The 288,358-nt window shown below is 32.4% G+C and overlaps 14 protein-coding genes across 21 annotated transcripts; 9 read left to right on the top strand and 5 right to left on the bottom strand.

The window, feature by feature from the left end:
• Window positions 1–24,107: 24,107 nt before the first annotated feature.
• On the bottom strand, window positions 24,108–25,517 carry LOC139484006 (uncharacterized). The gene has a single exon (XM_071267728.1). It carries the CDS (start codon window positions 25,515–25,517, stop codon window positions 24,108–24,110), a length of 1,410 nt encoding a protein of 469 aa, XP_071123829.1.
• Window positions 25,518–29,109: 3,592 nt separating this feature from the next.
• LOC139484005 (uncharacterized) lies at window positions 29,110–30,099 on the top strand. The gene has a single exon (XM_071267727.1). It carries the CDS (start codon window positions 29,110–29,112, stop codon window positions 30,097–30,099), a length of 990 nt encoding a protein of 329 aa, XP_071123828.1.
• Window positions 30,100–30,885: 786 nt separating this feature from the next.
• Window positions 30,886–31,446, bottom strand: LOC139484004 (zinc finger BED domain-containing protein 4-like). Its single transcript, XM_071267726.1, has one exon. The coding sequence runs from the start codon at window positions 31,444–31,446 to the stop codon at window positions 30,886–30,888; it is 561 nt and encodes a 186-aa protein (XP_071123827.1).
• A 6,214-nt stretch (window positions 31,447–37,660) lies between these two features.
• LOC139485107 (deoxycytidylate deaminase-like) lies at window positions 37,661–47,952 on the top strand. Its single transcript, XM_071269234.1, has 5 exons — window positions 37,661–37,789; window positions 40,678–40,775; window positions 41,753–41,864; window positions 46,492–46,732; window positions 47,335–47,952. Exons 1-5 carry the CDS (start codon window positions 37,771–37,773, stop codon window positions 47,420–47,422), a joined length of 558 nt encoding a protein of 185 aa, XP_071125335.1. The 5' UTR covers window positions 37,661–37,770; the 3' UTR covers window positions 47,423–47,952.
• Window positions 47,953–61,065: 13,113 nt separating this feature from the next.
• LOC139485106 (deoxycytidylate deaminase-like) lies at window positions 61,066–71,040 on the top strand. Its single transcript, XM_071269233.1, has 5 exons — window positions 61,066–61,148; window positions 65,956–66,102; window positions 69,690–69,822; window positions 70,177–70,396; window positions 70,783–71,040. Exons 1-5 carry the CDS (start codon window positions 61,122–61,124, stop codon window positions 70,832–70,834), a joined length of 579 nt encoding a protein of 192 aa, XP_071125334.1. The 5' UTR covers window positions 61,066–61,121; the 3' UTR covers window positions 70,835–71,040.
• Window positions 71,041–77,157: 6,117 nt separating this feature from the next.
• Window positions 77,158–84,361, top strand: LOC139485100 (metabotropic glycine receptor-like). The gene is made up of 6 exons (XM_071269221.1): window positions 77,158–77,402; window positions 77,946–78,503; window positions 79,130–79,297; window positions 80,264–80,396; window positions 80,994–81,075; window positions 81,685–84,361. The coding sequence occupies exons 1-6, from the start codon at window positions 77,398–77,400 to the stop codon at window positions 81,741–81,743; spliced, it is 1,005 nt and encodes a 334-aa protein (XP_071125322.1). The 5' UTR covers window positions 77,158–77,397; the 3' UTR covers window positions 81,744–84,361.
• On the bottom strand, window positions 83,958–118,418 carry LOC139485104 (mammalian ependymin-related protein 1-like). 3 transcript variants are annotated; one of them, XR_011655254.1, is made up of 7 exons: window positions 118,169–118,376; window positions 117,429–117,545; window positions 116,536–116,617; window positions 115,824–115,967; window positions 114,617–114,732; window positions 113,172–113,622; window positions 113,005–113,130 (listed from the first exon to the last, which is right to left on the bottom strand). XR_011655254.1 is itself a non-coding variant. In XM_071269230.1 (6 exons), exons 1-6 carry the CDS (start codon window positions 118,307–118,309, stop codon window positions 113,575–113,577), a joined length of 648 nt encoding a protein of 215 aa, XP_071125331.1. In that variant the 5' UTR covers window positions 118,310–118,418; the 3' UTR covers window positions 113,005–113,574. The 3 variants fall into 3 exon arrangements, 2 of the variants coding, with proteins under 2 accessions (XP_071125330.1, XP_071125331.1); XM_071269230.1 differs by having other exon boundaries at window positions 113,005–113,622; window positions 118,169–118,418; XM_071269229.1 differs by lacking the exons at window positions 113,005–113,130; window positions 113,172–113,622; window positions 114,617–114,732 and adding an exon at window positions 83,958–84,088 and having other exon boundaries at window positions 118,169–118,369.
• On the top strand, window positions 99,013–111,291 carry LOC139485101 (metabotropic glycine receptor-like). 3 transcript variants are annotated; one of them, XM_071269224.1, is made up of 7 exons: window positions 100,634–100,819; window positions 104,277–104,310; window positions 107,693–108,248; window positions 108,851–109,018; window positions 109,455–109,587; window positions 110,182–110,263; window positions 110,865–111,291. In XM_071269224.1, the coding sequence occupies exons 3-7, from the start codon at window positions 107,701–107,703 to the stop codon at window positions 110,921–110,923; spliced, it is 990 nt and encodes a 329-aa protein (XP_071125325.1). In that variant the 5' UTR covers window positions 100,634–100,819; window positions 104,277–104,310; window positions 107,693–107,700; the 3' UTR covers window positions 110,924–111,291. The 3 variants fall into 3 exon arrangements, with proteins under 3 accessions (XP_071125324.1, XP_071125325.1, XP_071125323.1); XM_071269223.1 differs by lacking the exons at window positions 100,634–100,819; window positions 104,277–104,310 and adding an exon at window positions 99,013–99,147; XM_071269222.1 differs by lacking the exon at window positions 100,634–100,819 and having other exon boundaries at window positions 104,200–104,310.
• A 3,000-nt stretch (window positions 118,419–121,418) lies between the features above and the next one.
• On the top strand, window positions 121,419–245,708 carry LOC139485099 (sodium- and chloride-dependent glycine transporter 2-like). Of its 2 annotated transcripts, XM_071269220.1 has the most exons (15): window positions 121,419–121,985; window positions 148,468–149,533; window positions 224,225–225,916; window positions 228,127–228,258; window positions 230,573–230,828; window positions 232,344–232,476; window positions 233,654–233,788; window positions 234,551–234,654; window positions 240,078–240,202; window positions 241,537–241,649; window positions 242,847–242,978; window positions 243,330–243,429; window positions 243,982–244,082; window positions 244,620–244,787; window positions 245,482–245,708. In XM_071269220.1, the coding sequence occupies exons 4-15, from the start codon at window positions 228,156–228,158 to the stop codon at window positions 245,644–245,646; spliced, it is 1,635 nt and encodes a 544-aa protein (XP_071125321.1). In that variant the 5' UTR covers window positions 121,419–121,985; window positions 148,468–149,533; window positions 224,225–225,916; window positions 228,127–228,155; the 3' UTR covers window positions 245,647–245,708. The 2 variants fall into 2 exon arrangements, with proteins under 2 accessions (XP_071125321.1, XP_071125320.1); XM_071269219.1 differs by lacking the exons at window positions 121,419–121,985; window positions 148,468–149,533 and adding an exon at window positions 182,597–182,704 and having other exon boundaries at window positions 225,772–225,916.
• LOC139485102 (uncharacterized) lies at window positions 126,014–131,926 on the bottom strand. Its single transcript, XM_071269225.1, has 6 exons — window positions 131,676–131,926; window positions 131,056–131,172; window positions 130,249–130,327; window positions 129,091–129,240; window positions 128,433–128,545; window positions 126,014–126,470 (listed from the first exon to the last, which is right to left on the bottom strand). The coding sequence occupies exons 1-6, from the start codon at window positions 131,820–131,822 to the stop codon at window positions 126,426–126,428; spliced, it is 651 nt and encodes a 216-aa protein (XP_071125326.1). The 5' UTR covers window positions 131,823–131,926; the 3' UTR covers window positions 126,014–126,425.
• On the top strand, window positions 135,804–140,969 carry LOC139485097 (ependymin-related protein 1-like). Its single transcript, XM_071269216.1, has 5 exons — window positions 135,804–135,994; window positions 137,406–137,516; window positions 138,029–138,116; window positions 139,048–139,304; window positions 140,816–140,969. Exons 1-5 carry the CDS (start codon window positions 135,866–135,868, stop codon window positions 140,840–140,842), a joined length of 612 nt encoding a protein of 203 aa, XP_071125317.1. The 5' UTR covers window positions 135,804–135,865; the 3' UTR covers window positions 140,843–140,969.
• LOC139485096 (uncharacterized) lies at window positions 155,852–165,450 on the top strand. The gene is made up of 4 exons (XM_071269215.1): window positions 155,852–155,946; window positions 159,341–159,473; window positions 160,034–160,291; window positions 164,506–165,450. The coding sequence occupies exons 1-4, from the start codon at window positions 155,859–155,861 to the stop codon at window positions 164,660–164,662; spliced, it is 636 nt and encodes a 211-aa protein (XP_071125316.1). The 5' UTR covers window positions 155,852–155,858; the 3' UTR covers window positions 164,663–165,450.
• On the bottom strand, window positions 166,132–183,148 carry LOC139485103 (uncharacterized). Of its 2 annotated transcripts, none has more exons than XM_071269228.1 (5): window positions 183,038–183,148; window positions 175,206–175,316; window positions 174,149–174,224; window positions 170,250–170,506; window positions 166,132–166,356 (listed from the first exon to the last, which is right to left on the bottom strand). In XM_071269228.1, the coding sequence occupies exons 1-5, from the start codon at window positions 183,038–183,040 to the stop codon at window positions 166,297–166,299; spliced, it is 507 nt and encodes a 168-aa protein (XP_071125329.1). In that variant the 5' UTR covers window positions 183,041–183,148; the 3' UTR covers window positions 166,132–166,296. The 2 variants fall into 2 exon arrangements, with proteins under 2 accessions (XP_071125329.1, XP_071125327.1); XM_071269226.1 differs by lacking the exon at window positions 183,038–183,148 and adding an exon at window positions 176,593–176,806.
• A 29,339-nt stretch (window positions 245,709–275,047) lies between the features above and the next one.
• Window positions 275,048–284,043, top strand: LOC139485105 (calcineurin subunit B type 1-like). 2 transcript variants are annotated; one of them, XM_071269231.1, is made up of 6 exons: window positions 275,048–275,130; window positions 277,709–277,748; window positions 280,022–280,198; window positions 281,881–281,940; window positions 282,936–283,120; window positions 283,876–284,043. In XM_071269231.1, the coding sequence occupies exons 1-6, from the start codon at window positions 275,056–275,058 to the stop codon at window positions 283,924–283,926; spliced, it is 588 nt and encodes a 195-aa protein (XP_071125332.1). In that variant the 5' UTR covers window positions 275,048–275,055; the 3' UTR covers window positions 283,927–284,043. The 2 variants fall into 2 exon arrangements, with proteins under 2 accessions (XP_071125332.1, XP_071125333.1); XM_071269232.1 differs by lacking the exon at window positions 275,048–275,130 and adding an exon at window positions 275,480–275,615.
• The last annotated feature ends 4,315 nt before the right edge of the window (window positions 284,044–288,358 follow it).

The raw sequence follows: 288,358 nt of genomic DNA, 5'->3' as shown, positions 1-288,358 counted from the left end.
CAACCTTATTGAAACCTGAGGTATTTCAATCTATTGTCAGTGAAATAAAAACAGATCTTATTTCAGAATTAAAAACATCTTTAAAATCAGCTATTACTGAAGCCATCCAAGACGCTATCAAACCACTAAATGCCATTATTAATCAACAACAACAAAAAATTACATCCTTAGAAACTGAAAATACTCAACTAAAAGAACATGTTGACAAAGCACTTTCCGATGCTAGTGAAAGATATGAGAAATTTAGAAATTTGGGCACTGCAATTTTTAACAGTATGGCTGAAAACAAGGGTCTAAAGGAGGAAGTGGCTACTCTAAATGCCGATATTGAAGAACTTGAACAATACGGTCGCAGAACATCGCTCAGATTTCATAACGTTCCTTTGAGTAAAGAAGACCTCCAAAATACAGATGATATTATAGTTAATATTGCCAACCTAAAACTGGGCATTTCACCACCTCTCTGTGTCAATGACATTAACAGGTCTCACATCATTGGTAAAATTGAAGGTGGGAAAGCGCAACTCATTTGTAGGTTCCGAAATTGGAAAATTAAAAACTCCATCTATATGTCCAAAAAGAAACTCAAGAACAATTCGGCTCAAATATTTATCACAGAAGATCTAACTAGAGACAGACAGGAACTCATCAAAAGGCTAAATCAACTTAAAAAAAACAAAAAGATTCACTCGTTTTGGACCTTTGATGGTAGAGTATTCACAAAGAAGAATTCCGGCTCGGACAAAATCTTAATAAAATCCTTTCAAGATGTTGAAGATCTTAAGACTGAATAACTTGTAACAAATATGAAAACTAGAACGACTGTTACCATTGTTTCTTATCTGAATTAGTTCTGAAATAACATATTATTATCATCTTATTGACATTTAGTTGTACGCAAATACACAATATAAAGACAAACAAGATATATGTAAAGTATTATTTCTATTTGTAGACATTGATAATAAATAAATTAACTTACCTGTAACGAAATAAATGAACAAATTCCTGAATTATTAATCAACGATTCTTACCACGTGTAACTGTTTATTTACCAAAACTGTCCAAGCGTGTAAGGTATGTGACCTCAAAAAAAAAGGTTCACTCGAATAACAATGTTGAGTTGCAAGTAACAAGTACGAAAATCTAATTCAAAATTAAAAGTTACACTAATTTTTTCTTATTCTGTTCATTCAAAAGAATTAAAATATTTAGTATGTAGTATTTTTTTATACTTATTTTTCTTTGCGCTATGTAAAATCGTACAACAATGTGTTGTATTTAGGCTGTTTTTTTACCTTTCTTTTTCATTACAATTGGGGGAAAAAAAATCAGATGTATCATGCATTTATTTGCTTTCTCTATTTTTTATCAAAGTTTACTCATCAATTATTTTTTCATCCACAGCCTGTACATTTATTCTCACAATCTAAACTATTGTACATATGTTTTGTTATGTTCTTGACTGGAGTGACGAAATATTGTTTAGATGTAGTTATTGTATTGTTAGACCTGTCGAATTCGTGTATAACTATGTTTGTTTTTGACAATGGGTAATGATATTCAAGCTTATCGCTCGTCGATAGGTCAATTCTACTGTAAACTTAATTCAGTATTCTGTAGGAAAATGATGTATTTAAGAAGAAGACACAATTATTTATTTGAACTGTTCTTGCTTATTATGAAATGCAAATGTTTGAAGTCGGTATGCTATTCTATATATCTTGATTTGTTTCTATTGAAACCAATGTTAACATTTGTGATATTATTATTGATAATGCTAAGTAATGATGTAGAAGTTAATCCTGGTCCTTTAGGTGGTTTTTTCTCAATTTTTCACCTTAATATTAGAAGTATGCGTAATAAAGTAGACTATGTTGAAAACATTAGTAATGAAGCTGATGTGATTTGTTTAACCGAAACGCATCTTGACGAAAATATAAAAAATGAAGATATTCTTATTGAGGGTTATAATAGAGATCCTTATAGAAAAGACCGCAATAGCTCAGGAGGAGGAATTATAATCTATATTAGTAAATTTATTCAAGCCAAACCGAGACCCGATTTGGATTTTGATAATGAAGCATTATGGCTTGAAATTACCTTCCCTTCTAACAAATTACTCCTTTGTGTTGTATATCGACAACCTTCAAACAACAATACTTTTTGGGATAAATTTCATGAATCTATCGAAAATGCAATGAGCTATACTCCAAATGTTGTTATAACGGGTGATGTAAATGTAGATTTTCTTACTGGCCATTCACATAAAATTTTTGATATTATGAGACTAAATGGCCTTAAGAATGTTATAAACGAACCAACCAGATTTTGTGCCACACGCCAGTCCTTGTTAGATCCTATTTTGGTATCAGATTCATGTGATGTCTACGATTCCCATGTAATACAAATAGATCGTACGTATAGTGATCATGACGGAACTATTATATTCTTGAATAATCTCACTAGGTCACAAAATAATACTACTTATAAAAGAATGATTTGGGACTATCGAAATGCCGACTTCGACAAATGTAACGAGCTCATTGCTACTTTTGATTGGGAATCAATAATTAATGCTGAAAATAGTATGGATCAAAATTGTAAAAATTTTACAAATAAATTTCTTGAATATATTAATGACTGTATCCCACAAAAAGAAGTAACTATACGACCAAATGATAAAATATGGTTTAATTCTGACCTACGGAGAGAAATACGTAAACGTGATAGACTACACAAACAAGCTCGTAGGTCCAATAGTATTCCAGATCTGAATAAGTATAAAAAGCAAAGAAATAATGTGAATAATTTAAAACGATACACAAAAGATCAATTTTACTTAAACGCAAATAGTTTGTTGGACGAGTTTGCATCTGGTAATTCTAAATCGTATTGGTCATTAATGAAAAAATTAGCTAAGACATCGGGTAATTCTACTCATATCACTCAACTTAAAAATGAAAATGACGAATTAGTCACTGAAAATTACGATAAAGCATGTCTTTTGAATAAGTATTTTTGTTCCATATCTACTATAAATGAAAATAATGATAAATCTCCAGAATTTCTGACTAGGTCAAATTCTAAAATAGATATTTTCTTTATAAACTCAAATCAAGTCATTGATATTTTGCAGACTTTAAAATTGGGAAAAGCATCAGGTAATGACTCATTTAGTCACCAAATGCTAAAAAAGACAAGTTATACTGTCAGTGTACCCTTATCATTGTTATTTAATTTGTCATTTGAAAAGGCAGAGTTTCCTAGTCAATGGAAAACAGCTATTGTCATGCCGTTATTCAAAACCGGAGACAAATCACTGGTTTCCAATTATAGACCAATCTCATTATTATCAGCAGTGGGTAAAGTTTTTGAAAGAATTGTGTTTAAAAATGTATTTAATCACTTAATAGCAAACAATTTATTATACAAATTTCAATCAGGTTTTATTCCAGGTCATTCTACCGTTCACCAGCTAATAGAAATTTACTATAGGATATGCATGTCACTTGATGATCGCTGTATAACATCTCTTATATTATGTGATATCTCGAAAGCTTTTGATAGGGTATGGCATAGTGGCCTCTTAATAAAACTAAAAGCGTATGGTATTGATGGAAATCTGTATAAATGGTTTGAAAGTTATATTTCAAATAGAAAACAAAGCGTTTTTGTTTCAAATGCCTATTCGCCTTTTGATAATACTAATGCAGGAGTTCCGCAAGGCTCTGTATTAGGTCCCCTACTATTTCTTATTTATGTAAATGACATAGCTGATAATTTGACAAGTCTAACTCGATTGTTTGCTGATGATACATCTCTTTCTTATTCCAGCAATAATCCTTACACTATAGAGGATGTCTTAAACAGCGATTTAGAACAAATTTCAGTATGGTCTAAAGATTGGCTTATTAACTTTAACCCTAATAAGACAAAGGCTATGATATTCTCCTGCCATACTTCCCCAGATGATATTGAAATAGAATTTCAAAACCAATTAGTAGAATTTGTCTCCTGTCATAAACACTTAGGGATTACTTTTGATTCCAATGGTAAATTCCATACACATATAGAAAATATTTTAAAGTGTGCAAGCACAAGATTAAATGTTCTTAAAAAATTGAAATATGTATTGAATAGAAATTATCTTGCTCGTATATATTTAACTTTTATAAGACCCGTTATGGAATATGCATGTGAGTTATGGGATGGTTGTACTCAACAAGAAGCCGACAATTTAGAACATGTTCAGTTAGAAGCAGGGAGGTTAGTAACTGGGTTGCCCGTGTTTGCTAGTCGGGAAGCTATATATTTTGAAACTGGCTGGCAATTGCTTGTGGACAGAAGAAAATCCAGAAAGCTCAATATGTTCTATTCTTTACATAATGGGACTGCCCCTGATTATCTATGTGATTTAATGCCCCCGCTTGTTGGTCAAGTATCTAACTACGATTTGCGAAACAGTAATAATTATGTAGTACCCGCTTATAGACTAGACATAACTAGAAAATCCTTTTTCCCATCCACTACTATTGAATGGAACAGCCTTCCCCACGACATACGTACGTCCAAAAACATAAATATTTTTAAACGAAAGATGAAGTCCAAATTGATACAGCCACCTTCCTATTTTAGTTGTGGGGATAGAAAACTTAATATCATTCATACACGTTTGAGAAATATGTGCAGTTCTTTAAATTCAGATTTACATCGTGTTAATATTAAACCAAGTCCCGCATGCAGCTGTGGCCACCCTGTTGAGGATAGTATACACTATTTTTTAGAGTGCGCTCTTCATAACGAAGCAAGAGAAATACTGTTTTCAAAATTAGAAAGTTATGCTATATCCATTGAGCTTCTATTAGCTGGTGACGGTGACCTTTCTTTTCAGCAAAACAAAGACATTTTTGAGTCCGTACAATCTTATATCAGAATAACACAAAGATTTAAAACAATCAATTAACATTCTAAATTTCTACTTTACAACCTTTCACTCCAGTCTAGTTGTTTCATTATTATTCCTTATTATATTGTATTTTTTTTCTTTTTTCTTTTTATTTCTAATTTTTGTTTGAAGTATGTATTACATGCATTACTACTATGTTGTATTTTTTCTTTTTCGCCATTATCTAATGTACTTTGTGTTTATATTTATATTGGGAGAGGACGTCTCTAATGTTGTTATAACTTGTGTCCAATCCCTTTTGCTACTTTTGCAAATAAAATATGTTTAAACTAAACTAAAACAGAAACTTCTGACCTAGCTTTATTCGATCTGTTTTTTTTAATTCAAAGCTGCACAAAGTTTTCCCTATTTCGTTCGCGTGCAAACAATATAAACACGTCTTGTATGTGTGCATTAGCCTATAACATGTATATATACAGTCTCGTATGCGTATCTTTTGTATAAAAAAAATGTCCTTTTTAGTGGACCAATAAACAGAACACGTTTGATAGCTTTAGTTTAAATCTAACTCTGTTATGCAAGTAGCAGTATAGATTGGATAGTCTAACTCTTAAAGCATTGTAAATAGAAACTTAAAGTTTTATTGGAAATTTTACATTAATATTAAATTAAAATTTATGAGCAATATCGATTATGCTGTAAATATATATTGCCAAATTATTGAAGTGAAATGGAATTATAAAGCATTTCAGGATTCCAAACAATTCATATCGATTACACAAACAGTTTTATTAAGCTGCTTTGTTCATATTGGATATTGATTGAACCAAAGGATTCATACCTACTGAGCTGGTTGTTCAACATTGTATAAACCCATTCCAAAGGGAATTACTGGAATACCTCGAAGACCATTAGTGCTTTTTATTTTATATATATAAGAAAAATAGATATATTATTGACGTGTGTCCATTGTCATCACTTGAATGTATCTCTTACAGCCAATTTCATTGAGTGTGAAGCCAAAAGTAAAATCTCTGGTTAGCTTGCTTGTTAGCTGAACCGTGAAGTCATTGTTAGATCAGGTAAACTATCCTCCTTTAACAGTAGACTAGTTCAGCAGATAACCAATCTATCTGTCTGTTGGACTAGGCTACTTCGAAAGGTGTGTTGTATAACTGACCTAATAATGACTTCACGGTTCAGCTAACAAGCAAGCTAACCAAAGATATTACCTTTGGCTACACACTCACTGAAATCGGCTGTAAATGAAAAAGAAAACCATCTTCAGTTTCTGTAGGGTTCGTCAATCTCTTTAAATATTGAGCACCAATGTTTTTTTTTTCATGTGATAAACAAATCCCAGTTTGTCCAACTTTAAATGATGATTACCCAAATGACTGAATGAGTTTCGGATATAGCAACTACATTGTATAACAGACACACACAAGGTTAAAAGCAGAATTAGAAATTGAAAGAAAAATATACTAAATCTAATATTTTTTGACAGAACAGTGGTAACAATGTTATATATCCAACTTTGTATTTGTAATCTGATTGGGAGGGGGGTGTCCGCAGAGTACGGTACATCCAATCGTTTGGCACTCGTCCAAAGAACTTTCTATAATAATAATAAAAAAAGAACGTCAGCACAAAAGGCATGCATGCATAGATGTTTATTAGAGCCAGTACAGTTCAGACCCGTTCCGTTTTAGTTGCTTATTAATTTTTTTTTGCTTAACATCTAGTGCCAAGTAATGCATATTCATGACAATCTACATTTTAAAAGAGACCAATCAATAAAAAAATTGTCCTCCTCTAGTGTCGATTAAATATTTTACTTAAATATTGATATCAAAAGTCTAATGCAAATATTGATTAAACCTACCACTTTAACCAACCCATTATATTAAATTAAACTACCTGTTTTGTTCTATATTAATAATTGATAATTGTATATTTGACGCAAAACATCTTTCCAAATCAATATTATTTACCATTTTGGTAGATCTGTAATAAAAGTTTGATTGATTTTCCTATCCGTATTGTTTGAAAATAAGGAAACTATAAAAGTTTACTGTGAAATATCGATACGGGACCGTGTTTCTACATATATTATGCATGGAACTCTTCAGGTAACTTGATTGCCTAGGTAGCAGGTCGATAGTGGTATAAAACTTGATGACGCAGTTTCAGGACCATTACAGAACTGGGGAACGAAGATACAGGTGAGTGTATCTTTTTTATTATTATTTTTTAAAAAGAATAACGGCTGGTAAAAAAGAGACAGAATATTTAGGAAATGAAACAAAATCTGACAAAAACATGATTTTATGGTTAACGTTTTCAGCAATTACAGGTACTTTTTCTTGTTCGTCAATTGATACGTTAAAGATGTACGTCCGGCATGCTTAATGAGATTGCACAATCAGTGGTGAGTGAGAGGACACATCCACGTGGACCCGTCCGAATTCCATTCGAATGTCTATTTAAACGGATCCGTGACCCGTACACCACATCCCCATTAATCTGAAAATCTACAACTGAAATTTAACCAAACAATGTTAGATCTGTAAACTTACAGAATTCATTGTTCTTCTCTCAAAGCGAATCGAACTCCTGTTTTTGTGACAATGTGGCAACACCTACTGCATGCACAAGGCCAAGCGCCCTAGACCACTCGACCAACTAGGCTATATAAAATATAGCTTTCGTTAGTAGAGTGAGGCCTTTTCTCAACGACTAAGAGAGTAAAAAATGCAAAGATATATCTGATGTAATGTGGCATGCCAGTAAATGCCATATCTGGCAGATCAGCTATGATTTGTGTCTGTCGAAATGATGATGATATTATTTACCGATGGCATACAATCACATCAAAATTGAGTGACATATTTACGGCAATATTATTTTAATTTAGACTTGTAGATATAAAAAGGTATGGTATGAGTGCCAATGAGACAACTCTCCATCCGAGTCACAATTTGTAAAAAAAATATATATAGTCTAAATATGTGACAAATTTTATACACCAGACGGTCTCAATCGGACAACTATGGTTATACAGGGCTGACTTTACATTTATATAATATGAATACTTCGACCGAAATTTAGCCAAACAAATTGGAAATTTGCGGTAGCTAATTATTGTTCTTCACCCAGTGGCAATAAATTATAGATATATACAAGTGACGTCTCTGTTTAATTTATTTAAAACTTGACAGCACTCAGCGATACTTAAAGAGTGACAATACGCGAAGGAAAAAAGCAGGAATTATCAAAAATATTGGACAATACAACATACCAATCCAAGCAACAGCAAACAGCATCCAACTCCTATAGTGCATGTTCATTATATAAGGATAAATAGATGTTCATTTGAATTGGTCGCCTTAATTTAATTGATTGCTGTATCTTAGATTGCGGTGTTTATCTATGCAGACTATACAGAAATATAATTATATATATAGAATTAAGAAGATGTGGTATGTTTTCCAATCAAAATCTTGCTTGATATGAGAAATGGGAATATCTTTTATATATATATACTTATCTGTCATTCTAGATAATCTGTTTCTTTTTTGACTTCGGACTAAATAGAATATGTATATGTACTGAGCCAAAAAAGTTTAGCAACACTTTTTTTTAAAATTTTTTATTGGTTGTTTCTGGATTTTTTTTTTATCAACATCATTGATATAATCCTTAGTTTTACCTGGATTTTTAAGCAGTCGTACTTTTTTCCAGGTGATCGATTTCGCGCCATTTCAGCTTTGCGCGTGTAATTGATGTTTTACCTTCTGTACCTGTACTTTTAAAACGAAATTTTTTTTTTTTTGCACTAGCGTTCAGAAACCCACCATTGGTAAGAAAAACACATAAACGTTTGAAAAAATTGCATGGGGCGTCAATCAGGCCTCTCCGAAAATGACCGTCAGCTAGCTCTTGGAATGGTTGATGCCGGCATGAGTGTTGCTGACGTCTTGGCTCGATTTAATGTGCATAAGTCAACAGTTTAGGGACTAAAAAACAGATATCAACAAATTGCAACAGCACAGGATAGGTCGATATGTCGTAGAACAAAAACAACCATCGCCAAGAGAGGAGCGCTACCTTCGCTTTACGTCAACACGGGACAAGTTTGTTGTGGCCACAAGAGTAGTGCATTGACTAAGGGCAGCTGCTGGTGTGCCTGCCAGTCCTTAATTGATGCCCTTAAAGCATGGCCGAGAAATTGATTTTGAATAACACTATACTCATTTCAGCTTTTTGACCCTCCCGCGCTCCATACAAAAAAATATCCTAATGAATATGAGTGTTAAACATTCATGTTGCTTCTGACATGTCATAATTCCATTTTTTTATTATCAAAATTATATGTTGTTATGATTTTTTAATAAAATTAAATTTTATATTTATGTTGCTAAACTTTTTTGGCTCAGTATATTTCACTAACTTATGGGTAAATTAATTGGCTCCCAGATACAAAATTTTTCAATTGAATAAATGAATACATGGTAATTGTTATCCCTCAGTTTCTAAAGGCTTAAAGTTAACTGAAATGCGTCAAACTGTTTCAACGTAGCCAATCGCACATGCCCTTGTGATGTATATGTTACAGTAAATAGGTGAAATTAGGAATTACATGTAATTACTAAAATTTAGGAATTACAGGTAATTCCCGGTGCGCTTAGTTAATACAAGTAATTCCTGAAACGGCCCAGTTATTACCAGTAATTACTAATTTTAAAATGAGTTTTTACACCTATTTACTGACTGCTAAAACAATGTTGTGTTATGGTCAGATGATCAAAAGATATGGTAATACTTACTAGAAGATCAGTTAGTACTCTTAAAATATTGAATGGTTGATTTGTATTCAAAATATCTTGAATTAATATAGACTTTCAAATATTTGGTTAAATCAGGGTAACTTTAGTTTGAATCCAAAATGGTTAAAGTTGAGCATTATACAGATAATGTTTGACCAATTTCAGCAGACATGGAAATCAGATATGGAAAATTCTCCCAAAGCATTATGTTTTAACTTTTTTCAAAAAATCTTTGAGTTTGAAGAATATTTAGACTTATTACCTTATAAAGATCAGATAACGTTGTGAAGGTTAGGAACTGGAATGAACTGTTATGTGCATTAGCTTCGAGATAATTTTTTTTGTTAAATCATTTATAAAAATGATATAGTGAAATTATAATTCCCTGTTAGTAGCCAATCTAGTTATATTTTGTTAAATTAACTGAGAAACAAGGTTAATGAGTTGTGCACTTGCGAGTGAATATTTGGACCTCATTGAATATGATTGTATTCATGTGACCTTCAATTCAACACCTAGCTGAAGATGGGTTATCGATGTATTAAGCTATTAAAATTGTAAGGGTTTTGCAGAACAAATAGTCTCGCCTACTTTTGCTGTTAATCGCAGGCTCAACAAAATTAAGGAAAAAATATTAAAATTTTCCTCTAGATACTATCTTTTGACTAGCACTATAAGAAGCTTCTGTCAAAATTGGGTAAAAATCCAGGATAGTTTATAAAATCTAATGTTTTAAAAACTTTAACTGCAGAGTGTATGTTATGATAACTGGGGAAAAAAACTAGTCTATTTATCATGTTTATAAGTAATATAGGGAAAAAAGGATTTTTTTTACAATCTTTACTTTCGGATATTATCTTATGATCATAAACATTTAGCTTCTGTCCAAGTTTGATAGAAATCCAAGATATTTGGAGAAAGTTATTTTAAAGTTTTAAACCACAGTGCATGATTGAGATTTTAGTTTAACAAAATTATGAAAATCAATTTTGAATTAATATCATTGTCTTGCATGCATATATTTACTGAGTTTAAAGACCTATAAAACAACCATTTTCCAGTTTCAATTCACAAACACTAAAGAGTATGCACTTTTGATGTGCCTTCTATTCCTACATCCCCAAGTAAGCTCCCTTAAAATCCCTACCTCTTTACTTTCTTATTTTGTATCTTGAGTTATGTTTTTTTCAATTTTAAAACAAAAACATCAAGTTAGTAAATAGCTGTAAAAATGACAAAAAAAATCAGTAATTACCAGTAATCACCGAAACAACTAGTAAATACATGTAATTACTAAATTGGCTAGTAATTACAGGTATTTACTAAAATATTTAGTAATTACGTGTAATTCCTAATTTCACCTATTTACTGTAACATATACAACCCAAAATAAATTACATTATGACGGATGCAGACTGTAGGCAAAACATAAAATAACAAAAATACCGACCGTCCGAGTAAAATTAAAACGAAAAGTTCCTAATCAGATGGCAACCGTTAAAGCTCAAACACATCGAAAGAATGGACAACAACTGGCATATTCCTAAATCATGGAACATTATACATTAATATGAATGCAAAGTGCAGTAAAACGGGATTGCTATTACTTTGAATTGCAATTTCTCAAAAACCTCTTCACAATACTATGATTGTGTCTGTGTTTTAAATTATATGATATGTACATCAATATTTCCATTTTTATGATATGAAAATCATATGGAGTCATCGGCTTAGTGTTTTGTGTCATAGAAAGGAGGGAAACATTTTTGATTTTGCCGCATGACAACGTCTCGGCGATGAGCTTATTTTGTAAAATGTCGCAATTTAATTTTAGGTGCGGAGTCAGATTTTAAAATAGGGGGCTAAACAAGACAACATAAGGATTAAAACATTTAAAAAGTCTATGTATTTACAAAATGTACCACAGTATAGCCCCATAAAGGGAACCGGGTCCCCTGTCTCCATCTAAATCCGGCTGTGGGACTCAAATGCGTGAAACCCGAAGAAGAAATAAAGAAGAACGATATATATGAGATTACAAAAAAAAAACGACAACGTTTCGGTAGATAACTAGGGAAATTATTTATGATTTTGCATTATATTCGGTTTTTTTTAATCTTAAAAATAATCTTCAAAATCTTGGCAAATGTGGCCAAATTATATAGTAACGGATGGATATACTTATCTGCTAAATTACTAGTTTCATTGAGAAAATTAAATTGTAGTCGTTTTATTTCTGTGCTCGTAAATTAGCATAACATACATCTTCGTCAAAAAATATGCAGCGAATGCATGATTCAATAATGTGGTCAATTTTAGATAACGGGAGGCTCTTAAAGTTTACGTTGTTTCGTAGTAAGTGTAGCTTTTTAAGAAGGCACTGGCTACGATCACGCTGAAAATGTAATAATAACAAAAATGTTACTGTTACGTAAAGGAATTAGTGTTTAATTAGAATTTATCCTGCCATGTGATAAAAAAGTGGTATGTAAAACTACATCATAAAACAGACATGACAGACAATATTAAAAGTCTTTTGATATATGAATTTCAAATGGACAAATGATTTAACATTTGCAATTGTTACAAAACAAATTCTTTGCCCTGGCCCTTTGGAAGAACTACACATTACACTGGTTTCCTTCAAATCTGTAACATGTGTGCAAATCTTACATATGTAGATAGGTATATATAAAAATGAAGATGTGGTATGATTGCCAATGAGACAACTCTCCACAAGAGACCAAAATGACACAGAAATTAACAATTATAGGTAAACGTACGGCCTTCAACAATGAGCAAAGCCCATACCTCATAGTCAGCTATAAAATGCCCTGAAATGACAATGTAAAACAATACCTTTAATGTCATTTTTTCGATTGACTTCTCCAGTTCCTCTATCATATGGATTTTCCTTGAAGGTCTTCTGTAGTAGGAACCTATGTAAATTGGGTAGCTGCCTTGAACAGTAAGTGTTGCCCAGACTATCTCACAATCAGTTTTTATTCTAATCTTTGTTGTTATGAGCTAACTTTTAGCGGCTATGAACACTCAACTCTCGCTCTGAATAACATCTAATCTCCGTTGATATTCGCCACCAGTAGCTTCCAATGGCGGATCCAAAAATTTTCATAAGTGGGGGCCAACTGACTGCCTAAGATGGGGCCCGCTCCAGTCACGCTTCAGTGATTCCCTATATAAGCAACCAATTATATAACCAACAAATAAGTTTTCTCGTTTTCATTGTTTTACATTGTCATATCGGGTCCTTTTAAAGCTGACTATGCGGTATGGACTTTGCTCATTGTTGAAGGCCCTACGGTGATATATAGTTGTTAATGTCTGTGTCATTTTGGTCTCTTGTCGAGAGTTGTCTCATTGGGAATCATACCACATCTTTTTTTTTTTTATATTTGAGACATTTTCCTCACTCTTTTTGGTGTACATATGATAGAACACATAGAATATATTTAATTTGATAGTTAAAAGTTTAAGTGCTGATATGAGTATCTGTAACAAAAGTTTTTTACATATAAAATTTTGATATTTAATTATTATTCTTCCATTTCAATTCCAGTAAGATATAATTTAATCAGTGCCGGCTAAATAGCAAATTTGCTATTTTGCCGGTGCCGGTCAAATAGCAAATTTTCTATGTTGCCGGTGCCGGTCAAATAGCCACTACCTTCGTAAAAATTATGCAATAAAAATATCTCAGAATATATATATGCATCCTCTATAAGTAAAACACATCAGTGGCGAATTATGTAAATTCCAACCATTTTAAACGAAATTGACTCAAAGTGTCACAAAAAATGTGCCGTTTTTCACTCAATCCTGCGTTTCTATAATTTGTATTTATACTTTATAAAAAATCGGAAACGGCGTGCATCAGACTTACAAATTCAATGAAAGAGACAGCTTAACAGTCAGTGAAAAAATTATCGGAGTTCTTGAAGCAGAATAAACAACACTTCTATCTTGTGAAAGGACAGGACGGGGACAAGCCATCAAAACACAAGATATTAGATCGATTTCTGTTGAAATGAGCTTCCCATACATTAGTTTTTTTAAAGGTTTTACGGCGGGTGACAAGAGAAAAGGGACGGGAGAAAGGAGAAATGTGTACCCTGTCCGACCCCTCATAAATCTAGAACTGTAAAAGTGACGACATCAAAACTCAAATTTATTCTGTGTTTTTGTGGTAAAAAGCATTATGCATAAGTTTTATATACCAGTTGGTTGAGGCAAACTAAAGTTAGAGAACGGAAACCAATTTTGTAAAATCGGACGTACATTCGGATGGACGTACAAACAGACAAGGATAAAACTCAATACCCCCTTGCTACGGCGGGGTCATGAAAATGTACATTTATGAAATGAAATAAAATAAAATTCCGCGAAACTTTATGAATGGTTTTTGCACAAAGACGTTACGGCTTAACGTGACGTCATATAAATGAAAACTAACAAACTGAAGGTCATAACGTTACTTGTACGATTCAAATTTTGATAAAATTACATCAAAACGGCGATTTTGAGGTAGGTGTTGTTTTATTTTCGATAATATTGTAGTTATCGAACATTGGTTAATCAAAGCAATTCAAAATGGCGGATCCCTCCTTTTTTCAATTATTCGAATTCGAGTTATCTCCCTGTGTACGCAAACCTTACCTTAAGGAAAAGCTAAGGTCTGGAGAATCAATAATTGAAAAAATCATAATTTCTGTTTTATCTGGGTTAAATGACATAAGCCATTTAGAAGACCAAAAACCAAATATGTTCTCCGTCGTTACAAGAATATTTGAATGATGTGTCGTCAGCAAATAGCCGACACAGTGAAGTAAGCTTATCAGCAATATCATTAATATATAAGACAAAGAGAAGAGGTCCCAGAACTGATCCCTGGGGAACACCAGCTGAAACATTACAGAAGGAAGAAGACGAGTTATTTAATTCTATATTCTGTTTTCTGTCGTGTAGATAATCCTGAAATCAATTCAATACGTTTTCGTCAAGACTATATGCTTTCATTTTACATATAAGGCCCCTATGCCAAACTTTGTCGACAGCTTTAGAGACATCACAGAATACAAAACAATTTATATCTGTTTTCCAAGGAGTTTAATATGCAATTATGTATTTCTAAAAGTTGATGGGCATTTGAATTTTTGGGAGAAATTCCGATTGATACTCATAAATTAAGTTATTAGCTTTTAAATGATTGTATAAGTGCTTAAACACAACTCTTTCCATAACTTTTCCTACACCACTAATTAAGGATATCGGTCTATAATTTGATGGCAAAGATGAATCTCCCTTTTGGAAAATGGGTATTAGATTTGCTATCTTCCAGCTAGTTAGGTATATCCCCTCTCTTAAGGATTTATTAAATATAATATGGAGCGGAACTGCTACCTTTTCTGGACATAGCTTTACCATCTTATGACTGATCACATCAGGACCAGATGTTTTGTTTGGATCTAATATCTGAATAATATCTATTATTTCTTTTAAATTTACTTAGATATCTGAAAACTTACTATTAGTTTTTTTTATCAAATTCGGGCAAATCAACATGTTCTTCATCTAGTTTTGAAATCATACTAAAATATATTCGTTAAACAAAAACTTAATTACATTTCTCCTCATCTTCATATACAGTATCATTCAGTTCATTATCATTTATTATATTTTGGAGAGGAGGTATGGTTTCTGAACCTTTTTTGGATTTAATTAACGTTTTCTATAATTTCCAATACGTTTTTGAGTTTGAGGGTTGTTTTGATATTAGACCGTCCAAATTTGTTTAAAATTTTCTTTGGCGATTTTTTTCATATTATTTACAATATTTCTCTGTTTTTTGTACTTCATAATATTATTTTCACAATTAGATTTAATCGCTTTTTTTCTTAATCTGTCTCGAATTCGAATTTCATGTCTTATGTCATTATTGAACCAGTGTTTGTCATTATGTTGTACAGTTACTATTTTAGTAGGAATGCTTTTTTTTAGCTATTTTCAAAAATTCTATTGTAAAACATTTACACATCTCATTAGTGGTTTTACTGTCGGGAAGCATGGTAGTCCAGTCTATTTCGTCTAATATCTCAGCAAATTTGGATGTATCAGCCCGATCGTAAAGCCATATTTCTCTTTTAAAAGATTTAAAGTCGGACATTGGACATTCGAAAATTGCAATAGGTGCATCATGATCACTAATTGCAGTTGGAGTTTTTAGAACATTTGAAAAGGAACATGACATGGAGTCACTTATAATAATTGGATCTAGCAGATCTTGGTAGATAAAGTTTTTAATAATTTTTGTTTTGATTAGATTGATCAAAACTGAGCTTAAAAAATATAATTAAATAATGCTGAATGCATTTAATTTTTTTTTTAAACTGGATTGAAAAGTGTTGATGTCTTTAAATGTTTTATGAATTTGTCGTCTCAGACGTTCGGTCCCAATAGTACCTGATTAAAAATATAGTATAGCTTAAAAAGCTATCCAGTAAATGTTTTTTCTGCAATGAAATGCAATGTTGATTTCCTATGGCGTTGTCAGTTTATTTTCGATTTATCAGTTTGACTGTTCCTCATGTATCTTTCGCCCCTCTTTTCCGTCAACTGTCAAAATCAAGAGAATATATTTTCTTATGAAACCAGATTTGACGTAGTACTATGAATTGGTGGTATTACATCTTTATAGCTAGCTAAAACTCTCACTTGCATACAATTATTTGTATTGACAACAATGTGTGAGCAAAACAAAATAAGTAAAAATGTCAAAAATTGGGCTAAAGCAGACAACATTGTTATATATATTCTTTTTATAAAAAAAACATTAAGCATTTCAACAACAAAAAGATGGCATCTTTAGATTCTAAAGACAATTTTTATAAGCACAAACGAACGACAAGAATACAAAATTGACATAGCACAATAGCACAATGGCGGGATGTACATGTGTAAGTGCTAACCAATTTGCCATATTCAATTAATTTTTCTTAGCATAAATACATGGACAATTTTAAGACGGCATTTCCTTATTTGCGGTGTTTTCTCTTCATCCTTAATTTTAATGCTATTATAGATTTTTAGAAGTTAACTTTTTTTCAAGTCATCATATTTAGAATTAACCATTTCGACAGATCTTTAAAGATTTGTCTAATTTCACGTACACTTTGATGAACACACATTTACAGGTGCCAGCTTTGGTTCCCTCTGACTAACGAACTGGTTTTTTTTTTGTCTTCGTAGAAAACATTCCACACTTCCAGTATTGTAATTTTAGATATAATTCCTGACGAAATAGCATATAAAGAAAATTTCGGCAATGTTTTGTTTTATCTGTGAATTTATGTAACCCTAACTTTTAACCTTCATACTTGAGGAAGGATTACGCTGCTATAGATGAAACGGATGAGGATGCCACTATAACAAAAACACATTTCCATGACCGATTCGGCCTACCAAAGTCATTGATATACATTTAAAATGATGATTTATAATGTTTGAATCTATGACATGAAATCAGACAGATCTCGGATGAATACAAATTACGCAGTAACAGAATTATCCGTGTCTGTTTATATTTATATTTATATTTTTTATGTCCAGTGACTATTTTCAGTGCTCGGATGTATTTTCGGTGATAAATTAGAAAAAGACAAATAATAAAAATACTGACCTCCGAGGAAAATTCAAAACTGCAAGTCCCTAATTCAATGGCAAAATCAAAATGATAAAACACATCAAACGAATGGACAACAAATGTCATATTCCTGATTTCGTACAGGCATTCTCAAATGTAGAAAATGTGGATGAAACCAGGTTTAAAAGTGCTAAATCTCTCACTTGTATGACAGTTGCATCAAACTCCATTAAATTTATAACGATGCGTCTAGAATTAGAACAAAATTCTAAAACATTATACGGAATCAACGCATAGTTAATTGGGTTTTATTTTTGCATTTTTTCATATAATGGTTTACGTTTTCTTATGCCTAAATAACAAATGAGAATTTATATCACATCGATGATAATGGTTTTACAGTAATGCCATTAAAACAGCACTACACAATACCAGGTCGTGTATCAAAAGCATGACGTCAGTTACCACACATTATGGCGCATTTATATTATATATACTGCATGCAGTATATATACTGAATAGAGTAACTGTTTGTTTGTTGCGTATTTATCTAATCACATACATCAAAATCATTTAATTATGTGGAAGCTTGGTATTGATAACAACGTAGATTAGGTATTATGTTATATTGAAGTTTTGTTATTATTTAAGCGTTGCTAAATGAATATTTATTAGATACAAAATGTAGATAAACAATGTATAAAAACTAAATGTTGGATATTTACTTAATCGAATCACAAGGGTTGATAACATGCATTCATTTTTCATTGATTGGCCATAACGTAAATGTTATTTATTTATTGAAGAAATCTGAGGAGGTAAGAAAATAAATGATAAAATAGATATAGGAAGATGTGGTGTGAGTGCCAATGAGACAACTCTCCATACAAATAACAATTTAAAAAGTAAACTATTATAGGTTAAAGTACGGCCTTCAACACGGAGCCTTAGCTCACACCGAACAACAAGCTATAAAGGGCCCCAAAATTACTAGTGTAAAACCATTCAAACGGGAAAACCAACGGTCTAATCTATATAAACAAAACGAGAAACGAGAAACACGTATATATTACATAAACAAACGACAACTACTGTACATCAGATTCCTGACTTAGGACAGGTGCAAACATTTGCAGCGGGATTAAACGTTTTAATGGATCCAAACCTTCTCCCTTTTTCTGAAACAATAGCATTAGAACATTTTAAGACAAGAATTCTTTAACATCTGATGATTTCAGCCTAAAATAACTGCTATTAGTACAGTTTAATAGTATTCTAATACGATATTTATTGGGTCGGTAAATTCGATATGGGGTTCGCTGTCAGTATGTGGTCGAACATGTCAATTTCGACATATTTATGAAATCATACATTGACATTATGACACTAAAGTCTGCCAAGTGTATTTGCCTATGTTTTACATAGTTTTAAAATGCTTGAAATTTTTTTAGTTGTTTTGCATTGCCAGGGTCAAAATAATTACCCTTATCATACAATCTCCTATTTTAACCAATAGCTAAAGATACCAGAGAGATCTTTATTTACGTGATATCCACAAACGTTTACGTTAATGTTGTTGTATTGGGTGCTCTGTCATGGATCTGTTAGTAAGCACATAAGGCATATTTGATGTTTGGTTGTTTGCATTGGTTAAAAGATAAACTACCCAGTAGTTTGCTAGACTAATGATCTACATGCTTATTACAACATTTAAACAGGGAATCTTTCTCGTAATTAATTTGTTCATTTGTTCATTTGTCAATTTATGTTATTCCAAACCTATAAATTAATTGACTCAGTAGAGCATTTTAAGTTAACGTAAAGGATTTTGTGTAGCTAATAAAAGGTACAAAAGTATTATGTCTGTAGCTGTCAAATAGAATTATAGACCCCTTGACATAAAGTTATCCATATTTTGAGTGAGAGATGGGATATTTTTTTATAATGCCCCCCCCCCCAAAAAAAAAATAGAAAAAAAAAGTGAACAACACTGTTAAAATCTTGTTCAGAAATTCTAGGTTGGATTTTATTTTATTTACGTGAGGGGTCGGGGTGACACGGTGTGCTCCTTTTCCCAAATTACTCTTATCTTTTTTTCTCCTAATCTTATCTTAATTTGTTGTCCCCTGTATTTTATTATCCCACTTTTTATAATCCTATATCCAACATCCCCACTTCAAGGTTGTAACCCCCCTTTCTTTATTCCCTTTCATAAGATTATATCATTTTTTGAAGTTCATACTATCGTTTTTCATTGTCAAATTTCGAAAAAAGCAAGATTTATCACAAATATTGATATCGCCGTTATTAGCCATGATCTTAAATTGAAAATCAGTGATCAGATTACACGCGCCCCCTCGGTGCTACTGAAGATAATATTACACACACTATCGAAAGCACATTATATGACATGCTCATTGCAATGGCCGGACAAGTAGCCCTGGCACTATTCTTCCGGCTAGCCGGACAAATAGCCACTCTGTTTTTTTTAACGCCCCCGTCCTCCCGCTCCCCCCCTTTTTTTATATTTCAAGCGTCAGCTTTTTGTGACTGATATTTACTCCTACACAATATTCAAATATCGGTTTGGTTTTGCAAAAGTTTTACCGAGGACAAAAAACTAAATTCAGCCGAGTCCGTATAATTATATAGAAATTACAACATTTTCTTGTAATGAATTTAGATAAGATTAAGAAATAAGATTAAGAAATAAATACTCTATTTTATATCTAAAACACTGTTACACATGCAAGTGTGTATATTATCAGGTTTCACAAATTTATCGTATATGTTTGCATGCGATTTAGAAATACAATAAAACTAACAAATTCATTTATATTTCAATGAAATAGAAGCAATTTAGAAATATAATAAAACTAACAAATTCATTTATATTTCAATGATGTAGAAAATTATTATGCCACATTTCTGAAACATTACGGAATTAGGTACATCTATAGATTGAAATAAACAATTAATTTCCCCATAGGCGACAATGGTAGCCTTTTTCGAGATACAGACTTTAGAAAATTGATTTTTTTAACGAATCCTTGCTAGAATCAAAGAAAAGTTATTAGGACAGTATTTTTTGGTCCCAAAAATATAGGTTCGCGTTGCTTTTCTCAGCGTATTTTCTACTTATCTCCCATGCCTATCAATTTTGCCCTTAAAAATACGTGTCTTGTCCTAGCGTTAAAAAGTCATCTCAGTGCCTCTAGGGCTACGGAATAATTTTTATTTTGCCTTTTGTATAAAGCAGAGTGCACGAAGTCTCTAAAAATAAGAAATAACGGGCGCACATATCGACCAATCAGGATTAGCCATACTCTTAATTCTAAATACCATGTTATGCTCATAAAATGGCTGCGCCCATAAAATCTAATGGTGTATTGTAACCTATAGACAGATTTTTTTCCTTTAACTTTAGTAATGGTGATACATGTTATCGTTATAGATTTTAGTAAAAAACTATTAAAATATTGGTAATTTAAAATTTGTTTGAAGATACTAATGTTCAGTGGCAAATATTTCATGATGATTAATAGGAGTAGTCATCCCTATGAGACTAGACCACTTTTTCCCCATAGACCCAATGTTAAAGCCGCCATTTTGTTTGGTGGAGGGAATTTTCGACAAGGGTCAAGTGGTCATTTTTTTTTATTTAGTAATATAATTAGGGAAATGTTGTGTTTTCTTAATTGATAATTAATTATGTCTTAATTAATAATTAATTATGACAATTAATAATGTAATTAAGTATAATGATTAATTTTTAATCAAATATTTCGTGATGACGAAGTCTAATTCATATTAAATTGATTAATTTCTACTCGGGTAAATAGGGTTTGACCCAATTAATTAATCCAGACAAAACCTTTTTTTGTTGTTGTTGATGACCAGTTAAAGAATAAACAGTATGCCATCCTTTGTATTTCAAAACATGTACAGCGTATTCCAAAATATTTTCTTCAACTTTGCCGTATTTTATATGACCTACTAAGTGAACCGTACATTCAATGTTTACATGAGTATAAATAGATGTTTGTGTAAATGTTATTTTCATTGACAGTGAACGTTTATTTATTTTTTGTTTTTTTTTGTTTTGTTTGACCATGTTAAACTGACGCTATCAATAACTGGATTATACCGGTTTATACCAATACATAGATAAACAAATTTCAGACCGATTCTCGCAATGTATCTTTTTTTTTTAAATTAAGACTTAATAAACAAAGAAAATACACACAATAGACCCTCACACACACACACACACACAAACACACACAAAACACCGTATAATGTAATTCATAAAGAAGTATAAAAGAAATCGGTAGACCTGACCAAAACCGACACGATTTGTTGTTGTTTTTACAGAGAGATCCCCCGTTACGATAATAACTGGTCACTAAAATTAATCCATGTGAAATAAATGATAATTATTAACGCTAATCAATTCCATGAATAAATATTTAACGTTATCCGATAATTTGGGCACATCCATCAATTTTAATCATGTTAAAATGTGATTTTCTGGTAGCAGCAATAAAAACACGACTTATCAACATGGCGGACATATTTAACTGATCAGGTAAAATTTAGGGGAAAATGGATCAGTCCAATTTAAGGGGGATTAAGGAGGATATGAATGTTGATTTCTTATTTAGATCTGTGTTAAAACGATTTTTTCGTGATTGTTTTCTACATAAGTGTAATAAAATGTCATAATTTATATTGTTTGTTATGTAATTCCGTATTTAAATGGATTTTTAATTTGTGAACATCAGAGTTGTTTTCCCTATTGGTGAACTGGTCCACGAACCACTATAAATACGACAAAACTCAGGTGAGTTCATGTCTCTTGAGTTCCAAGGAACCACCACGTCATTTCGAACTGAAAATAGTTGTAAGTATTTAAACACCGTAAAATATTCTGATATATGGAGATAAACTAATTTTCTTTAACTAGAAAGAGTAACTCCGTTCCAATGGCAGAGAGTGTGGTCCTTTATGCTCGCAATTGCCTTGGAATAGATATCAACACGCCACCTCTGTTGATATAAGGGTGCTTCTTAAAGGTTATTAAATTCTTAACTTAATTAATGAACATACGTATTTTAATAAGTAATAATTATATTTCAAGGTTAATATACATGAACATCTAGAGTAGATTTCCACGTGCATGTATGTGAATGAGGCTCTAGTTGAGGTCATTTAGCCAATAGCGGATGTTTGGTGCTTGACATGACCTGTCCACTGTTATGAGTCTGACTATTCATCCGATCCTACACATGCATGGTCTCGTTTATCGAGGGGAGACTCCGCCCTTTTAGGAGTCAGCGTGAAATCTTCTGAACGTTTCTCGTAAAGGGCATCAGAAATGTTTAGATTTTCATGTATATTTATCTTTTTTATGATTATTAGTTAATATTTTCGAGAAAATACATATACTATCAATAAACAAAAATGTTTGGTACAAAAAAAAAATAATATACACTGTGAATTTGATATTTTTTATTTGTAATACAATTATAAAAGAAAACAATTAGATTAAAAGTCTTTAACATCACTGGCTTTCACCCATGAATTAAACTTGGTTGGCCAATTTAACCATTTGATATAATATTGTTTATAGGGTCCTCTTCCTTTTGTTTTTAACACTTTCTCAATTTTCCACAAGGAATTGTTTTTGACGTTTATTTGTTGGAGTTCAGATTGGTAGTAGGATCCAGAAATTTCATCTCCATGGTAATCTTTGATGCGATATAACGGTGTCATGCTTCTCCAGAATCGTCCGGATATCGTGAATACCTCACCCGTTCATTTTTCGTCATATTCCCGAGAAAAAATATTTCTCAAATATGTAAGTCTAACCCGATCGCCAAGTTTAAACCTGAAGTGGTAAATTTTCTTTAACTTTCCAGAATGTGGTCTTGAAAAATATTTCGATAAGCGGACCGTTTCAGCATTTTCTTTTTTTACTTCTATGGGTGCCATGTCGATAGTGCTATGAATAGTGTGGTTGTATCCATCTGCAAAGCTTTGAAGCTTGTCTATGTATCTGTAAGACTGATTGTACGAAAAGTAGCGATATATTTTCGCTTTTATTGTTTTTATAACACGCTCGGACACTGATGCTTTGACCTCATTAAACGCATAAAAATGATTAATCTCTTCCTTTTTAAAAACTGTCTGAACTCTCTTTGCCTTGAACTCCTGTCCCATATCCGTTCTTATTCTATTTGGAACTCTTCCTGTTTTAAATATGTCTTGAAATGCAGTTGCCACGGACTCGCCTTTTTTATCTTTAAGTTTTCGTAACCATAAATACTTTGAAAACACATCGATGACTACCAATACGTATTTATATTCTTTGTTGTGTTTTGAAAACTTCACCATATCCATAAGGTCAGCAGACCATTGGTCATCTATGCCAGCAACAACAATTTCCGTTCTATTCGGTTGTCTCCTTAATGGTCGTTGTAAACTGTATGGTTCTTGGCTTTGTAACCATTTTCGTATCTTATATTTACTAATTTTGTACTTCCCTTCTTCTTGTACATAATTATAAAGTTTGTCTGGTCCAGAAAAACTGGCAGGATTTGACGGAATGAAGTAAATTTCCTTTAGATATTTCTCCCATGCAGACATGTTGTCAACACAATTATCAAAATGGATATAATGAAACGCGTGTTATACAGTACGTTATAAAGGACTAGTCTTCCTCTTGTATATCTTCGTCAGTGTCCTCTTCATCATCCTCATCGTCATTATCCTCAGTGTCAGTATTTATTTCAAAGTAATCATCATCAAATAATTCATCAAATTGATGTCGCTTTTTCATGAGAATACGCCGAATTTGAGTTTCGTAATCTGTATCGTTTTCAGCAATATCCTGAATTTGTTGTACAATGTCAGAGTGCACTTTGCTTTCATCCAGGGGAACTATCAGTTTCAACAATTTAGCATAGCGTTTAAAAAATTGACGTGGAACAATATGGCTTATTTTTTCATTGCTTCGTTGAATTGCATCTTCCTCATTCATACCTTCTTTCACGTACTTGTCATATTTTGTATCCCAAGTATCTTTCGCTGTATCAATGGCTTCATGTAATAGGCTTTTATATCCTTCATTATCGTCCATATTAACATCTTCACTACCATCGTCTGAAACACTATCATATTTAATCCATTCTGAGGTTGATATTTTTGAAGGACTTTCATTTCCTAGGTCTTCGTTGTCTCTTTTCCTTTTCAAATATTCGTTTTCTGGACACCAATGTTTGATATGTCTTTGTAAATCGTGCATGCTGTCAAGCACTACTCCACAATCGTCACAGGAGGGCATTTTTTCATACGTCTGTTCACCAGGACCGTCTTCGTAAGAATAAGGAACGGGTGAATGTTGGACTGTTCTTATATCATTTGAAGTAGGAATGACTTTTTTGGTCTTTGCTGATTGTTGCTGTAAAACGTTTCCAAGCAGTCGGTTCGGTTCGGGTGTCGTTGGTTTTAAATCCAGAAGAAGATAGCCAAATGGTTGACTAGTTGATTCTTCAAATTTTTCTAAAAAGTATGGTCCTTTTCCAGGATACATTTGTCTGCCTAAAGTCATTATCTGTTGTTTATCGACAGGGTTGTTAAATAATACCAAGTAGTGACAATTTCTTCTCTGTGTAGGATCTTTACTGAAGTAAAGATTTTGATTTAATACTACAACTGATAGATTTCTATGATGGCTACCTTCCGTAAACAAGTCTGTGATTCTAGGATCTTTTGCTGATGTTGACATTAAATCGTCCAAAATTATCATATTTCTTACACTTGGGTCTATATAACTATCCTTCTCTAAATCAACTGGTATTCCTTGTATAAATTCAACATATGGTCTAACCGTCTTTTGTATTTCGTCGTAGAGTGGTTGCCAACGTCTGTATAGCCATAGTATTCTGTGAATAGTGGGCTGAATCAATCTTAAATTTTGAAGAAGTTGTTTCACAAAAAATGTTTTGCCACATGATGTTGGTCCGCTCACCGTCATCGTGAATGGATGTTTAAAAACAAAGTGTTCTGTTTCCTCCTTCCGAGGCGGCGGTGTATCTTCATCACGCGGCAGCGGAGGCATATCCTCATTACGCGGTAGCTGCTGATCCCCCCTTTGCGGCGGCGGCGGCGGCGGCGGTGGAAGTGATGTTCCTTCCCTCTGCGGCGGCGGCGGCGGCGGCGGGTCTTCATGACTGCTCTGCGGATATGGTTCAGTGATTCCATGTTTGTTTCTATGATGTCGAATCATAACGTCTTTTCCAGAAAATTGTAGTTTACATACGGGACACGTTTTATCGTCCATCTGTTCTCTCACGAAGGCAGCTGTATACTGATATATCTATCCAGTGTTTCAATTTATATATTTATTTTTGATAATACGGCATTATGGGTAAACATACTACTATTTAAGATAATTTGTTTTTTCAGAATCCATTCATTTACATTTAAACAACAAGGAAAGAATGATGCCTAATAGATTTCAGTGTCAACAATGTGGTGCATCATTTTCCAAAGTTGGGATGTTAATCAATCATCGTCGACAATTTGGACATAAGGATACTTTTCCATGTACAATTTGTCAGAAAACGTTCGGCCGAAGGGATAATCTGGATCGTCACATGCTGAGACATCGGGATGGGTCTTTATTCCAATGTAACACATGCGGTCTATTGTGTTCAAGAGTTGATAGTCTACAGCGTCACACAGAAGAAAAACACACCCAGACTGGAGGAGGATCAAAAAGAAAAGCCATGAATGATGAAAACCCAGTCTTAAAGCGACATATTACAAGGAAAGACAACCCGGAACAGTTTTATGACCTACGTGTATTGTCAACTCAGCCTATACCTAAATTCAACACCACAACGACTCGTTACAAAGTATCATTCAAAGAATTAGAAGTGCAGGATTTACCACAGATTTTGAAAACTTTACGACTTTTGTTTGGATCCATTATCAATAACATAACAGAGTTTATGCAATCAACAGATCTTATACGACTGTCAGTTCAATGTCCTGAGCTGGACTTTCCTATAACAATACCGTTTATGAAAGTATCTCAATTGTCCGTTGAAACATTACTACGTGAAATAGAGAGGGTATTGCAGTCGTATGAACAATTTGTTTTGGATGATTCACTTGAAATAGAGATGACACACGTTGAACTCCCTGTTGGTGGAACAAGAAATCAAGGAAAATACGTTGATCTTGAGCGATTTATGAAAACTAAGCAATGTATTCTTACCATAAGAAATAAAGATGATCTATGTTGTGCCAGGGCATTAGTTACCGCAAAAGCAAATCTGGACAAACATGAGAAATGGAACAGTATTCGTCAAGGTAGAAAAATTCAAGAACATCTAGCAACTGATTTACATACTCGTGCACATGTTCCTCTGCATAAATGTGGAATTGAAGAAATCAAAAAGTTTCAAGCAGTGATGTCAGAATATCAAATACATGTTGTTTCAAAGGAACACTTCAATGGAATCATATTCCAAGGTCCAGAGGCAGAAAAAAAGATTTATTTGTATTTTCACGACGAACACTTTGATGTGATTACTAGTATGCCTGCTTTTTTATCCCGTAATTATTATTGCCACACATGCAAAAAGGGATACCAGCATAAAGAGGAACACCGTTGCAATAACATTTGCACATCATGCCATAAAATCCATGAGAAAAAAGATGACGACTGGATATACTGTAACGACTGTAATCGTCATTTTATGGTGAAGAATGCTATAGACTACATGCACAGACTACAAGGAAAGGAAACTCAACATGCAAATCATACATTAGATGCAAGATTTGCAGTCAAACTATTAATAAGAAAATGCACAAAAAAGAACATATATGTGGTGAGATATATTGTAAGACTTGTAAAGATTTCTACGAAGTTGGACATCTCTGTTTCATGTTGCCGGTGGAAGGTGACAAATTTACAGAATACACTCTAAATGACGATATGGACACTGTAGATGAGGATGAAACCAAAAACCAAGTTTATATTTTCTTTGATTTCGAATGCACTCAAGACGATTTAGTTGAATGTGAAGACGGGTTTAAGACAGAACGAGGCACCTCGAAATGCAAGAATTGTAAAAAATCTAAATGTGGAACTTATGAACACAAACCAAACTTATGCGTTGTACAACAAGTATGCTTAGAGTGTTTAAAAGAGGATCTGACACCACTTAGTGTATGTGAAAGTTGTGGAAAGAATGAACTTATTTTCAGCGGAATAAATACGACATATGATTTTTCATGTTTTTGTCAATGGCTTTTTTCTGGAGAAAATAATGGAGCCACAGTGATCTGTCACAATTTCAAAGGATATGATTCGTTTCCCATTCTACAATACCTGTACCAAAACGGTGTTCTCCCACAGATTGTTCCGAGTGGGGCAAAAAACATGTCTATCGAAGTCCCGTCATGCAACATACGTATGATTGACTCACTTAATTTTCTACCCATGGCGCTTTCAAAACTGCCTAAAATGTTTGGTATCAAAGAACTACAGAAAGGATACTTTCCACATCTGTATAACAGAAAAGAAAACCAGACAAGCGTTCTTAATCAGCTGCCAGATGTCAAGTTATATAACCCAGACGCAATGAAATCAGAGGACAGAGAAAACTTTCTTGAATGGTATCAAACTAACGTGAAAGTCATGTTTGATTTCCAAAAGGAACTTTTGAAATACTGCCGATCTGATGTATATATAGTAAGACGATGTTGTTTAAGGTTTCGAGAATTGTTTATGTCTATGACTAAATCAGCTACTGGAGATGGAGGTATTGATCCGTTTGAAACTTGTATTACTATAGCTTCTGCATGTAATTTGGTGTTTCGCACTAAATTCTTACGTGCTGATACTATCGGCATCATACCAGCCCAAGGATATCGTCCTGAAGAGAAACACTCTGTAAAAGCCATACAATGGATTAAATATATATCACAAACAAAGGGGGTGGATATTCAACACGCTCGAAACGGTAGAGAGAAGATAATTGACCAATACAGAGTAGATGGGTTTTATGAGAACAGCGAGGGTGAAAAGATAGTATTGGAATATCATGGGTGTTTTTGGCATGGATGTCCAACCTGTTACACACAGCATACCATCAACACTGTCAATAAGTTATCAATGGAGGATTTGTATCATCAAACTATGGAAAAGAAAACCTACATTGAAAAACAGGGTTACATACATGCATTTGGGAATGTGAGTTTGACAAACATATCAGGGAAGACGAAAACATTAAAAAGTTCATCGACTCCTTGGATATTGTTACTCCATTAGAGCCAAGAGATGCCTTTGCAGGAGGGAGGACAGAAGCCTTTAATTTATATCACGAATCGTCCTTTGATGAGTCTATCAAATACTACGATGTAACCTCGCTTGACCCGTACATAAACAAAACGGGCAAAGCTGTAATAGGGCATCCTAGAATAGTAACAGAAAACTTTGATGATCTAACGATGTATGAAGGACTAATCAAATGTAAAGTTTATCCACCTAGAAGCCTACATATCCAAGTGTTACCCGCTAAAATTAACAACAAACTGATGTTCTCCTTGTGCAGAACATGTACTGAGATAAAACAGCAAACAACGTGCCGTCATGGCAATGGTCTTTTACCGGAACATGGGTGACAGATGAGCTAAAGATGGCAGTAAATAAGGGATACATACTAAGTACAATATATGAAGTCTGGCATTTCGATGAAGTTGCGCAATATGACCCCGTTTCAAAAACAGGAGGCATTTTCACAGAGTACATAAACACTTTTCTGAAGATGAAGCAAGAGGCAAGTGGCTGGCCTAGTTGGTGTATGACCAAGGAACATAGGCAACATTACATTCAGGATTACTATGAGAAAGAAGGCATTCTACTCGATTACAATAAGATAGAAAAAAATCCTGGGTTACGCGCACTGGCAAAACTAATGCTAAATAGTTTTTGGGGTAAGTTTGGACAGCGAACAAATTTACCACAGGTCGATTATGTATCGGATCCTTCTATATTTTTCGATATGCTGACCAGTGATCAACAAGAAGTTACAGGTGTGAACTTTGTAACGGATGAAATGGTGGAAATGCGTTGGAGGAATAAAGCAGAATTTGTTGAGTCATCAAGAAGAACTAACGTCGTGTTAGCGGCTTATACAACTTCTCAAGCTAGACTCAAATTATACAGTTATTTGGAACAATTAGGACAGCGGGTGCTTTACGCTGATACTGATTCTATTGTTTTCACTGTAAAGGAAGGGGAATGGGAGCCGTCTTTAGGGGACTACCTCGGAGATCTTACGGATGAGGTTCCCGAGAACAAGATTACACATTTTGTAACAGGTGGTCCAAAAAACTACGCATACAAATTGCATAAACCTGATGATAGAGGAAATCAAACAATTTGTAAAGTTCGGGGTGTAACGCTAAACTATAAAAATGCTTTAAGTATCAACTTTGAAACAGTGCGTGAAATGGTTACTAATGGCAGCCTAGATGACAAAATAACTGTTTGGGACGAGAACAAGATTACAAGAGACAAACAGAACACTAGAATCATAACAAGTAGAGAGAGTAAAGATTATAAAATTGTATTTGACAAAAGAGTTATCACTGAAAAGTTCATTACAAAACCTTATGGATACTAGAATGTGTAGCTTCTTAATCTTTTATAGATGAATGTAATTAAAATATGATTTAAACAAACTGTTTGCTATTTTGTTTATTTATTTACTGCGTATATATAACATATACCGAAAAAATATTCAAACAACAATGAAAGCACAAAATAAAACACATTTATCTTCAAATCTTTAAGATTATACATACAAGAAGCGAGGATCTCATTTTTACTATTTAGATTCGACTTAATTAACAGATGCAATCATCTTTAACTGACCACCAAAAAATAAAATCACAAAAATATTGAACTTCTAGAAATTCAAAAAGAAAAGTCTCTAATCAATTGAGAAAATAAAGAAAAACAAACACACAAACAAATGGATATCTATCTAATTAATTAATTTGATGATCAAATAACTTAATTAAATTATTTTGTTTAATTGTAATGACAATGTCATATATTTGTATGTTTGGTCGATTAAACCATCAATTAAAATTCTGATACGCCAATTAACCAGACATGGGGTCAATTACATTTGAAAGTAATTAATTACATTCAATTACAATTACAAAATCTTCAATTAAATTACACATTACATTTGACTTTTTTTACCAATGTAATTAATTACATTCCAATTACTTGGCAAATGTAATTAATTACTTCAATTACATTTGAAAGGAAATTTAAGATAAAACATTGAAAACATGCATTTATTCTATGATATGTACATAAGTATTATACATTGCTCTATAGTTATAACAATTAGACAGTGTTCAACTAGTATATACATTTTTGTATTGTGTCATATAACTTATTTAAGCATTTTCCCATTACATTTGACCATCATCAGCTTTTCAAATGTTCCATCAGCCAGTCTGCACCTTTCCGGCCTAAATGTTTTTCCAGCAGTGCTAAATAAGCGTTCAACTGGTGCAGATGTGGCTGGAATAGCTAAATATTGCACTGCTAACTTAGCTAGACGTGGTAAACGTTGACAGTTACTATGCCAATACAAAAGAGGGTCTTTTGACATATCAATACAATTATCTGACAAGTAATCATCCATTTCTGAACTTACAGAAATCCCTGAAGGGTTTCTTTTTCTTTCCACTGATGGGGCTGGCATGAAACTGAAAAGATCATCATTTTTTGCTCGCTTACATGGGGGAGAATTTTGATCACAAGGGGGCTCAGATGATGTAGGGACTTGACTAAGTTTGTCCTTAACAACAGCTAAACACTGATCAATCTGTTCAGTTTCACACCATCTGGTCTTAAATCTTGGGTCTAAAAAGCTAGCAAGAATATATGCTTCATCCTCTACAAACTGAAACAATCTTTCTTCAACAGAAGATTTCAATGATTTTATCATTTTACAATTATAGTCAACTGATATAAGTTTTAACTGGTGTTTTAATCCAAGTGTTACAGGAATTGGCAAGCTAGCAGTTTGTAAATGATACAAAAAAAGAGCACTATTTTTTATTTTTTGAAATGATTTTCATTTTTATCCCAGCTTATTCAAATTATTTATCTTAAATAAGTGATTTAGAAATCTGACTTCTTAAAACAAAAATACACTTTAGTTTTAATCACAACTAATTAATTTAATAAACAAAATATTTTCCAAATTTAAATGTAAGCTATTAGAGGATATAAGATAAATGAAATCTGATTAGAAATGAAAAAGAAGCATTATGAATTTATTAATTTTTAAAATTCTTATATAGTATTACCTTCATATGTGTAACAAAGTTGGATGTAACTTTATAACTTCCACTAATGAGGGTGCCACAATGCATACATTTTCCTTTGAAAGTATTTTCATTTTGGAAGTCATCAGGAACAGTAAAATGTTCCAGTACACTCTTGGAGCTCATTTTTAAATCTGATAAAATGTTTTCTTTCAACATTCATATATATAGTGAACAAATTTTGCAAGTGAGATTTTGTCATATGCATTATCCCTTCAAGAATTTAAACATGTACCTATAGGCCCTAGGGGTATATTTATCTCTCTCTAATTAGCCTTATATCTGTTTAACATAACTGTTATAAAAACAGTCATTATATAGTTTGTAATAAAACAAATAGCCAGAGGTTATATTTATTGGTTATTTAAGTCCTTGAATAAAGTTAATTATGTTAAATCAATGTCTTAAAATATCTATCTAAATCTACTAATTAAGGTCAAGACAGTGACTTCCTAGTGGTTTCTTTTAAAATTATGGCATGTGTCTACATTTTTTTTTATCATTCAATACAAAATGAAGAATCTACCATGGTTGTGTTAATACAGAAAGTATACTGTAAAGGCTTTTCTTTGTCAGCTTACAACATTTGTTAAGATTATTGCTTTTAATAATTTTTTGAGAAAACACAAGATTTAATCTTTTGATCCAAAATTTCAAATGTAATTGACTTGTAATTGAAAAGTAATTGTCAATTACAGGCAATTTTGGCTATGTAATTAATTACATTCAATTACATGTAATTGAAAAAATGCTCAATTACACATTACATTCAATTACATGATAAATTGTAATTAATTACAGTCAATTACAATTACATATTTCAATTACCCCATGTCTGCAATTAACTGACCAAACAACCATGGTCTAAAACTATAATCAATCAATATGAACATTTGACCAATGTCGACGCTACATAGTAATTAGCAATTTAATTAATAGACTTAGTAATATTATCACTTGTCATAACTAATTATTAATTAAGGAAACACAACATTTCCTTAATTATATTACTAATTAGAAAAAAATGACCACTTGACTCTTGTCGAAAATTCCCTCCACCAAACAAAATGGCGGCTTTAACATTGGGTCTATGGGGAAAAAGTGGTCTAGTCTCATAGGGATGACTACTAATAGGATTGAAATGATTTAAAATCTAGAAAATATTTCGCCCGAAACGTATAAACTTCAAGATCAACATTATAAATAATAGAAATTAATATATGTTTTAATTTTTAACAACATCCCTCAGATTAAAAAATCATATTGTATTTGTCATTCTTAATCGTATATATATCAGATTTTTACAACTTACATGTGACTTTCTTTCTCTTTTAATCTCAGATGACATGATTTTCTTTTTTTGTTTTCTTCGTTTTACACGTTTTCTGCTTTCTTCCCAATACACATCAGGAAATAATCACAAAAATGACCATCCCATTACATTCAGATTTCTTATAAACTTAATTATCATAGCAACTATCTTAAAAATTTGTCGAACATATGGTCAACCTTATCAGAATGTGCTTGATTAACAGACTGGCTGTATCAAATATCACTCTGCATATAATTGATTGCTTAATTATTATGTTTCACAAAGTTTAATGAATAAAGTTATTATAAATAATGATTGCAATAAATTAAAATTTTTAACCAGGCAATCTATGTTTACGATATACATTTTTTTTATTACAGTAAGGATATTCCAGTATAAATTTTACCTGGCTTATATATAGAATATAATATATGACCAACGTTTGCCCAGCATTGGCCCAACATAGAGTTGTAAATGTAATTTCAGTTGATAAACACTTTCGGTATAACATTAACTTTTTATAAAGCCTACAGCAATCGAAATTATCCGCCTCCCAAGAGAAATAAAGCGTAAAATATTTCATAATCAATTTTTATTAACGAAATTTCATATCGGCCCTTTGTTGCTTCTAACATAATGCCAACATTTGCCCGATTATTCATAACCAACATGAGATAATAATATGAATTTACAACAACAGACCAACGTTGGGCCAATGTTGTTCAGCCAACATCAACGTGCGACTAACGTACCGACAATTTGCCAACGTTGGGCCTATGTTGTGCAGCCAACATCAACTTGCGACCAACGGACCGAAAATTTGCCAACGATGGGCCAACGTTGTGCCGCCAACACCAACGGTCGACCAACGGGCCGACAATTTGCCAACGTTGGCCCATTGTTAGTCTGATGACTGGGATAATACCAACAATGGTCATTTTTGCAAAAATTCTATCAAGTAAAGGTTTAAATCCTTACGTTTCATGCTATTCAACAAATTGACACCATCAAATCATTCAAGGAAGTTGCCAAAGTACAAATTCTGATTTCACCCCTTATGTCCGAGACCACAATTATTTCGTAGTGCATTTCTTTTAGACAATAAATGCAAATTAAAAAAATCCCACCTGCGCTTTATCAATAACATTTTTACATTGTGTTGTACTATGTTTTGGACAAATTATATCTTATATCTTATAAATTATAGAAAACTTCATCGGCTCTAACTCAAAATATAGACAATTTTATGTTAAAGGGGTCTTGAAATATTTTGACAGCTTCCGAAGTGCTAATTTTTAACCTTTTTTCAACTGGACCAAATCACTACTTTACTTTAAAAATCATTACCCAAATCTTTAATGGTGGTCTCGGACCAACAAAACAATGCATTTTACATGTTTGTTCGATAATAGATATATGTATCCCATTTTGACACTAAAATGTTTTTTTTTTTATTTTGAATAGAGAACAAATACTTCTCAACAACCTTCTTGTTTTACTACATGTTTGTTATCAATTGATCATATACATCTAATAAATGAGATTCAACTTTGTTTTGATTTTTAGTTATGTCGAATTAAGTGAGAGATTTAATACATTATATTGCCTTTGGTTATAAATTGTATTCCAAATGCAGTTTAAAACCTGTAATAACTAAAGGCGGATTATCCAAACAGTTGACAGTTCTTGCAATTAAAATCACACATACAATGTATTCCCTTTTCCCAAGGTCTATTTTTAGTCGAGTATATTTTCGACCTAAGAATACTATATTCTTCCCTTAATTAGTTTTAACTGCCTTCAACAAAAGTTTAAAGGTACATTTTTTATTGCATCTACATAATTTCCTTGACGACGTGAAATGAAAACAGTGTAAGAGTAAACATGATATTAAACAGATTACCGCAATTTTTATAATATGTTGAAACAGATTCAGTACATGTGTATGTGTTTAAACAAATATGCAAAGATACATTTTATCCAATCAAATTCTAAGCCCACATCATGTTCACTGATATTCTAATATAGTATATGAAGTTGTATTGAGTGTAATATATCACGGAAGGTAAGAATTAAAACTTTCATTTACAATAACAAAAAAAGAAAACACATTTGTGAGGACCGTGCATAAAATTCCGGCTTCTAAATAATAAAGCAAAAAGCAAAAAGAAATTTGCACACAGAGTTGATAAAGCAGATGGTTTTTAACTGAGTTAAATTATGTTGACGTGTTGATATGCCTGCACCCTACCTTTTTTTTTTATTATTCTTGCCAATTTGTTTCATATATCCTTTTGAGACTGACTTCATACAGAAACCTTTTAGGAAGAAAGAGAAGAAGTAAGCAATTTTCTTTAATTTTACTTTTCGCAATATAGATGATGTTCACGCACTAAATAATTATAATCCAAATTTGGTGAAAATGTTTAACGCATCTATCCAATCGAACTAGAGATAAAGGATATATCAGATACAACAGAGTCTTCCTCGTATCTTGACTTACATCTGGAAATTGACAATTAGGGTCGGTTGAAAACAACACTTACGACAAAAGCGACTATTTCAGCTTCCCAATTGTGAACTTTCCATGTCTACGAAGTCACATTCCAGCGGCATCCATACGGAGTATATATCTTACGATTGAAACGATATTACCGGGCTTGCATTTTCTATCATGATTTCCCTTATAGAGTGTTGCTGTTCACAAGGAAGCTATTTTCAAAATGGTGAAGTTGAAATTATCCCTTCACAAATTTAACGGACGTCAACACGAGTTGGTGAACCGTTGTAAAATATCCGTTTCACAGATGATATCGGATATGTACCTTCTGTCGTAACTACAATAATTATCTATTTCCTATTGCACGAATGTGATCTAGAAAATTTACCAAATGTGTAAATAGGTTAACAACACGACGTTGTTTTATGTATTTGTCTTCCCCAACAATCGGTTTCAAAAGCACATGATAAAAGATAATATATACATACAAACGCTCTTGACATATTTCGTTGCCTTTCCAAGAAAACAAAGACAAATGTGTTGTATGATGAAGTGAATCAATACATTGGTTATACAGATTTTCAAAATCACAATTAATCGTCTTGTATTTTTCACTTTTCCTAATTCTTTATATTAAATATATAATTTAGTTTGTTATTAATCCAGATTACTCTATTTTAATACCAAATGCAATTTCTGTATTGTTTGGCATTAATGTATGAAAAACAGACAGTTTAATAATGCTTTTATACTATTTATCAAAAGGGTTAGACTTGCATTGATAAAAAGAATACAAGGTGAAAAGTTTGTAAATTTGTGCAGCTTTCAACAATGGGGATTCTACTATTACTAAGATTTGAATGAAAGTAATCTGTTACAATTTATTAAAAACGAGGCTGTTTAAGCATGCCGAATACAAGGGTGTAGATAAACGTTTTTTTCAATGTGATGTAAACGTATTATCAAGATAGCAATCAATAATAGTATATTAAACATTGATGTGTACTTGTAAAAAAACTTTATCAACATTTCTTCAACTTCGTACTTTATATGGCTATTACATTTTGTCATTTGAGCGTCACTGATGAGTCTTTTCTAGTCAGAAAGCGCGTCTGGCGTAAGTGTAAAATGTTAGTCCTGGTATCTATGGTTTATTTTCAATCACTGGGTCGATGCTACTACCGGCGGAGATTTATTTTCCCGTGCGTATCAACAGCCCAGTAGTCAGCACTTCTATTTCTTTATTATATACCAATGTTTGAACGGTTATATTATTTGCACAGCTAAATATTTATCATACAACAACCTTTGTACGGCTATAGTAATGTTTATGTGTTTTTTATGTTATACTAAATATTGTGCGGTTACAATTTTTATAAACTAGCTAATTGTTTATTATACATAAAGCTTTGTGCGGTAATATTATTAATACGGCTGATAATTTCAAAAATCATCAAGGTTTGAACGGTTATATTATTTTATAATAAATTTGCCAATAATATGTTCAAACAAACATAAAACACAGTTCATATTTATTAAACAATATATTTTACATAATTTTTTATACAACATTCTATGTATAACTTTATGTACAAAATATACATTGACCATACTATGGGCTATAGTACAAAATTTCCTTAAACTTTACAATTACAATTAAGCCTTTACAGTTCTTGTATTGAATCTTGAACTTGAAAATAGGCGCAATAACATAATGACGGGATTTACATGTGTAATTGATAACCAATTTGTCATATTCAATTAATTTTTCTTAGCATAATTACATGAACAATTTTAAGACGCCATTTCCTTATTTTCGTTGTTTCCTCGTCATCCCTAATTTCAGCTTTTCTGATTTTTAATTTTTGTTTTCGAAAAAAAAGAAAAACCAACCTCTTGATATGCGCATATGATGCACCAAATTGAATAAGGTATATATATATTGTTAGTTTGTGTAACCATTTGTGAGTCATTTTTGCTGGTATGAAAATCATACTAGATATTGTGACATCTTTATTAATACCCAATTTTAATCAAAAGTGCATTTGTCTAGGGTATCAAATTAAAATGTAAAAGTATTATGATACATTAGAAATTTTCTCTTTGTAGTACAAAGTATACATTTAAAGAATGGAGGAACAAGCAAAAGGTAGGTTTATATGTCACAGTTTAGCAATCTTGATATATTGATGTATGGAATGGAAATATAAAAAACATATATTATTTCTTAGTTTCAGTAGGTTTTTTTTAATAAATTTTTTATGCTATATTATGCAAGAAATCGTTGATTTTTATTTTTATTTCAGCATTTATAATTTAAAGCCTAACAATAGAAACAAAATTTTACAAATAATACACGACTGTCTTGAAGTATAGATTCTAGGTACTGACTTACATCTTACAAACGAGTTTATAGAATTCTTTAATTTGTCTTTGTAAATTTATCTTTTACAGTACTGTTTAGTATATTTTTGGTAATATTCATTTGACGTAGCTCGGTACTTGTGCGTCCGTAAAGTCGTTGTGGGGTTGTGCTGTGGCAAATTTTTATATTCTTGTCTTTCGTTTTCCCTGGTGTCCTTTGTCTGTGTGCTTTTTTGTTTTTCATTGTTGACATTTTTGTTTGCTTTTATAGTGATTGAGAATGTAGTTAATGTTGAGTGATGTACCGCTTACTTTGACATGTTTGCCTGTTGTGAGTTTGTTTTGTTCGCACGTCGTTGTCGGTGTGTAGATTTTTATGCGACTGTCGTACGGATAAGAGGTTAAGCTAGCTATGGAACCGGGTTTGATTCAACATTTTCTACATAAGCAAATGCCTGCATCAAGTCAGGAATATGACAGTTGTTGTCCATTCGTTTGATGTGGTTGAGCTTTTGAGTTTGCCATGTGATTAGGGACTTTCCATTTGGGGTTTTCTTCGGGGTTTGGAGTTTTTGTTGTTTTGTGTTTTAGCAGTATACACCCAAAATCATTTCTTCTCTGGTTACGCATGTGCACCGTAAAAATATAAATATTTTTATGCTTCAATCACTTGCATGAGTTAACCCGTAGTCTGCCGTTTTGTAATATTTCAAATTCCAGACTGCTGTTGACTTTATATAACACATAAGGAGACAGATGATACTACATGACATAAGAAATTACAAGTCATGCACGGCCTTCTACAATGAGAAAAAAAAAACAATATGCAAAGTCAGCTATCAATAAAAGACACTGACATGGAAAAACTAAATAATTCAAACTTTACGGCCTAATTTATTACAAATTACAAATGACAGACATGAATTAACAAAAGCTTCTGAATTACAGGCTCCTAATAAAGGACAGACACATAAAGAATGTGGCTGGTGAAATTATATAATCATAATGATTCATTAGAGATCGAGTTAAGATTAACATGTCAGATGCTCGTCTTTTTGTAAAAGTTTAATCATTGTTGAAAAAGGAATCCGAGGAATGGTCACACAAACTTAGAGTTTGACTGTCTTTGTAAAGACGATATTCCAAAGTTTTAGATGAGTTAGATGTGACTGTTCAACGGATATTTAGATAAATGTAAAAAGTTCTACATCATTTATCTCTAAAAGTAGTACATGCAGGTATATTTTAATAACATACCTGAATTGACTAGGTGAAAAATAGCTTGTATGCGCATTGTATTCCAAAAATCAACGTGGACTTAAAACAGTATCGTATGCCCTAAACTGAACGTTACTCCTACGATTCAAATTCTCATTAAATCTTCAAAATAGCGTGTTTGAATTAGTTGTTGTTTTATCTCGATAATATGTTAGTAATCGATTATTTGTTGATCCAAGGAATTTTAAATGGCGAGTCCTAACTCAGTTACGACGTAAACTGTGCATTTGATGGTAACGTTTAGCAAAGGAAAAAAGGTTAACATAAAAGTTGCTTCAGTACCTTTAACTATTCTCTAAAGGCAATGATAAGCCGAAGTTACAGTCTATTTAAAATATACAACGAATTGACAATGAATAGTATCATAATTTTATCCAATTAACTGTGACTCGACATTGAAACAAGAATAATAGTTAGGATATATATCATTTAAATCTGTACAATCTACGTACGAAAATTGATTAAGAGAATTGAAGTATATATTAGAAGGGACGTTGACAAAAGAAGTAGGTACAAAAAAAATGTAGTTAAATCTGAACTTTTAATACGCAGAGTGATATATCTATATCTCGAAATTGTAGTTTCTTTTACTATTTGAATTAGTTTTATTCTAACGTTATTGAAGGAAAACAGTCCAAGGCCATCAACTGGTCTGTAACTGGTCTGTAACTCAGTGTGAAAATCCCGCAATCGAAGGCGGACATCAGCTGGACATTAACCAATAATGTATTACAATTTAGCGAAATGGACGCAAAACAAAACTCTAAAACATATAAATGAACCAAAATTATAACAAAGACTAACAAAGCGAAGAGTTTCTGGAAGAGGGACAGATGCAAAAATATAGTGGGTTTGAACATGTATTGTATGATCTCAACCCGCCTCGTATACCTTTATACAGTTCTTTGGATTACTGTTTTTGCTTTATAATTCAGTATAAATTTGGTCAATTTTTACACAGGCATTAAATTCTAACCTCCTTTTAAAATAAGAATACCCATATGTATATATATTCCTTAATGTAACACAACTAGCTTTTTTGACACTTGGTTGCAAGCTTGTAATGTTTCCATTCCGCTGTAGTCTATAATCTAACCAAACTGGTCATGTTGTGAGTGTACATTTAATCAGAAGCGGATTTATAGGGATAGTGTGCCCCCTTATGAAGTTTTATATATGGTTAGTGCATAGACTTGTTACATGTTCCACTAATACACCATTACTATGATTACCTTCAACGAGACGAAAACAGCGATCAATTATCCCCAAAAGCCCTATATACAAAACAAGATATCCCAAACTTCAGAACTCTTTCTAATTACTCACATGGAGACAACATCCATCATAATAATGTCTTTTTCAACACAAACGGTTTTTTTTTCTGAATTTTTACAGAAACAATCGAAAAGCGTTCGTGGAATCTAGATTGGGACGAGTATTTCATGGCGTTAGCATTTTTATCAGCACAAAGGAGTAAAGATCCTAAAACTCAGGTTAGTGACAATGAATGCTATGCCTGTTTTATTGAATGTTTGTACTTACATTTTGCTCATAGTTTTCATTAAGAATAATTGTCATTTAAATGGAGCACTGATCATAATGGTCATGTTCAAAATTGATAAATATGTACTTGTAATGCTACTTTGAGGCCACTTGCCCTTTCTTGATAGAATTTTAGACGCATTATCGACACGCATGCAGTTCGCTTGATTTTGTTATTCTCAACTTTTGCTTACAAATTAAGATATTCAATTCTTTTTCTGCCTATCAAGGTAAGCATTTTTTTTGTTTTTATTTAACCTAAGTGTAAAGAAAGATCCAATTTATATAATTTAGAATTATAAAGGTTTTGATACACTTGAACGTTTAAGTAAATAAAGTGTCTAAATTATAAATATCCCTTATTTTTGTTTTATGTGTGACTATAAGGAAAATTTCTGAACCTGTTTCATACCAATTGATCAAAGCATAGAATAAACAGTAAACGAAATAAAAAGAATTGTCAAAAAAGTATTTAGTGTAAAAATTAACAAAAATGTCTTCAAATGTAGTTTAGAGACCGAAAAAACTAAATAACTTCCTAATTACACTTCTCAAGATTTGTCTGAATAACTACATCCATTCCGATTCAATGTCCGTACCACCTCGGTAGTTTCGTGTATAGTGCTTCGTATGCAAGAGGTCACGGGTTCAAAACCATATCGAGTTGAGCTTGAATTAAGAGTAGAGTGAACAAAAATTTGACTGTTACTCTAGTCTACTTTTACGCTACAAAAACGGCTCAATTTGTCTGTCTGGTACATAGTTCGATTAATATATATATTGCATTAACACTTCCTTGTTCTTATATGTTTTTATAATTTGAACAGAATATAACGAAAAAAAGTCCCAAACATCACCATAACAATCTGTTTATTGGTCAAGTAAGAATAACTACACCCTTTTTTAAAGTAAAGAACTCGAATTTCAGGTTGGAGCATGTATTGTCAATAAAGACAACAGGATTGTTGGGATGGGATATAATGGTATGCCAAACGATTGCAAGGATGAAGACTTTCCCTGGGACAATAAACATTTGTATGGTTAGTCAAATTGTTGATACCTAAACAAGAAAATAAACAAACTACATTGAAGACCTGTTGGTGACCTTCTGCTGTTGTCTTCTCTATGGTCGGGTTGTTGTCTCTTTGACACATTCCCCATTTCCATTCTCAATTTTATTTTGAACTAAAACTGCTAATGCAAGCAATAACGGATGTCAAACAGCAAAATGGCCACTGATAAGCGGCAGCTATTTCAGAAAATCTGAAAAGGCGAAGGATACCATTTGTCGAAAATAAACTAACAGTCCCATGGCTAAAAAAAATAACGACCAACAGACAAACAATAGTACGCAAAAAAAAGTGAATGCATATTATATGCATGGCTATACATCTCTCTGTAAATTTTTAGTGCATTTGAAGCCATTTGAAAATGCGAGTATTTTCAGATCGGCAATTCCCAACAATTTTATATATATATTCCGGACCATATGAGTATTTGGACCATACGCGTATTGTCATGACCATATGCGTATACTCATATGGTCCGACCGTACTCGTATGGTCGGACCATAGGAGTATACACTCGTTTGGTTTTTAACGGACCGGACCGTATGAGCATTTGGACCATATAGGCATTTTTTTTTTAATAATAGGAATTAGAAAACTTTATAAAAATACAATGATTGCTACATGCAATTGTATTATTTACAATTCAAATAACATTAAATATTGATGCCAAAGTTAGTTTTCACCGCTAATTGTATTCTTGCATGTATGCGTAGGGTGACATTTACCTCCACACGGTACCATATCTTTTCTTGGGTCCTGCGTCATTACGATGCATCGACGGTGTTCATAGAAAGCTCTAGATTTCCAATATCGTAACATGACTGAAGTACATTATATCACCAGACCACTTTTAGAATTAAACTAGGGTACTTGTCGGTGACGTCGTTCATTTTTGTAAAACAAAAACACGTATAAGTATAAACATTCTGAATATTGTACTGCTAAAGCTGATTATATAAAGTTTCAAAAGTAAGCAAATTATAAGACTCTTTATCCTGTCGACTTTTACGTCAGTTTATAGTAAAGCAGTTGACTTTTTGTGTAACAAATAATTAAAATATTTTTGGAAGTTATCTTCCCAGGTCGACATTTTGCCAATTATTCGTAATACGAATATATCGGTAATGAAAAAAAAGTGTTTACTATAGTTTTGACTAGTGATGAAATTTACTTTGTGAAACTGCTTATTTTAGTTATTATTTTTAATAGATCTATAATAAAATTAACTTTGGTAGTGTTTTTTTCATAACGTGACAACTAGAAGGGTTATATATGAAGAGTTAAGTATTGTAAAAGTAAACCTGTACATTACCCCGACCATACGCGTGCGGTCGGACCATATCGTATGGTTGGACCATATGAGTATATACCCATATGGTCATGACCAAACTCCTATGGTCTTAATACTCATATGGTCCGGAACATATATATATATATTTCATGTTATGTTCTTAGTTCACGATGTTCAAACGAACATAACATATAGATGTGCTAACATTTTCTTGTACAACTCTACTCCTAATTTCTGTCTAAACTGACTCATATTCTATATATATATATAAATAAGACAAGACTATTTCTGATACTAACAGGCACGGTGTCCACACAAAGAAAGCAGAACGTGTAAATGCTATAAACATAAATTCTTAAAACTGATAATCGTTTTTCTAAACTATCTGATACGTCACCATCTTTAGCTAAATCAGATTTTCAGCTTCCATGTATTTTAAAAAGTCTATCTGGTATATCATATTTAGCGACCGCAGTGGCACTGCCTTCTCTTAAACAGTGTTAACCAAATGTGCTAACATTTCAACCAATTTGTGTTAAAGCCTCTTTCACTAACTCTCTTGCTCGAGTATACGAAATTTTTACATTTTTACTTCTCAATATAAAAGAATTAGTTTTTTTGAAAAAAGACAATACACGAAATATAAAAGATTCTGAATTATTCTCAATGTTTGCTAAATCTAGATAACATTGCAACAGATTTACAGAACACTGGGGACTAGAAATAACTATAAAATGCTGTATCTACTGAACGAAAACCTTTACATGACACACAAACAAGTCAGAATAGATATATCTTTTGACGCTTAAACTACATTTTAATAGGGAAACAAAAACAAAAGAAATAACAAATTATATTGTATGCTCGCAGATACCGAATGCAAGCTCATTAGACCGTTGATTTTCCCGTTTGAATTGTTTTACACTTGTAATTTTGGGCCTTTATAGCTTTTTGTTAGGTGTGAACCAAGGCTCCGTGTTGAAAGCCGTACATTGACCTATAATGGTTTACTTTTATAAATTGTTATTTGGATGGAGAGTTGTCTCATTAGCACTCACACCACATCATCCTATATCTATCTATTGACTTGAGCTGCCGAGAAGAAATAATGTCTTTCTTCACCAAATGTCAATTGTTGTACTTCATATGCATTGTTCTTCATAGATTATTAAACACAACAACGTCATAAACAGTACAACAACTGCGCCATGAGCGCATGATACGCCCGACGTCTTTTGTGGAAGCTTTATGCAATAATCATCAATAGTTTCTGAGAAAGTTTTAAGTCGTGTTTTTGAGACACGGCGGGACATGTGAAACCCCACCCTGTTTTTTTTTACAAAAAACTAAATATCACTAAAATAAAATTTTGAATCAAACCAAAAAGTATACAGATCTTTAGATTAATATATCAAAGAAGTGTGTACAGTTTCAAGCAATAATCATAAATTGTTTTTGAGATACGGTGCGACATGTAAAAAAAACCTCCCCTTTTTTACAAAATACTCAATAACTCAAAAATGAAATTTTGAATCATCACCAAAAACTATACAGATCTTTAGATTAATATATCAAAGAAGTGTGTACAGTTTCAAGAAATAATCATAAATTGTTTTTGAGATACGGTGCGACATGTAAAAAAAAAAATCCCCTTTTTTACAATATACTCAATAACTCAAAAATGAAATTTTGAATCATCACCAAAAAGTATACAGATCTTTAGATTAATATAACAAAGAAGTGTGGAAAGTTTTAAGCAATAATCATAAATCGTTTTAGAGATACAGCGCGACATGTAAAAAAAAAACTCCCCTTTTTTACAAAATACTCAATAACTCAAAAATGAAAGTTTGAATCATCACCAAAAAGTATACAGATCTTTAGATTAATATAACAAAGAAGTGTGGAAAGTTTTAAGCAATAATCATAAATCGTTTTAGAGATACAGCGCGACATGTAAAAAAAAAACTCCCTCTTTTTTACAAAATACTCAATAACTCAAAAATGAAATTTTGAATCATCACCAAAACGTATACAGATCTTTAGATAAATATAACAAAGAAGTGTGTAAAGTTTTAAGCAATAATCAAGAACCGTTTTTGAGATATGGTGCGACATGTGAAAAAGACACACCCTGTTTTAGTTACAAAGTGCCGTAACTAAAAAGTTTAAATCTTATGTTCACCAAAAAGTATGCAGATCATTTGACTTTCATAAGAAACAACTTTATTAAGTTTCATGAAATTTAGATAAGTCGTTCTCAAGTTACTGTGCGACATGTTTACGCCGGATAGAGAGACGGACAGACGGACAGACGCACGGACAGACGGACGGACACCGGACATTTGTATACCATAATACGTCCCGTCAAAATTTTGACGGGCGTATAAAAAGTGATAATATATGTGTGCTGCCTAAAACAAACTAAACCAAAGAAACAAGATAAATAGTACAAGTACTAGCATTGATATTTATTCAAATGAAATACGAAACACATTTATTGATTAAATGTACATGTACTCAGTCAAGAAGACTAATTTAAAGGACATTACCTAATTATGTTAACTTTATAAACAATGAATGTTACCGTGAAACGCTACATTTGTAAATGAAAAATACTACTTTTTATTATATTCCTGCATGTTGACTTCCACAGTACTTGTCTTCAAAAGTGATTCAATTGAATACAATTGTGACTAACTTATGACATCTATGTTCCTGCAGTAAAAGGGTTTTGGTTACAATATTACGTCCATTGAAATCCGAGACATCACTACAAAACACTCGTATATCGAACCAACTAAGAAATATACAAATATACAAATACAATATAATATCTACCTAAATTTAGTTGTCATCAAAGAAAAAATAGAACTTTGAGAAATTCAATTGTAAATCTTACCTTTAAGTTAGTTCTTCTTGTAACATAAATAAGCAATACAGCATACTTTTCATTAAACATAGTAATTACATTAGTAATTATCTGTGTTCTCTTTACCGTTAGGCAACCAGACTTCATTAGATATTGATGTTATAAACTTTGTTATAAACTTTGGATGTTGTTATGATTGATTTCATTTTTGAGTTACTTTTTTGTACATTTATGCATTAATTATATGTTTTGACAGACCGTATTAATTCAGTTAGCAAAAGGACAAAATAAACACACTAAAACTTAGAGCATAGGTATTGTTTCGAATGCCCGACCAACATAATATCTTGTACTTAAATGATTTCAATAATGAATACATAAGGTTTCCAACTCTATACATGTAGTTACTTTTTGCAATGCTTTAAATTTTGTAGTATGTCACGCTGAATTAAATGCTGTCGTAAATAAAATACAGGCAGATGTAAAAGGATGTCGTATGTTTGTGACGCTTTTTCCTTGCAACGAATGCGCCAAGATAATAATTCAGTCTGGAATAGAGGAAGTAATATATTACGAAATGCCCGACATACAAGAAGGCGAAAAGAAGCAGGAAAAAGAGGAAAGTAGAAAAGCCGCTCAAAAAATGTTTGGATATAAAAATAATTTTACGTTGACGTAAGTATGCGCACACACACGTGAGTCTTATGTATGACAGAGCACTGATTAGTTTTCCTACATGGAAATTGTTTTACCAACATTATGTTTTACGTTGTAACTATTCTAAATATTCGATAAACACGTAGTTATATAACAAACAAAGAGGCACATAACAAACAGTTCATTATAATCATATCGGCATAAATCTAAACAGAGTTCAATTTTATAAATATATCATATATATCTACCAAGACTGTGCGTTAAAGTGGATTAAGGATAGTTTTCAATATAACTTTGCATTCTGATATAAAAAAAAAAAAAATTTAAAATTAAAAAGTGTAGTTTTTACGCAGAGTAATGACGTTTTGCGTAATTTTCAGGTAGCATGGTACTTGTATACAAAATACCAAAGCTAAAACTAACATTTATATTAAACTAAGATCGTATCAAATTCACTTTGCCAGATTTCATGTCACGTGTATCATTATAACATAGGCACTTGCTACGGGTAAGACATAATTTAAAATCTAAAGGCAAGCAAATTAATCTTTTGCACTTTTTTCTATAGCAGTATAATTATGATATATTATTCTTCGTGTTTAATTTTACCTTTATTTCAGGAAATACCAAAACAAATCAGAAAGGGAAACAGTTTTTACAATTGAAACGAAAGATCCTGAATGTAAAAGCATGCAAATACGTTTGTGAAGAGGTCAGTGGCAACGTTCACAAAACGAAAAGATGGCGAATCACTAAATGATATATTTCATAAATGAAGTGATAATTCTATTTTATGTAGTTCGTATTATACAGATTAATTGCTGTGATATTTTTGCTTGATGAATAGTTAATCTATGTACATATAATATATCAAAGTATCTATTTGACGTTGTTTTATCAACATATTCTAACTGTGATCAGTTTCAGGAGCCTCTGGACTTTGTTAGTCTTGTATGATTTTTAATTTTAGTTTCTTGTGTATAATTCGAAGTTTAGTATGCCGTCCATTATTATTCAACTAGTATACATATTTGCTTAGGAGCCAGCTGCTGAAGGACGCCTCCGGGTGTGGCAGTTTCTCGCTGCATTGAAGACCCATTGGTGCTCTATTTTCGGGCTGTTGTCTCTTTGACACATTCCCCATTTCCATTCTCAATTTTATTTAAAATGTTACTTATGATTTTTTGTAATTTGTTCTTTATGGACGATTTATTTAATAAACTAACATATTTATTTGCTTTTATGTTTTTGTGTTTTTCATGTTATTTTTCTTTTTACGTTAACAACTGAGACGTTACAAAATGAAGATTTGAAAAATATAAATTGCAGGCATCATCATGAAAAATGAGAAATGAGAATAAAAGACAACAATTCCAAAAACACTACCAAGAAAACTTAACTCCAAGTTGTTTATGTTGTTGTTGTTGTTCCAAAAACAATACGGATATAAGTCTCCTAGACAGTTAGAACTATCAAACTCGTGACTTTGTTCAACAAAAAAGATAACAATTGCTCGAACTAATTTTAAAAAACATGAGCACATATTTTGAATCATTCCAAAACATGCTTGATGGTGGATTGGACAAGTTTCTTTTTTTCTTTTTGATTGCATTTGTGAATCTTTTCTGGACGAAACACGCTCCCTACGTAACCTTTGTAACCCTAGTATCTATGATGAGTTAATTTATCACATAAATATAAATCAAAATGAAAACTTATAATTAAAACATTTGTCTAGACTGGAAGAATCACCAATCGATCATCTGTTGAAATATTTATAAATATTTTTTTTCAATTTCTCAAGGACTATTCCATATGAGTCATGACAAAACTGCAAAACGTAATCTTTTAAATTAGGCTACACTCTTTCTCCCCATAGGTTTCATTATCACTGCAAGTTTTAAGTAAGTTTCGAATTTAAAAGAAATTGGCACGAGTATCATTGAAGAGATTATGTCGAAATGCCAACTGGTGAAGTAACATTTTTTAACGTTTGTATTATTAGGAATTTGAACATTTTGATATATATCCAATGAGCATCCAAGTGAAGTCATTTCTTTTTCAAGAATTGATCATCCTCTCCTTATCAACAAGATAATCTCAATGCGTTTTCGTTTAGGTTTAGTGTCTACTTTGGTTGACGCACTTTTGGTGTGACTCGGTATATTTACACACTACACCATTGTGTTTTTGTTCTATCGCCTATTTTTTAATCTTTCATTTTTGTATCTGTTTTTGTTTTTGTTTGAGAGCGTCCTAATGTTTGACAAATGTACCTATTATGTCTCTTTGTTTTGCTAATACATTGTTGTCAATGTAATATAATTCTATGCGACAGTCATACAAGTGAAGTGAGAGGTTTAACTATCTATAAAAAAAAATTCTATCAACCTATTTTTACATAAATAAATGCCTGTAGAAAGTCAGTAATATGACACCTGGTTTTCATTCGTTTGATGTGTTTCAGCGTTTGGTTTTGATATTTCCGGACTTTCTGTTTTTGAAATTCCCTTTCAGTCTAGACTTTTTTACTATTTTACATATTACTGAAAGCTAATTCAAAGCTTAGCACAAGATCCAATTGATTTATAAAAAAGACATCACCAGTCAGAGAAAATATGACCTTGAACAATGCCAAAATATAGTTATCGACAGATTGCAGGACATTTGATTTTTAATGTGTATATAGCGATAAATTAAAATATATGTTTAGTTTGGTTTTGATTTACTGATAATAAAATCAGTATTTATCTTAATTCTGTATTTTCATACGTCAACGTTTATAGCATTATAAACGTATTATTGTAATATTTGTTCCTGGCGCGAACAATTTAGTTTTGTGTATTTCAGACAAAGTTAAAGATATAGAAGTTGATTTGAATAAAGTTATCTAAGAAACCAGGCTTGAAATTATGTAAATCGGAGTCGCTTTTCGTCTATAAAATACTCATCAATGATGCTCGAATGTAAAAATTAAAAACACCAAAAAGTGGATCATATGCGCGATTCCATTCTATTTATTCTTATTTATTAAATAAAAGAAATACATATATTTCACAAGAAACTGGATTAGTTTTTTTTATTTTGTTTTTATTTGTTATTTTTTTTGTTGGGGGGGGGGGGGGGGGGGTTGCACATCAAGCAGCAGCAATTCCCTCTTCACTTTAGACAATATATACACATGGAAAAAAGTATTGCAACACCTTGATTTTATAAAACTTGAAAAAATCAGCCTCTTTTTTTGGATGAAATATAATAAAATATGTGTATAATATTATTGAAACATAGTTTATGATAACATTGGCATTGAAACGAACAAAAAATGTTCGAAAAAAAAATGATTTATATAACCACAATTTTAATACCAAAATGGAGTGTTTTTTGTACAAAAAAATGCATTTTACAACTTTTACTGTAGTCGAACATTACAATGTCAGACATTTCAAAATTAATCCTTAGATGACTGTTCACATCATGGTTGATGGTTATACGCCAAAGAATTAGTACTTTGTGCGCAGCCTATATCCAAACGGATAACCGCATCTAAACGTCTTCTGATTCCTGCCATAAATCGACTAATTTGTTGCTAAGGTAGCAGCAACCATTTCTGATGACGGGCATTGTTTATTTCATGATGGGTTTGAACTTGGGTGTCCTTTCGCGCACTTTCCGCCCAATAGTGTCCCAAATATGCTCGATATGGTTGAAATCCGGGCTACGATCGTGCCAAGGAAGATGAACCGAATTCCATTTGAACATTGGATCTTCCTCCACGATGCTAATTTCCAACTTTGGCGAACTCTGCACAACATTGGATACGGAAAACTGTGTGTCTGTTCGTTAGCAAAGGTCTCCGAAATGGTCTTATCGCACGATAACCAGTAGCGATGAGTCGATCTCGAACAGTTCTTGTTAAAAGGCTCCTGTATGGCCACCACTCTTTTTTTAGGATTGTCTTGTATGCAATGGGTTTCCTTCTGACCAACCTTCATTATGCTTGATTTTTTTTAGCAAATGGGATATAGAGGGTCTTCATTATCTCGGAATGTCTTTTACAGCATTTATTGCCTGATTTATTCTCAAAACGACTTATAGAGAAATGGTGATGACCAACAAAACGTGCAGTTTTTACAGCGACATCCCTGCTTCCCTTATACTGATAATCTGCCATCTTGCTGCAGTTAAGAGTTGTCCAGGACCCATTATAAGATGTCAATTACATAACTTTAAAAATTTGGTTATTTAAAGGGTTGAAAACAATGAGGATAAAAACAACTGTTTTGCTGTTTACGGGTAGAGTAGCTGCATGTGCAGATAAAAAATTATCGAGTCAATATTTTTTTTATTAAACTCAGGTGATACTTAAATAATGTTTAACTAGTTCTATTTTACCAAATTATATCCCAAAAAAATGAAAAGTGTTTTTTTAATTTCAATTTCAATTTGGGGTTGCAATACTTTTTTCCATGTGTATATATAACTATGTTAAAAAGTTGTTCCAATGACTTCAGTTCATCAAACTATTGTTTAGTTATTCAGCTAGTGCGGCGAAACTCAATCGTCTGAAATAAAACATAGACGATTTTTCTCTGTAAACTAGCTTTGTGGGGTTTTAATGCCCTTAAATTTTATAATGTTAACCTGAACAAAATTTTATATAAGAGTTATCTTACCATTGAGTTCTAAGCTGACGAGATGACATTTCTCTTACGTTACTGTCGTACTAGTTGTTTCATTTCCATATGTGGACTGATAGGTCGTAACTGATAATTTTTTTTTGCTGCCCCGAGATGTGTGGTGTGTGCAGATTTATAGGCTGCAAGAACGAAAACATCAGCAGTTTCGAAATGAAGGTCAAATTTTTTTCAAAGTCACTGCTGATCTTAAGTGATTTGATAAAATTTTTAATCTTCAAATTTTTATATTTAAGACAATTATAACTACCCTTTTAATAAATACTATTACCTAACGAAAATGCTGAGATCAACATTTAAAAATAAAATAATGCACAGTTCTACACACACTGACCTCTTAAAACGTGTATTTTTTTTTAGGATATCCGAGACGCCAAATGTCCGTCAGTTCATTTTTATCAATAAAGTGTTTTAGTTCATGATTGCCTAAATCTTCGCGCTTGGGCATATGTTTTCTATCCAATTTCCTATTTAGACAACAATTAAAATCGTAGTTCACAATATCATTTTCTTTATTTATCATTAACTTATTAAAGAAATGTTTTCTTTCTATGTCATTATTAAGAGCATAGACATTAAAAATTCGAACAGTTTCCGTTGAGTCTAATTTGAATTCAGCTATTAATTTCCTTCCCTCTGCATCTTTATATTTTTCAGTAGTGTTAATATCTAAATTTGGTTTCACTAAAATTGATACCCCTTTAGAAACGAAAGTTCCGTTACACCAAAAACTTAACCCTACCCATTCTTTTTTTCATTCATTTTCTTCAAATTTTGTACAATGAGTATCCTGCATACTTATAAAATCAAAATTCTTTTTTTCACACCATTGTAATAAGGCATTTCATTTTGTCTTATCTTCCATACCGTTTGCGTTTAATGAAACTGAACGAATAGACTTATTTTAAGGGAAAAAATAAATATGCATATTATAGTCTTCCAACTTTTGCATATTTAGTTTACTGCACAGTTCGACTATTTAATTTATTTAAAAATAAAAGTCCAACATATTTTCAATATATTTACAACAAAATAGTTTGCATGCACATTAGTAATGCATTTTTTTTTAGAGTTATCTCCCATACCATATATTTTATATTCACTTATTATTTGCATACTTATTTCACAAAAAAATTCACATATTTGTATCAATAATATAATATACATGTAGTTCAATAATTTTCTAAAATATTTACAATAATAGCAGTGATTATTTTGAAGTTTTCCATAATATGATAAAAAAATTATATTACTAAATATATATACTTTTTACACTAAGTTTTCAGTAAGCTCGTTTAAGGTAGATGGGGTGTCTTAATTATAATCCATAGAATTTTTTGATAATTTGCCAAAATGTAGTTTATAACCTGCTTGTTTCAAAACATTAATTAAAAGAATGGGTCACCGGACTTATTTTCACACTACAGGTTGTGCAAAATTGTCAGATTTAGTATAGAATATGCATGGGAAACCCAATTTTCTTTATTAAAACGAAAACTACACCATAGAATTTTTAGATAAAATATGAGAAGATGGCTGCAATATTATTCTTTCAGATAAGAAAAAGAAAAATGGGGGTCACCGAACTCGTTTTCTTGCTACATAATAAAATGGGTAAATTCCTAACACATTCTATTGTAAAAATAACACAATCTGATTTATCTGCCCTTGCATTTGAGTTATCTCCCCTTATTTGGCAAAGTTGGAAAAAATTGAATCAAACAAAAGCATTCGGTTAATGGTAAAATACAACCATAAATATGATGAAACATTGCATTTTCTATATTATAATGAAAAATCTTACACATGAATTACCTACTTGTCGCAAAATTTGCACATTTTATCAAAGATTTAGACCTTGTTTTCTGGTATTTCAAAATCCAAGATGGAGGAAGACACCCTATCTACCTTAAATTAATGTGATGGAATATTCTACTAAGAAACATTTTCTTCCGTATTCGCCTTATCTGGCTATGCTCATAAAGTTCTTGATATGAGAAACAAATTGTTTTGCCCCTTCTGGATTAACATGTACCCCGGATGGTTCGTTTTTGTAAAACATTGTTTCAACGGGGTTGCAACCCATTCGTGGTCGACAGAAATAATCCCAAAGATCGACGAAAGATAGTCATTGATCTTTTGAACATATTTTTTCCATATACAAATTTACAGAATGAGATGTTAAATTACATTTTGCAAAATTTGGACCTATGCACTTTCTTGGCAGTATACTGAATATGTTTATATCCGCATTTGGAAACTTTACTTTATTCTAAGCATTTGTCATGTTAACACACATTATTTCTTTATCTGTATTACTTTTTTTGTGACGTAGTTTGTACCCAAACTAAAGATGACCTTCAACACATAATTTTTATCAACATTTTTGTCCAGTGTGACTAAAAGTTTGTCAATGCCTTCTGCCGTACAACCAGAAACAGATGCTGTCAGATATCTTGAGATGCACCTAAACTGATAGTATTGTTTTTGTTTTCAGGAACGGATTGTATGTTAGCCGAGAGTTGAGTGGTATCGTTGTCATAGGAGATCCATAGTTTCTCGTCCCTCCTTATATATCCAAAAATCAACGCTACTTTGCTTATTTGAATATTGTACTAAAGAAATCGAATACGGGTAACGGAATTAACATTGAAATGATAGGGAATTTATTTCTTTAGGAAAATATCTATTATAACTTTAATTTAAGTGATAGACAGGTTGCCGAGACAGAAAATAAATATACACAACAATATACACCATTCAAACGAAACACAATGACTGTCGTTTAATTAAGATTCCTGAGCTGTTTAAAAATCGAAGCGAGAGGCTTTTCAGATTGCATTATAAAAAACAGGCTAAAATGGCTGAAACGTCAAATTTGCAAACTTCGTATTGAAAATTGGCTAATAAGGTCGTTACAAAAGCAGGTTGCCGTGATGAAACGTGAAACTTTAATGTCCAGAGAATAAGCAAGTCCAAACCTTGTATGTGTAGTCGTTGAACTTAAGGTTTCCACTTAAAGTTAAAATGCCCTGATTTCAAGAAGAATAAAATCACAAAAACACGAAAAATTCACTAAATGCACGTTCATTCTTTTCATTTTGACCACCTTACAACTTTACGGAAATATCAGAGTGATTACAAACAGGACTATGTGACGGGCAACTTATACTATCCGTGTTTTAAAGATTTAAATGATATCAAGCCAGTCCAGTTCCAACTATAAACACGTGGTACAATTCTCATTTACATATTATAAATATTAACTAGCAAAAGTACTACTTATTTCTGTCTATGAATTTTCGTGTTTATAGTCCCCGTATTCATTATCTTCAGTAATTTGCTCATTTTGCTCGTCTTTTCTTACGGGTTGTCTATTTCGATTACAATTTCGTTTGACATGACATTCTTGACCGCATTCGAAATATACGTCATCTGCGTGCGGATAGTCTCGTATAATATTGTCATTACTACTGCAACGAAAACATCTATGCATCATAAAGAAAGTACATGTACTAGTATTTGGTACATCTTCGTCTATAAAGCAACCAGACAAAACCAATACTTTGTAATATCCCGTAACGTGTGAGTCCAAGATTCCGTGCTAGAAAAGATTTCATATTAGAATCAGTTGTAGAGATTAACAGACAATATGATTGAAATTTTTAAATCATTTACACATAATGATCTATCATCTTTACTGCAACTTGATACAACTAATGTGTAACCAACATAATATCATGAACTGTATTTGATACAGTTAGATACTACAATACAAAAAAATGGCAGCACTTACCGAAGAATGATCGAATATATATTTTGGTTTGGGAACTTCTTTTCCATTAAGTTTCACGTCATAGAAGAAAAATACATATTGTTTCAGTCCCAAGTCAAAAGAAATATTTGCATAGCCCTGAAAAAAATAAATGCTGTTTGTAATAGTGTTTACCTCTGTCGCCATTTTGTCCTTTCAAATATATAAAAAGTTAAACATTTTAAACAGTGAAAGAAAAAATATATGCATTTTTTAAAACGTTCCTTTAATTTTGTAATTATTTAAAAATAAAATAAAAATAAGAATAAACAACTAATGTTTAACTCCCTCATCAAGCAATAACCTTAGATAGTTAAAACTACCACACGCAAAATTAATCTTACATTGAATTTTCAAGGCTAATCTAGCCTTACATATTTTTTTATTTTTTTCTCAGGAAACATTGGCCTATGATGGATTTGAAGACCAATTTTGATCATATGATAAAAAAACAAAAATGTGGGTATTTATCCATGACACACACACAAACATACATATATAGCTAATTCATTTGTACATCGTTGGTATTTGATTTTATTGTTTCAGTGTTCTTTGTGAACTTTAATTAGAAAAGCGCTTTAAATGCAACACATTTATTCCGTGTAACTTTTATTAATTCATACGTGTTTAAAAAATATAGCCCAGCATCACAGATGTAAATACAAGTAACATGACATTACTACATGAGTATGAAAACTTCAAAGAAACTTTATTTTACATTTTGATTATAAAAAAAACAAGGTTTGTTGTCTTTAAGCTATATACGTTTCATTTCACGGTTGCATTTAGCTTTAATTGCAGATAGTTTCTGGAATCGTCTAGCAAATAAAAAAAAATAATGTATTAACAAATTGATAATATTACAATACCGTTTGAATGCTTGCTGATGGCCAAGTGAATGTATCTGCCACGTATTCGTGCAGTTGAATTTCTCTGGCATGCAACAACATGATTCAGCTGTATGCATGTATGATGATGCAACAAGTAAACCAACAACTAGCCATAGCCAGTAGATCAATACATTCGCATTTTTCTACTTTTTATCATTCTTCTATGTCACGATTTATGTTCATGTAAAGACAATTAAAGGGGCACTAGCTGTCAAATTCATGTTCACCGAGTTTAATCAAATTCTCATGTTCGATTCATAACAATGTCAAATATTTATCAAAACTATTAAAAGTTTAAAATAAACAATTAACAGGGCACGGGCATGAAAATACGTAGCTTCGTTTCGTGTGTATTTAAGTCAAGACTGCATCAAATTAACTATCGATTTGACATTTTACTTTCAATGTTTACATTCTTTTCCTTTTAATAACTTTACATATACAATTCACGTGTTATCAATCTCAAACTAAGGGGTAAAATTAAAGTTCACATGAATACGGATTCAATGTGGTCGAATTATTCACTTGCAAGTGAATAATTCATCATAAAAGTTTTTAAGCTAATTTTGACAAAATTGAACCATACTTGCTCCTAAAAGCGAATTATCATTTCACTATTTACATTTCATTATTATTAATATTATTATTATAACAAGGCATTTTTTAGCGCAGTATATTAAAACTACAAATATTCTAAGCGCTTTACATGTTAAAACAAAAGTACACAAGTTCGTACATACACAAAATTACAAAGTTAAAAATATACCAAAATATGTTTAAAAGCATACAACATCAAATCAACTATAAAAAGTTAAGACTCCAGCAACTTGGTTAAAAATGACTTAAAAGAATTATTAATGAATAAGTACAAATTTGAAAACTTGTTATGTCAACTTAATATTTCTTAAATTGCTGAATTTTGTATTTAAAAATAAGTTACTAAAATACTCCAGCTTGTAAAAAAATATTAAAAATCAACATCAGTCAAATACAACCAATCACAGTTCCAAGTCTTAACTTATGAGCGATCCACAAATGCAACTTTGAATAGATGCGTCTTTAGTCCTTAAAAAGTTCTAGCGATTGTTCATTTCGAAAATTTGTTGGAAGGCTATTACACAGAGTCCCGTCCGCCACACCGAACCTCCGTTCACCATACATTTTGGTCCGTGCATTTTTTGGCATCTCAATTAAAGAAGTATTTTCAGATCGCATTGATCGTGCTGGTTTGTAAAAATGTATTAGTTCACTAAGATACGAAGGTGGAAGTCCATGCACGGCTTTGAATGCGTAAAGCAATAGATTGTACTGGCATTGGAATTTAAATGGTAGCCAATGGAGAGTCATAATTGTTGGAGTTATATGTTCAAACTTCGTTTTGCGGGTCACAAGTCTGGCAGATGTGTTCTGAACACATTGAATATAAAAAAGAAGATGTGGTATGATTGCCAATGAGACAACTGTCCACAAGAGACCAAAATGACACAGACATTAGAAACTATAGGTCACCGTACGGCCTTAGACTCGATGCATTCACATAATACATCAAAGCATTACCGTAATCAAGTCGCGACGTAACAAGAGAGCATACAGGAGTTTTGAAGCGTCCCCCGTTATATATGATCGAATCCGTCCTATGTTCCGAATCTGATTGAAACAGGATTTGGTAATTGCATTTGTCTGTTGCTGCATGCAGGGTTTGATCTAAAACAAAATTCCAAGATTTCGAACACAGGTAGATTCACTTAGTATAGTTCCATCAAAATTCAGTTGTAACTTACTAAGACTTTTGACTTTGTGTTTTGGAGCAAATACAATCAATTCGATCTTTTCCTGAATTAACTTCAACGTATTTTTACACATCCAAGTTTTGATATCTTCCAAACAAGCTTCTAGGTGCTCGATAATGTCAATTTGCGTATAACCCGCATAACAGTGGTATGTCCAATCATGAAACCCTGTTGGACGCCATATTTCAGAACCATATTGTCGGAGTGAACAGATCCAATGGAGACCATTGCAACCTATTAGTCAAGTATGAACGAAGCCACGACAAGGCTGTTCCAGATATACCAAAAGTATACTGTAGACGATCGAATATAATGTCGTGATCGATCACGTCGAACGCTGCTGAGAGATCCAACATCAGCAATATTACACAAGAGTTGTTGTCGAGTGCGTATGTAATGTCATGATGAAAACGGATCAGTACTGTTTTAGTTGAATGTCTGGTGCGTTATGCTTTATATTGACATGAAAAGAGTACAACATGATATGAGATCCAAATCTCGTGTCAACCACTCTCTCGAACACGTTGGATACAAATGACAATAATGGCACTAGGCGCTAATTTTTTAGAACTTCTTTGTATGTTTTCGCTTTCTTAAGTGATGGCCGCACAACTGCCTCTTTGAAAGTTGAAGGTACTATCGATTCAGCCAACGAGATGTTCACTATGTTCGTAATAACAGGTGCTAAAGTGTCTATGCACTCTTTGAGAAGGTGTGTTGGCAAAGGGTCCAGTTCACAAGATTTTGATGGCACTTTCAGAATAATTTTCTTCGAGTGTTGCAGGAGGTAGAACATGTAAGTGCACGCCCTTGAATTTCTGATAAGCTGATAGAGCTATAAAATAAAAGATTATATTTTTTATATATCTTGTAGCTATCAAAGGTACTAGGCTTATAATTTGATGCGCCAGACGCGTTTCCGTCTAGATAAGACTCATCAGTGACGCTCAGATCAAATTAGTTATCATGCAAAACAAATACTAAGATGAACAGCATTGAGGACCAAAATTCCTAAAAAAATTGTGCCAACTAAAGCTAAGGTAATCTATGCCTTGGTTAAGAAAATCCTTAGTTTTTCGAAAAAATATAGTTTTGTAAATAGGATTTTTTTTTAAATGACCACATAAATGATATTCATCTCAACACCGAAATGCTGACTACTGGGCTGGTGGTACCCTCGGGACGACACGTCCACCCGCAGTGGCATCGACCCAGTGGTTTAAATAGCTATCAAAGGTAAGAGGCTTTTAATTTAAAACCCAAGACGCGCGTTTCGTCTACTAAGACTCATCATTGACGCTTAGTTCACAATAGTTATCAAGCCAAACAAGTTCAAATTTGAAGAGCATTGAGGACCCAAAATTCCAAAAAGTGTGCCAAATACAGGTAAGGGAATGTATGCCTTGGATAAGGAAATCCTTAGTATTTCGAAAAATTTATGCTATTGTAAATAGGATTTTTTTTTAATAACTTCATAATTGATATGTATGTCAACACCTAAGTGCTGACTACTGGGCTGGTGATACCCTTGGGGACCAAACTTCCACCAGCAGTGGTTTCGAGCCAGCGGCGTAAAAAAGCTATCAAAGTTACTAGGCTTATGATTTAATACTCCAGATGCGTGCTCGATGATCGTCTATATAAGACTCATCAGTGACGCTCAGATCAAAATCAATCTAGAACCAATTCATAACTGGAGATCAGATCTTTGCAGTTGTGAACAATAACATTGATAGCTAAAGGGTTCTCACCTTACACCTACGTTAAAAGCTTTTTGGTTTTGTTTTTATAGAAAAGATCTATAGACGCTCAAGACTAAAAGAGTAATTTATTATAACAAGATTTGTAAAATCTAACCGGGCTTTCTTGAAAACAAACACATATACATACAAGCAACTTGAAACAACCACAGCTTGAGGATTTGACTTTATCGTTCGCTTTATTATTGTTGTTGAATACATTAGGCACCAAATGTCAGGGCAGATGCAAAACAAAACCGTTTAAATGACACTATCTGTGATTTCAAGCATAAATCAAAATATATTTGTTAATGTCAAATACTGAAAAAATATTACGATGTTATCAGTAATGTTTGTAATGTTTGACAATTGTGGTCATACTAAGACAAAAAAAAAGATCGCAAATGTAACATTTATCTGCAAATCAAAATCAACTTAAACTCAGATAAAATTCATATTCATGTAACTCTAACTTAACCTTCATACATGAGGACAGGTTACGCATGTCGTAAGTGTGTTCGGTTATTCAAGAGAAAATAATTACATTAGATGTATGTTTCATTATAATACATTATTCTGATTGGCTAACTAGCAGTCTCGTGATATTCCTCAATCAATTGCATTACACAATGCAACTTTTCATTCATGATGACACGAGATCCCACAATAAAGTGCACAGGTAAATGAAACAAAAACTTGATAAAAGGCGTGTTTTCATGATCATATAGGTAAACATGTAATTATAAGTATTGAATGCTTTCGCGGTTCATAAAAAATGTACTTCGGTCAACGCTTTTACCCCCCAATAAAGTTACAAAAAAGAGCATCAATTCTTCAATATATTAAGCATTCAAAAGTTAATTTTTGGAGCCACCATAAAAAAAAATGAATGCTTCTTTGACCGATTAGGACTACAATAAGTCATTTATATGCATTTAAAATGATGATTTATAATGTTTGAATCTATGACATGAAATCAGACTGCCCTCGGATAAATATAAATTACGTATTTACACAACTAACGCTGTCTGTTTATATCAATATTTTGACGGCTCAAATGGCCAGCTGCAGTGCTCGGAGATTGTTGGCTTCTTGTCTAAAATACATACTAAATGTTGACTCATTATTAATGTTTAAGCAGTCTTCAGTTACCATACACTACATGTATGGAAGTCTGTCATATATGTATGCAGGTTATATACTGAAAAAAGGAACTGTTTGTTAAAATTAATATTAAACAGGTTTTGTATATATGTAAACAAATGCATCAAATTAATTTTTAGTATTGATCTACCGAGATTAGATGTTAAATTGAAGTTCTGATATTATGTAAGCATTGCTAAATAAATATTAATTAGATACAAAATATAGATAAACAAATGTATAAAACTAAATTATGTGTGTTTACTTAATCGAATCACAAGGGTTGATAACATTCAGTTTGCATTGGATTGACCATTGAGTGAATGTTATTTATTAAATGAAGAAATCTGACATGTCTGAGGAGGTAAGAAAATAAATTATATAAGAACATTTTAAGACAATAATTCTTTATCATCTGATGATTTTACTATGTTGGTCCTCAATGCTCTTCAACTTCGTATTTTATTTGGCCTTTTAATTTTTTTGGATTCGAGCGTCACTGATGAGTCCTTTGTAGACGAAACGCGCGTCTGGTGTATACACTAAATTTAGTCCTGGTATATATGATGTGTTTATTTACAGAGTTTAATAGTTATAATACGATACGTTAATTCGATATGAGGGTTCGCAGTCAGTGTGTTGTCAAATATTCGAATTTCGACATACATTGAAATTTTGATACTAAAGTCATCTATGCATATAATTGACATAGGAAGATGTGGTATGCGTGCCAATGAGACAGCTCTCTATCCAAGTAACAATATATAAAACTAAAACACTATAGATCAAGGTACGGCCTTCAACACAGAACTTTGGCCCACACCGAAAAGCAAGCTATGCAGGGCCCCAAAAGTTATTAGTGTAAAACCATTCAAACGGGAAAATCAACGGTCTAATCTATATAATAACAAAAAACGAGAAACACTTATGAACCACATAAACAGACGACAACCACTGAACATCAGATTCCCGACTTGGGACATGTGCAAACAATTGCAGCGGGATTACATGTTTTAATGGTACCAAACATTCTCCCTTTTCTGAAACAATAGTATAACATCACAACATAGAAAGACACACTACAAAATATCAATTGGAATGACTTAGGTCAATCAAAAACCGTAGTAACACATATTTACACACAATGAACGAATACATTTGATATATGATACAATGTAAATACATAGTTAGTTAAACATAAGGGATGATAAAAGTAAAAATATAAAACCGCTGTGAAATGTTAATTGATTTTAGAAAAACGTCAACTATGAAAAAATCACGTCATATTATACACAGGTTAATGAAAATAATTTTGTTGTTAAGTATACGTTTTCTGTCTATATAATCTTCCGTTAAGGAATACCAAGAAATTACTTGTATGTCAATAAAACTAATCTAAAACTTGGTACATGTAGGGTGAATATCAACAATTAAACTAACTAATTAGTTCCGGATAAAACTTTGTGTTCTTCATGTAAATGTACAGGCACAGTATTTAAGGAGAAAGAAAATAATTTAAATATTCATAGTACGAAGAAGAGACAATTTGCAGTAATTCCAAACAATCAAAGCTGGAATATAGACCAGATGCATGTAACCATTAAATAACAAAAAAGCATTACAAATATTATCAACTGGTCAAATTAACAATATTTTAGAGTACTCGCTGTTACTGACATCAAGTTAAAAGCCAAAACAATTAATAATAAAAAATCATGCATCAGAGACTAAACTCTACTTAAACACATCCCAGGAATTTAGTATTGTAACGTCACGGACAGTCAAATAAGACATGACTTGTGCAATGCCAAAAATATATGTATCGATAAGGAGTAGAATAGTTAGGAGTTTACCGTTTTGTAGATATAAAATGAAAGACTTTAAGTGTAAGTGTCTCTATACATTCCGTTTGAAAATAATACAAATTAAGTAATGTTTTAATTTGCTAATGACAAAATCGATATTAGTGCCAATGTAAACTATATTCAAAGATCTAATTACAACATTGGTAAGATAACATTTAGTAATAAGTTTGTAAAAAGGTTCAATGAGTTTACACGGATCACATAGTGATTTCCGCGGTTCTAGTACAATTTTTCCGTAAAATGTGAAATACCATTTTCAATAAGTTTTCTACAGGTACATCCAATTTTCTAATCAAATCTTTGTTTTTATGAAAGAAGTTAGTAAAAGTTATAAGTAAGATATGGTAACGAAATTCCTGACTTAATAACTTGCCGGTGATGCATCCATTACGTTCATCAAACTCTATGACACCACTACACACACGGGCATACCGATCAAGTTGGGATATATAAACACCGTATGATGTAGTTAAAGGCACATCTCCGTTTAAAAAATGAAAATTTACAATAGGGAATTAAAAATCGTCTCTTTTGTCGTAAAGTAAAGTATGGAGGTTCCCTTTAGAAATTGAAATGTCTAAATCTAGAGGAGGACAACTACTGATGTTTATGTTAGATTTAGTAAGAGTAAGTTCTCTTGGATACATTTCGGTAGCATATTTAGAGAACTCTGGATTATTAAACGAAAAAATATCATTCAGATAACGGTAGGTATTGTTAAATGTATCAACCAAATGTAACAATGACTTGTTTTTACTGAGGTTGGCTAAACTGAGATTCATAGCAATACAGAAATAAATCTGTTATTAAAGTGGCACAGTTAGTGCCCATAGGAATACCTACTACTTGTCGATACACTTTACCGCCGAAACGTACATATATGCCTGTTTCTGACATAAATACAAAAAGCTTGAATAATTTCCCTGGAAAGACCTATTTGATTTTGTTCTGATTATTACTTTTTTTTTCTTCCGCCTAATTTTTGTTCTTGCGTAGCATTATTGGTTCGCAAGATGTCCCTTAGTTATTTGGTATATGATATCGTGCAGTTTAGACGCTTGTGAAACTGACACTGCTTAACAAAACAAATAACTTTGTAAGAGTTATCTTCCAAAACACTGTTTTTCTTGTGGCCACTACTCCTTCGCAACCGTAAAAGATTACGACAAATTTATTTTAACAAATTGCTTGTGATTAGGTTGGCCATTTGGACCGAAGCTATCCGGAGACTCCATATGAGAGTTATTACCCCTTATGTAATTGATATAAGTGATATGCTTTTCTAATTGGTAAACCATAAGTGATAGAGACCTAAGGTTTGAGGTCCTTGGTCAAAAAAGGAAAATTAGGTCAAGATCTAAGGTCAAGGTCATATTCTAAATTTTTGATTTTGGCTTTTTGGCTTTTTATCACTTTTTTCCAAAACACCGTATAAGATATCGACAAATTATTTTTACTAAATTGTTAGTTGCGACATGTGCAACTCGTACATATTGATTGCAATACTACGTTGACCGTAAATAAGAGTGTTCTCCCTTTTTTATATTTAAAATAACATGTATGGTGGTATAACTCATTTACCAAATATAATAAAGACCTAGGGTAATTTCATTTAAGGTACTTGGTTTATGACCTTGAAATAGATCGTAAGGTCAAAGTTGAATTTGACGTTTTAGATTTTGACCTTTGCTTTAATTTCACCTTTAAACATGATAAAGCCATGGGATTGTTTTCATTTGGTTGCAATTTTCATGACCTTCAAAATCCACCCGGAAAGTACTTTATGTAAACCGGAAATATATTTGTTTGGTACTTAATTGATGTTAAAGTATACAGAATCATATATTTTTGGAATTAGTATCAAGTAAACTATTTTGTTTATATAGATTAGACCGTTGGTTTTCCCGTTTGAATGGTTTTACACTAGTAATTCTGGGGCCCTTTATAGCTTGTTGTTCGGTGTGAGCCAAGGCTCCGTGTTGAAGGCCGTACTTTAACCTTTAATGGTTTATTTTACTTTTTAAATTGTTATTTGTATGGAGAATTGTCTCATTGGCACTCACACCACATCTTCCTATATCTATATCAAATGATACCAGAAGTGACATTTTTCAGACCGGAAGAAACAAATTATCTCCCTTATTTCAACAAAATTGTTTAGAAACCATATATTTTTGGAATCAGCGTTCATTAAGGTATCTTTTGACACTGTATATGACAATTTAAACTGTATTTTAATATTTTCACATCTAAATGAATCGTAAGAAGTGGAAAGACCTCCAACAATTGGTTTTTAATTTTAATTATTTGTCATTGCCATGGGCCAAATAATCTTCCATTTTTTACCAATAGCAAAAGATACCACGGTGACCTTTTATTAACGTGATATCCACAAACGTTTTGGTTAGTGTTGTGGTATTTGTTGCTCTGTTAAGGGATATGTTAGTAAGCAAATAAGGCTTATTTGATGTTCAGGTGTTTGCATTGGTTAAAAGATAAACTACCCAGTAGTCTACTAGACTGGTGATTTGCATGCTTATCACAAAATTAAAACAGGGAACCTTTCTCGTAATCAATTTGTTCATTTGTTCATTTGTCAAGTTGTTTTATTCCAAACCTATCAAATGATCCGAGCTTTAACATTTGGTATCTGACCCTGGGTGTAATTAAATACCGGTCTCCTTCTTAATCTTTGATACCAATCTGTTTAGTCGAAAATCAGAAAAAAAAATAGTATTATTTCTCAATAATATTATGCACTAAAAAACACAATGCAGTGATTTAAAAAAAAAAGATAAGACACATAACCCTATGAGACTACTAAAAACACATATACATAGTTTCACTATATTTTTTAGAAATCCAACTGGCACTTTGGGCCCTCCGTAAACATAGAATAAATAAAGTCTACTCGAATACTTTAGTTTGTATCTACATGTTATAGTGTTTCCCCTTTCACACAAAAAGGGCATGTTCACAAAATTGAGAAAAAAACATCTTTAGCGCGCAAAAATTTATAAAAGGGCACCTAGAGTGTATAGAAAATTAAGAAAATGCACCTACAATATGCTACAGCAAAATAAGAAATGTATGCAAAGTTTATTTCCATTTTGACAAAACATAGATCTGTTTTCCAGCCACATTATAAGCGCTTTTGACAAATGGTGACAATTAACGTTGATTTTGTAAAACTTTCCAAGAAATAAAAAGAAACACATGTAGACTTGGATTCTATACCAATGATTAATTGCATATTATGCTTTATATTTCATATATTCTAATCCCGATTTGAATTTGTATCTAAAGGCTGAATCGAGTATGGAAACCACAGAACTGAAAAAGATTAATTCCAGTACTGATAGTGCACAACGTTCCGGATATCTTAAATGGGATGAATATTTCATGGCCCTATGCTTTGTTTCAGCGCAAAGAAGTAAGGATCCGAATACTCAGGTAATAGCAAAGTATCAAAATGAAAATATAAGAATAAGTATACTTTGTTTTGTTAATTCCCACTCGTTTGTCTAAACAAATTCATAGATGGAACAAATGCTTTGATTTAGAGTAAGGACTTTGGAATACAACTATATTTTTTGGAAGTCCCTTTCTGCATTTGGCTGTAAGATTTAAATTAAATTAAAAAAAAACTTTATTAAAGAATTCTTAGTACATGTAAACGGCCACACTAAATTTCCCATAGTGACACATTGCGCTAAATTCGGACAGTGAATCATATTTATTTATTGTTTGTTGTCAATAATGTATCGAAGATCACAATCAAAAGTGTAATAATTCTTATATGATTTGCATATTAGGTAATGCGTTGATATGATTGGTCGAGAGGACGTCCGGTAGTTGATCTTGACGTTGGTTATTTTTCGATAGACGACGTTGACCCGGAACTTCTTTTCGTAACCAATGTAAACAAAATGGCGGCGATAATAACACCGACGTAAACAAAATTTATTTTCACTGCACGTTAATCGTTAAATTAAATAATACACAAATAAAGGCAACAGTAGTATACCGCTGTTCAAAACTCATAAATCCATGGACAAAAAACAAAATCGGGGTAACAAACTAAAACCGAGGGAAACGCATTAAATATAAGAGGAGAACAACGACATAACACTAAAATGTAACACACATAGACAAAATCCCACGAAAATAACAAATATAACATATGTATATAACATCAAAACCAAATACATGAATTTGGGATAGACAAGTACCGTGACACGTCTTATCGCAATGTGAATTTACACTCAAAAATAAGAGAAAACAAACGACACAACGCTATAATGTAATACACACAGAAACGAACTATAATATAACAATGATAAAAACATTCGTTTTAATGATAATAAGAGCTTTTGCAGTTTATATTTTATCAGACAGCAACTTTCATTGCGTACATATTTTTGCGTTAACCAACAAATATATTCATGCGCCAGGCCAATTCAAAGACATTCATATCCCACTACGTGTCATAGAGGTAATGAGTGTGGAAAAATGTATTCACTATCTCTAGTTTTAAAGAATTATAAGGATTAAACGCCTATTTAAAGAAATCTATTGATCTATAAACTGGACCAAGTCACTCACAAACATATCATAAATTATTTTAAAAGTCCTTTAGACTTTTATTGTTTGTGAGTGAATTGGTCGCGTTTATACATTATTAAATTCTTTTAGAAAGGTGGTTAGTCCTATAATAATCTAACGGAAATTAAGAGCTTGGAATACTCAGTCGGAGCTTGTTCATCGTAGACAAAATTATCATCTATTCAAACGGTTTATTATTTGAATTGATCAGTAGGGTTTCAGCCAATTATTTACATCAAATCGTCTTTTCCTGCTCATATTAGTAAAGCTGTTTAAGATAATAATATTACTGTAACAGTTCTAATACTTCGTATTTTCTGCACTAAGTTTGGCTAGTGTCTTTAAAAAATGCAATATTCGGCTAAACCACTCATTATTATAATGTCACTGGTGGTGGAGTTTTAAGTCCCCGACGGTATCACCAGCCCAGTAGTCAACACTTCAATGTTGACTTGAGTTATCATTTAAATATTCACAATTATAAATTAACTGTTAACAAAACTTTTTAAATACTAAAGCTTTTCTACCTCAGGCATAGATTACCTTATCTGTATCCAGGAACTTTTATGAACTTTTAGTCCTCAATGCTCTTCAAATTCGTACTTTATTTGGCTTTTTCTAACATTTCCGAGTGTCAATTATAAGACGTCTTGCGCAAATAAAAGATTTCAATCTATGATAAGTTTATTTATTTTCAAACAATTGAATCATCAATTTACATTAGATAGTCATGTATTATTCCTGTAAGTCTTTAGACTTCAAACAAATAGATAATGATAATGATAAACCTACTTTTCGTCGCTAAATAACTGACACTTTTATGCAATACGCACTGGGTTAAATGTGATAACCGTAACTTAAATAGCAAACGTTGGTTCTGGTCAAGATTTCTTTTCTTATTTCTGTAAGCAGTAAGTGTATGTACTATTCTTCTGTATATCAAGTCTTTTTAACGTATAAATTAGTTTGAAACTGAAATACAAAGGTTTTGTTTGATAATTCAACAGCTAAATTGAGAAATCAGCCGTAAAAAAACGCAATGACATGGGCAACTGTACATGTGTAGAATGATATCCGTAACTCTTGAGTTTCCTTGGTTCTGCTTCGTTCATTATTTCCTCGATTTAATAAATCGGACGCACATTTGTTTTGTAAATAAAACTGTCATTAATTTGTCAAATGATTAAGAATTATCTGATTCGTCAAACATGTATGACCAAAATATTATTACAAAAAAATTATCACAAAAATTCCACAATGACTGCTTATGACTTCTTCACACTAAATCCATTAAAAAGCTCGGGTCTCATCCATGTTTAAAACGAATTAATGCATGTTTGAAATAGTTTAACGGGGGCGTGGCCTATTAGTTTAACGCAACTAACCAGCAACTTGATTTCAATTGATTCACCGCAGAGAAATCTATTTGACTGGCGTTAAAATGAATTGATATGAATTGATATGAATTAAATATAATTTTTAATTTTTGTCAATCTTTATCAAATAACGATCAATCTCATTTAAATAGCGTTAACACGTTTTTGTCCGTTCAAGTTAAATTCGGGTTACTAGTGATTGGATGTTGAATATTGGATGTGTAATGATTGATAATCAAGTCTTAGGGGCATGATTGTTTATATTAGTTGTTATTGGCTTTCAACTACTTGTCAGGAACTGCGAATACTATCAGATCTGTACTTAGTGCATTTAACTGTTGGGATGTACAAATACCCAAATGTACAAGTAGCCAGTTAAGCAGTAGTTGCATCCATGTTATCCAAAGTTACCAAAAGCAAACCTTACTTAATACAAAACTTCTACAGTATACTTTGATTTCAGTGAGTATTTGCATCTAATATTATATTTCGATCTTTCTAACGAATTGACACAGATAGACGACTTAATAATAATGACCTCATTTTTCTTTTTCTCTTGATATAATATATCGGTAGTCACTACGCACTACCCCATGGAATGGCATCTATATATCGCAATTAGTAAGTTTCGCGCATGTTATACAGCCTCGCGTGTTACGAGTTGGACTGGTACATTTTCGTTGTGTGACCTTCGAGATGTACAACAAAGAAATGTCTTCCTTTTATAAGACATATAGCTAAAAGAAAGATTCTCTGATATATACATTGTGTTTTATTCTGTATAATTCTTGTATGATTTGCTTATGAGGGAATATGTTATATGATTGGTCGAGAGAACATCCGGTTGTGGCCCTTGACGTTATGAATGTTTCGAAAATAACATTTGTAACAAAGGTAAACAAGATATATTTGAAATTAATTTGTTATCAGATTGTTAATTTCATGGAGTACTTTTTTTGGCGATATCAAAAAAAATTTATTCATGCAACCGGCCAATTCAGTGTGATAGAGATTATGAGTAGGACATTTTAATTTCCCATTCAAAAAAATATTATACAGGTTGGAGCCTGTATTGTGAATCAGGACAAAAGAATAGTCGGAATGGGTTACAATGGCATGCCTGATGGTTGTTCAGATACTAAGTTTCCCTGGACCATGGGTGACACTGCTGAGACTGATAAACATCTTTATGGTATGCACACTTTATCTAAAGATATGAGATATTTGGATTTATATAATCATGGAAAGATTCTCATCTCTCCGACAGAATTAGAGAAATGGTTTGTATGTTGGTTTTTTTCTTCAGAAATTGAAATCTTGATGATTTCCAATTGTTTACTCAATAAGAATGGCAAAAATGTTGCTAGTTTCTAACTTAGACCACAGCATATATGAATTAACAGTTCAACAAGAGTGACATCCTTACTATTTACTTTTATTTTAATTTTATTTCCAAAGATAAAAACAAATCCAGACGAAAAAATAAGGGTATGATATTTTTAAACTTCGTCGAAATATTGCTTTTTTCGTTTTTCTTTTCTTTCAGTTTGTCATGCTGAGCTCAACGCCATTGCCAACAAAATACAAGCGGATATACGCAATTGTACACTGTTCGGGACTCGTTTTCCGTGTCACGAATGCGCAAAATTGATAGTACAGTCTGGTATTAAGGAGGTGAATTTTTATGAATCTGAAACAACACATTTAACTAGTAAAGACGAAGAAGCCACATATAAAATGTTCATGCATGCCAATATAAGTGCCAAGTAAGTAACTGTTGCATCAAACTAGGTTCATATGAAGATCAAATCACTAAGTAAAGAACATTTCTCCGGAATCTGATCGAAAATTATATTTGCTGCTACTCCAAAACACCTTTTTATCTATCAATAAGTGGGTGAATATACTACTAGACTAGTATTAATTGGTATCCTACAAATAAAATCGGCTACTAGTAAGTGTGCTCTACAACTGATTTTTCATGGCTTTGTTAAAAGTAGTTTTCTATATATTATCAAAGAACTTGTCATTTACTATTTTGGTGTGTAAACAATTATATATGTATCTGCTCCAAGTCATGGGTAATTGAGTGGTTGTTTCTGTTGATCATATGCCTTATTTGATTATTGTTTTTTTTTTTCATTTGTTATAGTGTTCTATTCCACTACCGACCCAGGATTAAGGAAGGATTTGAGTCCTGCTAACATGTTTAACCCCTCCACATTCTGTAATGTTTTGTTCAAATGGTCGACTTTAATCTTGGAACTTCCAACTGTTAAAACTTGGAAATATCAAATGTAATATTGGAACTTTAAACTTTAATCTCGGAATTATCAACTGTGACTGTAGAATAATCAACTTTAATATAGGAGTTTCCAATCTTAATTTTGGAATTAGCAACGTCTTTAGTCTGAACTTCATCAACTTTCATCTTGGAATTTCCAACCAGTTTTAATTCATTCAAAATGTTACAATTATTACAATTCCATTAAACAAGTAAACATTTCTTGAGAAACTTTGTTCTTTATATGACACCTTGATGGTTTATACATAATGCAACGTTCATCATATTAAATACCCGGACCATTTTTATATAATCGATACATTGTGTATAAGACTTTACGCTTATTGTCCAATATATAATACAAACTTTGAAAATTATTCTAACCATAAACGTCAATTTGCATTATGATACAAGAATACTATATAATCTGATTTTCATATTTTATTATTTTTTGCTCATCAATCCTAGGCTGAATCAAAACAAAACGTTGTCCATTACTCTACTAAATTATTTTCATTTACTTTTGTTCATAATATGTATTCTATTAGCAGGCATTTTTATTAAAGTTAACATCGTTATATCATGATTATTGGTTTTGTATTTACACTGTGTCATAAATCTTTCTTTCAATTTATATTCACTTGTGTGTTTTCATATGTCTTTTGATTGAGTTAAAATATTTTATGGAGTGCCTCTTTATGTTTTGATGGTATACTATTGTTTCACTTAAGGCTGAAGGTTGGTACATATTAAAACTTTTAAACCCGCTGCATTGGTTTGCACCTGTTTTAAGTCAGAAACCTGATGTGCAGTGGTTGTCGTTTGTTTATGTGGTTCATTAATGTTTCTAATTTCTCGTATTTATATAAAAATAAAATTTAATGAATGAATGATTATGACTCTTAACTAGCGTCTTCTAGGTGCTTAATTAACCCTCAACTATTTGAAATTAAGGAATGGTTTTTATGTTTTACACAGACGAATTTTTATTTCTTCAAAAACACTACTTTACAAAACATGTACAGTTAAATGGAAACTTTTATTGAAGCGAAACTTTAAACTTAATCACACTTAACATCATAGCTTGTCAATTCCGAAAACGACCGATCTGTTACACATGACAAAAATTAGAGGATATTGTTTTAATTATGCTAGCTCATCTTATCGACGTATTTAGTCTCGCTTCTTTAATTTGCGTATAACATTCATGTGTGTCTTCTTACTTGAATCATTATATTTGAACAACTGTAACCATATATTGCCTATATTTTACTTGACATAAACTACATGAATATACAATGTTAACTAAACTAGCCTGTTTTTCGGTGGTAGCTGTCTGTCTTGTCTGTTTTTATTACGAGATTTAAATAAAGCAGGTCGTTGTGTCTTTCTCTTGATTTTTTTTTATTTTGTCGTGTTACTCCTATATATAGCTCAAGATGTCACAATACGGTATAGAACTTGCTAACTGTATAAGACCTTACGATTATTTATGTTTGTTTATATATCCAAGTCATTTGTAACATCTTTAAATTTTTGTAAACATCTAAATACCTCCTGACTTGGTACCAATGTTTCTGCACCAGATGCGCATTTTGATAGTTTATGTCTTTTCAGCCATTCGTGAGGCCAAAATATTTGAAAATCAAAGTCTTAATAAAATAGAAATCCCATACCAACAGAACATAATGAGCATCAGTTCGATTTCATTAGCTAAACGGCCGAAATACATGTACCATAAGCATGAATCCGACAAATTTAATCACAAATTAAAAAACCTAATGAATTCAGTCGATGGTTTTTTACAGGGAATGGGATAAACAAATAAATGAAAACACGGATAGTATTTCAGAAAGCATAAGGGCAGTAAGATTGTTTAATAGAAATTAGAATTAAAAAAAACTGATGATTTAATAACCGCTCATGTTATATCTATTTGAAAAGACATTAATGTTGATACACAACTATCTTACATAAGTGACAAATATGTTGCTTTTCCCACAGATAAATCACCGAATAACATCGGTTGTGTGTGTGGTAATTTAACTAACATAAACTGGTTGGTAACTGAATTAACAACTGACTTGGAATATCAACATATATACCCATGTCATTAACAAGAGAGGAAAGCCGGAGTATTCATACTTATGTATTATCATGTTAAATATAAATGCACTATACTGAGGAAATAAGTATGATTACTCTATGTTAAAATCTAAAGGCAAACAAATTAATCTTTTGCACTTTTTTCTATAGCAGTATCATTATGATATATTATTCTTCGTGTTTAATTTTACCTTTATTACAGGAAATACAAAATCAATCCAGAAAGGGAAACAGTTTTTAAAATTGAAACGAAAGATTCTGAATGTAGAAGCATGATACGTTTGTGAAGAGGTCAGTGGCCACGTTCACAAAACGAAAAGATGGCGGATCACTAATTGATATATGTCAGTAAATGAAGTGATAATTTTATAATACATGTAGTTCATATTATACAAATTAATTGCTGTGATATTTTTATTTGATGAATAGTTGTACTATGTACATATAATCTATCAAGGTATCTGTTTGACGTTGTTCTATTAACATATTCTAACTGTGATCAGTTTCAGGAGCCTCTGGCCTTTGTTAGTCTTGTATGATTTTTAATTTTAGTTTCTTGTGTATAATTCGGAATTTAGTATGACGTCCATATCGCTGAACTAGTATACATGGTTGCTTAGTAGCCAGCTGAAGGACAAGTTAATAAAGTTAACATTCAAAAGATATAAAGACGTGTATACTCATCACATTAGCCCTTGTGATTGACATTTCACCCACATTTTGAATACATATAATAGGGTCTCTTTCGTAATAATTGAATGGATGAACGAATTTTATTTCTCATTAACTACAAATTACATATAGTTACACGGAATATATATGCATAAACAACTACCTTAACTATTAAAGCCCATGTGAACAATACAAACATAAACATTAAATTACAAACTAATCAAGGGGAGTGACCCTCACATTTCTTTCTTGATTTACAACATTACATGACACAACATACTAATATTCAGTACCTATGTCTCTTGATTCGCAAAGATGACACAAAGATATCTTGGGTAAGGTCCCTGTTCCTCGGAGATTTTTTTGTGATTTTAATTTTACATCAATAGCACGAACTAACCAACTGTTATAAATGCATCTTGACATTAAAAAATCCTGTATTAGTCTATACAAACAATATGAACTAACACAGATTGTAGTAAAATTTTCTAATTCATTTAAGTGTAACGGGTCTTAAAGTTCTTCTGTTTGTGTTTTGTGTCTACGCATTGTTTAATTTTGCCCATTAATATAGGGAACTAGCTATTGCATATATTTTACCATAAGCTCATTGTATGAACAACGAAGTCTGTATAATGTTCACATGTTTAATCGTATAAAAGTATATGTATGTATAATATAAGCACAGATTCACAATTATAAATTCCAATACAAAACGTTACTAAATTCCAACTCTATAAAACAACATGTTACTTCCAGCTACTACTCCAATACAACTGACCAATACATAAAGTTTCTCACAAGATCGTGCTATAAACAGCTGTTCTTAATTTATTGTCTTACAGTATTTTGATAAAATTCTAAATGTTATTGCAATTCTACTGTGCAACTCATGTACCGTATAAACTGTCACATTAATCAAGATGAAAGATCATTAAACAGTACTGATTAAGTATTTACCATCAAATCTTTAATGTAATTGACCACGCCACATAAGTTACAAGTAGAAGTCTATAAAGTGCTAAAACCTGTCAATTTAATAAAGGTGTATCAAAATTTAAAAAGTGCTAAAACCTGTCAATTTAATAAAGGTGTATCAAAATTTAAAAAGTCAATGTCCATAGTGTTTGTAGCCTAAAGAATTTGCTCCAAATCAGGAATATAGTTCCTAATCTGCATTTGGCTAAATCGACCAGACTCAAGCTAGCAGCCACTCGCTAGCAGCCACTACGCTAGCAGCCATTTTTCAGATATGTCTATGAACTAAAATAATGCATAAGATTCAAACGTACTCGAAATGTTTTTATTAATTTATAACCACAATACTATGAGTTTTTAATATATAATTAAGCAGTCGAAGACACTATTCAATGAATTAAAAAAAATCATTTACGGTTCATCAACTGAATGACAATACTAATCAGACATCAGAAATTATTTTTGTGATATTGTGTCAAATTGCTTTCCATATTTTCGGCATCCTGTCAAATAGTTCCCGTAAAATAATAATTGTTCTGCATTACAAAAATAGAAAGTTGCGCTCATGCTTTAATATTTTTTCAAAAAGACAAATCTGTTTTAACGAATCATTCTAGTTCTGAAGCAGTAGATATCGCTTACTTTTGATTAGACGAAAGGTTTATTTTTTGTACACAAAGTATGGTGGTCAAGAATCTTATGCATTATTTTCGTTCATAGACATATCTGAAAACTGGCTGCTAGCGTAGTGGCTGCTAGCGAGTGGCTGCTAGCTTGAGCCTGGTTTCTAATCCATTTGTTTTGATCAATAAAATATGTTTAAACTAAACTAATGCGCGCCTTCCGTACAAATATTTAAGCCTGGTATATATGTTGAGTTAACCTATCAGAAAAATATAATAAAAAATGAAAATTTATAATTACCACATATTTGGAGACTTGAAGAATCACCAAGCGATCATCTGTAGAAATTTTCAATTTCTCAAGGACTTAGTCTAGTACAGATAAAACATGACAAAACTGCAAAACGTAAACTTTTAAATTAGGCTACACTCTTTGTATCATCATCACCTCAAGTTTTGAGTAATTTTTGAAGTTGTAAATATTTTGGCATCGAGCATTATTGATCATGAAGTGTCTATGTCGAAATGTTAACTGGTGTAGAACCATTTTTAAAGTTTATTTTAATTGGGATTTGAACATTTTTCTATATCCAATGTGTTTCCAATTAAATTTATTACTTTCTCAAGAATCGATTATCCTCTGCTTATAAAATATGGACGCTTAATACAAAAATTTATGATAAAAGGGATGATTTTTCATTTCCTATCGTTAATTATCCATTTTTAGATGGTGACGTTCCCTTGTCACCATCTTATGGTGTTTATATATCTCAACTTTTACGATTCGCTCGTGTATGTAACAACGTATTAGATTTTAACGAGAGAAATGTATGTATTACTGAAAATTTATTACACCAGGGTTTTCGATATCACAAACTAATCAAAACATTTACAAAATTTTCTCATCGGTACAAGGAAATAATTCGTAAATATAATTCAACATGCAGACATCTTATACGTTCAGGTACTTCACATCCAATCTTTTATGGTAATATTCTTTATAAAGCACAAAAATGTCAGTATTCACCTCAAAAGCTAACAAAACTAGTTACGATACTGTTGTCAAGTCATTGAAGATTGCATATTGTGGCTTTAATATTGATTCACTTATTGGGTCTTTGCATCGCAATTAAACACATTTATGCTTAAACCAGTTATTGCATGACACGGGTTATGTTCTTCTCATATATTTCATGAAGGTATAATACTAAACCCTTAACAGGAAGAATTGTGCCTGATATTCATATGATGACGACATAATCTTTCAGTCAGTTTAACTGAATTCTGGAGCTGGCATGTCAGTAACTGTTAGTAGTCTGTTGTTATTTTTGTATTATTGTCATTTTGTTTATTTTCTTTAGTTTCATATTCTGACATCGGACTCGGACTTCTCTTAAACTGAGTTTTACTGTGCGTATTGTTGTGCGCTTGTTTTTCTACGTTGGCTAGATGTATATGGGAGGATTGAGATCTAAAAAAAACATGTTTAACCCCGCCGCATATAATAAGGACTGATTATTTAAATCAAACCTGGATGATGTTGATAATGAAGAATTATGTCCTTGTAGTGAAAAAATCACGTTCATATACATTTATGTTCTGTTTAAGCAATTACAGTCAGTTCATATTGAGCTTTAAAGTTTGCAAATAGATATTGCAGTACGGCAAGACATGATTTGATTTATAACACATTATTATAGTAGCAGGTAAAGGCAAATCAAAAGGTGTCTGGTAGACTTGATTGTCTCTTTGGCACTGTCTTTTGGTGGTTCATCAGCGTACTGAAAATTATACATTTACACGTTAAAACACTTTTTGGCGTAGGAGTGTTGACACAGTGTATTTCTGAATACATCTAAATCTCATTCAACATGGTAATTATTAGCTAATTTTCATATAATGGTTGCCTTATTATTTATGATAGAAACATTATTCTTCTAGTAAAGGGCATATATGAAAATTGCATTTTGTGAACAATGTTGATTATTACATTTCTGAGTGGGATACAGTCCAGTTAAAATATTCTGCTGTAGCAACTGGTGAGGATTTGAAACAAACACAAATTATGTTATGTAAAAGCTAAAGATATCAAGATTACGAAAAGATGAGGTAAGAGTACTAGTTAAGATCGGGGTTTCTGTTACACTGTAGGAATGTTGAATAGATATTGGTTTATAGTAAGGTTATAAATAATATAAAAGGTAAGGGTTACTTTTACATTGACCTCTAGGGATCTTTTGTTCTGTTACGTTTACATTAAATTTTTTGTTGTGTTACTTTTAATATGCATTGACTTGTTTTGATGTGGTACTTTTATATTGACCTTTTTAGTTCTGTATTTTTTTTTAATGACTTGACTGGTCTTTCATTTAATTTTGATATTATTTATTTTCTATTTTAATTGAAAATTCGTTATGGTCTTTTCTGCCCGTGAAGTATAATTCATGCTATTATAGATTATCAAAGATCTTTTTTAAAGTACTTACAAGTTACTTTACCTCTTTAGGTAGCTTGTGCAGTATTAACTAAGCGGTTAAAAAAAATGTTCATACTGGGTCCATCATTTCATCACCTGATTGTTAAAAAAATAATTTTGTTGTTTTAAGAAAATTGTGTATTGAAAAAACCAAACAGGCTAACCTTTTGTTTTAGAAAGTCTATTCAGTTGATGATGAATCCATGCAGAGTATCAGTTTTTACTTTTATATGTTATGTTCTGATGCATGGAACTATACTATTCGTTAGAGGTGGTAAATTGGAAACAATCACTGCTCTTAATGTAATTGAAAATACTCATACAGACATGTGCGCATACTCTGCGGCTAATCTTGACTTAACTCTAGACTTCACACTGTGGAATGGATATGTAAACTTAGCTATTTATAATTCTAATTACATGACGACATTAATTTATCAGAACAAAGGAACATTGGAGTCTTATCCTGATTTAACATTCTTTAATTTAGCCAGAAATGTTGTTATCTCAGGATCACCCAAAGTTTTTAGTTCTGGTCTTGCGTTTGAGCCAAGTGTATTCTCAAGATACAAAGAGTTTGCACCTTATGCTTATTATAAAAATGGAGTAATTTGTCTGTTCGATTTCTCGCTTGCTTATGAGTATCAAACATCAGTTGAGCCAGAGTGGTATTACAATTTGAAGTCAAGAAATTGGGACAATGCCTCGTCAATTCTATCGGAAAGGCACCAGAGGTCAGTGAATAATTTTATACATACATGTAAGTTAATCTGCGCCGAACAATTGTTTTGAACATTACTTAGCAATTGGATTATTTACAAACTATTTCGCATTTTAACCTTTTAGTATTATATTGTAAAATTTGCGGACTGTCTCAAACATTTGCACTAATCTACAAACGAATTCAATATTTTTAAGAAATATTAGAATTTGCATCGTATCTTGAAAGTTCGTATTATTGTGTAACTTTAATTTATCTTCTGTACAACTGCAGTCACGACGACTAATGGAAAAAACGTGTTATACCTCAAATAGCAACCAACCAACCGACACAAAACGACGCTAAGATGTAAACCTTTTGATCTAAAAAATGAAACAATTTTCTTTACAATATTGCAAAATCCGCATCGCCCTAAAATCTACACAAATCTAAATTTGCATAGAAATTTACAGAGACTATGAAAGACTTAGTACTATCAATACCGTATTCCCTGGATTCATTGTTTTATGTCTTTTTTACATTTCACATTTAAAGAAACAATATAAAAATCCAGGCAACTATAGTACCGGAACCTATAATTGTTTCATTGTCGTCTAATTGACCCTTATCAATTTCTTAGTTATAATCTTTTTGAAATAGAAACGGTAGTATAGACATTCAAGACGAGAATACTGTGATGTATTTTGCACAAAAAGAAGATGGACACTGGAGTCAACCTTATTTTGATTGTGGGTTTAGTAATATTTGGTTAGTTACCTTTTCTGTGCCTATATTTGGACAAGATGCCACTGGACAGCTCGTATTCAAGTAAGTTATGTTGATGTGTTTTTATTTCCAATTTTCAGTACGCATTTTCAATAATTTTTCAGTTTTCTTATCAAATACTTATTATGAAAAAAACAGATATATTGGGAACAAATCAATGAGACAGCAACCGAACGACAAAAATAACAAAAAAAAATTAAATGGAAATATGTGAACTTCAACAATAGACAGGCGAATACATGATATGTCAAGCTCTAAATCGTCCCGAATATGTTAAACGTTTTTAATTTAATATTCCAACGTACTATTAGTTCTAACCGACATTTTCCGTAACAAGTTAAATTCAGACGAATGACATTTAAACATGGGGTTTATGATCAAATGAACACATTGAATGCTTTTAAAAAAAATATATAAAAATAAGGAGATGTGGAATGATAGCCAATGAGACCATTAGTCTAAATTACGTGGATGTAAGCAACTATAATATTATTGGTCACTGTTACATGACGATTTCCTGGTGAGTTAGAATTAACCGTCAACTGGAACGCTCGAACCATCTAACCGAAAAACGGATCAAAATGCAAAAGATAACAAAATTTATAATTGGAAGAAAGACGAAAAAACATCACAATTAGAAAACAAAATGTGTGTAACAGTTTACAAAACAGTTCACAAAGAGACCTAAAATAAAAAGTAACGAATATAACCAAACCCAGATTATGCAGTTATGTGCTCTGAAAGGGTAAAGAGTTCCTGCTCCACTGTTGTCCTCTGTCGTATGCTTATACATATTAAGTCGTTAAATCGTATTCGGGAAGCAATACAAGAGAAACAGTTTCTTTAAAAAAATTGCATGTGCTATATAAGTTTTGATGCTTCATATATATGTTTCATATTTTATTTCACTCGTACCATAATACATTCGTGTAAGATATGATTATCACCTTTAGTTAACATTGCATGTCCAGAAAAAGCGAACTATTTTTGTTTTCATTTTGTTTATAGAGGTGTTGCATTTATAGATATGAACTTAAACGATACTGATATAAATCAATGTGACCTTGATGAAGATGAAGAATATGTTGATATATTCCTAAATGTATTTAGAGGCACTCACACATGTCATCCCGATACCAAGGTAAATTGAAATAAGACCTTAATTTGATATTTTGTTCACCTTATCTACCAACTATTTAAATGCCTCAAATTACTTATTGTGTGCAAGTCAGATCAATATATCAGAACAAACTAAAATGTTATGTAATTTTTCACAGAGATGCGTTACAAACTATGGTGTATAAATGTTTGGACAGATACCGTATAACCTGAGATAATGCACGAATTTTAGTGGTTTCGTAATGCTCTTTTTTTCTTTTTGTTCTGTGAGGTTTTTGTAGAGTGCTGTTGGTCATTTTCGATTTTTTCGCCTATCATGGTTTAGTTTCAATGTCCATGATGTAGTCTATCTTCAACATTAGTTTTTAATCCCTTTGTATCTTTTTGTCCCTTTTTTAAAGGACAAATTAGTGATTTTGCTATATTTCCACAATACAAGAGAACGACTTGTCTAAATATTGTAGTGAAAAACGAAATTTTTCAATTTAATTCTGGTTCAAATTTTTTAAGTCCTTCTTTTATTCATAAAACGTTAACGCTGTCTTTTGTTCTTTAAAATATATACATCATATTTGTCTATTTAAAAGTCGTATTCCATGACAATTGTATTTTATTTCAGTGCCAATTCCGACCTGGATTAGGATTTAGAACAGGTGGTTACAATTGTTTGCAGGTGAATGGATCCTTATTCAACAGTGAAGGTATTTATTCTCGATATGCTTTAAATAAAATAAAATAACTTCATGTGTTATTTCAACATGTTCAATCACAAACACGCAGCAGTTTGTTAGAAAAATACAAAAATTGAAGAAATGACACACATTAACATGTTTAACAGCAGAACAGACAGAGTTAAATACCAAATGATTATAGGACTGATTATCATGTAAGTGTGAGAATGACCCAAAATAATTCCATGATACTTGCAGGTTTGCATGAAAAACAGAGGCAAACGATACCAAAGGGACATTCAAATTGATAAGTCGAAAATAAACTGACAACAACATGGGGAAAATAAGATAAACACAAAAAGAGAACCAAGAGCACACAAATCACAACATAGAAAACTAAAGACTGAGCATAACGAATCCCATCAAACACCGGTTTTTTTACTGTACACAATTTGTGTATACAAGCTAGCAAAGGATATTTTAGTAAACATGATTTTACTTCAGTATTGTAAATTAAGATGTGAAATACATCAAACATTTGTAATCGAAAAAGATTGTAAGAAAAAAGAAGATATGGACTCACTACGAATTTGAAATTCTATATTACTAGTAATGTCACATATTTCTGTCTTTATACAGGCAAATTATTACTTATTCTATTTGGTATTGGTTTCCAGATATTTTGGACTGCCTGGTGACTGGAGATAATCATAATATGTTTAGTTTGAATTTGTATTTGTGTATCAATAATATTATACTGTTTGTCATGGATGAGTCTTTTGCTGTACACAATTGTATACCTTGTATCTATTATGAGTCTATTTTGATGAACTTTGCATATATGCCTAAATGTACGAATAATAAGAAACAAAAGGCTTCTAAAGATTTGTCAAGATTTAGCCAATTAGCCCATATGCAGATATAAATTTGTTGATCTCCAATATAACCCCTTAGCTAGAGATCAGTTATTAAAATGGAAAAGAATGTCAATATTGAAAGTGAAACATAGGTAAATCGTTTGATTGACTGATTCGATTCACAAAAGTCCATTCTTTTACGGGTTAAAACGATGCTTAACTTATATGTTTAACCTTTGATATGAAAATAAACATTATATCGCTTATCTGACCGTCGGCAGTCTTCAGACTCCATGTCTTTTAAATTGTTTATTATAGACTTTTTATAACTTCGATATACGTTTCAGTGTTATAAATCAAATATGAGAAATTGAGTCAAATCGGTGAACATGAATTTGACAGCCAATGCCCCTTTAAACGGGATCAGTGAAATAGCTAAAAGATACATAATGGAACGTAAATCGAAAATCTATTAAACGAAAAGCAAATTACTCTGTTATACCGATAAATTTAACAACAAAATGTCACGATCAATCAAAATTAAATACTGTAGATTTATCAACCACGAAATCTAATATCCACGAACATAAGTAGCCAATGAAAACAAATGAAATTACAGTAATACAACCGCGTCAACGAATGCTTGCAATCACCAAAACTTAGCTGATCGTTCTCAACCTTTTGATATGACGTCATACGGCGTAACAGTCACAATATATTTGATTATGAAAATTGATGAAAATTGATGTCGAAAATGCAAAAGTAATTACTCAAAAGTATATGTGATCTACAACTTTGTTTACGGAGCAGATTATATTTGTGAACGCTCGACCCTCCCCTAACATACTTCACATCACATAAAACTGTAATAAACAATTAAAAGTGATTTATACATCAAATTGGTAGTAATCATAACATATTACACAAAGTACCGATCTCAGAGACCTCGCAGTGATGACAGCTAAGCCTAAGCCCAATTTCAACTTGTTGTCATAGCCATGTGAGAGAGCTTGACAATGTGTAATGCAAAATTACATGTATCAGCAGGATGTGAATCATAAGTGTTAATAACCGGAAAACAATAAATGTTTATTTATGTAACAAATAATAAAGCTAGTATTGTTTTATTGTACAGAATAAGTTGATTAAAGGGGCAATAAGTTTACATGCATTTCTATGTAACGGACGAGATATATACAAATCACCACAAAATGAATAGATACCACCCCCCTTTCCAACAAAAAAGAGAGACAGAATGAATTTAGTTAACCGTTTGTTAATGTCTTAAATATCTTATCAATAATTTGCAAAATATATATATTTTTATTTCAATGGTGTAAAGTAATGAGTATTATCACAGTTTTCAATAAAATTTTACCTACGAATATATGTATCAGGTATTTTATTTACTCCCCCTCTATAAGATTTTGTGATTTCTTTTCTACCTCCTGTATTTCCCAGTGGTGACGTCATGTTCCTTCAGTAGATTTAAAACTTAAAAACGTCATTTCTTTATCTGGCTATTAATAGAACAGCAAATAACACAAGATTTGTTCACAAATGCGTTTATTATTATAGACATAGTCAATCAGATACGATAAAAACAGCAAGCAAAAACACAGTGTTAATGTGTATTATAGTATTGAGAAGGCGATAAATATATAAATAAACTATGTTTTGAAATCTATGAAATGATATTATCATTATCAGTCAATCACGTATGCTTTGTACAATCAATGTGGTTAATTGTTTCGAGCAGTTAGAATTTAGTTGGCCCATGTCATGTCATGTATAACCTGTAAATATCATGGCCTCAGAATGATTGGGATTAATGAGTTCAATTTAAATTTAAAGTACTTTTGGAGGTATACCTTCCAGCTGTGTGTGTAATTTTAAAACATCTGGTTCGTTAAATAGCCTCTAATTTTTCAGCATTTTTAACTTTTAAGTCTTTAAACGTCCTTTTTGTAAGTCATTTAGATCTATTTTGGTCATATAGTTCAGCCTGTATTCAATGTTTTTGCAGCAAATTTATCAAGTATTAGTTTAAACTCTTCAGCAAAACATTACCTGTGTATTCCAAAAGATCTTCTTACAAATAGCGGGGATATTGAAGACTGACATATTCTTTATCCCTAATGCCGTACCGTAAAATTGTTTTCTCAAACTTGTTGGATACTCTGAGTCTGTAATAAAGTAATTACTGTAATGTAAGTGTATTGAATGAATAAATGAATGAATACTTTAGTTGCAAGAAGCATATACATGCTATGGCAAACGAACATATATACAATATATGACAAACAAAAAACAGCAGAGAACAGTAGTTACAGAGTAAACAATAATATTATGACAATATATGTGAATTAATTTTCCAAGCTGTATTTAAATAATAATGTATTAGAATACATGTGATATTGATAAACAAAAATAGCTAAGTCATTAAAAATGGAACACTTTTTTGTTGTTTGTATTTTCATACAACGTACACAAACAATGTACATTGTACATACATTTATAAACGTAATAATATTAGACTTGTGTATGGCGAGAACATTGTTTTTGTTTATTTCAGACGAATTTTAAAAATGTAGAAGTTATTTTGAATAAACAAATTATAGAAACTAAGATTGAAATTATGTACGTCAGGTGCGCTTTTCGTCTATATAAGACTCATTAATGACGTTCGAATAAAAAGTAGAAAGGCAAAATAATGGATCATATGCACATTTCTTATTCTGTTTATCTTTTATTATTTATTAAAAGAAACACATATACTTCTCAGGAAATAGTATTGGTTTATTTGGATTTTGTTTTTGTTTTCACATCATTCAATCAGCAACAATTCTCTTTTCACTTAAAACAATATATAACTGTCCGACAAAGTTTTTTCTATGACTACAGTTCATAAAACTATTGTTTAACAACATTTGGCAAGTGCAGAGAAACTCCCTCGGACGGATAAGAACAAAGACGAATTTTCTCTGTTAAGTAGCTATTTGTTTGTTTTTGTTTTTTTTTTTGCACTTGAATGTTATAAATATAAACCTTCACAAATTGAGTATTGGTCGTACTGGATAGTTTTAGAAACTATCGGATTGTGCTTTCAATTCAATAATTTCAGTTATCTTACCATTGAGTTCGGAGCTGAGGAGATATTTGTATTTGGTACTTGTAATTACAGATTTGCCTAAATAACATTTACTGAATATAACATATAGATATATGACCACGCTATGTCGAAAAAGATCAAACTTGAAAAGATGAATGTATGATATGCCAAGAGAAAACACACGAGGACCTACAATGTCCAGCAGATAACAAAAGAATTGACATTGACAACGGAGCTGGATATCACTCCTTTGATGCTATCATACAAAGATGCTGTGGATTGAATTGGTATCCCTCATCAATCAACGTAGAGCAGTTACATAAAGGCCACGGAATTGCACGAAAACTTAGTAGCAATACACTAAATTCACCAGCCTATAGGATATACATTTCCCAAATTATTCAGTATTCAAGAGCTTGCAGCTCCTACTCAGACTTTGTAAACGTCATCAGCTGTCTTAGTAGAGCTTTCTTACAAATTGACGAAAGGTACGAACGAACGTAAAGGGAGCGCGTATTTCATTTCTACAAAAACAGTTAAAAAAGTCTTTGTTTTATCCAGTAAAACAGCATTCTTTTCTTATTCAAGTTTATTTAAAAAAAAAAATAATATCGCAAATAATACACGATTTTAATATAATCAAACAGAGAAAAATAGTGTCAAATACACTTAAGTCCGATACGTTATTTACGTAAACCACGAGTACACATTTCCGCGGGAATTTTTTAAGCACGAGTTTCACGATTAACATTTCAATGCCATTATTGAAGATCGTTAGTCTAAATTTAACGACAAGATTCACATTTATTTTTATTTGTTACAGTACACTTTCAGCAAATTGTCAAAGTGGAATATCGAGATTTGCTATAAAATGATGATACAATGATTTTAAAATGTTGAATAAACTAAAAAAAAAAAAAGACTTTGTATATCTAGAAATAAATCTACAGTTTTGCACCATATATATTGTGGATTTTATAATGACGATTTAACAGTACACATGTTTGGATGACAGACACGAAGTTGTCACTTATCGTCCAGTGGCTAATATTTCATGAATGTTCAGGATTTAGGCAAAACGCAGTTATACGCTAAAATAACCGTTCCATTGCTCCGGTGTATCATATATCACATTAAGGCGATGAAAGTTATGAAATGAGCACCAGCATATGACATAGTATAAAGATCATCCTATTTTCTTCATTTTATTATTTTGAGCGTTGCAAATTATGAATCAAGGAAGTATTTGTATTTCTGTTAGGGAAGAAGACATTTGTATTTGCTTTGACATTCTTAGGTTAAACAGTGCAACATTGTAATATTAAAAGTGGGGGAGGGGTCGGTTTTTAGTTTTTTCATGGGGACATTTTTTTCGTCTGACAACTCTATATTTAGAATACTTTGTAGTGTTACCTCCTCCGAACTGGTGGTATCAATAATCATATTCTTACCTATCGTATGTCTCGAAATCCTAAATAGATCTCAAGAAAAATCCAATTTAACAAGTGTCGTAGCATGCACGATTATTGTCCGAAGTTCCACGACTATTATATAAATATGTCAAAATAAAGGATCCCTAAAACGGGTCTTACGTATGATTCGTCAAGCATACGTACCTTTCGTCAATTTGTAAGAAAGCTCTAGTAGGAAGTTGATGAACCAAAGGTGTGTCAAAGGAAACGTTATGTCGAAAGGTACCAAGACCTTGTTGATAAATAATTCGTATAAACTTCACAAATAATACACGATGGTTTTGAAGTGTATATTTTTGGTACTGATGCTGATTAGTCTTAATAACGTGTTATATTAGTCTTTGGTTTGTCTTAATGAATATTGCTTTTACTACTAGTATTTAGTCCGGTTTTTTTTTTTGTTATATTAATTAGACGTGACTCTGTATTTATTGATCCTGTCATTGACTTATTGTTCTATACTAGTTTTAGTATTCTTGTCTTTCAACTTTGCTAATGTGCATTGTCTATATGCCTTATTGTGTTTCTTTGATACATATGATGTGGCTCTGTACGTATACATCCCTTTATTGTGTTATTGTTCTAACTTTTTTTATTCTTGACTTCCATTTTTGCTGATGTTGGCTTTGTCTTCTTGCCTTTTTGTGTTTCTTTGGTACATATGACGTGGCTCAGTACTTATACATCCCGTCATCATGTTATTGTAAATTTGTGTATTCTTGTCTTTCATTTTTGGTTAATATTTACTTTGTCTTTATGCATTTTTAATGTTTCTTTGTTATATTTTTCTTTGTTTTTTTTTATAGTATTACAGATTATAAACCAATGTTAGAGGTTTACCTAGCTGTAAGCCAGGTTAAATCCATCGTTTTCTACTACATCAAATTCCTAAAAGAATCTGGTATCGTCATGCGTTTCCTCAATGAAGATTTGTCTCTTATTAATCTATTGGCGATATCTTATCAACAGTACACCACTGCAAACTTATTTCGTATTAGAATAACGACCGATGAGTTTACAATGTGTTATGGAAACAAAATTAATCACCGCCGTCATTTATTAGATTTAATTTTGGTCAACATAATCTGTACGATAATGTACGTTTGAAGTTGGATTCATAACAAACTGCACATATATATATATTATAGTTGATTGCTATTAATAAGTATTGCAATATGCATTGTGTTTAAATGCAATATCAGTATTTAGTTCTATTTAAATCTTTAATCAATCCTAATTCTATCTTACTTTTGAGATATAGTTCTTCATATGTGACGTAATTTTTCTGCTGTTTCAGATATTTCATATATTCAAATGTGACGTAATTTTTAATGCCTTTTCACCATCGTATGTGACGTCATTTTCATAATTTACTGCGTTGAGGCCTGGACTGAGTCGGGTGTGTCTATTCTGTGTTGGTCATTCATTATGTTTTTGTGTTTGTTTTATGTAATGAGTTTATACTTCAGTTTCATTATGTATATCTGTTATATTCATTTGATAAAATTTACTGTTTGCAATAGCATTAATTGTTCTAAATAATAAGGATGTTCTTATCCCAATCATAAAAACTTAGCCGTATTTGACACAACCTTTTTCAAGTTTTGATCTTCAGTGCTGTACAACTTTGAACTTTTTTTCGCTTTCGATCTTTTATATCTGGGCGTCACTGGTGAGTCTTGTGTGGACGGGGCGCGTTTTTGGCGTATTAAATTTTAAACCTGATGCTTTTTGTTATTCATTAATCATGTGTTTCTTTGTATAATACGTTTTCCTATTTATTTGTATTGTAGTCCTGTAATAAATATTATGTTGTCATTTCTATGTTATATTTAACATTGCCATTAAAAAGTGCGAGGTTTGGCATGCCACAAAACCAGGTTCGACTCACCATTTGTTCCTTTAAAAATGTCCTGTACCAAGTCAGGAATATGGCCATTGTTGTATTATAGTTCGTTTCTGTTTGTGTTACAATTTAACTTTGCGTCGTTTGTTTTCTCTTATTTTTGAGTGTAAATTGACATTGCGATAAGACGTGTCACGGTACTTGTTTATCCCAAATTCATGTATTTGGTTTTGATGTTATATTTGTTATTCTCGTGGGAAAACAAATTCGAGAGGTGTTTCTTTCTTCATAAGCAAAACACCTGATTTTAAACTAATAAATGAATTTTGTGACAATGACGGAAGAATTATTTTAATTAATTTGGAAATTCAAGATAAGATATTTACTTTATTAAACTTGTATGCACCAAATGAAGTTCACGCAAGGAACACATTCTTCAAAAAAGTACAAGGGTTAATTGAAGAGCACAGTCTTGGTGCATTAATTGTAGGAAGAGATATGAATGACCTTCTATCTAGTATGGATACAAAAAATCAAAATCTTCATAAAAAGTTTAAAAAACCAGTAAATAATCTTAAACAGGTAATTAAAATAAATAAACTGTTAGTCATTTGGAGGCTATTAAATAAAACCAAAAAACAATACACTTGGAAAAGAAAAAATTCTACAAATGAGGCAAGTAGAATTGACTTTTTTATAATAAGTTCACAAGTACGCATGCTGACAGTATCAGCTGACATCAGACCAGCTCAAATATCAAGTACAGACCACCAAGCTATTTCTTTAAAATTAGATGTGTATTCAAGTAATCGAGGAAAAAGTTACTTTAAAATGAATAATAGTATATTAGCTGACTTTCAATATCAAGAAATAATAAATAAATTGATTGATAAGTATGATAATAAATTTAATAATGAAAATCTTCTTACTCAGTGGGACTTGTTTAAAATTGATACCAGAGACACTACAATTAAATATTGTAAATCGAAAGCCAAAGAAAGAAAAAATAAAATCAATGTTTTGGAAAGCGAAATTAAAGTTTTAAACGAAAGGTTAGATACACTACCTACGGACACAAATAATAATCTTTCTAATGAAATTAAACAATTAGAAAATGAACTAGACCATATATACTCATTAAAGGCAAAAGGGGCCCAAATTAGGTCAAGAATAAAATTGGTAGAGGAAGGTGAAAAAAATACAAAATTCTTTTTATCTTTAGAAAAACACAGGCAATCAAAAAAATCTATTAATAAGTTATTTTCCCAAAATGGGGAGGTAACTGTAGATCAAAGTGAAATTCTTAATATGAGTAAAGAGTATTACAAAGTTCTATACAAAAGCTCTAACCCTAATACTGAAATCTTAAAATCATATATTGAGGGTACAAACATAAATCATTCTTTGACATCTTCTGAAAGTAAACAGGTAGATGGTAAATTAACACTAGAAGAGATAACATCCTCCATTTTTAAAATGAAACTAAATAAAACACCTGGGAAAGACGGTTTAACTGTAGAGTTTTACAGACAATTTTGGCCAAAACTGAAGAACATAGTTTTGAAAGTTTCTAATACTTGTTATGATAAAGCATCTTTATCTAATACCCAAAAGATTGGGATTATATCATTGATTTATAAGAAAAATGACCCTTTGTCCCTGGATAATTACCGTCCAATAACTTTATTAAATATAGATGTGAAATTAATAACATATACTTTAGCACAAAGACTTAAAAAAATCTTACCATTAATAATCCATAGAGACCAAAATGGATACATAAAAAATCGCTATATAGGATTCAATGTGCGTCAAATTCAAGACATAGATTATTCTGAAAATTTTAATATTGAAGGAGCTATATTATTTATCGACTTTTCTAAAGCATTTGATTCACTGGAATGGGATTTTTATTTGGAATCATTAAAGAAATTTGGGTTTAATGAATCATTTCAGAAGTGGGTTAAAACCCAATATTATGACATAAAAGGATGTATTTTAAATAATGGGTGGATTTGAGAAACCTTCAACATTGAGCGCGGAATTCGACAAGGATGTCCTTTAAGCGCTTTATTGTTTGTTTTATCAGTTTAATTACTTGCTTGCAGAATAAGAGACTCTAATGATATAAAGGGAATACAAATAAAAATTGATAAAAAAACTCATAGTCTAAACATTTCACAATTAGCAGATGACACAACTCTTTTTTTTAAATCTAAAAATGAAATAAAGCATGCACTTAATATAATTGAAACCTTTGGATCGTTCTCTGGACTCAAACTCAATAGAAATAAAACAGAAGGTATTTGGCTAGGTAAACTTAAACACTGCAAGGACCAATTCGAAAACATTAATTGGAAACATAACGTAAAAAGTCTTGGCATTTATTTTGGCTCTGACAAGAAAGAATGTCAAAAACTTAATACAGAAAAACAGTTGGAAAAATCAGAAAAAATAATTAATGATTGGAAAAAAGGAAAATTAGCATGATTGGTAAAATCACTATCATCAAAACACTTGTCATACCTAATATAACATATATTGCATCACTAATAAATCTGTGCAAAGAAACTATATCTAAGTTTAAGAAGATGATATATAACTTTTTATGGGACGGTGGTAGTGAGAAAGTTAAACGCTCAGTGCTAAGACAAATGATTGTTTATATCAGAGACATATATACACTTGTGTATATGTCTCTGTTTATATATAGGATCACTGAATAATATATATGTATTGTGTGCTAGTATGAATACTTTGTAAAATGCAACTGACACAAGATATAAATATAAGATATCTTGCTAATCAAATCCCCTGGTTTAATTAGTAATTACCAACACAGGGAGGAACCTTAGCGTCATTGTTGTAGCGCTAAGGGACATTGTTCACAACTAGTAGTGAAATAAAATATTTAAAGTTGAAAAAAAAAAAAAATATCTTGTTTTTTTACATTTTTTAGGTCATTGAAATGTCGAGAAGCAATCTGCCTTTTGTTGTTTTGTAATAACTATGTACTTTTAAAACTGGATATTGTCACATACTGATCATAATGTTGAACCATTTTGACAGACAGCTTTATTTTGTCGTATTCGGTTTATCAAGAGAAATGATCCATTTTGACAAACAGTTTTATTTTGTCGTATTCGGTTTATCAAGAGAAATGATCGTGAAAGAATATCTAACGGCGGTCAAGTATTGAGAGACGATCGTGAAACTTCTGGTAACGGATTGTGAAAGACATTTAATGTAAATTCTAGTTCAGAATCTTTGAAAAAATCGTTTAATTTTCAAAACGCGGATCAAATCCGAACAAACAAACATGTCTGTCAAAATGGTTTAACTTCCTCAACATAACTGTGAAATTAGATAAAGAAAATATGCAGTACTTTATGAAAAAAACACAAAAGGCGCAATGCATGTCTAAGAAATTAATTACAAATAACACGCTTTTTGTACCTATAACGGTCATATTTCAGTTTATCATGATATATGTGATGTTTCTGATAGTACTGTAAAATTAAAGTATGTTCTTCCCTTATAAGCATTAACTTGTATATGAAAACCTTGAATTTGTTGAATTTCCATCAAACTTGATCGTGAAAGATTAGGCAACGCATTATTTTTATCGTGAAAGATAATGCGTGACCAGACTTAATACTAGTAATCAGAAATCAGTATTAATTTTACCATTTGATAAACCTGCAACTGGTTGAAGCCTGTAACTATTTTGGTAAGGATGAACATTAAAGATATTGTTTTTTTTTATTCAACACGTTACCTCGAAAGTTTAAAAAAAAAACAACCTAAAAACGTGTCTAAATAAGTTGAAAGATTCAGCTCTGAGAATCGGTCTAGTGCAATTCAGAAAGACCAACACTATTTAGCCAATGATATGGATATGCAACATTTGAACCAAAACCATATCCATCAAACAAACAATTACAGCAGAACAGCATCTTTCATGAGTAATTTGAGATTGAACGATAACCAACATTTTATGCAACAGTACTTTCTTAAGTTCTTTTTACACAACGCAAGTGTGGATTGATTTAAATATATACTACAGACTATAAAATACCAGATCGAAAATGCTGTAATGTCTCGTCTTCTTTTCCTATGATAGTATACATTATTTGTTGAACGTCTATAATATCAAGGGTTTTCCTAGAAGTGTCAAATGCGCTTAAGATTGTCAATGGTTCATAAAAAGATTTCAAGGTTAGATGAACCATACCATACAAATCTCTACAAATGTACCGTACACCAAATAAATGTGTTCCGATCCTTACAGTGCCTTAGAAACTGACAAATGTCAAACTTATGCTTGGCCAATTAATTCTGAACATAAGGTCAAAAGTATATGAACCCTGATCGACAGCCAGACATTGACGTCTTACTATCATTCAATATATCAAATACAATTGACGTCATCATGGTCATATATGAAACATGCAGACAGACATATGCACCATACACGAATTACCTTGGCGCTATAGCATACATGTATATATCTAAAAGGCTAAACAACATAAAACAAACGTTTACCGAATGATGCATGATAATGAGTTCGATGTTATTTAAAACCTTGCAGAAGTCGAAAATCTTACAATCATAACAACAGACAGTTATCCTTTTTGAATTTTCCTCAGAGTTCAGTATTTTTGTGATTTTACTTATCCTAAAGGTTAACGAATCCGCGATACGGACTTGACCACAACAATGAATCTTCATCCATGAAATGAGGCAAATTCGGGGTCAGCTGAATCCTGTCTGACGGACATGTACATGTACCTTACAGGATCCAATATACAAAATGTTGGAATCCTATAACTCGTGATAAGTGAATACTTCAAATGACAATAAAAAGCTTCATTCTATCATCATCCAACTATTATACATTTCATTGTCTGAAAATATTAATACTTTGAAATGCTTAAACCTATTGAGGATGTTGACCTATCTAGCTTTTCTCAATACCTATAACAAATATTAATTATGATATAATTGAAGAATAATTTGAACTTTTTCGAAACATCAGATCGTTTACGATCATCAAAAATGCGGTACGTGATCTTTCACGATCCGAAAAATAAATTATTTGTGCAAATAGTTCTTTATTTACCAAGTTTCAGATTATGTTTATACAAAATAACTATGAGAACTATTTGAATAATTCAAATAGAATGCCCTTATTCCGATAAAAGTAGTTTTTCTAGTCGAACAAGTTGTGAAAAAATCATGTTTGTTTACATTTTCTCTGTCATTACAGTATAATGTCGAGAAGCAATCTGCCTTTTGTTGTTATGTAGTAAATTTGAACTTTTTAAACTGGATATTTTCACATACTGATCATAATGTTGAACCATTTTGACAGACAGTTTTATTTTGTCGTTAATTTGTCTGCGTAATTAATTAAATTAGAATATTTATTGACCTTTCATATGTCTTCTCGATTAAATATATTTCACGATCCGTAACCAGAACTTTCACGATCGTGTCTCAATACTTGACCGCCGTTAGATATTCATTCACGATCATTTCTCTCGTTAAACCATATGACACCCGTGGATGGTGTCTTGCCATGGCTTTGTTTGGACTTTTATGTTTGCTATTTGGCCCTGAATGTTTGTCCCGAATATTTTATTCACTGTACATTTGCATTCAGCTATCGCAGATCTAATTTATTCGTTCATAGTGTGTTAATTTAAATTTTTGGATTGAGTTAAGCTCTTCAATTAATATTTTATCGTGTGGTTTTCTATGTTGTGATGTTATGCTATTGTTTCAAAAAAAGGGAGAAGGTTTGGTGCCATTAAAACGTTTAATCCCGCTGCAAATGTTTGAACCTGTCCTTAGTCAGGAATCCGATGTACAGTAGCTGTCGTTTGTTTATGTAATTTATACGTGTTTCTCGTTTCTCGTTTTTTATATAGATTAAACCGTTGGTTTTCCCGTTTGAATGATTTTACAATAGTAATTTTGGGGACCTTTATAGCTTTTTGTTCGGTGTGAGCCAAGGCTCCATGTTGAAGGCCGTACATTGACCTATAATGATTTACTTTTATAAATTTTTATTTGGATAGAGAGTTGTCTCATTGGCACTCACACCACATCTTCCTATATCTAATAACCATTTTTGTAAAACCAAATAAAATGCTGAAATAAATAGTTATCAAAAGTACCAGGATTATAATTTAGTACGCCAGACGTTTCACATATTCCTTCTGTACTGTTTGATACTAGCAGTATTGTAACTAGAACCAGGATGTCGTATTTAATCACGTCGATATAATGTAAACACAATTACCTTCAAACGAGGAACATTTATGTCGTTGAAAGTAAAACTTAACTAAAAGTGAGGGGCAATTTTTTGTTCTTTGATACATTCTAAAATAAATAAACCTTCACTTTTAAAACAGATGAGAAGTTTGTCTCAGCATTTATTAATGAGCAAGAAAAGACACCTTTGAACATGTTTCGCTTTGTCAAATACGACTATCGCAGAGCTGAAATAAAGTTGGCACTCCTGACTCGAAAACACATCGATAAGTATGTCTATAGAAGTGTTGTTTTCAATGAATGACAAACCGAACTAATCACATTTAATTCTGAACTGCGAGATTTGTTCATGCATATTTCATGTTTGAACCTACATGAAAAACATATTGCTGTAATTGTTGTAGCAGAGCATTGAAGTAAGTTCGCTTAAAACGGTTTACTTTACCGAAAAAAATCAATTTTATATCTTCTTGTATCGTGTCATGCTTTTTTAAATATTGTAATGTCTGTATTATATCAACTTTTTGAGATTTCAAACACTTAGTCTAGTTTTTAATAGTATATGTCAATATGCCAAATAAATCAGATGTAGAAATATTACTACACAATGTGATTGGTTAATATATCTAAATGGCCAAATTAAAAAATAAACGCAAATCAAAGTTATATTTTACATATGCTAAAAATACACTAAAACTGTTTCACTCTGTAAATGATTTATTCATTGTTAGTATGATTAGTGGAGTAATATCTCTTTATGTGCGATCATATTGTGTAAATAGATCGCATTATTATAAACATCCTAATCTACAAAAACAATAAACAGCATATTATCACTTAGTAATCTTGTGATTGATAAAGGTAAAAGCTGCACATCTAATGCGTTTATAGTGAATGTGAAAAGTTCATAAAAAGGTATACTTTTACAACTGACTGTTCCTTAAAAGATTTGAGTTTTTGTCCGATTTTAAATCCCTTTGAAATAATTGTTATTTTTGCCATTTCCGTATTCCGTCATCAGTCGTTGTACTACAAAATGTAAATAAGATTGCTGAGGCAAAAACAAAGTTGAAGAATATTTTTATTGATGATACTGTCTGGGTTTTATTTTCGTTTTTTTGGTGGTTTTTTTTTTAATATTTTGATTTCATCTACATAATAACACTGAAGCAATTTAAAATAACTTTGAGATTTAATGTGTAGTTTCTGATTCATTGGAATAGGGACTTGGGCTAGGTAAAACCTTTTTGGAAATTATATATCAATACTATTGAAAAGCCCAAAGATAAGCAGCACCAGCCTTTCAAAATTTTACTTATGGAAGGTCTTCAGCTACAACAATACAATATATCTTTTTAATCTAATGAGACTGTATGACTGTTTAATGCAATTACTGGTTGTTTAATTAGTCACTTTTAAGAAATGATTATCTAGATACCCTCTCATTTTGTATTGATTAAGTGGCACATATGGCGTCAATGCTTTCCCGTATATTCAACAGAGCCTCATAGGAAATTACTTTTCACAGTTAATTGATAGTCTTGTAGAGAAAAAAATGTTTGCTTCTATTAGAGATTGTTATATCGTTTTGATTTTTTGCTTTTTTAACAAATTTTAACTGTGAATGATTTTATGTTTGCACAGTTTTGGAAACAGGTGTTTAATTTTGATCTGTAAATTCATTTTTTAATTGTTAGATACCTACATGTTTCAAAAATTTTGCTAGGAATATAACTGTAAAACACTATGTAAATTTTCTGCATAAAAAACGTTTTACTACTAAAATGTCAACGCTACGACAAGTGGATTGAGGTCTGCTAAGGTATTGCTATCCATGATAGCTGTTTCATGTGTAGTGAAATGAAACAGCTTGAAAACTTTATAGCTTGCTGTTTAGTGCGAGTCAATGTTCTGTGTTGATGACCGTACTTTGACCTATAATGTTTTAATTTTACAAATTGTGACTTGGAGTTTTCCTATTGGCACTCATACCACATCTTCGTATATCTATTGTCAATTAGTAAATGCTTTTTAGTTGCAAAAAGACGTAAGAAGTATTAGTTCCAAAGATTATTGCCGATGTGTAGTTTTCAAACGGGTTTTTTTGTGTCCTCACAGTGTTTGACAATTTTTGAATTTCTAAATTTAAAATCAATATCCACCGGTTTTATACAGATTTTCAAAATGTTGATAAGGTACATCATATTTTATTTTAGTATTTAATATCTTTGTTATACTGCAAAAATAAAACAGAATGTCTGTTTGAGCGTTATAAGGGGTTGAACAATTAAAGTAATGTAAAATAACATTATAGTATTCGGGTGCATTTAATTGAAGTTGGTGGGTAAATTCGTTTATGTTTTTGTTTAGTAAAACAATTTAACCTTAATATTTAACTTTATGCTGAGTCTGCCCGTGAAACCATTTAATCCTCCCAGGTCACCGCATCGTGTTCTTTTACCTCTAAATATTTAATCTTACTTCAAGTTATTGGTTTATATTCTTCATTGTAATCATACAATAGTGTATTAATTTATTAGCAAATGAATATTAAATGGTCTCATTCGTTAGTATCTGATCTGGTATCTATTAAGTAAAGGCAACAGTAGTATACCGATGTTCAAACTCATAAATCCATGGACAAAAAACAAAATCGGGGTAGCAAACTAAAACAAGGACTCGTTTACTCATGTGTTTTGTCAACTTATATGTGTTCCTTGTTGTTGGGAGGTTGTTACTTTAATGTTAAATGTGGGTAGTCACTGTGACACTTTTGTCATGAAACCCTGTAATAGATAATCTTAAATGTTTCAATATTTTTTTCTCACATGAGTCGTCAGCTTTCGTATACACTTACTATCGTAATGTATCCTACGAATATCGACATTTGCTTCATTCTACAACAGATTTTTTAATAGAAATTTGAGGATTATTATCTCAGTTAAATCATGTTAACAAGAAACATACAAGAGTTTTATGTTTAAAGATTAATATTTTCGTAAACTTAGTGTATTTTGGGTATACATGTACATGTATAGGCAATAATTTTTCTTTCTGATTTTCATCATTTTCAACATTACAGTTAAAATGTACGACGACTTAATATCTATTAAAATCGCAAACGACACAATAATCTTTATAAAAAAAACAAAAATAAACAATCATTCACATTGTATATGACTTTTCAAATCAATTAACATATAGAAAATTTGTATTGCTTAATTGTACAAATTCCATTGGGAATGTTACACTGTTCAACATCCTTCCTACCGATAAAACGTTTTTGCCTTCAACATGCATGAAATATTTGCCACTGGATATAAAGTTAACATAAATCTAACGCTCAGCATAAAATTCGAATATCATGCCCCAGGCCATGTGTAAATTTCCAACAATATATGGCTTCCATGAATTATTTCGATTCTAATAGGACAAATACGGTCATTAAAAAACTGAAGCTAGGGTGGGTATGCTATGTGTGTGGCTGTTCTTTTTTACTCCCTGCTAGATAAAGCTCAAATAGCTTTATAAATATGTAGCTTGGGTAGGTTAGTTCGTGAATAACTGCTAGAAAAAAAACTTTTTAATTCTTTAAATTCTCAAACCGAACATTTGCCATTTTTAATTTACATGATTTTCTCGAAAGCTTCCGTTAAATCAAAAGTTGACATTTTGTAACTACGGAGCCGCCATGTTGACTTGCTGAAACGAATAAATATGAGAATAATGCAATAGAATAGAAAATGAAATAAAACCTACTTCAAAAATCAGTTTTAATACAATATCATACGAATTCCGATGGTTCACGCAACAGAAAACTTTCAACTTTAGCGGTTTCATTTGTATGACGTCATGTTTTGAAATGACTCAAATGCGCCAATAAAATAAACTGACTTTCGCAGAATTTCATTTAATTTTTATTTTGTTGATTTCTCCGAGCTCTTGTGCATTACTTCTTTTTATTATGCATACGAATAAGAAAAAAGTTATTCTGTCTTTTTTTAATTGCCCTTTTTAAAACAATAAAATCTTCAGAGGGTCTGCAAATAGGTTCCAATGCATGTAGATTTACGTGGGAAGTATATTGTAACAGCCATTATTATGTATATCTCTGAGTCTGCGCTATGTATATTTTTCTCGAGAATTTTATCCCAGTGTTGTTTACAAAGCTAAAGAAGCACGTCATATTAGAATCAAGTATAATGGAATTCTCATACAACCAATTATCGTACAAACACTCTTTCTGATAGATTCTGCTGTGGCTTAAAGATTTGATTGGCGAACAACGGTAATAAGCCTTAAATGCGCTGAATATTGTACACTATTGAAACATTTGTAGATAGTGTTGAATAAAATCAATAATCTAGTATTGCTTTAAGATGCACGTGTTATTTATTTCCTAGCGACCAGTGATTTCTGATGTTTTTGTGTGAAGAATTACATATAACTTTGTAGAATACTGCTCGATGATACAAAATAGTTATGTATACTGTGATGTACACGTGAATTTATAAATCAACACTTAAAAGTAAAAGGGTAAGAGCTTTTGTATTATGTGTTATTGCCTTTCTTATTGTTGTATGCAAAACGTTTGCAAACAAGATTTGTTCATATGAATATATCACGCATCGCAGTTTGATTTCAAAAGGATAATGCAAGTAGTATATAACCGTGTCAGGCCGTAGGATGTGATATAAACATATAAACTATTCTGTTTCGTAGACTTCATAACATAAATTTTGATATGTTTCTGTTCCGTACCTCATGGCTTTGCATAGTTTGTCAACAAATATACCCAAATAATCAATGTTTGAACATCTGGCACAGCAGATTCCCCCAGATAATATGATTTATGTCTGACCTGGTCGTCGACTTGCCGTAATTATCTTGGTGTTTCTTATCTTGTTTTCCCCTGTGGTATATACTAATGATTATAATTAGACAGTTGATATGCAAATGTATTGATATACATCAAAGCATTGGTCAGATGTGTGTTGAATCGAGAAAATCATTCCTAAACTATTGAATATTAAATGAAATTCTAAACCCGGGTGTTCTTCTCAGCTAAATGTAAAACCACATTTTTTTTTAAAAGCATTCGTACAGATAATCTTTCCTAACTTTACAATAAAAATGAAATCTTTTATTGATTCTACTACATTTTTCTCCTGTTAGCAAGCAGTAAAGAGATCGCAACCTCTCATGAGATTTCTTCCTATGATCTACAGTGATTTAAAAAAAATATATATTGCAAGACGCCAGATATAATTTTTGTTTTATTTCTAATTTACATATTTTGGAGATACATGTATTAAATTTGTATTAAATCATTATCGGAATATTCAACATGTAAAATACAAGAGTCTATATTTCTTTCTAAATATGATAAATGAGTCTTTTTCATGACCAGGGTATATCAAACTTAACAAATCAATAATCTACAAAGCACTGTTGCTCAGACATACTGTTGATTATTACTCCTTTGATTCTTATACATAGATCGTATCAGTTTATGAATCCATTTTCACTGCTTTTAGCCTACATGGAATACTCTATTGATATTTATAAATAATCTCTAGATACTTTTGATAACATTGCAGCTAATACAGATACTAGTATTACATAATTTATATTGAACAGTTAGGCAGACAAACACTTAAAGGGTCGTGATCTTCTCGAACTTTTGAACACGATAAATATATTCGGGTCGTGCATTGAAATATTTGTGATTTTACAGTAAAATTTAAAAAACAAATACATAAAAATATTAAAACTTAAAAGATAAAAAATTATATACATCCTTGGTAGAAAGATCGGTTTTGTTGATCGAAGTTTACCTCCACTTTCAGCGAACCTATTTTAGTACAGTCAGGGGACATAGTTTAAATACTCATTTCGAAATCATGGATTCAAGTCACATTTTGTCCACAAAATGTTGAATGAATTTTTTTTTTTTTAATACTCACTTATTATAAAAGTAATACAAATAAATCACTTAGTCTAGGATTTAACTTTATTGTAGCTTTAAAATACAGTAATATTGCTCGAGGACTATTTATGTTGCATAAATGAACAGAACCAACATATGTGTTGAAAGGATGACCGATTATTGTAATGAATATAATGACGTTTACCTTCATCCCGAATATCAAATAAAAATCGCAAGAACCTACATTTCACACATGCACACTTGGTATAGGTCTAAAACGTAAGTACGTATGGTGTATGGCAATTTGGGAAGTGCGTTTATGATTGTAGCAATTCTTATTACATCTGGTTCTTTGCGTTACAGTTACAATGTGGAAGACTTAATATATATATATATATAACTCAAAATAAAACAATCATTGACTGCTAATTTTGTGATACTTAACAGCAAATTAAAAGATTGGCAAATTTGTATTTAATAAGTTCACTGTTTACAGCAAATTAAAAGATTGGCAAATTTGTATTTTTAAAATAAGTTCACTGCTAAAATCCTTCCATTTTCCAACTAATTAAAAGCTTTTGTCATCAACATATATGAAATATTCGCCAGTGGACGTAAAACAAACAAAAAAAGGGTAATGGAATGCTCATACAACCAATTATCGTACATACACTGATTTTGATAGATTCTGCTGTGACTAAAGATTTGATTGGCGAACAACTATCATGAGCATTAAATACGCTGGATATTTTACAATAGTTCAACATTTGTAGAACCGGAAAAGGGAAGTAAGACCTTTCACAATTTGTCTTACAGTTGTTTTTCTCTCTTTTAATTAATTTAAAAAAAAATTCAAATAAAGAGTTCAGAAGAATATTCCCTCTGGACCACCTGCCCCCCTTTTTGTTTTCTTTCGTGCTGTCTATTTTCAACCCTCAAATTAACGTTTCCGATCTATTCATGTACCGGACATGCAACTTTCTGTATCAATAAGAAAATCTACGATGCCGTTATACACATGCATGTTGTTTGCTGGGAGTCCCCCCTCCCCCGCAAAGAAAGAAATAGCCTAACTCCAAGATACTATATTCTTGCACCACGTGATTTTTACCACGCTGAGCTTACATTAGAACGAATACCTAACATGGAAAGTGAAACTACCCTTCATTACATAAAGTCTGAAAGCACATATAGGAAAATGAAGGTTTTTTTTTTGTCAAAGGATGCCGGGGTAATCCACTCTGTGTTTGAAATATATACGAAATATTTGCCACTGCCCCTTTATCTGTTCTTACCCTGAGTATCCTATCTCTTACATGCCAAGAAATCCTCGCTAAAATTCCGGTCGACCTCCTACGGCATCCATTAGTAGTTAAAGATTTGATTTCATTCAACAAATTAATTAATGACCTTCATGTACGTGTCGTTTAGAATACAGCAATATACCAATTGGTCATTATTAATCATCCATGTAATTTGCTCCATGGGTATTTGCAGAATTTCAACGGAGGCAATTGTTTGGCATGGGAGAAAGGATGAAAGACCATTCACAATTTGTCTTAAAGTTGTTTTTCTCTCTTAATTAATTTAAAAAAGATCTTTCAAATAAAGAGTTTATAAGAATATTCCTTTTGGACCACCTTTCCCCCTTTTTTGTTTCGGGCTGTCTATTTTCAACCCTCAAATTAACGTTTCAGATCTATTCATGTACCGGGCAGGCAACTTTCTGTATCAATAAGAAAAATCTACGATGCCGTTATACACATGCATATTGTTTGCTGGGAGTCCCCGCCCACAGAGAAAGAAATAGCCTAACTCCAAGATACTATATTCCTGCATCACGTGATTTTTACCACTCGGAGCTTACATGAGAACGAATAATATGGAAAGTGAAACTACACTTCATTACAAAAAGTCCGAAAGCACATATAGGAAAATGAAGGGTTTTTTTGTCAAAGGATGCCGGGGTAATCATCTCTGTGTTTGAAATATATATGAAATATTTGCCACTGCCCCTTTTTCTGTTCTATGAATTCTTATCCTGAGTTTTCCATCTCTTACAGGAGAAAGGAAGAAAGACTATTCACAATTTGTCTTACAGTTGTTTTTTCTCTCCTTTAATTAATTTTAAAAAAAATCTTTCAAATATAGACTTCATAAGAATATTCCCTTCGGACCACCTCCCCCCCCCCCTTTTTGTTTGTTTCGTGCTGTCTATTTTCAACCCTCAAAGTAACGTTTCCGATCTATTCATGAACCGGACAGGCAACTTTCTGTATCAATAAGAAAATCTACAATGCCGTTATACACATGCATGTTGTTTGCTGGGAGTCCCCCCCCACAAAGAAAGTAATAGCCTAACTCCAAGATACTATATTCCTGCATCACGTGATTTGTACCACGCGGAGCCTACATTAGAACGAATACCCAATATGGAAAGTGAAACTACACTTCATTACATAAAGTCCGAAAGCACATATAGGAAAATGAAGGGGTTTTTTTGCCACAGGATGCGGTGGTAATCCTCTCTGTGTTTGAAATATATATGAAATATTTGCCACTGCTCCTTTGTTTCTGTTCTATGGATTCTTATCCTGAGTTTTCTATCTCTTACAGGAGAAAGAAAAAAAAAGACCATTCACAATTTGTCTTACAGTTGTTTTTCTCTCCTTTAATTAATATAAAAAAATCTTTCAAATATAGAGTTCATAAGAATATTCCCTTGAGACCACCTCCGCCCTCCCTTTTTTTTTTTTGGTTTCGTGCTGTCTATTTTTAACCTTCAAAGTAACGTTTCCGATCTATTCATGTACCGAACAGACAACATTCTGTATCAATAAGAAAATCTACAATGCCTTTATACACATGCATGTTGTTTGCTGGGAGTCCCCCCAGGCAAAGAAAGAAATAGCCTAACTCCAAGTTACTATATTCCTGCATCACGTGATTTTAACCACGCGGAGCTTACATTATAACGAATACCGAATATGGAAAGTGAACCTACACTTCATTACATAAAGTCCGAAAGAACATATAGGAAAATGAAGGGTTTTTTTGCCACAGGATACGGTGGTAATCCTCTCTGTGTTTGAAATATATATGAAATATTTGCCACTGCCCCTTTATTCTGTTCTATAGATACTTACCCTGAGTTTTCTATCTCTTACAGGAGAAAGGAAGAAAGACCATTAACAATGTGTCGTACAGTTGTTTTTCTCTCCTTTAATTAATTTTAAAAAAAATCTTTCAAATATAGAGTTAATAAGAATATTCCCTTGGATCGACTCCCCCTTTTTTTGTTTCGTGCTGTCTATTTTCAACCCTCAAATTAACGTTTCCGATCTTTTCATGTACCGGACAGGCAACTTTCTGTATCAATAAGAAAATCTACAATGTCGTTATACACATGCATGTTCTTTGACTCTTTAAAGCTGTCTTTTTTGAGGTCAATCAGCAAACTGAAAATAGACATTCTACAAGTTAAAACATTTTATGCCGGGTTAGTCTTGACACAGTGTACTTTTTAAAATGTCATTCAACACGGTAATTACTAAATAATTTCCATATAATGGTTGCCTTTTCGTTTATGATAGAAAATTGTTCTTTTAGTAAAGGTCATATTTTAATATTGTGAACAAAAAAGATTATTTGATAACTGTGTGGAATATAATAGTCCAATAGATATATTCGGCTGAAACTACAGATAATGAATTGCAAAGCAAGGACTGTATTGTAGGGGCCAAAGATATAAAGAATAAGGACAAATGAAGGTAAGAGATCTTTGGGTCCAATGTTAAGGAAATATTAAATAGGTTGGTTCACAGAAAGGTTAATATAAAAAGTAAGGGTGGCGATAAGGATTCATTATTATCTTCAATGTCAGCAAGGTCAGTATGATTGATTGTTTGTATCTAAAACAAAAATCAAACTATTACTGTCACGACGATTTACACAATGAATCCTTTATTTCTATCACTTATAATAACTAAATAAAGCAAAATATCTAAAGCAACATACATAATTATATAATAGGATAGAATAATGATTTGATTTAACTTCTTTGCTGTATAAATATTTTTTAAATTTCCTTAATAGCAAATATAATGATATGATGCTTTATTGAAAAAAGTCTGTTTGTTTCGGCTAAGATCGCTTACTGTTTAAGTAGGAAATGATTTTTACATTTTACTGTTATTTGGTAAATTGGTGATTTTGTTGACAATTTGTTTTACACTGACTTTATTATCGTTTCTGTAATACGGACTTGACTGTTCCGTTAGTTTAACACTAGCTTGACTGTTCTGTTACTTTTTCAGTGGCTTGACTGGTTTGTTTAATTGTACACTTCCTTGGCTGCTCTATAACTTTTACACTTACTTGATTGTTCCTTTATTTTCAAAAGATGTAATTGTTCTGTTACTTTTACAGTGATCTAACTGTTCCGTTCTTTTCTGTAACTTTTACACTGACATGACAGTTCGGGTTTTTTGTTTAAGATCTGATTTGTTACTTTTACTCTGAATTTATCGTTCTTGGATTTTTGTAAATGAACTGAGTGTTCAGTGCCTTTACCATTGACGTGGCAGTCCTGTTATTTTTACGGTGACTAGACTATTCTTTTACGTTTCCTTTATTTTTGTGTTCTTTCCTTATTTTACTATCTACTTTACTATTTGGTATTTTTTAATATGACTTGACTGTTCTGTTTATGTAATACGGACTGTGCTGTACGGTGACCTATAGTTGTTTATTTCTGTGTCATATGGTCTCTTGCAAAGAGTTGTCTCATTAGAAATCATACCACATCTTCTTTTTTTATATTGACTGTTCTGTTAATTTAACACTGGCTTGACTGTACTGTTACTTTTACATTGACATTACTAGTTTTGTTTCATTGAACACTTTATCGACTGCTCTGTAACGTATACACTTTTACACTGACATGACTGGTTTGTTTCCATTGAACACTTTATTGACTGCTCTGTAAGTTTTACACTGACTTAGCTATTCTGTTCTTTTTAAATGATTTGACTGTTCTGCAATTTCAAATTGCAATTGACCTGAATGATATTTTTTAATTATCTGACTGTTCTGTTACGTTTGCAGTGACTGAACTTTTTCATTGTTTTAAAATGACCTGACTGTTCGGTAACTTTTACATTGACATGACTGTTCAAGTGTTTTAAGATCTGACTGCAGTAACTTCAATTTTATATTACTTTTACACTGAATTTACCGTTCTTAGATTTTTGTAAATGAATTGACCGTCCATTGACTTTCACAGTCTTGACTGTTCTGTGTTGTTTTTAAATATCTGACTGTTCTGTTTCTTTTACAATGACTTGAATCAAATGTCATCTGTACACTGACTTGCACATTCTGATTTGATTTAAGTGTTTTGCTGTACAAATGTTTATACAATATCCATTTTAGCACAATTAATGAAATAATGCTACATTGAAAAAATGCTACTTTGAAATAATGCTACATTGAAATAATGCTACATTGACAAATGTCACCCACACTACACGTTTACACTAACTTGACTATATTCTGGTTTGTTTTATAAATGACCTGACCTTTCAGTTACGTTAAAACTGACTTGACAGTTATTTTACTTTTACACTGCCTAGACTATTATGTTACGTTTACCTTGACCTGGTGGTGTTTTGTTCTTTCTTCGTTTTACACTGACTTAAAACTGTTTTTCATTTTTCTTATTTAATGGCTTGATTGTTCTGTAACTTTTACACTGATTTCATTACTCTGTTTGTTTTCTTTACACTGACTTGACTTTTGTTCAGTTTTATCATGTATATGTTTTATATTCATTTGATAAAATTTACTGTTTGCAATAGCATAAATTGTTCTAAATAATAAGGATGTTTTTATCACAAACAGAAAACCCTAGCCGTATTTGGCACAATCTTTTTCAACTTTTGATCCTCAGTGCTGTACAACTTTGTACTTTTTTTTTACTTTCGAACTTTTATATCTGGGCGTCACTGGTAAGTCTTGTGTGGACGAGGCGCGTTTTTGGCGTATTGAATTTTAAACCTGATGCCTTTTGTTATCTATTATTCATGTGTTTCTTTGCCTAATATGTTCTATTTATTTGTATTGTAGTCCTGTAATATTATGTTGTCATTTTCTAAGTTCAGTATTTTTGTGATTTTATTTTTTAATGTTATATTCAACATTGTCTAAGGTTTGGCATGCCACAAAACCAGGTTCAACCTACCATTGTTTTCTTTAAAAATGTCCTGTACCAAGTCAGGAAAATGGCCATTGTTATATCATAGTTAGTTTCTGTGTGTGTAACATTTTTACGTAGTGTTTCCGTTGTGTCGTTTGTTTCCTCCTATATTTGAGTGTGAATTCACATTACTATTAGACGTGTCACGGTACTTTTGCTATCCCAAATTCATGTATTTGGTTTTGATGTTATATTTGTTATTCTCATCGGATTTTGTCTAATGCTTAGTCCGTTTCTGTGTGTGTTACATTTTAATGTAGTGTCGTTGTTCTCCTCTTATATCTAATGCGTTTCCCTCAGTTTTGGTTTGTTACCCCGATTTTGGTTTTTGTTCATAGATTTACGAGTTTTGAACAGCGGTATACTACTGTTACCTTTTTTTGTTGTTTTATTTTTACACTGACTTCGTACCTGGCTGTTCTGTTATTTTTACACTGGCTGGACTGTTCTGTTATACGTTAATTGACTTGTGTATTCTGCTACATTTGTATTCACTTGTTTGTTATGTTATTTTACATTGACGTCTTTTGTTCTGTTACTTTAAGACTGACTTGACTGGTCTTGTAAGTTTACAATAACTTGTTTGTTCTCTTACTTTTACACTGACTTTGTTGTTGTTTTTTTACTTTTATCGATTGCACGTTTGCTTTGGTGACTTCTATCAGTCAAGTATTCATAAAGTTGTGGAACAGCAAAAGTAGTTTTAATCGCTTTTTAATACCAGCAAGTAATTCTTTAGTTCTGTAAGCATGTAAAAAATAGTGTTCATATAGCGTCATTCATTTCATTACCTTATTATTACAAAAACAAATCTGTCTTATCTTTGTTGTTATAAAACAAATTGTGTATTGAAAACAGTTCGTTTTCCAGATAACTTATTTTACCTTTTTTTTTAGGAAAGTGTATGCAGTCGATGATGAACACAACATGTAGAGTTTCGGTTTTTTTCTTTATATGTTTTATTTTGATGCATGGACTTATACTATTCGTAAAAGGTGGTAAGTCAGATGCAATCACTGCTCTCAATATCATTGGAAATACTCATACAGACATGTGCTCTGCGTCTAATCTTTACTTAACCCTAGATTTCACTCTGTGGAATGGATATGCAAACTTAGCTATTTATAATGCTAATTACATGTCGACAATAATTTATCAGAACAAAGGAATATTGGAGTCTATTCCAGATTTAACATTCTTTAATTTGGCAAGAAATGTCGTTATGACAGGATCACCACAAGTTTTCAGTTCTGGTCTTGCGTTTGAGCCAGATGTATTTTCAAGATACAAAGCTTTTGCACCTTATGCTTATTATAAACATGGAGTTATTCGCCTTTACGATTTATCGCTTTCTTATGTGTATCAAACATCAGTTGATTCAGAGTGGTATTACAACTTAGAGTCAAGAAAGTGGGATAATGCATCGTCAATTCTAACGGAAAGACACCAGAGGTTAGTAAATAACTTTTATACTGATGTGAATTTGCACTAAACAATTGTTTTAAACATTTTCTTAGGATTTGGATTATTTGTAAACTTTTTTCTTAATTTTGACATTTAAGTTTTACTTTGTAACAATTTGCTACTTTCTCAAACAATTGCATTAATCTGCAAACGAATAAAACATCAGAAAAAAATAGGGTTTTGCATCATTATATCTTGAAAGTTTGCATTATAGTGTAACTTTTATCTTCTGTATAAATACAGTCACACCGAATAAAGGAGAATGCGGGATTAGGTCAATGATGAAACTAATAAACGACACAAAAATAAAATCAAAGACTTTAAGATGTAAAACAACGAAACAATATAGTAAGCTCCGCATCGACCCCAAATCTAAATAGATAAACATTTGGGTAGAATTTTACAGTTACTATGAAAGATTTATCATCCATATCACAGTCTCTAATTACATTCCTTACTTAATGTCTTTTTGACATTTCACATTGAAAGAAGTTATCTAAAACCCATGCAACTATAGTACCGGTAACAATAACTGTTTAATACGTTTAATTGACCCGTATAATTTTCTTATTCATAATCTTATGAAATAGGAATGACAGCACGGACATTCAAGATGAGAATATCGTGATGTATTTTGCAAAACAAGAAGATGGATACTGGAGTCAACCTTATTTTGATTGTGGATTTAGTGATAGTTGGTTGGTTACATTTTCTGTGCCAATATTTGGACAAGATGCCACTGGAAAGCCCGCATTCAAGTAAGACATATTTAAATTTCCAGTACACATTTTTAATAATTTTTCCTTTTTCTTTTTAAAGACTTAATCTGAAAAAAAAACCGGATATGTTGTTAACAAATCAATACGAAACAAAATGTTTGTAACAGTTTACAAAACATTTCACAAAAAAAACTAAAATAAAAAGTAACGAATTTAACCAAACCCAACACATGAAATTATGTACTCTGGAAGGGTAAGCAGTTCCTGATCCACTAGTCTCCTCAGTTGTACGTTATATGCTTATATACAGTAAAGGCCGATGTTTAATCGGGTAGCAATAAAGGAGGACTAGTTTAATTCAACATGTGCTATATAAGTTTTGAAGCAACATGATTCATATTCTATTTCACTCGCACCTTTAGTTAACTATGCACGTTCAGAAAAAGGGAACTGATTTTTTCAATTTTGTTTTTAGAGGTGTTGCATTCATAGATATGAACTTAAACGATACTGATATCAATCAATGTGACCTTGATGACGATGATGAATCTATTGATATATTCCTAAATGTATTCAGAGGCACTCACGAATGTCTTCCCGATACAAAGGTAAATTAAAACATGACATTAATTTGATATTTTGTTCACCTCATCTACTTACTATTGAAATGTCCTAAATTACTTTTTGTGTGCAAGTCAGATCGATATATCAGAATAAAATAAAATTTCATGTTATTTTACTGACTTGTTACAAAATATGGTCTATAAATGTCTGAACAGATACTCTATCACCTGAGGTAATTCACGAATTTGGTGAGTTCCTAATTGTCGTTCATTCGTTTTGTTTTTTGAAGTTTTTGTAGAGTACTGTTTGTCGTTTTCGTTTTCTTTTTTTTTTATCGTGGTGTATTTAGTATTTCTTTAAATGTTTGTGTTCCCTTGGTGTTCTTTTTGACTTTTTCCTCTTTTTTGTGGAAAAATAAGTAATTGTTATGTAATTTCACAAAACAAAGGAACGACCTGTCATAAAAGTTTAGGGAGAACGGAAATTTTCTTATTTAATTCTAATTTGAATTTTGTACAACAACCTTTTATCCCTTTCATACTAATTTAAAAGAAATAGCTGTCTTTTTTTTAATAAATATACATCATACATGTATATTTTAAAGTCGTATTTCATGGCAAATTACAACTTTATTTCAGTGCCAGTTCCTACCTGGATTAGGTTTTAAAAAGGGTGGTTACAGTTGTTTGCAGGTGAATGGCTCCTTTTCCAACAGCGAAGGTACTTATTCTCTAACGGAATCACATGAATTATTCTACAAATGAAGTTAAATATCTTCATTTGTTAACTAGATCACATACAACCAGTAGGTTTTAAATAATATTACAAAAAAATAAGTTATAACACACACATACACATGTCTTACAGCAGAACAGACAGCGTTAAATACCAAATGATTATAGCACTGGTAACTATGTAAATGTGAGGATTACTCAAACAAAATAATGCCATGATACATGCAGGCTTAAGGAGCGAAAAATATCAAAGGGACATTCAAACTCATAAGTCGAAAAAAAAACTGACAAAGCCATGGCAAAAAAAAGAGACAAGACCAAAAGAAAGACAGCAGTACAAAAAACACAACATAGAAAACTGAGCAACACGAACCCCACTAAAACCGGTTTGTTAATTGTATAAAATTCATGTTTAAAAAAACTAGCAATGATAGTTTGATAAACATAATGCTACTGCAGTAATGTAAATTGTGATGTGAAAAACATCAACCATTGATATTTGAAAAAGTTTTAGAAAACTAAATGATCACGGAAAGTTACTAACTACGAATTCAAAATTCAATATTGATATTTCCTTCTCTCTACAGGAATATTATTAGTTATTCTATTTGGCATTGGTTTCCAGATATTTTGGACTGTTTTGTGACTGGAGATATGTATTTAAAAGAACTATATATTTTTTTGTCACGGATGAGTGTTTTGCAGACGAAACGAGAGTATTGTGTACTCAATTGATGAGTTTATGTTTCATGTTTTTTGTATATATTCGTAAATGTGAGAATGACAAGAAACAAAAGCCTGATTAAACATTTAGAATTTACTTCTACATTTGTAGATCTAGACAATTAGCTCATATGCAGATCTTTATTTGTTGTGTATAATTGCTATTTAAAATTTTCTTTCTATTAATATTTCTACAGAAGGTTAACCCTAATATTTCTTCTTGTAGAAATTTGAAAAAGCGGTCATACACTAAACAATACAGCAATGAATAAAGCTACATGTTACAATATAGTTACTAACGAAATTCCATGGTTAAACGTATCAGTGAATTAACAAAAAGATACATTACGTAACGTAAAATGAAAATCATTTCAGTGAAAAGCACCCAACTCTGTTATATCGATATATTAAACAACAAAATGTCACAGCAATCAAAATTAAATACTGTAGATTTATCAACCACGAAATGTAATATCCACGAACATAAGTAGCCAATGAAAATAAATGAAATTACAGTAATACAACCACGTCAAAGAATAGTCCAGTCAAACTAAGATTTAACCTCAAACTAATTCAACAGAAAATGTTTTAGTTCTAATCTACAGCATTATGCCCTTTATATACACAGAAAAAAAGTCCCATTAAATCTAACTTGAGGAAAACTCAAAATCAGCATTTTTAACAATTAAGAAATTAACATTGGAAGGGGAGATAGTTCTTTCAAAAATTAGTCTTTTGTGGTCAGGTTTTCGTTGTTTTCCTCGAAATTTATGTAATGTATGATACTTTGATGGGGTAATAAATTTGTATTTTACTAAATAATATAATCTTCTGCTCATGAAATGTACAAAACCGAAGTGTTATGGGTAGTTTTATTTTTTTTCGAGCATTTTTCTTTAAAGAAATTGCAAATTTGAAGCTTTGTAACCATTTTGAAAAAATAATATGAAAATTTGGAATTGTTTTTATCTGTATATTATATTTTTTCAGAAACTTACTTATCTAAAGAAACTTTAAACCTTCTGTTGCAATTACTTTCGGGTTAGGGTCAAATTTATGCTAGATTGACTGGACTAGAATGCTTGCAATCACCAAAACAAAGCTGAAAGTTCTCAACCTTTTGATATGACCTAATACGATGCAACAGTCATAATATGTGTGATACAACTACAAGGTAACGATACAAATCAAATTGACAATGTAAATTGATGTTGAAAATGCAAAAAAAATTACATGAAAGTATATATGATCTACAACTTTGTCAACGGAGTAAATTATATTTGTGAACGCTCGACCCTCTCCCAACATGCTTCACATCACATAAAACTGTTAAAAACAATCAAAAGTGATTTATTAATCAGACGGGTAGTAATCATAACATTTGACACAAAGTACCGATCTCAGAGACCTCGCAGTGATGACAGCTAAGCCTAAGCCCAATTTCAACTTGTTGTCATAGTCATGTGAGAAAGCATGACAATGTGTAATGCAAAATTACATGTATCGACAGGATGTAAATCATAAGTGTTAATAACCGGAAAATAATAAATGTTTATTTGTAACAAACACAAAAGCTAGTATTGTTTTATTGTACAGAATACGTTGATTAAAGGGGCAATAAAAAGTTTACACGCATTTATGTAATTGACGAGATATATACACACCATCACCACAAAAGGAATAGATACCCCCTCCCCCTTTTTCCCAAAAACAAAAGAGAGAAAGAATTTAGTTAATGTCTTAAATATCAATAATTTGCAAAAGATATATATTTTTATTTCAATGGTGTAAAGTAATGAGTATTATCACAGTTTTCAATATAACTTCATCTACGAATATATGTAACAGGTATTTTCTTTACTCCCCCTTTTCAAAAGTTTGTGATTTCTTTTCTACCTTCTGTATTTCCCAGTGTTGACGTAATGTTCCTTCAGTAGATTTTAAACTTAAAAACGTCATTTCTTTATCTGGCTATTAATAGACCAGCAATTCAAATAACACAAGTTTTGTTCACAAATGCGTTTATTATTATAGAAATAGTCAATCAGATACGATAAAAACAGCAAGCAAGAACACAGTTTGAATGTGCATTATAGTATTGAGAAGGCGATAAATATAAAAGAAAAAAAACTATTTTTTTAAATCTATGAAATGATTTAAAAATTTGATGCGCAGAAACCTTTGACACAATACTTGTTCTATCCTATGCGTAAATGTTTTGTTTCAAAATGATTTTAAAAAGCCTTTCTGTGATGCATCAATATGCCTGTATTTAGTTCAAAATTCACTATGAAACATTTAAAAAATTGCTAACAAGAGGACGTTTATATTTTTTGAAAATGATATGGGCAAGCTCTTATAAAATTTGTATGATAACATGTAAAATAGACAAAGAAACAAAGATAGATATATTTAATTCATATGAACCTTGACAGAGAAAATATTAAACCATAGTAAAAATAGATGCATAATATTGCTAAGTTTTCTTTTCAGAAATTGAAAGATGAATTTTAACATTGTTGATAACTTCTTGTTGACATCAAATAGGTACCGTCTCTAACCGTTACGTTCTTTCTATAAGTAGAATGGATGAAATACACGACGGGAAACCTCTGGTATTTCCTGAAATTAGAATATTCAAATATTTTTTTACAAATTTCACTGTAAGTATTAACCTCTATTGTGGACTATGAAAAAATCTAACCAAAACTCATAGATGTTGAAATGAAAGTTTCTAGGTGGATGAAAACCAACCAAACAGACTTAAAATTCATTTGGGCACAGTATATTTAACAGAAAAAATATTTAAACAATTAATATGTAAATTTAAAACTTATATTTAAAACAAAAGCAATGTCTTTAGGGGACATGACAAAGATGCACCATTATAGAATCAATGTTATATGTATCGAGATTCCTTTTTAAAAATAACTCATCAAAGGTATAAGGCTTATAATTTTGCACTCCAGATGCGTGTTTCGTCTACAAAAGGCTCATGGCTGTGATGCTCGAATCCAAAAAAGTTAAAATGCCTTGTACAGTTAAAGCTGAAGAAGTTCAATTAAAAAGATGAATTACCAGGTGATTGCGGAAACAATTTGTAAATGTTAGACAGTTAAGCAGATAGCCATCTTCCACTGAATATTCAGATTCGTTCCCATTTATATTTTTTTCTCTCTAACAATAACGTTTTCAGATTCATTAAAAGTTTAAGGTGACATCATTCTTTATTTGTTTGTGATATAATCATTATCAGTCAATCACGTATGCTTTGTACAAGCAATATTGTTAATTGTTTCGAGCAGTTAGAATTTAGTTGACCCATGTCATGTCATGTATAACCTGTAAGTATTATGACCTCAGAATGATTGGGATTAATGAGTTCAATCTAAATTTAAAGTACTTTTGGAGGTATACCTTCCAGCGGTGTGTGTAATTTTAAAACATCTGGTTCGTTAAATAGCCTCTAATTTTTCAGCATTTTTCATTTTTAAGTCTTTAAACGTCCTTTTTGTAAGTCCTTTGGATCTATTTTGGTCATATAGCTCATCCTGTATTCAATGGTTTTGCAGCAAATTTATCAAGTATTAGTTTAAACTCTTCAGCAAAACATTACCTGTGTATTCCAAAAGATCTTCTTACAAATAGCGGGTATTTTGAAGACCGACATATCCTTGATCCCTAATGTCGTACCGTAAAATTGTCTTCTCAAACTTATTGGATACTCCGAGTCTGTAATAAAGTACTTACTGAAGTTTAATTGTATTGAATGAATAAATGAATGAGTACTTTATTTGCAAGAAGCATATACATGCTATGGCAAACGAAAATATATACAATATATGACAAACAAAAGACAGCAGAGAACAGTAGATACAGGGTAAACAATAATATTATGACACTATATATAAGACTCATCAATGACGTTCGAATAAAAAGTAAAAAGACCAAATAGTGGATCATATGCAAATTTCTTATTCAGTTTATCTTTATTTATTTATTAAAAGAAACACATATACTTCTCAAAAAATAGTATTGGTTTGTTTTGGATTTTGTTTTTCTTTCCACATCGATCAATCAGCAACAATTCTCTTTTGACTTAAAACAATATATAACTGTCCGACAAAGTTTTTTCCATGACTGCAGTTCATAAAACTATTGTTTAATCATTCGGCTAGTGCAGACGAATAAGAACATATACGACTTTTCTCTGTTAAGTAGCTATTTGTTTGTTTTTTTGCCCTTGAATGTTATAAATATAAACCTTCACAAACTGAGTCTGGGTCGTACTGGATAGTTTAAGAAACTATTGGCTTGTGCTTTAAATTTAATTAGGGCCCCGCCAAAGGAGGGTCGCCCTATAGTGATCAGTCTGTCCGTCCGTCCGTCCGTAACACTTTGTGTCCGCTCTATATCTAGAGAACCGTTATGATTTCATACTTTATACTTTACATGTTTATTAACCACCACCAGAGGGTGTGTCATGATGTATGTACAACTTCCTAGGTCAAAGGTCAAGGTCAAAAACTTTGGTTTCAGTTGACAACCCAATGTCCTATGGTAAAGATCGTGTCCGCTCTATATCTTAAGAACCGTTATCATTTCAAAGTTTATACTTGACTTGTTTATAAACCAACACCAAAGGGTGTGTCATAATTTATTTACAACTTCCTAGGTCAAAGGTCAAGGTCAAAAACTTTGATTTCAGTTGACAAACCCATGTCCTATTGTAAAGATTCAATTTTTTAATGCACATTATTCACAGAGGGGCCCACAGAGATGGCTCCCATCTCAATGATATCTAGTTATTTCAATTATCTTACCATTGAGTTCGGAGCTGATGAGATAACATTTCTCTTTCGTTACTGTGGTACTAGTTGTTTGATTCCCAGCTGTAGACTGATATGTCTTAACAGATAGCGTTTCTTTTCCTGTGCCGAGATGTGTGGTGTCTGTAGATTGATTTGCTGCAAGAATGAAAGCATCAGAAGTTTTAAAATGAAGGTCAAGTTAATTCGAAGTCTTTGTTGCTCTTAAGCAATTTGATAACATTTACCTCCAATTTTGATGTTTAAGACGATAATAATTACCCTTTAATACAAAATGTCTAACAAAAATGCTGAGATCAATATTTAAAAATTACAAAATGCACTGTTCTACTTTAACTAAACATTATATCTGTATAACAAATGAGATAAAAGCACTCATAATATAGATATGGTTTATCAAGTGACAAAACATTATCAATAAAAGAACTTTCCAAGATACTTTTTTTTTGTCTTAAGAGTTTTTAGATTATTAACAAAGTAAATATAGTGTCTTCATGTAAATGAACTTTTTTAAATCTAATTTAAAAGGTAAAATGTTCTATAAAGAATTTCAAAATAAATCATTGTATCAAAAGTATATGTTTATTAATGTGAAAAAGGCCTTAGGACAAATGTAAGTCGGTATTTCTAAGATCATTTATTGATACTGATATAGATTTTACTAGTTCGTTTTATTCGGTACAAATATCTCTTAAATGCTAATTACCTGGTACGCATACAGGGTTCATTCTCCCGATAGGCATCTTTTTACAATATTTAGACCGTAGATCATATACGTACACAAATCCCTAAAATATACAAACAATATAGAGTATAGGACGCTGACAGTTACCAGTTTCTTAAAATAAAATGTATAATCATGATTATTACGAATTAGTAAACGTGTTTCTACTACACAATAGTTTGGGATTACATGTAAAGAAGGAGTTGGAAACAAAGCCCTAAAAAAAGAGGAGAATATCTATCTGAGGCTATCTTGATTATTGAACAAAACATTAACATAATTTCACAAGTAAGAAAGATCACTTTGACATTAAAACATAGACAGTACGAATTATCATTAAACAAGATCGCGAGGCAAGATATGTTCTAAATCCGAAAATCCTTTTGAAATATATCAAAAAAAGATATGGAGATTTGAAATATCAGGTTCGTCGACCGGGAACGCGTCTTCTGATATGCATACATTCTACGCACGACTATAATTGTGTCATAATATCTACGGCCATCATGCTAAGGCATAGACTTATCATCGATCAATCAATCCTTATTATTTGGTACAGTGGAAGTGTACTCACAATGTAAAACATTATACACCCTTTTCTAGCTAGCATGTAGCCAAAACTAATACTTTGTAATATCCCGTAATCTATGAGTCCGGATTTTACTAGATTCAAGTTGCATAAAACAGACAATATTGATACAAATCAAATCATTTGCATATAATGAGGTATACACTATATTTCTTCTATTTTATCTCTATTATTTTGTGGTAAACTTTACTACAATTGAAATGTCATCAACATTATGTCATGTTAAGATGATGTCCTGTGGTTGAAACAGTTAAATACTAGTATACATGATATGTGTTGTACTTACCGAAGAATGATCAAATAGATATGTTGGTGTGGGTACGTCTTTTCCATTTAGTTTCACGTCATAGAAGAAAAATACAGATTTTTTCACTTCCAAGTCAAAAGAAATATTTGCATAGCCCTGAAAAAGAACAACAAACATGCTGTTTGTCATAGTTTTTACTTCTGTCACCTGTTTTATTATTTCTTCCTACCAAATATAACAGAAGTTAAACATGCTAAGAAGTAAAAGAAAAACAATACGTGTTTTTCTAAAACTTTCCTTTGATTTTGAGTTAAGCTTACATTGCTTCGATCGCCACAGGCATAATTTCTTCAGGAAAATCAAACCTCACATAATGTTCATGCCCCCAAGAGAAGCATATGATTGTTTTGACTATTCTTTAATGGCCAATTTTGATCATATATTTGAAAACAACGTATCCATCCATGACAAATACACATTATGTATATTTAGCTAATTATCTAAACATTGTTGGCTTTTAATGTTTTTCAGTGTTCTTGATTAACTTTTATTTAAAAAAGCGCTTTGAATGCATCATATTTATCACGTGTAACTTTTACTAGTTAATACGCGAAGAAACTTTATTTTACGGAAATCATATTATTATGATTTATAAAAAAGAAGGTTTGGCTAAATATGATTTATTTCTCGGTTGTATTTAGCTATAATTTCATATATTGTTAAATCGTATCTAATAAAAAATTAAAATGTATTTATATATTGATAATATTACATAATACCGTTTGTATCATTGCTGATGGCCAAGTGAAGATATCTTCCACATATTCGTGCAGTTCAAATTTCTCTGGCATGCAACAACATGATTCAGCTGTATGCATGTATGTCGATAACACAAGTAAACCAATTACCAGCATGAACATTTTTACTCTTCAGACAAATGTATGGTGTCAGTGTAAATATCAGTCATAGAATGAAAATACAAGATTTGAATTGATATATATATATATATCATTTAAAGCATGTGATTAATCATAAGATGTGAAAAAACACAAGATCACAACATTATCACAAGATTAAAACAAAAAACATTGAAGAATCCGGGAATTAGTTAATATCAAATGACCTCGGATAATTGTTATCGCACAAAAGAAATTGATATTAATACAAAACAATATAGACTAATTGAAAGAAAAATAATTGAAAGTCATTTTCCTTTAAAAAAAAAAAAGGATTTTCCTGTTAAAGCCCTTCATTACAAATTGATATGACAATATGAAGTCATTTGATACAATTGAAGCTTTTTATATATTATTCCTGGATAAAACATCTGACCATACAGGGAATTGACCAATCATGTGAAGTGCGTTAACCAGTTATTGATTTTTTTCACATTTCTGCATTGAGCAAATCAATATTATGTTTTTCCATGAATTCTGTGTTTTACCTTATGGTTTTTTTTATTAGCTCTATATGAAGTTGAGTATTTTCCTGATAGTCAGAATAAAATTGTTCAATTTGCTTTGGAACGGCAAGGACTTCATAGAACCTTGCAAATTTGTACTGTGTTTGTCAAGATCAATAACAAGTTTGCCTTCATTAATTAAGCCCTATGGTTTTGAAATAGCATTTGATACTCCCCTTCTGAGAAGTTTAAAAACGTTGTAAACTTTCCCGATTAAAGAATTTGACAATAAAATTGTTTACGCTCACATGCCATGTCCTGTCGCTGGTGTAGTCTGATACGTCTATTGATTGATTTGCGTTCATTGATTATTGGTTGATTCTTCGTTGGTCTGCCAAATTTAATCCAATTGTTGTGCATTAAATTGCCTTAATCAAGTAATTGGACTACCCTTCTATTTTGGTCCCGTTAATCGTATTTTCTAGATGGTATAGATGGCATAGCTTTGACAGCTGCAGCTAGAATATTACTTTTCAGTTGATCTCTAGAGGTCTTCATTTGATCAGGTCTTTCAATGATGGGTTTCTGAGTATTAGATGTATTCTCTGATATACATATCTCAAGTTCCAGACAAATTTCATCTGCATGACTGAAAATATAGTCAATATTGGATGATCCTATTGCATGCTGATAAGTTAATATGTAAGCATAAGTGAATAGTTTGTATTTGTCTATAACAGATCTTAAACGTCTATCGGAATCATTACGTCGAGAGAGTAACATTGTTGCATTCATATCGATGACGAGTATAATTTGGTGTGACTCAAATTACTTCTGAATAATGATTTCGAGCAAGTTACGATTTTTGTTATACTTAACGGCAGTATCAGAGTATAAAGATGTACAAACTCGATGGTTAAACCACATTGAAACTGATTCACGGTAAGAAGGTGGATGTGTTCTCTGTGTATGTGCTGGACCTCTACGATTGTTGTAAGTAACCTGGGCATTACTAAGATTACGATTAGAATAATGCTGACTGGTTGGATTTGGCATTGGATGGGAACTCTTTTGGTGAAAAGATGGCGTTCAATCAATATGTCTTTGACTTGTAGATTAAGCCATGTTTAAACGATACATAATAATTTTGTCAGAGATAAACGGGAGTAATAGATTTGTGTCAAAGGTTAAGACCTTATTGATTAATTGGATTTACAGGAATATGTTGAGAACGGAGTTGCATATGCATACTCGATACCCTGATGAAAGTATGTTTGAAGATATATACAGGTACATTTTGAAAATGGGTTTGTGTTGGCAAAGATGGAGTGAACGAATTATGAATTGTTTGAAATGGAACCTGGGAGTTGTTGATCATAGTATTTTAAAGATTATCGGTTCTAGAGTTCAGCATGTTCATATTTGAACATTTCTGTGTCTTTCAAAGCTGACTATGCGGTTTGGGCTTTGTTCATAGTTGAAAGCCATACAGTGACCTATAGTTGTTAATTTCTGTTTCATTTGGTCTCTTGACAATCTGCAATCATACCACATCTTTCTGTTTAAGCTTTTACCTGAGATATAGATCTAAAGATTCACTGCTTAGAATGAGGCGTTGGCTCTCATCATCTAAAATATTTGTATTCTCATCAATCTCAACATTTACATTAAAAATTAAATTTATCTGATCATCTATTTCATCAATACACGTATTACCGCCTACCGGTATATTACTGGGTGATATATTTATTGTTTTATGATTATTAGTGCATCTTTTTATTACATTATATTGTTGTTCACTAAATATATTACAACCAGACAGATCACTAATGAGATAATTATTTTCACTATGAACATCATAAACACTATTATTTACATTGTCAATTGTCTATAGGTAGCACCAAATTTATGATTAAAGTTCGACGTATCAAGGCGGTGCACTCCTCGGCACTTCTATCGGCTTGAATGGGTTGAGCTCGTACGAGACCGTTTCATGAATCTGCGATAATGAAACCACTCTAGAAAGGTGTCTCAGTTAATTGTATCATCATTTGCGATGTCTTTCTTTTTCATTGCTTTTCGTATCATAACATATGGTTTAATTTTAATGTAAATATCAGGTTGGCTTTGTTGACGGATCCTTGCCGATGATCGAACTCCTCCTATTCCCATTGACATGACAAACACACTTCGCAGATATAAATTGTTCGATGTTATATATGTTACTGGCCGGTACTAGACTGTATGGATGCCATAGTATTAAAAGCAACTCAAACGCTCCAGTTAAAGATACAAGTGGCCATGTAATTACAAAAAACGAAGAACAATTCAAACGATGGAAAGAACATTTTGAGGAAGTACTAAACAGACCCACTTAACATAGTAGGAAGAAAGGTTCTGAATATCAAGACAAGAGATATAACCAAAACAGAGGTAAATGCTGCAATAAAACAACTAACAAAAATAGAAAAGCAGGAGGAATTGACAACATACCCCCTGAAGCTATGGATAACATCTGTATTGATAAACTTTTCCATCTACTTAACAAAATATAAAATGACTAACATATACCTGATAACTGGCGTAAATGAATCATCATTAAACTACCAAGTCCTATGTCACTATGTCGCAGATAAAGCCCCAAATAACATCGTTTTTGTGTGTAAAAGTCACTACATCAACTGCTTGGTAAACGAATTAGGTATTGACAATTCACTTGGAAACTCAACATATACCCTCACGACACTTACCAAAGAGGAAATCCTGGATAATCATAGGTCTGTTCTATGTTCCTTTGGAATTTCAACCAAAGATGAAGAACTGGATCTTCCATCACTGTATTGGATACCTAAACTACATAAGTGTCCTTACACACAACGGTATATTGCTGGGTCTTCCAAGTGCTCCACGAAACCTCTTTCTAAATTATTAACATCTATTTTATCAGCAATCAAAGACGGGCTTCAAAGTTATTGTGAAACTGCCTATTCTAGAGGTGGCGTGAATCAGATGTGGATACTTAAAAATTCAAAAGATCTTTTAGAGTACATACAATCTAACTCTCTTTCATCTTGTAACAGTATTAAAACATTTGACTTTTCTACCCTGTACACAAGTATTCCACATTCCAAACTAAAAGACAAATTGAAAGAGTTGATATTACTTTGCTTCATAAAAAAGAATGGCCAACGTAGGTACAAGTATCTTGTCTTAGGGAGGGATAAATCCTACTTTGTAAAGAATCACTCTGATTCAAACAAAAAATTCTCTGAAACTGATATTATCAAGATGCTTGATTTCTTGATTGACAACATATTTGTTACGTTCGGAGGACGTGTTTTTCAACAGACTGTCGGCATTCCAATGGGAACAAACTGTGCCCCTCTACTCGCCGACTTGTTTCTTTATTATTATGAGGCTGACTTCATGTAGGAACTTCTTAGGAAGAAAGATAAGAAGTTAGCAATATCCTTTAACTCTACTTTCCGCTATATAGATGATGTTCTTTCACTAAACAATTCAAAATTTGGTGACTATGTGGAACGCATCTATCCAATCGAACTAGAGATAAAGGATACTACAGATACAGTTAAGTCGGCTTCATATTTTGACTTACATCTAGAAATTGACAATGAGGGTCGGTTGAAAACAAAACTTTACGACAAAAGAGATGATTTCAGCTTTCCAATTGTGAACTTTCCATTTCTAAGTAGCAACATTCCAGCAGCACCTGCATACGGGGTATATATCTCCCAATTGATACGATATTCCCGTGCTTGCATTTCCTATCATGATTTTCTTGATAGAGGTTTGCTGCTCACAAGGAAGCTATTAAACCAAGAGTTCCAAATGGGGAAGTTGAAATCATCCCTTCGTGAATTTTACGGACGCCATCACGAGTTGGTTGACCGTTATGGAATAACCGTTTCACAAATGATATCGGATTTACCGGATTTGTAATCACTTAAGCAACAAGACGGGTGCCACATGTGGAGCAGGATCTGCTTACCCTTCCGGAGCACCTGAGATCACCCCTAGTTTTTGGTGGGGTTCGTGTTGTTTGTTCTTTAGTTTTCTATGTTGTGTCCGTGTGTACTATTGTTTTTCTGTTTGTCTTTTTTATTTTTAGCCATGGCGTTGTCAGTTTGTTTTAGATTTATGAGTTTGACTGTCCCTTTGGTATCTTTCGTCCCTCTCCTTTCACATCATCCTACGAAGATAAAAGAAAGAATGTGATAAATTAATGAGAGATGAACCGGCCGGTTTCAGACAAGAGAGATCATGTAATGACCAAATTGCCACATTAAGAATCGTCATTGAGCAAACCATTGATTGGCAGATAGTCCTATACCTAACATTTGTAGATTTTGAGAGTGCCTTTGATAGTATAGACCATCAAGTACTTTAGATATTATGGAATACCTGACAAAAATCATATCCGTCATCCAACAGCTCTATGACGGTTTTACATGTCAAGTGAGCCATGCAGATACCCTGACATACCCATTTCCTGTATCAACTGGTGTCAAGCAAGGATATTTACTCCCCCTCTCCTTTTTCTGATGGTTATATTTTGGGTTAGTAGGAATCATACAATACTCCTCAGCTGGGTATTCAATGGACACTACAGTCATGCCTCGAAGACCTTGACTTTGCAGACGATATCTGCCAGCTTTTCCATCGCCATGAAGACTCATAAAACCAAGCAACCAACCTTGAAAAAACTGCAAAACAAGTAGGACTGTACATAAACGCAAAAGAGACAACATCTATGACGGTAAATGCAAATCAACTTAACAAAACCAAAGTCAGAGATGCTGAAATTGTAGACGTCCGAGGATTTACATATCTTGGAAGTATCATCAGTACATCAGGAGGGGCATTTGAAGACATTCAATCTAGAAAAAGAAAAGCACAACACGCCTTTGCTATCCTTAAACCAGGCTGGAGGAGCAAAGTACTCAGAACAAACACCAAAAGCAGGATCTTCAACTAAAATCTAAAAACTATACCTCTCTATGGGTCAACAGCTGCGTTTACTAAAACACTTCAAGTTTTCATGAACAGGTGTCTACGAAACATTATTGAAATCAAGTGGCCAAACACCATTAGCAACAAGGAATTATGGAAAAGGACAAGACAAGGACCAATAGAAAGAACGATTACAACACGTAGATGGAAATGGATTGGACACACGTTACATAAAAACAACACAAATGTAACTGGATAGGCGTTAGATTGGAATCATCACGGTCATCGTAAAAGAGGGCGACCAAAATCCACAAGGCGCAGAGATCTAACATCTGATCTACAGAAAATCGGGAAAACATGGGGAGAAGAAAAGAAATTAGCCAAGGACAAGAAAAGATGGAAAGCCACTGTGGTCGCCCTATGTCCCCCATGGGACGAAGTGGATTAAGTCAAGTCGGAAAGACATCGCGGACGACACAGATAAAACATTTTTAAAATCTACAAATCTAAAACTACATTTTTACAAGATGACGTCGAGGATTAAAAGACTGTTTCAGTTCTAAAGGGATAATTTAAAATAGATAAAATGTGGAGTGAAAGTAACAATACAAGTATGTTTAATCAACGATTGTGTTGTGACTAAACACACACTTGATAAAACGATAAAATTGGTGCTAAGGTACTTCGTCCTTCCTTCTCCGTCATTAACATGTTCTCCTGTGTATCTTTCGTCTCTCTGCTATATACATTTGCGTTATGACAAATGATATCACGATTTCTGTAAAGGAACACCTATTTATTTATATTACAATTAATTTTCGTTAACCAACAAGATTCGTGTGACATGTCTCTAAAATTACACACAATGCAATCACGACTAAAATCTAGATTTGACATTGTCACGTGTTGGTGAAAACGAACTAAAACTTTATCTAAAAATACACATATCCAGTAAGAGGTCTGAAAGTTTAAAGGGTCATGATTGTCTCGAAAGAAAACCTTGTTTTGAGTTTTTAATTTTGCCATTTGATAAGGGAATTTCCGTTTTGAAATTTCCTTGCGGTTCGGTATTTTGTTATTTTACTTTTTATCTGGATATAATAAATGTATGATTTCGATTTTTCTTTACAAAACACGCGCATACGATATTCCATAATGGTTATATCTTCTATTAAATACTGTAAATTCATTAATGTTCGTGGATTTCGTGGGTATCGGTGAACCACGAATTAAAATGTTCAACGAATAACAAATGTTTTATAGGCTTGTATGCAAAGTTCGGCAAAACAACGCAATTAAATATCAAAGAATATTTAAGTTTTCCTTGATCCACAAAAATTGGTACTCACGAAAATAAATGAACCCAAAGTAAGCGTTAAACAATAAACAATGAAATCTATAACTTTATGGAAAAAGATAACTCATCATTGTATTCCTGTAGTTTTTTCCTACCTTTCCAGTTAGCATTGCCATATGCTAACCTATATAGATGACATCCAATATGCATCCTTGTATATGGTGAGTTTATTTGTAGATGACACACGTGCTGATGTTTGAGATGTCATAGCAATATGCCGACCTCTACAGATGGCATTGCCATACCCTGATCTTTAGATGACATTGACATATGCTGACTTTTGCAGATGATAATGGCAATATGCTGACCTTTGCAAATGACAATATCATGTACTGATGACATTGTCATGCGCTCGAGAATCTAAACATTACGCATGACATGGAGTTCATGCGATTTTAAAGGATCAACCCTTGTTCTTATCATTTTTAGAAACGTATTTAAACTAGTTTTTTTTTAATTTGCATGGATTAACACTATATAGTTTACTTTCATTAATCAACACATGCTTCTGTATAAACATTCCGTTTATCTTTCCAATTTTAGTAAATGATAATGCCCTTAAACCAAACTTTATTTATATTGGGTTCGCTACTAGGGTTTTGACACATTTCAACTGTCCTATTCTTTTATTGGACAATTGTATTTGTTTCGTCTACAACAGACTGATCAGTGATGGTCAATTAAAATTTTGAAAGGCTAAACAAAGTATGAAGTTGATTAGCCAAGTACCGAGATTTAAGGGCACACTGCCATTAAGAATTGGGGTCCTTCTAGTTTAATTTATAAGTTTCAGCTGTACCATTTGCGACAAAATATTATTTTTCAATGGTATCAATTGTACCAGAGCATGGTAACCTTTTTCGCCATATCACTTGTAGGCATATAAACAAGCTATTTACCAAAACAAGACAAAAAGAACATTTAATTAAAGTTTCAACTACTAGTATTAAAAAACAAATACAAAAAAAACATCAGTCCTAATGAGAAAATTATGATACCTTTAACAATTTGTTATAAAATTTGAGGGTTATTGTTAATATATAAAAGATGATCATTGCACTGTATATTCAAATTAAAAAACATGAAAGTTTCACAAAAAGTCAATTTCTTCCCTTCTAAATAGGAATAAAATTTAAGATCGATTTCTTAAATAAAAATTACATGTGCGTATACATATTGTTAGTGTCAAAGGCATCATCTGATAGATTTCATCTTCACAAATTGTTTTTGGAGAATTGTTATTTTGTTCCATGTTAAGAAACTGAGAGACATAAACATGTAAGTCGAAGAATTGTTTTCTTTCTCGTCAAACAAAAGGATGGAATTTGCCTGCCTGGTATTCTGGTATATCCTGAAAAGAAAAATAGTGAAAAGTTAATAAAAAAGAAGATATAGATATAACAGTGATATGCGGAAATGATGCACCATATATTGTGTAAAAAATATTGTTAAAAAACATACCCTAAAGTCAGCAATAAAAGGCCCCAAAAATGACAAATGTAAATAATTCAAACGAGAAAACTGACGACCTGATTAATGAACAAAACAATGCACACAAAAAAAATATGATATACAACAACAAACGACAACCACTGAATTACAACAGGTACAAAACTAATACCGGACGTGGCAGGATATTTATACATTTCCACAACAACAAAAAAACACTAAGTACAGATCTAAGAGTACTTGCAGTTACTGACAGCTAGTTTAAAGCCAATAGCAACTAATGAAACAATCATTGGTTAAATTAGTTAATGTTCTCGTTTGAATCATCAAAGTGCATATTGCATGATTGAATATTTTTTTTTCTATTTTTGTTTTATTTCTAAGTTGTTGGGATATATGATTTAAACTTCAAAGTAACTTGTGAGAAAATATTGATTATCGCGCGGCTCAAGTGAATTATTGCTTCCGATTATAAATACTTAGACTTTTTAAGGTAGTTAATCGGTATATATTGCCTCAGATAGAATTTACTTTGCCAAACTTAAGATTCTTTTTTTGCTTTTCAACAATGTAATAAAAAGTATAGGTCACCGTGCGTTTTTTTTTTTATTTTACAAGTCGTGCAAAATTTCCTAAATTTTCATAGATTGTTCACGAAAAAACACATTTTGTGCATACAATTTAATCTATGAGATAGAATTTTAAAATAAAATATGAGAAGATAGGTTTTATATTATGCATTAAGAAAATAATAATAAAAATGTTGTCACCGAGCTTTTTTTCTTGCTACATATATCATTCCAATATATTTTTTTTCGAAAGAGTAATCTCCCCTTAAATGGCTGAGTTGAAAAAATTGATTCTAAACATACCCACATATTTGGTTTTTGTTTAAACATCTAAGAAATGCAATTTTATTAACCTCTTATTTTTCTTATTTTCCTTATACAAATAAACAGTTTAGTAACCAAATTTGCAGATTTAGGCAAAGAACTAGACCGATTGTGTTCTGCTATTGTACAATCCAAGATGGCGATATATCTTGAATCTACCTTAAAAAAAACGTATTTCTGAATATACTAAACGTTATAAATGATTTTTGAATGAAAACAATATAGGATTAATCCTGAATAGAAAGGTTAAGCAGTCCCTTATGTTCCACAAATTGGTCGTGGTAAAGAACGTTAAATCGCATTCGAAGGCACATATATATTCAAATATGGTCGAATAATTGAATAGCCAATAAGTAAAACTATAGTAAATATTGTAAAGTAACCAATAAGATCATTGTAAGTTAATTTTGAATCGCGTTAGATTTCTACCAAACAATCCAGTTTAGAAAATGGAAATAGAATTAGAAAAGTCAGCAAATAGAATAGAAAGCTTGTGTATTGCATTGTAAGCCTTATAGATAAATTTTCTATATGTATGTCGGAACAGATTTAACCCAGCATACAACATAAATTACCCAAGTGTTGTCGTAACGACAGTGTAGTGTTGTAGTTAACAGGTCTCCTTTCTGTTTGAGAATAGAGTTGCGAGAAGGGGATTGCAAGTTTTGTATTACATTATTGTAATGATAGAAGTAATTCAATCACTGATTTGGTAGATTAAAATATTTATCAACAATGTCAATAAAACACTGTTGAACATGTATGATCTTAACCCGTTGTTTGAGATACATTCGTATCTTACTTTCATTAACACATATTTACAGTAAGGTTAGCAATGATCTTAAGTTACATCAAGATAACCTTTTCTTTCATCGAAATTATCCTTCCTATTATAAAAATAAAGTCTGATCTTCAGTACCTATTTGTCAAAGCTTTTTCTAGTTCAATATGTATCCTTTTCCGAATATTACCTGCAGATCAGCTGTCTTTTTACATAGAGCAGGAACACTAAAGACGGATGGATTTTTAATTCCTAGTGTGATTCCAAATACTACACCACGTGGTCTTTCTGCTGGTCTTTGGGCTGTTTTAAACGTTAATTGTGTATCATGTATTTCATTCACAATATAATATGTTTTGTTATACACAAATGAACATGTAAGCGTAATTTCGACGAAAGATATAATCTATACCAATTGAAAACAAAATTAGTTCTGAATTAATTGAATTACAATATGCAGATAACTATACTTGCTATAAATTCCGATAATGTATGGTCATATAAAAAGCAAATGTGTTGGATCAATTAAAAAAAATATAGTTAAATCGTTATAAGCGTTACGTTTTACGAGGACACTTAATCTCATCTAGCTGTATCCTCATTAACTTTCAATTAAAATTTCCTATTGAAACTTTTCTGCTAATATTGTGTCTAATTCATGGATTGGTAAAAAAAAATATAATTGATTTTGAAGGCATCGCACCTTCTGTCGATTTATATCTTTCAAATTGTCCATACTAAAAACAGTGACTAAATTATATTTTTTTTTCTTGCGTATAGTTTGCGTTTTATTTTATCTTTGTTGTTCTGGTTAGGTAACTAGACGTTTCAAATATATATAATCTTACAATCGTAAGCTTCGTAGCTGATGTAATAACAGTTCTGTGCTGTAACTGTAAAACTGCTTGTACTATTTCCATAGCTGGACTGATATTTATGTACAGCTAACATCTCTGAACCAGCACCAAAGTGTGTAGTTTCAACAATCTTGAACATTTCTATAATGAAATCATTGGACCTATAATTTATGAAATTAGGCCTAAGTCAAGGATATATATATAAACCGAATTCAAAGTGACTATGAGCAACACGACGGGTGCCACATGTGAACCTGTTTGTCCTTCCGGAACACCTTAAGCCACCTCATTTGTTAGGGTTTTTTGCTCGGTATTTTATTTTCTTTGCAGTATTTTGTAAACGTGTATTTATTTTTTATTTTTTTGCCAAACTTTTGTCGGAAATCTTCAGTGTTGGTTGTTCCTTTTGCATCATCCACTTTTTAAAAACAGGCGTAACACTTTTTATTTCTTCTCGGAATTTTCAACTGATATGAGTTTGATATCAGGGTTCAACAACAAAACAAAATAGCAAAGATTAGATGACAGTCAATTGTAAACAAATGTACACGGATGACTAGCTTCAAATGACATTTTCGTAATCAATCGATTTCGATGATAAATTGCGATCCAGAGAAGAGGAGAAATCCAATCATATTGCTATCAACTATATTCTAAATAATAGTGGCACATCTCTTAAATGTAAGTTTTAAACTGCATATATTTAAGATGTCATTGAATTTTTGAACTACAATAACCAAGTTCAGACAGAGAATGAGAAAAAAAAGCCATCGGTGACTGCGTTATTGAGATGTCATGGTGGTCTTGTGAAATGTCCTAATGATTTGCATGTGTTATCGAAATCTCAGTATTTTGCTTATACACCTGTTTATATCTTTAGACTGCGTGCTTCATTTTACACGAATTCTGACCATGTGCGTCGTTGAAATGTTAGTGTCCCAATGACGTATACCCATATTCCTTTTACTCATATTGAAATGTCACCTTGAATATATGCACAAGAAATGACTACAAACTGAACACCTGAATGATATTTAATCTTGTACTATCTAATTTTTCTCAAATACACATCTTCATTATAATGGTAACATATAAAAATCCTCCATTAATACCCTGGCAGATATTTAACTAGTACATTTATTTTCTTACCTGGTACACAAGCACGTCGCAATTTTATAGGAACTGCACTCTTCGTACACTTGTTGTTTTGAACAACGTAAGCAACTCCCTGAATTAAAGCGTTTGAATTTATTTGTTGGTTATGATTGTGTATGATTGAAAGTTATATATGATACATGTGTATTATTTATTAGTTATTTTAAAAATAATAGTTTTAATTATATAATAAGTATAATCACTCACCCTAAGAATTATATGGTGTGTGTTTGAAGGTCTTACAATATTTTTTTTTAAATATTCTAGTCTAGGAATTGTATAATACATCATTCCAGATCAGTATATTAAGTTAGTGTTTTTGTTTAGATTAAAAATATAAATTGGCAAAAACAAAAATCATTATAGATCAAGATAAAATGACGTCAAGAGTTCCAAATAACCCTGTGTCTCGCCTGCTTTTGCTGCTGTCAGTGTAAAGAAATTAATTTTTAATACGTTATAACATATAAGAGAGTTTGCGTTGCAATGCTAACTTGATTTGCAAAATGAAACACTTTACTAGTATATGTTTTTCGTATGCAAAGCTAAACATACACTACAGTGTCTCCTTGTTTGACATAATGAGCGCCCAATAAATACTATTATATATTTTTTCGGTTTTAGTTTGTTACCCCGATGTTGTTTTTTGTCCATGGATTTATGAGTTTTGAACAGCGGTATACTACTGTTGCCTTTATTTATATAAATAGATATGTTTTTATTTTGTTTAAAGAGTAGATTTGTTTATTTTCATAATATTTATGATGTGTACATTCATATAAAATATTTTTTTGTACTTACCGCCTCATAATCGACAAGTGTAGACAATGGCGGTAAAACTTTTCCGTCTGCCTTTATGTTATATACAAACGTCACTGTTTTCTTGCTCGTAAAATCATACGATATATTCATATTTGCCTAAAACAAATGATCACACCTTGTCTATCTTCAATTGTTATAGGCTTAGTCATATTTCTTAAACATATGCTTCGGGAAATGATCTTGGTGGTTGATTACTGTGGATTCATTTATGTTCGTGGATACCGATTTTCGTAGATTGAGGAAAACTTGCATATTCGTGGATATTTAAATTCGTGGTTTTTGGAAAGGTTTGAATACATTCCTTTAGAAAATCTGTAGTTGAACATTTAAATTCGTGGTTTTCTCTGTTCCCACGAAATCCACGAAAATTGGTATCCAACGAATATTAATGAATCCACAGTATTTCTTTTCCTTTTGACAAAAGTATTATCTGTCCGACTTTGACCTACATGTTCATTATCCTTTGTTTTTGTTCTTATTTTTTATTATATTTATGATATCATTTCGTTAATTTGATTTTTAATAAGAAACATAAGACAAATACATTAAATAGTCACAAATGAATAAAAAAAATCATGAATTCAATATCAATATTTTACCGTTTGTAAATAAGTTGACTTGGCCATGTTGATGATACGTGCTTCTACATACTCGTGTGATTCAAATTTATCTGGCATGCAGCATGGTGTTGAGGTGTACACATGTTGTGTCACAACCAGTAAACCAACAACAAAATGTACGAACATTTTCAATATGTTAATGATGATTCGAATGCAGTCTTTACTAGTGGATCTATAAAATATCTAAATATATAGGTATACTTGAAACAGGGACGGAAACATGCATATTTGATACTTGTAGAAAGGAGAGTGACAGGAAACAGACATGCTGTACATGTTGAAGGATACAAGGGATTGTTGTAATTTTAAATTTGCTACATCGATTTTAGCAAGTGTGTCATTTTGCTGCAACTTTCTAGACATTTAATAAGTAGATGTAAAAGTAGAAGCAAATTATTACTACACATAGACGTACATGTCGAAATGAAAAAATATTTAAATATATAGATCAAATTCCCATATAAATTATTTTCTCAATTATTAGACGGAAATTTTAAAGCTTTAATTTCATTAAACAATTATTAAAGTGTTCCTCTTATGAAATTATAAAAGTCGATTATGAATTTCCTCAATTTACATTAATCAAATTTATAAAAAAAAAAACAATGGTTTCTACATATTATAGATTTTCGGAAAATTCATCAGCGTTGCACTTGTTTAACATTTTGACAGAAAATAAATGAAAAAAAAACGCTAATGCTTAACACTGCAACAGAGATGTACATAATGATAACTATAATATAGCAATATTTGTAAGGAAAATTACAAGTTGGATAAGTTCTACGTTCTAAAGTCAAACAAAGTCCCTACTCAGTTGTTGTGACACAATGACTTCCATTAGGCGAGATTGATTATTCTTTTATGATTGGTACCTCTCTTCGATGACTTTGGTTTTTAATGCTCTTCAATACTCTATTTGATTTAAACTTTCAATTATTTTCATTTCATTACTACGCATGCATCTTAACTAGACAAAACTACAAAACAATGTCTCTCCTATCAAATTATAAGTATGGTAATTTTGATAAATATATGTTTGGCTGTTATTCAGATTCGATATCTATATGCGTTTATTACCTACTAGATAATCCTTTTAAATAATGTTGTTATATGTATGGGTATATAGTTATCAAAAGTACCAGGATTATAATTTTATACGCCAGACGCGCGTTTCGTCTACTATATACTAGTCTATCAAAATGTTGCTGGCCAATCAACACAATTCATCAATCTGAATGAAAATATATATCCTATTTTCGACTGACAAAGCAAAGTGGCGCTCCTTGTGTTTTGAAATTCTCTATTATAAGATAGTTTTACTTCATTTGGGTAGCAGCTGAGCGTAATCAAACGACATCCAGAGAGCAACATAGTCTCCATCAATAGACAGCTCTCTATACCTGTGTCAAGCTGCTGATACTGGTGTAAACCGGAGAGTGAATAAATGGAATAGATAACTGCCACAAAGTTTGAATGTTTCTCTTCTAGTCTATTCCTTCGGGATGCATTTTTTCTACTCATCAGAGACTTAATTGGATACAAGTATGTACGAAAAATTAAACAATGATCAACGGCTTTGACGGCGAAACTAAATATGTATATTGAGTCCTCGATTAACATGATATACTTTTAATTGCTTGAGCGGTGGTCGATAACAATATGAGGCGGAAAATGCAAAACAGTTTAAGATATGAATGTACACATCATAAAAAATATGAAACTAATCAAAGCTGGTTTTTAAACAATTCCTTTTTTAAAATCGATTTTGTTACAGTTATGGTATTTAAATGGCGTCCAATTTGCCATTAAGGAGATACTGTATTGTTTTTGAGCTTTGCTTTCGAAAAAAATATACTAGAATAGGGTTCAATAAGTTGCAAATGAAATTAACATATCGACGACAAAAATTCCATTATATTAAAACGTATCAAACTTTTCATTTTTTACACTACGAGCAGCGAAGGCAGTCGAGACACAGGGTTATTTTGAACTCTTGACGTCAAAACCATTGTAAAATACAACAACTTTATAACGTTCATTAATGATACATTAAGTTACGAAAATACTGTGAGTGCTCAATCCCACCTTCTAATGTTGACAGAAAACAAACATTTTGATAGGCCACTTATCTATATACATCATGTTTGGATAGTCGTTACCATAAATTTGTTAAGCAATGTGGTAGTGACCTAATACGATATATATGTTCCAGACCATATGAGTATTTGGACCATACGCATACGGTCCGGACCGTATGAGTATACGCGTATGGTCCTGTACGAGCTGAACATACATGTTATTGGATCACATGGGTTAAATTTAAAAAACATTTTTCACAACCTTTTTTTCAGTTTTACAAATTGTTATTATTACAATTGGATGGATAAAATGAACAAACTAACAATTGAAATTAAATATTTGTTTGATTGTATATCTTAATTCTATTTTGTTACTATCGCCCAAGGTGAAACTTGCTACCACGTACAAGTAACGTAATATTTATTTTATATTTACATGCTTCAAGTTCATGCATGTTCCTTTGCATTTGCATTTTGCTGTAAAGTTGCTAAATATTCTAAACAATTGTCCTCCCACATTATGTTTACTTCCGATATCATCATTTTCAGTGAGAATAATTGCATAATTCAATTAATGTATTACTAATCAACATGCTGAAGGTGGTATGGGTGTCTTCCTCCATCTTGGATTGTAAAAAACAGAGAACCAAAAGTCCAGATTTTCTATCAAGTTAGCAAAATTTGATGCAGGAATGCAGATATTTAATGTGAATTTTCATTTAAAAGAACCAATTTATAAGAATATAACTTATAAACATTAATATTTTTGCAAATGTTGATTATTTTTGGTTGTTTGTATATGTTTTTTTAAGTTGGCATTTTAAGCATGTTAAGGGGAGGTAACTCTAAAACAGTGCATTTTCTGAAGGATTCTACATGAAATTTACCGATTTTGTATTTTAGCCGGAAAAAACGTACGGTGACCCTATCTTTTCTTTTGATATCCTCAAAGTATTGTCTGAAAGCTATCTTTTCCTTAAGTATTGAACAATTCTATCATTTTGTTTAGTTTCTAATCACAAATTGGTGTTTTTTCCTGTTTAATCCATACAAAATGTGTCATTTTGTCACGTCCTGTATAATCCATACAAAATGTGTCATTTTGTCACGTCCTGTAGCTTGAGAAAATGCGAGGTGACCTATCATTTTTACTATATTTTTCAACATATATCAATAGAAACTACGTTTTGGCCAAGTAAGAGCAAATTCTATCATTTTTAGTTTAGACTCCCATACCAGCTTAAAACAAGAGATTAACAGATTTAATTAGCGTGGATTTTTTAAAAAGACAAAATACAAAGTTTTTATTTCAATTACAATTGAACTTTTTTATATCAATAAGTTATGTTGATCTGTTATATGCATTTATATCTAGTAATCTTGACCAACTTCTTAATATCAGTCAGACCGTACGCGTATGAGTATTTTGAAAAAGTTCGCATACGGTCCAAACCGTACTCGTACGACATTTTTACAATAATTGGTTTATGAGGTGTTTTATGTGTTAGTCAGTGGTAAAAAATGGGTTTAACTTTGAAATTCCGCTATTTAATTCATATAAAGACAATTTTGTTTTTTTAAAACAAATGGTCAATTTGGTTTAACATTATTTTTTATGTTTTAAAATGGGTACAGTATTTTGTTGTAGTTCTCAAACTGGAAACATTTTGATTTTGCTTCTAATGTGTACGCTTTATTCGTTGCATTGCTTATGTCCTAGTAGGGTGTTTTTATGGATGAGTTATTGTGGTACCCAATATACTTTCTTGTCTTATAAAAATTTAAAAAAAAAATGATTATCGAATAAGTTATCATTTTAATGTCAGAAAATGTAACAAAAACTGCTTCATGTTTAAGTCTTGATACTATACATTGTCAATTAATAGGACGATTTGCAGACGGAATTCCCCAGTAAGATATTTTGAAATAACTATGAACAATTTTAAAGGCAATCTACAGTGAAGGTCAATAATGCATATGATTGTCACTCATAGCCACGTATCGCTGGAATGTTGATAAGATACTACTATAAATACTCTGGTTAAAATTCTATTCAAAAGTATCGCAGTAGTCACTATTGATAAACGAATAATGTTAACTATCGCCGTTTTTGCAGTTTTTGTTCAGTTAGCGTCCTCTTGTTGTGGACCTGCCCAGTGGGAGGGGTATCAGGGTGTACATGGAGGAGTACAGATCAATGGTACAGGCGGAGAGGGTAGAGTGAGTACTTTCTTCTTTTATTTTTCAAATACGACGAATGTGTTCCGTGAAAAATAAGAAAGTTATTTACTAAATGTTGCAAATGTTTAATACAAGTATGCTTTAAATTATCTCAGTTACATTAATTATTCACAATGATGTTACTCAATAACATTTATCTACGTAGTTGTTATCACATCTTACTTAGTACTACATTAATTTTGAACAAATATACAGTAAGCCATTTTATCAAATTTGGTAACATTTTTATTATCTCAAAGCAAACAGTGCGCACACTTTTTCGAATAACTTCCTTCTATTATACCGAGAGAAAATAAAACGTGTACCAATTAAATCATATGGTGATTCGCCGGTGAATAATATTATAGTATAATTAACTGACTGTTTCTGTATTGGCACTAGTATAGATTCAAAGTTTATTGTATTGGCCTCGAGACCCGTAGGGATGACCGAGAACCTATACAAGTGCAAATACCGAAAAAGTCAGTTCATAACACTTTTATTAAACAATCCAACTTGTTCAATACAGACTTGTTCATACATCAAATGTGAATATAAGGCCAATATTCCGAATAAGGACTGGCAATGATGTGAAAACAAGGCGAAAATTTCCAATACGGACTGGCAATGATGTGAAAATAAGGCCAATATTTCCAATACGGACTGGCATTGAATCCTGAATTACATCCACAATATATGTTTACATGTAATTCAGGATTCATTGCCAGTCCGTATTGAAAATATTGGACCGAGCCGAAAAACAATATAGATCACATGATTTATATGACCAGGACGACGTCAACAGTATGACACATGCAGTTTTGGTAGTATTAGGGCTGTTTTAATCGTAGTATTTGATAAATAAGGTTATTCACCTCTGGCGTAAATTTTTAAGGGTTATTCGTCTTTTATTGCAATTAAAAGAAAACTAATTGAGTTATTACATGTCACGTGATATCGTGTTACCCAATATCACTGTTTGGCATATATTTAAGGCATTTTCATACAATTTGTTTGCATTCAGATAGAATGTTTTAGGTACATTTACTTTTACATGTTTAGTTTCAAGACTTACAATGTCCGGAAATGTTCCTTATATAAACCGATTACTCATTTTTATCTTTTTAAGTATTTCTTAGTGCTAATATTATGTTCTTTTCTTTCCGTTAGTCCCCGAATAATAATAGAAAACAACAAAGTCAAATTCGGGACTTACTTACGAAAAACGTGTTATTGCTATTATGGTGACAGGAACGATTTAATCTTCTTTCGACATGGGTTTTTCTGGTGTATGGATGTCGTGTTGTTTAATCTATAAATTTCTGGAAAACATGCAAATTCTAATATATAACACTCAAAGAATATATAGTATATGGTATAATCAAATGATAATCTACTTTGAATCTTCTAGGGACTTTTGAATATGTCTGTTGATGCCAATATAAACAAAGTAGTCGTCAGAGGATATAGCAATTGGAACGGTCAGCAAGTTAAACAACATATTCTCAACGATTATTCAGCTGTAAGTCTCTTTTCTCACACATAAAAAAAAACACCATTCAAAACTCACACGTCGAGATAAAAAAAAAACACTGTCTACTTGAACCGATACATAGAAAACCATAGACTGAGTAAACCTTACCCCACACAAGAATCGGCTTTGATCTGGAACGGTGAGTAGATCCTGTACACTATGATTAACCTTTCATGTTGTTAACACACATTCGTTCACAAATTGTCGTGCATTAAAAGAAATCTACCAATTAACATATTTTGTCCCTTCATCAAAATACATAAATTTGTCGAGACAACTTTTCAATTTCCTCTTTAGTTTATAGAACTATACTGGTTCACAATAAAATCAAGACTTGCAAGTTTGGTTGCATCTTGTTTTTATTACTGAATTGAGTAGGTTTTTTTAGCTTTAGTTTGTTATTGTTTTCTTTCAAACAAAGCTTTCAAACTGTTAATTGCATTCACAACATGATGAATTATAGTTTCATATATTGCAAAACTTTCTTCCGCTTCTTACAGGGCAAAATTTACACTGTTTACAATGGGAAATGCGTGACAGCCGACTTACCTCCATATCCAGCTCCAGGGAAACTTAACTGTGTACCATGTGAGTTTTGTACATGATTGATTAACTTATGTACAGTTAGTTATCCGCATTATAAATGTATAGTCATCTTAAACATTTATATATCACGTAAATAAAATTAACCAGTATCAGTATATATGAAGCAATTTTGTACTGACATTAAGGCCTTAGACTAAAATTATACTAATTATTAGTTAGAATGCAATTCTTTGTAAAAGGATACGGTTAAAAAAATTGCACAGATTCAAGCATGAAGTTAATGTTACTGTTGTTTTCTAATATGAATATGTTTGTCCCATGGTAATTCATTTCTGCTTTTTCTTTTGATACTAGTAGTTATATGGACATGCCAATGTTGGATTTGAACATTAAAAAAATGCCAAAGGCATATTTCTACCCTATTTTCAGTTTTGTCAAAACACTACTTTTACTTTCAACAACAATTTTTTCCCACATATTTTTCATATTTTAATATACAAAAATGTAAATGCTACTGATATGACTAATAGGACCTCTTAAATAGTAAAATTTGAAGGAAAGCAGTAGTCAGAATAGTACATTTAAAGAAACACTCAATATAATACTAAGACTATATTTGTAGAACACGAACTCGAACAACAGGAAATACTTTTATGAAAATATTAGAGCAAATTAAACATTTGGACTGCAAAGATAATTGTAGGGTTATAGCAAACAGGAGCGAAACACAAACGGTGTTGACATGTAAATCAGTAGGTCTTTCCTCAGGAGAACTCTGATACAGTATAATCTGTAAATACCAGATTAAGATAACTCTGATAAAGTATCAAACTCCGAAACAGTGGTGACGTTGCTTCGCTAAACTATCATTAAAGTCAATGTAGAGTAGTAAAGAGGACGTAACCGCTGTTTAGGTATTCGATAAATATAACCCGTAAATACCAGATTAAGAGAACTAATTTTGTTATTCCAGCTGATGCTAAACTGGTGCTTTCTACCTATTATGGAATTGGTGATAACAAGTACGAGATTGATGTTTATGAATTTATGGTAGATGGTAAGAAAATGGAATTAAGTGTCACTAAAGGATCATGTGTCCCTGTGGGAGAACAACAGCAATTGGCCAACGGCTTTGCCGATGTTGGCTTCATCGGATTAACCGAAGGAATAAAAGACCCATCAGTGTTTAATATCCCATCAGAGTGCAATAGAGAGAGGACAGTTTCTCCGGTAGGTCAAAATCTTACACACGGATGTATGTACATTTCAATTTGCTATTATAACCATACTGCCCTTGGATAATGGTGTCAGGGTAGATTAACGTGGGTGATAACTTTTTCATGGAGCGCGTTTCTCTTTCTAACACCTTCATCTAAGGCAGTATGTTTTTATTTAAGAATTGAATGCTCTTTTTTGTAAATTTATTGGAGTGTAAAAGCGTTGACCGAAGTACATTTTGTATGAAGCGCGGAAGCGCTTCATACTAAAATGTGCGCACGGTCAACGCTTATACAACCCTATAAAGTTACAAAAAAAAAGCATTCAATACTTATAATTATATTTTTACCTATAGGATCATGACAACACGCCTTTTATCAAGAATTTATTTCATTTACCTGTGCACTTTATTGTGGGACCTCGTGTCATCATGAATGAAAAGTTGCATTGTGTAATGCAATTGATTAAGGAATATCACGAGATTGCTAGTTAGCCAATCAGAATAACGTATTATAATGAAACATACATCTAATGTAATTATTATACCGTATACCTTATGATTTCAGTGTGCAATATTTTATTAGTAGGACAATTGTAAAAACAAATAAGGTTGTAAATTCAGATAGTTAACAAAAAAACGACAAAAATGATGTAGAAATAAGAATCGGCAAACCTCGGCCGTAGCGGAAGTACATTGTTTCGAATAGGCACATTTCCGTCCGCGGCAGGTGTTAATTTTCGGCATCAAAATCCTTGCTAATATAATAACATGTTGCTATGGGTAGACAGAGCTTAGACATGGCTTGTGAAAAGTTACAAATGCTTCGTGTATAATAAAATTAATGAATAATACATGTAATTTGCATAAAGAATAATGATTGATTATATCACTGTATAAAGTAAGAATCTGTATAATGGGTTCTGTTCCGAAGTGAGAAGTTTATATTGTGATTTTTAGCCATTATAACACATGGAAACACCTATGTCTGCTGTACAGTATATTATAAATCGAGTCTTGTTAAAGAATGTGTTTAGGCCAAAATGTCTATCTTTATCAAGTTCGACATTATAAGAGAGATTCGAAACTGCACTAGGTTGAGTGATTTACCTGAATAGTTTGATGAATAGAACATGCATACCAGTTTATTTGAATCATTATATATACATTATCTTCACAATCACCAAAAAATTAAAACTGATTACCTTTATATGCCAATGACCAAAAATCAAATCGGACTATAGCTTTTCTTTCTATGCTGTATGCCCCCCTTCCCCTCCTAGATTTTACAAGTGCACATATGATTATATGTAGATATGTTTTTGTCTTTCAAAATTTTAAATACGTAGTTCATATAAACAAACGTATGCAGGTTGAATTTCAAACCTCATTTCGTTTCGGTTTGAAGTAAAGAATTTCCAAAGAATGTCGAATATAATGGTGTTTTGTTAACCTTTATTATACCAGTACATACTATATTTTTAACCTTTATCATACTAGTACATACTATATTTTATAATTTCAGAGAATGCAGTATATAAAACAGACTTGACGTGTTTAAGGGGGAAAATGAATAAATCAAAGAAATAATTTACAGTATGAACAACAACTATTATAATAATAAATATTTGTATTTGTATTTGTAAATTCAGATTTTAAATAAAAACAAAGAAATATTACTGCTGCTTTTAATTCATTTAACTTTGTTATGTGTAAACAAGGTACTAAGGGATAATAATAATACAATTTTTTGGTCAGTAAATTCAGTTGAATGTTAAAAATAGGTAGGAATATAAATATTTTTTGTTGCAATTCTATTCGTTTAAAACCTATTGCAGAAGTTTTTCCCAAAATGGACCTCCCTACCTGTTTGTCTACATGTCTGCTCGTCAACCATATGTCCCCATCGTTTGTTAAGACTTTACCGGAATATGCTACACAACCAAGTCAATCCCTCTTTAAGTTAAAAGGGCCACCTTTATTATTTTTTTAAACAAAACAAACAAAAGAGGTTAATTAATAAAGTGAGCAAAGAGACAAATAATATCAGAGGAATTAAAAGAACTAAACATGGACACCCAAAAATTATAACTAGAGACAAATTATTAAACCTGTCTCGTCGGCCACTTCAAATCTGGAACATGTACATGTCAACAGACAGATGGCTTTCTGTATATCTATAGGCCTGTTTCAGATGATATACTCTTATTGTTATATCTTTGATTTTTTTGGGGCGTTAGTTTAAGCAAATCTAAACTTTTCCCGTGCCATTTACTCCTGAATAGGTAGCCATTTTAAGAATACGATTATTGTCCCCAGCGTACTTCCGAACATGATTACCACGCTGTGCTCTATTCAGCTAAGACTGACCAAGATCTTCATGGCAAAAGTCATTAATCAGTGGAGCGTGGAAGCAGTTAATAAACGCAGAAACGTCCCTGTGTAATATATCCTTTGGCGTTGTCAACTACCCAACGAAGTTTTCTCATGAGGTCAGAATAGATTGCTTCCTCGGTTGTATGATGTTGTTTTCCTTTCTTGATGAAACAAGACATCTCAACTTTAAATTTCGATCCCTCCAGGAAAGTTAGAGCATATCTCAACCTCTGTCGAATATTAATATGTCGTCGTCCTTTATCCATTGCTTAATATATTCTTCATTTGATTTTAATAAATTCTTTGTAATCGATGCATCGTTGTTGTGGGCATATGCATAATATGGATATGGTTCCACGACAAAATGGCTCATATGGTTGAATCCCATAATTGAAGGAACTTTTTTTGAATATGAGATTGCCAAGCTGACTGTACGCATCGCCTTATATAATAAATGAAAGGGTTTCCTAGATTGAGTTTGACAATTCCATCCATAGTTTGACAAGGAGATTAGCTAGACATGTTCTTATGACTAATTGAATTTTCCGTCTTACAAAGAATACACATAAGGTGCAATTCTGATGTACACCATATTGGAGGTTGTACGATTTCAGGATTAATGACGCCTCCAGTGCTTAGTTGCCTTTTTGTCCATTGACTTTAATATTTCTTGTAGCAGTGTTGAATTATTTTTTCGCCAGAATTACTCCTAGTACTTGTGTTCTACATTTAGATCTAAGTCCCTTATATGTTATGATCTCCAGCATTTTAAAGCTATAATTACATTTTAAGTGTTCTCCTTATGAATTATATAAAAGTCAATTATAAATTCCTCAGTTAACATTACTCAAATTTATTAACAACAATGCCTAAACAGATGATAGATTTTCGGAAAATACATTATTTAGTGTTCCACGATTTTAACATTGTGAAAGAAAAGAAAGAAAGAAAACCGCATAGTTTTAGTAATGTAGCTTAAGTATGCAACATAGATGTACATAACGATAACTGTAGAAAATCTCTTCGTACTTTTGTTGACGCCACTCTTTCTTGGTATGATCATTGTTTATAAGCTATATCTAAAATAATCAGGAAATAATTGAATCATAATGCATGCGAATTCTATTGTATAATGCGTATATTCCTTCACATTTGGATTATTGTTGTTCAATATGGGGTAACTGTAACAAGTTTGAAGTTGACAGTTTACTAAAATTGTTAAAAAGGCAGGTAGAATTATTTTAAACGAACACAATATTTGTAATCCATCTATTGAACTATTTAAGAATTCTGGAACTATTCCCGTTTCTAAGAGATAACTATATCACAAGCCATTATTAATGTATAAATCAAAACATGAACTGGCACCAATTATGTATATAATTATTGTGCCTACAAATAGTAAACAATCGTACAAGACTCGAGACTTTCATCATCAGATAAATTTGTTGTCCCTAAATTGAAAACGGAATTATACAAATGGTCCAAAAGTGAAAATTAAAAATTTAACCCCACTAAAAATGTTAGTATTCATTGGTACTAGTATACCAAATCATTCAACATAATATCTATTAAATAAAACAAACCACAAAACAAAAATATTGCAACAACTATTTAATCCCCCAAGACAAACAGATTTTTGTGACATATTTAAACACATCAATGAAATTATATACATGTCCAATATTAAACATCATAAAATTACGAACAAATTATTAGAATTACTTTTAAATAGGTTCATATGAACATGAAGCTGTTACCATCACGTTTCTTTTTAATATAATTAACGTGCCATATTGGCATCTTCTGCCTTTCTCAATACAGACAAACATAATATAGTGTGAAATGGGTCCCATATTTACGCCATTTGTTTTATTATTGTTATTATAATATTTTTCAAATTCAAAACATTATCTTAAACGTGCAATTTGTCCTCAACAGATTCTGATCCTTTCCTTTTATGTGATCGAACTCATTGACATGAATTATTGTGCAATGTGATATTGCTTCTCCTTCATTCATCAGCTTGTCAAAATTGTAGGTAATACCATCTAAAAACAAAAACATTCTAATCAATTCCATATACAATCAAACAGACCGCTACACGCGGACCTCGACGACGACACCTTATAATGCAAAACACATCACTCCGTCAAACAACAGTAATATGAAGTGACATGTAATTTCACAATGAATTATTCCACTTTCTCAATATTTCCATTCTTTTCTAACAAAGTCTTTAAAGAGCATTTTCTATCAGTATGTACGATGTAATAATAAATTTAAAAAAAAACACAACACTCAAAAGTTACAAAAGAAACTATTTACCCAAGTGAACAATTAATTGTTCTCCTTTAAAATACTGGTCTCTAAAATGACCAGACCAGACCTACTTGTACATAAAACAGTTTAACGTGATAACACCTTGCCCTGCGTTTAACCGGCGCACGGCATAACAAATATCGGACCAACTGCGTATCAACTACCCAATGTCTAAATCCCACAACATTTTGCCAGGTCAAAAGTTAACACTTAGATCTACAAAGAAGCCACCAGGGCGAATAAAAATTACCAACAAGGAATTAAGGCCATCAAGGTAAGTATTTTCGATTTAATGTTGCCACCAAGGCAAGTGTAACAAATTATGAAAAGGACCACCTGGGTATTTTGCACCAAGGAAGATATAAATAACCACCTAGGTATATTGCCACCAAAGCATATATAAATGACCTCCTAGGTCTATTGTCACCAAGGCTTTTATAAATGACAACCAATGTAATAAAGCCACCAAGCTAATGTAAGGAAAAGTTTAAAAAATATATATTTACTTTGTGGAGCACGACCATCTCACAGCTTGGATGTTAAAAGAATGAGGATGTATCACATGTACTTTCACTAAAGATATACCGCTGTTCAAATTTCATAAATCGATAGAATACAAAAATCCGGGTTACAAACTAAAACTGAGAGAAAAGTATCAAATACAAGAGAACTACGACTAGTACTAGACACAACAGAGACACAACAACGAAATGTAACACACAATAACAATACAGTATTGAGTAAGATTTATTCCCGTGCTTATTTATACACGTGGGTATATTTAATCAGTCTCGAAACTAACCCCTTAGAGTGACCATTTAATATATTCTCTAAATTATACAATGGTTAAGTACAGATATAAATCTGACGTCCACTACTGATAAGGGGACCGATAATATTTCTCTATTAAGAACAGATGTTTAGATCAAAAACTGAGTTTGTAAATTTTCTATTAACTCTCAAGTATCGAAATGATGAGATAAATGATAAATATTCTGATTTTAGTTTTTCACATCTTCACATTAACTCAGCAGATATTAAAAAGAAGAAGCAAAGTTTTAAAAATACAATTATTATCGTTTTAAATTATGCATTATTTGTCATAGATACTGCACTTAAATATTTTAATGAATCATAATTTAACTTTAACTTTTTCTTTTTTAATAATGATGGTTAAATACAACATATTAATACAGAACATTAAATTGATGTTACTATCATACTTTGAGAGCTCAACCTCTCCTTCTTATTAATTGATTGATTGTCAAATAAACGTAAGAAAATAAACATGTTGATAGTTCTACATACCACAAGTTAAGATAGTCGGTAAGATAAATTTGTTAAACATTATGCTATATTTATACATGTTATATATAGTGACCCAATACGATATATATATATGAAGACAGTGAATTTCAGTGAATTATAGTGTTTCCTACATGGTGCAGATGATAAGCCAAACACCATTTTGATATGATTTCTCGGGCTGGGATCTAAGACTGTTATCACCTGGCAGCTAAATAAAAATGTGTACTAGCTCAGTTCAAATGGATTTCATACTAAACTCCGAAAAATATAAATGAACTTTAATTAAAATAAACATATAAGACTAACAAAGGCAAGAGGCTCCTGACTTGGAAAAGGTGCAAAAATGCAGCGGGGTTAAACATGTTTTGTGTGATCTCAAACGTCGTCCTATTCCTCTAGCCAATGTAGAATTAAAAAAATACACATCAATACCCACAGTAAAACTCAGTTTTAAAGAAGTCCGAGTCCGATGTCAGAAAAGGCTACCAAAAGAAACTAAGCGAAATGACAATGACATAAATTAACAAAGGAATACTAGCAATTAATGACATGTCAGAATAAGTACCTGGTTTTAGAATAAACATAAAGCCGTTAGTTTTCTCGTTTGAATTATTTTACATTCTCATTTCGGGGCCTTTTATAGCTGGCTATGCGGTATGGGATTTGCCCATTGTAAAAGTCCGTACGGTGACCTATAATTGTTAATTTCTGTGTCATTTTGGTCTCTGGTGGAGAGTTGTCTCAGTGGCAATCATACCACATCTTCTTTTTATATGTTTATTTGCGATTTACAGACCGTAAGAGCAAACCAAAATTAATACAAACATATGCCATCCTTAATGACTGACAACAGTACCGTTACTGTATCCCTTCTGAATAAGTATGGTTAAATGTTTCGTTAGCCTGTGAGGTGAATGCCTACATTTTTGTATTTTGTATTGAGAATATTACCATAAAAAATGAATGTGAAATACGTATAAGATGTCTGCAGATTTATATTGTCAAATGATTTATCTGTACCGATGATTTGATTTAGAAAATGTTTTGACTAGTTTATGAAATCGAAAACTCTTGTGTAATAATTTTTCAGTTATACAGAGATTTCTTTCGTTAAAATTAACTACGTCATAACATACACGTGCGAACCGGGCAGGTTGTGAAACATCATCTTTTTTATCATAAATTTTGGTAGTAAGCATATCAAAATCCCGGAAAGGATAGTGTTCATAATAAGTATTATCTTTATTTAAAGTCAGTTCGGCAATAAAGATCTCTTTAGTGCGCATACTGAAGTTACCATTATTGAGAGCCAATATAGCATCCAAATAACTCAAAGTCTTATTAAAAAACTAATAACGGCCAAATTTGTTGGAATATTTAATGTTTTAAAATGTGTAAAGTATTTTATTGTAATTCTAAAACTGGAGATCGTTTTAATTTGCTTCTAATGTGTACGCTTTACTCGATGCATTGCCTGTGTCCTAGTTGGGTTTGTTATGGATTAGTTAGTTTAGAACCCTTTACTTCTTTTAGCTAATGATACCAATATAAAGCCAATTAAAACATATGAATGATTATTAAAGTATTAACTATCATTCCAAGGATACAAAATGTAATAAAATCTTCTTCAAGTTAAGCCTTGATTGTATACATTGTCAATTAATAGGACGATTAACAAACGGAATTTCCAAGTAAGATATTTTGAAATAACTATGAATGATTTTGAACACAATCTACAGTGAAGGTCAATACGGTATATGACTGTCACTCCACGTATCGCTAGAATTTGCATTGATAAGATACTACTATAAATACTCTGGTTAAAGTTCTGTTCAAAAGTATCTCAGTAGTCACTATTGATAAACGAATAATGTTAACTATCGCCGTATTTTCCGGTTTTTTTTTCAGTTAGCGTCCTCCTGCCCAGAGGGAGGAGGTATGAGGGTGTGTCTGCAGGAGCCCAGGTCAATGAACCCGGTGGAGAGGGTAGAGAAAGTATACTCTTCTTTTATTTTTAAAATCCGACGAATGCATGCCTTATAGTTAAACTGTGAACATACATGTAAGAAAACAACATTGGAGTTATTTATTTGTTTGCTGTATATGGGCTTTTGATTTTGCAATTTGATTATAGAATTTCTGTATAGGATTCTCCATAAGAGTGCGGTATTTTTATTATTTTACTTTTTCCTTTTAGATAATGTAAAAAATAAGAAAGTTATTCATAAAATGAAAAGAAGAAAAATAAACAAATGCACTTTACCTGTTTGTTTTAAATTTGCTCAGTGTCATTCATTATTCACTACATTATTAGTACAAATAGAATTTAACTACGTAGTTTTTATCACATCATACTAAGTACTACTTTTAGACAAATATAAAGTAAGCCTTTTTATCAAATTTGGCTAAATTTTAGTTATGTCAAAGTAAACTATACGCAAACTTTTTCGAATAGTTTCCTTCTGTTGTATTAAAGAGGAATATTATAATTCAGTTGCATTTGGAAAGAATGTTTAACTGAATGGGTCTATCAATGCCCATGCTACGTCAATCTTTAAAGACCCAAATATTGCAAAACACATATTCTAGCTCCATGACAAATATGTTGTTGTCCCCGCAGATAAAGCCCCAAACAACATCGTCTGTGTGTGTAAAACTCATTACATTAACTGCTTGATAAACGAATTAGGTATTGACAAATCAACATATACCCTCACGACACATACTAAAGAGGAAATCCTGGAGAATCATAGGTCTGTTCTGTGTTCCTTTGGAATTTCAACCAAAGATGAAGAACTGGATCTTCCATCACTGTATTGGATACCTAAACTACATAAGTGTCCTTACAAAAAACGGTATATTGCTGGGTCTTCCTAGTGCTCCACGAAATCTCTTTCTAAATTATTAACATTTATTTTATCAGCAATCAAAGACGGGCTTCAAAGTTATTGTGAAACTGCCTATTCTAGAAGGGGACGTGAATAAGATGTGGATACTTAAAAATTCCAAAGATCTTTTAGAGTACATACAATCTAACTCTCTTTCATCTTGTAACAGTATTAAAACATTTGACTTTTCTATTCTTTATACAAGTATTCCACATTCCAAACTAAGAGACAAATTGAAAGAGTTGGTATTGCTTTGCTTCATAAAAAAGAATGGTCAACGTAGATACAAATATCTTGTCTTAGGGAGGGATAAATCCTACTTTGTAAAGGATCACTCTGATTCAAACAAAAAATTCTCTGAAACTGATATTATCAAGATGCTTGATTTCTTGATTGACAACATATTTGTTACGTTCGTAGGACGTGTTTTTCAACAGACTGTCGGCATTCCAATGGGAACAAACTGTGCCCCTCTTCTTGCCGACTTGTTTCTGTATTATTATGAGGCTGACTTCATGCAGGAACTTCTTAGGAAGAAAGATAAGAAGTTAGCAATATCCTTTAACTCTACTTTCCGCTATATAGATGATGTTCTTTCACTAAATAATTCAAAATTTGGTGACTATGTGGAACGCATCTATCCCATCGAGCTAGAGATAAGGGATACTACAGATACAGTTAAGTCGGCCTCATATCTTGACTTACATCTAGAAATTTACAATGAAGGTCGATTGAAAATAAAACTTTACGACAAAAGAGATGATTTCAGCTTTCCAATTGTGAACTTTCCATTTCTAAGTAGCAATATTCCAGCAGCACCTGTATACGGGGTATCTCCCAATTGATACGATATTCCCGTGCTTGCATTTCCTATCATGATTTTCTTGATAGAGGGTTGCTTCTCACAAGGAAGCTATTAAACCAAGAGTTCAAAATTGTGAAGTTGAAATCATCCCTTCGTAAATTTTACGGACGCCATCACGAGTTGGTTGGCCGTTATGGAATAACCGTTTCACAAATGATATCGGATATGTTCCTTACGTCGTAACTACAATCTCCTTCCCTCTCATGAATGTGACCTACCGAATTAGACTATTTATCGGATTTGTTATTACATAAGCAACACGACGGGTGCCACATGTGGAGCAGGATCTGCTTACCCTTCCGGAACACCTGAGATCACCCCCAGTTTTTGGTGGGGTTCGTGTTGTTTATTCTTTAGTTTTCTATGTTGTGTCATGTGTGCTGATGATTTTTCGTCTTTTTTTATTTTTAGCCATGGCGTTGTCAGTTTGTTTTAGATTTATGAGTTTGACTGTCCCTTTGGTATCTTTGGTCCCTCTTTTAAGGTACATCCATTTTTACATTTTCTAATTTACAATATCTAGCAAATTTCATTATATAAACTGATTACTTCTATGTATCTCTTTAATTTGTTTCTAAGTGAAAATATTATGTTCCTTTCTTTATGTAAGTCCATGAATACTAATAGAAATCATCAAATAAATTTTAGAAAGGAAATGGGGAATGTGTCAAAGCGACAACAACTCGACCATAGAGCAGACAACAGCCGAAGGCCACCAATGGGTCTTCAATGTAGCGATAAACTCCCACAAAGTCTAACACATGTCTAATTCGGGATCTACTTACGAGAAACACGTTCATTGCTATTTTGGTGACAGTAACGGCTTATTGATTTTTGAACATGACTTTTTAGTGTATAGGTTTCATGGTATTCAATCTTAAATTATCTCGAAAAATTTGAATATATATCACTCCAGGTATATAAAGTATATGGTATATTCAAATGATAATCTACTTTGAATTTTCTAGGAACTTTTGAATATATCTGTGGATGCCAACATAAACAAAGTAGTTAGCAGCGGATATAGCATGTGGAACGGTCAGCGAATTAAACAACATATTCTCAACGATTATTCAGCTGTAAGTCTCGTTATTACACATACAAATTATTTGATATTCAAAACTCACAAGTCGAAAAAAACGTCAATTTAAAACAAAATACGACAAAAATGAAAACAATTTTAAAACCACAACATAATAAAAAACCAAAGACTAAACAAACAGAACTACTAAAAAAACGGGTGTGATCCGGAAGGGCGGAAGGGTGGGTAGATCCTGTTTCACTGGTACACTCTTCATGTGGTAAACACACATTCGTACAATTTTTTTTTTTAAATATTGTCGTACACTAAAAGAAGTCTATCCCTTAACATTTTTATAAAAAAAAAACTGTAATTTAGTCTGAACTGCTTTTAAAATTCCTCTTACGTTTATATAATACTTGCGCACACTATAATCAAGTGTTGCAAGTTTGGTTGTACCTACACATTAGTTTTTAATCTTGATTTGGGTTGTTTTTTACCTTTTTTATCGTCTTCTTTCAAAGTGATCTTTAAAACTTTAAATTGCTTTTACATCATGGATTATGATAAGTTAGAACTATATATTGAAAGACAATTTGAATTAAACGCTTACATATTCTTTCGTGTATTGCAGGGCAAAATTTACTCTGTTTATAGCGGAAAATGTATGACAACCGATTTACCATCATATCCAGGGGAAATTAACTGTTTACCTTGTGAGTTTTGTCCAGTGTTGACATATACACATAGTTCGTTAGCTGCATTTTGAATTTATTGTTATCTTATACATGTAGACATTCAGAAAAGGAAATTAACTAGTATGAAACAAATTGTACAGACAATAAGACCTTCAGCTACAATCAATCACATCAATAGTGAGAATGAATTTCTTTGTAAAAGTAAAATTGAATTAAAACCTTTGCACCGGTTCATACATGAAATAAATTTACCTGTTTATAGCCCATTATTATTCTAATAACTTATGGTTGTTCCAGGACTATTCATCTCTGCTTTTTCTTTTTGGAGTCATATTAACATGCCAATGGTAGGATTTGAACCTTGAAAAAGTGTCGAAGGCTAATTTCTACCGTACTTTCATTTTAGCCAAATCAATACTTTCACTTTCAACTTTAAATGTATCCCACATATTTTACTTATTTCAATGTTTTATTATAAATGCAACTGATAGGACTCAAATATTAATCTTTTCAAAGAAAACAGAAGTCGGAATACCCTAGAAAACATACTACATATAATTCTTGATAAACTGGGGGTTTAATCATCACAAAGGTTTTGCAATGGTAAACAGATTGTCTTTTCTCAAGAGCCCGTGGGTATATACGGTATAACTTTATAAAACAGATTGTCTTTTCTCAAGAGACCGTGGGTATATACGGTATAAATTTATAAAGCATATTAAGGAAACTATTTTTGTTATTTCAGCTGATGCTAAACTAGTGCTTTCTACCTATTATGGTTCTGGAGACAACAAAAACGAGATTGATATTTATGGATTTCTCGTAAATGGTAAGAAAATGGAATTTAGTGTCACTAAAGGATCATGTGTTCCTGTTGGAGAACATCTGCCATTGACCAACGGCTTTGCCGATGTTGGCTTCATGGGAATCACCGAAGGAATAAAAGACCCTTCAGTGTTTGATATCCCACCAGAGTGTAATCGAGCGGGAACAGTTTCTCCGGTAGGTTTAAAGATTACACACGTATGCATGTAAAATTTCAATTTATACTATAACCATACTGCCCTTGGATGTCGGTTTAAGGGTAGATTAACACATGAGAGGACAAAAATCCGTATACGAAGTCTCGGTTGATAACTTTTTCATCGAGCGTAAGGCAGATTGTTTTGTTTTTATTATACTTGATGCCTTATGATTTAAGTGTACACTATGTTATTAGGCAATAACAATCAAAACCAAGGAGTAAACAAAGACTCACAAAACCAAAGGACATTTACATCAACAGTTATAAATAATAAATAAGAAACAACAAGAACTCCATTAAAAACCGGGAGTGAAATCAGGTGCTCCGGAAGGGTAAGCATTTCCTGCACCGTATTACAACAACTGTAAAATAAATAAAGTCATAAATTAAGATAGTTTACTAATAACTACAACAAAATGATACAAATGATTTAGAAATAAGAATCGGTAAACCTCGGCCGTAGCGTGGGGCAGCAGTCCTTTTGCCCCAATTACTGTGTTTCAGGGGTATCATTTGCGCCAAATTTTGTTTTCCAAATGTATCAATGTACATTGTTCCGATTTGACAATCACCAGGCCCAGGCGGTTGTTTATTTTAGGCATTAACACCCGTTGCTAATATTATCACATTTTGCTATGGGTTGTCATAGTTTATGAAAAGCTAGTGAAAATTACAAAATTTTCATGTATCATAAAATAAATGGATAATACACGTAATTTGCCTAAAGTATAGTAACTGTAATAGATTATTTCACTTTTTAAAAGTAGGAATCAGTATAATGGGTTCTGTATCGAGGTGGGAAGTGTATCACATTTAACTTTAATGTGATTGTTAGTCATTATATTAACAAATAAGAGCACCGAAATTAACCATTTCTGCTGTACATTATCAATCGTGTCTCGATAAAGAGTATTTATAAGTTAATATATTTTTAAGTTCGTCACTATAAAAGAGAAAACTAGGTTGATTTTTTCCTGGACAGTTTTGTGAATAGAATATGCATAAGGTTTTAGGTAAATAATTAAATATACATAATGATTGTCTTCACTCACAATCACTTAAGGTGGCTCGGCCCTTTAACAGTGCGTATATTTTAACGCATGTTTCTTACGACGAGTGCCTTGGAAACAGTCGCTTTTGGGGGTCTTCTCAAAAATAGCTTTGGTGACCTTGGAACTCGGGCGTGTATTAAAGCACCCTTGACGATGTAAACAAGTGATGCAAAACGTTCTTCAAAACAGGAAATATGTACAGTCGGAAATTCAGAGTGCAGATTGATATCGAATAAAATTAAATCAGACTATAGTTTTCCTTTGTATGATTTTTATACCCCCCTTTTTTACATTCTGCATACGTACATATGTTCTGTGTTTGTCTTTTAAAACATACTTTAGAAATTCGTATTAAGAAACGTATACATGCTTTATTTCAAACCTAATATGAACTATGTGGCACTGAAGCAAATAAATTGAATGATTCCGTTTAGGTTTAAAGATTATCATCTCCAAGAAATGTCAAATATGTTGTTGTTTTGTCTACCTTTTTCATAAATACTATATTTTATAATTTCAGAGAATGCAGTATATAAATAAGAGCGGACGTGTTTAATGTGAAAAAATGTATAAATCAAAGAACAAAATGTTCAGTAGGAAAAAAACTATTACATGTATTTATAATATTGATATTGTAATTTCACAATTGTAAATTCAGATTTTTAAATATAAACTAGGAAAGACTATTACTGCTTTTGATTCATTAAACTTTACTTTTTGTAAACAAGGTGCTGAAGGATAATAAGAAAACCAGTGTTTTGTCTATAAATGCTTAGCTTCGATTAAACATATTTATTTATAGTGGATTGGGAAAGAAGTTTTACAACTTATATTAATCCCTTTCCACTTTGCGGGTGCGAGTGCTGCCTTGTAGCGGTATTATCCTGCTTTTTTTCGAAATCTACAAGGGTGTCTTTAACGTTAACATGCAAGAGATATGGCTCTCTCTGATCACGGGTCTGCCATTTATCATCCCCTTCCGACGGACTATCATCGTTTCCTCAAGACCACACTCGCAAATAGGTCAAGGGAGCCGCAAATTCAGTCCCTGAAATTTTCATCTCGAAACGGGAATTGGACCAGGAACCTTTGTGTTTGTATTCCGATGAACTAACCACTACACCACGGTTCAACAGAAATATATGATATTTAATTCAGCTGAATATTGAAAATAGTTACAAATATCAATTGATTTTCAGTTACCTAATCTTTTTTGTTTTTTGCAATGTTATACAGTAAAGCCCTCCTGCAGATTTTTTTTCACAAAATAGATACCCTTAATTCCCCGTATGTCTGCATTTCTACTCGTCAACCATCTTTGTGATTCATAAAAGTACAAAAACTAGTCTGCAATAAATGGTGCGCTATTTTTGCCCATAGAAATATCTACATCCTGTCTATAAACTGTATTGTCTTGACGTACATACACGTTATCAAAGAGAAAATTAACAGCTTTTATTATCTCATTACAACTCCAGGAAAAATATCAGAGTGGCATATTTTCTTTTCTGAATAGAGATGAAGGCTTTACACGAATTGCATCAAATATATTTGCAATCAGATTTAATGAAACATTTATTTTCACAAGAACCATTGTGTTTGTGAAATTAAGATTGTGTGGAATTGCATTATTCAGATTTGAAAAGTCAACAAAGTAATAGACCTTCAAAAGCACGTAATTCATCTAATACATCCAAAACTTTTTTCATTCCAAATATAGTTTATTCCTTTTTTCTCATATGTTTTTTTTTCCACGGTTAATATTAATATCTTTGGTAGTCGTTTAGGAACTGGCTAAAAGCACTGAAATTTTAAAATTTATGTACACGTAATCGGAACAAAGAAATATAATATTTTGGTTAAATACCCTCAAGTTATTCAATTATCCATTATAACTTCCTTTTAATAATGTCGTCATGATTATAAATAACTGGTATGAAATAAAAGGTAAACAATAAAAAATACAAAAAAATACAAAAAAACTAAAAACTAAAAAATACTGGAAAGTCCTATATATATTTGCAATTAGATTTATCAAACGACAATTTAATTTAATAGGACAACTTTTGTTTTATAAGATTGTGTTGAAGTGTATTGTGAAGAGTTGAAAAGTCAAAACTGTCAACGGCATCAAATCACCTTCAAATGCACGTAATTTATCTAAAACATTTAAAGATTTTTTTACATTCAAAATAGAGTTAATTCCACTATTTTCATATGTTTTTTTCTTCCAAAGTTAATGTTAATTTCTTTAAGGAACTAGCTAAAAGCACTGGCTTTTAAAAGTTTATGTACACTGCAATCGGAACAAAGAAATATAATATTTTCGTTAAATACCCGCAAGTTATTCAATTATCCATTATAAGTTCCTTTTTATAATGTCGTCATGATTATAAATAACTGGTATGAAATAAAAGGTAAACAATACAAAAAAAACAAATACAAAAAAAGTAAAAACTAAAATATACTGGAAAGTCTTAAATATATTTATAATTAAATATTTATAATTAGATTTCTCAAACGACAATTTAATTTAATAGGACAACTTTTGTTTGATAAGATTGTGTTGAAGTGTATTGTTAAGAGTTGAAAAGTCAAAACTGTCAACAGCACTAAAAGCACCTTCAAATGCACGTAATTTATCTAAAACATCCAAAGATTTTTTTACAATCAAAATAGAGTTAATTCCACTATTTTCATATGTTTTTTTCTTCCAAAGTTAATGTTAATTTCTATAAGGAACTAGCTAAAAGCACTGGGTTCTGAAAGTGTATGTACACCGCAATCGATATCGGAACAAAGGAATATAATATTTTTTGTTAAATATCCTCAAATTTATTTCATTCAATTAACTATTATCACTTCCGTTTCAGAATGTGTCATGATTATAAACAGCTGGTATGTACTAAAAGTAAACAATAAAAACAAAACAAAAAACAAAACAAAACAAAAATAAAAAAAACTGGAAAGTCCTATATTAGACATTTCACAACAAATTAAACTAAAACTCAAAAATGGTGCACATGAAAGCAATATTCTGTAAAAACTATAACATATTAATCGGAATATTCTTTCTTGGTATCAAAGTAAATATAACGCATTGTAAGTACTTAAACAGATACAATTTACGGTTTTTTTTAATTGTAGAAATGCCATTAACCGTCAGGTGTCAAACGGTCATTCTCGGCTTTTTTTAGCGTCAAAATCATGATTAGTCAAAATTTTCTTACTGTGATTCAGCTGAGATTGAGATCCGGCAAATAATAATTATTATCCGTTACTGTTATTCTCTTTTCAAATCGTCAAAAGCAATCAATGTGTTGTTTGTTGTAATGAAAATGTATATTCTATTTTATGCAACAAAAAATACTGTTAACGTAATTTAATTTTGGCAAGATTTTTTTTATCGTTATTCGTCATGCAGGTACCCCCATTTCAACACTTTGGTTAGGTTACAGCTTATGAATGGTAAGCAAAGAAATAGATTTCAGAATAATTGCAGCGCTTATTTTTTATAACCGAGTTCGGTTCTCTATTTCTGTCTAGCAATGGCATGTGATTAAAATCTTCTACATGTGTTTGTCGATCGATACAAAAGATGTACAGATATCATTTGTCCACTTTAACCATTGTCTCAAAAATCTCTTTGTAAGTATGGCTTGTGAGTGAGGTTGTGTGAAAGTTCACAAAATTAGAATTATCGAGGATTCTAAATAAAAGCAACAGTAGTATACCGCTGTTCGAAAGTAATAAATCGATTAAGAAAAAACAAACCCGGGTTACAAACTTAAACTGAGGGAAACACATCAAATATAAGAGGAAACCAACGAAACAACAGAAACACTAAAGTGTAACAAAAAACCAAAACGACAATGCAACACAAACAGAAACAAACTATTATTAGACAACAATTGCCATTTTCCTGACTTGGTACAGCACATGTAAAGAAAAGATGGTGGGTTGAACCTGGTTTGGTGGCTAGCAAAATTTGAAACGGATACAAATTATGGATGGAAGGGCAAACGGTCGAAAGTACGGACATTCCAATCGTTTTATACTTGATTTTTAGAAAAGTTATGTCGTTACTTCGACGTTATGTTCGATATATCTAAAGGAACAGGTATATAATGTGTAGTGTATCAATTTATAGCACAAGATCATTGTTCGTGTATCTTTATTTCGACAAGAACGTACTTATCAAAGAGAAGTGAATGATATCAAAGAAGTATTCAAACTAAAAACGATCGAAATATAAACAACAGTAAAATAATCGAAATATAAACAACAGTAAAACTACTCGAAATATAAACAACAGTAAAACTACTCGAAATATAAACAACAGTAAAAAACACTCAAAATATAAACAACAGTAAAAACACTCGAAATATAAACAACAGTAAAACACACTCAAAATTTAAACAACAGTAAAAACACAATATAGAAAGCCAAGAGAGAGAGAGAGAGAGAGAGAGAGAGAGAGAGAGAGAGAGAGAGAGAGAGAGAGAGAGAGAGAGAGAGAGAGAGAGAGAGAGAGAGAGAGCTGTTAAAAATGACTTTTTGTTGTTATAATGTTTTAAAGGGATGAAATGATATTTCGAATTTATATATTTGAATCTTAGAAAACTAGAGGCTCTAAAGAGCCTGTGTCGCTCACCTTGGTCTATGTGAATATTAAACAATGGACACAGATGGATTCATGACAAAATTGTGTTTTGGTGATGGTGATGTGTTTGTAGATCTTACTTTACTAAACATTCTTGCTGCTTACAATTATCTCTATCTCTAACAGTACTTTCTGTGGTAATTGTTATTGAAAATCTTCAAATTTTAAGAAAATTGTTAAAAATTGACTATGAAGGGCAATAACTCCTTAGGGGGTCAATTGACTATTTTGGTCATACTGACTTATTTTTAGTTCTTACTTTGCTGTACATTATTGCTGTTTACAGTTTATCTCTATCTATAATAATATTCAAGATAATAACAAAAAAACAGCAAAATTTCCTCAAAATTACCAATTCAGGGGCAGCAACCTAACAACCGATTATCCAATTCATCTGAAAATTCCAGGGCAGATAGATCCTGACCTGATCAACAATTTTACATCCTGTCAGATTTGCTCTTAATGCTTTGGTTTTTGAGTTATAAGCCAAAAACTGCATTTTACCCCCATGTTCTATTTTTAGCCATGGAGGCCATCTTGGTTTGTTGGCCGAGTTACCGGACAAATTTTTTTAACTAGATACCCCAATGATGATTATGGCCAAGTTTGGTTAAATTGGCCCAGTAGTTTCAGAGGAGAAGATTTTTCTAAAAGATTACTAAGATTTACGAAAAATGGTTAAAACTTGACTATAAAGGGCAATAACTCCTAAAGTGGTCAACTGACCATTTTGGTCATGTTGACTTATTTGTAGATCTTACTTTGCTGAACAATATTGCTGTTTACAGTTTATCTCTATCTATAATAATATTCAAGATAATAACCAAAAACAGCAAAATTTCCTTAAAATTACCATTTCAGGGGCAGCAACCCAACAACAGAATGTCCGATTAATCTAAAATTTCAGGGCAAATAGATCTTGACCTGATGAACAATTTTACTCGTGTCAGATTTGCTCTAAATGCTTTGGTTTTTGAGTTATAAGCCAAAAACTGCATTTTATCCCTATGTTCTATTTTTAGCCATGGCGGCCATCTTGGTTGGTTTGGCGGGGCACTGGACACATTTTTTAAACTAGATACCCCAATGATGATTATGGCCAAGTTTGGTTAAATTTGGCCCAGTAGTTTCAGAGGAGAAGATTTTTCTAAAAGATTACTAAGATTTACGAAAAATGGTTAAAACTTGACTATAAAGGGCAATAACTCCTAAAGTGGTCAACTGACCATTTTGGTCATGTTGACTTATTTGTAGATCTTACTTTGCTGAACATTATTGCTGTTTACAGTTTATCTCTATCTATAATAATATTCAAGATAATAACCAAAAACAGCAAAATTTCCTTACAATTACCATTTCAGGGGCAGCAACCCAACAACGGAATGTACGATTCATCTGAAAATTTCAAGGCAGATAGATCTTAACCTGATGAACAATATTATCCTTTTGTCAGATTTGCTCTAAATGCTTTGGTTTTTGAGTTATAAGCCAAAAACTGCATTTTACCCCTATGTTCTATTTTTAGCCATGGCGGCCATCTTGGTTGGTTGGCCGGGTCACCGGACACATTTTTTAAACTAGATACCCCAATGATGATTGTGGCCAAGTTTGGTTAAATTTGGCCAAGTAGTTTCAGAGGAGAAGATTTTTGTAAAAGTTAACGACGACGGACGCAGGACGACGACGGACGCAGGACGACGACGGACGACGGACGACGGACGCAAAGTGATGGGAAAAGCTCACTTGGCCCTTCGGGCCAGGTGAGCTAAAAATAGAAATGTCGGAGAAATATGATTAAAAGCATAGCATTACTTAGCTTTATATTTATTATAGGTTCGCAGACATGCTCTTTTTCAAAAGATGGAACATATCATTTATATTTCTGCAAGAAAGGATCCTGCTGTCAAGTTAAAGGGAATATTTATTGCGTTGCCAGATCTAAACACTGCTATGATATGATGTTATTGTAAGCATAGTTATAAGGGGGTAAAAAACTGAGCACCCATTGTGTATGTGATAACCAAAAATTAGTTAATAAAGTACATATCTGCTGGAATATCATTTTTCACATTTTTTTTAATCGGGTAAGGGAATTTTTACACCTGATTATATACACGCTATATTCTAAATTTGTGAAGTAATTCTGTTACAAAAGAGAAACGAAAGATATCGAATGGACATTCACGTTCATAAGTCGAAAAAAATGACAACGACATGGCTTAAAAAACCACAGACCAGCAGACAAATATGACTTTTGTTATCCTCGCTCAAACGCTACTTTTCTTGTCATGACATACATGCTCTTATATATCTTATATAACATTCTTCACATCTTATCAAAACTTCAATTACTATACATTTATATTTATTTAACATGTGTACATGTGTATTAGTTCGTTACGTAAAAATATTCACATATCAAATAACGGACTGACACAAAGTTCGACGCATTTGGAGTAAAGCTTAATGAAGAATTGAATTACAAACAGGCAATACAATAATAAATAAAATTAAATATTGTTTCAGGCATGTTTCGCGGAAAGTACAGAAACCTACCGATGCATTCAGTGCAACTCGTAATACCAGAACATCTGTGTTGTCTCACTTACAGAGTACCGCAATACCATTGATATCTACCTCTACTGAATCAACTATATTGGTTAAAAATTACAGGAAATCGAGTACAACCATAACATCAACACCACTAGTTCCGTTATTTTCCACTATTGAGAAAACAAATCCTCCGAGTTTGGATGTTAATGGTAGCAATGGTCTTCTGAATTGGTAAGCGTTGGGTTAGGTAGTTTATAGTTATTACCTTTCAATAAATGAAAATAATTTAGAACATTAAAAACAATAAAATATTTGAGAACTTAAATACAACGGTGAAAAAATCGACCCTTTTGTCGTAATATACTAAATATTATATAAATATAATGGGTTTTTTTTAACTTAAAGTCATCTTAAAGGTAAGTTTAACCACATTTTCAGTACACAGGCGATTGATGTTTTTATTTTATGAGGTAGTCGCTGTCTTTGATTGACTAGTATATCAGTCTACGGATGATGACCTACGGATGATGACCTACGGATGAGGAAAGTGAATGCAGATTGTTCTAGTTTGTATATCAATACAAAGCCCTGGGCTTATTTAAGGTGGTACCAAACACTCTGATTAAACATATTAATTCGGCTCGTTTTATTTTCATAAATCTTTTATAAAACATATCTTTAGCTGTTGACTTACTTTTGGGTTTTGTTGCCGTAATTTATCGATAGGTTCCTTGATATATATATATATATATATATATATATAGAGTCTATAAGAATCTACCAACCAGTAAACTTAATAGGTATTGGATCATCAAAATTGACAATACTACACAAACAGGAAAAATTATATGAGTCTGAAAGATTGTGTAACAATACCGATAAATAGATGGAAAACAAAACACTAAAAAGTGTTGAATATCATTGCACAAAGATGGAAAAACTGAACAGATGATATAAATTATACAATAATAGCAAATATTTCGGCTCAACAAATGGCCTTCTTCGGTGACAAAAGTTTTAACAATAATGAGATATAATGTATAAGGTGTAAACATAGATCACTAATAATACAGGTAAGTTTTGGTCGATTGATTTTAATCCAAAATCCTGAATATAATAATATTAACACTAGACTGTAAATTTAATTATTTCTTTCTATTGATTCCATCTGGATGAAGGACACCCAGTGTTTTTATCCAAAACCTCTCCCGATTTTCTCTTTGCCTATTTTGCCATGTACAATCCTGTTCGATCACAAGTATCTTCATGTGATCAAAATCTTTCAGGTTGTGATCTGGTAACCTGAAATGTTGGCTGACAGGAATGTACGGTTTTTTTGTGAGGTCACTCCTGTGGCCATTGAGGCGTTTGTGAAATGGCTGCATAGATTCACCAACATATTGGAGACCACATCTAGGACACTCAAGAACGTAAATCACGTTTGAGCTTTTGCAGTTGACATTGCAAAAGATCTTGTATGTCTTTTCTGTGGTCTTACTGTGAAATGTTGATGAATGCTGCAATTGGTTACAACATTTGCAGCGCTTGTCCCCACAAGGCTGACAATTACCTACAGTATGGTTAGGTTTGGAAAGGTCAGCACGGACAAGTATATTTCTCAGGCTGTTAGGTTGTTTGAAGGCAATCATGGGAGGCTCGGGAAAGATTTTGGATAACTTCGAATGTTTCTCGATTGCTGTCCAATGATCACGAATGGTCTTGAAACTATTTCTCAGGCATGGATGGTAGGTGAGCACACATGGGATTCTTTTACTTTTCTGTTTATCTTTGTAAGTTAGCAGACTGCTTCTGGGGATGGATTCCGCTTTTCGAAAACTATTTTTGATGTTTTTGTGTTTATATCCCCTTCTTTTTAAATGTCCTTTAAGCTGCCCCAGACGTTGTTTTGCAGTGTCTTCAGAGGAGCAGATTCGCCTTATTCTGAGAGCTTGGCTGTATGGAATGCTCTTCGTGCAGTGTGGAGGATGGCAACTTTCAGGCGACAAGTATTGATGAGTATCTGTAGGTTTAGAGTATATATCTGTGTTTATTATACCTACAGAGAGGGTGCTAGATGTATCAAGGAAGTTTATGGTGGAATTAGATGTTTCATGGGTGAATTTGATGGTAGGGTGTTGATTGTTAGCATTTGTTATAAAAGTTTCTAATTTTTGGTCTCCCTTGTCCCATTTCATGTCAACGTCATCAATAAATCGATACCAGGAAAGCGGTTTTTCGATGGAGCACTCCAGCAGTTGCTTTTCAAATTTACCCATGAATATATTAGCATAAGATGGCGCCATTTTTGTACCCATAGCAGTGCCATTTGTCTGTAAATAGTGTTCTCCTTGGAATGTGAAGTTGTTCTTTTTCAAGACCATAGTAAGCATTTCAACTAAGCAATCAGTAGGTGGAATTTTAGGAGATCGAGAGTCCCAAACTTCTCTACATGCTTCAATACCATCCGCATGGGGAATATTCGTATAGAGAGAGGTGACATCCATAGTGACAAGAGTAGTATTGGCAGGTAGAGGGTTTAAATCCTGCATCTTTAGTAAGTAATCTGTAGAATCTTTAATAAAAGATGGCAAGTTTTCTACATGTGGTCGAAGATAGTAATCAACGAATTCGGATATTTTTTCGGTGGGATGACCATTAGCTGAGACGATTGGTCTACCTGGGTTACCAGGTTTATGAATTTTAGGGAGCAGGTAGAATCGCCCAGGTTTTGAATTTTCAGGTTTTAAATATTTGAAAGTATCTATATCAATGATGTTATTGTCACACATTTCCTTTAAACATTCTGTTATTTCCTCGCTGAATTGGAGGGTGGGGTCCGAATTAAGTTTTTTGTAAAACCGGTCATCATCTAATTGGCGAATGGCCTCTTGGACATAGTTAGATTTGTCCATGACGACAACTGCACTCCCTTTGTCTGCAGGTTTAATAACAATGTCGTCATTATCTCTCAAATTTGTCAAAGCCACACGTTCATCAGGTGTTAAATTATCATAGGTCTGATTGTTTATTTTTACATTTGTAAGTATATCCGTTTTAACATTGTCTATAAATGATTCTAAGGTGGTGTTTTTGCTTGGTTTAGGGACCCAGTTGCTTTTCTTTCTAAATCTATATTCATTGGAGTCATCAGAGTCACTATCTGAGGTGGTGCTATCGTCCTCTTTCGATGCAAAATGTTCCTTGATGCGGAGGCTCCTGGCAAAATAATCCAGTTCCTCAGACAATTTAGTATCATTCACTGGACCAGGGACTGGACAAAAGTTTAGGCCTCTCGATAGTAATGACGTTTCGTCTTTCTTCCGCGTGTTGAATATTTCTACTATCAGGGGTTTTCCTTTCGTACTTGCGCAATGCAATGAAGGAATGTAAGGGGTCGTGAAATAAAGTCACTGCATATAGAAAAGCAGTCGGTGAGTAAGAGTACGGAGTAACAATTATCCAATAGCAGAATCGATGAACATTTCCTGACGGTTTGGGTAAAATATAGGAAGTTTTGTTAGAAGATCGTATGTATGTTCAAGACTTAATGTTTAATGATAAAACATATTCATTTAGTAATATATAAATATTCATCTTGTTGTTTGGTGGGTTTTTTTTTCAATTTGAAGAATGATATATGACTTAAATATATCTGGTAAGAGTACGCTCATTCAAGGGCTGCATTCATCATTCAATTAATACTATTTCACTACATCTTTTAATCTTTTCTGAATCTTTTGTTTGCCATTTTTCAATCTTGATTTTTTTATAAATTTCTTCTTGACCATCAACGATCATCATCACTAAACGACAGCTACATGTATGTTGCCTATAATACGGAAGTTTTAAATGTACTTATTCTGAAAGCTTTGTGTGATCATCCTTTAGTGTATCTATTTAAACAAAATTAGTGAAAGTATTAGCTAGATCTAATTTCTATTTCCGGAATCTGGTATGGGTCAGTCGAACTTCATTTACATGCCCCTTAAGAAACATAATAACGCTATATCTCTTTTTTCCTGGATTGTGACATTACTGAATTATAAAAATATGTAATTAAGGAACGATCTTTTAACGTTTTGTATGAAGTGTTCTTTAGATTGTCTATATATTTTCTGACTCTAATAATGAGGGGGCAATACCTTTTTATGTTAACCTGTTTTGGCCTTTTTCAATGTGCTGTTAACTGTTATCTGAGATAAATTTTAACTGTTAACTGTTTTCAACCCACTGTGTTAACTGTTATCAGCGTTTTTGTATTTGTTTTAACAGGTTTTTTTCAAAAATCGAGGTGTTGTTAACATGTTAACGGACCCGTATTGCCCTCCCTCAATAATGTTAGATTTCCCCTTTAAGTATATTCCTTCTTATTTTTTATGATAAGATAAGTTACTGTATGTGACTGTATAATTACATGTGACTCGTTACATTACGATATTTTTCAGGCAGCTACTTCTAAAGATATCAGTCCCTATAACAGTTACATTTGTGTGCATTGCTGTATGTGTGGGAGCTTTACGCTATAAAAAGCAGATGAATGCAAGGAAATACAGATTTGTTAACAGCTTGAGAACCAATAATCGGGCCAACATTAATGTATAGCAGCAGTATAATAATTGTTAGCTCATATCGTTTACTCATCATGCATATTTGTATAAAAAAAATTATGTGACTGCACAATCTTTCTTGCTTTATGCCAAGAAACTTGTCAGGAATGTTCAAATTTGAAATAACTCAACAATTCAAACTTTAAAGTGTATTTTTTGGTGCGGATCTAAAATTTTAAATAGCTACAAGGACCAAAATCATATTCTGATTAGTAGTACCTGAATTTACAAAGAACTTCTACTGAATCTATTGGCAAACAAATTAAAGAAATAATAGGAATGGTCCATGGATATCATAAGACCAATTTAAAGTTTTGCTGCCGACCAAACCTTAGATGGCCACCGAATTTAAACACAATTTAACATCCAATTATCAATAGAAAAGAGAATGGAAACGAGGAATTTGTCAAAGAGACAACAACCAGGCCTTAGAGCGGAAAAATATCCCGAGGCCATCAACGAGGGTACAGACACATAGGTTTTTTTTAAAAACCATCTCGCACACTTTAAATTAAATCTTGCATTTATGATAATGGGTTGATCATGTCGTACTTTTAGAGTACCTTTCGTTGACAAACCGAAATAACAAATAACAACCACAGTGGAACAAAGTATAATCCTACGAGAATTATATACAAACAATCAGATTCCTCAAAACCATCTCTTACATTACAACACAGATAGGTTAAGACTGTGGATGAATTTTGTTCCTCTACTAATTTGGAATAATTGTTGTGCCTTTACAAATTTAAATACAAAGATGCTTGCAATTTTAGAGCATAAATCAACACTTGATTTGTTGCATATTTTTCTTGTCGAGGCCTTTTATAGCCGATTATACAGTATGGGTTTTTCTCATTGTCGAAGGCTGTACGGTAGCCTATGATTGCTTGTATCCACTTCATTTGAATTTTGATGAATAGTTGTCTCATTGGCAATCATACCACATCTCGTTAGTTTTATAAAGTAACGTGTTCGAAATCTGTACGAGTATAGTTTTCTCACTAAAAACATTATGATTAATGAATAGTTTTACCAAATATTTAATAAATGACAAAATGATATATGAGCGTGTTTTACGCTACTTATATTAATGGCTGTTATTGTGGAACATAGTATAAAATATAACCCTACGAGAAAGACATAGAAAAAGCTCAAACAACAAATGATATGGCACCCCCATACATTAACTCTTGAGCGAAAAAAACACATCACACAACATACTACTAGTAAAATTAATATCCATACTGATCTGTGTCCATACCTTATACAATGCCATATAAATAATTCCTTTATTGTAAAGGTTCTTTATGTGTGTGTTCGATAACGCGTTGTGACGTTGAACATTATAAACAAAAAACAGACAATAAATGCGTCTTTGCTATAGGAGTTGTCAAGTACGTGTTTTCAGATGATTGTAATGAAAAAAACAAATAGATACCAATCAAAAACAAATACTTAGTATCTAATTTGAATACATATTTAGAAAGAAAGCTACATTCTAACATGTATTTTTTTTAAACTACACGCTGTTAATAAATGTTCTAAAATATCTGAAAGTCAACTTTGGCATTATGTTGACAGGAAATAAGATAAATGTTTCTATTCCGCAAAGAAATGAACTAGATATCACCACCATACTGAGCTAAATGAGTTTCGTCTTTTGTCAACCCACTTGATCGATGTATCCTAAAAATAAAAATATATATAGTTAACACAAGTTGGCCTACAACATCTCCCGCCAACTGTTATAGCTCACTGTGTTTGGGTTGAATTGCCAATACACCTGTTTTGCATGTGCTGTGCGTATAATTTTGTTTTACTACAAACGAGACTGCAAATATGACTGAGCACCATTATATTAGTTGACGAGATTACCACCAGCTTACATATAACTAGAAGCCAGTGTTTTCTCAATACAAAGTCATGATCAAGAACAAAATGGGGTTTTTTTTTGTTTTGTTTTAAAAAAACGGCCAAATAATTCGACCCCTTGCCTCAAAAGAAATCGACGAACAGACAACAACTAAAAAGTATACAGAACACCAAGGTTCTCTAGAAGGGTACGTCTATCACCAAGGTTCTCTAGAAGGTACGTCTATCACCAAGGTTCTCTAGAAGGTACGTCTATCACCAAGGTTCTCTAGAAGGGTAAGTCTATCACCAAAGTTCTCTAGAAGGGTAAGTCTATCACCAAGGTTCTCTAGAAGGGTAAGTCTATCACCAAGGTTCTCTAGAAGGTACGTCTATCACCAAGGTTCTCTAGACGGTACGTCTATCACCAAGGTTCTGTCGAAGGGTAAGTCTATCACCAAGGTTCTCTAGAAGGTACGTCTATCACCAAGGTTCTCTAGAAGGGTACGTCTATCACCAAGGTTCTCTAGAAGGGTAAGTCTATCACCAAGGTTCTCTAGAAGGTACGTCTATCACCAAGGTTCTCTAGAAGGGTACGTCTATCACCAAGGTTCTCTAGAAGGGTAAGTCTATCACCAAGGTTCTCTAGAAGGTACGTCTATCACCAAGGTTCTCTAGAAGGGTAAGTCTATCACCAAGGTTCTCTAGAAGGTACGTCTATCACCAAGGTTCTCTAGAAGGGTACGTATATCACCAAGGTTCTCTAGAAGGGTAAGTCTATCACCAAGGTTCTCTAGAAGGTACGTCTATCACCAAGGTTCTCTAGAAGGTACGTCTATCACCAAGGTTCTCTAGAAGGGTAAGTCTATCACCAAGGTTCTCTAGAAGGTACGTCTATCACCAAGGTTCTCTAGAAGGGTACGTCTATCACCAAGGTTCTCTAGAAGGGTAAGTATATCACCAAGGTTCTCTAGAAGGTACGTCTATCACCAAGGTTCTCTAGAAGGTACGTCTATCACCAAGGTTCTCTAGAAGGGTAAGTCTATCACCAAGGTTCTCTAGAAGGTACGTCTATCACCAAGATTCTCTAGAAGGGTACGTCTATCACCAAGGTTCTCTAGAAGGGTAAGTCTATCACCAAGGTTCTCTAGAAGGTACGTCTATCACCAAGGTTCTCTAGAAGGTACGTCTATCACCAAGGTTCTCTAGAAGGGTAAGTCTAACACCAAGGTTCATTAGAAGGGTACGTCTATCACCAACGTTTTCTAGAAGGGTAAGTTTAACACCAAGGTTCACTAGAAGGGTACGTCTATCACCAACGTTCTCTAGAAGGGTACGTCTATTTGTAAATTTTCGGGTATGTAACAGTCCGTGAAAACATGTATTGGAAATGTTTACTCTGCTTCATTTTCAAATTTATTTATAGATTTTTAGATTTTAAAAACCCCGCGCTTCCACTTCAGGAATGAAAAAAATGGTTCATGCTATGTATCAAAAAATCAATAAAGTGTATTGATATGATATCTTCCAAGTAAGTTGAATTAAAGAAATTAAAAAAGGGGTACGCTTTTATTCTGTACTTTATCTCAAAATCACAAATAGGCAATCAATACAAATAATAGTTCACAACTTACTGCAAGTTTTCGACGACTCATATAATTATTACACATTATGCACAAGATATGTTAAAACATCATCAAATGGTTATATACAAATCAGTTATATGTGAAATGTACGTAGGTTTTATCCTCAAACGAATGCAGAGGGGCATTCAGTTTTACCTTTAAAAAAAAGTGTATTCGTCTGTATGTCCATACGTCGGTACGTTTCTCCGTATGTCCCGAAATTGGTTTCTGTTCTCTAATTTAACCACAACCAAATCTTCTGAAACTTATTTACAATATTCATTTATATCACCAAACAAGTGCGACTTTGGGTGGTATCATTTCCACCGTTCTTTAGTTATATCCCCTTATAAATTGAAAAGTTATTGAGTTTGCTGTTTCAAATTTCGACCTTTACTTTGCCTCTACCAAACGTTATGTTTATTACCACCAAACGCAGATCAAGTTCAAATTTGAATAGTGTCAATTAAAGTTAAACCATTCTTGTGATGCCTTTTAATAAATTAAAAGCATTCTATCACTTTTACTTTATTAGTTATCATGCCTATTTAAAACCGAAGACAAATGCATTATCCGCATTGAAACTTTAGAATGTACTGATAAGTTTCATTTTTACGCTCAAAGGTTTGAGCTAGTACATTTACTCTTGTTTACTAGTTTTTAGAATCCCATGGACATATTCTTCGTTAATTTTATTTGTAATCATCAGGAACGCCCAAACTAAAATGAAAGAAGAAACTTTTTAAGGTCTAAGGACACGGATGCCCCTCTCAAGCCTTGTAATTTTCGAAGTGAAAAGGTGGATAATATAGTTACAAATGGAAACGGGGAATGTGTCAAATGGTCAATAACCCGACAAAAGAGCAGGGAACAGCCTAAAGCCACCGATGGGATCTTCAACGCAACGAAAAATTGCGGAACTCGAAGGAGGGCCTCAATTTTAAAACTATCTAGAACGGTTATTGACATACTGCCGAAATGTATACTCTTTCTGCGTGTTGTGATCTTAGCATTTTCAGGAGTTTTATAAAATCTTGATCGATGAGGCAAAACTAAAGTGCGGCAAAGAAAAAGAAAACTATTTCCGAGTAATAAAGGGGCATAACTCAAGAACAGTTAGTGCCTAAATGCCAAAATTCGAACTATGACTGCGTGTTTAATCATTGTGTATAAGTTTTATAAAATATGGACGAGCAAAACTTAAGTTAGAGTGCAGAAACGAAAATATTGCAACATTCCAAGTTATAAAGCGGCATACCTCGAACAGTAAGTAACTCACTGCTTACGTACAAACTATTGTGTATAATTTTCATAAAGTTTAAGTTACAGTGTGGAAAAGGAAATTGGACGAACGGAAGGACGGACGGTTAAGAGTAACACTTTTAATGCTTCCGTTGACTATAGAGGGAGACTAAAAACTAGAGCCACGGACTTATACATACCAGATATTATAAGGAAATATACATGACCAAAAAAATCTACAAATTAAAGCAACAGTTGTATCAAAGAACAACGTAAACTGAAAAAAGTAAAACCTTGGTTTGTTGATAATTTCTAAATCAACACAGAAATCAAGTGCTATTAAAAAAACTGACACTTTATAAATTTGGAGCGCCTGAAGTGTTTTTCTGTATACGTATTTACTTTTGTGAGGTTTTTTTAAGTGATTAGGATTGTAGCACAATGTTGACTGCTGTATTATTGACATTTTAACCTATTATGTCTGTTTGTGTTTTTCACGCATCATCGTCAATATAATGGAAATTGATGCGAATATCATACAAGTGAGAGGTTTAGCTAGCTAGAAAACCAGCTTCAATCCACTATTTTCTTTTTAAGAAAATACCTGTACCAAATCAGGAATATGACAGTTGTTATCCATTTGTTTGATGTGTTTGAGCTTTTGATTTTGCCAATTGATTAGGGACTTTCCGTTTTGAGTTTTTCTCAGAGTTTAGTATTTTTGTGATTTTACCTTTTATCAGCCTATACTATGGTGTTATAAGAGATGATTAAATCGTTGCATTTGCATGTGATCATGTAGTTATATTTTAATCAGGGAATATTTACAGACTATAATTAAGATCAAACTGACACACTCACCGCTGAAGACTGTGTTTGATTCTGACAGGATAATGGAACGTCGAAGATTTTTTTATTACTAATTCCTGCCGCAACCCCTATGTAATGCATTTCGCCAACTGCAGTCTTTGTCTCTACATGCTGGGTTACTGGCACACAGCTTTCGTTCACAACAGATATTTCTATTGATGTTTGATTCAATGTGAACTGGTAGAAATTGACACTTAATTTATCCTGCCCAAAACCAAAGTATGAGGATAGTAACATTTTAGCGTTAGCTGTACAAAAAAGAAGAAATTAAATTCTCGACTTAAGGAAATACAAAAATATCATTGTATGGTACACAATATGATTTTTGGCAGGAAATTATTCTAAGCAAGAGTAATATAAAACTGTAAATGTGCATGGGGTTGTCTGTGATTTATGGAAGTCATCTTGTAATCAGGGTCAAGATTATCATTAATTACCGACTGTGTGATTGGTTAATGATATCTTATTGAACAATGGGGAATGAACGCATGTTAAGATTCGCCAGCATTCTCCCAAAATTGCACTGAATGCTAGCGGGCGGCAGTTATTGGTTTTGTCAAGAAAAGTGAAAATTCTAAATTCTAACATCTATGTGGAATGAGACAGAAGATAATGTTGGAAGAGAAAGATGCAATAGATATAAAAGATATTGTTCGGAAGGTAAAGGTCACCTTAAATAAATGTATATATAGTCACCGTTAAATATCATTAATACTTTTAAATTAGCTTCATTTATAGCACAATTAATTTCATCTAAAATTTGTACATTATAAATTTGTTCAATAAGTATTTATTAATATGTCATTCATTTATGCACGAATTATAATATTGTTAAAGTATGTTAATGTGCGAAGGGCGGTAAAAAAATTAAGGTTTCGATGATACCAAACTTTTGGATGAATTTGCAAGTTTAAGTGGAGATACATGGCCTCCGTGACAATATTCACTGTTAATGTAAATTCCATTATTATGCCCGCGTCACACTGTCCCGATTTTTATATACGATGGACACCCGAATGCGAAAAATGCAAGTTCGTACGAAGTTGGTCCCGATCTCGTTAAAATACCAAAAAAGTGACCGAAGCAAGTACGATGAATAACGAAGTCTATACGATGGTGCCGAAATTATATACGATAGCAAAAGATGGACATACGAAGGTTAACCGAAGACGGGTATTTAAGCTTTATATCTCAACCGAAGCCTACACGATGGATCACGAAGGCTACACGATGGATTACGAAGGCTACACGATGGATTTCGATGATGGCGCGATGGCCATACGATGTCTAAAAGACGTCGTGTACAGCTTTTTGTCTAATTCTTATAAAACTTAGTTTATTATCCCCTCGCCTACTACATGTAAGTTGCGTGTAGATAAAATTGTTATGGACACTCTAGAACCAAAATGCTCAAAACTTGGTATGGTGTTACTCGTTAAGAATATCTTAAGCGCTATTGACTTTACAGTTCAAAAGTCAATGTCACAGTGGCAGTTGTAATACAAGGCAATATCACCCTTGTGGACACTCTAAAACCAATATGCTTCAAAAGATTTTAACCACATTTGGTATATTGTTCCTCCTTGTAATGATCTGCCATTTTTTACGTTCAAGGCCAAAGGTCAAGGTCATGCAGAGGGACTTGTATTTTCTCCTTGAAATAGCATAATACACAGGAAATTGGCTGCTTTTTTTTACCTGCTGGTTCTAAAGACAATATTAAAGGTATTTCCAGTTACTTAATGTTTTGGTCGATTTCTAAAAAAATAGTTTATGTATCAAATATACATATTCAATTTAATATTTTCTGCATGTGTCATATACAAATATAGTGTCGATATTTGTCCCCAATATGTTACATACGAGGGGATGCCACGCTCGGCATTGCCTTGTTTGAACTGTAAAATGTGTGCACTAGTCTGAATAATCACCCATAATTATGCCCATGTTTACTGATCTATCTTAAAGGTAAGGTAATGGGTTCGTTGATTCATTTTATTCAAAAAGAGCTCTTTCCAGGAGAATATCATAATAATATAGACAAAAGGAAGGATGTGGGGAAAGCAACAAATGCGGCAAAATATGATACATAGAAAACAAAATGGTTATGGAGTAAACATTCGTGTGACAACAACTCAGACGATACATAAAAAAATCAGAATAATGAGGAAAAAGTTGGTTTCCCTATATACGTGTACCTGCAGTGTTGGTGTACGAGGCGCGTTTATGATTTTCATTATGTTACTTGATATGAAAAATTGACAAAAAATAATATTTTACTTGTAAAAGTAAATCCTGAGCCTGTAATAGCTGCTCTTCTTGTTCAATTTGAATTAATAGAAACAACGCTGTCGCCTTTCTTGATCTCATAGAATCATATGATATGAGCTTCATGTGTTGTGAACGTCTTTCTTAACTGTCGTATCAGACTGACCAGTGCATATCGCGCATGGCACTTTAAATGTATTTTAGCGCGAAAAATAAGTTACATTTAGCTGGATTTATTGCCGTCTTAGTTCCATCTTGTCGCCTTTGTACTTTTATTCCATGGCAACACGACGGGAATACGAGGTCTTCACGAAGTCGTGTTGCCATCGTAAGACCTTCGGGTAGCTTCGTGATTCATTCGTGTAGACATCGTAATGTCAAAACTGCCCGATGGAAACGATGGAAACACGAATGCAATACGATGTTCAAAGATGCATTCCCGATGACATTACGATTGTGAGGATTGTGATACGAACTCAACATCGGACGCACCTTCGGGGATTTTTAAACATGTTAAAAAATTAAGAACCCTTCCCGAAGTTGTCCCCGATGGCTAGAAAAAGTGGCCGATGGTTCTACGATGGTAAAAGATGGCACTACGAATAGCCCGATCTGGATACGATCAGTCCCGATTTTGAAAATTTCCATAATCGTGTACGTTGCCAACGCAGGCGTTAATGTTTTTCACACTTTCAAGGCAGATCGGTATTTAAACTATTTATTCATTTTGGTGGTGACTATATACCATGCGATAATCAGAAAATATGTGTTGTAATATCGCATCATTCTCTGACTACATGTTATATACATTTATGATGTAAGTCAAGTGATCAATGTGCTTAGTGCTGAGGTATTCCAAAAGTTCGGTTTGATGGTCTTCAACACTGAAATCGCGTTAGGAATATAACTTTTCTGTAAACATCGAAGTCTAATGTAACCTTAAAGCTTTAGGGTTTTAATTGGATTTTTTTCATTTTCAAAGAATACACCTAAACATATATACTGTATGTATTATGCAACAAAAGCTGTAAAAAGGCTGTTGATATACTGCATGTGTGAACTATTCGTTCTAGGCAATTGTGATGCCCGGAATTTTTAATTCGTAGCTGATAAGAAGTAATATAAAGCTAAAATCGAGGAGAAAAGACAGTAAAAATAAACACAATAGCATGCCAAAATAAAGAAAGATAGATAAACAAAGTTCCACATATCGAGTAGTACACAGGGGCGGATCAAGACATTTTCATAAGGGGGCACTGACTGCCTAAGAGGGGGCCCAATCCAGTCATGCTTCATTGATACCTATATATATAATCAACCGACCGTTCGCGCATTCAAGGACGAAAAGTTGCTATGGTTTATATTAACTTAGATTGCATCAGTTGTAACTTAAGAGATCAAGAAGCACAGTAACCAATATCAATCATGATACAGCTCATTGCGATCTCGATTATCAAGAGTTAGTACAACTTTGTCTGTTAACAAACCTCAAAGAATGCATCAGATTTCAAAAATAGATTTTGGTTATGCTGCCTAAACGTTTTAACTGTGTAGTTTTGAACTCAAAGATTTTCCCTGCTTAAAACATTAATGAAACTTATACAAATATTTAACTGACTTACATGGAATGCATGTCGTTACGTTTCCTTCTAACGGTGTTATCTTGCAGGTTCCAGCTTTAACTGCATATTGTTTGCCCTACAAATATTAGATATGACGTGCCTTTTTTATAAATAAACTAAAATACAAGACAAAGTGACTTTAATTGCTCTGTTCAGTTGTTATCGTATGAACTAAAATATTTTAAAAGGTATGTGCTGTTTCTATTTGACGTAGACTCCACATCTGTTTTGTATGTTATTTGAAACAACCACACACACACACTCACACAAACTTAGAATTATACTGGCAAGGTTTTATAGATAAGTCCTTATAGCGATAAATCCTTTTCTAATTAGGCAGCAAAGTTAGCAAATCTTTTAATCATTTAAAATAGAGAAGTACGATGACCTATTATTATTTCTAAAGGTTTTGTTTATTTCATTGTTTGATCGTTGGATTAATTATGATAAAGATAGATTTGAAATTTCCACTTTACAAAACAGAGGCGAAAAATATCAGAGGGACAGTCAAACTCATAAGTCGAAAATAAGACAACAACGCAGCTAGTGGATACTTGAGAAAACTATCAGCAGTTGAACAAAAATACAAAAAACGAAACATAGAACACGTACGACTGAGCAACACAACCACTATCAAAAACTGGGGGCAGCAGATCTCGTGTGTTTTGGAAGGGTAAGCAGATCCTGATCCACATGTGAGACTCGTCGTGTTGATCATGTAAGTACAAACCCGTTGATAAGCCTCATTAAGAAATTACTAAATAGAAAGTATAACTCATATATTTCGCTGTTCTTCATACATCTTACATTTTCTTGTACGAATTGAGTTTCACAGCTTTAGTTCCGTCAAATGAATAAGTTAAAAGAAAAAATTAAGATTATAATTGCCAAACCAGGCGAGCTAGACCAAAATTGTTTTACCATCTTCAGAGGTACACTATTGTCTAATTTGATGATTCTACCGTTAAAAAAGAGTGGTTCCAATTTGCACTCCTGAAAAGTGTATTTCATACCAAGAAACTGTAATATGTTTATTTTGAGTAGTTAGTTAGCCTACCTTTGAATAATCCTGTAACACCTGTTCATACCATTCTGACTCGTCGACTCCAATATGACCAACATAAGCGACTTTCTGATTGGTGGCATCAAAAGACATATTGTAAAACTCCTGAACAAATATAACTAATATATATAATATCGAATGTTCCATCAATTATTCAACAACTATAATTATACAAGTTTAACCATGTGAGCATTTGGACCATGTACTAGACACTATTTTTATTGAGACAATATTTCGCTTTAGTGCTGACCCTAAGCATATGTGCCGAATACATTTGTGCGAGAACAGGATTATAAAAGAATGTGGACAATATGTTCGTATAGTCCGGGATAGTCCATAAATTATTATTCTGAGTCATTTTTTATGAGCTTCTTCAAATCTCTTTTAACAGAGGAAAATATGATAGGCCAACTTGTTCAAATATACATGATTTGTTTCATTTGCAATTTTGTATTTGATCGGGAATCAACAAGAATAATAACTATATCGTTCCCTTTGTTATTATGTCAGCAGCATTTCACTTTAAGCTTATTAGATAGGACACTAGTTTGGATACTAGTATAATTTGTTTCTATATTATGACCATTAATTAGTGTACCACATTCAACAAGTCCCGTCCGAAGAAAACAGAGTAATTTTTATATCAGTTGTTCTTTTGCTTTGTAAACAAGCCCATGCTTGAAATCAAATGTTTGCACATGCGTATAATGACTACTGCAGAACAATTAAATTAATGTGTTTCATTTACTTAAAACACTTTAAACTTAAACTCTTAACTGAATCGAGGCACAAGCTGTTACTAACTACAATTGTGTCACAATTTATAATTGACATATTGACCTAGATACGACAAAGTTCATGTTGGCTGAACAATCCCTCTCCCTCTGAAAAACACACTGCATGCCGTGTTCACAACATAAAAGGGAGGTTCACGGAAGAGCCTACACAAACGCTCTACACCAATACACATAGGACATAGCAATTACCGTAATTGTCCTGATCAGAATCGAAATAACTGCATGATGCAAGCTATATACTTAAATTATTGTAGTTTTAACATTGGTAGGCATTATATTCATGTTTTATTTTTGCCCTCACTATTGTTCGGGCAAAATTAATCACGAATATAACGCATACCCATGATAAAACTACAATAAAGTATAGCTTGCATAAAATATATCTTAATACTTGTATCCGCAACTTGATTTACTTTCGACTTAATGAATTTAAGAAAAAAAAACTACATCAACAAACACTTACCAAAAGAAAGTAATACTATCAAATTGCATTTTACTGCATTCAAATATCGTGTTTCTACAGGAAGAACTTTGTATTCATTTGTAACCAGTATACTTCGATACTCAAATGACATAAAACGTACCCAACCAGCACTAAGTCGGCCATCTTCAATTTCTCCAAATTTTATTGCCAATCGTCCTTCCCATTGGTCTGGAACGCAACAACATTCAACAAACGCCAGTTTCAACGAAAACAAGAAAAGAATTTTCAATTTACTTTCCTGGACCATTTTAAATTAACAAATTTCGTTAATAAAGTAAATATATATCTTTATTTTCCCCTTATCACTTCATAATGTACATATTATATGTATTTACCTAGTACTGATTACAAATCATATCTAAACTCGAACTATCTACCACAATTTTCAGTTTACAGGGTATTAAAAAAAGTGTGTAAATATCCAGGATAATGTTTTTCTGTTATAAAATACAGTGTGTATGTGTAGGTGACAAGGAAGTATTTACTGGCCCACAGGCATAATGATAGCGTTTTTAAAATTTTCCCAACTTTCTAACACAGCCCAAATTTTTAACTGAACTACTTGCATTATAATATTCAGAAATGAATTTGAATATATATCATGCCCATTTACTTTTTGTTGTTGTTATCCTTAAAAACCTAAGGCCTCTATAGTCTTTTTAGGTCTTTTATCGTCCAGTGAATACAAAATTAAAAAAAATCTATAAAATTAATTTTCATCTATATGTATACTTGTATTGTCTACACCTCATTCATTCCTCAGTTGTTGAAACTTTGTTCAGTTGATACTTAAGTATTCTGACCAATCTGTCTGTTCAGATACATATATACACAAAAGACAGAGCAACCTAAATTTCGGAATTCAAATACTCTGTGCGTCCTGTAGGAAATATCAACTTAGGAGATAACTGTATTGTATTTTAAGCTCCGACGGCATCAATTGGGGATTTAATGGTTGCAAATTAAGTTTACTGGCGACGCGTTAGCGGAGACAGTAAACGGGTATTTGCGACAATCAAATCACCAATTGATGCCGTCGGAGCTAAAAATACAATATTGTTATCTTCATTCTAATAAAACTGACAGAAAACAATGTTAAAACATGTATTTAAAATCTGTCATATGCCGCCTGCGCTTGCGCGTACGTCCCATAGCATCAATTGTCAATTGATGCCATGTAAATAAGTGACGTTATCCAAGTTAGACATTGAACGTAAGTAGTGGAACATTGGAGTTCAATTATAAAAAAGAAGATGTAGTATGATTGCCAAAGAGACCAAAATGACACAGAGATTAACACCAGTCCTATAATGTTGAAGTTGGTCATAACACTAATATTACGAGAGAAAATCGTTCATGACGATGCTGTGAAATGTTGATATAATTGAGTTCTAGTTGGTCCAGCTTATAATAGATTGGTTTGAACTCAATTTTTACCAAACGTTAATTGTGACCTTTACATAATTTATGGGGTCTGTACTTTATGGTTTATCTTCATGGTGGGATGCTAGTGAAGGGTGATAAATTCGCCACTGACCATATCATTTGTCGGAAGTGTTCCTCAACTTAAGTTCGCCAATGACCATATCATTTGACGGAAGTGTTCCTCACTTTAAGTTCGTCAGTGACCATATCATTTGACGGAGTATTTCTCACTTTAAGTTCGCCAGTGACCATATCATTTGACGGAGTGTTCCTCGCTTTAAGTTCGCCAGTGACCATATCATTTGACGGAGTGTTCCTCACTTTAAGTTCGCCAGTGACCATATCATTTGACGGGAGTGTTCCTCACTAGTGAAGGGTGGTGAGTTCGCCAGTGAACATATCATTTGACGGAGTGTTCCTCACTTTAAGTTCGCCAGCGACCATATCATTTGACGGAGTGTTCCTCACTTTAAGTTCGCCAGTGACCATATCATTTGACGGGAGTGTTCCTCACTAGTGAAGGGTGGTGAGTTCGCCAGTGACCATATCATTTGACGGGAGTGTTCCTCACTAGTGAAGGGTGGTGAGTTCGCCAGTGACCATATCATTTAACGGGAGTGTTCCTCACTAGTGAAGGGTGGTGAGTTCGCCAGTGACCATATCATTTGACGGGAGTGTTCCTCACTAGTGAAGGGTGGTGAGTTCGCCAGTGACCATATCATTACGTTACGGAATCGACACACCTTATTATGTAAGTATTCCGGTCATCTTTACTGTCAAATTATTGATATTTTAAAAGTAAAAGATGTGATATGATAGCCAATGAGACAACTCTCAAACAGTGAATCAGAAATAAACAACTATTATAATAGGTCACCGTATTGGCCTTCAACAACGAGAAAAGCCCAAACCGCAAAGTCAGCTCTTACTAACCCCGAATGACAAATGTAAAACAATTCAAACGAGAAAACTTACGGCCTAATTTATGTACAAGTTAAGGAGCCTTCGGAGTTCGATTTTTGAATAATTACATTAGATGTATGTTTCATTATTATACGTTATTTTGATTGGTTAACGAAATCTCGCGTCATTCTTCATTTCAAAATGAATTGCATGAATTGTAACATACAATAAATTAAATGATGACAGGAGTTTTTACCAATAAAGTACACAGGTAAATAAATGAAAAACTTGATAGTAATTGTGTTTTTATGATCATAGCAAAAAAAATGTAATTATAAGTACTATATGTTTCTTTTAGTAAGTTCATAGGGTTGTAAAAGCGTTGACCGTGCGTACATTTATAGAATGAAGCGCAAAATTTACTTGGGTAAACCCTTTTTCCCAATTAAATTACAAAAAAGAAGCATTTATTTCTTGAATACTTTGATAGATTTTGTCACAAATTCATTTATGAAACACAAATTTCAAAATAAAAATAAGGAGATATGATTGCCAATGAGACAACTATCCACCAAAGTTCAAATGAAGTGGATTCAAAGTTTTTTACACACATTTATCCCCAGGTTAATTGTTACAGTAAACAGTTCGATATATCCTAAACAATCGTAAAGTTGAGATACCGAAAGATTTATTCATCCGCAGATTTTTTTTAAAACAGGTACCTTTAATTTTTAAACTAGTCATTTTCGTTTGTAAGTTAATGTATTCATTGAGGTTACAAAGATTGTCATTCTACAACGCCACATCATGTTTTATATTCCCGGTGACATCTGAAGATGTCAGTCCATTGGATACTTAACTAATACGACCTGAATATATCCTTTTGTACCTATCGAGGTGAAACCTAACTGATGAATATGTACTATTTAGTAACCAACTAAGTACATTATTGCCAAAAATGATATAAAAATAATGTATTTTCTGTAATGGCCCTGTTTTTTTGCTGTAATGGCCCTGTTTTTTCTGTAATGGCCCTGTTTTTCTGTAATGGCCCTGTTTTTTTCTGTAATGTCCCTGTTTTTCTGTAATGGCCCTGTATTAATGCCCGGTTTGTCTGTATACAGCACCGTTTGGGTTTTTAATAAAGTTAATAAAATTAAGTTGTAAAGCACGGCTGGTAATCTACACACGCAGAACATTTGGTTCTGCAATGAAAACCGTGAGAGGATTTTCCGGTTGTGCTTGAGTGGAGTAATTGTCACCGCTTCAAAAGGTATGTACCTTTCTAAATCTCAATTTTCTTATTCAACTGATCAAAATATTGAAAATCAGAGAATGCTATGCTGTGGTGAATACTTTAACGAAGAAATACATGTATCATTTACTGTTGTACGTAGAGTTGAACTCTTACAAAATCAGTTGCCCCACGAGAAATCGCCTAAAAAAGTGACATTTTAATTTTAAAATGTTCTATTTACAGACCTACAAGTTCAAATTTAGTTTTTTTTTAGGGCAATGGGTATGAATGTTGTTTTTGGCGGCGTGTACGGTGTCCGGTGTTGATAGACATCTTAATAATTCCAAAAACTACATTTTTTCATTAAGTCATGCGTGAGGGGATCGGTTCTGATTGAGGACATCGTGAATGCGTGAGGGGAAGTACAGAATTTTTTTTTAATCTTTGGCTTTGTGACTTTTGTTGACTCAATAAATGTGATCAATGCTGATTAAAAATCATCACAGATTTCTCCTTATACTTTAACAGATGTAAATTGATCACTGATTCAATAAAATCAAACTATTTAAAATTGTTTGCTCAAATTCAGAAAATGCCATTATTCAAAGGTAAAAGGAAAAGAGGACTAAAATTGACTCTCTACAAAAAGCCATGGAGATAAAAGTTATCCCAGCCCTCGAAGCGAACTAAACCCTGTCGGAGTAGTCCTGTCGTCAAATATACGTCACAGAGATCACCACATATATTAAAGAAAAGTATATCGCCGATCAAAACTTCAACACTTATATATATTAGACGTAATCTGTTCACCCAAAATCACGAAATTTCCGAAACAAAAAGGGCAGATATACAGAATTTATTATTCACGAACATCGATGTAAGTAAGCCAAGATAATCTCGAGGAAGACCATAAGGAAGAGCATGTATTAGACAACGAAGAAGACATAGAAGAAGTCACAGAAGAAGACCACGTAGTAGACCACGAGAAAGACCAAATGGAAGACATTGAGGAAGAACATAAAGTTTTTCAAAGTGCTTTAGATAAACTCTCAGACGAAGGGAAAAGTGAAAGATTTTTTATTTTTTTTTCATTAGTGGACGTTTTCCTTTAAAGCAACATTGCATTGGACCTGTTTTTGGACATTGTTGAGTGGTTTGAAAAGGACGAATCAAGATGAATGAGATACTCCCCAACATCTCTGCAGTATTTTTGATTATCGTTGACAACATTTTTTGTTTTTATTCTTCGTGAAACATATTATTAAACCCTAGGTTCCAACAATTTATTTCAATATCAATCTCAGTGATTTTTTTAGCACACATTATGTGTTTTTTCATGAACAATGTAGACTTATTTAGGTAAGTTTCAACGACTCATAGCTTGCATATAAAGATATGATTTGTACTTCCCCTCACGCATTCACGATGTACTCAATCAGAACCGATCCCCTCACGCATGACTTATTGAAAAAATGTAGTTTTTTGAATTATTAAGACGTATATCAACACCGGACAGCGTACACGCCGCCAAAAACAACATTCATACCCATTGCCCTAAAAAAAACTAAATTTGAACTTGTAGGTCTGTAAATAGAACCATTTTAAAATTAAAATGTCACTTTTTTAGGCGATTTCTCGTGGGGCAACTGATTATGTAAGAGTTCAACTCTACGTACAACAGTAAATGATACATGTATTTCTTCGTTAAAGTATTCACCACAGCATAGCATTCTCTGATTTTCAATATTTTGATCAGTTGAATAAGAAAATTGAGATTTAGAAAGGTACATACCTTTTGAAGCGGTGACAATTACTCCACTCAAGCACAACCGGAAAATCCTCTCACGGTTTTCATTGCAGAACCAAATGTTCTGCGTGTGTAGATTACCAGCCGTGTAAAGAGTATAATATATTTTGTATTTTATTTAATTTAGTAACCAGCAACCAACATTAAAGAACCATATATGGGATCACTGTTCATCCTGTTTTTCAACACATAACTTCTGTCAACTTAATATGTTGGATATTTGGTATATTAACACATACACTTTTATTCAGTTGGTTAATAAATGTATTAAGAAATGGGTGTTTTTATAATGGCTCTGTTATATGTCCTCGGTCAGTAATAATGGCCTCGGATGTCTGCAATGTCCCTCGGCGTTGCCTCGGGCCATTACAGACTTCCTCGACCATTATTACAGACCTTGGACATATAACAGGGCCATTATAAAAACACCCATTCATTAATACTATAGTAATAAATAATAGCAGATATTAGAGACTTCTGATAAAAGCTAGTATTACTTAACCGGTTATTACTTATAAGAATTTAAACCTAAAAATGAGGAAAGAATCGGGTAAAAAATGTTACGCAATTCTAAAGACAAGTAAACTGTTTTACGATGGTAACAAATAAAGGGAGATTATCTAATAAAACCTTTGTGAACGGTGAATTTTTCGAGGATCTGTGATTATTGCCTCACACCCTCGGGTATAAATTTTGACTAAATAAGACCAAATTTGACAACAACAAAGATAAAAAAGCTAAAAGTTTTCCAATATTCCCCTTGAGATCCTCTTTCTTGACAGCTTTTGTTGATTGTAGTGTTGAATTTGTATTTGTTATTGGCCACTCGTCATGTCAAACGTGAGTACAACTAAAAATCTAGTAGTTTCCTAAATTGAAATTTTCAGTAAACTTAATGAAAGATAAATCTTGCGGCATTTGAATCTGATGCCTTTTTTTATAAAGTTTTAATTTGTTTAATCATCATTATAATTTAATGACATGATCAGTCTGTATCAACTTTTTTTCTCACAATATAACAAAGTCACAGTATTAACAGTAAAATTATAAATTATCGTATTATATTACGGAAATAAAGAGGAATTAAACTAAGACGGATTTAAGATTAAACCAAGCCAATGAGTACACGCAATATTAATTACATAGTAATATATAGCCTAGGCACATGTTTACCATGTTTACTATGGGTTGTTTTTGTGTTGAACTTCTTTTGTTATCTTTTAAACCGTTTCGATACTCTTCAGTGCGTAATAAAGAATGAAGTTTATCGTGATATTATCTACTTTCATTTAGTTTGTCCAATTGTTGATTTTAAAGAGTTGAAACCCCGCAATGCCCATATGTCCGTGTTAAGTCAAAAACATCTTATTGGGTGTTTTTTGTTTAATTTGGCGTTGATGGTAAATCTTTACCTTAGAGTGCGATACATTTTTCGATTCGTTGATAACTGAAAGTTGATATCTAATGACATATCCCCCGGGCCACATCTCTTTCTATCGATATAGTTTTACATGTAAACAAAGTACCGAGTAACATACTAAATTCAGTACAACACAAATCATAAATGAGGTCCATTGACATTGATACTGAAGGTACATATCAGTACAACACAAATCATAAATGAGGCACATTGACATTGATACTGAGGGTACATATCAGTACAACACAAATCATAAATGAGAAAAATTGACATTGATACTGAAGGTACACATCAGTACAACACAAAACATAAATGAGGTACATTGACAATTGATACTGAAGGTACACATCAGTACAACACAGATCATAAATGAGGTCCATTGACATTGATACTGAAGGTACACATCAGTACAACACAGATCATTAATGAGGTACATTGACATTGATACTGCAGGTACACATCAGTACAACACAGATCATAAATGAGGTACATTTACATTGATACTGAAGGTACACATCAGTAGAACACAAATCATAAATGAGGTACACTGACATTGATACTGAGGGTACACATCAGTACAACACAAATCATAAATGAGGTCCATTGACATTGATACTGAAGGTACACATCAGTAGAACACAAATCATAAATGAGGTACACTGACATTGATAATGAAGGTACAAATCAGTACAACACAGATCATAAATGAGGTACATTGACAATTGATACTGAAGGTACACATCAGTACAACACAAATCATAAATGAGGCACATTGACATTGATACTGAGGGTACACATCAGTACAACACAAATCATAAATGAGAAACATTGACATTGCTACTGAAGGTACACATCAGTACAACACAGATCATAAATGAAAAACATTGACATTGATACTGAAGGTACACATCAGTACAGCACAGATCATAAATGAGTTACATTGACATTGATACTGAAGGTACACATCAGTACAACTCAAATCATAAATGAGGTCCATTGACATTGATACTGAGGGTACACATCAGTACAACACAGATCATACATGAGGTACATTTACATTGATACTGAAGGTACAAATCAGTACAACACAGATCATAAATGAGGTACATTGACAATTGATACTGAAGGTACACATCAGTACAACACAAATCATAAATGAGGTCCATTGACATTGACATTGATACTGAGGGTACACATCAGTACAACACAGATCATACATGAGGTTTATTGACATTGATACTGAAGGTACAAATCAGTACAACATAGATCATAAATGAGGTACATTGACAATTGATACTGAAGGTACACATCAGTACAACACAAACCATAAATGAGGTACACTGACATTGATACTGAAGGTACACATTAGTACAACACAAATCATAAATGAAGTACATTGACAATTGATACTGAAGGTACACATCAGTACAACACAAACCATAAATGAGGTACACTGACATTGATACTGAAGGTACACATTAGTACAACACAAATCATAAATGAAGTACATTGACAATTGATACTGAAGGTACACATCAGTACAACGCAAATCATAAATGAGGTCCATTGACATTGACATTGATACTGAAGGTACACATCAGTACAACACAAATCATAACTGAGGTCCATTGACATTGATACTGAAGGAACACATCAGTACAACACAGATCATAAATGAGGTACATTGACATTGATACTGAAGTTACACATCAGTATAACACAAATCATACATGAGGTACATTGACAATTGATACTGAAGGTACACATCAGTACAACACAGATCATAAATGAGGTACATTGACATTGATACTGAAGGTACACATTAGTACAACACAAATCATAAATGAGAAACATCGAAATTGATACTGAAGGTACACATCAGTACAACACAAATCATAAATGAGGTACACTGACATTGATACTGAAGGTACACATTAGTACAACACAAATCATAAATGAGAAACATCGAAATTGATACTGAAGGTACACATCAGTACAACACAAATCATAAATGAGGTACACTGACATTGATACTGAAGGTACACATCAGTACAACACAGATCATAAATGAGGTACATTGACATTGATACTGAAGGTACACATCAGTACAACTCAAATCATAAATGAGGTACACTGACATTGATACTGAGGGTACACATCAGTATAACACAAATCATACATGAGGTACATTGACAATTGATACTGAAGGTACACATCAGTACAACACAGATCATAAATGAGGTACATTGACTTTGATACTGAAGGTACACATCAGTACAACACAAATCATAAATGAGGTACACTGACATTGATACTGAAGGTACACATCAGTACAACACAAATCATACATGAGGTACATTGACAATTGCTACTGAAGGTACACATCAGCAGAACACAAATCATAAATGAGGTACACTGACATTGATAATGAAGGTACAAATCAGTACAACACAGATCATAAATGAGGTACATTGACATTGATACTGAAGGTACACATCAGTACAACACAAATCATTAATGAGAAACATTGAAATTGATACTGAAGGTACACATCAGTACAACATAAATCAAAAATGAGGCACATTGACATTGATACTGAAGGTACACATCAGTACAACACAGATCATAAATGAGGTACATTGACATTGATCCTGAAGGTACACATCAGTACAACTCAAATCATAAATGAGGTCCATTGACAATGATACTGACGGTACACATCAGTACAAAACAGATCATAAATGAGATACATTGACATTGATACTGAAGGTACACATCAGTACAACACAAATCATAAATGAGGTACATTGACATTGATACTGAAGGTACACATCAGTACAACACAGATCATAAATGAGGTACATTGACATTAATACTGACGGTACACATCAGTACAACACAGATCATAAATGAGATACATTGACATTGATACTGAAGGTACACATCAGTACAACACAAATCATAAATGAGGTCCATTGACATTGACATTGATACTGAAGGTACACATCAGTACAACACAAATCATAAATGAGGTCCATTGACATTGATACTGAAGGTACACATCAGTACAACACAAATCATCAATGAGGTACATTGACATTGATACTGAAGGTACACATCAGTACAACACAAAACATAAATGAGGTACATTGACAATTGATACTGAAGGTACACATCAGTTCAACACAGATCATAAATGAGGTCCATTGACATTGATACTGAGGGTACACATCAGTACAACACAGATCATAAATGAGGTCCATTGACATTGATACTGAGGGTACACATCAGTTCAACACAGATCATAAATGAGGTACATTGACATTGATACTGAAGTTACACATCAGTATAACACAAATCATAAATGAGGTACATTGACATTGATACTAAAAGTACACATCAGTACAACACAAATCATAAATGAGGTACATTGACATTGATACTGAAGGTACACATCAGTACAACACAGATCATAAATGAGGTACATTGACAATTGATACTGAAGGTACACATCAGTACAACACAAATCATAAATGAGGTACATTGACATTGATACTGAAGGTACACATCAGTACAACACAAATCATCAATGAGGTACATTGACATTGATACTGAAGGTACACATCAGTACAACACAAAACATAAATGAGGTACATTGACAATTGATACTGAAGGTACACATCAGTACAACACAGATCATAAATAAAGTACATTGACAATTGATACTGAAGGTACACATCAGTACAACACAAAACATAAATGATGTCTATTGACATTGATACTGAAGGTACACATCAGTACAACACAGATCATAAATGAGGTACATTGACAATTGATACTGAAGGTACACATCAGTACAACACAAATCATCAATGAGGTACATTGACATTGATAGTTAAGGTACACATCAGTACAACAAAGATCATAAATGAGGTACATTGACAATTGATACTGAAGGTACACATCAGTACAACACAGATCATAAATGAGGTACACTGACATTGATACTGAAGGTACAAATCAGTACAACAAAAATCATAAATGAGGTACATTGACAATTGATACTGAAGGTACACATCAGTACAACACAAATCATAAATGAGGTTCATTCACATTGATACTGAAAGTACACATCAGTACAACACAAATCATAAATGAAGTACATTGACAATTGATACTGAAGGTACACATCAGTACAACACAGATCATACATGAGATACATTGACATTGATACTGAAGGTACACATCAGTACAACACAGATCATAAATAAGATACACTGACATTGACACTGAAGGTACATATCAGTACAACACAAATCATAAATGAGGTACATTGACATTGATACTGAAGGTACACATCAGTACAACACAGATCATAAATGAGGTACATTAACAATTGATACTGAAGGCACACATCAGTACAACACAGATCATAAATGAGGTACATTTACATTGATACTGAAGGTACACATCAGTACAACACAAATCATAAATGAGGTACATTGACATTGATACTGAAGGTACACATCATTATAAAACAGATCATAAATGAGGTACATTGACATTGATACTGAAGGTACACATCAGTTCAACACAGATCATAAATGAGGTCCATTGACATTGATACTGAGGGTACACATCAGTACAACACAGATCATAAATGAGGTCCATTGACATTGATACTGAAGGTACACATCAGTACAACACAAATCATAAATGAGGTACATTTACATTGATACTGAAGGTACACATCATTATAAAACAGATCATAAATGAGGTACATTGACATTGATACTGAAGGTACACATCAGTTCAACACAGATCATAAATGAGGTCCATTGACATTGATACTGAGGGTACACATCAGTACAACACAGATCATAAATGAGGTCCATTGACATTGATACTGAGGGTACACATCAGTTCAACACAGATCATAAATGAGGTCCATTGATATTGATACTGAAGGTACACATCAGTACAACACAGATCATAAATGAGGTCCATTGACTTTGATACTGAATGTACACATCAGTACAACACAAATCATAAATGAGGCACATTGACATTGATACTGAAGGTACAAATCAGTACAACACAGATCATAAATGAGGTACATTGACATTGATACTGAAGGTACACATCAGCACAACACAAATCATAAATGAGGTACATTGACATTGATACTGAAGGTACACATCAGTACAACACAGATCATAAATGAGGTACATTGTGTAACAATTAATTTGATCCCCCCTGTAAAATGATCCGGGAGATAAAATGTCTTTGAATATTTTATCCTCTAGGATAGAAAATTGCCACAAATTATATCCCCAACACTAAAAAAATATCCACAATGATGGATATTATTTTAGTGTTGTGGGATATAAAATGTTGCAATTTTCTATCCTAGAGGATAAAATATTCAAAGACATTTAATCTCCCAGATCATTTTACATAAAAATTAAAAACAGTCCTTAGTAGGAAATTTTGGGAATATCTGTATACTACATGTATTATAACCTGTGGATATTATTTATGGGATAGTTCTATTTTATCTACATCTTCTGATCCATGATAGATATTTGATTATTTTTGGGTTTAAAATCTCTTTTATTTAATTCAAAACATATTTCAAAACAAACACTGTTAATTATTGATGATTATACAAATATAAATATAAAACTTACCTTCATTAATTCTGTAGTACAGCTTATTTTTTTTTAATTAAGAAGCTTTGGGCACGTTTTCGTAATGCTTGTTTCTCATTTAAAGAGCTGTTTTTGGGGCATTCTTTATTCAGCAGATATTTGTACAAAACGTTATACTCCTCTCCATCCATCTTGACACAAATAATTATCTATTACCATTTTACTTGTTTCTTTAAAGCAATGTGCCATTTGTTAAAACACTTCATTGATCAAGATGCAGTAGGATAGTATTTACATGACATTGTATACCATCGGATATAATTTTACTGAAATATTATCCCAAATAGATATAATTTTGTAGAAATATTATCCCTAGAAATGATAAATTTCTTGGTAATATTATCCCATGGGAAATTATTTTACTACTCACTTTATCCTTAGGATATTATATCTACATTGATTTTATCCTTCATAGCGGATAATATTTTTTAGAGTGGGACAACATTTAAAGGTAAAAAATATCCATTATTTACTAATATTTCATCTGTAGGGATAGTTTTTACTTAATATATTGTCCCTTGGGAACTTATATTCTAAGGATAATATTTAAGTTTACAGGTACACATCAGTACAACACAGATCATAAATGAGGTACATTGACAATTGATACTGAAGGTACACATCAGTACAACACAAATCATAAATGAGGTACATTGACATTGATACTGAAGGTACACATCAGTACAACACAAATCATCAATGAGGAACATTGACAATTGATACTGAAGGTACACATCAGTACAACACAGATCATAAATAAAGTACATTGACAATTGATACTGAAGGTACACATCAGTACAACACAAAACATAAATGAGGTCTATTGACATTGATACTGAAGGTACACATCAATACAACACAGATCATAAATGAGGTACATTGACAATAGATACTGAAGGTACACATCAGTACGACACAAATCATAAATGAGGTACATTGACATTGATACTGAAGGTACACATCAGTACAACACAGATCATAAATGAGGTACATTGACATTGATACTGAAGGTACACATCAGTACAACACAGATCATAAATGAGGTGCATTGACATTGATACTGAAGGTACACATCAGTACAACACAAATCATAAATGAGGTACATTGACATTGATACTGAGGGTACACATCAGTACGACACAAATCATAAATGAGGTACATTGACATTGATACTGAAGGTACACATCAGTACAACACAGATTATAAATGAAGTACATTGACAATTGATACTGAAGGTACACATCAGTACAACACAGATCATAAATGAGTTACACTGACATTGATACTGAAGGTACAGATCAGTACGACACAAATCATAAATGAGGTACATTGACATTGATACTGAAGGTACACATCAGTACAACACATATCATAAATGAGGTACATTGACAATTGATACTGAAGGTACACATCAGTACAACACAAATCATAAATGAGGTACATTGACATTGATACTGAAGGTACACATCATTAAAAACCAGATCATAAATGAAGTACATTGACATTGATACTGAAGGTACACATCAGTACAAAACAGATCATAAATGAGGTACATTGACATTGATACTGAAGGTACACATCAGTACAACACAGATCATAAATGAGGTACATTGACATTGATACTGAGGGTACACATCAGTACGACACAAATCATAAATGAGGTACATTGGCATTGATACTGAAGGTACACATCAGTACAACACAGATCATAAATGAGATACATTGACAATTGATACTGAAGGTACACATCAGTACAACACAGATTATAAATGAAGTACATTGACAATTGATACTGAAGGTACACATCAGTACAACACAGATCATAAATGAGTTACACTGACATTGATACTGAAGGTACAGATCAGTACGACACAAATCATAAATGAGGTACATTGACATTGATACTGAAGGTACACATCAGTACAACACATATCATAAATGAGGTACATTGACAATTGATACTGAAGGTACACATCAGTACAACACAAATCATAAATGAGGTACATTGACATTGATACTGAAGGTACACATCATTAAAAACCAGATCATAAATGAAGTACATAGACATTGATACTGAAGGTACACATCAGTACAAAACAGATCATAAATGAGATACATTGACAATTGATACTGAAGGTACACATCAGAACAACACAGATCATAAATGAGGTACACTGACATTGATACTGAAGGTACACATCAGTACAACACATATCATAAATGAGGTACATTGACAATTGATACTGAAGGTACACATCAGTACAACACAAATCATAAATGAGTTACACTGACATTGATACTGAAGGTACAGATCAGTACGACACAAATCATAAATGAGGTACATTGACATTGATACTGAAGGTACACATCAGTACAACACATATCATAAATGAGGTACATTGACAATTGATACTGAAGGTACACATCAGTACAACACAAATCATAAATGAGGTACATTGACATTGATACTGAAGGTACACATCATTAAAAACCAGATCATAAATGAGGTACATTGGCATTGATACTGAAGGTACACATCAGTACAACACAGATCATAAATGAGATACATTGACAATTGATACTGAAGGTACACATCAGAACAACACAGATCATAAATGAGGTACACTGACATTGATACTGAAGGTACAGATCAGTACGACACAAATCATAAATGAGATACATTGACATTGATACTGAAGGTACACATCAGTACAACACAGATCATAAATGAGGTACATTGACAATTGATACTGAAGGTACACATCAGTACAACACAAATCATAAATGAGGTACATTGAGATTGATACTGAAGGTACACATCATTAAAACCCAGATCATAAATGAACTACATTGACATTGATACTGAAGGTACACATCAGTACAACACAAATCATAAATGAGGTACATTGACAATTGATACTGAAGGTACACATCAGTACAACACAGATCATACATAAAGTACATTGACAATTGATACTGAAGGTACACATCAGTACAACACATAACATAAATGAGGTTTATTGACATTGATACTGAAGGTACACATCAATACAACACAGATCATAAATGAGGTACATTGACAATTGATACTGAAGGTACACATCAGTACAACACAAATCATCAATGAGGTACATTTACATTGATAGTAAAGGTACACATCAGTACAACAAAGATCATAAATGAGGTACATTGACAATGGATACTGAAGGTACACATCAGTACAACACAGATCATAAATGAGGTACACTGACATTGATACTGAAGGTACACATCAGTACGACACAAATCATAAATGAGGTACATTGACATTGATACTGAAGGTACACATCAGTACAACACAGATCATAAATGAGGTACATTGACAATTAATACTGAAGGTACACATCAATACAACACAGATCATAAATGAGATGCATTGACATTGATACTGAAGGTACACATCAGTACAACACAGATCATAAATGAGGTACATTGACATTGATACTGAGGGTACACATCAGTACGACACAAATCATAAATGAGGTACATTGACAATTGATACTGAAGGAACACATCAGTACAACACAGAACATAAATGAGGTACATTGACAATTGATACTGAAGGTACACATCAGTACAACACAGATCATAAATGAGGTACACTGACATTGATACTGAAGGTACAGATCAGTACGACACAAATCATAAATGAGGTACATTGACATTGATACTGAAGGTACACATCAGTACAACACAGATCATCAATGAGGTACATTGACAATTGATACTGAAGGTACACATCAGTACAACACAAATCATAAATGAGGTACATTGACATTGATACTGAAGGTACACATCATTAAAAACCAGATTATAAATGAAGTACATTGACATTGATACTGAAGGTACACATCAGTTCAACACAGATCATAAATGAGATCTATTGACATTGATACTGAGGGTACACATCAGTACAACACAGATCATAAATGAGGTACATTGACATTGATACTGAGGGTACACATCAGTACAACACAGATCATAAATGAAGTATATTGACATTGATACTGAAGGTACACACCAGTACAACACAGATCATAAATGAGGTACATTGACAATTGATACTGAAGATACACATTAGTACAACGCAAATCATAAATGAGGTACACTAATATTGATACTGAAGGTACACACCAGTACAACACAAATCATTAATGAGGTACACTGACATTGATACTGAAGGAACACATCAGTACAACACAAATCATATATGAGGTATACTGAAATTGATACTGAAGGTACACATCAGTACAACACAGATCATAAATGAGGTACATTGACATTGACATTGATACTGAAGGTACACATCAGTACAACACAAATCATAAATGAGGTACATTGACATTGATACTGAAGGTACACATCAGTACAACACAAAACATAAATGAGGTACATTGACAATTGATACTGAAGGTACACATCAGTACAACACAGATCATAAATAAAGTATATTGACAATTGATACTGAAGGTACACATCAGTACAACACAAAACATAAATGAGGTTTATTGACATTGATACTGAAGGTACACATCAATACAACACAGATCATAAATGAGGTACATTGACAATTGATACTGAAGGTACACATCAGTACAAAACAAATCATAAATGAGGTACATTGACATTGATACTGAAGGTACACATCAGTACAACACAAATCATCAATGATGAACATTGACATTGATACTGAAGGTACACACCAGTACAACTGTAATAGGGTTCTTGTGGCGAATAAAAGGATTCGTCAAGTTTAATTATTCATTTATTCATACGACATAAATAAATCAACCCTGAAAGTACACAAATAACAAAACGTAAATACATAGACAGTACAGTGTACAAAGGGATATAACTCTAAATCATAAAACGGAAAGTACATGTATAAAATACGATAAACTAGCTCTTTTCTGTAAGAATACAACCAATACTATTTAAGTGTATATTATAATTATATGAATTCAATTAAACTCAATTATAAACCAAGTCAGGATTAATTACTACATATGTCCAATTGTATTACGCTACTCATTCATAGATTTATGAATGAACTACAATTTCTTACTATAATGTTTACATGTAATAATTGACATACAGGTAACTACTATTCACGAGACACAAACAATACATATACTGAACTAAAATTAAATAGACAAACACAGACAATACAGTAAACTAAAAATACATGTAACACTGATCTTACCATGTATATGGTACAAAGGTCTATCTCCTATTTGGAAACATCACCAGATTAATATAATGTGAGGATATTCTGGTCCTGTTAAAATACAAATATAACCTACATAAGTCTAATGAACTAACTATATCAGCATAGCATTTATATAAACAATAAGTAAAATGTTCAGCAAACATTACTTTGGACTTTTTATAATAATAAAATAACTGTACCAATACATGTATCATTAATATATCTTTGATATATTATTTCTCTGAGTTCATGAAAATACTTCTTTAAAATAAAATATCTATCATCCATGCACAATCATTCTGACTTATTCAAAATACATTTTCTCTCAGATTCAAACTAAAGGAATACTGTGCAAATATTAAAGACTTAGAAATATTAGTAACTGACCTGATTAATATGGAATAAGTGTCCAGAATATAAACTATATAACTATTTTAAATATGGCTGCTACATGTAAAGCTTTCTCTCAAGGTATATCAAAAAGAGTGGCAAAAACTATGAACTTAATGACTGTGACCAATAGTAGACAAGATAATATGACACATGACTGACTGACTAATGAACCAGAAAAATAGAGTAGAACTGTACTAAGAAGAAATAAGAGAATAGAAGAATTGATGAACTCTTAATAAACATATAATAAAACTACTAATTAATATTAATTATTCTAAAAGAAAATAAATATTAATGCTAAACACTCTACCACATACTCCCCTGGCATCTAAAATGACGTCCACGTCATTTCAGAGTATACAACATAATATCTATGAAAAATAAAAATGAAATAGTATTATATCTGAAGCTGCAATGTACTGATACTGCAATCACTAATAAATACAGTAGGAATCAATCAGGATAATCCACTGAAATATTATCAAATATAAGATTAATAGTATCAATAGTAAAGCTAAAATATAAAACATCAATGATCGGTCAAAATGGCTAATAAAGCCTTCCCTGCTTCTAGCTCTATCCCTGAAAATAAACCTCTAGCAATACAGCTAGACAGGTAATCTGCCTTCTGTCTCCACTCAGCTGGCGGCAATACAGGTGTATCAATAGGTGGAACTGCAGACTTCGTCACAAAATCACCAGACTGTAACCACTTAGGTTGCGTCCTCTCTCGGCCTGATCGACGAGGCACAACTGGAGGTATATCATCATCATGAGCTGGATCTAGCGTCTCTGGTTCTAAAGACGACTCCTGCTCTTCATCCTCGTGTAAGGAATCTAGTTCCTGTACCTCTATATCTATATCATGGGCGTCCCCATCTGACTCCGGAGTGTGTAGTACTTCTTCTTCGTGATCATCAAGACTATCTGTTTCATCATCATCAACACTGGATGAAGTGTTGTCAACCATTGGTCGTTGATGTACGAATATCTCATAATCATCATCACTTTCGATATCGGTATCCTCCATTGTACAGTCTGTGTTAGAGCAGATCTTCTTTTGCAATCTCGTTCTTGGTCTAGGGACTGGTTTAGGTAATGATTCTGCCGTTGGTGGTTGACTTGAAATATATCCCACAGGTAATAGAAGATTCCTATGCAATGTACGCTTACGCCCCTCGCCACTTTCTTTTTGTACAACGTACACTGGTATATCTTTATTAGGTTGTGATAATACTAAATAAATATCGTTCTCCCATTTATCACTCAGCTTATGCTTTCCATCAAATGCAACTTTCTTCACTAATACCTTGTCGCTTTTTTCCACAACTGCTCCTCTAACTTTCAGATCGTAATGTTCTTTTTGTTTCTCATGCGCTTTCTTTGCTGATTCGGAAGCAAGCTTGTAGGCATCCACTAGTCTGTTCTTCAATTCTTGTATGTACTTGGTGTGTGGTTTCCTATCTTTGTCCTTTACCAGTCCAAATGCTAAATCGATGGGAAGCTTTGGTTGTCGGCCAAACATCAGAAAGTAAGGTGATTGCCCTGTTGCTTCATGACGAGTGCAGTTGTACGCATGCACTAACGGAGCTACGTACGCTTTCCAGTTGATCTTATCTTTTGGCTGTAAAGTCCCAAGCATTGACAGTAATGTACGGTTAAACCTCTCAGTCATGCCGTTGCCCATCGGATGGTATGGTGTGGTTCTTGACTTCTTTATCCCTGTTAGACGGCAAAGTTCCTGAATGATGTTACTTTCAAAGGATGGACCCTGATCTGAGTGAATTCTGTTAGGTAAACCATAATGCACGATGAAGTTGTTGAGCAATGCTTCTGCAGTTGTCTTTGCAGTCTGGTTGCGTGTTGGTATGGCCTGTGCATAACGTGTAAAGTGGTCGGTGATTACCAAAATGTCTTGAATTCCTCCCTTTGATGGTTCTAGAGTAAGGTAGTCAATGCATATAAGGTCCATTGGCTGAGATGTTGTGATGTTGACTAGTGGTGCTCTTCCTGGATCTTTCTTTCTCTTAATACATCTTTCGCATCGTTGAATCCATTCTTCAATATCTTTATTCATCCCAGGCCAGTAAAAACGTTCTCTTATTAGACTGGTGGTTCTGTCTTTCCCTGGATGTCCCATTTCGTCATGTAATGCTTCTAATGCTAATTTGATGTGTGAAGATGGTATGATGAGTTGATGATGTATCTTTTCGTCGATGGTGATCTCTCTGTAAAGTACATCATCTATAAGTCTGAGATGGTTGAACTGTTTACTTAGTGGACTTGCTAATATCTTTCCTTTTACTGGTTTCTGTCCAGATTTCAGCTGTTTTTTCCATGCGTGGAGTAGTGGATCCATAGCTTGGACTTCTGACCAGTTGGTATCAGTTGAAACCTCTATGTGCATATCCAAATTACTAATGTCGATGGTATCTGGTGATATGGCATAGGAGTCAATCAATGGTGTATATATGCATCCACATATCGCTTTAATGGAATCTTTGCTGATAGTTGTCAATCTGGATAGTCCATCTGCATCTGCATTGGTCTTGCCTGGACGATAGATGATGTCGAAATCGTAAGCGGCTAGTGCAGCGAGCCAACGGTGTCCAGTAGCATCTAGTTTTGCAGACGTGAGTACATATGTGAGTGGGTTGTTGTCTGTGAGTACTCTAAACTTGTGGCCATAGAGGTAATCATGGAACTTGTCGGTTATGGACCACTTTAGCGCAAGAAATTCCATCTTATGTGCTGGATAGTTCTGTTCCGCTTTTGTTAAACCTCTGCTAGCATATGCGATTACACGTTGATGTCCGTCTTGCTCTTGATATAGTACGGCACCAAGTCCTTGACCACTGGCATCGGTGTGTAGTTCAAATGGTTTGGAGTAATCGACATATCCAAGTATCGGTGCTGATGATAAGTGTTGCTTTAATGTTGTGAAAGCTGTTTCTTGCTTATCAGTCCACTGAAATGCTTCTTGTTGTTGTTTCTTAGTCTTCTTTTTCCCTTTCTTTACATTTGAAGTTGGCATAATGGATGTAAGTGGCTTTGCTATCTGACTGAAGTTACGGATGAACTTGCGGTAGTAACCTACGAATCCGATGAATCTACGTACTTCTTCAGGTGACTTTGGAGTAGGCCAATTCATTACTTTCTCAACTTTCTCTGGGTCTGTCTCTACTCCCTCCTCAGATACAATATGTCCTACATATTTGACTTTTGGCTGGAAGAAAGAACATTTTGATGGCGAAAGCTTCAAGTTGGCTTGTCGAAATCTGTCAAAGACCATTTCAAGTCGCTCTAGGTGTTCCTCGTACGTTTTAGCAAATATGATGACATCGTCTATGAATACGCAACATATACGCATGTGAAGATCTCTAAGGCAATCTTGCATAAGACGTTGATAAGTGGCGGGGGCGCAAGCAAGTCCGAAAGGCATACGGTTGTACTCGAAGAGTCCAAGAGGTCCTACGGTGAATGCTGTCCTCTCCTTGTGTTCCTCAAGTATCTCCACCTGATGATAACCAGACTTCATGTCTACGGTCGAGAAGTACTTGTTTCCAGCCATGCAGTCTAACATATCCTCCATTCTTGGCAAAGCATAGGCGTCCTTTTTTGTCTTTAAATTCAATTCTCTGTAATCTACGCATATTCTTAGTGTGCCATTCTTCTTCTTAACTAGAACAACGTTGGAGGCATACGGACTATGAGACTTTCTAATTATTCCTGCTCGAAGCATCTGGTATAAGTGGCTCTTAACATCTTCATACATTGAAGGCGGTATGTGTCGGTATCGTTGTTTGAACGGTCTATCATCTTCTAAGAGTATCTTATGTTGTACTATGTTGGTATGTCCAATGTCGTAATCATCTTTGGAAAATATATCCTGGTATGATGTAATGAAATCTTTTCCAAGTTGAAGTTGATCTGATGTTATGTTGTCGTTGGATATGTCTACCTGCTGTAATAATGGTGGTTCAAATTCTTTCTCTTTATTTAAAGGCTTATCTTGTATGAGTACAGGTTGTAGTTCAGCAATTATGGCGTTTGGTTGAATGGTGACTGTTCTTGTAGTGATGTTACAAATTCTGAGGTTGAACATGTCATTATGCTGGTATTTATAATCTATCAGTGATGGTTCAATATCTAAATCTGATGGTAATATAGATGACTTTGTTTGCTGTGTGATAGCAGATGTGGAGTGGTAAGGTAGTTCTTTGGTTGTCATGGCTTTGATGGATATCTGACTGTTTGGTGGTATAATAACTCTTTCATATTCAGCTGATTTAATTAATGCTAATCTGTTGTTCATCTTTCTAAGTTCTTTCTCTCTCAATAGTATACATCTAAATGAAGAATACCAGGGTGTTGTTAAATCTGAAGTTTGAAGAAATCGGTTGCCAAATCTATCTTTGTAATTATCCATGATGGTTGTCAGTATATTTGTTCCCAACAGAACTGGAACTTTGGAGTGATACGGACTATCTGGTACGACAAGTAGTATGGTTGGATAATGCTGATCGGTTTCTTTCAGTTGAATGTTGGCCTCAATATATCCATGGTACGGTAATGAATTTCCATCTGCACATTCAATGCTGATAATCTGTTCTAAAGGTTTGAGTGGTGTGTCAGTAAAGTGCTGAGTGTAAAATTCATGAGCTATTGTTGAAACAGTGGACCCTGTATCTAGAAGAGATGAAGTTTCAATGCCATTGATGATAATTTTTGATTCAGTTGGTTGTCCACAAAGTCCTGGTGGTATTGTTGATTTGCATAAATTCTGTTGAATAGGGCTTTGTATGTTCATGTCGATCGGCTGCCCCTTGTCGATGACATCATCTAGTTTAAAGGTTTACCGTTGACATCAGTGTTGGCTCGGCATCCTCTGGCAATGTGCGAGTCTCTTCCACAACGGTAACATGTAATCGGTTGAGCAGACTGATGTTGATTCTGACCAAAACCTCTTCCATTACCTCTACCATAACCTCTGCCATAACCTCTTCCATAACCTCTATCATAACCTCTATTTCCTCTACCACCTCTATTATATCCTCTACCTCTAAACTGATTAAAAGTCTCTTGGTACGGTTGTGGTTGTGTGTCTTGTTGTTGTTGATTTGGTTGATCTTTAAATTGTTGCTTATTATGTTGTGTAGATTCTAACTGTTCCAGGCGTGTGTTTATCTGCTTCAGTGTTGTAACAAGTTCAGATTCCTCCTCTTTCTCATTCATGTCATTAGCAATGGCCTGTTTTGATGTTGCTTTCACCTTTGGTAGTTCATCAAGATTATGTTCTTTCTCAATCTTTCTTAAAGCTACACGCAAATGATCAAATGTCTTAAAGCGTTCCTTCTCATAGTGGCTGATATGCTTTATATCTGGTCTAAGTCCTTTCCAAAGCATGTCATGCATCATGGTATCTGCTTGTGGCTTACTGACTTTCCCTGAATGGATGGCTTTATCAAGTATTCCTTCCAAGCGACAACTCCATGCTGAAACATCCTCGGTTTCCTTCTGCTTTGCATTGTAAAAGTCACTCATGATGGTTTCAAGTTCATCTACATTGCCAAAAACGCTTTCCATCTTGCTCATGATCTCAGTTAATGATGCATCTGTTCCTAAACGCATTGCTACTAATCCTGCTTCCCCACGCAAAGCTCTACGTATGGCTTGGATTATAGCTTCCTCTGAGTGAATCTTATCCTTCATGAGTCCAAGTACTTCATATTTCCAAAGTTCATATGTTGTTTCACCTCCTTTCTTTTCACCACTACCAGAGAAAAGGTTGATTCTAGGTGGCTGAGTATAATGGGATGATGTTGATGGTTCCTTCTTAATAGGTTGCGTCTGTTTTCCCATCTGTAGTGTTTCTATTGCGTAAGACTCAATCCACTGTTGTAATGCCTCAGGTGTATCGGCCTTTGGTTTTATATGCATTTCCTTTAAGGTGTCGACGAGCTGTTGATATTCCTCATCGGCCATGATGTCAAAATATGAATGAATGTATAATAAGATATCCTAAATCTACAAGGAATATAATAAATATTAGCACCTATAAAAAAAAATAAAGTTATCTACAATAAATACAAAAAAAAATATAACTATCCTACAAGAAATAGTAAATGAATGTTAATAATCTACAATAAAGAAAAAAATGATTAAATTCCTAAAATGAATACCAAATGTATATATTAAGTACCTAAAATTAATATGAAATATAATTAATTACCTACAATGAATAAGAAATAATATTAAATACCTAAAATGAATATAAGCAATGTTAAGTACCTTCAATGAATACAAAAAATTTGTTAAGTACCTTCAATGAATACAAAATTATATTAAGTACCTTCAATGAATACAAAATTATATTAAGTACCTTCAATGAATACAAAATTATATTAAGTACCTTCAATGAATACAAAATTATATTAAGTACCTTCAATGAATACAAAATTATATTAAGTACCTTCAATGAATACAAAATTATATTAAGTACCTTCAATGAATACAAAGTAAAGATAATGAATAGCTGAAATCAATACAAATGTATTTGACAAACCTATATAAATCTATCTGGTAAATCTATATAAATTTATCTCGTACTCAAATTAGTCAAAATGAAAACAAATATCTGGTAAGTATATCCTAAAACACAATGCAATATGATATAACTATATGTATCACCAGTAATCTATGATGGATAAAGAAAACAAAATAATATATATACTATATGATAAATATGCAGCACTGAAAATTCAAGTAAAGATTAGTTAAAGTCCAAATATGAAACAAAATATCAAAATCTGAAATTAAATAATAATTAATAGATCTGAAATATCAAAGTTTAGTATTAAATCTGGTACCAAGGAACTAAACTAACTGTAAAAGAAGTTATGTATAATGATTAAATACAAGTATCAAAATACAGAAAGAAAAAAAAATAAAGTCAGCTATCTAATAGTATAGTAATCTGAAATTATAAAGTACAATTAATTTTCTGAAATTACAAAAAAAAAATTAATAGCCTAAGTATGATAAACACAATATGCAAAGAAAGACAACTCAATAATAGTGCAGATTATCTACCCTGATGAAAAGTAATGAATAAGTATATCAAGTATGTAAATATCTAAACACAAGTATGAATATATATGAATATGACACAAGTACTATATATAAATAAATATGAACATAACTAAAGTAAAGATTAGTTCATCAATAGATCAAAGTAAAGTAGATAGAATATAAAGTAAAGTTAAAGTACAAGTATAAGTATAAGCAACAGTGACAACAAATACAACTAAGGTTGGACCACAACACAACTGTACTAAGTTTTACTGTGTAACCGAAGCCTACTGTGTAATGTAAGTTTTATATGTATGGGCTTGGGTTACTTACACCAGATCAAAACCAAATATGTCTTCTCGTCTCAATCTATGAGTTCACTCAAATGTATCTATATATCGCTATCTATATCTGGTTCGCTTATAGACTATCAAGTGTATGTATGCTTTTAAATGTGTATAAAAGTGTATTAATTTACATGCACTGCAATGCACAAAGTAGGGTAAGTGTCGGGCAAGGCAAGGGAAAATTTATTAAAATGTGAAAGGTCAAGGTCAATCACAGGTTCATATCAACATTCAATCATACATACGCACACGTAGACATACAAATAAAATAAATACACCTATACCCTTATATACTAAGTACAAGTACAAATGTATATGTGACTACCCTGTATAGCAATACACTATGTCAATAAATACTAAGTACACACGTACTAAGCTAATACCAAATCAAAGTATTTTTTTCAAATATGAAAATTAATCTAAGTACACTTTCTCATAAATAATACCAAATCAGTACAACAGTATCTCACTATTGATGTGTATGCGTGTTAACAAAGTGTAAGTGAATGTCAAAAACAAACACAAACAGATATGTAACACCTACCAATCAATAGTACACAATGTAAACAAATAAAAAAATGGCTAAGTACAAAACACAAAAGTCAAGTGTAAATACCAGCTGGATTTTCAAAAAAATTTCTAAGTTTGGACAAGCAGACCAGTTGTCAGTATTATTCAAACAAAGAAAATTTATAAACAGTACAATAATATACAATATCAACACAAAACATGCATGATAATGGCCAATTTCAAATTTTGGATGTTTTCAAAGTCAATGTTTTTCTTCAATAGTGGCTTTCTGATACCAAATATTTACAAAATATTTATATAGAGTGTAAACTATGTGTATATTCTCACCATTTCATTACATAAACAATGTATACAACAGCAAATAGTCTGTACAATAAACAATTTTCACCAACGTGTTGAATATTTTCGACTGATTTTTCCAATCTTCCGGTGGATGTCACGTCCTAGATCCTGACCTTCAGTGAGGCTCCAACAGGAAATATGTCGTTGAACGTCTAACCTACTAGTGGGCGCCAAATGTAATAGGGTTCTTGTGGCGAATAAAAGGATTCGTCAAGTTTAATTATTCATTTATTCATACGACATAAATAAATCAACCCTGAAAGTACACAAATAACAAAACGTAAATACATAGACAGTACAGTGTACAAAGGGATATAACTCTAAATCATAAAACGGAAAGTACATGTATAAAATACGATAAACTAGCTCTTTTCTGTAAGAATACAACCAATACTATTTAAGTGTATATTATAATTATATGAATTCAATTAAACTCAATTATAAACCAAGTCAGGATTAATTACTACATATGTCCAATTGTATTACGCTACTCATTCATAGATTTATGAATGAACTACAATTTCTTACTATAATGTTTACATGTAATAATTGACATACAGGTAACTACTATTCACGAGACACAAACAATACATATACTGAACTAAAATTAAATAGACAAACACAGACAATACAGTAAACTAAAAATACATGTAACACTGATCTTACCATGTATATGGTACAAAGGTCTATCTCCTATTTGGAAACATCACCAGATTAATATAATGTGAGGATATTCTGGTCCTGTTAAAATACAAATATAACCTACATAAGTCTAATGAACTAACTATATCAGCATAGCATTTATATAAACAATAAGTAAAATGTTCAGCAAACATTACTTTGGACTTTTTATAATAATAAAATAACTGTACCAATACATGTATCATTAATATATCTTTGATATATTATTTCTCTGAGTTCATGAAAATACTTCTTTAAAATAAAATATCTATCATCCATGCACAATCATTCTGACTTATTCAAAATACATTTTCTCTCAGATTCAAACTAAAGGAATACTGTGCAAATATTAAAGACTTAGAAATATTAGTAACTGACCTGATTAATATGGAATAAGTGTCCAGAATATAAACTATATAACTATTTTAAATATGGCTGCTACATGTAAAGCTTTCTCTCAAGGTATATCAAAAAGAGTGGCAAAAACTATGAACTTAATGACTGTGACCAATAGTAGACAAGATAATATGACACATGACTGACTGACTAATGAACCAGAAAAATAGAGTAGAACTGTACTAAGAAGAAATAAGAGAATAGAAGAATTGATGAACTCTTAATAAACATATAATAAAACTACTAATTAATATTAATTATTCTAAAAGAAAATAAATATTAATGCTAAACACTCTACCACACAACACAGATCATAAATGAGGTACATTGACATTGATACTGAAGGTACACATCAGTACAACACAGATCATAAATGAGGTACATTGACATTGATACTGAAGGTACACATCAGTACAACACAGATCATAAATGAGGTGCACTGACATTGATACTGAAGGTACACATCAGTACAACACAGATCATAAATGAGGTACATTGACATTGATACTGAGGGTACACATCAGTACGACACAAATCATAAATGAGGTACATTGACATTGATACTGAAGGTACACATCAGTACAACACAGATCATAAATGAGGTACATTGACATTGATACTGAAGGTACACATCATTAAAAACCAGATCATAAATGAAGTACATTGACCTTGATACTGAAGGTACACATCAGTTCAACACAGATCATAAATGAGATCTATTGACATTGATACTGAAGGTACACATCAGTACAACACAGATCATTAATGAGGTACATTGACATTGATACTGAAGGTACACATCATTAAAAACCAGATCATAAATGAAGTTTATTGACATTGATACTGAAGGTACACATCAGTTCAACACAGATCATAAATGAGATCTATTGACATTGATACTGAGGGTACACATCAGTACAACACAGATCATAAATGAGGTACATTGACATTGATACTGAGGGTACACATCAGTACAACACAAATCATAAATGAGGTACATTGACATTGATACTGAAGGTACACACCAGTACAACACAGATCATAAATGAGGTACATTGACATTGATACTGAGGGTACACATCAGTACGACACAAATCATAAATGAGGTACATTGACATTGATACTGAAGGTACACATCAGTACAACACAGATCATAAATGAGGTACATTGACATTGATACTGAAGGTACACATCATTAAAAACCAGATCATAAATGAAGTACATTGACCTTGATACTGAAGGTACACATCAGTTCAACACAGATCATAAATGAGATCTATTGACATTGATACTGAAGGTACACATCAGTACAACACAGATCATTAATGAGGTACATTGACATTGATACTGAAGGTACACATCATTAAAAACCAGATCATAAATGAAGTTTATTGACATTGATACTGAAGGTACACATCAGTTCAACACAGATCATAAATGAGATCTATTGACATTGATACTGAGGGTACACATCAGTACAACACAGATCATAAATGAGGTACATTGACATTGATACTGAGGGTACACATCAGTACAACACAAATCATAAATGAGGTACATTGACATTGATACTGAAGGTACACACCAGTACAACACAGATCATAAATGAGGTACATTGACATTGATACTGAAGGTACACACCAGTACAACACAGATCATAAATGAGGTACATTGACAATTGATACTGAAGGTACACATTAGTACAACACAAATCATAAATGAGGTACACTGATATTGATACTGAAGGTACACACCAGTACAACACAAATCATTAATGAGGTACACTGACATTGATACTGAAGGAACACATCAGTACAACACAAATCATAAATGAGGTATACTGAAATTGATACTGAAGGTACACATCAGTACAACACAAATCATAAATGAGGTCCATTGACATTGATACTGAAGGTACACATCAGTACAACACAGATCATAAATGAGGTACATTGACAATTGATACTGAAGGTACACATCAGTACAACACAAATCATAAATGAGGTCCATTGACATTGATACTAAAGGTACACATCAGTACAACACTGATCATAAATGAGGTACATTGACATTGATACTGAAGGTACACATCAGTACAGCACAAATCATAAATGAAGTACATTGACATTGATACTGAAGGTACACATCAGTACAACACAAATCACAAATGAGGTACATTGACATTTGATACTGAAGGTACACATCAGTACAATACAGATCATAAATGAGGTACACTGACATTGATACTGAAGGTACACACCAGTACAACACAGATCATAAATGAGGTACATTGACATTGATACTGAAGGTACACATCAGTACAACACAAATCATAAATGAGGTCCATTGACATTGACATTGATACTGAAGGTACACATCAGTACAACACAAATCATAAATGAGGTCCATTGACATTGACATTGATACTGAAGGTACACATCAGTACAACACATATCATAAATGAGGTCCATTGACATTGATACTGAAGGTACACATCAGTACAACACAGATCATAAATGAGGCACATTGATATTGATACTGAAGGTACACATCAGTACAACACAAATCATAAATGAGAAACATTGACATTGATACTGAAGGTACACATCAGTACAACACAGATCATACATGAGGTACATTGACATTGATACTGAAGGTACACATAAGTACAACACAAATCATAAATGAGGTACATTGACAATTGATACTGAAGATACACATCAGTACAACACAGATCATAAATGAGGCACATTGACATTGATACTGAAGGTACACATCAGTACAAGACAGATCATAAATGAGGTACATTGACATTGATACTGAAGGTACACATCAGTGCAACACAAATCATAAATGAGGTCCATTGACATTGACATTGATACTGAAGGTACACATCAGTACAACACAAATCATAAATGAGGTCCATTGACATTGACATTGATACTGAAGGTACACATCAGTACAACACATATCATAAATGAGGTCCATTGACAATTGATACTGAAGGTACACATCAGTACAACACAGATCATAAATGAGGCACATTGACATTGATACTGAAGGTACACATCAGTACAAGACAGATCATAAATGAGGTACATTGACATCGATACTGAAGGTACACATCAGTACAACACAAATCATAAATGAGGTCCATTGACATTGACATTGATACTGAAGGTACACATCAGTACAACACAAATCATAAATGAGGTCCATTGACATTGACATTGATACTGAAGGTACACATCAGTACAACACATATCATAAATGAGGTCCATTGACATTGATACTGAAGGTACACATCAGTACAACACAGATCATAAATGAGGTACATTGACATTGATACTGAAGTTACACATCAGTATAACACAAATCATAAATGAGGTACATTGACATTGATACTAAAAGTACACATCAGTACAACACAAATCATAAATGAGGTACATTGACATTGATACTGAAGGTACACATCAGTACAACACAAATCATAAATGAAGTACATTGACAATTGATACTGAAGGTACACATCAGTACAACACAGATCATACATGAGGTACATTGACATTGATACTGAAGGTACAAATCAGTACAACACAAATCATAAATGAGGTACATTGACATTGATACTGAAGGAACACATCAGTACAACACAGATCATAAATGAGGAACATTGACAATTGATACTGAAGGTACACATCAGTACAACACAGATCATAAATGAGGTACACTGACATTGATACTGAAGGTTCAGATCAGTACGACACAAATCATAAATGAGGTACATTGACATTGATACTGAAGGTACACATCAGTACAACACAGATCATAAATGAGGTACATTGACAATTGATACTGAAGGTACACATCAGTACAACACAAATCATAAATGAGGTACATTGACATTGATACTGAAGGTACACATCATTAAAAACCAGATTATAAATGAAGTACATTGACATTGATACTGAAGGTACACATCAGTTCAACACAGATCATAAATGAGATCTATTGACATTGATACTGAGGGTACACATCAGTACAACACAGATCATAAATGAGGTACATTGACATTGATACTGAAGGTACACACCAGTACAACACAGATCATAAATGAGGTACATTGACAATTGATACTGAAGATACACATTAGTACAACACAAATCATAAATGAGGTACACTAATATTGATACTGAAGGTACACACCAGTACAACACAAATCATTAATGAGGTACACTGACATTGATACTGAAGGAACACATCAGTACAACACAAATCATAAATGAGGTATACTGAAATTGATACTGAAGGTACACATCAGTACAACACAAATCATAAATGAGGTCCATTGACATTGATACTTAAGGTACACATCAGTACAACACAGATCATAAATGAGGTACATTGACAATTGATACTGAAGGTACACATCAGTACAACACAAATCATAAATGAGGTACATTGACAATTGATACTGAAGGTACACATCAGTGCAACACAAATCATAAATGAGGTCCATTGACATTGACATTGATACTGAAGGTACACATCAGTACAACACAAATCATAAATGAGGTCCATTGACATTGACATTGATACTGAAGGTACACATCAGTACAACACATATCATAAATGAGGTCCATTGACAATTGATACTGAAGGTACACATCAGTACAACACAGATCATAAATGAGGCACATTGACATTGATACTGAAGGTACACATCAGTACAAGACAGATCATAAATGAGGTACATTGACATCGATACTGAAGGTACACATCAGTACAACACAAATCATAAATGAGGTCCATTGACATTGACATTGATACTGAAGGTACACATCAGTACAACACAAATCATAAATGAGGTCCATTGACATTGACATTGATACTGAAGGTACACATCAGTACAACACATATCATAAATGAGGTCCATTGACATTGATACTGAAGGTACACATCAGTACAACACAGATCATAAATGAGGTACATTGACATTGATACTGAAGTTACACATCAGTATAACACAAATCATAAATGAGGTACATTGACATTGATACTAAAAGTACACATCAGTACAACACAAATCATAAATGAGGTACATTGACATTGATACTGAAGGTACACATCAGTACAACACAAATCATAAATGAAGTACATTGACAATTGATACTGAAGGTACACATCAGTACAACACAGATCATACATGAGGTACATTGACATTGATACTGAAGGTACAAATCAGTACAACACAAATCATAAATGAGGTACATTGACATTGATACTGAAGGAACACATCAGTACAACACAGATCATAAATGAGGAACATTGACAATTGATACTGAAGGTACACATCAGTACAACACAGATCATAAATGAGGTACACTGACATTGATACTGAAGGTTCAGATCAGTACGACACAAATCATAAATGAGGTACATTGACATTGATACTGAAGGTACACATCAGTACAACACAGATCATAAATGAGGTACATTGACAATTGATACTGAAGGTACACATCAGTACAACACAAATCATAAATGAGGTACATTGACATTGATACTGAAGGTACACATCATTAAAAACCAGATTATAAATGAAGTACATTGACATTGATACTGAAGGTACACATCAGTTCAACACAGATCATAAATGAGATCTATTGACATTGATACTGAGGGTACACATCAGTACAACACAGATCATAAATGAGGTACATTGACATTGATACTGAAGGTACACACCAGTACAACACAGATCATAAATGAGGTACATTGACAATTGATACTGAAGATACACATTAGTACAACACAAATCATAAATGAGGTACACTAATATTGATACTGAAGGTACACACCAGTACAACACAAATCATTAATGAGGTACACTGACATTGATACTGAAGGAACACATCAGTACAACACAAATCATAAATGAGGTATACTGAAATTGATACTGAAGGTACACATCAGTACAACACAAATCATAAATGAGGTCCATTGACATTGATACTTAAGGTACACATCAGTACAACACAGATCATAAATGAGGTACATTGACAATTGATACTGAAGGTACACATCAGTACAACACAAATCATAAATGAGGTCCATTGACATTGATACTAAAGGTACACATCAGTACAACACAGATCATAAATGAGGTACATTGACATTGATACTGAAGGTACACATCAGTACAACACAGATCATAAATGAGGTCCATTGACATTGATACTGAAGGTACACATCAGTACAACACAGATCATAAATGAGGTACATTGACAATTGATACTGAAGGTACACATCAGTACAGCACAAATCATAAATGAAGTACATTGACATTGATACTGAAGGTACACATCAGGACAACACTAATCACAAATGAGGTACATTGACATTTGATACTGAAGGTACACATCAGTACAATACAGATCATAAATGAGGTACACTGACATTGATACTGAAGGTACACACCAGTACAACACAGATCATAAATGAGGTACATTGACATTGATACTAAAAGTACACATCAGTACAACACAAATCATAAATGAGGTACATTGACATTGATACTGAAGGTACACATCAGTACAACACAAATCATAAATGAAGTACATTGACAATTGATACTGAAGGTACACATCAGTGCAACACCAAACATAAATGATGTCTATTGACATTGATACTGAAGGTACAGATCAGTACAACACAGATCATAAATGAGGTACATTGACAATTTATACTGAAAGTACACATCAGTACAACACAAATCATCAATGAGGTACATTGACATTGATAGTAAAGGTACACATCAGTACAACACAGATCATAAATGAGGTACATTGACAATTGATACTGAAGGTACACATCAGTACAACACAGATCATAAATGAGGTACACTGACATTGATACTGAAGGTACAAATCAGTACAACAAAAATCATAAATGAGGTACATTGACAATTGATACTGAAGGTACACATCAGTACAACACAAATCATAAATGAGGTTCATTCACATTGATACTGAAGGTACACATCAGTACAACACAAATCATAAATGAAGTACATTGACAATTGATACTGAAGGTACACATCAGTACAACACAGATCATACATGAGATACATTGACATTGATACTGAAGGTACACATCAGTACAACACAGATCATAAATGAGATACACTGACATTGACACTGAAGGTACATATCAGTACAACACAAATCATAAATGAGGTACATTGACATTGATACTGAAGGTACACATCAGTACAACACAGATCATAAATGAGGTACATTAACAATTGATACTGAAGGTACACATCAGTACAACACAGATCATAAATGAAGTACATTTACATTGATACTGAAGGTACACATCAGTACAACACAAATCATAAATGAGGTACATTGACATTGATACTGAAGGTACACATCATTATAAAACAGATCATAAATGAGGTACATTAACAATTGATACTGAAGGTACACATCAGTACAACACAGATCATAAATGAGGTACATTGACATTGATACTAAAGGTACACATCAGTTCAACACAGATCATAAATGAGGTCCATTGACATTGATACTGAAGGTACACATCAGTACAACACAGATCATAAATGAGGTACACTGACATTGATACTGAAGGTACACATCAGTACGACACAAATCATAAATGAGGTACATTGACATTGATACTGAAGGTACACATCAGTACAACACAGATCATAAATGAGGTACATTGATACTGAAGGTAGACATCAGTACAACACAGATCATAAATGAGGTGCATTGACATTGATACTGAAGGTACACATCAGTACAACACAGATCATAAATGAGGTACACTGACATTGATACTGAGGGTACACATCAGTACGACACAAATCATAAATGAGGTACATTGACATTGATACTGAAGGTACACATCAGTACAACACAGATCATAAATGAGGTACATTGACAATTGATACTGAAGGTACACATCAGTACAACACAAATCATAAATGAGGTACATTGACATTGATACTGAAGGTACACATCAGTACAACACAGATCATAAATGAGGTACATTGACAATTGATACTGAAGGTACACATCAGTACAACACAGATCATAAATTAGGTACACTGACATTGATACTGAAGGTACAGATCAGTACGACACAAATCATAAATGAGGTACATTGACATTGATACTGAAGGTACACATCAGTACAACACAGATCATAAATGAGGTACATTGACAATTGATACTGAAGGTACACAACAGTACAACACAAATCATAAATGAGGTACATTGACATTGATACTGAAGGTACACATCATTAAAAACCAGATCATAAATGAAGTACATTGACATTGATACTGAAGGTACACATCAGTTCAACACAGATCATAAATGAGGTACATTGACAATTGATACTGAAGGTACACATCAGTACAACACAAATCATAAATGAGGTACATTGACATTGATACTGAAGATACACATTAGTACAACACAAATCATAAATGAGGTACACTAATATTGATACTGAAGGTACACACCAGTACAACACAAATCATTAATGAGGTACACTGACATTGATACTGAAGGAACACATCAGTACAACACAAATCATAAATGAGGTATACTGAAATTGATACTGAAGGTACACATCAGTACAACACAAATCATAAATGAGGTCCATTGACATTGATACTTAAGGTACACATCAGTACAACACAGATCATAAATGAGGTACATTGACAATTGATACTGAAGGTACACATCAGTACAACACAAATCATAAATGAGGTCCATTGACATTGATACTAAAGGTACACATCAGTACAACACAGATCATAAATGAGGTACATTGACATTGATACTGAAGGTACACATCAGTACAACACAGATCATAAATGAGGTCCATTGACATTGATACTGAAGGTACACATCAGTACAACACAGATCATAAATGAGGTACATTGACAATTGATACTGAAGGTACACATCAGTACAGCACAAATCATAAATGAAGTACATTGACATTGATACTGAAGGTACACATCAGTACAACACAAATCACAAATGAGGTACATTGACATTTGATACTGAAGGTACACATCAGTACAATACAGATCATAAATGAGGTACACTGACATTGATACTGAAGGTACACACCAGTACAACACAGATCATAAATGAGGTACATTGACATTGATACTAAAAGTACACATCAGTACAACACAAATCATAAATGAGGTACATTGACATTGATACTGAAGGTACACATCAGTACAACACAAATCATAAATGAAGTACATTGACAATTGATACTGAAGGTACACATCAGTACAACACCAAACATAAATGATGTCTATTGACATTGATACTGAAGGTACAGATCAGTACAACACAGATCATAAATGAGGTACATTGACAATTTATACTGAAAGTACACATCAGTACAACACAAATCATCAATGAGGTACATTGACATTGATAGTAAAGGTACACATCAGTACAACACAGATCATAAATGAGGTACATTGACAATTGATACTGAAGGTACACATCAGTACAACACAGATCATAAATGAGGTACACTGACATTGATACTGAAGGTACAAATCAGTACAACAAAAATCATAAATGAGGTACATTGACAATTGATACTGAAGGTACACATCAGTACAACACAAATCATAAATGAGGTTCATTCACATTGATACTGAAGGTACACATCAGTACAACACAAATCATAAATGAAGTACATTGACAATTGATACTGAAGGTACACATCAGTACAACACAGATCATACATGAGATACATTGACATTGATACTGAAGGTACACATCAGTACAACACAGATCATAAATGAGATACACTGACATTGACACTGAAGGTACATATCAGTACAACACAAATCATAAATGAGGTACATTGACATTGATACTGAAGGTACACATCAGTACAACACAGATCATAAATGAGGTACATTAACAATTGATACTGAAGGTACACATCAGTACAACACAGATCATAAATGAAGTACATTTACATTGATACTGAAGGTACACATCAGTACAACACAAATCATAAATGAGGTACATTGACATTGATACTGAAGGTACACATCATTATAAAACAGATCATAAATGAGGTACATTAAAAATTGATACTGAAGGTACACATCAGTACAACACAGATCATAAATGAGGTACATTGACATTGATACTAAAGGTACACATCAGTTCAACACAGATCATAAATGAGGTCCATTGACATTGATACTGAAGGTACACATCAGTACAACACAGATCATAAATGAGGTACACTGACATTGATACTGAAGGTACACATCAGTACGACACAAATCATAAATGAGGTACATTGACATTGATACTGAAGGTACACATCAGTACAACACAGATCATAAATGAGGTACATTGATACTGAAGGTACACATCAGTACAACACAGATCATAAATGAGGTGCATTGACATTGATACTGAAGGTACACATCAGTACAACACAGATCATAAATGAGGTACATTGACATTGATACTGAGGGTACACATCAGTACGACACAAATCATAAATGAGGTACATTGACATTGATACTGAAGGTACACATCAGTACAACACAGATCATAAATGAGGTACATTGACAATTGATACTGAAGGTACACATCAGTACAACACAAATCATAAATGAGGTACATTGACATTGATACTGAAGGTACACATCAGTACAACACAGATCATAAATGAGGTACATTGACAATTGATACTGAAGGTACACATCAGTACAACACAGATCATAAATTAGGTACACTGACATTGATACTGAAGGTACAGATCAGTACGACACAAATCATAAATGAGGTACATTGACATTGATACTGAAGGTACACATCAGTACAACACAGATCATAAATGAGGTACATTGACAATTGATACTGAAGGTACACATCAGTACAACACAAATCATAAATGAGGTACATTGACATTGATACTGAAGGTACACATCATTAAAAACCAGATCATAAATGAAGTACATTGACATTGATACTGAAGGTACACATCAGTTCAACACAGATCATAAATGAGATCTATTGACATTGATACTGAGGGTACACATCAGTACAACACAAATCATAAATGAGGTACATTGACATTGATACTGACGGTACACACCAGTACAACACAGATCATAAATGAGGTACATTGACAATTGATACTGAAGGTACACATTAGTACAACACAAATCATAAATGAGGTACACTGATATTGATACTGAAGGTACACACCAGTACAACACAAATCATTAATGAGGTACACTGACATTGATACTGAAGAAACACATCAGTACAACAAAAATCATAAATGAGGTATACTGAAATTGATACTGAAGGTACACATCAGTACAACACAGATCATAAATGAGGTACATTGACATTGACATTGATACTGAAGGTACACATCAGTACAACACAAATCATAAATGAGGTCCATTGACATTGATACTGAAGGTACACATCAGTACAACACAGATCATAAATGAGGTACATTGACAATTGATACTGAAGGTACACATCAGTATAACACAAATCATAAATGAGGTCCATTGACATTGATACTAAAGGTACACATCAGTACAACACAGATCATAAATGAGGTACATTGACATTGATACTGAAGTAACACATCAGTATAACACAAATCATAAATGAGGTACATTGACATTGATACTAAAAGTACACATCAGTACAACACAAATCATAAATGAGGTACATTGACATTGATACTGAAGGTACACATCAGTACAACACAGATCATAAATGAGGTACATTGACAATTGATACTGAAGGTACACATCAGTACAACACAAATCATAAATGAGGTACATTGACATTGATACTGAAGGTACACATCATTAAAAACCAGATCATAAATGAAGTACATTGACATTGATACTGAAGGTACACATCAGTTCAACACAGATCATAAATGAGATCTATTGACATTGATACTGAGGGTACACATCAGTACAACACAAATCATAAATGAGGTACATTGACATTGATACTGACGGTACACACCAGTACAACACAGATCATAAATGAGGTACATTGACAATTGATACTGAAGGTACACATTAGTACAACACAAATCATAAATGAGGTACACTGATATTGATACTGAAGGTACACACCAGTACAACACAAATCATTAATGAGGTACACTGACATTGATACTGAAGAAACACATCAGTACAACAAAAATCATAAATGAGGTATACTGAAATTGATACTGAAGGTACACATCAGTACAACACAGATCATAAATGAGGTACATTGACATTGACATTGATACTGAAGGTACACATCAGTACAACACAAATCATAAATGAGGTCCATTGACATTGATACTAAAGGTACACATCAGTACAACACAGATCATAAATGAGGTACATTGACAATTGATACTGAAGGTACACATCAGTATAACACAAATCATAAATGAGGTCCATTGACATTGATACTAAAGGTACACATCAGTACAACACAGATCATAAATGAGGTACATTGACATTGATACTGAAGTAACACATCAGTATAACACAAATCATAAATGAGGTACATTGACATTGATACTAAAAGTACACATCAGTACAACACAAATCATAAATGAGGTACATTGACATTGATACTGAAGGTACACATCAGTACAACACAAATCATAAATGAAGTACATTGACAATTGATACTGAAGGTACACATCAGTACAACACAGATCATACATGAGGTACATTGACATTGATACTGAAGGTACAAATCAGTACAACACAAATCATAAATGAGGTACATTGACATTGATACTGAAGGAACACATCAGTACAACACAGATCATAAATGAGGAACATTGACAATTGATACTGAAGGTACACATCAGTACAACACAGATCATAAATGAGGTACACTGACATTGATACTGAAGGTTCAGATCAGTACGACACAAATCATAAATGAGGTACATTGACATTGATACTGAAGGTACACATCAGTACAACACAGATCATAAATGAGGTACATTGACAATTGATACTGGAGGTACACATCAGTACAACACAAATCATAAATGAGGTACATTGACATTGATACTGAAGGTACACATCATTAAAAACCAGATTATAAATGAAGTACATTGACATTGATACTGAAGGTACACATCAGTTCAACACAGATCATAAATGAGATCTATTGACATTGATACTGAGGGTACACATCAGTACAACACAGATCATAAATGAGGTACATTGACATTGATACTGAAGGTACACACCAGTACAACACAGATCATAAATGAGGTACATTGACAATTGATACTGAAGATACACATTAGTACAACACAAATCATAAATGAGGTACACTAATATTGATACTGAAGGTACACACCAGTACAACACAAATCATTAATGAGGTACACTGACATTGATACTGAAGGAACACATCAGTACAACACAAATCATAAATGAGGTATACTGAAATTGATACTGAAGGTACACATCAGTACAACACAAATCATAAATGAGGTCCATTGACATTGATACTTAAGGTACACATCAGTACAACACAGATCATAAATGAGGTACATTGACAATTGATACTGAAGGTACACATCAGTACAACACAAATCATAAATGAGGTCCATTGACATTGATACTAAAGGTACACATCAGTACAACACAGATCATAAATGAGGTACATTGACATTGATACTGAAGGTACACATCAGTACAACACAGATCATAAATGAGGTCCATTGACATTGATACTGAAGGTACACATCAGTACAACACAGATCATAAATGAGGTACATTGACAATTGATACTGAAGGTACACATCAGTACAGCACAAATCATAAATGAAGTACATTGACATTGATACTGAAGGTACACATCAGTACAACACAAATCACAAATGAGGTACATTGACATTTGATACTGAAGGTACACATCAGTACAATACAGATCATAAATGAGGTACACTGACATTGATACTGAAGGTACACACCAGTACAACACAGATCATAAATGAGGTACATTGACATTGATACTAAAAGTACACATCAGTACAACACAAATCATAAATGAGGTACATTGACATTGATACTGAAGGTACACATCAGTACAACACAAATCATAAATGAAGTACATTGACAATTGATACTGAAGGTACACATCAGTACAACACCAAACATAAATGATGTCTATTGACATTAATACTGAAGGTACAGATCAGTACAACACAGATCATAAATGAGGTACATTGACAATTTATACTGAAAGTACACATCAGTACAACACAAATCATCAATGAGGTACATTGACATTGATAGTAAAGGTACACATCAGTACAACACAGATCATAAATGAGGTACATTGACAATTGATACTGAAGGTACACATCAGTACAACACAGATCATAAATGAGGTACACTGACATTGATACTGAAGGTACAAATCAGTACAACAAAAATCATAAATGAGGTACATTGACAATTGATACTGAAGGTACACATCAGTACAACACAAATCATAAATGAGGTTCATTCACATTGATACTGAAGGTACACATCAGTACAACACAAATCATAAATGAAGTACATTGACAATTGATACTGAAGGTACACATCAGTACAACACAGATCATACATGAGATACATTGACATTGATACTGAAGGTACACATCAGTACAACACAGATCATAAATGAGATACACTGACATTGACACTGAAGGTACATATCAGTACAACACAAATCATAAATGAGGTACATTGACATTGATACTGAAGGTACACATCAGTACAACACAGATCATAAATGAGGTACATTAACAATTGATACTGAAGGTACACATCAGTACAACACAGATCATAAATGAAGTACATTTACATTGATACTGAAGGTACACATCAGTACAACACAAATCATAAATGAGGTACATTGACATTGATACTGAAGGTACACATCATTATAAAACAGATCATAAATGAGGTACATTAACAATTGATACTGAAGGTACACATCAGTACAACACAGATCATAAATGAGGTACATTGACATTGATACTAAAGGTACACATCAGTTCAACACAGATCATAAATGAGGTCCATTGACATTGATACTGAAGGTACACATCAGTACAACACAGATCATAAATGAGGTACACTGACATTGATACTGAAGGTACACATCAGTACGACACAAATCATAAATGAGGTACATTGACATTGATACTGAAGGTACACATCAGTACAACACAGATCATAAATGAGGTACATTGATACTGAAGGTACACATCAGTACAACACAGATCATAAATGAGGTGCATTGACATTGATACTGAAGGTACACATCAGTACAACACAGATCATAAATGAGGTACATTGACATTGATACTGAGGGTACACATCAGTACGACACAAATCATAAATGAGGTACATTGACATTGATACTGAAGGTACACATCAGTACAACACAGATCATAAATGAGGTACATTGACAATTGATACTGAAGGTACACATCAGTACAACACAAATCATAAATGAGGTACATTGACATTGATACTGAAGATACACATCAGTACAACACAGATCATAAATGAGGTACATTGACAATTGATACTGAAGGTACACATCAGTACAACACAGATCATAAATGAGGTACACTGACATTGATACTGAAGGTACAGATCAGTACGACACAAATCATAAATGAGGTACATTGACATTGATACTGAAGGTACACATCAGTACAACACAGATCATAAATGAGGTACATTGACAATTGATACTGAAGGTACACATCAGTACAACACAAATCATAAATGAGGTACATTGACATTGATACTGAAGGTACACATCATTAAAAACCAGATCATAAATGAAGTACATTGACATTGATACTGAAGGTACACATCAGTTCAACACAGATCATAAATGAGATCTATTGACATTGATACTGAGGGTACACATCAGTACAACACAAATCATAAATGAGGTACATTGACATTGATACTGACGGTACACACCAGTACAAGACAGATCATAAATGAGGTACATTGACAATTGATACTGAAGGTACACATTAGTACAACACAAATCATAAATGAGGTACACTGATATTGATACTGAAGGTACACACCAGTACAACACAAATCATTAATGAGGTACACTGACATTGATACTGAAGAAACACATCAGTACAACAAAAATCATAAATGAGGTATACTGAAATTGATACTGAAGGTACACATCAGTACAACACAGATCATAAATGAGGTACATTGACATTGACATTGATACTGAAGGTACACATCAGTACAACACAAATCATAAATGAGGTCCATTGACATTGATACTAAAGGTACACATCAGTACAACACAGATCATAAATGAGGTACATTGACAATTGATACTGAAGGTACACATCAGTATAACACAAATCATAAATGAGGTCCATTGACATTGATACTAAAGGTACACATCAGTACAACACAGATCATAAATGAGGTACATTGACATTGATACTGAAGGTACACATCAGTACAACACAGATCATAAATGAGGTCCATTGACATTGATACTAAAGGTACACATCAGTACAACACAGATCATAAATGAGGTACATTGACAATTGATACTGAAGGTACACATCAGTACAGCACAAATCATAAATAAAGTACATTGACATTGATACTGAAGGTACACATCAGTACAACACAAATCACAAATGAGGTACATTGACAATTGATACTGAAGGTACACATCAGTACAATACAGATCATAAATGAGGTACACTGACATTGATACTGAAGGTACACACCAGTACAACAGATCATAAATGAGGTACATTGACATTGATACTGCAGGTACTTATCAGTACAACACAAATTATAAATGAGGTACATTGACATTGATACTGAAGGTACACATCAGTACAACACAGATCATAAATGAGGTTCATTGACATTGATACTGAAGGTACACATCAGTACAACACAAATCATAAATGAGGTACATTGACATTGATACTGAAGGTACACATCAGTACAACACAGATCATAAATGAGGTACACTGACATTGATACTGAAGGTACACATCAGTACAACACAGATCATAAATGAGGTACATTGACAATTGATACTGAAGGTACACATCAGTACAACACAAATCATAAATGATGTCCCTTGACATTGATACTGAAGGTACACATCAGTACAACACAGATCATAAATGAGGTACATTGACAATTGATACTGAAGGTACTCATCAGTACAGCACAAATCATAATTGAGGTACATTGACATTGATACTGAAGGTACACATCAGTACAACACAGATCATAAATGAGGTACATTGACAATTGATACTGAAGGTACACATCAGTACAGCACAAATCATAAATTAGGTACATTGACATTGATACTGAGGGTACACATCAGTACAACACAGATCATAAATGAGGTACATTGACATTGATACTGAAGGTACACATCAGTACAACACAGATCATAAATGAGGTACATTGACATTGATACTGAAGGTACACATCAGTACAGCACAGATCATAAATGAGGTACACTGACAATGATACTGAAGGTACACATCAGTACAACACAAATCATAAATGAGGTACATTGACAATTGATACTGAAGGTACACATCAGTACAGCACAAATCATAAATGAGGTACATTGACATTGATACTGAAGGTACACATCAGTACAACACAGATCATAAATGAGGTACACTGACAATGATACTGAAGGTACACATCAGCATACTTTGTGAGTGAAAGTCATGAACCCCCTATGAAACTTACTACCTCCTATAGTCTCATAGGGGGTCACCACGTGACGGCGTTAAACCAATCACAACGTGATAATTTATCTGTGGTACGATAATATATCAATAAATTCCGTAAAAATGGCAATTATTGCTTTTATAGTCGATTCTATATTCTCTTAAAATTTGTTCAGACCCAGATCTATATGTAGGATTAAATATATCCTTTCCTATGACATACAATCATTGTATACATACATCTTGGACAGCTAAGGCTTTTGCTTACTTTTTGAAAGTACGAAATAATTGATTTATTTAAATGTATTTTTTAATACAATTTTATAAGGGGACGACCATTTGATATTCTGGGGGATGGGGGTGCAGGAGGATTTTGAAAATAAATAACTCAGCCTTGATCATCACAAAAATAAATGGTTTGTTCTGTGGTAGTTTGAAAATAAATTACCTGACTTGCCATGTATTGAAAATAAATAACTCAGCAGGTCTAATCGAAGAGATGGCACCAGATTCTTCATAAATTCATCTTTTTTCCCAAAAAAAAATCGGGAAACAATTCCCATTTTTTTTAATAATAAAAGTATAAGTATTGTTTTAATATACTAGTACTTGATATGTCTGAAAATTGGTTTCATTTAACTTGAGGTACATGTATATTGTCTAAGGAAACCTTATCTCACTTTTATTTTAACAGGACCGTAACTACAAATGCCTCATGTAGGAAATTTCAAAACCAAACGCTTGTCACCATATCAAATTGCCTTGCAAGAAGCAAGTTCTGTTTTCCCTCAGACGTAGCCCTGATTTTTTGGGATCAATGTTTCTTATTTATGTCTTTTGTTCATTGATTGCCCTTCTGTATTCTGTTGGTGTTGCTATCCTTTTGTAATCTTGTGATTTTGTTATGAACTTGATCGTGAGTTTTAAAAAAAACAGCAGCCACATACTTGACTATGTGAATTCCATTTTTGCTTTATCATGCACATTGGTCTTTTGATGTTGTCCCTAGAAACTTAAGTCTTACACTGAATTTATACATTATGGTTTAAGACCAAAATATTGTCAAAAAATTATTCAAACAAAACTTGCATTTCCAGATTATGAAAGGGTCTTCGGAACACCCAGAAAGAATGATTTTGCATCATTTGTTCTATAGCTTCTTTGGCCTTCAGTGGCTCTAAAACCCTTCAAACAAAAATTTGACTCGCTCCGCTCGGCGAAATATGTTTGCCAACACGTTTAAGAGACTAGTTACAACCAAATTTTAATACTAAGTACATTGTATGTATGCGATTTATGTATATGCAGTTGGGAATATAAAAAGATTCATTTCTGCAGAGGATGATGATTAATCCTGATTAAATAGTACATAACGACTTGAATATACATGTATTATTTATAATAAACAAATTCATTGTTAAACCATAGGTTTTTTTATTGAGTTAAGTCTGCCAATTGATATTTTATCGTATGTTTTTTTTTGTTGTGATGTTATGCTATTGTTTCAGAAAAAGGGAGAAGGTTTGGATCCATTAAAACGTTTAATCCCGCTGCAAATGTTTGCACCTGTCCTAAGTCAGGAATCTGATGTACAGTAGTTGTCGTTTGTTTATGTAATATGTACGTGTTTCTCGTTTCTCGTTTTGTTTATATAGATTAGACCGTTGGTTTTCCCGTTTGAATGGTTTTACACTAGTAATTTTGGGGCCCTTTATAGCTTGTTGTTCGGTGTGAGCCAAGGCTCCGTGTTGAAGGCCGTACTTTAACCTATAATGGTTTACTTTTTGAATTGTTATTTGTATGGAGAGTTGTCTCATTGGCACTCACACCACATCTCCCTATATCTAAATCATTTAAAAATTGTATGTTTTCGAATATATCCTAAATAGAGTTGCGAAAATAAATAATCAGTCCCTTGCTTTAATGAAAATGAAAAGTCTTGCTTCAATAGTGCAGAAAATGAATAATCTGTCCTCTTAGTTTACAAAAATAAACAACCGATCAAAAACAATTCCTCCTGCCCCAAACCCCGTTTAACCTATAATGGTTTACTTTTTAAATTGTTATTTGTATGGAGAGTTGTCTCATTGGCACTCACACCACATCTTCCTATATCTATTAAAAATGACTTTAATACTGATGATATTTACAATGCAGGCTGGTCGTAGATTCTCACTTGATTATACACGGGTATGACGAACTTATGGTTGATTTCGGACATTGTGTACTGTTCATCGATATTTTTCTATATTTTGTTTTATGTGTATTTCGTCATGGCTCTGTACCGTTCGTAAGTAAAACATAGAGAACATAGTTAACAATTTGTGAGAAATTTAAACTTATATCAAGATGACTCGATTGTTGCTCGAACTTTCTTTACTGTATTAGATGTATATAAAATGGCATTACAAAATTGATTATGCAGCCATCCAGACGTCAAATGTAAAGCAATTGCATGTGTGTGCGAGATGAAAACGTTACCACTCAATCAATTTTGAAATGAAGATCTTTTTGTGACTTCCCTTTGATTTTCTAAGATGCATCCATTACAGCTATTTGTGTGCTCATTCTTAATTATAATGCCTAAGCAAACATAAATACAAACAAAGTAAGCAAGCCATAAGTATGAGCTGTATATTTGGACCGCAATCGTAAACTGTTTTTTTTTTTCCCGGTAGCAACCATTTGATTTTATCTGTTGTTTTTTTTGGGGTTTTTTTTTTTTGGGGGGGGGGGGGGGGTTATTGATATAGTGATATTTTTGAGAAAAAAAAATTTGTGGCTGGTAAATGTGGAATACATTTTTTTCCCTCCAAATAGTAATAATCGAGTTAAAATTTATTTAGAACTAAGTACTTCCTTTACTTGAAATGGCACAGATTTCTTTTTGAAAAGAAACTATATTAATGTTTTATTGAAGAAAATGAGTCATGATACGTCTAAATTTCAAAAATATTCTTGGGCGGGGGGGGGGAGATACACCCAAACCCTCCTAGCAGGTTTGGATCATTACGTAAAAAAAACATTTGTATTTTATTGGCCCTGGAAGTAAATTACAAGCTACTTTGCTTGAAAAAAAAATACAAGCTACTTAATTTGCCTGGAAAGAATTACAAGTTACTTTGGTTCAATGTAAATAAAATTGTCTCTAAAAACAATCAAAAGCCCCAACAACCCCAACAACCCCTCCCCTTTTCCCCCACCATAAAATTAAATGGTTGCTGCCTTAGCTGTCCAAGATGTATGTATCCAATGATGATGTGTCATAGGAAAGGATATATTTAATCCTACATATAGATCTGGGTCTGAACAAATTTTAAGAGAATATAGAATCGACTATAAAGCAATAAATGCTAATATTTTTACGGAATTTATTGATATATTACCTCAGACTTTCACTCACAAAGTATGCATATATGATCAATCCTTCTGACTTTATGAATTATGTTTGAGAGTGTCATATTGGTCTCTTGTGAAGAGTTGTCTCATTGGCAATCATACCACATCTTTTTTTATATATACAAATAAAGTTAGAAGTTAAACATTGAGGACCCCGAAATCTGAAAGGTTTTGCCATATACAACTAGAGTGGAACATCCGTGGTATTTCAAAATATAACTATAGATATCTTACATTTAATTTAATATAATTATATCCATATAAACAAGGATAATTAATGTCAACACCCAAGTACAGACTACTGGGATGGTAATACCCTCGACGAAGTGAAGCTCAACCGGCAGTGGTATTTTCTCAGCAGTGCACGTGGTTTTGAATAAATTTATCATAGATAACAGGATTATACTTTTCTACGCATGACGCACCACGTTTCATCAACACTACTGTTTTACATGCTATTACTTGTATTCTAATATTGTTGATTATATTTTAAAAAGATAAAAGAAAAAGCATCACAAAAACAGAATGAGGGCCGTGAGAATTGGTCTGGACGCCTTGATTTTATCCTGTCCTGTATAGGGTATTCAGTAGGAATAGGCAACATATGGAGGTTTCCATATCTATGTTATAAAAATGGTGGAGGTAGGTTAACAATCAAAGCTTTCGTAAATTATTTGTAATGATATCAATCATTCCAATTTGCACTGTTTCAATTGGTCATTGCTCGCTATCAAATTCAAGGAATGAATAGAATTGTTTGGTCGCATCGTGAGATCAAATAACAATTTTTTGTCATTTTGATAAAATGAATACACAATTCAGAAATGAAACTTTTAAAAAATAAGTTTTAGTTGTTCATCCCCTAATCAACAATTTCAATTTTTTGTACTATCGGGTACACACTGTAAATACTACGGAAGCCGTAAGGGGACACACAAAACATTAGAAAATATTTTTTTTAATTCGAGATCACGATAAAACATTACCGTTTTACCGAGATCTCGATAAAAAATATATCGTTATCTCGAGAAAACGAAATTGTTATATCGAGATCTCGATAAAAAATATATCGTTATCTCGATAAAACGAAACTGTTATATCGAGATCTCGGATTATTAAATCGTTATCTCGGTTTAATATATCGAGATCTCGATAAAAAATATATCGTTATCTCGAGAAAACGAAACTGTTATATCGAGATCTCGGATTATTAAATCGTTATCTCGGATTATTAAATCGTTATCTCGGTTTAATATATCGAGATCTCGATAAAAAATATATCGTTATCTCGAGAAAACGAAACTGTTATATCGAGATCTCGGATTATTATATCGTTATCTCGAGAAAACGAAACTTTAATATATCGTTATCTCGAGAAAACGAAACTGTTATATCAAGATCTCGGATTATTATATCGTTATCTCGAGAAAACGAAACTTTAATATATCGTTATCTCGAGATAACGATATAATAATCCGAGATCTCGATATAACAGTTTCGTTTTCTCGAGATAACGATATATTAAAGTTTCGTTTTCTCGAGATAACGATATAATAATCCGAGATCTCGATATAACAGTTTCGTTTTCTCGAGATAACGATATATTAAAGTTTCGTTTTCTCGAGATAACGATATATTAAAGTTTCGTTTTCTCGAGATAACGATATAATAATCCGAGATCTCGATATAACAGTTTCGTTTTCTCGAGATAACGATATATTAAAGTTTCGTTTTCTCGAGATAACGATATATTAAAGTTTCGTTTTCTCGAGATAACGATATAATAATCCGAGATCTCGATATAACAGTTTCGTTTTCTCGAGATAACGATATATTAAAGTTTCGTTTTCCCGAGATAACGATATAATAATCCGAGATCTCGATATAACAGTTTCGTTTTCTCGAGATAACGATATAATAATCCGAGATCTCGATATAACAGTTTCGTTTTCTCGAGATAACGATATATTAAAGTTTCGTTTTCTCGAGATAACGATATAATAATCCGAGATCTCGATATAACAGTTTCGTTTTATCGAGATAACGATATATTTTTTATCGAGATCTCGATATATTAAACCGAGATAACGATTTAATAATCCGAGATCTCGATATAACAGTTTCGTTTTATCGAGATAACGATATCTTTTTTTATCGAGATCTCGATATAACAATTTCGTTTTCTCGAGATAACGATATATTTTTTATCGAGATCTCGGTAAAACGGTAATGTTTTATCGTGATCTCGAATTAAAAAAAATATTTTCTAATGTTTTGTGTGTCCCCTTACGGCTTCCGTAAAATACAATATATACCTGTATCAAGTAAAAAACAGTTTATAGGAAGGTTTGTCATATTCTATCAGATGCATTTTTTCATTCCGAGGCGAACATTAATGGCACCATTTTTCTGTTTAAGCTGAAAAGAGGCAAATATCAATATTGAATGAAATGTTCGGTTTGTAGAGTCAGGGGTGAAATAAAATACTTACCCCATTCAAAAATGAAAATGAATAGTGAACATCATCAACGTAATGTTCATAGCACGAATCCAAATGTTTGGTCCACTCACTCGTTTTCTCACAATAACTGATTGATAGCTTGATATTTGTCAAATTAATGCCCAGTTGCAAATACGTTCTAAAAATGAGTCGACCGAGATTAAGAGCAGAACATGAAAGGATTGTTAAATAAAAAAGAAATTTCATCGTTAACTTATACAGATATAGAACCGAATCAACCCTTAAATGTTGTCTGTATTTGTATAAGAAAGTAATTATTTCTGTTTTTTTTTTTTTTTTTTTTTTATCATTTGTCAATAGAACGCCGACTTATTTAATTATCTATTTACAGGCGCCTTCTTAATTCCCTACCTGTTTTTCATGGTCGTAGGAGCTGTTCCTATATTTTTCCTAGAGTATGCGATTGCCCAATTCTCTAGTAGCAGTACACTTACGGTTTGGAAAATATGTCCACTGATGAAAGGTAAGTTGATTCTTTTTATGCCCCATGTATGGACATTATGTTTTTTGGTCTATGCATCCGTTCGTCCGTCTGTTCATCCCGATTCAGGTTAAAAATTTTGGTCGAGATAGTTTTTGATGAAGTTGAAGTCCAATCAACTTGAAACTTTGTTCCCTATGATATGATTTTTTTTAATTTTAATGCTAAATAAGAGATTTTATCCTATTTTCACGGTCCACTGAACATAGAAAATGATAGTGTAGATGGGGCATCCGTGTACTGGGGACACATTCTTGTTTATCTTCCTGGTTTTTTCTGTTTCCGTTGGTATTTTTTGTTACCATTATTCTTATATTGTAATTTGTAACTTCAACAGTGGGGACAAATTCATGATTTAATTAATGCCTTAAAATATAGACAAACATACAATGTATGAACTGTTCTTTCCTTTTTTCATTTTGCCCAAATGCGCCTTAATACCTTATTTACAGTCACTTCTACGGGATTGACTGATACAATTTATCATAGTCTGTTTGATTGATTGCTTTACTGATGGGTTTATTTGTGTTTATTTATAAGTGTCCGTGGAGGACCACCGACCTCTGGCACGAAAACTGTCAAATTAAGATTGGAGCTAACTTTCCACGTGCGGGGATTTAACTCACAACCTCATTGTTGACATGCTATTGATGCAGTACTTAGATCACCGAGATTCTAAAATAGAAATAAGAAGATGTGGTATGAGCGCCAATGAGACAACTATCCATCTAAGTCACAATTTGTATAGAAGAAAACCCGTTATAAGTTATAGGTCTATTTGACAATTCGCTTTTAGAGAAAAGGTTTTAAAAAAAAAACATAATTTCCTGAAATTTTAAAATATTTTATGTGGTTCAATATATACACCGTTGTAAGTACTCCGATTTTTCCAACCATACACATATATTTTTATATTTGTTTATCTTAATTTTAAACTGATGTTGAAGAAATTGACTTTCATGATTTGTCATCACTAAGTAAGACCATGTTCTCTTTGTTTTGTCCCCTTATTAAACTATTTTTATTTATTACTGTTATTCTAGATGTTGGTTAAAGGGGCAAGTTAGCTACGAGATATATAAAAAATATAATTTATTATAATTTTTGCTCAATCATTAATGAAATGAAAATAGTGAAATAATTATCCACTCTAAGCAGCCAGTATGGTTCAATTTTGTCAAAATAAGCTGAAACGCATTGATTATGAATTATTCACTTGCAATCCATATTCATGTGAACTTCATTTTAACCCCTTAGCTTGAGAAGGATAACACGTGAATTATATGTGTAAAGTTATTTAAAGGAAAAGAATGTCAACATTGAATGTGAAGCAAAGGTAAATGATATGATTGACTGATTCGATCCACGAAAAAAATCATTCTTATAAAGGTAAAAACGATGATAAACATTTATTTTGTATCTATAATATAACATTAAACAGACCTAGAAAATCCAACAGCACGAGTGTGCTTAATCTATTGATATCTATGTTTATGTTTACATCGCTTATATGGTAATTGGATGACTTTAGAGGTCAACTCGATGGTTAATTAGATTGCGTATAGACTAAAATACACACGAAACGAAGTTTCGTATCAGTGAACATGTATTTGACAGCTAGTTTAACTTGCTATATCTCATTTATAACTGTAATTCTAGGTGTTGGTTACAGCCCACCACTACTTATTTCAGCAGTATTCTTTGTAAACCGTTATTTAACTTGTTTTATCTCATTTTTAACTGTAATTCTAGGTGTTGGTTACGGAGCACTACTTGTTTCAGCAATACTCTGTGTATACCCGTTATTTAACTTTTTATATCTTATTTATAACTTTATTTCTAGGTTTTGGTTACGGAGCAATACTTATTTCAGCAATATTCTGTGTATACCGCCATTTAACTCTATGTATCGCATTTGTAACTGTTATTATATGTGTTGGTTACGGAGCACTACGTATTTCAGCAATATTCTGTGTAAACCTTTGTTTAAAACTTTTTATATCTTATTTTTAACTATAATTTAGATATTGGTTTCGGAGCAAAACTTGTTTCAGCAGTATTCTGTCTTTACCGTTATTTTACTTATTTAATCTCATTTATAACTGTGATTCTAGGTGTTGGTTACGGAGCACTACTTGTTTCAGCAATATTCTGTGTATTACGTTATTAAACTTGTTTTATCTCATTTATAATTGTAATGCAAGGCGTTTGTTACGTAGCACTACTTGTTTCAGCAGTAATCTATGTATACCATTACTTGCTATGTTTCATTTACATTGTTATATTGATATTCTAGGCGTTGGTTACGGAGCACTACTTGTTTCAACAATATTCTGTGTATACTTCAACATATTTATGACATGGACTATTTACTTCCTGTATCAGTCAATGACATCAATATTACCATGGAGTCACTGCAACAATGAATGGAATACAGACAATTGCTTAGATAATTCCAGACACAATGCGTCCTTTTCAAATGTATCAAAAGAAGCCAATTGGTCTATGAACACAAATTTAACCAAAATGACTCCAAGCGAGGAATATTGGAAGTAAGCATTTATACATTTTCTTTGAATAATAGTCTTTGCTTCATGTTTTCTAACTTTTTATCAAACTAAGGTCATCATTATTACAGCGCGAAGTTTTTTGTGTTTTTGTGCAACAAGATATGATGGCAAGACAACAAACATTGTTTAATGTGAAATAAAATTGTAGAATAACACTATGAATAAAGGTTAAGAGTTCGGACACAAACATTTCCGATTTTTCACAAATTTTTAAACATAAACACTAGTTTTAAGCTGCAGGAATTCATAAAACAAAGACAAAACAATCAGATACTCTGGAAAAGTAAATGATATATATGCCGTTAGAGCCACTCTTTCTGTAACTTAATATTAAAATCCAATTTATGAATGATTCATGTAAGTTTCATTTACAATGAAGCCTACTATCACCGCAGCCTTTAAATGACTGACGTGTTCCATTAAATGAATAGACAATCCTAACCATAGTATACAAAACCATTATACATGACCAAATTAATATATATTTAATATGAAAACTGTTCAAAAAGAGACGCTGTCGTTTAGTGATGTATTTATATAAATACGCAAAGAGTTTCTTACTAATGCAACGAATTGTAGATCACTATACAACCTTCAAAATGAGTAAGATATCTCGTCAATGTGTTTGTATTGGCTTTCATCTTTTGGTGGTTTGTTTTGTATATGCGACTTTTTGTGTTTCTTTAGTTCTTATAACGTGACTCTGTACTTTAAAAGATCCCGTCAGTATGATGTTTTTACTTTTATATGTGATTATGATATATTTCTATTATGAATTACAATATACGTTGACCACAAACGTCAAAATCATTCAATCGTGTAGTGGAATTAATTTTTTTTGGATTCTTATAAATTCTATATATAACTTTTGGACTAGTTTAAATCTCGGTCTATTTCTGAAATTTATTCTCACATACTTTTGATTTTTTAACCCTGTATGCTAACATTCCTATGTAAATTTTAAAATTGTTTGTATGCACATTGAACGACAAATTTATGTGACGTATAAATTTTCTGACGTCAGACACTCAAATCAATGAATGTGTTCGTAGATAGTAGATGTTTTTGTGTTCTGTTAAATTGTTCCTTTTAAAATTGTTATACGATGATGACTGATGTACCCATATTTTGACTATTTTATTTATTGTGTCTGTTTATTTAACGCATCAATGTAAATATATCGGAAATTGATGAGACTGTCATTAAAGTGAGAGGGTTAGCGCTATAGAACCAGGTTTAATTTGAAAATGCCTGTATCAAGTCAGGAATACGACAGTTCTTGTCCATTCGTTTTTTATGCGTTTTGTTATTTGATTTTGCCATGTGATTATGGACTTTCCGAATTCATTTTCCTCTAAGTTCAGTATTTTTGTGATTTTACTTTTTACACATATAACAAAGTCAGCCATCCAAAACCCATATATGAAATAGCATGGATTCATTACAACGATTCGTTTCATCCTTAATCGTTTAACTTACCATACATACTTTTTGCAGATATAACGTGCTCCAGATAACTTCAGGGATTGAAGACTTGGGCGGTATAAGACTAGAGCTTCTAGCATGTCTATTTGCAGCATGGGTTCTGGTATTCCTTTGTCTATTTAATGGAATAAAGTCATCTGGAAAGGTTTGGAATTTTTAATTAAAATACAGCTCTCAATACATATGAAAACGTTAAGGGTTTAATCCATATATAACCATTTACATGTATCAAAAATCTTCATCAAATTACAAAGAACCTACAGTTCAAATTATTTAATTAGTTCAGGTTTCAATCACATCATGTGTATTATTCAAACTTTATTCGAACCCTTTTGTCGCTCAAAATAAACCTATTATAGATACCAGGATTAACATTTTATATTTGCGCCAGACGCGCGTTACGTCTACAAAAGACTCATCAGTGACGCTCAAATATCAAAATAAGTTAAAGAGACCAAATAAAGTACGAAGTTGAAGAGCATTTAGGACAGAAAATTCTTAAGGTCTTGCCAAATACAGCTTAAGAGTTTTATGCTTTGGTAATGAAGTTTAGTTTCATCGTTTGCTGTGTTATGTTATTGGCAATAATACACATAAAAACGAGGAATTTTAAAGTGATTTGCGACTACCTATATAAAACAACGTTATAGTGCGTTTATTACAACAGTGACATGTACACCCGTGTAATGAAGCTTGTCGGTACATCCCGGGGAAAAGGTAAACTTAGAAATTTTTCTACTTCAGGCATAGATTACCTAAGCTGTAATTTGCAAAACTTTTATGAATTTTGGTCCTCAATGCTCTTCAACTTCGTACTCTATTTGGCCTTTTTAACTTTTTTGGATTCGAGCGTCACTGATGAGTCTTTTGTAGACGAAACGTGCGTCTGTCGTATATACTAAATTGAGTCCTGGTATCTATGATGAGTGAGTTTATTTGTAAAGTTTAAAAAAAAAAATTGTAATATTTAACAATACTTCATATAGATTTTTTTTTATATTTTTGCAAATGTGCTTTGTCTATATGCCTCGTGGTTAATCTATGATGACATACTTGCATGAGGTTGAATCTACATTTTTTACATACAAAAAAATGCCTTGACCAAGTCAGGAATATAACAGTTGTAATCCATTTGTGTGATGTGTTTGAGCTTTTGAACTTGCCATTTGCTTAGAGACTTTCCGTTTAGAATTTTTCTTGGAGTTCTGTATTTTTTGTTATTTTACTTTTTTCCACTTTGGATAGGTTTAAATGGATCACGGATTTGTAATCCATTATACTTATAACACGATTACATCAAAATATGACACTATCTATTTCAGATTGTATATGTCACCGTTACATTCCCATACATTGTGCTGATTATATTTCTAGTCAGAGCAGTCACCTTACCTGGTGCTATAGAAGGCATTAAATTCTTTATAATTCCAAAATGGCATAATTTGCTTTCAACAAAGGTACGTTTACTATTTGTCAGGAAGGACATTTTATATTTAAGACGCAATTCGTTGATAAATGTTATTCAATTTATCCATGCAATAGTAGAACATCATTAATATGATAAATTTCTTACAAATAATATTTTTTTATAGAACTCAATCTACCCTTAAACGAAAAAAACTAAAATATGTGGTAAACATATGTCACTAATGAGTCAGCAACATTACGACATTAACAACCACACGGATTTACATTTATTCCATAAACAACCGCAAAGTTTTTCGATTTTCACATTTGGCAACATAACATTTGAAAACGATCAAAATCAGAATAAAAAAGTTGTTTTAATTAAGAGTCAAATTAAAATCAAATTCTTTAGAATACACTGTTTATTTGATTTGATTGAATCCAATTATCCTAATCATTGCTACCCACCTTTTGTTCATGCTTTTAATCAAAAGAAATAGATACATTGTATATCTATCAAGTTCACCTTTGACGAGTTTAGCTTTTTTGTTTTAATGATGCTTTTATGTTGATATATATTGATGTTTTATGTGTGTTGCTTTTTTCGACCAATTCAAAACATAATATGTTGAATTAAATATCATTTATTACAACCGATTGTACAGTTGTTATCCATTTGTTTGATGTGCTTGAGCTTTTAATTTTGCCATTTGATAAGGGACTTTCCGTTTTGAGTTCATCATTTTGGGGATTTCACTTTTTGCTATTTAATGTCATCAATTTATTTATATACCAGTTTTGTTTTTGCATAGGTCTGGGGTGAGGCTGCTGTACAGATTTTCTTTTCGTCTGGTGCTGGATGGGGTGCCATATTAACTATGGCTAGTTTTAACAAATTTCATCATAACATGTATAGGTTTGTTTATCATTGTTTGGTGTACTAACTTTAAATTTTAGTATAATATTTAGATTTACATGTAATTGTACAAGTGTTTCATAATTTTTTGGAACTTGCAGTTTGTTGTTTAGTTCGTCTGTTTTATGGAGAGAAACATTAATAATTGCATTATAAGATGAAATGATTTACGATCACGAAGTATTGTACATCCCCATTACAGGAATACCGTAAGTGACAAGATTAACTTCTATGTGATTGCGGTACGAGTAATAAAATACTTCTGTGCAAGTTTAAGCAGCGTGGCCTTCATTAAATCAACAAGTTAAGATTATAAAAAAAAAATGAACTTATACAATAAATCCATATTTGGTAATATATTTTTTTTAAATGAAATAATTATTCAAATTGATTTAGGTTTAATACCACCAAATCATAATACGTTATATCCGTCACATCCGGTTGCATACGCAAAAGTGTCGAAAAAAATATCCTACATTTCATTGCAGTAAAAAAATTCTGGGTCATGAAAATATATCTTGGGTGTTTCAAAGCACCATTATTTTTTTATTGTGTGTTCTAAAGACTATTTTAGAAACTTGATGTAACATAATTACTAAAGCTTTTCCATATGTCAAAAAGGTGAACATTTTATTGGTTTAATAACCTCCAGTAATGATTATTTCTTATAACAACAACAACAACAATTTTTTATTTGTCAATCAAGACGCCCCGAGAAGCATTACAATTACAGTTTAAATTAAAGTTTACAAATAATTGTGGTGATTTTTTTCATTGAAATTACAATACATGACAATATTATAAAACTAAAACTATATAGGAGAAGGGGGACAACAAACACAGTATATATTCTCAAAGATAATGAGTGAGTGAACACAATCAGTACCGTTTTGTAATTAGAAGAAGAGGTGTGGGCTACTCATGTATTAATATTTAATTTTACTCTTCTAGTTTTTATTAAACTATCTATTAATTTAATCATTATGTTATTAACAAATGGATCTTTATTTGACATCAACCATAGAAATTTAGATTCGTCATTTAAAAAGGGTTTAAATTAGTAAATTTAGAGGATAAATCTAAAATAAAACTGAACCTTTCACTTTTAAGGGATGGACATTGAAGAAGAAAATGAATTTCATCCTCAACAATGTCATTATTACATAATTTACAAAATCTTTTATTTGGGGGTATTCCTTTATGTCTGCCCTTTTCTATTTCAAGTTCATGGGCACTAATTCTAAATTTGGTTAACTCATTTAATGTTTTACAATTATTTAACAATAAATATTTTTCAAGGCCTATATTATTTTTAAATAGTCTACAGTTCCTTAATTTATTTCCTTGCATCATGCCAAGTTTGTCATTATTTAGTTGGTTAAGCCAAATTTTTTTAATGATAAATAAAGGCAACAGTAGTACACCGCTGTTCAAAACTCATAAATCTATGGACAAAAAAACAACATCGGGGTAACAAAGTAAAACTGAGGGAAACGCATTAAATATTAGAGGAGAACAAAGACACAACATTAAAATGTAACACACACAGCAACGGACTAAGCATTAGACAAAATCCGATGAGGAAAGAATGGGATAGAAAAGTACCGTGACACGTCATATAGTACACTCAAATATAGGAGAAAACAAACGACACAACGGAAACACAACGCAAAAATGTCACACACACAGAAACGAACTATGATATAACAATGGCCATTTTCCTGACTTGGTACAGGACATTTTTAAAGAATAAAATGGTGGGTTGAACCTGGTTTTGTGGCATGCCAAACCTCGCACTTTGATGGCATTGTTAAATATAACATCAAAATGACAACATAATAATACAGGACCATAATACAAACAAATAGGAGAACGTATTATGCAAAGAAACACACGAACAACAGATAACAAAAGGCATCAGGTTTAAAATTCATTACGTCAAAAACGCGCCTCGTCCAAACAAGAATTACCAGTGACGCCCAGATATAAAAGTTCGAAAGTCGAAAAAAGGGGGTGGGGTACAAAGTTTGATAATTGACTTTATATGAGATTTGTGATTTAACAAATATTCGGGGTTAAATTAAGATATTTAAATAATGAGTAAATGCTTCCCAACCAATTGTCTTTAAATGTTTTAGATAAAATTTTGGAATCTTCAAATGCTTCTTTAATGAGGGAGTTATTTTGTTCTTTGAGTCTGAGCCAAAATTAGTCATATTAAGAATAACCTCAAGAGATAGGAGGTAGCGCCCCAACTCTCCCATCACTGCTAGGTTAGTTGATCTTCTAGGTACCTGTAGAGAATATTTACAAAATTTAACATGTAATTTTTCGATAACTAGATCTTTTCACATTTGGAAAAAATAGTTGTCTCCTTTTGATTGTTACTTTTTTTGAGAGAATTGGCCCCAAATTTCTGAGCCATATAACAAAATTGGCTTCAGTATGTGGTCAAAAAGATGTAAAAGTGTTTTAATATTAGGTTTAAAATGGTTGAAATATCTTTTTAATTTAAAAAAGGCTTTTAATGCTTTATTATAAAGATTAAACTTAGCATCTGTATATCTGCAAGATACAGTGAATATCATGCCAAGATAATTATATTTTTTCTCATAATAAATAAGCTGACCATTAAATGTGAAGTTTTCCTTTGATATTCTCCCTGTGTTATTAAAAATTAATACTTTTGTTTTTTTTTCATGTTAATTTCTAGTCCCCATTTATTACAATAATCCAATAAATTATCTAAACAATTTTGTAATCCAGATGAAGTTTCAGAAATCATAATGAGGTCATCTGCATACATTAAACAGTTAAGGGTACTGTTGTTTAATAAAACTGGGCAACAGCTAGAATCAAAAATTTCAGGTAAATCATTTATGAAAATATGCAATCAAACGTCATGTTAAATGTTGTCAATGGTACTGAACAGAATAAAACTTTTCTCATGCCATGTGTTTCTATTTTTGTAACAAAGAAAATGCTGCATAATTTTTTTTAAATAGTGCAAATATATTTAGTTTTGTTGCATGACACTTATTGTTACTCCTTTTGTCATGTTAAACCCGTGCATTTGTCCATATATTAAAAACATATTTTCTTATATTCTATTTAAGTTAACAATAAACGCAATATGAATGTTTGAGTCAATGCGTTGGACATTCACTTAACAGTTTATGTCATTTATTTTCTAGAAGTAAAAATGAAAAATAACAAAAATATCGAACTCCGAGGAAAATTCAAATGGCAAAATCAAAATCAGAAACACATTATAAAAGAATGTATAACAATTACATATTCCTAACTTGGTACAGGCATTTTCTTCTGTAGAAGATAGTTGACCAAAGCTGGTCATATAGATAGCTGAACCCCCCACTTGTAAGACAGTCGCATAAAATTCCATTATATTGTCAACGAGGGGTGACCAAAGCAAGAAGACGCAATAGGCAGTAGTGTCGTTTTTGTTGTGTGATTTGATTCATAATCATCATAATCTTTTTACAAACGTTTTGTTAATCAAGTTCCTCTTAAGAACTTTTTTTTGTGTTTTATAAAAATAAGTCTGTATGATTTATCTATAATTATTTACCTGGGGTTTGTTCTTTCGTTATATACCTTTTCCTTTTCTATACTAGTGCATTTATATGTTTTCGTTATATACCTTTTCCTTTTTCATACTAGTGCATTTATATGTTTTCGTTATATACCTTTTCCTTTTTGTCGAGCCTTCGACTTTAGTCGAAAAAGCGAGACATAGCGATCCTACATTCCGTCGGCGTCGGCGTCGTCGTCGTCGGCGGCGTCCACAAAAATTCACTCTGTGGTTAAAGTTTTTGAAATTTTAATAACTTTCTTAAACTATCCTTGAATTGTACGAAACTTGGACAGAAGCTTGTTTATGTTCATAAGATAGTATCCAGAAGTAAATTTTGTAAAAATAAAATTCCATTTTTTCCGTATTTTACTTATAAATGGACTTAGTTTTTTCTGCCAGGAAACATTACATTCACTCTGTGGTTAAAGTTTTTAAAATTTTAATAACTTTCTTAAACTATCCTGGAAATGTACAAAACTTGGCCAGAAGCTTGTTTATGATCAGGAGATAGTATCCAGAAGTAAATTTTGTAAAAATAAAATTCCATTTTTTCCGTATTTTACTTATAAATGGACTTAGTTTTTTCTGCCAGGAAACATTACATTCACTCTGTGGTTAAAGTTTTTAAAATTTTAATAACTTTCTTAAACTATCCTGGAATTGTAAGAAACTTGGCCAGAAGCTTGTTTATGATCAGGAGATAGTATCCAGAAGTAAATTTTGTAAAAATAAAATTCCATTTTTCCCGTATTTTACTTATAAATGGACTTAGTTTTTCTTCCAGTTAACATTACATACAGTCTGCAGTTAAAGTATTTAAAACATTTTTAAGATTCTTAAACTAGCCTGGATTTTTACCAAACTTGGACAGAAGCTTCTCACAATCAAAAGATAGTATCGAGAGGAATAATTTTATTGATTTTTTTCATCATTTTTGATGAGTGTTTGATTAACAGCAAAAGTAGGCGAGACACTGGGTTCCACGGAACCCTTACAAATTTTTCATACTAATGCATTTATATGTTTTCGTTACATACCTTTTCCTGTTTCATACAAGTGCATTTATATGTTTTCGTTTTATACCTTTTCCTTTTTCATACTAGTGAATTTATATGTTTTCGTTATATACCTTTGTCTTTTTCATACAAGTGCATTTATATGTTTTCGTTTTATACCTTTTCCTTTTTCATACTAGTGAATTTATATGTTTTCGTTATATACCTTTGTCTTTTTCATACTAGTGCATTTATATGTTTTCGTTATATACCTTTTCCTTTTTCATACTAGTGCATTTATATGTTTTTGTTATATACCTTTTCCTTTTTCATACTAGTGCATTTATATGTTTTCGTTATATACCTTTTCCTTTTTCATACTAGTGCATTTATATGTTTTCGTTATATACCTTTTCCTTTTTATACTAGTGCATTTATATGTTTTCGTTATATACCTTTTCCTTTTTCATACTAGTGCATTTATATGTTCTCGTTATATACCTTTTCTTTTTTCATACTAGTGCATTTACATGTTCTCGTTATATACCTTTTCCTTTTTCATACTAGTGCATTTATATGTTCTCGTTATATACCTTTTCCTTTTTCATACTAGTGCATTTATATGTTTTCGTTATATACCTTTTCCTTTTTCATTCTAATGCATTTATGTGTTTAACATTGATGTGTATCCTTCATGATGTTTAGGGTAGAACATGCATTCTATATATGAAACAAACACAAGGAAGTGCTTGTATTTTTTATCGGACGCACGAACAACATTGAGTGTTATTTTCCTTATCATTTAACTTCAAAAGAGTCTTGTATATTTTAAGGGATGCCATAATTGTACCAGCAATCAACAGTGGAACAAGTATTTTTGCTGGCTTCGTCACATTTTCTATCCTCGGATTCATGGCGCACGAGAAAGGAATGGCAGTTGAAGATGTACTAACACAAGGTTATATATATTTTGTGTTATAAAACACGCGTTTTCTTCAAATCTTTCACTTATCTAACTTGTACTATATTTTGACCTAGAGATGATTGTCGAAATCACACATAAAAAATTAATCGAATCATTTACTATCTGCTGAGGAAAAAATAAATGTCGGAGACATAAACGTAAATAAACTTTAATCGACCAGTTATTGTTAAAGCAAAACATAGATTTTTTTGTTTATATTTATATTTTTTATTTATTTAGGTTTAGTATGTTTGCAGTTGTTTTACAGTTTATAGCATACATACAAAAATGAAATAGCCTTCTACTTCGTGATGATATAAGCTTGATCATGCTGATGACTATCATCTGTGATGACAGCTTCATCTATATCCCGTAAAAAGTAATCAAGATTTCGTAATGATTTAGTTGTTGATCATCTTGTAACGTCGTAGATAGTTGATGTTGTTCAGACCTTGATGATCTGATTAAAGTACTATAAATGCTATTGCACTGATACTTCTGACCATTGAACTATTATGAGATTCCAGTTCAAGAAAACATAAAACATAGCAATTTTCTTTTCTTGTTATTTCAGGATTCAATTAGCATCTATCTTTAAAGTAACTCAAAAAACGAAAAGAGAAAAACACTTTTATATATGAAAAGCAACAGTAGTTAACCAATTTGTAATTGTAAGCGTCTCCTACAAATTGTTTCTGCTTTCATCATCGGCCAGCGGCCTGTCAAAATCAGATATAGGACACAACTGATAAAACCAGATGACCATCGGGTATCCTAAGATAATAGTTTACAGTAAATGAAGAATAAAAACGTACTTCTTAGCGAAAGCACCTAAATAAATGTCACAACTAAAATCCAAAGCAAACGTTACCGCTTACACTTTAAGTTTATAACGATTTGAGATTATTTGTTCAGAGAAATAAATATGATCAGACACGTCAACAATTTATAACGTCCTCTCCAGTACATTCTATATTAAAAAAAATGAAATAATTCAGTAAATTGAGAAAATGAGGCAAAATAAAGGCCGACTCAATTAACAAAAAATGAAAGGGAATTAAGAAATAAAACAAACAAAAAACCAACATAACAAAAAAACAAAAACAAAAAAATATTGAAATCAGAAAAATATAATTAATAATGCTAAATACTATTAATGTACTTCTGTCGACATGTGTTGATTTTTATTTGTATCTTTTTGATTTTTTTATAAATCAGAAGACTTTACCTTAAAGATTTTACAGTTTTCCTCGTATTTATGAATGTACTTAATGTCTGAGGAAACCCATGAATTGTCCTTAACGATAATAACATATTTTGTATTTAAGGTCCAGGGCTAGTTTTTATGGCTTATCCAGAAGCTATATCACGACTTCCTGTTTCGCCATTGTGGGCGATTCTATTTTTCCTGATGATGCTTACAATCGCTATAGATACACAGGTATGAAAGCTTATCTTGACTATACCAAGTCAGGAATATGGCAGTTGTTATTCATTCGGTCGATGTGTTTGCCAAACACAGCTAAGGAAATCCATTCCTGGGGTAGAAAAGCCTTAGTATTTTAAAACTTCAAAAGTTTTGTGAACAGTTAATACATTAATATGACCATATCAACATTTCTCTTCCGAGAGAAATAACAATACGATATCTTGATACTAAAATAATATTTAATATGAACGCTATAGAAACAAATTTGTACCAAAGACCATTTTATACAGCAGTTTGCAACTATGTTTCATCGTAAGACTTTCAACAATAAGCAGCAAACCCACATGACCGACAAAACGACTTGATTAATTCAGTGTTTGGTAAAAATCAAACAAAATTATAATACGATATGCAGCAACAAATAACGACTTATGTTAAAACAAAGTGCATCTACCTCACCTTTTTCAATCTTGTGTTTATCGATTCTTTTATTCCCTCTGTTGAATATAAACAGAATGAGATTTAAAACTGAACAGCGCATAGCCTATCGTTATTGTTTAAGATTATCGGGTTTTCTACACATGGTATTATACAATTACTGTCATTTGATGAGGTAAATATGCGGTTTTATTGACTTTTGAAAAATGATATTCAATGAGGCCGACGGCCGAAGTGAATATCAGTTTTTCAAAAGTCAATAAAACCCCATATTTACCGAAACAAAAGACAGTAATTGTTTTATTCCACATTCCGAGTGAAGAAAATGTATTTAATGACAAACATATATCTACCATTTTTTTACATGAAACATTTTACCAGAACGTTGCATGTAAAAGTGCGTGACGCTTAGCGCGGTGAATAACACTTTCTCATGTGAATATGCTTTTTTATTCAAAATCCAATTCATATAGAGAAACCTACTAAAATAATACCAATATGGAATAAACATTGATATTTTACGATATATATATATATATATATACGACGAAATATATATAACTGGTCTTTTTATCCTCCCTTATACAGTGTTACTATTGACGAAAGAAAGCTTTATTACGTCCCCTCACACATTGTGAAGTCTCTGATAATAGTGGTATAGTCGTATGGATGGAGATAAGACTGCATATTCAATTGTAGATTTGTTTTTCCTTTTAATTCTTTGTGTATACCCAACATATATTTCAATCGTGTTAAAATGTTTTTTTTTAGTTTGGAACATTTGAAACCATAACGAGTGCACTGACAGATGAATTTCCAAAACTGTTAAGGAAAAAGAAAATGTTGGTAACAGCTGGGGTCTGCTTTTTAGGATTTCTGTTAGATATACCACTTATTATGCAAGTAAGTGTTTAGACGATATTAATGTCCCTCAGAATATCTTTTATTGGGACAAAATAAAAACCTAATTGAATAAATGTTATTAAGGTAACGAATAGACGAATTATACTTACTGATTTGGAAACAAAAACTTTTTTACGCAACTGTAACTCTCGTATAAACGACATGTTCTTGAAATAAATTACAGCTTATTAAACAATACTCGAATAGCAAGCATAATTATTATATAGAGGTTTTATTAAATAACTCCTTAATTACTATTTTCAATTGAAAAATCATTCTCCATTAGTGTTTAAGCCATTGTCATGTGATTTACACTGTTTGAAAGCAAATGTCGTTTGTCTTTGAATACAGGGAGGCATGTATATTTTACAAATTGTGGATTGGTACTGTGGACTGTTTACTCCCATGCTTGTTGCTGTTATAGAGTGCATCGTCATAGGATGGATTTATGGTATGTTTATTAAGCAAATACTTTGCATCAGTGTAGTACATTAACTACAATGAAAAACATAAATTAAAAATGAATGGTGCTTTAAACCAATTAAGATAGTTGATTATGACTCAGCAAATAAAATACAGAGAAATTTCCTACAAATGTCAAATACAAGAGAGTATCGTTCATTCTTTTGAAAATGACAATTGATATGACGCACTATCTGTTGGTGGTATAACACCTTATAATACACCTTATAGTCTACAGTTTTTCTGCTTTGCGGAAGATCGCAGATGCTCCCGTAAACATAAAACTCACAATAAAATTTGTCTTATACACCTATTCAACAGTTTTTTGTATGACGTCAATCGTTCATGTGTCGAAAATTTCGTGTGAATATCAGAGATTTCAAAATGACAATTTCATTAGATCTTCTGCATGAAAGTAATGAAAAGTTGACCCTTATTGGATCCCCGGAATAAAATGGTGAATTTGGTATTATTTATGTTGTGTATAACCTTCGTTTCTAAAAGTATATTATTTGTTTTCTTCTTCAAAAATTCTCCTCAGGTACAGACAAATTTTATAAAGACATAGAAATGATGATAGGATACACACCATGTACAGGGTGGAAGATCTGTTGGAAATTTATTACTCCGGTTGTTATACTGGTAAGTATTCTTTAAATAGCTATTGTTTTTTAAATGAATGTTGCTTTTGTTTAAACATCAAAAGACGTATCGGATGAACTAATCATACTATGTAAATCAATCGTGTTGTTTGGTTCTATGATTTCAATACAAAATACTAGTACGTATTATATTGTAGCTGCATAATCTAAAACATTTATGTCGACCGCAGTCATAATCAACTTGGGATTTGGCTGTACCTAAGGTCCTTTTTTATTTGATCCGCTGTTAATCAATTGAATTAGATTTTTGGGATGTTCATTTTTTGTTTTACTTCGAACCTCACTGGAGATACATTAAATGTCGAATTGCGAATGTAGTACATATATATTGGTACCGTTTGTGTTATAATATGAAAACTGATTGGTAACTAAAGTGTGTTTATTATGATAAATCATCTAATGGTTCGATCTATAAACCGAAAAAAATAGTATCGTCATATCATTATAGAGAACATTGATGACTTACACATAATTGTCAGGATATTAATATACACTGTATTATATATTTATGTACTAGGTAATGTTAGTTTTCAACATGACACAACTGCAACCAGTATCATACAACCACTACCAATATCCATCATATGCCATTGTGATCGGCTGGGTCATTGGGATGGTTTCCGTAGCACCCATTCCGTTATATATGATAAAAGCAATAGCGTGTGCTGAGGGATCCTTACATGCGGTAATAACTTACAAAAATAAATTGTTAGAAGTCGTGGTTAAAAATTCCTATCAGTATAATGAAAAATACATCGATCGTATATAGAGGTTATACTAATTTTTGTATCCTAATTTCAAATTTAGCAATTTATATTCGTCATTATTGTAAACAGTTAGAAGCAACAAAATAATGTCTATAGTATTTATAAACACAAAAGATAATTTGATTATGAACCAACATGCACAATGAGGGAGGATCGATGCATCGACGTGGTAAGCATTGCCTACTCTGCATTCACCACTAGCATTTCGAATACAAACTCTGTCAACATGTAACTATATGTGTTAAAAATAATCGGCTTTACTGGTTCTTCAATATGTAAGACTTTGAAAGTGTCGCTTGTGATTTCAGACACAGTCGGCCAACCATTCCGTTTATTAAGTGTGAATGTCAGACCGTCAAAGAGAATGTATTGCAAATAAGTAACTTTGTTTACTTCGGTCTATGATTTTTCTTATTATCAATTGTAAGGCCCCAATAACTCGTTTCTGCAAAAGACAATAATGTACACAAAAAATAGAACAGGAATGATACTTTAATATTATCAAATACATGTACATAAGAACGAGTTGTTTCCATTGTATGGTACACGAAATTTAATCATGTGATACGAAGTTTGCATTCAATCACCATGTTTCATATTTATCTTTTGTAGCGAATAGGATGTCTTCTGCGACCCATTTCCGAATGGGAACCAGTCTTAAGAAATGAAAAGAATCGAATGGAAACATGTACATTGACATATTTTAAACCAACTGAAGTAGACAAATGTGAATTGAACTCCACAAAAAACACTGATGAAATACAAAATATACTTTAATTTTATAAATGTTTACAATATATATTTTGATTGAAAGTATTTGAATAAAATATTTTAAAAAATTTTGTCGTTTCGTGTGTATTTAAAATGATTGATCACACTTAGAAGTAAACGTATTACGGAGTGCCAGATCAAAATAGCAATTCATCTAACAGGTGGGTTCTGAAAAGTTGGTTGACCGAATGAAATGAAAAAGATGTGTACGACCACAGAAAAAAGGATACATTATGTTAGATACGGGCACTTGTTTGATGTACAACATGTTTTTACGAACCTACCATCAAGCTGTTACATTCGTGCATATGTTCCGGACCATATGAGTATTTGGACCATACGCGTATGGTCGAGACCATATGGGTATACACTCATATGGTCCGACCATACGTGTATGGTCGGGGTAATCAACACCTTAATTTTAAATAGGTTTTAACTCTTCATAAAGTATGATCCTTCTAGTGGTTACGTCATTAAAAATGTCATTTTTGTATATTTAAATAATAAAAAAGATTAATTAAATAAAAAAAAGCAGTTTCACACAATCACTTTTACTCACTATAAGTACAATAAGAAGATGATTATTCTTGGCCAAATTGTAAGTACTTTCTATTATTCACACATTAAGAGATATGATATCATTGCAAATGCGACAACTATTTACCAATTTTTAAATGAGGTGGATGTGCGGAGTTACAGACAACAGTACGGCCTTCAACACCGAGAAAAGCAAATACCGTATAGTCGGCTAAAAAAAAAACAGCACAAAAAATGTGAAACATGTCAATTATACAAGATTGACAGCCTAATTAATAACAAAACAAATTACGACAGACAATGATAACCACTGTAATAGTCTTCTAACTTTGGACAGGCACATAAATAATGTAGCGAAATTACAAATAACCACTGTAATACAGTCTTCTAACTTTGGACAGGCACATACATAATGCGGCGGGAGTACAAATAACCACTGTAATACAGTCTTCTATCTTTGGACAGGTACATACATAATGTGGCGGGAATACAAATAACCACTGTAATACATTCTTCATCAAAACAAGGAAACACGAAATGTACTATGGAAAAATTTCAAATGAATAGAAAAAGACCATAGTATAATTGCCGAATAATTCGATATTCGCCAATTATCTGTAACGACTTGGATTTCAAAAAACACATGTTAATTGCCAGCATAAAATATACAAAATTGGCCGTATTTCGAAATTTCATCACAAGTAAAGATTTTTTTTGACGAGATATGATTTATCTGAAGACATGAAAGTAACAATAAAGGCAACAGTAGTATACCGATGTTCAAAACTCATAAATCGATAGACAAAAACAAATCCGGGTCATAAACCAAAACCAAGGGAAAAGCATTAAATACAAGAAAATGACGCCACAACATTAAAATGTAACACACACAGAAAGGAACTAAGCATTAGACAAAATCCGATGCGAATAACAAAATTAACCTCAAAACTAAATACATGAATTTGGGATAGAAAAGTACCGTGACACATCTTATTATAATGTAAATTCACACTCAAATATCAGAGGAAACAAACGACACAAAAGAAACACAACGTTAAAATGTAGCACACACTGAAACGAACTATAATATAACAATGACCATATTCCAGACTTGGTACAGGACATTTTTTAAAGAAGAAAATGGTGGGTTGAACCTGGTTTTGTGGTATGCCAAAACTCCTTCTTTTATGGCCATGTAAAATATAACATTAAAATAACAACACAACATTACAAGACTACAATACAAACAAACAGGAGCACAATTGACACAGAAACACACGAATAACAGCTAACAAAAGGCAACAGGTTTAAAATTTTAATACGCCAGAAGTGCATTTTGTCCACACAAGACTTACTAGTGACGACCAGATACAAAACTTGAAAGCCCAAACAAGTACAAAGTTGAACAGCATAAAGGACCAAAAGTTCAAAAAAGGTGTGCCAAAAACGACCAAGGTTTTCTGTTAGGTACCAGAACATCCCTATAATTTAGAATAATTTAAACTTTTGCAAACAGTAAATTTTATAAAATGACTATATAAAAGATATACATGATAAAACTGAATTATTAACTAATTACAGGAAACAACCGAAATACATAACATAACCCGACAAAATCCAACACAAAAAATAGACACATCTGAATTAGTCAAAACCTAAACGCCAAGTGACGTCATATTTGAAATTGTTTGAAAATTTGAAACAATATCAGTTTTACTGCACAAGATCTGCATTTCGACAATAAATGTCTCTTCGTACGCTCCCGGCATACATATTTAAAAATCTAAAACTAATTAATAAAAGTAAAACGAAGAGTATTATTTTTTACAGTAAAATAGTTCATTAGATTAAAGAGTAAAGACATCTTGTTTTGGTAATAGAAAAAGTGAAAAGTATTATGTAGTAGTTCAACCATTATATTTTTGTATATTTTGAAGCACACACGTTATTTCCTAATTTTGAAACTATAAATCCAAACAATATAGGAAAAGGTGACAGATTTATATCTAAATTATATGAAAAGGGTGGGGTAACAGATCCTCAACGGTACCTCCTATCAATTAAGTAGTGATGTCTCCCCATGGCTACAATATTTACAATGATTTTCCAAATTTCTGAAAATGTGACTTGACAGCACTAATAAATTATAAACGACTTATGACCGGTTTCAACCTAATTTTTAGCATGCTTTAATTATGCCCACATCTTTCTGTTTGAATGGAATATTTCATCAAAAATGGTTATCAAGTTCTGTTCAAGTCCATTCTGTAATTTAGCTTCTAACATCTATGTTTTTTTAATATTTGGGTTTGAACGTTTCTTGTGAACGACAATCCCCGAAAAGGCTCCGGACGCACGAAATTCATATAATATAAAATAATTGTAGAAGATTGTCAGGTGCAATTGAGTATATTGAATCTTTATAGATATTCATAACTCAAGTAAAACTCAAAGTGCTATTCTGTTAGTATTAAACTCAACACTGGCAATACTAGCGTAATCCAATTGGCTTAAATTTTGTAACATAGATACAAATAGATATACGAAGATGTGGTGTGAGTGCCAATGAGACAACTCTCCATGTACAGTTAATAAAATATTAGGGACAAACATTCAAGGCCAAAAAGCAAGCAAATAAGTCCAAACAAAGCCATGGAATGTCACCACTGCGAAATATTTAACCCTTCGAAAATATTCACTTTAGAAAAAAAACGGTTTTAAAAAACTACAGGTAAATCTTGAAGTTTATACAAATGTAGTCAGAAAAAGTGAAACTTAGAATATATTCCAAATAATCAAAGCTGGTATATAGCCAAGATCCATATAAATATATTATAACAAAAAAAGCATTATAAACAGTATCAACAGGTCGAATTAACAAGAAAATACGATTTGAGTACTCGCAGTTACTGACAGCTAGTTAAAAGTCAAAAACAATTAATAATAAAAAAATCATGCATCGGAGACGAAGTCTTTTTTTTTTATCGAAATACATGTCATCATTTTTTTTTTGAACTTTCTGTATTATATTCAGTTGTACAGAATAAGTACATAATACAAACCATATGTGAAGGAAAATATTTCAAAGAAAAGAAAATTTAATGCGAATGAAAATCTGCAAAGGGATATGGTTCCACTTTCCTTCTTTTTTTTAGGTTAATAATACAGTTAAGAAGAACATAAATTGATTGCCTCATTTTTAATTTAATTACTAAAAAAAATCATATACAGCAACGCAATTCAAGACTGAAACCTTGACATTGTATTGCATAGATTTAGACAACAAGTTCGATGCCACCATAAAGAAAGGTTTTGTAAGAAAAAAAAACCAAAACTGGGATGTAGTTATTTCGAACGGGTAAAGAAGTTCCTGTTAAAAGTGTTACTCGTGACTTTAACATTACAATGATAAATAGCTAACTTTATAAAAGTGTGTTGGATCATGGAAGTATTATTTTGATAAAAGTAAAATCACAAAAATACTGAACTCTGAGGAAAATTCAATCGGAAAGTCCAAAATAACAAGGCAAAATCAAATGACAAAACACATCAAACGAATGGACAAAAACTGTCATATTCCTAACTTGGTACACATGGTACAGGCGTTTCCTAATGCAGAAAGTGGTGGATTGAACATATATTGATTTTACTCCCATGGTTAGATATTGACGATAAACTCAAACACAAGTATGTCTATAAATTAGAAAACCAACGCATTAGTGTATTTGAAATTAACTGCACTTAGCTACTATTAAAGACAATATGTAACCTTCAGATGTTTAATATAGTGTTCCCCACATCTCATTTTATACAAGATTGACTTAAATGAAAGTGCAATTTATAATATAAATCAAAAGATGTGGTATAAGTGCCAACTCTTTATCTTAGTCACAAAAAAGATAAAAAGTAAACAAAGTACAGCCTTTAACACAAAGTCTTGGCTCACACCGACAACAAGCTATAACGGACTCCAGCCTTTAACACAAAGTCTTGGCTCACACCGACAACAAGCTATAACGGACTCCAAAAGAATTATGTAAAACAATAAAATTCAAACAAGAAACCCAACAGTCTAATCTATATAAAAAAAAGAAGAAAAAACGAAATCGCTTATGATCCTCACCCCCAAAAAACTACGACAACCATTTCAAACAACAGGTTCCTATATGTTTGTTTTATAGAAAAGTACCGATCTTTTTACACTGTAAACGTTATATTCTTATTCATATCATGTTACTTATTACATCATGTTTTCTACAAGGGGTTTCAAATACATGTACTTTAAGCTGCAATGAATCCTAATATCAAAACATCTGTCTGGTTAATTATTTTTCATTATTTCAAATTAAGCACCGAGTAATTGATGAAGAAAAAAAATATCAAAATATCAACTACTTGATGCACATAAAAAATATTCCAATACATATAAACTTAATCATGTTAATGTACCTAATTTAGACACCTATATCTACTATATTTTCCGTATTCAATCTGACTTGCTATTTCAAAAATTGAGATTAATGGCTTGAGTCGTGACTTAATCAGGCTTTCTTGTTTTATGAGTGTTGATATGCATTTCTACAGGGAAAACAAACTTTTACCAAGAACGGTGATTTACTGAAATCAATTTCATTAATACCAATATTCATTTACATATAATAAGGTCAATAGAGAAAATAAAATTAATTTTCTGCTTCAAACTCAGCTATCTTTTCGAAATTGTGGATGATTATTCTTGGCCATAATGTAAGTACTTTCTATTATTCACATATTAAGAGATGTGGTATCATTGCCAATGCGACAACTATCCACCAATTATCCACCAATGTTTAAATAAGGTGGATGTGAGGAATTACAGACAATGGTACGGCCTTCAACACCGAGAAAGGCAAATACCGGCTAAAAAAGACCCCAGGAAAAAAATGTGAAACATTTCAATTATACAAGATTGACAGCCTTATTCATAACAAATCAATTTACGACAATGATAACCACTGTAATACAGTCTTCTAACTTCTAACATACATAATGTGGCGGGAGTACACATATGTGTGCGCACTTAATTCTCCTTTTTATAACTTGTGACAATGCTGTTACAGTACCACATAAAAACCAACTGTAAACAACAGTTGCAATTGGCTCAGCCAGAAAAGTGTATACGATGTCAAAAAACGACTTACAAAGCACAAAATACGCAATTCACCGAAATTCGAATACTACCAGCTATTTGAAGGCCGATTACAACTAATAAACAAATCTTGTTTTCTAAAAAGACATATTGTCCTTATTTTTCTTAAATGTAGATACCAACACTGTGAAAATGGTCTTTTACAAATATTGTAAAATATAATAAATGCAGAAATTCAAAACTACATAACATTAATTATTTATGTAAAGACATAAAAGTTTATGATATGTTGATACATTGTACATATCATAAAACAAAAACTTACTATGAAAACAATAAAAAAAGTAATTCAGTTTTATCTAATAATTAGTAAAGAGATGATAATCAACGTGAATAAAAATGTGTAGACCATAAACCAACGGATTGTTTTGCCTTAATCCACAACACACAAACACTATCAAATGAATAAAATGTTCAAGTAAATTTTAATCAAAAGAAAATAATGAACTTACACAGGGTATTATGGTATGTCTTAAACCAAAAATGAAATTTGGTATCGTTCGGGTTGATTCTTCAAAAGAAAGACCGGTATCAACGTCAAGTCCTTTACCTCCCTCCTGATGGAGGTGTTACGCATTTAATACATCTCTTGTAACCTTGAACGACCTTGCCAGGGGATTTGAATTCGAGCACTCACGGATTGAATAAGCTAAATCATTTATTAATATCAATAAATGACCGACCCTAGTGGCCTAAAGCAATTTGAAAGTTATAATGAATATTTTAGTTCTTTGAACCATTTTTCATTATTACTTCACGTTAAATACAAAATTCATAAATATTTAAATAACTTTCAAATACTAGTTGTTAAATTTCCTAATAGATCCTGTCCAGCAAAACACGAAAATACAATGTCAATGATCCCGGAATTTATAAATTGTATGTGGACTAAGCTCACATATTAGGATTTAAAGATGTGCATGAAATGAATGTTGTTTTGTTTCTAGGACACTGTGGACCAACTTTACCATGCGTTCATTGACAAATGCCAACGGAAGCATGGCGGAGAATTCAGATGCAAAAACGCTCAATATGACTGACAAAATTGTAGAAGACTGGATAAAATTAGTTGAAAGAAACCTTATACCTGATATGGCATTACTTGTGCTGTATTTCATCGTTGGAATTATTGGAAATTCCGTAGTTCTATTGGTCTATAGATATGAGATGAAAGGTACTTCAGATGAAAGATATTTCATTCCAAAGTTAGCAATTGCAGACAAGTTTGCGTCCGTTGTGTGTTCGGTGGCAGCTATTATCTGGGACGTAAATCAGATCAAGTTCTCACATAACATTTTATGTAAACTATCATTCTGCCGGTAAAAAAAAAATTCTTACAAGTCAAACCAGTATCTTCCTTAACTATTGATGCATCCATAACATGGAGATTGTAATATTCCCTTGTGTTGACTTTTTATGTAAGCATTATATATAAGGATAACTATGTTCCATTGAATGATTTACAAAGGTGCCGTATGTGAACCAGGATCTACTTATCCTTCCAGAGCACCTAAAATCATTTCATGTGTTTGATGGAGACCATATAGCTCAGTATTTTGTGTTCTATGATGAGTTTTGTTGTTTTGATCGTTTTAATTGCAAATTACTAAGGTACAAAGTTGGTATGAGCAGGATCTGCTTACCCTTCCAGAGCAATTAATAACAGTCCCAGGTGTTTGTGAGGTTTGTATTGCTCTGTCTTCAATCTTCTTTGCTGTATTTCGTTTAATGTTCTTTGTTTGTCTTTTTTCTTTTTTAGCCATGGCGTTGTTGTTCGTTTTCGAGTTTGAATATCCCTTTAATTTATAGTTTATCTTTCACTTCTCTTTCATCTTTTCGTAAATTTTACGGACGCCATCAAGACTTGGTTGACCGTTAATGGAATAACCGTTTCACAAATGATATCGGATATGTTCCTTACGTCGTAACTACAATCCCCTTCCCTTTCATAAATGTGACCTACCGAATTAGACTATTTACCGGATTTGTTATCGCATAAACTACACGACGGGTGCCACATGTGAAGCAGGATTTGCTTACCCTTCCGGAGCACCTGAGATCACCCCTAGTTTTGGTGGGGTTCGTGTTGTTTATTCTTTAGTTTTCTATGTTGTGTCATGTGTACTATTGTTTGTCTGTTTGACCTTTTTCATTTTCAGCCATGGCGTTGTCAGAACTTTTATTTTCATTATATGTACGTCATAATATAAGTATTCTACGTGACGAAGGGTCAAAACGTTTACTGCTTTACTTGCCAAGTGACATGATATTTGCGTGTATAATACACGCTTTGTCAACGGTTTACACGCGAGGATTTTGTCACATGGCGTGTACACGCTTTTCAACACTTAACACGCAATTTTATTACACGCTCTTTTGTGGGGTTTTTTTCATTTTTTAGTTGTAATTGATATCGCTATTCTCGGGTTTTGTCCTTATTCGGCGATAAATACCGAAAAATTCACTTGTGGATATTTTAACATTTTTAAAAACTAATCCGTTAAGGAAACACAGCTAGCTGTGTGTGCTCCAACACTGGAGGGATTTACATAAAGAAGAAGAAGAAGAAGATTGGCTGCCATATTATTTTTTTTCTAAAAGGTAAGTAGTTTGTAATTATTTTTAACGATTTTGTGACCTTCTTTCAAATTCACTTTACAGGGGAAATGTGAACAGAAAGAGGTCGCTTTTAGGGCCTGTACCGTCGTCTAAAACGCCGATTGTTAAGCAAACACGATGTGTACGTATGACCAGTGGCGGATGCAGGAATTTTCGAAAGGGGGGGTGCTAGCCCAGGGCAAAGGGGGGTGCAGGGGGGGGGGTGCAAAACATATGTCCCGATTCAAATGCATTGATCGGCCAAAATAAAGGGGGGGTGCGGACCCCCGGAACCCCCCCTCTGGATCCGCCACTGAGTATCATGATTCAAGATTTATAAATTATATTTGGAGTTCGAGTTTAAATGATCGAGTGACAAGTATTGCAGTTTGCATTCTATGTTGCAATGATAAAAATATATATATATGTGAGAGGAGAAATACAAAGTAGCTATTTGAATAAGCATTTAACATGTTTATTTAATGGAAATCAAATTTATAAAACATTTTTTTTTTTTCAATTTCAGTTTCAAATCTAGCCAACAGATTTCTACAGGCCATGGGGATAAAATATCACAGAACTGTTGGATCAGCTCTCATAGTACCAGCTATTGTCTGATGAACTATCCAGTTTTGACCAGACAATAGCAATGGGAGCAAGGGTAGATATAATGGATGACATTTTACTTTGCAAAAACAAACATCATGACATTTTTTCAAATCTTGATAAAGATAATTCAGTCAAATATTAATTCCTACTGTGGGAGAGCATTTTCAATTATAAAGAAATTGACACTGAATTCTGATCAGAACTTGACTATGTTACATTTATATTGTGTGCTGTTATCAAATAAATGTAACTAAACTTGAAACTGGCAGTTGTTTTTATGTGCCTTTAAATGCAACATAACAGATCACTGTTAAATACATTAAAAGTTTACAGTAGAATATATCTTGTTTTTTTTATATTAAAAAAATTGTATGTGAAATTATGAACATTATCAGACAGTCAAATTCATAAATCGAAAATAAACTGACAACGCCATGGCTAAAAATGAAAAAGACAAACAGACACACAGACAAACAATAGTACACATGCCACAACATAGAGAACTAAAGAACAAGCAACACGAACCCCACCAAAAACTAGGGGTGATCTCAGGTGCTCCGAAAGGGTAAGCAGATCCTGCACCAAATGTGGCACCCGTCATATTGCTCATGTGATAACAAATCCGGTAAATAGTCCAATTGGGGATGTCATATTCATGAAAGGGAAGGGGATTGTAGTTACGATATCATTTGTGAAACGGTTATTCCATAACGGTCAACCAACTCGTGATGGCTTCCGTAAAATTTGATTTCAACTTCACCATTTGGAACTCTTGGAAATCATGATAGGAAATGCAAGCACGGGAATGTCGTATCAATTGGGAGATATATGTCCCGTATACAGGTGCTGCTAGAATGTTGCTACTTAGAAATGGAAAATTCACAATTGGAAAGCTGATATCATCACTTTTGTCATAAAGTTTTGTTTTCAACCGACCCTCATTGTCAATTTCTAGATGTAAGTCAAGATATGAGGCCAACTTAACTGTATCTGTAGTATCCCTTATCTCTAGTTCAGTGGGATTGATGCGTTCAACATAGTCACCAAATTTTGAATTATGTAGTGAAAGATCGTAACTTTTCCCCATAAACAATAATATAATACATACCCCTAAATATGATAAGATGATACCAAAGAAACATCACCGTCCAAAAAAGGAAAATTAATAATAGGGAATGAAACATCGTCCCTTTTATCGTTTTTGGTGAAGAATTTCTACGTGTAAAAATTTAGGAAAGGACAGTTATTCCCGTTCATATAAGATTTATTTAGAGTAAGTATCCTATGCGTAAATTTCGGCAGTATATTAAGAAAAGTCTTTATCATTTAACGAACATGTATCATTAAGATAGCGGTAAATGTTGTTGAATTTATCAATTAAATGCAATCAAGACGTGTCTTTACTGAATTTGTTCAAAACTGTGATGCATAACAGTGAAGAAACAAGACACTATGAATGGGACGCAGTTAGTGCTCATAGAAATACCTACAACATGTCGATAAACTTTATTTCCAAGCTTCCTCATTCGAAAAGAATGCATTCAAAGCAGACAACAGTATGGTAGTGATATGTCGTAAATGCTACACCGACGTTCTTAAGAATGAAGTTTAAATTTCATCTACATTCAATTCCGTGCGGTCCATAGAGAGTCATCTAGTAAACAAACATATCATAACCACATCACAGCTTACGGCTTCTTCGGAACATTTGAAGGTCCCTACTATGTATTGGTTACCAAATCTACACAAACAAAATCAACAGTAAAATATCGTTTCATTTGGCCTCTAGTATGTGTTCTACAACTTATCTTTCAGTGCTTTTTTTACAAGTTCCTCAACTACTTTGATAGAGCATATCATAAACTATTGTGATAAAATATATGAAAAAGTGGTATTAACTATTTTATTTATAATCATGGTACCTTTGATAACTATTTGGAGTGTAAAACATTACGTGGTTTTGATGGTCCTTTTGATTCTGTTGACAGGTTCGACTTTTCTAATATTTACACTTAACTTCAACAAAATTTTATCACACAATTGTTGTCCTATTTAATTCAATGGTCGTTTGGTAAATCTGAATGCAAATATATTTGCTGCAATTCATTTAAAGCCTTCTTTTCTAATGAGAAAAGTAAATATGCTAGATATAACTTACTAGAGGTGTGATGAGATGATTAAAGCTATTAAATTTCTCCTTAACAATATTTGTGTACGCTTCGGCAACAAAGTTTATCGACAGGTTGTAGGTATTCCAACAGGCGCTAAGTGTGCCCCTTTAATAGCAGACTTGTTTTTGTACTGTTATGAATCACAGTTTATGACCAAACTCAGTAAAGACTTGTCTAAATTGCTTTTGATCGATAAATTCAACAAAACCTTTGAGTATATTGATAATTTTGTTTCGTTTAATAATCACGAATTTTCTAAATATACTGCAGAAATTTACCTGAAGGTTTTTTTTTCTAAATCCATCAAATTTAAACTGTAATTTCCTAGATTTAGATATTTCGGTTTTACACTGGAAACTCCAAACTAAAATGTACGACAGAAGGGACGATTTTTCGTTCCCTATTGTTAATTTTCCCTTTTTAGATTGTTATGTTCCTTTGGCAGCATCTTACGGTGTTTATATTTCACTTCTAATTCGCTTTGCCCGTGTATGTTGTATCGTTTATGATTTTTGAGAACGCATTATCTATGTACTACTGGTATTACATATTATGGTAAACAACTGCTTTGTATTATCCATTCTTTAGTTGTAATGTTATACCACTTTCACAGGTTATGGGAGTGTTAGGATCCTGCTAACATGTTTAGCTCCGCCAAATCTATATGTATGTGCCTGTCCCAAGTCAGGAGCCTGTTATTTATTTAGTGGTTGTCGTTTGTTGATATATTATATAATTGTTTCTTGTTCATTTTTCTACATAAATTATGCCGTAAGTTTTTTTCGTTTGAATTGTTTCATTTTGGGGCCTATTATAGCTGGATATGTGGTATGGGCTTTGCTCATTGTTGAAGGGAGTATGGTGACCTATAGTTGGGACAATATCCCTAATAGGCCTCCGATTGAGGATCACATATATGAAAATGTCTCAGCTTCGAAACAAGCCACCATACAAATAAAAGTTTACGATATGGGCTGAACTACAGAAGAAAACATTACCATTACCGCCTATGGAGAAACAATTCCGGCAATTGTTTCTCCATAGGCGGTAATGGTAACGTTTTCTTCTGTAGTTCAGCCCATATCGTATCGTTAGTTGGGTGCATTAAAAATTTACATTTTATGGTAAATGTCACTCAACTACAAGGAAATATATTAAAATTTAATTTTGACATCAAGAAGTTGACGGCTTCGGAGAATATTGATTATATATAACCATGCAGTACGTCAGAATTGATTATAATATATAAATGATACCGAAAACTGTTACACTTTCATCTAGCAGAGAATAGAATAGGTTGACAAAAGACTTGTCATACTCCTGCAAAAATGGTTTGTAAAACGCTTTTTCCGATTGCAGCATGTACAATTATATCACTCTTTGCAGGAACGAGGACAGTTGAATCGCAAAAGTTTACAATACATATCAACATTCCATTGATATAAAAGGCACTCACTTTCAGAAAGTACTGAAGAGACGTTGTATTCATGTGCAACTGTATGTGCAAACGAGGAAAACTGTTGCTCTGCCAGTTTTAAAACTGAATCGCAACAATGTGATTTGTTTTCTTCATGTTGTACTTCGGAGGACAAACTATTAGAAATAGAAGGAGAACACACCGTCAATAAGACGCCAATGTCAGGTTTGTTCTTATTGCGGTTAATGAAAAAGGAAAAGAAATTGAATACTAGTATTGATTTGTAAATACAAAGAAATTGCGCAAATCCACCAAGTACAATTCTATATTATAAAATAGAAATAAGCAAAAGATATTTTGTCTGGTAATCAAATAAGCACAATAAAAACGGTTAAGTAATCACATAATCAAAAACACCATCAGGAGGCTCATCAGTAGTGGTGTTGAATATTTTTGTTTACTTATACGAAATGTACAAGACAAATGAGTAAGACAAAAATATTTTCCTTTTTACACCTTACACAGGTCGTCAAAATTTTTATTAAGCAATATTCTATATATATATATATATATATATATATATATCACAGTAGCATGGGTTCGAATCCCGGCGAGGGAAGAACCAAAAATTTGCGAAAGCAAATTTACAGATCTAACATTGTTGGGTTGATGTTTAGACGAGTTGTATATATATATATATATATATACAACTCGTCTATATATACAACTCGTCTAAACATCAACCGAACAATGTTAGATCTGTAAATTTGCTTTCGCAAATTTTCGAATCCCGGCGAGGGAAGAACCAAAAATTTGCGAAAGCAAATTTACAGATCTAACATTGTTGGGTTGATGTTTAGACGAGTTGTATATATATATATATATACAACTCGTCTAAACATCAACCGAACAGGATTCGAACCCATGCTACTGTGATATCGTGACACCAAATCGCCTGCACTGCAGCCGTCCCGCTAGACCACAAGACCACCTGGGCTCTCATAAAAAGAGCTTTCGCTGGCCGTGTGTTACCTTTCCACGTCAGTTTTAATCTAGCGGCGTACTGCAGTACATGATATATAAGGCATGAAGATGTTATTGTTACAGACCAGCTAAATTATCTATAGTAAAGGATCCTACAAATTAATGTAAGATACAGTCACAGAAAATAATTATATTTATACGTACGTCTGAGTCAGTGACAACCCTACAACAGATGTATATATATGCTAACCAGATTGGGTGAAAATATTCAACTATGCATTTATACACTATGTCTACAGTATACAAACAAAGCATTACTATTTTTCTTTACAAAATCATGGTGAAATTGGCATATGGCCCTAATCAAACTGATTTGTACCTCCTCTCTTAGATGGTTTTGGTGTTCAGTTGATTCTGGAAAAGCTATATAGAATTGATGCTGCATATTGATTTGCCTCTTGTCCAAAACAAACTTATTTATCTCAACCGAAATCAAATCTTTCTCATATGTCGTACTAATTCCAGTGGTCTAAATGTAAAACAATTATTCATTTATGAAAATCAAGAGAATTAACTATGCTTTGTAGACATTGTATTAATACTGTTTTAGATGAAAGGTGTAGTTTGAGAAATCTATGTTAGATTAACAACAATATAAATTAAACTTTTTTTAGCCATTAGCCATAAATGTTTTTTTTTTTTTTTTTATAATAGCCTAAAATATGGTAATTGAGAGATTTAATCTTGATACAGATACCAGCTGTAAATCAAATAATCTGTTATCAAATTGAAATGAAATATGCTGAATGTACCGTTTATACTGAGGAGCTAGACTGCATTTTATTTAGACCATGTCCATCATTATGCCAAGCGATTATTTAAATAAATTTCAAACATATATGACTTAAAAAACAGGTATAATTAAATCACAGACTTCGTTAACTTTTTCATGTTACACCTCATCAAATTAAAAATCTGTGTCATGATACATTGTACTGTACAAATAAGTTATTGAAAAGATAAAAAAAAAGTTTACATTTCTTTGTTTCTCATTTTTCTTTTCATATTTCGATTCTTGTCTCAATCTAAGCCTTGGTGATACTCCAACAACTTCTTTTCAACAACAATAACGGGTACACCAGTAGATAGTATAATAGGCTCTGCATCTTGCAGGGAATCCTCGAACCAGATCTTCTTCATAACAGCAGAAAAATCTGTCAAAATACAACAAGTCTGCATTATTAATATATCTAAAGGTAATATTGGTTTTACAGTACAATATTAACATAAGAAATGTGGTATGATTGCCAATGAGACATACATGTACATATTTTTTAGGCTTATAATACTTTTTATTTGTTCTTGTTTACATCCGTTTGGAAATTCACGAAGACAATTTGTGCCAAAGGTTTCACACTTTTGATAGCAATCCCAGGAGGAGTTATATCATGCAGGAAAGTGTACACATTCAAAATATATCCCCAGTATATACATTGGTGGCCTTGGGTTGTCTTGTACATTTAGGCCAGTTTATTGTCTCTATCTTCGAGACATTCCTTGTTTTCATTCTTTATTATAATGTACGAGTAGAAGGTACCAGTTTAAGAGTTCTAAAAGCACTGTAGGGGCGAAGGCTATGCATGTGGCATATATATCTTTGCAACATTCACAATAGTCCTCACAATAGTCAGTCCTATATTTTACTCCATTTTTTAACATGGTGTACTATTGAGTACACTAAATACATGCAGTACACTGATAATAAACTGTGTTTATGTGAGCCCAAATATTTGCCTGTGAAAAAAGTTCCAATGAATGGAACTTATATCATAGGAAATATGTTCTGGTAGAACTTTTTCACGGAGATGATTTATATATAATTTGTTCTATCTCTATAAAATAAGTTCTACACTTTACCTGGTGAAATAAGTACCGGGTTGGTGAAAGGAGTATGTCCGGGTAAGGGTCGATTTTGGCCTCAAATTTCAGGTACATCATTCTGTGATTTTGGACTCTTTTTAAACACTTAAGTGTCTATTTTAGTTGATTCAATTAGTTGATGTGAAAGATTTTAACGGATTTACTATCAAATATGCCAAAAAATGTCACTTTTCAGATGGTTTTTGTCAAAAATGATAACTATACTAAATAAATAAATGATTTGGAAAATACGTTGAGGTATAAAAAGTCAAGAGAATTCTAAATGCAATTAGGTTCTATCCGGGCACTCTGGTTCTAAACCTTGGTTCTATCTGGGTTGTTTGGTTCGAAACCATGGTAACTGGTTCAACATCCGGGTTGTTTGGTTATCGCAACCCAACTTCTTGGTTCCATCTGGGTTCTATTCTAGATCATTCTAATGTTCCCGTTGAACTTGGAGGAGGTAACCGCAAGTATCCGAATAAAAAGATAAAGTAGGTCAAAGACGCTAAAATTGTTTTATAACATTAAACATTTCAGGATCGACGGTAAAAGAAGCCGTAAGGTATTTATTTATCATTCGAATAATTTTGATTAGGAAACTAGATAAAAATAAAGCATCGTTTAGATTTTAAAAATAAAACGAAATAAACATCCTTTTATTTAATTCAGATCTAGACTCCGTCGTTCTGATTTTATTTATTTCCCTTTACTCATTCCTTATTTCCGTTAATATTTCTAGAAGTTTTAAAACAACAAAATTAGGACCTGTTGTTCAACAAGCGTTAGCCTTTCAAAAAGGCTATTCGACTCTTAGCTGATAAAAATGGAAAGTGCTCTCGCTTTGTAGATTAATTCATTTACTAGAATAGCCACGTGCAACAATCAGCAAATTTTACCAAACACGTGAGGTCACACGCTATGAATTATTATCGTTTACTCCAGAAGATTCGACTATTTATAGATAAATGTTACCTGTGTAAAATATAATTGCTAAAATAGAGAGGACAAATCCGATACTCTACGGGATTGAAGGACATTTACTTGGTTTGGATTGTCCTAACCAATCAATAAACTTTGATTATTCACGTCTCGTAATATCTTCCAATCAGGAAGCAAGAAAAATTCACGCACTATCTGTCCATCGTTCAATTCTTAATCTCGACTCCTAGGAGTCGAGAATTAGCCAACGATATATGCATCTAGCCACTTGACCAGTTGACGACTTGTATATATATTTGATTGCACATTTAACTTGAATTCGAATGAATTTTATTTAATAGCTGCTTTGTAATAATGTCAGATTTGATAGAAATACGTGTTAAGTATATGATAAGCCTCAGTCACACCTTACCGGATAGCTCGAACGGACGCCTAAAGGATACCTTTATTCAATCCGTTCATGTCCCAAAAATAATCAAATCAAAGTTAAGATTGAATATTTTTATAATAAAATTGTGTGTATTTAATGACAATGCTAGTGGGATGAGTAGCACCAGCACAATAGTCAGAACTTCTGTGTTCGTACCATAGTAAAGGGGCATAAAGAGTTACTGTAGTATGTTCGTCCCGAACGTTCAAAAAAAAAATAAGGGTTGCGTTTTCTCAACTTTGGTTGCCTCAACCAAATACTAAAAAACTTATACACAAAATAAAAAGAAGATGTGGCATGAGTACCATTAAGAACTCTCCACAAAAGACTAGATGACACAGAAATTATCAGCAATAAGTCACCCTACGGTCTTCAACAATGAGCAAAGTTCATAACGCATAGTCAGCTATAAAAGGCACCAAAATGACAATGTAAAACAATTGAAACGAGAAAAGAAACGGACAAATTTATGCACAAAAAATGAACAAAAACAAATATGTAACACATAAACAAACGACAATTCATGAATTACAGTCTTCTAACTTGGGACAGGCACATACAAACAGAATGAGGGGGATTAAACATGCTAGCGGGATCCCCACACTCCAACTAACGTGGCATGAGTGCCAAAGAAGAACTCTCTACAAGAGACCAGATGACACAGAAATGAACAACTATTTGTCACCATACGGCCTTCAACAATAATCAAATAGATATAAGAAGATGTGGTATGAGTGCAAATGAGACAACTCTCCATCCAAATAACAATTTATAAAAGTAAACCATTATAGGTCAATGTACGGCCTTCAACACGGAGCCTTGGCACACACCGAACAACAAGCTATAAAGGGCCCCAAAATTACTAGTGTAAAACCATTCAAACGGGAAGACCAACGGTCTAATCTATATAAAAAACAAGAAACGAGAAACACGTATAAATTACATAAACAAACGACAACTAATATACATCAGATTCCTGACTTAGGACAGGTGCAAACATTTGCAGCGGGATTAAACGTTTTAATGTTACCAAACCTTCTCCCTTTTTCTGAAACAATAGTATAACATCACAACATAGAAAAACACACGATAAAACGAAATTCAAACGAAAAAAGAAACGGACAAATGTATAGGCTCCTGACTTCCGACAGGCACATGCATACTGAATAAGGCGGGGTTGAACATGTTAGCGGGGTCTCCACCATCTCCCTTACCTGGGACAATGCTTATTTCCACATAAAAAAAAAAATTGAAATTTGGTAGCGTCACTTTTACCGCTCATGAGTTTAAAATCATCGAAAATGCTGAATTTTTCGTTTTCGTTTTTTTTTTAATAAGTTTGACTTAATCAAATGTTATAAACCTTATACGTAATGATTATAACCCATAACACAGATCTATCAAGTTCGATATTGGGTCGTGTAACTGTTCATGAGTTATTAGATATAAGAAGTTTGTACGAGTACTAATGATACACATATCAACACGTAGCCTTAAGATAGGGAAAATGCTAAATCTGTTGTTTCTGTTCTTTAACTTTAGTTTGCCTCAACCAAATGTTTTGAAACTTATACACGATGCTTATGGTCACAAAACAGTCAAATTACGTTAATCCTGCATCTATATGTGGAAGTTTACTTGTGGGTTGTTTTCACAAGCAGGGGCATCTGTGGCCCATAGACATATTGTACATTTATTTCAGTAAACCGTTTATTTACTTCCTTTTGATTTTACTTCTATTAGAATTAACTTGCATATTTTTTTTAGGATTGCGGTGCAGTTTGATAACAGACAGTGACCATGCAGCATAAAAAAGTGTTTCACTAGATTGAGCTCTATGTCTAAGTGTACTTTAAAGGTTCTTCGCACTGAGTTCAGTTTATTGATATGTGTAAACCTTCTGTGTAATTTTTCAAGATGCTTAAACAGGCTGTCCATATCTTCATGTCCATGAAATGAAATCCAAGGTAAAATGATTGAAACATTTTGAATTATCTATCACAACTGGCAGCACATGGTGCAACTGAAGCAGTAAATGTTCTCTTTAATTTTTCACGGCAATTAAAAGATTTAGTTTTCATTTGATCAACATATTCTTCAATTCAAAAATTGAGAATGAAAATGTGAAATGTGTTAAAGAGAGAACAACATGACAAAAGAGCTAAAAGCAGTCGAAGGCCACCAATGGGTTTTTAAAAAAGTGAGAAAATCCCTCGCCCGGCGGCGGACTTCAGATTGCCCCTAAACAAAATGTGTACTAGTTCAAACTACATAAAACCGAACTTACAATAAAAAACATACAAGACTAACAAAAACCAGAGACTCCTGACTTTGTCAAGGTAATCATACCAATAGGCACATCCAATATGCATAGGTCAAGAGTCAAAAAGTCATAGACTGGTCAAGAGTTCCATTAAAAAAACACAAAGCTAGTTTGAGGAAAGGGTCATCGTGGTACACAAAACTAACAAATATATCTTTATATCTAATATAGATATAAGAAGACGTGGTATGAGTGCAATCAGACAATTCTACATATAGTTCAAACAAAATATACAAGTTGTACAATGAGAGCAAAGGTCAAGCTCATATGACGATTCTCGTGCCACAAGACTCACCATCGTATGACAATACATCTTCATGCTACATATTCAGAAGCAAGGTCAATTTAGAATTATACTTTAAGGTCAGGGTAATATACAAAGGAACACATTGTATCATGATGACACACCCAAAGCGCATAGGTCAAGAGTCAAAAAGTCATAGTCTGGTCAAGAGTTCCATGTCAAAAATACACAAAGCAGTACTGCACGAAAGTTCATCACGGTACACGTAACAATGTCTTATGTCATGATGCACTACACATGCCAAATACAGAAAACATGGGCCAGGGACAGAAACAGAAGACATATATTTAAACTCAATGGAACAGTACTTGTATTGCAGGTCACTAATGCCTTCAAAATAGAACATAAACTCTCGCAACAATTTAAAGTTAAAACCGTCTTTCACAAAAGTTTGAGCAGGATTCTTTGCAACGATTATCTTACCACTGAAAATCGGGTCGTGCAGTTATGTCAATAAATTAAAACGGTAAGATAAGACATTAAAACACTTAAAACTAGGGTTTATCATTAATTTCTAACCTTACCATGTGATAGCACTATCATGGTAAACTGAAACAAACACATGATGCTGTCATAAAATTGAATATTTGCAATAGTACGACCAGAACAATACAAGACAGAGTTGGAAACAAATGAAAGTGATTATACATACGGATTTTAATCACAATGCACAAATTAGGAACCGTAGTTTTCATTCAATTTATTCATTTAAAATGACCACTTGCGTTAAACAATGGAAATTAACACTGTATATTTATATAAACGATCAATCTTGTTATATATAAATATACTAAATAAATAAATGATTTGGAAAATACATTGAAGGTATAAAAAGTCATGAGAATTCCGAATGCAATAAGGTTATATCCGGGCACTCTGGTTCTAAACCTTGGTTCCATCTGGGTTTTCTGGTTCTGAACCTTGGTTCTTTGGTTCGAAACCATGGTAACTGGTTCAACATCCGGGTTGTTTGGTTAAGGCAACCCAACTTCTTGGTTCCATCTGGGTTATATTCTAGAACATTCTAATGTTCCCGTTGAACATAACAGAAGATAACCGCAAGTCTCCGAATAAAAAGGTAAAGTAGGTCAAAGACGCTAAAATTAGTTTATAACATTAAACATTTTAGCATCGACGGTAAAGGAAGCTATAAGGTACTTATCTTCTCATTTTAATTATTTTGATAAGGAAACTAGATAAAAATAAAGCATCGTATAGATTTTTAAAACAAACCGAAGTATACACTACATCGAACATCTTTTTATTTAATTCAGTCATGCTGTTTTCTTTTTTTTTCCTTTACTCATCCCTTATTTACGTAAATATGTCTAGACAGTGGCGGATCCAGAACTTTTCCTAAGGGGGCCCGCTTCATTCATGCTTCAATGATTCCCTATATAATCAACCAAATTTTTCCCACGAAGGACCCCCCCCCCCCCCACCCTGGATCCGCTCTTGGTTCCATCTTAGTTCTATTCTAGATCATTCTAATGTTCCCGTTGAACATAACAGAAGATAACCGCAAGTCTCCGAATAAAAAGGTAAAGTAGGTCAAAGACGCTAAAATTATTTTATAACATTAAACATTTTAGCATCGACGGTAAAGGAAGCTATAAGGTATTTATCTTCTCATTTTAATTATTTTGATAAGGAAACTAGATAAAAATAAAGCATCGTATAGATTTTTAAAACAAACCGAAGTATACAGTACATCGAACATCTTTTCAGTCATTCCCAAAAAATGGGTACAATTACAAAATTTCAGTGTCGCCGGCAAATAACCACAAAATGCAAGCTTAACTTATGTCACAGATAATCTTGTTCGTGTTCTAAGTGATTAATATGTATACTAAAATAAAATTATATTCTTTTGTGATGTATATCGTAAATATATTTGTGTGATTTTCTATTCAATATACGGAAATCACACGAATTCCGAATGTCGCCAAGAAAAACTCCAAATATCGGTGTGAATTAAAATACTTTATTTCATCTAAATCATGATTATATTTGCTTTTTTATTTGACACTATATATTGATTTTTATCCACAAAAATATTTTAGAATCAAAAGTTATAATATACACTTTGATTTACCCATTAAACCAATGTCGCCGATAAACGTATAACCTACCGTAACGTATCTTTAGGTACAGTCAAAACATATTTATATGATTTGAAATCATGCCCAAAGTGACTTTAAGCAGAGTTGATAGATCAAATTTTAAAATCCTGCCTTTAACTTTTATTGCAAGGAAACGAAAAATAAAAAAAAATCTTCTCTTTCTCTTTTTTCGATTGTCGCATATAAGAATCCAACCTACGTAACGCGTATTTTGGAACGCACTAACCAAGAACAAATCAAAATGATGATTATTTCATTGAAAGCACCCATAAAGCTTCTCAATACTCAGTTTTGAGAAAGCAACTCAACAATATTGTTACATATTTCCATGTATAATGTAAATAAAACTAACCTCCGTTTAAATAACCTCCGTGACGCAGTTATTTACAGTTAAGTTGTGAGACTTTTTTTATCAGTATCAGCGGCTGCCGACACTGCCGAAAGTCATTTTTGTAGCAGACATCATTTATAATAAAGGAAACAGACAAACAAAATGCAGATTTTGAGAAAAAAAATGTTGTTTTGAGAAAGGTATGTTAACTTGTTTTTTCCCTATTATGTGAGCAACATTATAACGTTTCAGCCTTTTTCTTAGATTTGAAATAGTCCACAACACAACTTGTGTAATTACGACGACAATCATAACTTTAACAGCGGTTTATGGCAAACATTTTCAAGATTATTTAGGACTCATCAATGTAACGGAGGTTATGCAAATAAAAAAAATCTAAAGATGCATGTAAAAACGATCATACCAATCGATATTCTTGTACATTGTTATAGATACCAAATCAGTTCATCAATTATCACTAATAAAAATCAAAAGGTGATGTCAATCATAGACGACATCATTGATTTACGTTACGGAGGATAGAAATTTAAGGAAAAAACGTCTTTTTTTCTCTAACAGGACTTTACTCTTTTTAGATAACGAATAACTAAGAAAAATGTTTAATTCTGTTGTCTTGTTTGTCATTTAATTCCAATATTTACATTCATTTATATGTTTGCTGTTGGTAAGAACTGGAATTGTCCGTTATGGAGGTTTTAAATGTCGTTACGGAGGATAGAAATTTTCGAAATGAAACTTTTTTGACTCCAAAACTTCATAGTTGAGTATAATACATACATTATGGTGTGAAGGAAGATGACATTATCTGTATAGAGCTAATAAAATTAAGTTGAACAGTATTCGGTTTAGGTAAAACATATTTTCGAGTGAAAGTTCATGAATCGTTACGGAGATTTTGACAAGAACAAGTCCATTTGACTAAAAGAAACATAAAACTTGATAGAAAACAGTTTTTTAGTTTGTAATGTCAATAAATTGTTTAGAAAAGCTAGCATTAAAGAGTTAAGTGTTACTATGTATCAGCATTCAGATACTGGTTTGATATCAACCTCCGTAACAAAGATGGGGGTGTGGACTAATACAAGCATAAAAAATACATACAAGTGATTCAAAACATAAATAATAGGGTTTTCCCAGGAAAGCTGTATTATGAAACTAAAATATTATACAGCATAACATTTCATTAGTTTAAATTTATTACTAAATAAGTTGTGAAAACTACTTATTTGAATTATTTTTTAAACACTATATTAATTCAGACCTTAAAATTGGTATTTGCTTTCAATATATACAGAATAATACGCATAAATCAGTTTGCTATGGTGGTAAATGTAATCCATTTCACATGAGTCTGGATTTAAATCTTGTGTTTTTCTCTAATGCAATTTTTAAGATGACTTTATACAACACTAACCTCCGATACGTTCATACTTACCTTGTCTTACAAAAAATGCTAAAACTAGAAAACAACTAAAATGGTGTAAGTAAAAATTAAAAAAATGACAGACTAGATATAGACACAGAAGAAAACAACTCTCTCTCTCTGCTCAGTTGAAATTTATTTTTTAACAGTGTCTACATTCGAATTGTACCCATTTTTTGGGAATGACTGTTTTTATTTAATTCAGTCATGCTGTTTTCTTTTTTTTCCCTTTACTCATCCCTTATTTACGTAAATATGTCTACACAGTGGCGGATCCAGAACTTTTCCTAAGGGGGCCCGCTTCATTCATGCTTCAATGATTCCCTATATAATCAACCAAATTTCCCCCACAAAGGGTTTGGGGGGCGCCCCCTGGATCCACCTATGCTAGAAGTTTTAAAACCACCCAATTAGGACATGTTGTTCATATGGCTAACGATATGTGCATCTAGCCACTTGACCAGTTGACGACTTGCATATATATTTGATTGCACATTTATTATCAAGTTCGACTGAATTTTATTTAATGGATTTTTAATAATGTCAGATTTGAAAGAAATACACGTGAAGTATATGTTAGAAATCTTTTTGTTCAAAACAGAATATTAAAAGACATATAAAGGAAAGTTATGATCAATAAGTTGGTAAGCTTTAATTAGTTGGAAAAAAAGTTATAAATATAATAAAATGTATAATTATGTACAATAAATTTGTCAAATTTGATACTCATTCAGTCGTTGTGAAGGGCATGTATATAATCATTCGGCCAAAAATAAAGAAATCAAGATTAAGATTGAATATTATTTTTATAATAAAATTAATTGTACATGTGTTAATGACAGTGCTAGTGGGATGTGTATCACCAGCACAATAGTAAGAACTTCTGTGTTGGCGCCATGATTTAGGAACATAAAGAGTTACACTAGTCCGTCTGTCCCGAATGTCCCATAAAAACGGGTTCTGCTCTTCTTACTTTAGTTTGCCTCAATCAAATACTTCAAAACCTAAACACAATATATAAAAGGAGCTGATGCATGAGTGCCAATGAGAACTCTCCACAAGAGACTAAATGACACAGAAATTAACAATTATACATTGTAGCCTAGGTCACCAACACGGTCTTCAACAATGGGCAAGGTTCATACCGCAAAGTCAGCTTTTAAAGGCACCGACATGACAATGTAAAACAATTCAAACGAGAAAACAAACGGTATAAGTTATGTACAAAAAATAAACGAAAAACAAAACATAAGTTGGTAAATCAAGTATTTGAGAAGCTTTTGTTGTATTCTTTTGACTGATAGGATGAGGAAACGACAAAATCTTGTACAATGTTAAAGCTGATGAAAATGATGAAATTGGAAATTTCATTGTGATATATAACCTTGAATGATGCCTTGTAAAAAAAAATTTGGCATTCTGATAGTACATAGATGGTTTGTTTTGAAGTAAATGAAATTTAGGAAAATCTCTCTGCAAGATATCAAGGATACCGTTTATTGTCTTCTTCAAAACATGTTCCGGGATTAAATGAGGTGTGATTTTACCATTTATGAGAGACTGAATAGAAGAAAGAGTATTTACTAATTGAACTTGAATTTCGTTAGCTTTACTGATTTGTTCGAATGCTACCATGGACAGATTTGCCATCAATATTTCAAATTGTTTATTTGAAGACAAGATTTGATTGGCCAATTTATGATTTAGATTCATGCCTTCCTTTAACTTGTCAAATCTATGATTTACTACTTTCATAAAAGAAGAAATGTGTGAACCATGTTGTTCCAAAGCATGACTCATTTGTCTATCTCTTTTTATCAATTTATTTATGTGGTTAGCCAAAAGGTTGACATCGTCCATGGTTGCTGTTCCAAAGAAACTTTTACTTAATGAACCAATGAAAGGCAATAAAGCACGAGATTTACGTTTTTGTGGGTTCAAATTTGTTTCTGGAACCATGTCAAAAATTTCCATAAGTGTTCGATGAGTAAATGTCATCGTGTTTTCCTTTAAAACATTAACATGAAAAATGATTGAGTTAAATAAATAACAAGTTGATACAGCAGCAGTGCATGAAGGTATGCTTTGGATTGAAATATTACTAGGTAATTCTACTTCAAAAGTGTGAAGCCAATATTCACGTGATAAATATAATGATGGTTGTTTTTGAAAAAGTACACCATAATTTAGTCGGTGTATATCTTCTTCTGCATTGATTGCCTGCACTGTCATGTGTCCTCCGACGATGCTGAGTGGTAGTATGACCATAACGATAAACATTAACATTAGGCTAAATCGACTGGTTACATTTCCTATAAAAAGAAAAAAAAATAGTGCTAGTCACATAAGTGTTGATCAAACACTTAAATAATTGACAGACACTGAATTTTGAAAAATGAACTTTGAGAAAAAAAAATGTATGCCAAATAAAATTCACGACGTCGCTTATGAACCAATCGAATCCAACCAAGTGCACATGTTAATCGTAAATGTTCTATACTGTTCTGCACTTACCTGCATTAGTCTGCCATCAAGGCTTTAGAGGCAATTATGACACTTACCTTCGTAAGATTTGTTTTAATCCTAGGATTGATTGAAATAACGATAATTCTGATTACCTTTTCGTTTGCGTCGTTTACCTTGTTGAGTAAACTTAATATGATAATCTTCGATAAGATTTTCCGCTATGTTATCGATTGGTTCCCAGGTTGGAGTTGATCCGTCTTTCCATTTGCATTTGTAATGAACAACTCCATTCATTGTTTTCTTTCCAAGTAGACATTCAACTTCATACGTTGTTTCGTCTACTATTTCTTTGTCAACTTCATTGTTAACCGATTGTGCGTTATCTGCATTTGGTTGATGATCATTGTTGTCTTCATCATTGTTCTGTGGTGTGACGATTATGTCATCTTGACGTCTAAATATACGTGGGTCGTGATAAATACGTAAATGTTGAGCATTGATCAACGATTTCATTACTTTGCGTGTGTTGCAATTCATTAAACGATATGTGTGATTTGGTCCCAATTGTGTTATCAAATAAGGTCCGTCTGATTTGTCTTGTAACTTACGAGAAAGTCCTGGGGGGATTTTGTTAACTCGAATTAAAACTTTTTGTCCAACCCTAAAATCTGGTTCCTTTGCCTTTTTGTCATAATGCTGTTTATTCTTTTCTTGGCGACGAGTAACATTGTCTGTAGCTATTTCTTTTGCTATTTTTAATTTTTCGAGTCTGGAGCTGGCATGTCAGTTAACTGCTAGTAGTCTGTTGTTATTTATGTATTATTGTCATTTTGTTTATTTTCTTTGGTTACATCTTCTGACATCAGACTCGGATTTCTCTTGAACTGAATTTTAATGTGCGTATTGTTATGCGTTTACTTTACTGCATTGGTTAGAGGTATAGGGGGAGGGTTGAGATCTCACAAACATGTTTAACCCCGCCGCATTTTTGCGCCTGTCCCAAGTCAGGAGCCTCTGGCCTTTGTTAGTCTTGTAATATTTTAATTTTAGTTTCTTGTGTACAATTTGGAAATTAGTATGGCGTTCATTATCACTGGACTAGTATATATTTGTTTAGGGGCCAGCTGAAGGACGCCTCCGGGTGCGGGAATTTCTCGCTACATTGAAGACCTGTTGGTGACCCTCTGCTGTTGTTTTTTATTTGGTCGGGTTGTTGTCTCTTTGACACATTCCCCATTTCCATTCTCAATTTTATCAATATGCACTTATTTGAAGACAATATGACAGTAACAATAACATCAAAACACCACAAACAAGAATGTGTCCACAGTTCACGGATGCCCCACTCGCACTATCATTTTCTATGTTTAGTGGACCGTGAAATTGGAATAAATTCTCTAATTTGGCATTAAAATTAGAAATATCATATCATAGGGCACATGTATACTAAGTTTCAAGTTGATTGGATTTCAACTTCATCAAAAACTACCTTGACCAAAAACTTTAACCTGAAGCGGGACAGACGGACGAACGAACGGACGGACGAACGAACGGACAGACGGACGAACGGACGCACAGACCAGAAAACATAATGCCCCCTCTACTATCGTAGGTGGGGCATAAAAAATGTTTATCGTCAATTTAGATGTGTCTTCAGTTTCATGATTCTTCCATAACGCCGATTTATAAAGTTTATCTCAAAATGAGCAATTTACAGGTTCAGTGCTTTTAATTAATGTTTGTTTATTGGTTGAATAGTGTTGAATTTTGACTGAATTACTATCTCAATCTGTCACTGTACTCAAAAATTCCTCATAAATATTGATGCACATGTAATGCAGGAAAAGTTCTGTAGTGCAGGAAAAGGGGGAAGATTCTCTGTTCTTTCAGTTTGTCTCCCCTTTCCCTCCAAAACGTTAATAACACTTAAATATCGGGGAACTGACATCTTTCACTTAGGGACTATTCTCGCTCGCTTTTATCTATAAGAGGATTCTGACTTCTTTCGGAGAATCTGGGGAATACTAGCTCGCTCATGTTCAGGTCTATGTAATACCTTCTGCTGGCGTGTCCCTCATCTCGGACACTTTCTCCTTTCGAGGCCCGGCGCTGGTGAATAAAATACAATGATGTTTCAATTATTTATTCCAAACAGCTATCTACATTTAAGTGTGATGTGATCTGTGATCTATTGATTTAAACTTTGTTTTAACTTATTTCTGATAATGAAAATCTTTTATAAATTTAATTTAAGTTTTAAATATCAAAGTTATTAAATCAAAAGACAAATTCTTACTTTTAAAATTCAATTAAAAATAGTTTATACATTAACAATTTACATAATCTACCTGGTGAATAAAATACGATGATGTTTCAATTATGTATTCCAAACAGCTATCTACATTTAAGTGTGATATGTGATGTTAGGAGGTTGCGGTCTTCCCTTTTTTAACCCCAACATCACGTGCTGATTGGAATTATTTTATTCACCTGTGAAATTTAAGCGTCAATTTGAATTTTCTAAAGTTACTTTTTATTGGTCAATTATTCTCTTTTTATGTTATAAATTTATATGATTGACATATATTTTATTTAGTTATGTAAAAGCAATTAAAGGATTATCAAAATCTTTACTTACTTTACAGAATTATTTAGTGGACAATAGAAACACTTAAGGGTTATTTTCCAACGGCAAATTACAAACATTTTTATTCTTTTTAAAGATGACAGTTTATTTACTTTATTTCTCAACGTCACATTAATAGCTATGATCAAAAGAACTAAAACAATAGAACTATAGTATTTACAAAAAGGCGAAACTATTTATAACTTAATCTAATCGGTCACCTACTTTGTCTTGGAGCTTTTTAATTAGCAATGCGATTTAATTCAATTTTATTTATTTATTAGTATATTTCTCTAAGTTTACTTTATTTTATTTTACTTTTGCAACATACAATTTTCCATCATTATACACACCTGAGATCAGATAGATTCTATCTGATCTCAGGTAAGATCTTTTATGAGGGGACGACCATTTAAGTTCACGGGTTGCCTTGGGTTAAGGGTGAGGGGATGGGGTTTTCCTATAAAAAAATATTCTGATTGACAATTTGATGATAAAAAATAGTTTGCTTGATAACGTTGAAAAACTAAATTAAAATGTTAGCGCTTTGCGCAAAACGAAATCTTACTCAGAAAAAAACATAACCCCATCCCTCTTAGGGTTAAATGCTTGATACCTAATAAGATATTTTATTTAAAATTTATTCAAACATGGACACACATTTCTTTCGAGAGCTTTCCTTACAAGTTACGAGGGGGAGGACAGGGGTAAGGGAGACAGGGAGAAAGGGGGTAGGAGAAAGGAGAAAGGAGGTGGGAGAAAGGAGAAAGGGGGTAGGAGAAAGTAGAGGAAGGCTGGGAGAAAGGAGAAAAAGTTGGAGAAAGGAGAAAAAATAAAATATCTCTCCTTTTAAATTTTTTTCAAATATTTCAAGAAAAAATATCTCAAAAGGAGATGTTTTATTCTAATGGGAGAAAGGAGAATGGGGGTAGGAGAAAGGAGAAGAGGGGTGGGAGAAGGGAGAAGGGTACCCCCTGTCCTCCCCCTCAGTTACTAAATCAAATGAGAGGACGAAATCATACTTTTAGCATGTTCCAAACAGTACAATGCATCCTGGGATTGAAATCGTCTGCTATGGTTCGTCCCGTCTAGAAATCTTTCTACTTTGTTATTCATCATGTCATCATTATACAGTTTTTGATGTTGTTGCATTAATGGGAATTTCTCAAACCGTGCTTTTCATTATGACTAGACTATTCATTGGTACAAGTTTACAGAAAGACATGAAAAAGGGGGAGGGTAGTCTTATTCCGAAAGTAAATTGTATACCACGATACAGTAAACAAATCGTCTTTACTACAGTTTTGATTGATACAGATAAAAATAAAAATGTTATAGATATGATAAGGAATAAAATGTTACTGTTCTATATATTGAAAAACAATTACAAACCATGGAGTCACGGGAACATTGGAAAACCCCTACTTTCAACCGGAAGTTTACTCTTGACACAGAACTTTTTACATGGCACAATATAATGAATATTCAAAGAACATGATAGAGCATAAATGGAGAAATTCAAAATCCCAGAAATAAAGGAAGAGCTTGATTTTGACAGACAGGTTATTTAATCAAATAGACTAAAAAGGCATAGAAATTAATAACTAAAGAAAGAGTCTCTACAGAAATGAATTAATTAGGCTAAGTCTTTCAAGACCTCATTGAGAACTTATTTTAAAAAAGGAGTGTGTGTGTTTTTTTGTTTTTTTTTGGGGTGGGGGGTGGGGGGTGGGGGATTTGTTAATTGACTGACTTAGGGGAGGGCCCGTCATGCTTCAGTGATTCCCTATATAATCAACCAAATTTTTCCAACAAACAAGGGCCTCTGGATCCACCTATGTAAATGTCTGATCTATACAGTTAACCAAGGATTTGTAATATTGAAATCCTTATTAGATACACTTTAAAAATAAAATACGATATACAACAATACAGCAACAACCACTGAATTAAATAAAATAGGCTACTGAATTGGGACTTCTGACATAGCTACATGACATATATATGTCAGAGCAGCGGTGCAGTTATTGTCAATATTATTATTATCACATAATACAGAGTACTCAAGTAAAGTTTAATACTTTTAAATTAAGATTTCACAAATTTAGACATGTTTCCTAGTTAATCTCAAAATCTTTGATAAAAGACTTTAAAGTTTCAACAGTTAAATTTTGTATTCATATTTGTTGAAAAAAGCAAGTTGTTTATGAACTGCTTTATTTGTGATCAAGTGTTCCACTTTGTTTTAATAAGATTCTTAATCATTAATTTTGCATTAATTTTTCCCAAATTACTTATAAAAGACTTAAAAGGTTTAAAAAAAAAATCAGTCATACATGTATCATGCATATTCAGAAACACTTAAAAGCATAATTTTGTCTTGTGACAAGTTGTGTGCAGAAGTAAAAACAAATGTCAAGCAGTAGATCAATAATTTCTTTTGAATATTAAATATATTTTTTGGTCAAAATAAGGAGAATTGAAAAACCCTTTTACTAGTTATTGCCAGTTTAATACATTTACAAACTTTCTATAGCATCATCAAATTAAAAATTTTAGATGAAAAACTAATTATTCTGTTGATAAACTCATAATAGATACCAGGACTAAAATCTGTATACACGCCAGACCCGCGTTTCATCTACAAAAGACTTATCAGTGACGCTCGATGTCAAGAAAGTTAAAAAGGCCAAATAAAGTACGAAGTTGAAGAGCTTTGAGGACCAAAATTCCTAAAAGTGTTGCCAAATACAGCCAAGGTAATCTATGCCTGAGGTAGAAAAGCCTTAGTATTTCAAAAAATTCTAAATTTTGTAAACAGTAAATTTATAAATATAACCATATCAATTAATGACAATTCATGTCAGCACAAAAAGTGCTGACTACTGGGCTTGTGATACCCTCGGGGAAATAAATCTCCACCAGCAGTGTCATCGACCTGGTGGTTGTAAATAAACTCATCATAGATACCAGGACTAAAATTTGTATATACGCCAGACGCGCGTTTTGTCTACAAAAGAGTTTTCAGTAGTAGTTACATAACTTATAATAAACAGCTCTGGTTATTTGTGACAATCGTCTATGTAAAGTCCTAAAGATTCCAATGTCGTTGTCTTCAATGCTCTTTGGCAATTGATTGTAATTGCTAAAAAAAAGTGGCAGTGACGAGAGAATCTTGACAATGGATGGAATATATTGGTGATGGCGGAAGATAATTTAACGATGGTGGGGATCATTTGACAGCTACTGGGGGAAGATATTTTAACAATGGAGGTGCACCAGCATAAGACAGGTCATGGAGATCCCTGAATTTTATTCTTTAAAAAGTACTTCAGAATCTAAACTATTTCTTGTAGAAGAGAAAAATATTTGTGCTTTTACTATGACTTAAAATTTCACTTCCTCAATTTTAAGGAAATAAAAATTTACATTTTAAGTAAGACTAGTTTTTATTGTTCAAGTTAGGACTAAAAAAAAAATCATTACATGCACTTCTGTCATTAAGAATCTGATATTAAAAATGCATGGCTAATTTATTGACATAATCACTGATGGCTGATGTTGTAAACAATAAGATTGTGAAAAAAGAGATGTTTTTCCAATTCATATGAAATATTAGTATTGTACATTAACAGGATGAGAATTTTGTTTTCAGGGTAATCACAATTCCATTGATGATCATCTGGCTTCGAATTGTAAGTAACAAAATATTCAACATTTTTAAGATAAAAACAACTGTGTTCAAAAAGAGAAAAATAACATGAAGTCGTTTTATTTTAAAAGAATATGGTTTTGTAACCAGTTTCTCCATGATCTCAGATAATAATTGTCTTCCACTAAATCCAGCCTTGTTAAAGTTCTCTCACACAGTTTAAGATTCTAATCTGAATCAGATTTTCATGTGCCTTTTGACGGGACATATTATTTTGTCTGTCCGTCTGTCTGTCCTGCTTAAACATGTCGCACTGTAACTTGAGAACAACTCATCCAAATTTCATGAAACTTAATACAGTTGTCCCTTATGATGGTCAAACGATCTGTATACTTTTTGGTGAAAATAAGATTAAAACTTTTTGAGTTAGGGGACTTTTGTAACTAAAACAGGAGTGTATTTTTTTCACATGACAGGTCGTCGATTTATGATAATTGCTTTAAACTTTACATACTTCTTAGTTATATTAATCTTAAGATCTGTATAATTTTTGGTGATGATTCAAAATTTTATTTTTGAGTTATTGAGTATTTTGTAAAAAGGCGGATGGGATTTTTACAGGTCGTGCCATATCTCTAAAACAATTTATTATTATTGCTTAAAACTTTACACACTTATTAGTTATATTAATCTAAAGATCTGTATACTTTTTGGTTTTAATTCAAAATTTTATTTTAGAGTTAAATTATTATTGAGTTTCTTGTTAAAAAAGGTGGGGGTGGATCCAGCCATTTTAAAAAAGGGGGGGGGGGGGGGTTCCCCATTCAAATGCATTGATCGGCCAAAAAAAAAGGGGGGTTCCAAATATATTAAAAATATATAAAAATAAATTGGGAAAGTGTATCAAATAAAACATGCAAGTTATATACTGTTCACACTAGGGACTATATTCGTAGACAACGAAAACCAAAGAACGATAACTTTGTCCTTGTACCAGCTGTTGGACTTTTAAACCAATTGATTCTAAAAGGTATTTTTTTACATATCACTTACTTACTCAAGATTCAAGTATACCTGGATTAATTTCCTCAAAACTTTACATTAATTTGATGTGATTGATAATTAAGAAAGTTTTTCCCCTTTTTATCTGCTTTTTTGTTGGCCAGAGTTAAGATAATCTATTGTCTGATTTAATTAAATTTTCAAATAATGTTCTACAAATTGGAGTGATCTTCTAGAAACTTAGCATAATTGTTTGAATTTGTGAATAAAACAAATTGTTTAATTTTAAAAAATCTGATATGTCTTTCCAGAGTTATTGGACTTTGATCATCAGATAGATACAAGGTGCAATTATGATTTGAAAAATTTCTGGCATATGTCATTCCACAGTTTCAAATGTTTGGGACTTTTTAACAGTCAAATTTGACTCAATATTTATATGACTTAGTGTATCCTCATTCAGTTTAACTTTTCTACAGAGCTATTTTATTTTATTTTGAATAAATGCCTTGAGAGAACTGCAATTGCATGACTATACAATTCTAGTTTTGAAAAAAAACATTAATGATATGCACAATAAAGGTATGTGTATCATGTACCCTTAAATTGGTCTGTCTGCTTTGTTCTGGAGTTATTTCTCCTTGAAATGTAAAACTTGAAAACAATGAATTATTTTCAAGTTTCCTGTAAATTATGTGGTTTTTTCTTTAAATTTCTTTTTGATTTTTTTAATTTCTTCAACTCACAGGTCAGAGTAAATAGTATGTCAAAATTTCATCAAAATATAATTAAATAAGCCAATTGTCAGAATCAACCAAACTGGCACAGGCTAAGAAGTTGTGGACCTGTTATTTTGTATTTTGCTCTGAGTATTTGTTTAGGATATTTCACATATCGAAACACATTAATAAAAGTTGTCTATCTTAGTATTATTCCTGCTTGTATCGAATCCTTTTGTTCATCCACAAATCCTGGAAAAAGACTTGACCAATTTATTTTATGGATTATGTATTGTATCTAGTGCACAAGATAAGCTTGTTTTATCATAAGTGCTCACCTATAAAGGAAGTTTAAGTTCTATGTATTTCTTTATGTTCTAAAAAGCTAACCTGCCATAAAACTGTACAAAATTTCTGAATTCATCCAAATTGGTAAAATTATTGGTAAAATTACCCAAAAACTTTAGGTATTCAGGAGTTAAGGAAGAACATTTATTTTTGTTAATTTGCACCCATTTCCATTATAAAACCTTATTTTCATATTAGTGAATACACAAAGGAGGAGACATTAAGTACATGTATGTTATGTTTTTAGTTGATGCAGATGAAATAAGACGTCTTGGGAAAAGATTTTGCAAACTAGACAAAGATAATTCTGGTTCTTTAAGTGTGGAGGAGTTTATGTCCATTCCAGAGTTGAAGGATAATCCATTGGTCCAGAGAGTTGTTGCTATCATTGATACAGACGGCAATGGTGAAGTGGATTTTAAAGGTACTGTAATTACATTTATATTGTAAAACTAGTTTTTTTCTTTCTTTGCTGTTTGGAAAAGTTTTACTTGTACCCCCACATTTGTCATTTATTATATATACCTTTTCAGTCTATTTTTAAAACCACTGGAATTAATTATTGTGCTGAATCAGTTATAAGATGTTTTAAAGGGTTTCAAAAAGCAATTTTGGTAAGCAGTTGTATCTCATTTAAGGCCAGGTGAGCATTAAATTGCCATTAGGGATTATGAAATTCACAGAACTGCTGTCAATTTAGTTAACTTCAATTTTTTTTTTATCTCCTCTTAAACTACAGGTAACAGGGCCATTTTTACCAAACTAACTGTGTTAGAATCACAATAATTTAAAACTGGCATTAAATAAAAATCTATATGATATATAAAACAGGATTTTTCTTAATATCGCAAAAATTAAAATTGCATTCTAGTCTAAAATGACAAAATCGCAATAATAAATGGACGCAATAATTTATACATTTACAGTAAGCAGGTCAAGGTCTACTTCCCCCATTGGTGTTATTTCCCCTTGAAATGTCATTTTATGGTATACTATATCTCCTGTGAAATTTTCATAAAATCTAGAATACCCATTTTAGAGTTATATATTAACTGATATGTAAAAGTTTGCTATTTTCACAGCTATATAGCTATACATCGATTATTATCTGGAAAACAGTTAAGGAATGACTGTAATATTTTTATGCCCCACCTACGATAGTAGAGGGGCATTATGTTTTCTGGTCTGTGCGTCCGTCCGTCGTTCCGTCTGTTCGCTCGTCCGTCCGTCTGTCCGTCCGTCTGTCCCGCTTCAGGTTAAAGTTTTTGGTCAAGGTAGTTTTTGATGATGTTTAAGTCCAATCGACTTCAAACTTAGTACACATGTCCCCTATGATATGATCTTTCTAATTTTAATGCCAAATTAGAGTTTTTACCCCAATTTCACGGTCCACTGAACATGGAAAATGATAGTGCGAGTGGGGCATTCGTGTACTGAGGACACATTCTTGTTTCTGTCTATGAAGAAATAACATAAAAAATTTTGTGCACATTGAATAACGCGTGTAGATGGTTATTTAACAGTGTGCACCACATTTTTTATGTTATTACCAATAGACAGAAAAAATATTACAGTCATTTCTTATAATTTAATTCTAAATTCCATTTCAAACCGTAAAAAAACATGAAAAACGTTGATGACGTCACGGTCACATGACTAAATTATGTCTATGGAGTGATAACAAAATAACGTCAACCAATCAGAAGACCTGTTGCATCCAAAATTAAATTATTAACAGATAAATTGAAAATTACCAGAACACAATAAGTCAACATAAACAACTTATTTGTCAATTGACCTATATAGGAGTTATTGAAATATTTATCAATTTATCACAAATGATTTGAAAATTTTAATTATATCATTAAATTTTTTTAGTGTACTCAGTTACAAAAAGCATATATCAATATGGTAATCCTCCACTTAATTTTAGTCAAAAAGATAAATTTCTTGCAATATATCACTATTTAAGCTTTGCGAAGTGCACTGCATTCTGTGTCAGTTGATGGACCTCTCATCTATCTAGTAATGGTATTAATATGTATAAATTGAAAAATGCAACAATTTCTCTAGAAATTTGTTACACTCAATTCTTTCTAATTTCAGAATTTTTAAATGGATTGTCGCAGTTCAGTGTGAAAGGTGACCCAAAAGATAAACTGAGATGTATGTTTCATTTTATTTTTTTTAGCTTATTTTGATTAAAAAAAAAATATATATCATTGTAGAATTGTATATATATGATACTGTGTTCTCTAAAGTTCGAAATTGGTGCCTGGTATTTTGTCAGACACATGAAAATATTTTCTAATAAAATCTATTTTTGCAATGGAGATATGAAAATCTGTAACATAGAAATTTGAGAAAGGTGTTTGACATTAAATTATAGTCAGACAACTGGCATTACTTGTCTGATTGAACTAAAACTTGCATACCATGTTAGTTGGCCAGGCATATTTTGGGACCTCTTGATATAATTATGTATAATCACAATATGAAAGCAGGGTAACCACATTTTTTTTTTTTAAGTTTTCTAGTATTCACATTATACCAGCATGAAAAATGTTAAAAAAGTTCAATGTCTGACTTCCACAGATCTGTTATCCTCACCCAATCGTTTAAAAGATAAAATAATGTAAAGAATTAAACAAACAAAAAACCTTATGGTAAATAAAGACTTGGTAAAAATATTATTTTTTAATCTCAAGCCTCCCCCTTTTTTATCCAGCCATTGTCATACAAGCAAAAGGTACATGTAACAAACAGCTGTTGTCTGCTCTATGATTGGGTTGTTGTCGCTTTGACACATTCACCATTTGTATTCTCAATTTTATCACATGAGTTCATGTAAAAAAATATAATTTGATTTACATGTATGATATATATATCCAACATTTTACAAATATACAGTTACAAGCCAAACAATCCTAAGTGATAGCATATAAAAATGCTCACAGTAAGGGAAGGCAGAAGTTCATAGTATTTATTTTGATGATCTAAACACCATACCATGCTTCCTTACACTCTAGTATTATAAGATCACAGTGATTTGAACTCATATTTTATAAAACTGCTGTTGTGAAAATTAATATTAAAAGATAAAAATCAACTTGAAAATAGACATTTAATAAATTCATTGTTAATTTTATTTCATATTACAGTTGCCTTTGCTATATATGATATGGACAAAGATGGATATATATCTAATGGAGAGTTATACCAGGTGTTAAAGTTAATGGTAGGTGACCATCTGAAAGATACCCAGCTACAACAGATTGTTGATAAGACTGTTGTTATGGCTGACCAAGATATGGATGGAAAACTGTCATTTCAGGAATTTTGCACTGTAAGTCACAATAAAATTAATTATTGACAATTAACTATATGTATCAAAAATGAGTTATAGTACAAACTTTAAGGGGGCTCGAGGGTATAAATCAATTTTTTTTTTTAAATATAGGATTTCACTACATTTTTGCACCAAAGGGAGATAATTTGGAGCTTTTTCAATGAGATATACATCTGACAAGTCATCTGGGACCAAAACGAATTGATTTTTTTTTATGATTTTTGTGCTAAATGATAAAATAATTAATAAAATAATAAATAAAATTTGTAATGAAAAAAAATGTTAAAATTTTTCTGAAATTTTTGCACCGTCGAGCCTCCGTAAAGGCAAATTAATTGCTTCAGAGTATGCATTAAATGTAAAAAATTGAGAATTAAAATGGGGAATGTGTGAAAGAGACAAGAACCCCTCCAAAGAGTAGAAAACAGCTGAAGTCAACCAAATGGTCTTTAACACAGCAAGAAAATCCTGTACACCCAGAGGGGATTACTTTAAAGACAAAGAGTGTTTCTACAATTATAAGTTCTTAAAACATTAGTTTGGTGTAGAGACCACATTCTTAAACCTATAATGGTTTACTTTTATAAATTATGACTTGGATGGAGAGTAAATGTCTCATTGACTCTCATACCACATCTTCTTATATATATAAACATAAGCAACTTATTTGAGCTTAGGCCAATTATGAAATTATCATGTAGTTTACATTTTAAAATTTTACAAGTAACATAATTATATATTGTATTTTACAGGTTGCAGAGAGCATTGAGTTTCACAAGAAGATGGTTGTAGACCATGTGTAGGGTTATTATGCCAGGAAATCAATTGATCTTAGACTTATGTTATATTTTTTGAAATATGAAATATTTCTTTACAAATGTTATATACTTTTATTTTGAAAATAAAAAATGTAAAATATACAGCATGTGTGATATTTTGGTGTCAAACGAATGTAAGATTGATATACTAGTATACATGCAGTCATATTATACCACCACATGGTTCCTATAGTATATGTTCAGTTATACAATATAATTGTCTATTTAAAGTTTAAATATATAGGTGTCATATATATACAGATTTATCCTGTAAAATAGTTTCAATTGTAAAAAAAAAAAGTTAAATAAAGAACAAGTTAATATTAGATAAGAACAATGCAGTAACAAATATTTTAGTGACTTTTCAGTGGTATTGTAAAAACATTTTGAAAGGTTACAAATATAACCAAAAAAAAATAGTTAGTGTTTTTGAATTAAAGATATATGCATTTTCTTTAATTTAGGTTTGCACTGTTTTAATAATTTAACATACTGTACACATTTATTTATACAATACATAAACTTTTACCAGACAAAGATTGATAATTATGTAAATACTAGGTCTCCAATAGTCAAGAGTGAATGACAATCATGATAAAGAAAAAAAAAACAATGAACAAGTACACAAAAGATTACATAGACAACTAAAGATTGACCTACTCAAACCAAACGAAAACCAGAGATGAACTCTGGTGTGTTCAGAATGACAAGATATACCTTCTTTCTTTTTCCATTAATCCTGTTAAATAAATTTTGGTTGGAGTTGTTACCATTAAAAGACATTCAACATCTTTGAATGTGGTCTATTATCTTGAAAACAGTAATTCGATACACAGAAACTTCAGATGGCTAAGTTTATCAGCACCAAAAGATCCTGAGACTGAAACCTTCAGTTGGTTCCTTATTGGTGTAATTCATTAGACTACTTATCTACCATTTTTATTTAGCTCTCTTGTCTTATGTTTAAAGCATAGATATTAACTTTAAAGCATTGAAACAAGAACTATAATGGAAGAACGTCAGTTGACTCCTTATAGGAGATTATGCCTTTGAATGCAGATTTTAACCTTTTAATTGTGCTTTATTTTAAACCTATATTAGATTAAAAAAAAAAAATGTCTCGAGATAAGGTCTACACAATTTGGTCATACATGTAAAGGATTATTTCTGCTATCTTGTTTGAGGGGTGATTGTCCTACATTTTTACCCTTTTTGTGTTTTAGGTCAAACACTGGACATAAAAGACAGAAATTATAAACAGTGAACAATTATAAGCAATACAAGGTCGACAAAAACATTGTTTTGTTCATGAATAATATTCTGGTCTACGATAGTGTCCATCGTGTTGATAGGGACTCGGTGGCGAGTAGGCTAAGTAGTTACTACTGTTATCGATAGCCAGTCAACATTGAGGTTGTGAGTTCGAATCCCTATGTGGGTGCACTCGACTCCAATCTTAATTGACTAGGATTGTCTGTTTTCCTATCGAAGGTCGGTGGTTTTCTCCGGGCACTCCAGGTTCCTCCGCCAATAATAACTGACCGCCACGAAATAGCCCATATACGGTGCTTAAAAGTGGCGATAAAACGTCAAAAATCAATCAATCAATCGTGGTAGATGCGCATCGATCAAGGTTACGAACACAGACCCTTTTAACATGGCATTATGCTGTATGAATGATATTGGACATCAAAATATTTTGAATGAAAGGCAAACAAGGAAATTTTAAAAGATTAAAACAGATCCAGTGTATAAACATGACCGACATGTCGATCATGTGCATAATCTACCGTCAATTCTACTGTTTAAGTCCATTGTCACTCTTTCATTGAATTAAGATGCTACAGGTATATGGACACTATAGTGGTCTTGGTGGTGTTTTTGCATATCGATTACAAAATTCACAGTGTTCCTCTATACTATCCCTCAAAAGTGAAATTAAACGCTTCATTTGTTGGTATTCAAATTGTTCGTGTAACTTTTAAGAGAGGTATATCTTTTTCGAGTCTAACTCTTCAAGATTCACAGCACATACATCTGCGACTTGAACTTTTCAGTTTTATCTATCAAAATGTAATAATAGCCTGACGAAGTAATATTGAATGAAATATGTTGACCGAGTATCTCTGCACATGTATACAATGACTGTTATATCTATGCTCTGCTGTATCATTTCCTGGTCCATTTTCACACCAGCCTATATCATAGTTATCGAGACAATAAAAGTGGAATGTCAGAATCTACAACCAGTTCTTATTGTGACATCTTCACCTGCAATAACTGCCGACGGACTCAGCAAATTAATATTTTTTTACGGGTTCCATCCATTTTATGGATCTTTTTGCCATCCTCCTTCAAAATCTCCGCTTTCCCTTTCCATTTGTAAAAGGATTCAACATACATTTGTAAATCATCATCCATAGTTGTACACAAACATAGCCACTACATGCACTTTGAAAATTCAAGAACATCCAAGTTTCGTGTATACATCCTAAGACCAGTGATATCCTCGCGCACATTACCTGTTAACCTCTTCCTCTTCCTTTGTTATATTTACTCTCTACTACATATTTTACTACCTATGTGGAAAGTTTGCCAACAAATGTCGGATAGCCCCACAAGAACTACATGCCAATCATGTGCTGTCTCAACGTGTTTGATTTACACTCTTCTTTACTGTAGAGGAACCTCCCCTTGTCCAATTTGCTTGTCTACTCTTTTGATTTTAATTAAATCCATATAAATTGCCTCTACCTCTTGAAAAATTGCCCTTGTCATTATTATGAAAAGGTTTCTGTCTATTTCCAGTGATATTGGTTGCTGTAAATTAGTGGAAATAAAAGCGTTTCCCCCTGGAGAAGAATCCCAATTTGAAAAAAAATGGCTTAAAATTATTCCCCAAAAGACAACGTTTTTCCCAAACAGTGCAGTCTCAGTAGTAATTGTGCATGAATACAAACTGAAAAACACTCATTTGAATAATTTTTTTGCCTAAAATGTCTATATGTGCACTTTTGAGGGTCTATTTATGTATCATCACTGACAAAATGGGGTCTTATTTTAAAGCAGGGTTTCTCTTGAAAATTGGTGTGTAAATTGAAGTTTCAGTCAAATTGAATTTCATGGTTTATTTTAAATTTCCCAATTTGATGAAAATGACGAATATTTTCCCAATAAAAAAGGGTAGAAGTAGTTTTGAAAAAATGCCAACAATATCACTGATTTATAGTGTACCCTTCTGCAAGGAGGGCTCTTCGTTCTCAGCCAAAAATGCAAGTTAAAGTTAAATGCTACATATTGTGGAAAATATTTTGTCTGAAACACACATTTCATTCTTAATTTTTTCAATATCCTTTAACAGTACTTTCCGCTATATAGAATAGATGATGTTATCACACTATAAATTTGGCGAATATTTTGAACGCATCTATCCCATGGAACTAGAGATAAAGGATACAACAGATACAGTTAAGTCTGTCTCACATATTGACATACATCTAGAAATTGATAATGAGAGTCGGTTGAAAAAAGAACTTAATGACTAACTTCCCTATTGTGAAATTTTCATTTCTATGTAGCAACAATCTAGCAGCGCCTGCATACGGAGTATGTATCTTCCAATTGATACGATATTCCGGGCTTGTATTGCCTATCATGATTTCCTTGATACAGGCTTGCCACTCACAAAGAAGCTATTAAACCAAGATATATAAATGGTAAAGTTGAAATGATCATCCCTTCGTAAATTTTACGGACGCCAACACGAGTTGGTTGACCATTATGGAATAAGTTCCTTTCGTCGTAACTACAGTCCCGTTCCATTTTCACGAAATTCAATGGGACCTACCGAATGAGACTTTTTTGAGTTTGTAATAATACGACAGGTGCAACATGTGTAGCAGGATCAGCTTACCCTTTCGGAGCACCTGAGATCATTCCCACTGTTTTTGGTGGGATCCGTGTTGCTTAATCTCTAGTATTTTATGTTGTGTCTTGTGTACAATTACATTTATCTATTTGTCTTTTCATTTTTAGCCATGTCGTTGTCAGTTTATTTTCGATCTATACGTTTGAATGTCCCTCTGGTATCTTTAGCTGCTCTTTTAGATCAACATTAAAAATAATAACATAAATAAGAAAGTTTATCTAATATAGATTGGCCACAATGAAGGTCGATATTTTCTACAATTAAACTATCACTTTCAGTCGAGGTAGATTGTATGCTGGGTATGCCTATGTGATTAACCTGACAACAGGCCACGAGCAGACCCTGTAGAAATATACTAAATGGCGAATTTGAAAACTCTTACGTGCATTTGATTTTAAAGATTGCACTATTTTTTCAACTTTTCAAAAAAGTGAACTTTTGGTTAATTTTGGCATTGGCACTAATTTTCAAAGGTTTCAATAGAAAAAG

The sequence above is a fragment of the Mytilus edulis genome, chromosome 8 (assembly GCF_963676685.1).
Source record: "Mytilus edulis chromosome 8, xbMytEdul2.2, whole genome shotgun sequence".
Classification (NCBI taxonomy): Eukaryota; Metazoa; Mollusca; class Bivalvia; order Mytilida; family Mytilidae; genus Mytilus; species Mytilus edulis.
Note: the sequence above shows the minus strand (reverse complement) of the source record. Positions and strands in the feature narration are given on the sequence as shown.

What these genes read in the sequence shown, in the direction of transcription:
- LOC139484006 (XM_071267728.1), bottom strand. Translation starts at nt 25,517, where the DNA reads ATGCCTCCGCTGCCGCGTGATGAAGATACACCGCCGCCTCGGAAGGAG.
- LOC139484005 (XM_071267727.1), top strand. Translation starts at nt 29,110, where the DNA reads ATGGCAGTAAATAAGGGATACATACTAAGTACAATATATGAAGTCTGG.
- LOC139484004 (XM_071267726.1), bottom strand. Translation starts at nt 31,446, where the DNA reads ATGATAAAATCATTGAAATCTTCTGTTGAAGAAAGATTGTTTCAGTTT.
- LOC139485107 (XM_071269234.1), top strand. An exon ending in GTAAAGATCCTAAAACTCAG is followed by an intron (nt 40,776 to 41,752) that starts GTTAGTGACAAT and finishes CTCGAATTTCAG; the next exon opens with GTTGGAGCATGTATTGTCAA. An exon ending in GGACAATAAACATTTGTATG is followed by an intron (nt 41,865 to 46,491) that starts GTTAGTCAAATT and finishes TAAATTTTGTAG; the next exon opens with TATGTCACGCTGAATTAAAT.
- LOC139485106 (XM_071269233.1), top strand. Translation starts at nt 61,122, where the DNA reads ATGAAGAAATCTGACATGTCTGAGGAG. An exon ending in GTAAGGATCCGAATACTCAG is followed by an intron (nt 66,103 to 69,689) that starts GTAATAGCAAAG and finishes AATATTATACAG; the next exon opens with GTTGGAGCCTGTATTGTGAA. An exon ending in GACTGATAAACATCTTTATG is followed by an intron (nt 69,823 to 70,176) that starts GTATGCACACTT and finishes CTTTTCTTTCAG; the next exon opens with TTTGTCATGCTGAGCTCAAC.
- LOC139485100 (XM_071269221.1), top strand. An exon ending in CATGTCATCCCGATACCAAG is followed by an intron (nt 80,397 to 80,993) that starts GTAAATTGAAAT and finishes ATTTTATTTCAG; the next exon opens with TGCCAATTCCGACCTGGATT. An exon ending in ATCCTTATTCAACAGTGAAG is followed by an intron (nt 81,076 to 81,684) that starts GTATTTATTCTC and finishes GTCTTTATACAG; the next exon opens with GCAAATTATTACTTATTCTA.
- LOC139485101 (XM_071269223.1), top strand. Translation starts at nt 107,701, where the DNA reads ATGCAGTCGATGATGAACACAACATGTAGAGTTTCGGTTTTTTTCTTT. An exon ending in CTAACGGAAAGACACCAGAG is followed by an intron (nt 108,249 to 108,850) that starts GTTAGTAAATAA and finishes CTTATGAAATAG; the next exon opens with GAATGACAGCACGGACATTC. An exon ending in AATGTCTTCCCGATACAAAG is followed by an intron (nt 109,588 to 110,181) that starts GTAAATTAAAAC and finishes ACTTTATTTCAG; the next exon opens with TGCCAGTTCCTACCTGGATT.
- LOC139485104 (XM_071269230.1), bottom strand. Translation starts at nt 118,309, where the DNA reads ATGTTCATGCTGGTAATTGGTTTACTTGTGTTATCGACATACATGCAT. An exon ending in ATCTATTTGATCATTCTTCG is followed by an intron (nt 116,618 to 117,428) that starts GTAAGTACAACA and finishes TGTATATTTTAG; the next exon opens with GGATTTGTGTACGTATATGA. An exon ending in AGATCTTTTGGAATACACAG is followed by an intron (nt 113,623 to 114,616) that starts GTAATGTTTTGC and finishes TTCTAATTTCAG; the next exon opens with GAAATACCAGAGGTTTCCCG.
- LOC139485102 (XM_071269225.1), bottom strand. Translation starts at nt 131,822, where the DNA reads ATGTTCGTACATTTTGTTGTTGGTTTACTGGTTGTGACACAACATGTG. An exon ending in CACTTGTCGATTATGAGGCG is followed by an intron (nt 130,328 to 131,055) that starts GTAAGTACAAAA and finishes GCTTTAATTCAG; the next exon opens with GGAGTTGCTTACGTTGTTCA. An exon ending in CAGCTACGAAGCTTACGATT is followed by an intron (nt 128,546 to 129,090) that starts GTAAGATTATAT and finishes CGTTTAAAACAG; the next exon opens with CCCAAAGACCAGCAGAAAGA.
- LOC139485097 (XM_071269216.1), top strand. Translation starts at nt 135,866, where the DNA reads ATGTTAACTATCGCCGTTTTTGCAGTTTTTGTTCAGTTAGCGTCCTCT. An exon ending in GTACAGGCGGAGAGGGTAGA is followed by an intron (nt 135,995 to 137,405) that starts GTGAGTACTTTC and finishes TGAATCTTCTAG; the next exon opens with GGACTTTTGAATATGTCTGT. An exon ending in GAGAGAGGACAGTTTCTCCG is followed by an intron (nt 139,305 to 140,815) that starts GTAGGTCAAAAT and finishes TTATAATTTCAG; the next exon opens with AGAATGCAGTATATAAAACA.
- LOC139485096 (XM_071269215.1), top strand. Translation starts at nt 155,859, where the DNA reads ATGGTGCACATGAAAGCAATATTCTGTAAAAACTATAACATATTAATC. An exon ending in CAAAGTAAATATAACGCATT is followed by an intron (nt 155,947 to 159,340) that starts GTAAGTACTTAA and finishes TATTTATTATAG; the next exon opens with GTTCGCAGACATGCTCTTTT. An exon ending in AGCAATGGTCTTCTGAATTG is followed by an intron (nt 160,292 to 164,505) that starts GTAAGCGTTGGG and finishes GATATTTTTCAG; the next exon opens with GCAGCTACTTCTAAAGATAT.
- LOC139485103 (XM_071269226.1), bottom strand. Translation starts at nt 176,739, where the DNA reads ATGGTCCAGGAAAGTAAATTGAAAATTCTTTTCTTGTTTTCGTTGAAA. An exon ending in TGTTACAGGATTATTCAAAG is followed by an intron (nt 174,225 to 175,205) that starts GTAGGCTAACTA and finishes TAATATTTGTAG; the next exon opens with GGCAAACAATATGCAGTTAA. An exon ending in CGTAACGACATGCATTCCAT is followed by an intron (nt 170,507 to 174,148) that starts GTAAGTCAGTTA and finishes TTTTTTGTACAG; the next exon opens with CTAACGCTAAAATGTTACTA.
- LOC139485099 (XM_071269219.1), top strand. An exon ending in TTACTCCGGTTGTTATACTG is followed by an intron (nt 244,083 to 244,619) that starts GTAAGTATTCTT and finishes TTTATGTACTAG; the next exon opens with GTAATGTTAGTTTTCAACAT. An exon ending in CTGAGGGATCCTTACATGCG is followed by an intron (nt 244,788 to 245,481) that starts GTAATAACTTAC and finishes TATCTTTTGTAG; the next exon opens with CGAATAGGATGTCTTCTGCG.
- LOC139485105 (XM_071269231.1), top strand. Translation starts at nt 275,056, where the DNA reads ATGAGAGGACGAAATCATACTTTTAGCATGTTCCAAACAGTACAATGC. An exon ending in TGATCATCTGGCTTCGAATT is followed by an intron (nt 277,749 to 280,021) that starts GTAAGTAACAAA and finishes TTATGTTTTTAG; the next exon opens with TTGATGCAGATGAAATAAGA. An exon ending in CCCAAAAGATAAACTGAGAT is followed by an intron (nt 281,941 to 282,935) that starts GTATGTTTCATT and finishes TTCATATTACAG; the next exon opens with TTGCCTTTGCTATATATGAT.